The 278,362-nt window shown below is 37.5% G+C and overlaps 2 protein-coding genes across 18 annotated transcripts; both read left to right on the forward strand.

The window, feature by feature from the left end:
* Positions 1 to 51,402: 51,402 nt before the first annotated feature.
* On the forward strand, positions 51,403 to 239,781 carry ptprfb (protein tyrosine phosphatase receptor type Fb). 15 transcript variants are annotated; one of them, XM_026206114.1, is made up of 35 exons: positions 51,403 to 51,717; positions 129,821 to 129,976; positions 146,910 to 147,055; positions 148,468 to 148,609; positions 163,186 to 163,371; positions 165,624 to 165,641; positions 169,087 to 169,197; positions 175,725 to 175,994; positions 177,206 to 177,787; positions 178,435 to 178,568; positions 179,371 to 179,515; positions 181,209 to 181,514; positions 184,682 to 184,875; positions 192,121 to 192,147; positions 197,532 to 197,649; positions 198,441 to 199,019; positions 200,175 to 200,272; positions 200,784 to 201,040; positions 202,785 to 202,866; positions 203,117 to 203,341; positions 208,596 to 208,756; positions 211,088 to 211,099; positions 214,243 to 214,355; positions 219,122 to 219,219; positions 226,354 to 226,477; positions 226,613 to 226,788; positions 228,855 to 228,974; positions 229,063 to 229,217; positions 229,552 to 229,837; positions 230,968 to 231,146; positions 234,860 to 234,986; positions 235,069 to 235,194; positions 235,567 to 235,721; positions 237,507 to 237,642; positions 238,125 to 239,781. In XM_026206114.1, the coding sequence occupies exons 2-35, from the start codon at positions 129,880 to 129,882 to the stop codon at positions 238,191 to 238,193; spliced, it is 5,754 nt and encodes a 1,917-aa protein (XP_026061899.1). In that variant the 5' UTR covers positions 51,403 to 51,717; positions 129,821 to 129,879; the 3' UTR covers positions 238,194 to 239,781. The 15 variants fall into 15 exon arrangements, with proteins under 15 accessions (XP_026061899.1, XP_026061898.1, XP_026061900.1 ...); XM_026206113.1 differs by lacking the exon at positions 51,403 to 51,717 and adding an exon at positions 115,517 to 115,908; XM_026206115.1 differs by lacking the exons at positions 51,403 to 51,717; positions 211,088 to 211,099 and adding an exon at positions 115,517 to 115,908.
* An 18,580-nt stretch (positions 239,782 to 258,361) lies between these two features.
* On the forward strand, positions 258,362 to 272,978 carry kdm4ab (lysine (K)-specific demethylase 4A, genome duplicate b). Of its 3 annotated transcripts, none has more exons than XM_026206129.1 (22): positions 258,362 to 258,490; positions 259,849 to 260,001; positions 260,099 to 260,274; positions 260,347 to 260,461; positions 260,573 to 260,766; positions 260,920 to 260,969; positions 261,067 to 261,170; positions 261,590 to 261,727; positions 262,226 to 262,446; positions 262,546 to 262,700; positions 263,134 to 263,534; positions 264,287 to 264,395; positions 264,472 to 264,644; positions 264,847 to 265,036; positions 266,962 to 267,038; positions 267,174 to 267,229; positions 267,426 to 267,534; positions 268,393 to 268,581; positions 269,980 to 270,153; positions 270,237 to 270,356; positions 271,461 to 271,553; positions 271,681 to 272,978. In XM_026206129.1, the coding sequence occupies exons 2-22, from the start codon at positions 259,873 to 259,875 to the stop codon at positions 271,819 to 271,821; spliced, it is 3,114 nt and encodes a 1,037-aa protein (XP_026061914.1). In that variant the 5' UTR covers positions 258,362 to 258,490; positions 259,849 to 259,872; the 3' UTR covers positions 271,822 to 272,978. The 3 variants fall into 3 exon arrangements, with proteins under 3 accessions (XP_026061914.1, XP_026061916.1, XP_026061917.1); XM_026206131.1 differs by having other exon boundaries at positions 269,983 to 270,153; XM_026206132.1 differs by lacking the exons at positions 263,134 to 263,534; positions 264,287 to 264,395; positions 264,472 to 264,644; ... (7 more) ...; positions 271,461 to 271,553; positions 271,681 to 272,978 and having other exon boundaries at positions 262,226 to 262,445; positions 262,544 to 262,686.
* Positions 272,979 to 278,362: the final 5,384 nt, after the last annotated feature.

Consider the following 278,362-nt stretch of genomic DNA (forward strand, 5'->3'; position numbering starts at 1 on the left):
CTACTACTCTTAGATCAGTAACCAAACTCTCATTTCTTTATAGACTGTCCGAGTTCGAGACTGTTTACATTTAGTAGTCACTTTAAATGTATAAATGATTTATTGATATCAGACATTAGGTGGATGACATCATTATGGTGGTGTCTGAAACTTAAAAGTCAGTCAATGACCAAAAAGTGCAGTGTTTTGTCTATGAAACTAGCTTCAGACAGGCTTTCACAATGTCATGTCTAATGATCTAGAGTTTTTGAGATTGTTCAGTGAGTACAGTGGTTACATATACTGTAGATATAACTAGACTTAGATTGGGGGAAAAACTGATTTGTCAATTAATTACTTATTGTTTAATTGTTTACATTTCTGTGATTCATAAAATAGGGAATTTTGTCCAAGTTGTTCATAAAAAAATATCTAATAAAAGCATGATGAAAGTAGTCTATTCTGTTTGTGCACATGATAATATCACATATTGCAGGGCTTTGACAAAAACCTCTTAATCTGTTATTTTAGCATTATTTATATACTATTATATTGTTTATTCCTGTACATGTCTGTCAATTGTTATATATCTGTACATACAATTGTGAATTTGAATTTTTATTTTATTTTTACTGTCATATTTTTACTGTCAAACTTCTGTCACAAAAACAAATTCCTCGTATGTGTAAATATGGCAATAAAATCTTAATCTATTCTATTCTATTACTGCATATTTTATTCTATTCTATTCAAACTGTGAATTATTATTTTTATTTATATCAATATTTAAATTTATATACAAGTATCACTGCAAAAAAATAACAACAAAAAACACTGCATTTCTAACTTAGATTGTCTTGTTTGTCTTGCACAGTACAAATTATTATTTTCAGGGGGAAAAAAGGTCAAAATTAAAAAGTTTTTGCTTAGAACAAGCTAAATAATCTGCCAAAGGGGTAAGCCAAATAATCTTATTTTAAACAGAAAACAAGATTATTTTGCTTATCCAAGCAAAATTTATTCCCAACATTCATCCAACACCCCAACTCATACTCTATTCACTTCATCCTATACAAATACCTACCACTGAGCCCATTCTTAAAAGGACAGAAAGCCAAACCAGTTTACTAAATTCTGTAGAATATATGTTGCTGTCCCGGTAATAAATGTTCTGTAAGATGATTTAATAAGCATGTAAATTAGTCAAAAATATTTGTTAAAATTAGCTGTGTCCTTGATGCTACCCCACTTTTTCTTGAGGACTGGTGTTTTAGATCATATTTTTATCCTTATTATCCTGATAATTTTTTGCATGGCCTGTTGTCAGTTTCAGGATCACAGCGCCCAGCTAGGAACATCCAGACACCCTTTTTTGTATCTCCTCTTGACAATGCTCTGACTACCACACCAGGCTGAGATTCATTTCTTGTCTGCTCTGATTGAGATATATAACCCAGCCGTGTGGCCTCGACTCAAGCCTGACATGTTGCAGGGTCTCAGGTGTCACCGGCCATTTCCCGCTGAAGGTCCCCAGAACAAGATTAAATCCATTTATCTGTTTCCAGATTGCGCTAAACCCATTTCCGCTGTCATTTACTCACCGCGTGTCATCCTTCAGTGCCCTGTTTTGTTGTGTGAACAAGCATGATTATCTCACCTCTGCATCAGAATGTGCCTGATGTTTAATATACTGGAGCAATTTGATGATATTCTTCAGGTCTCTGTAGATCACAGCACAGAGGACGAAGGCTTTTACTTGAAGGATATCAATAAATTAACAAATATAGTATCTGCTTAGTGCATCAGCTTTTTTATTAGATTGTATTTGTGTTCACTGTAGTATATTGGACTTATTGATGCTACTGCCATCTGTTAACATAAATATTTTCTCATAAAGCTTATGTACAAATTCAGTCCAGAAAATAGAGTGTAAATACCAACAGATGCAGCAGTTCCAACAGTTAACTCTAATGACTTTAATACTTTTTCAGTTACTCAATTTAATTTGGGGCTAATTTGGAGTTATTACATAATTATTTAATCATTTAGATTCCTTTAATTATTCACCAAAACCTTAAGACAGTTAGTTCAGTATCATATAATATTACAGCTTCTGTTAATATTTTGAAATAGTTTTTCTTTATTGGGGGGGGGGGTATATTATTTTAATGTTGCTTCAATTAGTTTTAATTGTGATCCTGTCATTTATTTTTGTTGTATTCTCTTTTTGTAATTTGTTTTATTTCAAGAAATGGTGTTCTTTATGGTTTTATTTTTCCAACTGAGCAGAATTATTTACTATAAATGAATAATCTAATGCTATTATGGAATTATTTTAATTAAAGCATTTGCCTTTATGCAATTCCTATAATTATGTATTCTAATTAATATATTTATCTGACTGGTATGCTGTCATTAATCAACTGTAATGTCAAAATGAATGGTTTACTATAGATTTAATCTTTTACACAAAAAAAGGTGATAATTTAATTTTAAAACATTCTTCCTCCTCTTCTTCTTCTTACTCCGTCATCGCTGTCGTCGTCTTAGCATTCTACTATTTGCATATGTGATTTCACGTACCTTGTAAATATGTCAGATGTTGTGTAATCTTTAAGACAGAACTGGTAATGACCATATGGTGATAAATGACATAGTATAAACATGCCTTAAACAGCATTGATAGCTGTTACGTTACCAATTAAAGCCATTATAGGAATGCTTTCCTGTATTTAAACTGTACATATTCTTTTGTTGAGATCATTACCAGAGGGTGCTAATAGACAAGAAATTGAAACCACAATGCTGTGTATTTTTGTTAAGTCGTTTCAGCTATACACCTTTGTCCCAGAACTCTCAGGTGAGGCTGCCGGCGCAGCTTTTTCATTCCCCCAAGAGAAGGTTTCCTCTGGAGTGAAAGCGCATTAGCTGCTGAAATGGCAATTAATGTTCCAGCTAAAACATACTGTCAACAAATGTTCTTTTTCTAAAATAGATTTTGATCAAGTGAGCCGTGGAGACAAAGATGAAACGCCTCAGAAGAGAATTGTGTCAACATTTGCCATCCTGTGCCACCGGCTCAGAGAAACGGATTGCACTTCACAGCCGTAAGCAAACTGGGTCAAGGCAAGCGATGGGGGACAAGGACTCGCAGGATGCCGTAAACAGAGCCGATGACCTCACACCTCCCTCCCGCCCTATGCCATTGTTCTATGCTGCCGCACACCCACCCCCCACCCCTCGTGCCACACGTAATGAGGACATTTTTTCTCATTGAGGCTTAATGACATTCTGACAGTGTGCCTGTCGCTCAGAGACCCCTGGATTCAGCCAGGCAATTTTACAGTGTATTCCTCCGTTTTTTCTGCTTCTGTAAGGGGAGTCTATTCACCATCTGAATGAGTCAGGTAAATCCAATTCCAAAAAGCAATGGGATCTCAGACGAAGAGGAAATTACGGCTGGGAGAAGTGATGGTGGAATGGATCAAGACCCCTTAGAATTAGGCCCTGTCCAACACAATGCAGGACACCACTTTTACTGCTTCTATTAAATGCGTTTTTATAATTGATTCCATCAGTGGGACAAAAGCAGGGCATTGAAAAGGCTGTCATTTGTCTCTCTTTGTGTTGTACACTGATGAGGTCATTCCCTCGAGGATGCCAGTGTTGACCTTAGAGTCAAACCTCAAGGACACTGATGGAAGAGACAGGACCACACACACAAAAACTTAAAGATGCAAAAGTAAGCGCAGTTAGTGATATATCAATTTGCTGCTCTGTTTTTCGTTTCCAGTCTGCTTGTTATAAAAATCCACTGCACATTCTTCATCTATTTCAAGCATTTCCTGATTCATTTGGTTGTCCATCAGGATCAAATAACACAGTCATCTAGTTTGCATCTTTCTGATTCAGTGTGTTCATTGTTGTCTTGCAACACCTGTTGTGATATTAAATATTTGTCAACTTGTGAGATGGAAATATTCAATTCCGCAGCCTGTGTGTTGTCACCCCTATTGTCAGTAAACAAAAGCCCACTGATTCTGACCTGGAATGTGATCTAACCAGCTGCAAGTGCTTCTGAATAAGCTGATACCACCCAGCATCCTGCTCCCATCATCAACTGCCTTCTTACCTCAAGTCTACAGAAAAAGATAACAAGATAAACAAACATTACAATGGACATTCGCATACATCTTCACTCTGCACTTTCACTATAGACACTCTTGCACAACAATGGTCAGTTTAAATCCATACTCAACTCACCAATGTGCACTAAAGAAATTCTGTGCAACGCACATATTCTAGCATAATATCTACTCTGAGCCACCTAAATTATGCACTTTATTCTTACACTCTAACATTTCTTTGATTTATTCTTTATTTTTACACTCCAACATTCCTACAATTTCACATTTCTACCTCTAACACTTCTGGCTTGTTACATTTATTGTGCTCGTCATGTTTATTCCTAGTTATATTTAATATGCTCTTATGTCTGATCCATGCTGTCATGAACACTTGTATACTTGTTTTGTCATTGTCTTTGCACCTTGGTCCATCAGAAACAACATTTCGTTCTTCTGTATACTGTGTATATGGTAGAACGACAATAAAGTTGATTTGAGTTGAGTTCTGAAACTATTTTTTTTTTCCCCTTAATAATTTTCTTTAGTAATGTTTCTTATTATAGGTTGGACAGATACAAATTGAGACATTTTCATATAAGTAACCAGGGGAGCTGAGATAGATGTCTTTTTTTTCCTTACATTCTTTGCAGATGCCTGGCTTATGTCTCTCTTTGTGGTTTATTTGACGGCATCACTCTGATTTAGCATAAAGAACAGGACAGAAGAGAACTAAAAGCAAAACAAAAAGGAATGTGTCATGAAATAACATAAAAAGGTCTTAAAAGGATAGTTCATGAAAATTGTCATTAAAGAGCAGGTCATATGGTATTTTAAACTGTCCTAAATTTGTGTTCGTAAAATGCATCTAAAGTCAGAAAATATTGTCATTTTTTCAGAATATACATTTAATATTAGAGTCATTTGCCAGTGATTTAGAAACGATTCGTTCCAAGTGAGTTTGGAACAAACCCCTCCCTTCCATAAGCAAACTCTGCTCTGATTGGTCAGCTGGCCAAGCATGTTGTGATGGGCACAAAGAGAAGTCTTTAAGCAAGTTAGCACTCAATTGAACATGTACACATAATGTATCAATTGTTCTTAACAGGTTTTGGTTCGGAGACGATTGTTAGTCCAAAAAAAGAAGATTAGAAGCCAATGAAGATAAAAGCCAAGATTAGAGAAGCAGTCCTCTGTAAAATGACAAGCACACAACAAATGGTTTGAAATGTATTTCTGTGGTATCCTTGAATACAGCATCTTTTCAACATGATTCAAACACCACACTAACTAGTCAGTTTTCGTATATAACGGGCAGGTGGGGATAATGCAAATGTGTTACCCAGTGACCTACACCAGTAACTGGCAAAAGATTCGAAAATATGACGACTCGTTGAGGCGATTCAGAACCAACTCTCTCTTTTGAGAGACAATATCTTTATTTATCATGCACTTTTTTGATAAACAGCTTTGCAGATTGTTTTCATTTAAGGACCGCTACAGTTATAAACTGTAAAATACATTTTTTTCAAAAACCTATATGACCTGCTCTTTGATTACTCACCCTCATGTCATTCCAAACCTGTAAGACCTTCAGAACACAAATTAAGTTATTTTTGATGAAATCTGAGAGCTTTCTAACCCTGTGTAGACATCAAGGGAACTGACATGTTCAAGGCCCAGAAAGGTAGTTAGGACATTGTTATAAATAGTCCATGTGACAGTGGTCAGTGGTTCAACCGAAATTTTATAAAGCTATGAGAAAACTTTTTTGTTCACAAAGAAAACTAAAGACAAACACAGACAAAAATTACTACAGAAGTGTGAAGGGTTTTTAACTGTAATCATAATATTTGCAAAGTGTTCACATCTTGTGCACTTTAATGCCCTGTGTATGGAGCAAATAAGCTCCTTTTGAACTGGAATCATGGCGGAATATCCTTTGATGTCCACTTACTGTCAAATGGAACAAACTTCTGAAGCGATATTAGAAACATACAACATTTGCAGAGTGGGGGGTGTTCGTGAGGATGGGGATTAAGAACCACTACTCTAGCTGAATAACATGCATGCTAGTATTCTAATCTGAATTCTTGCTACAATACATTAGGTTGTGCACAGGTCAGTTCTGATTAGTTTGTCAGGAACCAAAGTATGAGCATGCCACAATGAGAAAACAGGTCAAGGTTTAAAAGATGGTTAGCATTTCTGTCCATTTTTTCATCCATCTGGATAGAATATATATATATATATATATATATATATATATATATATATATATATATATATATGTGTGTGTGTGTGTGTGTGTGTGTGTATATGTGTGTGTGTGTGTGTGTGTGTGTGTGTGTGTGTGTGTGTGTTCACTCATTTTTACATGCAACATATACATTACAAATATATTTATTAAGCGAATAATGGCCACTGACATGAATTGAAATACTAACAAAAATGTTTTCTCTATGTATTATGCTTTTTTTGCTTGTAGTAAACAAAAAATATACTGAAATTTTAAATAACTGAGAAGCATCAGACCGAAACTTAAAGAACAGTTTTGGCAAAAAGTGAGCAACAACAATTTCACTGAGGAGCCACATGAGGCCGGTGATCCAAGGATTAAATACTAAGGATATTGGCTTAGGTTTACATATTGTTTGTGTCAAGCTGGCTTTTAATTTTGCTCTGAACCTTTTACTTCATGCCATAGTGAGTTTCACATAAAAATAAAATAAAAATAAAAAATAAAATCAATGATGTTTATACTGTTATTGTCCTTGCAACTCTGTTCCTTTCCTATTAAATGTTTGTTTAATAGAATATCATATTGTGGCATTCATGGGATGTCATTGGTACAATCTTAGCATTTCTTTTTTTTTTTTTTGGATGAGTTATTTTGTGCAACATTTTGTATTAGTTTGAATAGACTTGTGCACTCTCTAAGAGGCTATTGAATAAACTCTCAACAGCTATTATCTGCCATTTAGACCTGATGGCCACTTAATGTTATAGTCTATTATGGAGTATGATGTGGCCATTTCAGCAGTGGAGATATAGTGCAGAGCAGAATAAGTGTTTAGAAGGGAGCAGGGCAGCAAATATTATTGTCACAGAAGAAAGATCATCTTTCAGGCCCGTGTGCAGAGTCTGGCTGCATCACCTGCCACATCAGCATCATTCAGGGCCTTTTCTGATGGCGGAGTTTTCCTGCTAATCAGAGATGAAGGATTCTGCTGCTCAAAAATGCTATGTTTCAGCATGCTGTCTACAGGGAGTCTGAGGCTTCACAGAGTATTGTCTTAGGATGAAAAGCCGTAAAGGGGCTGCTAAACAGGATACAACAGTGCTAAAGGCACACCTTGAGAAAAAAAAAATTGCTAAATTGTATAATTGCAAAAGTATAATATACATACACATTTGTATTGAACATTAATGGAGCAAGAATAATAATAATAATAAAATATCATAATTATAATTATATGTTATTATTTTGAAAAAAAAATTTTAGTTTTCGTTCAATAAATATACTGTCATTAAAATATATATTTTAACATACAGAAACAAAATCATTTAAAAAAGTAAAGATTCTGGAAGCCTTGAAGGAGATCCCATAATATTTTAATATACAGTAGATTTACAGTAGTAACAAATAATTAAATGATGGTTTCATTCTTAACGTGATTATCTCATATATGGACACCCAACATAATATATGATATTTACCATCTGAATCTAACCATGTAATGACAACAAATTGAAAATTATCATGTTAGCCCCAACAGCAGGGCCGCTTTTTTACCCCAAATAAAATATTCTATAAAACTGTTGCTTTAATTTTCAAGACTCATTAAGAAGTCCTTTGTCTCAAAATGTATGTATTAATTTGAGTGATTTTCATTTGCTACTTAAATCTACAACATTTTAAACAGCATAAAATATTGGATCAAGTAAGCAGAGAATTAACTTTCTGCTGCTGCCTGCCATCATGTCAAGGATCAGAGACGTTTTCGAGTTTTCGTTGACGAGACGAGACGGAACGAAAATGATTATAAGTTTGACGTTCACAATGCATATCATTTCTGCCTGTTTTGGAGAAGCACCCGGCTGCAGCCTGCAGATCGAGGCGGGGCTGCACCTGGGGTGGGGATGCACATACTTTTAAATGTGCACTTCAGCAGCGCAGCCAGGCGGCAAGGAAGTCGACCGGAAGTTGAAGTCGGCTGCGTGCTGCCATCTTGTAGCAGAACTTCACTTGCGTTAGCATCCCATTGACCTCCCATTCATTTTGGCGTCACTTTGACAGCGAATAACTTTACATCTGAGGCGTTTAAAGACTCAGTTTTTCCATTATTTATTTCTAAAGATACACGACAATGTATAAAGGGCTCCATTACCTTCTATGTTACATTATGGCCCCGTAGAAACAGTTTTTGTAAAAAATAGGCTAACGATTGCGTCATAACCACTCGACTCTCTGTCGCATTACCGTACAGACAGGAGGAGAAGCTTGGAGGCAATTAACTTAATATGGCGTACTGGCGTTACATTTTAAAATACTATACAAAATAATTAATCAGAATACTTACTCCTGCTCACTCACGCCAAAGAACTCCCCGTTCAAGCTCGCCGTCTCTGCAAGATTAACGATGGCGGTTTGCATGCACAGCTACTAGAAGATTTACATCTGTCAGACAGGTTGCTGATGTCGTCAAGCTTCGTTTGAGTCTGCGCATCAGAAACGGAAGTGCTAAAAAAGGCTAAAAATGGGCTTCAATTGTCTCCGTTGAGTTCCAATGGGGTCGCTGTGTCCATTTGTTTTACTGTCTATGAGCGCAGCACACTGTGACTCCATGTTGCTTTGAGCACATCATTCTGCACCCGCGATGTGCATGCGCGCTTTGTGGGCTCTGTTTTGAAGCGTTTCATATTATCATGGTTTTGCGCACTGAAAGATTATTAAAAGCCTATATTTTTTATACCTAGCCTACACAATACATTTAAAATGAGCATAATTTAATTGTAATTTGTGTGTAGTGTAGGCTATATAAATACATACACTGCTTAGCTCTTGACATCCATATATAAATATAAAATTGTGATATTTGCTGCGGGGTAAGGGCTTCGATAACTCTCTCTTTTTTGACCATACATGTGTTTGCATCCCTGAATGTTTGTGTCACTTTTATTAGACAGGGTTGTATGGTGTTTGTGTTTACAAATAATATGCATCTTGTTGCTGCTCTGGCAGACAAGTGGAAACACAAGTTGTAGAGCATAAGTATGTGTTCCTCAATAGCTTATATTTTGGGCACGTTGTTCATTGGACAATTTCTCAAATAAAGCCACAGTTGCCAAAGTAAGAATCTTTTTATTCCTGGCTTTTTTTGGAGTAAAACAGTGATTCCACTGTTACCACTTTCTCTGTGTGTAATGTTTCAGTAGCTCAAAGTTTTTTTGCTGTTTAAACTTTAAACCATTGCTTTATAACTGTGATTACTGGTGAAAATAGGCAATGTGCTGAAATTTTAGAAGAGCATCAATTCATGGAAAAATAACTTGAAATATGTGGATAAAAAGTTTCTGCCCAATGCGACCATGAAGTACAGCTTGGCAGCACTGCATCTCCATCAATGAGAAAGTCTAGTTTATTATGCAAAGCTTTTAAGGTTAACTGTTGTTTTATGAATTTGCAACACTCGTTACAACCTGTCAAAACTAAGTCCATTTCCAATACTTTTTAATCTAAATTAATTTGCTAAAGACTACTTTTTTACTAAAATTGACTAAAACTTGACTAAAACCTTTTTGTGTTTTCGTCGACTAAAACTTGACTAAAACTATCAAGTGTATAAGTGACTAAAATGTGACTAAAAAGCATTTTAAAAGGGCTGCCAAAAATAACACTGGTGTATACAGCATTGGTTTCAAACTGAATTCCTGGAGGGCCACAGCTCTGCAGAGTTTAGCTCCAACCAGCTCCAAATCACATGTGCATGGAAGTTCCCAGTAATCCTGAAGACCTTGATTAGCTGAATCAGGTGTGTTTAATTAGGGTTGGAGCTAAACTCTGCAGAGCTGTGGCCTTCGAGGAATTGAGTTTGAGAACACTGGTCAACAGGGTAAGAAATTATTACAGTTGTTTAGGCTATTGCACATCCTGTGTTGTTTTTAAATTGCTTAAAGGAATAGCTCACACAAAACTGATGAAAATTTACTCACCCTTAGGTCATCTAAGATGTAGGTGAGTTTGTTACATAACATTCTTATCAATGGATCCTCTGCAGTGAATGGGTGGCGTCAGAATGAGAGTCCAAACATCTGATAAAAACATTGCAATAATCCTAAAATAGTCCAAACAACTCCAGTCAATCAAATTAATACATTGGTGTAGTTTTTTGTAGTGGGTATACTGTGATTTTTCCCTCCCAGCCTCATACTCACCCGTCCCAGAGCAACATCCCATAAGCACCACCACATTCACTAAACAGGCTCTGCACTCACTTTCATTTTAAGTAGCACTTGCGCTGTCTATAAATAAATAAATACATTATATATATATATATATATATATATATATATATATATATATATATATATATATATATATATCAAACTTGTTTATAAACCTTTTTATTTTAATCAAATTAAAACAATGCAATGAGAAGAACAAGTCTCAGTATTAACAAAATTAATTTGCACTACAGAGGTGGCACAGAAAAACACAAAAGTGGCTTGTTTACAGACATTTTAAGGAATAGTTCAGCCAAAAATAAAAATTCTGTCAATAATTACTAACCCTAATGGAGTTCTAAATGACAAGGTACAGAAATGTAGCAAGAAGATCATTAAAATTATCCATTTGACATCAGGGATTCAACTGTAATTTTACGATGCTATGAGAATACATTTTGTACATGAAGAAAACAAAAATAATAACTTTATACAACAATTTATCTCCTCCGCGTCACCCTAGTGCCATTTTGGAGAGTATCCACTGAATGTAAGTGGTGTACGTTATTCTGTGTCAGCTGCATAATGCGGATACGTTGTTTTTGTTCAAATCAAAGTGTAAATAATGTAGAAGATATATCAGCTAATACAAAATAGCATACATTGTTTGCATTCAGTGGATTATTTTACCGATCTCCTTGCTACATTTCTGGACCTTTATCATGGTAATTACATTGCTGTCTATGGAGGACCACAGAGCTATCAGAATTTATCAATAGTATCTTAATTTGTGTTTCGAAAATGAACAGATGTCTAACGGGTAATTAATGACAGAATTAACATTTTTGGGTGAACTATCCCTTTAAGTTAGCCTATAGGCTATAGCTCTTAGTTATACAGTAGTGTTATGATAGTGTCAATTGCTACAATAATTTATCTTTAGAACTTGGCTGATTTTGAATGCTTTTGATAAAAATGTAGAAGTGTAGGTATTTAGATTTATGCACACATTTTTAAAACTTATTTGACACTTTACTCCTTTAGTGCTAAATTATTTTAAGATGACTTTAAAACAGCAAATGTGCTGACAGTAAATCATATTCTATTCAAGAGCATCTTACACAAACAGTATAGTGCTTGCAAGACTTGTGTCCTTTTTTGTAATGAATATGTCTTTTCACTTCTTTTCTTTCCTGCTTATTCTTCTGTGCAACAACATGATCACTTATGACCTCCATTTTTATAATTTTTTTTTACATGACTGACTCTCGTAACCGAGACGGTCTTTAACAGCTGACCTCAATCTGCCTAACCGGCAACCGCTACTTAAAAATGAGACTTGGTGAAATGGCACAATTGGTTTGTCACGCCTTTAAACCACTCGATTTGCTGGCCTTCTGCCTAGACCAGGCCATTACTATTCAAATTAAAGCGTTCCATGATGATTTCTTTTGCATTCCTTGCTTTGGTTTCTCACATGAATTCCTCTGATTAAAAATCTCTAGAAGTACTTCAGCAAATGATTGCAAGACCAGACATAAACATAATATTCTCACACGTTGGGGGAGGAAAAAGTACAGGTTTTGTACAGGTCCATGTTATAGAAATAATTACTTTAGCTACAGTGTATGTTTATAGTACATGTACTACACGATAGGGTGATTTCATATTTCAAATATCAGGGCCCTTAATAAGAAAACACTAAAAATATGAAATACCTGGACTATGAGATAATCTTTCTATATAGCAGCATGATTTGGCAATTAAGACATTTTAAATCGGAGTGTCTATTTATACTAAGTGCAAATAGCCCTGTTTGCAGAAGCTATTTACACTAACTCCACCCACCAACGTGTAATTCATAGTCAAGATAACAAAAAACAGTTGATAGTCATCAGCTCCAATGGTGCAGATGGTAAGAACCCGGGGTCGAATCCGCCTTTTGGCAAACTATTTTCTCCCTTTTCAAATTACAAATCATGTCAGAAAAACATTTATTTTCAATGAAAATGAAGTAAATAATCAAAAAGTATGGGGTAGGGTAAGGGTTGTTGTATGGAGGGGTTAATAGTCTCAATAAGGTGGCATTTAATATATAATATTGAATATATAATATTTAATCATTTGAATTAGAATTAAAATTTACAATCATTTATTGTTATTTACATTTTCAATCAAAGTTATTATTGCATACTCTTTTATAATGTACTACAATACTGAGGTGCAGATAATTGCAGTAGTATAAATAGCAGAAGATTCTGCTATTTTAACATAGTGTAAATAATCTATAGCTTAGTTTCTATTTGCATTTAGTGTAAATAGCGTCCATGACTATTTGTACTTAAGTGTAAAAAGCATCTATCGCTAAGAAAATATGCTATTTTCCCTTAGTGTAAATAGCATCTATTGCTGCTTGCACTTAGTGTAAATTGCCTCCATCACTATTTACACTTAGTGAAAACAGCCGCTTGCGTTTTAAATCATTCTCTTTTATTAAGAGGTATGATGTCTCTTGAAACAATGCAAAATGGACCCTTTCGACAATGTTTAAAACAACATGACAGTACATAAATAATGGCATATACCTGGAGTGCTTTTGTGATGCAAATTCTTTATTTGTACTTAAGTGTAAAAAGCATCTATCGCTAAGAAAATATGCTATTTTCCCTTAGTGTAAATAGCATCTATTGCTGCTTGCACTTAGTGTAAATTGCCTCCATCACTATTTACACTTAGTGAAAACAGCCGCTTGCGTTTTAAATCATTCTCTTTTATTAAGAGGTATGATGTCTCTTGAAACAATGCAAAATGGACCCTTTCGACAATGTTTAAAACAACATGACAGTACATAAATAATGGCATATACCTGGAGTGCTTTTGTGATGCAAATTATTTTCCAAAAGGTACTTAATCTATTTTAACTCAATTTTGAGGAAACATTTAATAAAAAGGGAATTCCACAGTGCATTGCAACAAGACCAGTAAAATAATCTAAGATGATTTCAGAAATGTACAAATATGTTTTGGGTTATTTATTTATTTGTTTGTTTGAATTTTGCAGACCTAGCTTCTTTTATTTAGTATTCCAAGGAATATGCCTACATTTTTACATTTCATGAGAATTGAACCCATGACATTAGCAATGTTTTTAAGCTACGTGAACAATTGCAAATCAAGTCTCTTATATAGAACACTATTTGTGCAGTGTGCCTAGAACATTTCCAATCAGCAAGATACAAGGCTACATAAGGTTTAAGATGCTTTTTTAATGTAGGAAGAGAGGCAGGTCACTTCATTTTGAAACAATGTTTCTGTCTTCTAACAGTGTTTTCTTTTTGTCCACAGAGGCTGACTGAAAGAGACTGAAATACTACGTCACATGCCTTTACACCCCTGGCTTTCATTAAATCTCAGACAAGTGATTTTTTTTTCTTTCAAGCCAATTATACAAATGGTCAGGGCTGCTTTTACCCTCTGTGCTGAATTGAGCTTGCTTCATTACCTTTACCACAGTCAGAGTGAGCAGGTGTGGGTGCAGCGGAGGTGAACTCAGAGTCCATTCAGACATCAATAATCAGTCTGTGCAAGTGCTTTATAGCTTGGGCGATCTTAAGCATGCAAGTCAGGGTTATTATATAGCAAACTAAAACCATAAAACTTATTTTTAGGTGTAATGGGACCTTTCCTGATCACCCAACCATTGCTTCCTGTCATGACACTGTCCTATCTAAAAATAAATCTAAAATATAATAATAAGAACAATAATAAGAAATCTTCATTGTTTAATTTGATATAATAAAATGACTCATTTTAAAACTGAAATTAAAAAATAATAATAATAAAAATGGCAAAAACAAAAAGAAAACAGGAAAAAAAAATAGGAAAAGATATCAATAAAAACTGTAATAATAACTCACTAAAATATCACTGGTGCACGTGATGATCCAAACATATTGCTTTCATTTGTGGTTTTGCTACAGCTTTCAGCCAATATATATTAATTAATAAAAAGTATAAATGGTTATAAATGATTTATTGTAATTCTCTTGCAAATTTCCATTTTTCTATTTCTGGACAAAGAATTACCTTCCCTCCTTTCGGCTAAATATATCATCTGCCTGTTTGGAATAGATCGTGTATTTTCCATGAGAAATTACAGGATAAAAATAGAATCTTGTGAGACCCCCACATCTGTGTTAAAGAGATCAAGCGAAACCATTCAAGACATCAATTTCATATCCTGCTTTTCCTGCAGGAGATCCACTGGGGCACGTGGGCATTTGGTGAGAATGGATTTTTGCTCTGCGGTGGGACTCCCCAGGAGGTGACGTGAAGCCTTCATATTCTCGGTAGCGTTTCTCTTGCTGTGTATTGATGGATGTTTGTGGCTAGATTTGGGGCTAGTTTTGAGTAGACTGGAATGGCAGACTCAAGGGGATGAGTGTGAGTGAGTGAGTGTGTGTGGGTGTGTGCGTGCTGCCTGTCACACTCAATAGATGGTCATCCTCTGAAAATATGTCATTTCCTGCTGAGGACTAGGTGTTTTTCTTACCAAAGTAGTGCATTTGAAATTAATTATTTACAATTGGCATGATTTGTGGATTAAAGAGTGGTTCTCAGTCTGTGCCTCTTCCATTATCATATATTTGTTTTGACATCGCTTTGGAAACAGTTATTCTAAGAGTCTTTAATAAGTCTTTAACAGATAACGGAGGCAAACACTGAGAACCACTCTTTAATCAAATGAGTAAATGTATGTATTTTACTGTTTAATCAGATCGTTCTTTATTCAATATTTTAGAATGAACAAATTAGGAATTTATTATTAGCAAAATTATTGATAAAATGTTTGAATCAAGAGTATGCTCAACGAGGCCGTATTTGTTTAATCAAATGTACAATAAAGCAGGAAAACATATATTCCAATTTAAAATAACAGTTCCTATTTTAATAAATGTAAAATTTAATTTATTCCTTTTATGGAAAAACGTCTCAGGTTACGAATGTAACCATGATTCTCTGAGTAGGGAACAAGACACTGCGTCCTCTAGGGGTCGCTATGGGGAACACTTCGCTGTGACCCATGTCTAAAGCATACATTCAAAAAACACCAACGAGTTGGCCAGCAACAGCCTCTGACGTCACTATTGGCGCAACTATGGATAAATAGGTACCGGGAGAACACCTCATTCACTTCTTCATCTGAAGCTTGAATCCGAAGCATGGCAGGGAGCTAGAGGACACAGTGTCTCATTCTCTACTTAGGGAACCATGGTTACATTCGTAACCTGAAATGTTCCCTTACAAGGGAACTTCAAACTGTGTCCTCTAGGGGTCGCTATGGGGAACCGTATACCCATGCCGCCATGCAGAGGAGAGTGCAGGCCAGAATCATGGTGAACACTAAGTACCAACTCTACCATTTCAATGGGAGTTGCCCCTGGGACGTTTAGACTGCTGTCTGTGACAGTTCCCCTTACGGCCAAAGGCTTAGGCTACATACCCAACTTATTTGCTAGGGCCTCGGCCCAGGGTAGAGCTGAAAGCTTGGAATCAAGAAAGATTCCTATACGGCTAAGAACCTAGCATTTTATACTAAGTCTTGCCTGTCACACAGGGGCTACCACTTGCTCTTGCATAAGTTTGGTAAAGGAGCTGTCTCAACAGATCCCTAGTAGCAACATGCTGTTTAGATAGGTATCCGCGGATACATAGGTGGAGTGGCGCCTAAGATGAACAGGGCTTTTACCAACTCAAGAAAGGGCCGACAAGTGTTTAGTTAACACTGTAGTCGAGCATTGCAAAGAAACTTACAGAAGATTAGTAAACGCATAACCACCAGCAATTTGCAAGAAGTTCCCACCTAACCTCTGTCAGGTGAAGAGCTGGCAGTTACAGGGGAATTAGGAAGGGGAGGATAAGGGCAGATGTAAAAACCTTCAAAGAGAACAAGTAGATACAAAGTATCACACTGATTCAGACGAGAATGGTGATGCCTCATGTGGATCACATCCCTTAGGTCATGCCTACCTCCCCATGACTCACGATTCCTCTTACCCCTACCCGCAGGTGGGGGAGGAGCGTGAGTTGCGACACTAGCCTTCTGTGACCGTCTCCAATCCTCAGAACGAGATGGACCAGGACCCTTATGTTGTTCGGGCTCAGACCTGAAACCAGCATCTAAAAACCAGCGGAGCACACCTTCATCTCCCTGAACATCTTGATTACCATCTCAATGGAAATACCGAAAAGTTCGGAAAGCAAAACCTGAGCACTGAGAAGAAAGCTTTTTCTTCCCAATGTCTGCCAGGTTCATCCACAGATGTCTCTCCGTTACCACCATGGCCTGCCCATGGCGGAGGTGGACTGCTTGGTAGCATGGAGAGAATTTTACTTAATATAATAAAACCGTAACCATTAATTTTGACTTGTCTATCGTTGTAGGCAGTTGTTGTACAAATAGTCATCTCAGCTGCAAAAAAATAATAATAAAAAAATACAAATTTTCAAAAGGGCAAGGGCAAATAAACTTGTAATTATTATTGCAATGCATCAAAATTTTGTTTTATCAGTTTGCCAAAAAGAATACAGAACGTTTTATGCACTATTTACTTCATATCAACTAACATTTTGAAAATTCTAAGATTTTCATGAATTTGAAATGGCTTTACTAACAATTTACACAAAAATCCATTCTGCTCATCTTTCGTGGATTAGGCCATTTATGTTAATGTGACTATATATAGAGAGAGAGAAAGTGAAGTGACATTCAGCCAGAATTCGTGCTCTGCATTTAACCCATCCAAAGTGGGCAGCCATTTATGCTGCGGCGCCCGGGGAGCAGTTGGGGGTTAGATGCACCTAAGCCATGGTATTGAGGGTGGAGAGAGCACTGTACATGCACTCCCCCCACCTACAATTCTAGTTTAATTGCAAAAGTTGCAAAAAGTTTAAAAATATGTAATTGTGTGTATTTAAACATATATAAACAATAAAAAAGTGAGTCAGTTATTTAATCTAAAACTCATCTAATATTTTTCCCGTGTTGGCCAGACTAAACCTTTTATCTTTTAACCACAAACCACCAGACAACCTGTTCTCTGAAGATAGCTTTCAGCCATTTAAAAATATCGGTTTATCACTGCTCATAATGACATCTGGGTTTTTAATATGACCTGTGTATGAACATCACCATTCAAAAACTAGTCAGACAGACAAAGACCGAGAGACAGGAAGAAAATAGTACTATCAAAGAAAGTCTTTCTTCTTATTAGAATTAGAAAAATAATAATGACGTGTGTCATCCACTGATTGCATTTTTTTTTTATCTCCATTCTGACAGACATAAGTCAGAAAGCAATCGTTCCCTTCATTACGACAACATTTTCAGAATAACATATCTCTCTTTCTCATGCAGAGGCCTTATTTACAGATGACAGGTAGCTCATTTTTGACTAGTTGCCTTTGAGCACGTCACAATGGCCTTGGGGGCGAAAAGAAACAGATAAGCCTGTTTTGACTAATACTCCTCATTCCGTCTCTAATGACCCCTGCATATTTTGCTTTATGGGTTTTTTTGTGAGGCCTTTTGCAGATGTTAGGTTTGGGGGTTGCAATTTTTTATATTTACAAACCATATTTCAGCACACCATGTCCCATTACACCTAATACTCTCTGCAGTCTTATTCACATGAACTTCCCTCACTGTGTATTAAATCTGTATTCATCAGAATGTACTGTGCAGCCCACAGTCAGCATTGCGTTGATAATGACGTGGATATGCGTTTTTTTCTCAGTGGGACTGAAATATTCTGAAAATGGCACTGCAATCCTGTGAGGCGATCCTGCTGTTTCGCTGATATATCTTGCTTTTGTCTACCTGCTTAGCCTTGAGACCATATTCATTTCCTTGCTACTCATGCCATGAGACATTTGTCTTTTTCTTGTCCTTCTGTTGGAGATTTATTCCATTAATAATTCATTACAGTCCGTGGACTTCACAAGACCTTCTCCAGGACGCTGCTGTCGGAGTCTTTAGTCAGGTTGAGAGGGGTGAACACAGTGTCCTCTTTGAAATTACAGATTATTTGACCTCTCTGCTTGTGGAGTGGTGACATGGCAGAGGTTTTATGTCTAGTAGTTAAACAGCAAATAAAGGCTCTATAAGTCAACTTGTGAAGAGTGAATGATATATATAGGAGGAAGTATCATAAGTTCTCAGTGGAAGTTAAATGGTGTTGCATATGTTTCATTAGGTTAATTAAAGAAACAACTTAAAATGACCAATTCTCCAGTAATTATGTTAAAGTGACCAATAATTCCAGAGATATAATTGTGTGAACGACAGAATAGCAAGTGTTATCCCTTTTCGTTTAAGGTTAGGGCAAAATCAATCTTTGTAATCAAAATGAACATATTTATTATACTGTGGGTCAAGACTCAGAAAAAAATACTCGTTCCTCTTGCTTTATTTACATAGCCTAATTACAACGAATGTGTATGTAAAAATCTTTAGAGTCTTTGGACATACTAAATCAAAGGCTTCACATTGATATTGTCTTATCATACCGACTAAACTCATCTACATTTTGGATGGCCTGCTGGTGTGTACAAACATTTGTGGATGAATTATTCTTTTAAGCGTGTTGTTGTTTTTCTCACTTAAGTGTGTGTGCACATTTGGATGTGTGAGTTACTATCACTGTATAAATAACATAACTACAGCCTTCACCGCAATCAGTTCAAATCAAATTTCCTCCACAGTCTGTCCTGGGTGATCTTTTTCACGGCAGCTACATTTAACACCTCAGCAGAGAAAGATGTAGAAGATTAGATTTCTTTAAATAGAATTTGTTTTTGCTTTTTATTTTTCTGAAATGAAGCCATCAATAACAAGGCACTCTCAGGTTTTCTCTTACGGTATGCTATTTTACAGCAGATTAAACACCAACACAGCTGTTTGTTGGTTTATGCAGTAGAAGCAATGCTGCACATTTATGAGGGCAAGACCTCTATACATCTGACTTTTGTCAAAAGGGTAAAACAAACTGGTGAACACTGGTTTGTCCATTGTCCTAATGCCAAATGGTGTGAAACAAATGACATTTTTGCAACTGTGAAGGGCACTGCAGTTTATTAGTACTTATAAAGCATATATTAATACCTTATTCTGCATTACCTTATTTTAGATCCCTTACTCCTACAGCAGAAATACTGGAAACACAGACATATATATATGTGGCAGTGTATCGGGCAATGGGACTCTTTAAGTCAACAAAGCTGATAGCCACAAGTGTGTGTGTATTCTTAACCTTCGCTCTTCTTTCCAAGGCCCTCAATAAAAACCCCTCCAGGGATGTTTTTAATTAGAAGGACTTTCTAAGCTCTGCATTTAACACCATAACACCAAATCCATCTGACTGTCCCTGATGCTAACTGCAGGTGGATTACAGATTTCACCACTAGCAGAACACAACAGGCACAACACAAGTTACAAAGTTCACAGCATGTTACAGGAGCAGAATCTAGCACATTTCAAACTCAGCTGACAAAATCATTGGGACCTATTTGAACCAAGATCCAGGATTCAGGCTGACAAGATCATCAGAGACCCCTCACAACCTGCTCGCATCTTTTAGCTGCTGCTCCTAGAAGAGCCGCAGAACCATCAAAACTAAAACTTCCTGACACAAAAATAGCATTTTCAATACTGATCCATTGCTTCAGTAAACAAACAACATACTAAACGCATGTATAGAATAACTATATTTTCAAGTAATTTATTTTAACTGCGCTCTTCACCATTACTGTGTTTGTATACCATATAGTGTACTGTATATTTAATATACATATTTTTCAATGCACACACATCCTTCTTTCTACAGTTTTATGTGTAATATGACATTTTATATACTCCATACACACACCACATACACATGGATGGATGGATGGATGGATGGATAGATTAGCATGAACCCAGACTGACCAACACCAAAAGGGAGATTGAGTTTCTGACCAGGTAGCAGAGTTTACCACTCGCATTCAAGAGCTGCAGCAGGAAAGCTGCCCAGGGGGGTCCAGTTCTTCCAACTCCTCATCATGAGCCTGAGCCCCAGCAAAAGCACGCCACAATATGATGGAGACCTAAACTCCAGCCCAGCCTTCTTATCCTAGTGCACAAATGCAGCTGAGGAATCCAAAGTGGCTACTGTCCCGATGCTTATACAGGTGCATCAATAAATTAGAATGTCATGGAAAAGTTAATTTGTTTCAGTAATAAAAGTCAAATTTTGAAACTTGTGTATTAAATAAATTATTAGCTTCTCCATGCTTCCTCCAGACTCTAGGACCTTGGTTTCCAAATGAAATACAGAACTTGCTCTCATCTGAAAAGAGGACTTTGGACCACTATAGGCAACAGTCCAGTTCTTCTTCTCCTTAGCCCAGGTAAGATGCCTTGGAGTGGCTTAACAAGAGGAATACGACAACTGAAGCCAAATTCCTTGACACATCTGTTTCCCTTGACCCCAGCCTCAGTCCATTTTTCACTCAAATTCTTGAATCCATTTTGCTTGACAACCCTCATAAGGCTGCGGTTCTCTCGGTTGGTTGTGCGTCTTTTTCTTCCACACATTTTTTCCTTCCACTCAACTTTCTGATTACATGCTTGGATACAGCAATGATGCTGATTTAATTTTCCAGCAGGATTTGGCACACTGCCAAAAGCACCAAAAGTTGGTTAAATGACTATGGTGTTGGTGTGCTGACTGGCTAGCAAACTCACCAGACCTGACTGGTATTGTCAAGAAGAAAACAAGAAACAAGATGCCAAAAAATGCAGATGAGCTGAAGGCCACTGTCAAAGAAACTTGGGCTTCCATATCACCTCAGCAGTGCCACAAACTGATCACCTCCATGCCATGCCAAATTGTGGAAGTAATTAAAGCAAAAGGAGCCCCTACCAAGTATTGGGTACATGTACAGTAAATTAACATACTTTCCAGAAGGCTAACAATTCACTAAAGATTAGAATGAATTGGTAGGTTTTTGTTAAATTTGAGCCAAAATCATCACAATTAAAAGAACCAAAGAGTTAAACTACTTCAGTCTGTTAGCATTGAATTTATTGAATACACAAGTTTCATAATTTAAGTTGAATTACTAACATTCTAATTTATTGAGATGCACCTGTATATATATAGTTTGCTTCATCTCTCATTGTAGCATATGTCCTGCAGGATTATGCCTCCTCCTCCTCTCTATTCCGTATGGAAATTGTCCAGAATATCTCCCCTCTCGACAGGATATTAAGTACATGTAGATGCTGAGCTTCATTGCCCTTAACTAAGAGACCTAAGGGAATGGTCCTCCCAGTCCACTGCGATTTCTGTCTTTGCTGTGTTGTAAGGCCATGCTTCAAGGTCATTATGACAGCTTCACAAGATCTGAATGCTAATGTTGCACTATAAAGGAGCATTACAATGCCAATCATTCCACACTAAGCAGTATATGCCTCAGGGTCACAGGCTGTGAAGTAGGGAAGCAAGCTATGGCTGAGTATATTAGAGCGTGTCTGATGTTTGGGTCCACCTCAGGTAGAGATGACCTTCTTGTTCCCGAACAGCAGGGCAAGAGACAGAGCTGAGTCAACCGTAATGACAACATCCCACGAGATCCAGCTCTCCTGTGCCCTGTTCAAGCCCTCCACTAGGGAGAGGAAAACACCACTGGCATTAAACACAGTCAGCAGTAATGACAGCCTACAGCCCATGCACAAACACCATTCAGAAATGAAAGAAGGAGAGGTGGAGAAAAAGACAGGGCAGCTGGCAGGTATAAACTGCAGAGCTGGAGATGAAATGCAGCTTTTGTGATTGAAATGTACAGATTTTGTGCTTTGTAGGTATCTGCTAGGCAAAAGAATATGTAAGTGGGATAAAAAAGCAAGAAGAGAGAAGGAAGGAGATTGAGCTCAGCCTCAGACAGCACTGCCACATAAAATAATGTCACACCCACAGACCTATTTTCTGTTTCTTAGTGCTTTATGGGTCGGGAAAGCTCAAGTTTAATTGATTTGGATTTTAATGGACAGAAATAAATCCAGTCAAAGTTCAATAGTTAAACTGGTGGAAAAGCATTCAATATTAACAGCACTCTCAGGTGCTGGATTGGTACAGAATGAATTTCACTGAAGTGTTAAATGTGTTTCTAGCATTTATAAAAAGTGTGAAGTGGCTCTCATTTGAAAAAACTGGCAAAGAAGTCTGTGTGTTTACATTGTATGTAATTGTATGTGATGTGACTGAATATGATGTAAAGAACAAGATGCACAAGATTTTACAAATACAAAGATTACAAATAAAGGTTTCCAACAAATGTAAAAAGCAGTAATTGTTTAATTAAAACCAAATTAACCAAAAACTACATTAACAATGTTTTTAACATTTACAATGCAATTATTATTAATGTGCCAAAATTCAATGAAAAGTGTTGATAAACATATAGAAAATATTTATTTTACATTGATTTATTGTATTTTGATCAAATACAGGTGCTGGTCATATAATTAGAATATTATCAAAAAGTTGATTTATTTCACTAATTCCTTTCAAAAAGTGAAACTTGTATTATATTCATCCATTACACACAGACTGATATATTTCAAATGTTTATTTCTTTTAATTTTGATGATTATAACTGACAACTAAGGAAAATCCCAAAATCAATATCTCAGAAAATTAGAATATTGTGAAAAGGTTCAATATTGAAGACACCTGGTGCCACACTCGAATCAGCTAATTAACTCAAAACACCTGCAAAGGCCTTTAATAAATGGTCTCTCAGTCTAGTTCTGTAGGTGGCACCTGATTAGCTGGAAGAATTTGTTTATTTATTTATGTATTTATTTATTTTTCCCAAACTTTCCATGATATGCCAGACCCAACAATGCAGAAGAGCTGAAGACCACTATCAGAGCAACCTGGGCTCTCATAACACCTGAGCAGTGCCAAAGACTGATCCACTCCATGCCACGCCGCATCGCTGCAGTAATTCAGGCAAAGGAGCCCCAACAAAGTATTGAGTGCTGTACATGCTCATACTTTCCATGCTCATACTTTTCAGTTGGCCAAGATTTCTAAAAAAACCTTTCTTTGTATTGTTCTTAAGTAATATTCAAATTTTCTGAGATACTGAATTTGGGATTTCCCCTAGTTTTCAGTTATAATCATCAAAATTAAAAGAAATAAACATTTGAAATATATCAGTCTGTGTAATGAATGAATATAATATACAAGTTTCACTTTTTTTGGATGGAATTATTGAAATAAATCAACTTTTTTATGATATTCTAACTATATATCCAGCACCTGTAAATACAGCCTTGGGCAGCATGAGAGAATTATTTGAAACACATTACAGTAACAAAGAAATCCAAAACGATGGGGTACAAACAATACGACAAACATTTCTCAGGAATTATACAGAACAATTAATATTATCAGGTGTACATATAAAAAAAAATGGCATTCATAAATACTGTACCCCCAAAAATATTATAATAAAGATGTTTTATCCCCTTAAATTTAATACATATTTTAGAGGTTATATATATATATATAGAGAGAGAGAGAGAGAGAGAGAGAGAGAGAGAGAGAGGTTGTGGCACCTGATTAGCTGGGAGAATTTGTTTATTTATTTATTTATTTTTCCCAAACTTTCCTTGCTTCCGTGCATACCAAAGATGCACCTATTTGATGAGAATTACAGTAAAATGTCTTTATTCTTTAATGGGAATTATTCTATTTTTAATTGTCTGACTGATAGCGTATATTATTTTTTATACAATTTACATAAAATATATGATAGGGTCATGAAAATGTGCTGCACATTCTGAATGACCCAGTAAGTTCATGGCATGATGTCAAAAATTGAAAATACCCAGTCTGGCCTTTTGTCATTGTATTTTCCTTCACAGTATAGCTCAGGCAAGATAAAACCTGATTTGTTTGTTTCTTGCAGTTTGATGCTAGTCGAAAGGTGGCAGGGTCTCAGCAGACATTGCCTATATACTGTGTTGTGTTACATTTCAAGGACATCTTGGAACAAGGCTTGTAAAACACGTTTTGCATGGAGCTGGAACATGAAAACTGCCATCCTCAGCTGAAAGAGAGGGAGCTATCATCAGTCCTACTGCATTTCAATGAGCCTCTTCAACTCTCAACCCTATTCAGAGACATTTGAGATCAGAAGTGACAAATCCTACCTATTAGTTCTTTACCTCAGCCTACGTTTTAGACCAAATCCAAAACATCAGTTCTTCAGGGTGACATTTAGGGTATCAAGTGTTGCTAACAAGCAAGTACATAATAGTATTAAGTTCTGACACTATTTGTTTTGCTGTTTGGCAAGATCTAGACATTTAAATTTTTTTAATAAATAAAAAATATAAAAAAGAGCTTTGTGATTGTGTACTCAAACATTAACGCATTTTATTGTTTTCCCTAGAAAATCTACATTTATATCTCTTGCCATTACAGTCATGTATATTGTGTGTATTTTAAAGAGCCAAAAAAACCATTCCTTTGATAGAGATTACAGAATCATCAGCAGGCTGACAAAAAAAGAAAGAAAAGAGAGCTGAACAATTGTTCGAAAGAAAACTTGTTCTTACTTAAAGTCACAACCTATCTTTTCTTGTGGATTGTGAAGCACAGTGCACCCAAGTGAAATGAAGAATAAATGATTGGAGAATCCTGCCATACAAAACAGCAAAATGAATGAAAAGTATAAGAAGGGAAGTCATGCAGGTTTAGAATGACATGAGGGTGAGTAAACGAATACAAATATTTCCTTTTTTGGCAGAACTATTCCTGTAAATACAAATAAATAGTTGCTAATGCTAAGCTTATTTTATTGGTTAGTGAACCATGTGTTTCAAATCTAGCAATGGAAAGTACATTTCAGTGATGGTCTAAAGTAGCTAACCTTTCTTGGACAATGCACACGCATAACCTGGGAAATGTTTCAAAGATTCCAAAGTCTTTTGTTTATCTCACTGACTTTTCCTGACCCCTGGGGTTTGAACGGAGTCCATCGCCCACCCAGCATGTCGCACCGGTGTATAGGAGTTCTCTGCGCTCACATGGGGGGTATGACTGCATTTGTACAGGAACACGAGTCTCTGCAAAAGTGTTTACTAGCCCTCAGTATTGATCTGTTGAATGAAAACAGTACAAAGTTATGATCGATTAGCAGGCGCTGAACTTGTTTGACTCTGCGCTGCAGGTAGTCTGAGAGAAAAAGAAAGGGAGGGTGGACATGTCGAAGGCTTGGCACTCATGTCCCAAGGAAGGCACTGATTCCAAGGAATTTGCAGAGGAGAATCGACAGAACCATCTCCCAATTAACACATCGCACCAGATTGATGGAAATGTTTATGCCTTCATATTTATTGAACACAAGCTCAATTTACCACAACCGGTCTTTCAAAATCATTGGCTGTTGATTGCAATTATATATATATATATATATATATATATATATATATATATATATATATATATATATATATATATTTTTTTTTTTTTTTTTTTTTTTTTTTTTTTTTTTTTTTGAGGGTATTTGAAAGTCAGATGCCTGTACATGTTAAAGGGTTAGTTCACCGAAAAATGAAAATTATGTCATTAATAACTCACCCTCATGTCGTTCCAAACCCGTAAGACCGCCGTTCATCTTCGGGACACAGTTTAAGATATTTTAGATTTAGTCCGAGAGCTCTCAGTCCCTCCACTGAAACTGTGTGCACAGTATATTGTCCTTGTCCAGAAAGGTAAGAAAAACATCTTCAAAGTAGTCCATGTGTAAAATATCTTAAACTGTGTCCCGGAGATAAATGGAGGTCTTACAGGTTTGGAACGACATGAGGGTGAGTTATTAATGACATAACTTTCATGTTTCTTTAATAATACAAAAGGATAGTAAGAATGGGCTGAAAGCTCTAAACAGCTTGTGTAGACCTGCCACAATTTTACTGCCAATTTAAGTGAATTTTATCATTATTAAACAACAGAGTAGTTTCGGCCTGCTGTCCTTGCTGTTGCTGTTGCTCTATGTTTTCCACTATATATTCCCCATAGCACCATATACACACATATGTCCTGAGGTTTGCCAACCATATTAGGATTCTACAGAGACACTGTCATTCTGCTTCAGGAGTGAAGAAAACATTGTCAGGAAGCTTCTGGCTGTAATGAGTGGCAGGGTTACCTACCACGGTGAAATCCTAATGAGGGATGGTGCTTTTTGCTGTGCATTCTCACTGCAGAAATAGAGGAGAGGTCCACATGCTGCATTATAGAGCCATTATCGTTTCATTTAATGTACAACTGAACGCTATGCCACAGGAAATAACAAATACCACATGTTGTCTGACTTCAAATGAAATCATTAACGGAGGAAAAAAGGTCTCTCAACAGATTACATCGACACATCCTTGTAAACGAGATTGTTATGGATGAAAATAAACTAGTGTGTTTGTGTTTATGTAACAAGATGGATGAAACTGCCTTAGGAAAGGGGCTTTTTGCAGATACTTAACACTAATTAAAAAATTCATGCTCTTTCAGATTAATGTTAAAAGAGTAGTAGGGACTTAATTCATGACACTTGATATAATCTAATCATTGTTGACATGCTCCATTAGCTGATGAGCATACTGTGGCCCTAACAGCGAAGGACAAAACATTTTAAATGAATTCAGCTCAAATAGAAATACTTAGGCAGATGCCAATGGCTTCACTAAAAAAGAATATGTGTGGATGCGAGTGATGAGTTAAAATATTTTCAAGCTCTCCTGCTTGTATGCTTTTAATATTTTTTTGTGTCATATAGTAATCACTTTGTTTACAACTAGAAGTCAAAGAACACAAGCAAAGTAAACAAGATTAAGAGACCTAACCTTTGGGGAAGTCGTGGCCTAATGGTTAGAGGGTTGGACTCCCAATTGAAGGGTTGTGGGTTCTAGTCTCGGGCCGGACGGAATTGTAGGTGGGGGGAGTGCATGAACAGCTCTCTCTCCACCTTCAATACCATGACTTAGGTGCCCTTGAGCAAGGCATTGAACCCCCAACTGCATAAATGGCTGCCCACTACTCTGGGTGTGTGCTCACAGTGTGTGTGTGTGTTCACTGCTCTGTGTGTGTGCATTTCAGATGGGTTAAATGCAGAGCACAAATTCTGAGTATGGGTCACCATACTTGGCTGAATGTCACTTCACTTCACTAAAATGATCAGTATCTGAGGCATTGTATGGGAACATCAGACTTAATGAAACATGAATAGTTATATTTATTGCAGGTAAATGGCAAACGTGTAAGACGGATTACAATTATTTCAATATGGATGATGATCATGATGATGATATTGATGATGGTAAGATGATGGTTATATAAATTTAGTTGCTAGAAAACATGAGTGGTGATGGGAGGATGACCAGACTGGATAAGTGGGATCATACACATCACGGGTAAGTGGAGCAGTCATTATTGTTCTTAGTGAAGGAGATGATGAAGATATCACAGGAGAACCAGTGACTACACATGAGATACCCTGGAAAAAACAGGAGACTAGGAGAAATACTGGAGATCTGTGGAATAATGCTGAAAATCACAGGAGGGATCATAGAAGAAATACACTGGTGACTATCACCAGTGTTGAGTCTGTTTCCCACATTGAAGACAAACAATGAGTGAGTGTGAGGTGTGGGCTTACATGCAGGGTGGTGTGGATCTTGTGAGAATGAGAACTCTGGTATCTTGGAGCAATGTCCGAGACAGGCATTGATATTTAGCACTGTCCAAAATATAAATATTTTTTTCTCTCTGTTACATCTCGTCGATGTCTAAAAGAAACAACTGATATTAAAGTGATCTAATTTGTGATTTAAATTAGTTAAAAGCATCATGTGAAAATGTCAACATAAAGATAATCAAATGAGTCAACCACGCCCTCCTAAAATGGCTCATTCTAACACGCCCCCACATGCAGCACACTTTACGGACGATGAGGACTGTTTCCTGGGAGAGTAACCTACAATGTCATTGTCTGTTTCTATAAAGTGGTGCAGTTCCAACTTTGCAAGGACAGTCTGTAAGTACATTTACATATGTAAAAGGATTTGCCACTGAGGACTGAAACGCAAGTTTTGAATAGTTTAGGGTAAAAGCTTTTCGTTTGTTTCTCCGATCACAAATGCAGACATGGCTTTATGTTTATGCAGCGCGATACTTAAAAAGACAGTACGAGTCATTATAATCAGTAATTTTGTCCCCACTGGATGCAATAAATGGCTTGTTTGTAATTGGATTTATTGGTTTTGTCATGTTGCGCTGGGACAAACACATCACAGTATGGTGAGGGGCGTAACATTTCCCATCACACACTTGAGGCATTTGGCCAATCACAAAGAACTGGATAGCTGGCCAATCAGCGCACACCTCGCTTTTCAGAATGAGCTTAGTAAAAATCAACGTGTTTCAGAAAGAGATAGAGGAGCAACATTAATGTACATTATGTAGAAAATAGTGTCGTTGTTTTTTTTGTTTTTTTTTACCTTAAACCGCATAAACATATTGCATTACACCAAATACACAAAATAATGTTCTTTTTGGCAACGTCGTATGACCCCTTTAACATAAAATATTATTTTATATTATTTAGTTAAATGATGTGCTCCAGTGCACCCTTTTCGCATGTCACACATCTAAACTATTATTTAAACCTTTTAGATGTCGCGGAGCCTTTGACAGTGGCCAATAAAGTCAGATTATATAATCTAAATATCTAATCCTTCCTATTTACTATTATTCAACGTTCTATTAAAATGCGCATATTAAATCCATTAAGTAATAACATGTCCTTTCTCTGCCAGAAATCATATTTTTCTTTGTATAACTTCAAAGATATCTCTTACAAATGATGTGCCCTTGACAATCTAAAGCTCAGTTTATTCATCCATCATTAACTCTCCATCTGTTTCAAAATCAAATGATCTTGCTTACTAGGGTATATCCAATGAATTACTGTTCCCATGGACACAAACAGCAGTTGTGGTATTTATTTCACATCGTATGCATTTATTCTCAGTTAACTGTAAAAGGTGTATTCACATTGGTATTCCATCATTATGCTCTATTTATCATCAGCTCCGTCAGCATGCCAAAAATATCACACCTCATTACTCAAAGAATAGCGACTCTCAAGCATCTCCCATTTTAGGAAGTCTGAATGGGGAGTAAGGAAGTAGGAAGTACAGGTCCCAGAAGATCTGAGGTGTCTCTTGTCATGTGACCCCTAGCAGTATACTTTATTGAACCTGCCTGTGCCCTGTGCATGCCTCCAAGCGGCCCTGGCAGGTACCTAGCAACATCAATTACAAAAGTTGCGCCTATGGCCTCTGCCATGTATTGCCATCACCGTGAGGTAATTGGTCCGGCACTGCTTCCAATTCTGTACAAGTCAAGCCTATTTTTCCAGTCAGTCAGCCTTGCTCTATGTTTAACAAGCTATTATACCCCCCAGCTCCGCCGCTGAGCCCGGGGACATTGCATGTACGTGGGAGGCGAGGTGTACTGAATCAAATGGAACCGAATCATGATCCTTGTTAAGACAGCGAAAAGATTCAGCTGTCAGTTTTATAGCTTACATGAGGTTACAAGTCATGACAAACTGAAGTCTTGCAGACATGTCATTGTGAATTTACTGGCTGATTCCTAACTTTTTCTCATTGTTTTTTTTTTGTTAGATTTTTTTTTTTCTTTTTTTGTCTGTGTTTTTGCTCTCCTGTAATTTCACATGCCATGATAAATTAAACTGATTTCATCACCTGGGGTTTGCCCCTCCCTTCCCCTCTCCTGACCTATATTCGCAACAGTCTGTCCATGGCAAGGTCTTTTAATGCTGCAGAAATCTATCTGAGCCCAGCTGGATCATGGGGGCATGGAGTTGAGAATTGGGGTGAGTTCTAGTTCCAGCATTTAAGCACAATGGCCAATATGCCTGCTAAAATAAAAAGACTATACTTGTTTGCTGTGTTTAGCTGGTTTAGATGATCTCACAGTCTGGTTATGCTGGTCTAATCACCAAGGTTAGGCTCATTTAAGTTCATCTGCTATGCATACTCATGATCCTAAAGGTTTTTTTTTTTTTTTTTTTTAAGTGTCTGCCATTTTGGGATTTCACCTGAGAGAAGTACATAAATAAACACTGAATCTCAAACATCTTCTTGACAAAAAAATTAAATTCACTTCAAGAATTTATGACAGTAAGTTCTGTTGGGTAGCACCTTAGTCGACAAAAAATGTAAATGTATTGTTTTGTTGTAAATTAATTGTTATATTTTCAGGTGATTGCATTTTTTTTTTTTTAAATGGCTAAATTGTTAAAGTATTGGAATTCATTTCATTAGACAACTTTTGGGTATTAAATCAATATCATTATAAAATCATCCACAATTTGGAGAAAAATTAAACTGATTTTATGCGCCTCTAAATTATGTGCAGTTTGCCTAATACAAACAGGTCTGAATGTGACGTGTATCAAGGTAATATGTGAGGTATATAATGTCATATATGAGAGATAAAAAGTCATAATTATGAGAAACAAAGTCATAATTGTGAAATACAATGTAGAATAATGAGAAATTCAGTTGTATTTCCATCTCAAATGTGTCATATTTTCTCATACAGCTAGAAATTGCATTGTGATTAGAAGATATAAAGTCACACTGCATTATATAAATTCACAATTACCCTTTAATATCTGTGCTCTGAGGGGAAATAGGCTTCCATAGGAGAGCCAGCTGTCTCTACCCTTTACATTACAGCCTTGTCATCTAACATATACTGTAACCCCTTGAACATGTTCACGGTTTTTCATGAAGAATTGCATGTAAGAGACTCTCAAGAGAAGCCCAAGAGCACGAAATGAGTCCTTCAACCGTATGAGGTCCTTGTATCATTTATTCCATAGAGGGATTTTGACAGAATGTGGTGCTCATTAGTGGAAGTTCACACACTGAGCCATAATTAATAGCATTTTCTGTTTGCACATTCACGTATGTGATGGAACGAAGACCACCTACTAATGTCGACATTACCAATAAAGGTAACACTTTAGAATAAGGTTCCATTAGTTAATGTTAGTTAATGTATTAAGTAACATGAACAAACAATGAACAATACATTTGTTAAAATTAAATTAAAATTACATTTATGCATTTAGCAGACGCTTTTATCCAAAGCTACTTACAGTGCATTCAGGCTATCAATTTTTACCTGCCATGTATTCCCTGGGAATTGAACCCCCAACCTTGCGCTTTATAGCACAATGTTCTACCAATTGAACTACATGAACACTGTATATTACTGTAGTAGTTAACTAATATTGGCTAATGGAACCTTTTTCTAAAGTGTTACCCCAATAGCTTGCAATGCAATGCATCATGAGGTATGAGGTTATACACTTTAGATGGGTTTTGATGTGTGAGAGAGTGTGTTGAAAACATGAGATAGTACATACTGCTTGAGTGGAAAAGTAATGTAAACTGTTGACCTCATGGTAAGTTAAGTGATGTTTGTTGCAAAAACCCAAAATACCCCATCACAGATGTCCTTCTAGGTTTTATGACTTCTGTTATGGAAATTAACCTCCTAGCATATGGCCTTTTAAAGATAAATATTTCCCATAAGTCAAAGGCAAAAACAGATCTATTCTAGCATATGTTTCAGATAGGTTGCTGATTCTAGGAGCTAAACGCTTGACCTTGCCAGCTGGTTAAGGGATGACAGACTCAGAGGTCCCTAGTGAGAAACATTTAGATGAATCAGAGGATTCACACTCAAGATCAAGACCACAAAAAGAGCAGTGGTGAAAGAGCAGAAGCTCTGACTCATAGGAACGACTCATGCCAGGCCAAGACTGATCTTCAAAAACTGCTTAACCTCACATGAAGCAATGTGTTTTGTATTTAATACATTAGAACTGCAAAAGTTGCTCCTCACAAAATATGGAATGAACCATATAAGCAAAATGTGACACAGTTAAAGCAATAACCACATTATTTTCATTGCATTTTTTGTTCGAATTATTTCTATTGAATTTTGTTAATAAAGGATTTTTTTTGTTGTTCTTGTGTTAGAAACAGAATATCTATACCAATGTTTTTAAAGCAATCCCACAAGAAAGAGTGTGTTATGGTTTTATATTAACACTTTAGCTGATCGTCAGGTAATCATAACAAGATATTTCACAACAGTTCGACAAAAAGGGGTTGTGTGTAAATACGTAAACTACAGATTTACTCCACAAATTCAGAATGTGTCATTGCTGGTTCAAAATGTGTCCATGCCTCAACTACTACAATAATTTGAAAACGTCACATTAAATAGGAAAATGGCTTGGGCTATTTCTAAAGAGTTACTGAGGTAACAAGGAGACAGTATATGATAATTCCGTTTTTGAACAAGATGAATGATTCTATTAATCATTTAAATCACACACTGTGCTCCATTCTCATCCCTACGCCCTAAGCACTTGGAAGGGCTTACCCTCCAGAGTCAAAGCTTTGAAGGGATAAAGGTTCTTGGATACCAAAAATCTGTTCTTTGGGATGAACTTCTGCGCCATCTTGCCAAGCCTATTAAGTAGATGCCATCATCACACAATTAAACCTGTGGAAAGAATTGTGAAAGTGGAGTCCATCAGTTGTGAAATCCTTCATTCAGAAGATTTATTCCATTCGGAATACAGCGACTGTCATCTAAATGAATCAACAAATCGGTAAAATGAAAGATTTGAGATTCACTCAAAAATGACTGACAAGTTCTTCAAACAGGAGAATCCTGATCATTTCTACATTTTGGAAAAGAAGGTCGTTTTCCAATACCACACTTGAGGTCTTTGCACTTGACAATTTGTCATTACATTGTCATTCACTAAGATAATAATGCCTTAAAATCTCACTTGGCAACTGTTTTCACCATTCACTCTCAATATATGGAAAAGAAGCTTGAATATTTAGCTCTAAAATCTACATTTGTTTTTCCAGAGAAGTAAGTCATACATGTTTTGAAAGGCAGGAGGATGAAAAGGTGATTATTTTCAGGATAATTTAATATCGATCATGTTTAGTGCTTTAGCATAGCAAGAGATTGAGGGTAGTGGCTGAAGTTGGTCCAGTGAGATGAACTAGCTTCCAACCCACCTGGCAGGCCAGTGTGTCATTGGGGCATTACAAAACCCTGTGAGGAGACAAAAGGAAACTTTTGATTTTAATTAGTTCCTGCTGCTGTCTAGAAACAGGCGTGGAGGTCAGTTGTAATTGGTTTAGTTTTTATATTGAGATGTTCGGGCCAGAATGATTGGATGTGGGTGATTTTTGGAAGCTGCCCTCTTTCTAAAACCCATAGCTCTCTCTCTCTCTCTCTCTCTCTCTCTCTCTCTCTCTCTCTCTCTCTCTCTCTCTCTCTCTCTCTCTCTCTCTCTCTCCTTCCTTCTGTTTCAGTCTGGCTTTACCACAGATACTGGAAGCTGTGGATCCTGGTGAGCTCTGGGGCCTGGCATGGGGAGAAAAGCCGTGGCATGGCCCATTCCACCTAGAGATTTGCCAAGCGCATAGTCAGTCTTTCACACAGACGCAGGGCAGAAAGGATGTCTGTGACAATATGTGGAGGAATTTATATCATGCAGAACGATTAAACCTGAGGGCTCGTATATTATGTGTGTGTGTCAGGCAAGCAGTTTCTCAAAGTGTCCAACTAATGCTAACAGACGACCAACAATAACGGAAGTGAAGAGGCTAGAGTGTGATTACTGATTGCCAGATCTGCATAGATTATGTGCTTGCAGAATAAATCAAAAAGGTTTAAAGTCTTTGAATGCCTGTCATTCATGTAATTCTATTTTAATACAACTGTTCTATTTGTGTTTATTGCTTAATACCTAACTACTTTTCTAGGTGTCGTTGCTGTTGTTGTTTTTTTCTAGTCTACCAGTTATAGCTTTGCTAACAGTTTAGTTTACAAATAAAATTCTCATGATTAACACTAGTTGCTTATTAGCATGCATATTACTAGTATATTGGCTGTTTATTCTGCATGACCATATCTTAGATATCTTGATACTACCCTATTGTGCTGCTGGCCTGGGAAACGGCATATGCTAAGGGGCGTAACATTTCCATCACACGCTTGAGTCATTCGGCCTATCACAATGCACTGGGTAGCTGGCCAATCAGAGCACACCTCGCTTTTCAGACTGATAAGCCATGTAAAAATCAACATGTTTCAGAAGGCGGGGTGTAGATGAGAAACAATAATATGCATTATATGGAAAATATTTTTTTTTTTTTTTTTTTTTTTTTTTAAACACATCGTATTACACCAAAGACATAAAATAATATTCTTTTTAGCATCATCATATGACCCCTTTAAGCACCCACTCCTCATTCTCATGTTGTCTGGTCTTAAGTTTGCATGCTGTGGCTCCTTTGACTTGCCTGTTGCTTCTTGGATTCCGTTCTTTTGGGAATGTTTACTTACATGTTGGATTCACTTGAATGGACTTATGGATTTGTGTGGACAAACCTGAAAAAGAGAAGGAAAGGATTGGTTACTTCAGGTCGGTGAGCTTCTAGAGTCTTTGTGTTAATACTTATCTGTTTGAGTTGCCATTCTGGTTATGGATATAAAGAAGCTAGTTCTACCTGCACAAACCTGTGCGTACTGTTGAGAGATATAGAGGTACAATTGATATTTATTTATGCATACTGTCATAAATGTCCTATTGATTTGCATTACAATGATAAACTTTTGGCTATATAAATATCAGCAGCTGCATAAAATTGCATCTTTTTGCTCCGTTTGGGACTCCTTGCACATGTGGAGTTCCTACTGCTGTACATGAGCCATAAAAGCCTGGTGTATAAAATGACACTCAACCAATAAAAAAGATAATAATTGCAACTCCTTCTAAAGGTGCATAGAGTTTCTCCATAGGGTTCTACAAGTGTCGCAGACTGAAGAACATCAAATGGCGCCTCAAGTATCTTTTTGTTTTACAGTGAAATACATTTTTAACTATAGGAGGAAAGGTGATATGGGGTAAAGTGGTTGTTCAATGGATAAAAACCTGGAGTGTTTCCTCATTGGGGTAGTGTTGATGGGACTCGGGGATGCTGGTTGTGATGGAACAGTGATTGAGGAGGTGGGCAATGAGTTGTGTCAAGCTTGAGAGACAAAGTACCAGTGATGCGACCCACTATCTAAAGTAGTATTAAAGTGAATTATGATGGCAGAAGAGGACAAGGAAAATGTAGACCGTGCGGGTGGAGATGTCAGTGGAGGTTTTGGAATAGAAGAATGTCTTTGCTGATCTGATGTCAGAGGAAACTTGGTATATACTATGGTTGTCAGAAGATTTAGCTCTCTCCCATTTATTCTATTTTCGACTTCATGCTTGAAACGCAGTCATACATCTGCCAAAGCGCTGAATGCAGATGGAGGTGAGGAGGAAACATTTGGTGCAGAGAGAGAGAGGGAAAAAAAGAGCAAAAAACGAAACGGATGAATGAGCATTACACATTCTTCCCTAAACTTCTAAAACACTTGCAAATCCCTGAGCTCAAATGATTGCACATTCTCTCTCTTCCGCCACAGTATTACTTTACATAAATTACTCTGGCAATAACTGTAGAGTTCAGCGTGTTCTTCTGTTTTGCTTTATACACTTTAGTGTGTAAAAGGTGTTTGGGAACTCTTCTCCTCTGTTACAGAAGTGATTGCTACATTACAGGAGATCATCACGATTTTGTTGTTTCAGTACACTTAGAGATCTTCTTGTCCAGCAGAAAAGAGAGCATAATTAGTTTGAGATTTACAAAGTCTGGAGCATATAAAAATGTTAGCATCATTTAAATTAAATAGCATTTTAAAAGTATATGAACCCTGGAATTGGTCATGAATTTGGATTTGATCTTCATTTGATTTTCAACAAATACTGTCTGTCTCAATTTATATAGAAACAATGATGCTTCTTTGTTTTATGGAAAATACCATGTATTCATTCACACTGCAGAGTGGAAAAAGTATGTGTACCCTCGATTGACACTCTTTTGGCAGCAATAACCTCCAAACATTTCCAATAACTTTGAATGAGACCTGCACAACTTTCAAAAAAAAAAATTCTACCAATACTCTTTAAAAAACTTTTTTTCTGTTGAAGCCATTCTTTTGTTTATTTACTCCTGTGCTTGTTGTTGCATCATCTTCTTCTTCTGTTGAGTTTCAGTTGGTAAACAGATGGCCTTGCTTTATCCTGCAAAATGTCTTCAGAAACTTGGGAAATCAATTATAAACTGTAGAAAGCTGTCCAGTTCCCAAGACAGGATTAAGGCTGAACCATGAAGATCCTTTTGCTTTACATCATGACTGAGATCAGATTTTTGCTTTGCAATTTTATTGTTATTATGTTTATTTTGTTTATTTTAATATTTATAAAAAGTCACTAAATCAAACTAACAGTTAGATTTATGATTCATGCTCATTAAGGCCTTTGTACTGTTCATACAAGGTCAATATTCATTCTCAACTCCTCGTTTCTATGTTCAGATGTGTACCTGGCAAAATGTAATGCATCACTTTAGTCATTCGAATATAATCTACAGCGACAGCCAAGGACTTAGAAATCTTTGAGCTAATATTGTTTGAAGAAGCATTGTGACCTTTGCAAACAGAGAGTATAATTTGATTTACATGACACTCACTGTAGAATATTGAGAATCAAAATGAGGATTTTTATGTTATGTTATGGCAGTTCAGACAGAATGTTAGCGTTTACTCTCCCCCCTTCTTTTCATTGCACACACATTATACTCTCACATCTGCATAGAGTGACAAAACGTGCCCATTCAAATAAAATGCAATGGACTGCATCTCAAATGGTTCTTTTTTCCGCCTTCAGGTTGTCAAATGAAAATGTCCCAGATGGCTTAGAACTAGCAGACCAAAAGTAGTCTAGCAAGAATTAATTTCATCATCCACTTGTTTTAGAATAGTGTCAGGCCACGGGCCATGGTTATGTCTTTGCACTTCTTGCTGAATTATCATGTTCTCTGTAGTCTGATGTAATACTGAACTTTGCAGGGTTTTGTTTCATAATCGTAATGCAAAAAAGTTCACAATATTAATATAATCCTAATGTGAAATGAGTGTAAATGGTGTTCTTGCTGTCCACGATGGACTCGAGCACTCTAGCTCTGAGGACGCCTGCAAACTACTTTATATTCATAATATTTACATAAAAATACAATTAAAAAAATATTCATCTTCTTTAAAATAAAATATTTCAAATATCAGCAATATATACAGTACAAACCAAAATTTTGGAAACATTACCATTTTTTATGTTTTTGAAAGAAGTTTCTTCTGCTCATCAAGCCTGCATTTATTTGATCAAAAATACAGAAAAAATAAATGATATTGTGATATATTATTACAATTTAAAATAATTGTTTTTAAATTTATTATACTTTAAATTATCATTTATTTTTTGTGATGCAAAGCTGAATTTTTAGGATGACTGAATGATTGATGACTGCATCAACTTTATGCTAAATCATTTTAGCATTCTCTTTAGTTTGTGTACATATTGTCTGGCATTTATGCTGCAGTAACGCTGCATAGGAAGAATATACCTCAACAATCCTCAGAAATCTGGAGTAAACAAAGAGCAAAATCCAATGCCTTATAATAGTTACTCAGTTAGCTTGATCCCACAATAATGAGCATAAAACCTCAAAGTATTACATGACATCAACATTAAAAGTAAGGCGCGTTCCCTGTTAAAAAAATAATAATAATTAAGTAAAAAAAAAAAATTAATGATAACAAAAACCCTTAGGGGGTTACCAATCTCTTACCAAAGATTATTTTAATAGCCTGCATACATCACAAATATAACTGCATGGAAGGATACATAAAGCTAGGCTTCAGTCGTCCAAGTTCAATCTTATTAGAACTGTATTTACAATAAGACCTCGAAGCAAAAGTAATGTTATCAGGCATATAGATTTTTGTGAGTATGTGACAGACTGGAGTAGTCGTAAGTCTTTGAAGTTTATTTTGATGTGTTACTTTGTTCCCACTATGCACAAGACATAAAGTACCACAGACGCCATCACAGGCTCTTGCACTTCAAAATAGAAGTCTCACTGATTACTTTCCGGCAGTATTGTATCTCATACTCTGTGATGTAGGCTATCCTTTCCTCACAGCAATCTCACCTGAGTGCAATAGATCAGCCTGATCTCATGAATTTTTTATCCTCGGAACTGGATATCGCTTCTCACCCACCACTCTACCCAGTCAACACAGTCTGGCGGACCTCTAAAAGAGTCTTTAGTGAAAGGCCAGAGAGAGTGTAAATCTCTACACCACCCTATTAATAATTCACTGCATTTTCAGAGATGTGTCATCGTATCAGTGCAAGCGAAGCTGAAATGTGATCGGCATGTGCGGTTTTTGTAGTTTTTCTAACATGCATCACTAAAGTGACGCTGATACCGACAAGGAGAGGTGCCTGCAGCACCTACTTCAGGCTTGAAGGGTTATTTGATCCTGTTACTATTGTACTGGCCCTAAAGCGGCCAGAGAGGATCCAGGCAATATCTCTCAGGTTAATGGGGGGTGACTCTCAACGTGATGCTAGCGGAGAGAGGATTGAAAGATGCGGGTTCATTCCTCTCTTATCGCCTCGTTCACCTCTCTGTGACTCATCTGATTTTACCAGACGGCCAGAGGGCTTTCAGAATGTATTTAAAACAAACACAGTTCAGCGCTCAGCCTGCTACCCACCAGATGGGATCTTTAAAGCCGTGAAGAAGCAGAGAATGGTTGGAGACGCTTGTTTTCCAATGTAGATGACACTACTTACAAGGGCAAAAATAATTTTCATAGCCACAGTATTCTTTATCTTTTGCTATTGTTTTTGAAGTAAATCAATACTGTTTTAAAATATATAAAAAATGTTTACTGGATGAAGCATTATGGATTATGGATGTTAATTGATGGACTGTGGATTACTTGTGGATTACTTGTGGATTATTGTAATGGTGCATTATTTATTATTATTAATTAATTATTTTATCTTTTAACTCTCATTCTGACGGCACCCATTCACTGCAGAGGATTCATTGTTGAGCAAGTGATCTAATGCTAAATTTCTTCAAGAGGAATCAAACTCATCTTGGATGTCCTGATGATAAGTAAATGTGCATCTTTTTTGTTTGTTTGTTTTGTTGTTGTTGTTGTTATCCTACAAAAAAAAAAAACTTTACATTTTGTGATATCTTTGGGATAACCTTGTCTTGAAAACTTTTATTGAAAAATAAAATTATAATAAATAATTAAAATGCAGCTTGTTAACTGTTATGGAATATTTAAAAGGTTTTCATTTTAAGTAAAAAATTATAATATAGGCATACTGATTATTTATATGTTAACTTCTGCAAATTTTACTTTAATTCACCAGTTATGAAATTGTCTTTTTGCATAACATGTGTGCGTGTGTGTGTGTGTTTACATAGTTTCTGTATTTTAATTCCATCAGTTCTTTTGTGGATATTTAATTAAGCTGATAACCTTCACACACTTTGTATTAACATGACATATCGTGATGAAAACAGATTTGGGGGTCTTTGAGGTGTCTTAGTGGGTGGCTAGAGAATAGGACTTTCCTGTTTAACTGAGAAGCAAAGCTGGCTGCAATGACAGCCACCAGGAAGCTCTTTTTAATTGGATCGCACCAAGCCTCTTAAGGATGCTCCATGACTGAAGCACTATGCCAACCTACTTTCCTGAAAGCAAAATAAGCAGACCGCGGCCCTTTGATGCACTCTCTTTGAATGGTACTGAAATTCATCCCACCACTTCAGATGTTCTAGGACAGTACTTCCCAGCCTCACTTTTAATTTTTTTTTTTCTTATTTTTTTGTGTAGCTTCACAGTCCTAATAAGGACCCATTCACTGATACTAAATAAGAAATGTGTTCCTTTTAACACTTTTATTATACCGGATATCATTAAATATTATTATTAATTTGACTGTAAAAAGCACATTATTAGAGTAACTCACTTTCAGTCTAAAAGACATCAATACTGTGTGTAAAAACGGATTCATCAAGCCACTGCCTGAAGCTGTCTGAGAAACTATATTTGGTATTATAGAAATTTTATGGGATGAAAGTGGAGGAAATAGTGTTAAAGTGCTATTATAAATACAATACATACACCCCCACACATACAGTATATGGGAGAGGAGAGGAGAGGAGAGGAGAGGAGAGGAGAATATAGGATTTTTGATCAAATAAATCCAGCCTAGGTGATCATAAGAGATGTCTTATGTACAAATCAAAAAACGAAATCTTCAAATGTGAAAAAAAGTCCATATAAATTGTTTTGAATCATTTTAATATTTGAAAAGACCTCGTTTTAAAAGTATCTCTGTTTTGTTCACTTTTCTAGAGTAACATTTACCAGACTCCCCCAAGCATCAGGTGTGTACACGTCTAAAAGGACAGAGCACCTCTGAAAGAAGGGTCATGTGAGTCTTCATCTGGGTCATTTGGACACGAAGCGGAACTTCTCACATCTCCATATTCGTGCTTTTCTTCCTATTGATGTCTGTACCTCGACCACAGAAAGCAGACTCGGTGTGGATGCAAATAAGTTACAGATGACACCCACTCCCAGCCACTCACTCTATTTCCGCTGTTCCTGAAAGAAGCTGGCGAGCGAAGGCTGTGTGTGTCAGCTGAGTGTCTGTGGGGGTGTGGACGGGCGAGCACGGAGCCGTCATCCTCATCTTCGAGCTGTTGTAAGACAGCCATGCAAAACAACAACAAGAGATCAGCGGCTAATCCTCTTTCTTACGTCGCTCAGTGTGGCTCCCGCCCAGTAGCATATTCAGATCAGCTCTCCCACCTTTCCTCAGCTTGTCCTCGGGTAGTGCGGCTCATAGGCCGGTCTTTATTTAGCTTCTTTACACAGTGATGGCTCAGATCTCAGATCACTCTGAGGTGAGCTCTTAGCAGACAGGTTTTCCCGTGAGAACGAGGGCATCTGACAAGCTTCAGTCAGAGCAGAGCCTCCACCTCTCTCAATATTTATGTAATGCTAGTTTTGGTGTGCTAATGGCGGTGGTTATGTAATGCCTCTGCTTATTTCATTCAACTGACCCTCCATTAACCTGCATTGGTTGTATTGTTTGAGGTAACGTGGTTATTTCCTGAAAATATTATTACATTTATAGTGTTGCTATGAATGTCAGCAGAGGCCTTTATTGGAGGCTAACACACTCACAGTTTCATTAGCTTAACTTATTATGGGCCATACATGCATTGGAGGTGCTACTTTGGGTCAATACAAGCAAGAGGATCAATGATGCGTTGCACAGTAAGTAAAATAATTATCTGTGATGAGCATGTTTTTCACTTCTGAATTAATTATTATTGGGGTGCATTAAATCAATATCAACGTGTTACAACTGTTAATATCGGGAGATGGGGTGGAGAAGGGATGCTGATAAACTGTCAATGGATAGAGGTAAGTCAGCGATATTTATACTATGGGATTGATTACTTGATTATGGTCCATCTGTGTCGATTAGGCTAAGTATCTGACGTGCTCCTCCCGAATCTTGTTAATAAAAACGTCATTTATTAATATTTAACTTTCAGTGTCCAAATAATATGAAAAAAAAATAAAAATAAATGAATATTCTCCAAAAAATGTCATTATTTTACCAAAAATGAAATAAATGTATGATTAATGATATTTGTTTAAAATAAAAACTTCATTCATACATGCGTATTTATGATCTATTCTCATTCATTCAAAGAGTACTTTTTTTAAGAACTCAGCACGTGTTTTAAAACAGCAGTTCACAACCAGTTAATAAAATGAACATTAATTATAATTACATAAAATATTAGGCCTATATAAAATGTGTAAAACTGAACTATATTTCTATTTCTGTAAATAGAACATTATTTATCACATACATACCTCTGCACTGCATGGAAGCTCCTGTTGTCAAGATAAATTCCTTGTGAGTGTAAACATACTTGGTAATAAAGCTCTTCTGATTCTGAATATCGATTTCTGTTAATTGCAAAACATATGAAAACAAGCAGCTTTGTCATAATCACAGAGTAAATACTGGAAATGGCCTTGATAATATAATGTTAGACTATGTGAATTTGTACTTATTTTTGTTTTTAATTTATTTTTAATGTGAACACTTTTTTTTTTTCATTAACACAAAACCAAAAATAAAATAAAAAACAGCCTGAATGCTTGTGATTCAGGTCCACACAAGGCTCATGACACAGTCAGATGTACATTATGTGGAAGGAATGCTGGGAATGTACTCTTCCATTTGTAGGTTTGTGTATATATACTGTAGCATCCAATACTGTATGAAACAGAGATGCAACATGCTTATAATCTGTGTTATTATGCCACCAATGCCAAAAAGAGGAGGGCTAGAAGACTTGAAGCTGGTAACCCTACACTGGTGGGACACTGATGACAAATCTCTTCTTTGGGGGCTTGGCAACCACAGCCCATAAATCAGCAAAAGGGTCACCTTGCCACAGTTTCATTGTCCCGTCACACCCTTTTCTATGTAAAATAAGAACTTTGCTCAAGTCATAATCATGCTTATATCACGTGCATTATTCTATTAATACATTCCAGTATTTTTTATTGATTTATTTTTATTATTATGTTGTTCTTTATGGAGTGAAACAGATATGACAGAATATTTTTTCTGCCGTGAAAGTGCTGCAGTGTATCGAAACTATCATAAGAAGAATGTGGCAGCAATTTTTCCAAAAGTAGGATAGAGGATTTCAGAAACTTAGGGCAGCAGGGTGAAAAACGGGTCATTATTGTTGGTTCCTAAGCAACCAGAAGCATGCTGGGATCTCAAACAATAGCCAGGCTCAATCCTCTGTTGGCATGTCACAACATTTGTTAAGAAGAAATGCAGTAAAAGAGGAGAAATTCAGAAAGAGTTGACTTCAGCTGACACTGTGGGTTTTTTATGCAAGGCTGATTTGCAAACACATTTTACGTAGATATGATAATTATAGGCATTTGCGTAACTCTGTGTTAATCAAACTTTCATTAATAACTGGGTTATTGTTGGCTGAGAAAATCGAACAGCCTTGAGATTTAATCCAAGGTTCATTAATTCTCCCATAAACACACCACAAGAGGACAGTTGGATTGAAAACTTCACATTTATCATGGCAAATTTTATTTGGTTTTATGGGTTAATGTGTGACACATTGAAGAATTGCCCGTTTAAGTGGTCACATGTAATCACAATCTACTCATTCATTTATCATAATTAAGATGAAATCTGCGGGACTACATGCATAATTTTGGTTACTGGTCTAGAATTTATAACCTTCTTATTTTGGCACACCACATATTTCCATAATTATTAACATGAACTATCCTGAAAGGGAAAAGTTACGATTTTCCATTCCGCTGTGTATATACCAACATCCCAGCATCCACTCCTACATTATTTACTATGACAATTAATGAGATGATTTGTAATTCCAAGCATTCTTTAATGAGAATAAAGAATAAATAAATGTTCAAATGTGTCACTTTATGTGTTTGGTTGGGATGTAGAACTGTAATGTTGGATTACCATTTTGGCAAAGAGTGGAACTTTTGATATTTTTATCTGGAGCAACATGCTTTGCATCTACGGTACACATTTGATCATTTCATGGGTTCCCTGGGAATCAGACCCATTGGTTTTGGCGTTGATCGTGCCATGCTCTATATTTGGTATAGGAACACTGCTAAGGCTGTGACCAATTTTTTGTAGCATAGCATAGGATTTTAGTCCTAATAAAAAGTAGTTTGACACAGAAAATCCAGAAATCCAGAAATCCAGGTGCTTAAAATAACTTTATGCTATTATGCTGTAAAAAAAAAAAAAACTGTTGATCTAAAAATGATTTTTGCTGATTTGGATAAGTATTGACCTGACACAATTAAATCATGTAAATTCAAACTACTTGAAAATGTCATTTGTGTTTGATCTTTAAAGTCACTTTTAATATTATCTGCATTTCTCTCTCATCTTTAAGCCTGGCATTGTGATAATTACTGGCAACGCCTTTATTAACATTTGTGTTCTCGAGAAATGGAAAAAATCGAAGTGTGTAAAGGCATCGACTGGTTGATTTGGAAATGGACCATCTGTGATACGTCTCCCATGTGTGGCGGGGCCAGGCTTCTGTTCTCTTCTTTCTTTCTGTCTTGCAGATTGCAGATCAATGCAGTCACACTGGAGACCCCCTGACTTCACCCACAAAGAGATTTGGTTACCCGTTTACTAGTCTGGGAATCAAGACCCCCAGCACACCACGAAGACTCCTTTTCTTCTCTTGTCAGAGGGCCTCCATTCCATTTCCAAGCCTTTTGTTCTACATTTTTTCCTCACATATTTGGTCTGGAGGCCTGAAATGTTACAATAGTCCCTAAACAGTTTGGCAAGGAGGAGAGAAAGAAGCCAAAAGAGAAATAAGACATTTGCCTCTCAAATGGAGAGCGAGATGGGGTGTAGAGATTTTTCTATCAAGGATTCTTTGTTCCTCTAGCAACCATAGTTACATGGAAAGGTCAGAACTACGTGGCTGCTGCTTTGACTGCAGAGAAGAGCACACATTGTTTCACATATAGTGTTTGCACTAGACCGTCGCGAAGGCCGGTGTGGGTGTAAGATAGTAACTTCACTGATATGCTTCTTAATATTTTCAACAATCATTTGTTGGACTCGAATGAACATGTGCTCTCCAGCACCAAAACTTTTAAAAGAATAGTTCACCCAGATACTTTACTCACCCTCTGGCCATCCATGACATAGATGATTTTGTTTCTTCATCTGAACAGATTTAGACTTATATCCTCTGCAGTAAATGGGTGCTGTCAAATTGAGAATTTAAACAGCTAATAAAAATATCACAATTCACACCACTCCAGTCCATCAGTTAATGTCTTGTGATGCAGAAAGGTGTTAGTTGTAATAAACAAATTCACCATTATGGCATTTTATTTTTAAACCATTGCTTCTGGCTAAAATACGAGTCCATATCCATAAAATTGCATTCTCCAGTGTCCTGAAGATCAATACATTTTCAGCCAAATGTAATTTAATTTTTGGCATGAACTATGCATCTAAAGGCCCCGTGCAGAAGAATATTGCAAAGAAAAAAAAAAAAAAAAAAAAACAAGAAAAGAAAAAAAACCTCATATCACAACACACAATACTAATTGATTACATTACAAATTGCAAACATTTTTTATAAGTTTCCTGAAATATTACAAATACAGACTCTTATTTGTATGGGGTGGGGGGTGCTATTTAAACCATATGTAGGAATAAAATATTGTTTAAAATTAGGCATATGATGTATAACCAAAAAAAAAAAAAAAACTCTAAATATAGATCAAATATAGATAAAATTGTAAAGTTACAGTAAGTGCTATCAAAATAGAGATTCCTGGCTCAGTGCATGACTAAAAACTCATTTTAAGAAATTTGAGATCTGTGTATTGTGTGTATTGTGTTTGAAATCTACACACTTTACAATATTTTTCAAACTAGTCCGGAACAACACTTAATGAATAGCCCCAGATCTCAAAATTGACTAATGCATAAAACAAACAATGTTTTTGACCTATATTGTCTTGCCTTAAATCAAATAAAACTCACATTCCCTGACGTATGCGGTATGTGGCAGACTTATCTATCTGCTTCTGCAGGAGCAATTTGGCCCAGCAGACAGTATGAGAGTAAGGGGGAGTGTTCCCCAAGGCATGGTCAAATCAGCAACTGCACACAGGATGTGATCCTTGCTTTACTCGCAGAGGGCATGGAGCAGGACACGAGGAGATGGAGGACATTAACAAAGCGTGAAATTAAAGCCATTGTACAGCAGTAAGGCAGGTCCCACCTCTTGGGGACCTGCCTTGGACCGTGCTGGGGTAATAGAGCCTGCCCTATTACTGTAATGATCTGTGGAGAGAGGACGAGGGACATGGGATGGAGATCTGAAAGGGATACTAATCATATGCTCATACCGGTGAAAGCTGGACAAGCTCTGAAAGCCCCTACTGAACCGATGAGTATTATAGACAGGTGGAATCCGCTTAGTGCTTGTGTCTGTGATGGTCTTTATTTCACTATATTTTTTCTCTGTCAGGCCTCAACACTATATATATATATATATGTGTGTGTGTGTGTGTGTGTGTGTGAAAAGTAATTTCACAACACTAAAGATTTTTACTATTTGCCATGCAAAAAAAAAAAAAAAAAAAAAAAATTATATCATACATATTTGTCAAGCTTCAAGTCAATTTAACCTTTTTATGACAAGGCACAGTTGCATTATAAAGAGGCAAGATGAAAAGAAAAAATATAATCTAAACATTTCTAAAGACAGTAAGTTTCCCTCAGACATACATCCATATAAACTCCTACCCCTAATTAAATTGCGATTTGTTTTGCATATCAACCGATTTGAATAGATCGATTTTCAACCAGCTCGCAGTTAACTGTTCCAATAGCTTGGAAATTAGGTTGCATAGGTTGTAAATTAACATATATGTTCAATAAATGAACATTTATTAGTAGGTTGAATAAATAATTAAATAATAGTTTATGAAGAAATGTTCACGTTTTTATTATTCCTGATCCCTCTAGTTATTATGTGTCTGATTTTTTATTTACAACCTACTTTGGGATAATTTTAAGCCAGCCATATAGTAATTTTTAAACAATAGTTGAGTTAAAACTACCCACTGTAACGGCAAGTAATCCAGGATCAAGGGTTGGCACAACATGTAGACAAAAAACAATAGTGGACCAAGGACCACGGAAGAACACAGGACATGGAAACTAAGGAGGAACTAAATCAGGAGACAGAAACACAGGGAATTCAAATCCAAAACAGAACATGACCGTGACACCCACAATGTTGGGTTAAACATTTAACCCAACTGCTAGGTCAAAACAACCCAGTCATTGGTATGTCCATATTTGACACAATACTGGGTTATTAAACCCAGCATTTTTTTTTTACATCAAAAAAACATGTAATGTTTAAGCTTAAAAAGCTTTAAAAGACATAATCAGAGAATGTAAGATACAGTATAGGGACAGATAACCGGCTATAAACTCTCTCACATTGGCCTGGAGTCATCAGGCCACCCTTGTATTTCTGGTGCAGCAGTACAAACAACAACCAATAATAATTCTTAACTTGATTTGGCAAAATCAATTTTCACTTTATGTGTATCTGAGGGTTGCAGGCAAAGTTAAATTTGACAGACAATAAGCAATTATTGTCTGCTGGCCATCTGTGGAATGGTATTGACCTCAATTGCATTTCATTGTGGTGCTGGAAATTACAGACCTGACCACTTTACTTCACATTTTATTACTTTGCACTGAGCCTGTTTTGCATTTTCTGTTTTTTAAGATAAGTCATGTTAAGTATGATTGTAATTCCCCACCAAACCAGCAAAATCCATTCTATTGGATAACTGGTTGATAAGTGTTGTTTGTTGTTGGACCCCATTGACATTTATCCATAAGATGAGGTTTTGTAGTATGTTGCAATGTTGTTCTTAGGCAGTGTGAGAACTGAACAAATTTCCATGTGTTTTGTGTTTGCAGTTGTGTGTGTGGTGGGACAGTGAGCGTGGAGCTGTAATAAAGGCTTGTTAATGACCCTGGTGTAAGGTCCAGCACCAGAGCATCACAATAACAGAGCTGCTGTCAGCTTCTCTTTGCAAATGCTCACTCTCCCTTAATGGAACATCTGAGTCAATCAAAAACAACCATCACACTCATTGCCACTGAAAGCCAGGAAATAATTTCAGCTACTCAAAGAAAGCAAGCCCACGGTGCATAATCTATCGCTTCAGAAATAGGCACTTCTCTTTGCTATTCTGGTCAAGTATGTGTTGAGGTTTAGTGTTAGACGCCTAATGTTATTTGTGGCTCTGTGGTTAAAAGATGTTCTGTACCATATGAATGTGCTTTAGTGATCTCTATCATTCATGGTGAAGCTTTTCACTAACTTCTTTCCTCTCTAATGAACCTCGCATAGTGTCCACTCAATAAACCACCAACATGGGCTTTGATTTTGCCAATGAGGGTCAATAGCTGGACAGGGTCTCCAAGTTTCATCTCATTTTCAAGACGTTAATGGAGCTCAGCCAAGACCCACAGAGCAGTCCCAAGGGTTGTTCCCAGATATCCGCAGTGATACCCAATCTGGCCCCATTAGTGCTCTCTCCACCCATCAAAACGTGACTCCACGAATGCAGAATTAAAAATTAACCATCTCGTATCCATTTGCTGATGGCTCCCTCAAAAGAACATGAAAAAGCAGATTCCCTCAAGGCTTTCTGGAGAAGAAATGACTCCTGCAACCCTATATGTGGAGGAAAGTCTGACGGTGATAACAGGATCAGAACGGATGACGTTACTTAAACAGACCCCAATCGTACTGAACTAGAAGCTTGTGCTACAGCTGTCAAATAAAAGATTTGAGTAGCTACAGGCAAGACGAACTTTGCAATGTTAATTGTGGCAAATTAGGTTCTCATTATATACAATATACCATTACATACAGTATACTTGCTCCTTTATACATACTACTGTATATTAAAGGGATAGTTCAGCCAAAAATGAAAATTATTACATAGTAAGGACATCATTAAAATAGTCCTGTGATATCATTAGTTCAACCTTAATTTTATGAATCTACGAGAATACCTTTTGTGCACACACACACACAAAAATTAAATAAAAATAACTTTATTAAAAAACGTGAAGACTGATAGGGGTCAGAAAGCTCTTGGATTTTATAAAAAAAAAAAAAAAAATCTTAATTTGTGTTCCGAAGATGAACATAACGGTCTTAAGAGTTTGGAACGAAATGAGGGTGAATAATTAATGACTTATTTTTTATTTTTGGGCGAACATAGCTTTTGAGAAAGACATCAAAACAAATCAATATGTCAATTTTACCATATTTTGAATGATATGCCTTTATATGCACTTGAAACCATTCCATTTTATTCTGTTAAAATCAGCCAATTAAAGATGATCCTCGCTCACTCCGATGACATCTCTCACTTGATAATCTGACTGACTTGCACCGCTGCCACACTCTGGAAGTCTTACATTCTTCTTCTTCTGACATCTTCTTCTCTCATCAGTGCTGCTCATCTCACTACCGAAAATTCTAGCTTTGATTTTTCAATAACACACCATCAAAGTCACCATATTTAGTACATATCAGTGCATATTGACAACCTTCACATTCATCGTTGAAAACAAAAAAGGAGAACATTTACAGCTTGAAAACATCAACTGCGAGTGCTGTGATGGTTATAGTAACATATAGTAACATAGTTTTCATTCTTAAAATGTCCCAAACTATTAGATAACAGGATCCTCCGTCATACGGACAGCTTTCTCAGGGGAGCAAATCCCACTAGATGGAATTGATTAATATTTCACATTTCAAAATCACCAACAGTACATCTTAATCCTGAGGTGTGGCATCCCTTACCTGTCAAGAGGATTCTGCTTTCCATTTCTCAGCCAGCCTTTAAGTGAGCTTAGTTTCAGCTGCTGCCAAAGGATTTTTGAGAGGACACCAAAACACCCATAGCTGGACCGACACAGCTTTGTTATTTTGATACCATTATGCTATATAGATCTGGCCAGACATTTGTGCATGTATGATGATGCCACCATATTGCTATTTGTTGTCACACACACCATACAAATCCTTCCTTGAGACTTGACCTTGGATGTGTTTTGTGCATTTTTCATGTCTTGCCATGATAGTTATTCTGCAAAATTCATCAGCCAATAAATATGTGTTTTCTTCCAGTTTCTGCAAGCTATATTATCTATTTTACTGGGCATATTTTTTGCAACCCAATTTCAACAAATGAACACTAAAATCCACTAAAATTACTCTGCCTTAAATTAAAAGAGCATGTAACTGATACCTTTTAAAAGTGTGTCTGACTACTTTAATGTCAATCCATTATTCACTTTCTCTTGCTTCAGAAGTTGGAACTCGAAAAATGTTTCTACATCGCTATTAGGATCTGAGAGCACTGAATCCATCTGGCCAAAAATGACAAATGAATAGACCGCTGGACATGATATGTTTCTTAATTTCAAGTAGCCTAGTTAAAGTTAATCATTCTTTTTTGAAAGGAAAATTATTCTAGCCACCTGTAATTATACAGGGATTCATTACACATTTAATTTAAAGTTATATTATTTAATTATTTCAATTCATTTAACTATTATTTTACTGAAATTATATAATATTCAAATTATTTCCCATGGACAATGTCAACTTCTATAATAATGTTTTGTGTGTGTGTGTGTGTGTGTGAGGACTGGGCTAATGGATATTGTAATATAATACATTAAAATTATTACATACCATCTTTGATTACATGCATTTTATTTAGGTTAAATCTAATTGAATATCTGGATTGGTTTAGGTTAAACCCCACTAAATACCTGCCCCTCTTAAAGCAACCACACTAATCTAAGCGGGGACTAATGTAATCGATTCGTGAACGGCCGAATGGTCACGAATGTTTCCGAAAATGCGCGCTAGCAACCTGTAAGTCAGCCAGCCTGCCAGGCAGGGAGGGAGACGGCGTGATTGAGGGGACTGTAGGCAGGCAGACCAGCAGAGAGTCTCCGAGCGCTCTGGAGCAGAAGTCCGTGAGACACAAACTCTGGATTCACAACAATAGACGCTTTTCCACTCTACCGTAGTTATAGAAAACAGTTTTAATAACGGGATTATAACAGCCGCGTGGCACATTAGTAAAGGAAGAGTCGTTACTCTGTGGAATCAAAGAATTTTCCAGTCTATTTTAAAAGTGGATTTGTACGTGGCCAACTGAACCGGGTGAAACGAGCGGTTGCCGAGCACGGAAAGAAATGCAAACCGCGGCGGAACGGAGAGACGGTGAGTTCAACGCGTTTCCTTCTTCGTTCGGACTTGTTATTGACACTTGCTCGACATTAAGCACTAATTTGAAAGTGATTATCAATTGCATTAACGAGCACGCTTTTCAGCCACGAGGTTTGGAGCAATCGCGAAATTCTAGTATTTCTTAAACTAACGGGTGAGTTGACGTCGGCTAAGCTAGTGTACGTTAGCTAACCGAGCGATTAAAAAACTTACATATCTTTAGTTTAGGGTGCTTTAAACACAAGACCACTGTAGGCGAGTTCCTCTTCCAGAATAGCAGTTATGAGAAAAACTGATTATATTTTCTTGCAGTGACTCTAATTTTGGTGCCTCGTGGTCTAAGAGCAAGTGCAAGGAGCAATATAGTTCTGTCATGCAAATGCACTTACTAATGATGAGCTGAGAAGCTGAACTATGACCACAACATGTATTCGATAATACCCGGCGCATATTTTCTGGGGTAAAAGACAAACATACAGAACAAGTGTCGCGGGATATTCTTATGTCACTATGCTGACCGTGAGCGAGCTCACTTCTCCAAAGATGCTTCATCTCATGTAAAATATGCCACATATTAGTGTTGTGCAATCGTGTCAATGTTTTGTTTACATGTGCATACATTTGAACTGATTCAGTCTTGTGTGATTATGAAAAAGCGTACAGAAATTAATTCCAAACACGTACATGGACAAGATTGTGCATTTTTTTTCTCCAAGATGCCACCGTCTGTGGATGAGCGTGCATATTTTAAAACGCACACTCCCACATAGATTATTATACAGACATATTGGTCTTTTTTTTTTTTTTCAGTTTTCACCAAAACGTAGCCGTAGGGTGCCTTCAAAGACGATGTCTGCTGAGTTCAGTATTTCTAATCGCATTAAAATCAAACGTCAGTACATCGCATAATGAGTTTGTGCGTTTCCAAATCGTAATATTTTACGAAACTGATCAAACTCTTTTAGAAAGTCTTATTTGACCTGTTTTTGGTGGGGCTTCACAGAAACGTGTCAATGAGAATTAAACGAGAAGTAAAGCTCGTGCGTGTTAAAACGCTAGGTCACCCAAAATCAAAATCCTATATTTACTCGTTTATGTTGTTCGCATCTTTACCACTTTTTCACAAAAGGATATTTTCTGCAGAATGGCAGTCTTGTACCTTTCAGTTTCATAGCATCTTATTACCAGACGTTATAAATGATGACTGAGGCTGTCATTTTCTCACAATCATGCCTAACACTTCTGTTGTTGAAGAAAGTAAGAGGTTTAAAACAACATAAGTGTGAATAAATGATGACAGACTTTTAATTTGTGAGTGAACTGTCCCTTTAATATCACTTATGCAGCAGAACAATGCCACTCTTGTTATGCTATTGACATTATGCATAATTATTTGTTATGCTGGTTTTGTTGCCCTTTTCAAGGTCCTTCCACACAGCACTTCTATACGCCAGGAGTTATTTTAAGCAGGAAGCCTATAATATACATGACCATACGTGAACGCTAGCTGCGGGCAAAGCTTTCAACAGTCCAGAGTTTTTATTGATTAAAAACAAACTAACAAGCAAACCAGCATATATGAGGAACTTCAGAGCGCTCATGAAGCATATCAGCAATATCAAAAGATCTGGAGGAGCTCAAGACTGAGCAAGTTTCATGCAATTGCATCAGAAGTCTGGAATAATTTGGCCAAAGACAACATCGTTTCCTTGATCCTGTGCAGTCTTCTGGTACTATTGTTCATTTGGTCTGTGTAATTAGTTTAATATTCTGTCAGTTCTGGATTTATTCATAAAGACAGAATGGCTCCTTGGGCTAAACAGAGAACATTTGTGACCCTGGACCACAAAACCAGTCTTAAGTCGCCGGGAAATTTTTGTAGCAATAGCCAAAAATTGGGTCAAAATTATCGATTTTTCTGTTATATTTGTGAGATTTTATTTTTTTTCTTTACAGATTTTATGCCAAAAATCATTAGGATATTAAGTAAAGATCATGTTCCATGAATGTATTTTTTTAAATTGCCTACCGTAAATATCTATAAATACGAATTTTTGATTAGTAATATGCAATGCTAAGATCTTTGGTCAATTTGGACAACTTTAAAGGCGGTTTTCACAGTATTTAGATTCTTTTTGCACCCTCAGATTGCAGATTTTCAAATAGTTGTATCTCAACCAAATATCATAGTATCCTAACAATCTATACATCAATGGAAAGGTTATTTATTCAGCTTTCAGATGACTTATAAATCTCAGTTTCGAGTAACTGACCCTTATGACCAGGGTCACATTTGTGGTCTGTATTTTGACAGGCATAAAGATGAATATCGCCCCCAGTAGCACACACATGCACATTTATGTACGGTAATTGTATTTGTTGCTTTGGTGAATGATTGAACAATACAGTCAATCACTGTGACCTGCTGAAGTAAAATCCAATACTAAAAAAGATGTTTCTGAAAATGATTTTGTGGATACATTAACTGCATGTCAGCATGTTTTACATGAATAATGCAAGAGTCATGGTAGGTGTCAGTAAATAGCACGAAACCATAGCAGATGCCCTGTAAGCAAGACATGCATTTGTTTCTAATGGATCTTTGAGTATTTTTAGCAGCTTTGTTGGTGTCAGTATATAATTTGGCATATTATACCCTTTTACCTCTTTTATTTTGGTAGAGGGAACTAACTGGCATGTTCCAAATTCTCGGCCCTCTGTTGCCACATGCTGAAAAGCCACTTGGTGCAAACTTCCCCCTTGCTGACGCTGTCTTATGGTTTCCATATGCGCTGAATTTGGGGTAATTTCAAGGCAGGGGCTCTAATGAGAGATTTTATTTCTGTAATGCATCGGTTGTGGTGTCGGGGATCAACATTTATAGGAGTCATATCTGGGAACTGAGAGCATTTTGGACTTCTCAGTGGCACATGGGGCTCTGGCATGGGAGATTTTTTATTTAAACAATTCCGCCTAGTCGACACTTTTAAGGAGTAATGTGGCACAGTCAGTGTGGTCAAAATATTTTCAGTGTTGTAAAAGTTTCAGTTTTTTTAGGGAAGTTCTGTTCACTCCAAGAAGGTCACAAGCTGCTGAAAGAAATACTACATTTAATTTCTTTGCCCTTGAACACAACGGTGTCTTTCTTGCTTCCCTCAAAAATTTAGTGCATAATAATAAATGAATATTGTCTTTATTTCAAATGCATTTAAAATTCAATACTGTCTCTCCATCTGGTGTTGGTCTACGTGGTAAAAGTCAACAAATAAAAAATTAGGCCTAGGCTATATCTGACATTTGCTTTTCGAATAAATTATAATTTTGCAAGATTTCAAAATGAATCACAAGGACTTGATCGTGAATCTTTACAAACACGAGTTCACTACTCCTTTAAAGTGACCATCATTTGTAAACTTCACTTATGGCCTTTTAACTTCTGTTGCTCACTTTCCTCTGGGTCCCCATGACCCTACGAATGCCAGTTGGAAGTCACTCATTGTGTTTTCTCTACCCAAGATGCTGTCATTTTGAAATGACAAAGTTTCCATGTTTCACAGCCTCTTCTGTGTTTAGAGGCCTGTGAAGAAGTTAAGTGTCTGGAAGCTAATTATTTAGTAATTTGGCTGCTGATTGAAAACAGGTTCTCCATTAGTGGGCCTGCTGGTGGGATTATAAACCATTTACACCACAGTTTTATGGGACATCTCCATTTAACGAAAAGTGGAAACAGACTTTGGGCCAGAAACGGCCCAAACCTTTTATAAGAACGGTAGCTGAGCCTATTTCAAGGAGCCCCCCATGTTTTAAGTTCTACATTATTTGCTTAAATTACACCTTTAATGGTTTATGCTGTGAGGTAATTGGATAGGCCCTGTTCTGATTTATATTGGAGAGTATCTGAGCAAAGAAAGAGACCTTACTCAGCAAGTTGTACTTTTGAAAGCCAGCTCTGTTATTGGTTCCATCTTGTTCAAATGTGAAAGCCGATTCTTTTGACGCTTGTTAATATCGGTGCTTGCCTATAGGTGTGTGATATTTGATTATAATTCAGTGTTTGACACCAGAAATAAAACGTGAACTCTTTAATGTCTCATGCTATGGCTGGACAGTATGACATGAAAATATCAACCGATTTTATTTATGGTTGCCAGGTTCATAGAAATGTTGCTTCTTGCATGCTATTTAACAATGCAACTGATTTGTGGTCACAGGTTTGCAAATGTGCATTTACTGACTCATTGCATCACTCCTGGCTCAATCAGCCATGTTTGCAATGCATCACTGTTTGTAGTTATTGCATGATGTGAAGCAGCTGTTTATGCATGCAGACACTAGGTCTTCATCTAAACCAGTTGAGATGAAGACCCCCTTTTATCTTCTTTTTTTATATTTTATTGTATTATTGTTGGATCTTTTTTTTTTTTTTACATATCACAATGCTGTTATTTTTACTGGAAATCAAACACATAATTGTATATGTGGTTTACAGGGACTCTCTTTAGATGTAATGATTTTATACTGAGCTATTCAGGTTGTTTGTTCCTTAACTCTAACCCAAATATATATATATATATATATATATATATATATATATATATATATATATATATATATATATATATATATATATATATATATATATATATATATATATATATATATATATTTTTTTTTTTTTTATACTGTACGTTATAATGAATTGATGCTTAAATTTAATTGTTGCACTTAAAACATATATATTTTTTATTTATTTAGACAAAATAGTGTAGAGGTTTATTTAGTTGATTTATTGGACATCTGCCTTAACATAAAAATAATTATAAAGGTATCATATTTTCTAACACTTTAATATTTCTAGATATTACTCGTTCCATTATATAAGATTCTACTCATACCGCCCACCCCTAGCTCTTGTAGTGCACAGATGATGCTACAAGCCATGTCAAGTTTGTGGTTTTGTGTGTGATTTATTAGATTAGTTCGTTAGTCACCAGGCTCCGTCTCCATTGTGGTGGCTCCATTAGGCATAAGAATGTGTCCGAGGTACGATTACTGCCAGAGAGTCGTGTGAAGGTGACCTCCCCCTCCATATCCTGATCCAAACACGCAGACACACGTACACGGTTTCCCTCGCTGTCTTTGTTGATTCATTTCTTGCTACTCTTTTCTGTCACCCCGATTTTCAATAATCCAATAAACTCAGGCAGCCGCTTGTCATATTGACATGCATTTGGTCCCGCGTGCTGTCACTCAGGAAGATGAATGTTGAGGGAGTTGCGAGTCGCAGTACTGATAGAGAGGATTCTTTAACGTTTATGCAGCATTAATGGCCCTGTGTGTTTAACAATTAAAAAATTTGCTGAAGGCCTCTTTGAATATTGATAAGGGAGGCTCTTGTGCGGCTCTGTTTAGATTACTGTGACTTCCAGTTGGTGTAGGTGGTTTGACTGTCAAAACAGTGATTTGGATTGAAGTGCTTGCTTTTAAGCATTATTGCGGCATCAGAGTTAAGATGTTCACAAAACCAATAATAGTGGGTGTAGAACACATTATATAGAGGCCAATTCTGTCAAACAGGACAGTTTAGTGGAAGTGGGTGGAGATGTCCTAAAATATGAATTGGAGAAAACATATGTGGGCTGTGGGAATGGAAGTTCCCCCTTTAAAAATAGTTACTTACCCTGTTGATAGCATGGTTACTCAAGACAAGTGGTCAACCTTTTAAGGGGCTTTCGCACCGGAGGAACATTTTCATAGTTCCTAGAACTTTTGGCGAAAGTACCCGCTTTTTGGCGTTTAGCACCGTAGGAACTGGGAACGGATTTAGTTCTAGGAACTCCATTTGGGGTAGTAGGGTCTAAAACAGTGCTATAGGTATAAACTGTGACGTGTGTATGCTGATTGGCTAAACAAACGCACTATTCTGACTGACGATGTCCTTACTACCTTACCGTGTCAGTATTTATTGTATTATTGTTGGATCTTTTTTTTTTTTTTACATATCACAATGCTGTTATTTTTACTGGAAATCAATGTGGTTTACAGGGACTCTCTTTAGATGTAATGATTTTATACTGAGCTATGTCACTGTCTATACAGGGTCAGAAAGCTCTTGGATTTCATAAAAAATATCTTAATTTATGTTCCAAAGATGAATGATGGTCTTACAGGTTTGGATGGATATGAGGGTAAGTAATTAGTGACAGAATTATTGGGTGAACTATCTATCCCTTTAAGTCTGTGGTCTTCAAATCAGTCAGTTTTAAAATCAGTGAAGATTTGAAAATCATCTTTTTTGTCCTTAGTATCTAGATATGACTCGGGTCAGTTTCTTCAGTTTAAAGACTTTATTCTTATTTGCTTGGTTAATCAGTATTGGTATTCACAATGTAGGGATGGTTTAGTAAAGTAGGGCGTAATTGCAGTCCAGCTTCAAAATCAAAAGGTCAGCACTGACCAGATGCTCTGAAACAAATCTGTGTTCGTTTTATTTTAGTAAACATTTGTATTTATTGCTCCGCAAAATACCTCCACTAGCACTTTCTCCTCTCACTGGATGGTCACTTTTGGAGTGAACTGTGGAATATTCTCAATTCATCCTGGCTGAATGCAGAAAACAAGTCCGTTTTCTGTCAGTCATTATAGAAAGAAATCTTCCACAGATCATACAGCAACTGCTTCAGTAGTGTTGAAGGGAGCTACAGTAGGTGCTGTCTTAAGCTGTTTCTGTTGAGTATGGACAGGGTTTGTAGTTTTTGATGCAAAAGGTTTAGATTTTTATGTGTTTGTGTCCCACTGAGTGCAGTCTCCAGACTGTATCATGAGGACAAGAGGAAGCAGCATGCAGGAGAATGGGAAGATGCAGTTCTGGCACTTTATCTTCCCACTGGTGTGCCAGATGGAGAAGACCGAGGGAGTCCTGGCTTAGAGGGGGTGCTGGTGACTGCCCAACCATCACAGAAGGGCTCCCCCCTTTTTCCAACTGTGTCTGTCCTCCGGTCAAATACAAGAAGAGACCATTTAAACAGAAAAGCAACCATGGCAAAATGATGGATGGTTTTTCATGTATGTAAAATTTATATTCAAAGACTGAGCTCTGCAGAAACTCCTTTTTTTTTTTCAAATAAACATGATTAGCCTAATTTTTAGGGCTCAAAATATAAATGACCTTGTGTTAGTCCTGAAAACGAGGCAGTAGGTACTGTTAAATGTATTATAAAAATTTTATTAGGGCTGGCAATTTAATGCATTAATTAGATTAGTGAAAAATAACGCGTTAAAATTATCAACGCATTTAACAGACTTTCCACACCCCAGACATGTGGGTCATCTGACAATTCATGATTGACATCAATAATTGATGAAAAATATGAGGCAGGGCAACAGCTCACTGTGTGATGGAGCCTAGAGAACATAGTTAGAATGTCCCTGAAATTCAAGATATGGGGCAAAAAGATATTAAAGTCCAAATTCAAAATATCGGAAAGGGGTCTTTTCACCCGGTCCCTCCTCAGAGTTGACGCACACACAGGTTGCCAGATTGACAACACAAATAGAAACGAGCACACTTGACGATGAATTAAATGAAATACACTGTATTTTCTGCCAACTGGCAACCTGTGGTGCCGAAATATAATTGGGTAAACTGACAGTGGGAGGATTTCACAAACCAAACCAAAACAAAGACTGACACTGACAAAGACTGGCCCTGGAACGCACATTTTCAAAGGAGAATATTTACTGTAGCATTGGTTTTTAGATAAATCTTTTAACTTAGCATGTTTCTTAAATATCTGCAAACATTTGAACAAATCAGATGAATGAATAAACTTAATCATTAAGACATATACCTCCACCTACTGGCAGTTTTAGATTATTATTTAGAGTATACTTTCATGAAATAATTTCATATTTCCATAGTTATAATAATACAATTTATAAAATAAATTATTAAAGGTATAGTTCACCGTCCCAAAAATGACAGCTGTGTCATCATTTACTCACCCTCATGGTCCAAAAGAGTATGTAATCAATTTGATCAAACAAAATATTTCTTGCTGAAACTACTTTTTGTAATGTGTGACCCTGGACCATTTTTTATTAGTAACATGCATTGCTAAGAACTTCATTTGGACAACTTCAAAGGTGATTTTCTAAATATTTAGATTTTTTTGCACCCTCAGATTCCAGATTTTCAAATGTATCTCGGCGAAATATTGTCCTATCCTAACAAACCATACATCAATTGAAAGCGTATTTATTCAGATTTCAGATGATATATAATATCATCTATATATAATATAGATATAACATATACCAGTATTTTTCGGACTGTAAGTCGCACCTAAGTATACGTCACATCAGTCCAAAAATACGTCATGATGAGGAAAAAACATATATAAGTCGCACTGGACTATAAGTCGCATTTATTAAGAACCAAGAACCAAGAGAAAACATTACCGTCTACAGCCGCGAGAGGGCACTCTATGGTCTCAGTCTAGACTAAAGGAGCACTGAGCAGCATAGAGCGCCCTCTCGCGGCTGTAGATGGTAATGTTTTCTCTTGGTTCATTTCTCTTGGTTCATGTCAAATTAATTTTGAAAAATAAGTCGCAACTGACTATAAGTCGCAGGACAGGCCAAACCATGAAAAAAAAGTGTGACGGAAAATACGGTAATACGGTAATATTTGATATCTCTAAATATCTAGAAATTTAAAATAATTGACCCTTAAGACTGGTTTTGTGCTGCAGGGTCACATGTGTGCTTGATGCTTTATACAAGATTGACTTTAAATTATATTTAGGGAGTAATTTCTCATCCAAAATCAATGTGCGATCAATTTGCAAATAATTAGTTTAATTAATCGCCACATCATGTAATTAATTGAAAATAAAAATGTAATCGCTTATTGGCCCTTATTTTTATTTTTATTATAATTTAAATAACAATATTATTTGTGCCTCAAAGCTAGTGAATTACTGGACCAATTGGGCGCGCAAATAAAATATTTTTTTGTTGAGCTGTGATAAGTACGTTTGTTACTATAACTGGTTTAGAGCAGATAAAGAAAGTGCAAATTACTTTAGTGGAAGCTTTTTTCAAGCCAAGAGATGATTATAATGCTTTGTGTGATCTTTTGCTCTGTAATTACTGTAATGCACTTGCAGACAGTCTAACTTTGAGACTTTCTGGATTCTACTGATTTTATATTTTTGAGCTACTGTCATAATCATTTCATAAACCGCAAGTGATGTTGTGGTCAAACTGAATGTCTGGAAACACTACACCGGATGTCTCTCACTCATACTGAAGGACTGGACTGTTTCTCAGAAAGCCATGATTGGATTTAATCCAGACGTTAACAGGAAGCAAATGACTCATAAAATTGACCAAGGTAAAGCAATGAGAAACTCATAAAGACTCTGTCAGAATCTTGTTCCTGGGATGTCTGAATGCCAGTATGTTTTTCCCACAGAATATGTGAGAGTTTCTTGTAACATTATGTCATAAATATCTCTTTTATGGCTATTTCTTATCAATGAGGAACTATTGGAAGTCTACAGATGCTTTGCAGGTATACATTTGAAGAGTGCTCTGGAGTTGAATATACAGTGGAAGGCACCTGACGAGGAGTAGATTTGTTCTCAGACAACAATATAAGAAAGGTAAAGATAATCATTCCAGCAGAGGACAAAACGGAGAGGCTGTAAGGAGTACAGTGCAAATAAATGCAGACGCTGTGACACAAATTGTCACCTCAGCATGTGGAGTATTAGTCACAGCTGACCACCTAATGTGCTCAAGTCATGGTCCAAATCAGAGTAAAGCACAAGAAGTGGAATGTGATGGATACCTTCTACTAGTTTGAAAGACTGCGATATGTTGATTATTAGGTTAAAATGATAACTGAAAGAGGTGTCAGAAATCATTAGCACTTCTATTAATGACCTTTCAGTGTGAACCTGACAGCCCGTCATTATTAGTTACGTGAGGGAGGCCAGAAATGATTGTTAAAATGATAGTTCACTTATAAGTGATGTCAGTGTAATATGCTCACCCTCATTTTGGTCCATACCTGCAGGAATAATTCGGAGGAGTCCTCATGCTGCTTGTAATACATCAGTGTTTATAGTGACATCTAGGGCTGGGGTTTAACACAAATTCCACGATTCGATTCAATTCTCATTCAAAGGCTTGCGATGCTATTTGATTCAATTCAATATAGATTATTTTGGATATATATATACCAGGTACAGTACATCACAAATTTTCTCAAAATAAAAGAAAACTCAAGTAATGCTGTAAAATATACACGTGAGTCAGTTGGTTCTGCATTAATATTGAAGGTTAAAATGTTTTAAAATTACAATTCTCTTTTTTTTTTAAATAATAAAGTTACAATTACATAATATTTCTGCTTCAATTAGTTATATATATATATATATATATATATATATATATATATATATATATATTAGGGGTGTAACGGTTCACAAAATTCACGGTTCGGTTCGATACGATACACTGATGTCACGGTTCGGTTCGGTTCGGTTCGATACGTTTTAGATACAGCAAAATGTAAAAACATCTCAACTTTTCAGAATGCCGCAAGCGCACCGCGGGTCATGTGACAAGAACCAACCAATCAGCTTCATCCTTTCCCGTAACAACGTTGAGAGCTCAGCCAAGATGAAGGAACAGCTGATCATAGTTGTATATGGATTGCAATTTTGAAATAAATTCAGTAGCAGAGCTACTGCAAGCGATTTTTAGAGCTGCAAATCCATTTATCCTTCGCTGAAATTTCCGCGTCTCATGGAGAGAGCACGTCATTGTTGCTTAGCAAAGACAGACGCCTCAGGAGAAAGACGCGCTTAGCGTTTTCCATGCGTTTTTAGGCACGATATGTGAACGGCCCCTAAGGCGCTCGCTCACTCAGCACGCGCTGAAGGCTCGTTGCAAAATGTCTAATGCATTTAACAGACCAGAAATATAAGATCCTAAAATAACCAACAGGTCTGGTGTTTGGGTTGGATTCCCTGTAAGCTATAGTTTCTAAATGCTGCAGGGATAGTTTGCTGCGTGCATGTTTCTCCTTTTTTTTGTCTTTTCCCAGATAGTACTGACGCATATATCCCAGATATTCCCGCTGTTTTTTTTTTTTTTTTTTTTTTGTAATCCCGCTGGTGTACCCTGTCATGTTGCAGATGCGACATACCGTTGTTTTTTTATCCACCACTCTCTTGCCATCACCATTATAGCTTAAAGGGAATCCAAAGTGCACCCAAACACCAGACCTGTTGGTTATTGGAGGATCTTCTCATTTCTAGTCTGTTAAACGCATTGGCTATTTTGCAACGAGCCTTCAGCGCGTACTGAGTGAGCGAGCGCCTGCTGAGTAGCCTAACATAAACATATAAGATGGTGTTTTTTTCTTCTTCGGGAGTGTCAGGGGCGTTGCCTGTTACGTTGTTTGGGTTATTGGGCTACCTTGTTGAACGCATATCATTATATTTCTTTCTCTCTCTTTTTTTTTTTTTCAAATATAATTAATTACTCCAACGAACCGTTCGGTATACATAATGCGTACCGCGTACCGAACCGAAAGCGTCGTACCGAACGGTTCAATACGAATACGCGTATCGTTACACCCCTAATATATATATATATATATATATATATATATATATATATATATATAAACATAATGGTGGCTGTCATAAAAACTTGATGGATTTATTTAAACATAAATTAAACATTGAAGAACAGTAAAATTTATAATGAATATGTTATATGGTGCATATATTTAACAAAATGCCCCCTTATATAATATTTGCGATATATTTGATGGGAGGTGCCTTTCAACTTTTCGTCCATTAACTGAAAACATGCTAAACTAATCGGTTCTTGGGATTGAAGAATCAATATCATTCCGTAAAGATTCTATTAATATTGAGATAACAATTTTTTTTAAACCAGCACTAGTGACGTCTGTTAAGCTCCTAAAGCAGAATTCAAGAAACACCACAAAAATGTAGTCAGTATGACTCATACCTGGACATGATGCCCCCTGCCATATCTTTCAAATCTGATTTGCTTTAATGTTACATACTGTGAGAATATTAATGCATGACTGTTCAAAAGTGTGGCGTGTAAACATTTTTAAAATTAATTGAAATTATTTTTGAAAGAAGTCTCCTATGAAAGCATGACTAAATATATTTGATCATCAAAATACAGTACAAACAAATAGGTCTATTCTATCAATCAAATTACTATTGTAAATTAAAAAATAATTGTTCTTTATTGCAATATAGCCCATTTTAAAAAGTAGCTAATTTATTCCAGCTGAATTTCCTGCAGCCAGTCTTCAGTGTCACTTGATTCTTCAGAAATCATGCTGATTTGGTGCTTAGAAAATATGTATTATTATTATCAGTGTTGAAAACAGTTTATTATTTTTTTGGAGAAAACCATGATAAATATTTTCAGAGAACTTCATGAATATAAAGAACATGATTTACATGAGTTACAAATTATTTGATTGCAAATGAATGTCTTATACTATCACTTTTGATAAATGTAATGATTGCTGAATAGAAGGGAAAAAAAAACCCCACCCCTGAATCATTTGAGCGGTAGTGCAGGCCCTATGTTTAGAAATGTAAATTATTAAATGATAAGTGTTAACAGAGGGGATGATAAACCTAGTTAGTAGGTAGAGATGAGGGCCGTTCGGCCGCTCTCCTAAAAGGCTTGTGATAAATGAGCCGGGCTTGTGGGTCTCTAAGGCTGAAAGGAATTGGTGGCATTATCTCTTGCAAATAGGTTTGAAAATGCTTTAGGCCACAATGAAACTCTGATTTATTACCCGAGATATTGTAAGTCGTTAGCTCCCATCTCCTGCATTGGTGTATGTACTTTTTCTCCCCTTCCTGCCCTCAAGACTGCATCTAAAATCACAAATAAACAATTGTTTTGCAGTTTTATCATAGAAATTCATTTTTGCATAATAGTTTGTGTTGGAACTGTACTTTATAGGAAGTAGCCATTTGTTTTTTTTCTCAGCATGTCTGTCCCATCCGTGACCTTTATATTGCACGTCTTAGTTTTAATAGTCATAACCCCCATCTCTGCTCTTAAATCCTCTGCTGTCATGCATACACTAATCCAAATATTTCCCTTCTTCTCTACTCACTTTATCTTTCCGTTGCTATAGGAAACTGCACTTCATAATCATTCTTATGGAAATGAAAATCAGCTCCTATAATGAGAACGGAAGGAATATCAATAAGGGTGGTCAAGTGTTTTGCTTGCATATAGGCTGCATTCATAGCAGCCTACTGGGAAATTTCTACTACCGTTTACAGCTCTTCTAGTCTTTAGACTGAGAAACTGTCCAGTAATGAACAGAGGAGGATACATGTGGCCTTTCAATTGCAGTGGTAAATTATTTTCTGCTCTCCCAGTGTAATGTGCAGAGACAGCTACAAGTAAACCGCTCTAAACTTGGTTTCTGAGATGAGTTTAAATGCTGTGGTACAGCCGGACATGTAAGTACGGGGTGAGTTCTGAAAATAGAGTGGAACAGTTGGGCTCTGCGGGTAAAAACCCCATTCATTGTCTTCATATGGGAAATGATTTTAATGATAACTTCTTAAGCTCTTAAGACAGACCTGTTGTGAGCACACCGAAAGAGACATAATTGAGTCGTCTCTCTGCCCTATCAAAATACTTAAATATATTTATGCATATTTTGTAAGGAGGGGCAACAGCGATCGAGGGCTTGAGACGAGTACTCGGCCATGACATCGACAATCGATCATGAAAACGATGATTGATTATTTTTTCTTCATGTGTCCAAACTTTTGAGTGCTACTGTATATATAATACAGTATATACATAAACAGACACAAACAAACACTTATAATGATGTGACAAACATAATGGAGGTTATTAAACAATTTAAAAAGAACCTTTGTTATTCAAAATGTGCCTGACATCAGTGCACTTAACAGTACACTTCACATCATTTATAATAAATAACTTTAAAACTAGAAAAATAGAACACTATGTATATAATTTGAACTAAGAAAAGATTTCTTTTTTTTTTTTGGAAAAAAAATCAAACACGCCCGACTCTTGATTACTCGTTTTTGAAACCTATTTGATGATCGAAATGAGACATTGCCAAAAATGCCCATCCCTAATATTTTGTAAACTGAAAGTAAAATAAATAAATAAATAAATATATATATATATATATATATATATATATATATATATAAAGAACTACGTCTCCCTTTTAAATTCAATTATGTTATTTGTAGTGTTTCATAGTACTATAGTTATTTTTCACATTAAAGCCATTAACAGTTAACTGAGATAACAGTTTGATTACAATAAACAAATTAAATTGATTGCCTGTTTTTGTCATGGTACTTAAACATACATAGTTTTCATTAATTTTAGCCTTTGTTGATGAACCTGAACCTTTTTTGACTAAAACTCGTAGAAAATATGATAAAAGTGCAAGTACAATAAATGAAAGGTGTCACTTTTTTTCAGAAGACAATTAACTTTTAGTACTGGTTTTTATTTAGAATAAAATCAGAAGAAAAAAACAAATCTAACTATTTTAAATTGAAAACTGGACTATAATACATATATACAAGTATTTTAGTATATACAGGTTTTACTCTTTTAATTTACATGCTCTATCAACTCTAATAATAATAATAATATGTCATATATTGATCTACATTTACATTTTTGGTCGACTTTCCTTCATTCACTGGGTTGATTTTGAAACCCAGCCACATTGAATGTTGTTTTACTGTAATATAATAATTATGAAATAGTATTTGCATATCCCCTTTTTGGTTCTTTTCATATGGTAATGTGTGATTTGAAGTTCACAATAGTGTAAAATAATCACAATCCCTAATTAATCAGGCAATTATGTTAAAATGATGACCAGTTTCCTGAAAGGTTCTCCCTTCAGAAAGCGCAGATGAGAGCAGAGAAGTTTGTTTGCTGCACTACACAGAAAATGTCAGGTCACTTCAGAGTGGAGTATCCTCATGAAACTGTACAAGCATTACATGGAAGAATGATCACTGGGCTACAAAGACAATTCTGATTTGTATTTATCTGAAAAGGCAGTTTTATATTAATTGTGTCCATCAAATCAGTACGTTATTGTTCTCAATATAGTGAGCTTCAGATAATAAATGGGCATCTGAAAACAGTCACACGGTCTCCATCTGAGGCTATAAATAATCTCCATTTTAATTAAAATGAATTTAAACAGCCTATGAAACCTCACAGCTGTTCTTAATGAATGAGAAGAATGTTGCCACAATAGCTTCAAAGGAAAGACAGCAGGCAGCGAGTCTCTGGGTTTGCTCTCTGTATTTTAGCCTGAAACCACTAAAGCTTCATTTACACTTACAAGTAACACGAGATCCACACAGGTTATTCACATGAACATTTTTTTTTTTTTTTACACCTGCTATTAAACCATGTGGTATGTATTAGTCATGTGGGTTAAATCATTCCCATCCAACAAACATACCCTCATGAATATTTGAAATCAAAATTAACTCTATTTAAAAATATTAAGTATATTTAGTAGCAAAAGACACAGTAATTTCATTGCTTAGAAAAAAATTCTAATTCGGTAATAAATTGCTCATAATTTTTTTTGTACAGATTTGTTTTCAAAGTTGTTAAAAAAGAAAGAAAAATAACAAACTAAAAACTTTTAGAGTATGTTTTACAAGAAAATATTCATTCAGTCTTTATTCTTTAATTTTATCTTCAAGTTTCTCCACCAGTTGCCCACAGTGACCAAAGATGATTAGCAATGACATTTCCTTCATTGATATTCATCTAAATGTTCATCTAAAGGCTTTGAAGTTCTTTTGAAGTGAAATATTTTATGACTTTTCAAAGTCTGATAACACTGACTGGTAAATTTGTTTGAGAAATCCATTTTGAAAATCATTTTTGCAGTTTGTATCGCTCGTGGTACAGAAATGGTCACTTCATCTTTAATATACCTGAATTAGCTGAATGGTTATCATGAGGTACAGTATATTTTCAAGCTGCTTTCTTCTATTGGGTTTACACCAGTAAGTTTGAATGCACGGCCAGTCGTACACAGAGGAATTTGGAAAGGGAACATGGTAACGTTAAGTTCTTCTGACTGAATTCATGGAGCATCTCAAATGCTAACTGACAGAGGATGCTTTTGCAACATCACCTGCCATCAGTGTCTGAATTCTCCATCACTGCAATCCAGCTGCAGCTCTGAGTGAAAGCCTCATTATTATATGGCTGTTCCTGGTGTGGACATCCGGACTATTATATCATTTAGGTAATTAGTGATATTCACACTCTTTACATACATATTTTTTTAGTGACAGAGCATGCCATTTCTCGAAGTGGACTGTTAATATTTTTAAATGGCGTACTTGCAAGTGGATTATTTAAAAGGCGGCGTGTCAGGCAGATCTTTATCTGGTGACTTAGCAGCTTGAGTCGGAGGGACTCGGCATGGCATCTTTGAATGCTGATTAGATTGCCTCTCTCTCTTTTTCCTGTCGATTGAATGGCACGTTAAAAGCACGTAGGGACCTAATGTGATTTAAAAGCAAAATTAGAGAGTGAGAGTTAGTTGGAATACTAAAGTGATAGTAAAAACATTGTTCTCGATTGTTTAACCCTCCAGTGACGTGTGATTACGTGAAAATATGTTGTGTAATAAGTGTTTATTGCCCTGTATTGACTCAAAGGTTATGTTGTGGCTCGATAGTCTCGCCAACTTTCAACACAGCAGGATGTGGCTTGCCCTTTGATTTGTGTGCTGAAATCATTCTTTGTATGAATCAAGATGTGGGATATTCACCCAAGATACCCTTTACACAAGTGTTCAGAAGTACACAGTATGTGAGTACATGGGGTAATAAGATCTACTTGACTCCAAAGATGTCAGGCACATTCAGATGAAAATGGGCATGATGTGCCCGCTCAGATTTTTGGGCCTAGTGGATCTTGCAATGTTCAAGAAACAAGGTTGTTTTGAAGTAGGGCTGATTAATGTAGACACAAATCTGTGGCAGAAATGACTAAACATATGAACTTGTTTGTCCAATTGAGCCAAACCTTCCAAAGATTATTTGTTTCTGTTATGATCTACCCACCATTTCATTTCATTTCATGATGCAAATGCAAACATCATTAATGACCTGTCATATCAATTCAACATTGGTGCATCCCATAGTTTTGGAATAGAACCAATGGAATAGAACCATTTATTGTGAACTTTGCAGTATCATATTGAAAATCAGTTTTTAGAAGTCTTTTTTATTTATTTTTATAAATATATATTTTAATAATGGCCCCAAGTGGTTCTAATGATATATTAAAAAAAAAAATTCAGCTGCCGTGGTCTCAAGGCACTTGGCATTTTCGATTTCATCCAATTTTTAAACTAAACTTTCTGAATAAAAATGGCTGCACACTGACAGTGATATTTCAGTTTGCCTTAACACTGTAGGTGGAAAAGAAGCGTGAGGAAATGTCACGGCCCAACTTCAACAAAAAGCTACGGTGCAGATTTTGGTTAAAACTGAATGTCATGCTGAATGTAATCAGAATTGGCTGTTGAATAAAATCTTTTTTTTTTTAATTTCAATGGAAAGATGAGACCTGCTTTGAGGGGAATGTCAAGCTTTTGTTACTCACATCATGAAAAGAGTGTCTGTGGGCTGAAAAGTGCTAGTTTTTGGTCTGGGCTTTTGGTAGTCTGTGCTTTTACAGTATGAAGTTTAAAGCATTAGGGTTTTTTTTTTTTTTTTTGCAGGCAGCAGATGTGTTTCTGTAAGGATGCTTAGAAAGACTCCATTCTTTGTTTCTTATTCTATCACATTCTGTGTTTCTGACAGTTGCTCTCAGTGTGCTATCCCTCTGAACAGGTGTCATTCATCATTATTCATTTTGAAAAGCTTATCCACTTACTGACATTATTTTTTATTCTTGTAGAATGTGGCTGTTCTTGTGGTTTTTTCAATTATGCTATATATTGATTCATTAAGTAAAAAAAAAATCCTGTTAAAATATGCTGCACAGAATATCACTGAATAAATGAATGTTGTTTGACCTAGGGTTGTGCCGATAGACGATAGTATCGTGTATCGACGATAGTATCGTGTATCGACGATAGTCAGAGATATCGACGATTAGCAGATTTTTCTGTCGATAGTCAAGACCACATTACTCTCATTCTCCTATTAATGTATTAAATTATAATAATAATTAATATTATTATTTGTATTTTTATTAGGCGGCCTATTATAATTCGTCTATCAAACTGCCCAGCTATTTCACTTCAGCACCGCATTTCACACACACACACAAATGAGGCGCAAATGAGGATCAGAGTCTGTAGCCGTAATCTATTATTTTCAGAAAGTCAGTGCATAGAGGAGCAAAATTTATGTACATTATATGGAAAATAATGTTTTTTTTTAACCTTAAACCGCATAAACACATTGCATTAAACCAAATACACAAAACAATGTTCTTTTTAGCAACGTCTTTTGACCCATTTAAAATGGATATTTAAGGATTTTTTTGTAATCGTTATAAAACACAAGGCATGTTGTTGCTGAGGTTACAGGCCTCTAAAAAAAAAGGAGTAAAAAAAAAGAAAAAAAGAAGTGTTATGTGTATAGGGAAAGTGTTAGGTCAGGTGTAGATTTTTTATTTAGAGCTAACTGGTTCCAGTCCAATCAGGATTGCATATCCAATAAAGGTTGAACTACAATTGTTGATTTATTTCTGTTTTTTCGTTGACGATCCTACATCAGCAAAAGACCTGCATGCAAACATTGACGCCTGTAGCCTTTCTTTGACGATAAGTCTTATCCTGTTTACCTTGTGCATAAAGCCCTTGTGCTTTGAATGAAATGAGTTGCCCAGTTTCCTAGAGGAAAAAATAAAGTCTAAACAAATCAACATCAGAATAAGTTCTAGTAAATATGAGAAGTGAGATAATTATAATTGAAAAATTAATTGGAATTTTAATTAATGTCTTCTGAAGTGAAACTCTTGAAGGCACAACGCTTATCGGACAGAAGAAATATTGAATTTCCATCTACGGAAAACACATCACTCTGCCCATGCAAACTAACACTTGGATTGGAAAGCAAACAACTATATGATGAAACCAAAGGATAGAGACGTGCACAGATCAGTAATCACAGAAATCACACGTTTAAATCAAACTTTCCATTTTTCATTCAAAATTGCACTCAGCATTGAACTGTCAGCTAATGGAACGGCCAGAGTTTGATTATCTGCCTTTTTGCTTCAGCAGTTAAAATGACTCTCTACTTTACTGACCGAATCACATGGTCTGTATCAATACTACCTCTTAAAGACCTTAAGTGAACATTACACTAACATCTTTGCTCAATCTTCAGAGCAATAGTGAATTAAACAAAGCTGTAGACAATTTGCAATCCACGCTGGGGCACTTCAAGAGAAACGGTAACGTAAACAGGACGGTTAAAGACAAATCAATTCCACAGTGACATGTTTAAAGGAATATTTCTTTATTCAATACAGGTTATGCTCAATAAGAAGAAAGTATACCACACACACACACACACACAACTTGTTCCCACTTATCCCGCTTAAAAAAAAAATAGTACAATTCAAGTGATTGTGTTCAATTCATAAATGATAAAATACTCAATATTGTTTCCATATTGTAGCCCCCAAAATAGCATGATTTTAGTATATGAATATAATTTACTAGACTTTCTTGTCCATCTTTAAATGTTCAACTCCTTGTGGGAGTAAATTCTAATAGTTGAAAATTCACCAAAAGCATATGTGGCAGCAGCCCAACAACGAGGAGGAAATCAAATTAAAGTCTTCTCTGTAATGGCATCAAATTCGAATGTGGGGAATTAACACTTCCTCACATTATTTTTAAACAAAGTGCTAATTGTGTCCTTGTAGTGTGGTGGAATTTTAGTTTTTAGTGTACTGTTAAACTTCCTCTAAATCAATTTCCTGTCATTATCAGCATGTGCTTGTTCATTATCTCTCATGTCCTAATTTAGCTTATGTCATGACTGTTAATTACCAACAAGTGTTTGCTGATAATTAATATGTCAGGCTGTAGACTTATAGTGGAAGTAGTTGTCAAATTTAATGTCTTCTTTCCGTTTATGCTTTAAAAAATATTTATTTTGTTGTAAAGGAAGTCCTTTTTTAAGTTTTTGAGAACAGTACTTTCATCTTGGGCCTGTTATTAGACTTCAGGGACATGGGAATCCAGCAACTCTGACATCTGATTGTTTCCTGGATGAATGGATTTGAAGTGAATAAACGTGAGCACTTTTGATGTGTTCACTTGTTTTGTTATGAGCAGATATTTCATTTTCTGCGGCTGTCTTATACTCCTTGATGATGATAGATGAGATGATGTTTATGCTTTTTAAATAACTTTTAAGTATCAGTGTGGGTGTAGTGAACAACACAGCAAGGCCTTGAAAATATTTAGCCTTGTGCTTGATCTGTTTGAACATGTCATGTTCAGGGCAAATGTTAAAGTGTGTTTGAGTCTTTTAAAATACATGTTTAAAATTGGGCTTTTATGTTTGTGAGCGACTTTCTGGAAAAATCTTCAATTAAGACATGCCCCCCTGTGGCAAACTGAGGTTAAGTTGCCTTGCTCAGTGGTGATAAATGTGGTATTTGAACCTAAACCCTTTTGTTTACCCACCCAGGTCTTTAACCAGTAAGCCTCATTAAACCATAGATTTGAATAATAACAGTGAGAGCAAGCTTTACCGTCATACTGTGACGGCAGTCGGCTGATGTGGGCAGTGGAGCTCTGCCAGGCTGTCCAAGTGTCTCCTGCCTCGTCTCTACGGGCAGTGTTACTCCAGGGAAACTCTGGGCTGAGAATCTGATGTTTCTAATGGCTACAGAGTAGGACAGCCAGTGGAACAGGTGGTTTGGCTCCAGATTGTGAATATCCAGAGCAGAGCTGGCCAGATAGACAAGACCTACAATTTCTGTCCAACTTCAGTCCACTTTGAGTGTTTAAGCAGCGGGAATGAATCTCCCTCTGTTCTGAAGAGCATCAGTGCTTAGAAAATGATGAAATGCAAGGCAAATCACCATCTTGTGTAGAGAAACCACACAAGAAAAGCAAATGTATTTCTCAGACTTTCTCAGATCATGTACTGCTGTGCGTAAGATTACCTAAATTATGGATTTTTCACATTTGAGTAATGAATTATTAAAGGGGTCAAATGATGCATTTTTAAAGATCATTATTTTGTGTATTTGGTGTAACAGAATATGTTGACATGCTTTAATGTTCAAATAATAAAATCTTGTAGGTCCTCTATGCCCCGCCTCTCTATAACACATAGTTTTCTACAAAGTCCCTCCTTATGACAAGCGCAGTTTGCTGATTGGTCAACTGAACCAGTGCATTGTGATTGGCCGAACACCGCAAGCACTCGTCTGAAATGTAACACCCCTTTCCATAATCGCGAGCTTCTGTAACGACAGATAAAAGAGGAGGAAGCAATTGCAGGCAATCAGATGTTGTTTATTGATAAAGAGTGTCCAGAGTGTTGGCAATGGCAAGGAAGGTCTACGGTGGCGTGAGAAGAGCGGGATGGTGAAGTCAGCGGTGCAGGTGAAGGTGGTCAATGGTTGGAACCAGGAACAGACCGGAACACTGACACGCGGACGACAACACGAATCCAAACCAGCACACAAACACGGAGGACGGTAATCCAGCTAGAGCATGGAGACATAAGAGAGGATCTGACAACAGAGAGAGAGCGAGGTGAGTATAAGTAGCAGAGGTATGATGACGATCAGCTGGAGCGAGACAATCAACACCCAGGTGATGACAATCAACTAAACGAGCACATGGAGACAACGTAAGTACAAAAACAATAACAAAACATGACACGGAGGAAACACTGGATTTCCTACCGTGACAGTACCCTCTCCCCTAGGACGTCACCTGACGTTCCCAGCCTGCTTTACCTGTAGATTCCCAGACAGCAACATAGTGTTGGCCCAGATCCGGCCCACATCTGGCCCGCATGAAATCCATGTGGGCCAGATGTGGGCCAGACCTGGGCCGAAACTGCTTGCTGTCTGGGTTGTAATCATCTATAAGGTGGTGATCCAATATGTCCCGAGCAGGAACCCAGCTCCTCTCCTCCGGACCGTAACCTTCCCAATCCACCAAGTACTGAAAACCGCGTCCCCTCCGTCTAGAGTCCAGAATACGATTAACCAAATAGGTGGTTTCCCCATTAACGAGACGAGGCGGGGGGGGAACCGGAGCAGGCGGATTAAGACGGGAAGAAATCACCGATTTAATTTTGGAGACGTGGAACACGGGATGAATCCTCCTGTACGCTGGAGGAAGGCTAAGATGCACGGTAACCGGATTAATAATCTTGGTAATAGAAAACGGGCCAATAAATTTGGGAGCAAGTTTGTTAGAAACGGACCGCATAGGAATATTCTGGGTAGAAAGCCACACTCTTTGACCGACGACGTAACGGGGAGGCTTCGACCGGTGGCGATCGGCCTTAGCCTTGGTGCGCGACCTAGCCTGGAGCAGAGCTCTGCGAGCTCTGGTCCAGGTGCGGTGACACCTCTGGACTAATGCGTGTGCGGAGGGGACCGAAACCTCGGATTCCGTACTGACAAAATTAGGTGGTTGGTACCCTAAACTACACTTAAATGGAGACATGCCCGTAGATGACACTGGCAAAGAATTGTGTGCGTACTCCACAACTGAGAGTTGCTGACACCAGGACGAAGGATTATTGGAAACCAAACATCGCAAAACCCTCTCGACATCCTGATTGGCTCGTTCGGTTTGACCATTGCTCTGGGGATGGAACCCGGAAGAAAGACTAACAGTCGCTCCTAACAATTTACAAAACTCTCGCCAAAATTTGGACACAAATTGGGGACCCCTGTCAGAAACCACGTCTGTCGGGAGGCCATGTATGCGGAAGACGTGGTCAATGACAGCTACCGCTGTTTCCTTGGCTGAAGGTAATTTGGGCAAGGGAATAAAATGAGTCGCCTTCGAGAACCGGTCCACTACGGTTAAAATCACCGTATTGCCTTTAGAGGGCGGGAGGGCGGTGATAAAATCTAGCGAAATGTGGGACCAGGGTCTTGAAGGGACAGACAGCGGTAAGAGTAACCCATCTGGAGGTCGATTGGAAGTCTTACCAATAGCGCAAACTGAACAAGCCAAGACGAAATCGTGGACGTCACGAGCCATACCAGGCCACCAAAATCGTTGCTTGACCAGAAATCTAGTTCTACTAACCCCTGGGTGACAAGCAACACTGGAACAATGACCCCACTGGAGAACGTCTGACCGTAACCTCTCCGGCACAAACAATCGGTTCGGTGGGCAACGAGCCGGGGGCGTTACCCCTTCTAAGGCGGTCAACACCTTCGATTCGACCTCCCACCTGAGCGCGGAGATAATGATGGTCCCCGGTAAAATGGGCTCGGGAGTAGCAGTACGATCGGAACGCTCAAAAAGACGGGATAAAGCATCGGGTTTGATGTTTTTGGAACCCGGCCGGTAAGAAAGTGTAAAATCGAAACGACCGAAAAACAATGCCCACCGAGCCTGCCTGGAGTTAAGTCTTTTGGCGGTTCTAATGTATTCGAGATTCTTATGGTCCGTCCATACAATGAAAGGTACACCCGACCCTTCAAGCCAGTGACGCCATTCTTCCAGTGCAAGTTTGACTGCCAACAACTCTCGATTGCCAATGTCATAATTAACCTCTGCAGGAGATAAACGGTGAGAATAATACGCGCACGGATGCACCTTTCCGTCTGAGGATGCGCGTTGGGATAACACTGCTCCTACCCCCACCTCTGACGCGTCGACCTCCACTATGAATTGACGTGAGCGATCAGGGGTGACGAGAATGGGAGCTGAAACAAAGCAGCTTTTCAGTTTGGCAAACGCAGCCTCAGCTGCGTCTGACCACCTGAACGTCAAACTAGGGGAGGTCAAGGCGGTCAGAGGAGCGGCTAGTTGGCTGAAATTGCGAATGAAACGCCGGTAAAAATTGGCGAACCCCAGAAATCTCTGCAGGGCCTTGCGAGACTCTGGGGATGGCCAATTTACCACAGCCTTAACCTTCTCAGGATCCATGCGAACACCCTCAGTCGAAATGATGTGTCCTAGAAAAGAAACAGACTGTGCATGAAAAACGCATTTCTCCGCCTTGACAAACAATCCATTCTCTAGCAACCGCAGAAGCACTCGTCGTACGTGTTGCACGTGTTCCTGGAGAGACGAAGAAAAGATCAATATGTCATCCAGGTAAACATATATGAACAGATCGACCATGTCTCGCAACACGTCATTAACGAGTGCTTGAAAGACTGCCGGCGAGTTGGTTAGCCCGAACGGCATAACGCAGTACTCAAAATGGCCTCTAGGGGTGTTAAAGGCAGTCTTCCACTCATCCCCCTCCCTGATGCGGACCAAATGATAAGCATTACGTAAGTCCAATTTAGTGAAAATGGACGCTCCCTGCAACCTCTCAAAAGCTGAAGACATAAGCGGCAAAGGATAGGTATTCTTTACCGTTATGTTGTTCAGCCCTCGGTAGTCAATGCAAGGTCGCAAGGATCCGTCCTTCTTTCCCACAAAAAAGAACCCCGCCCCCGCTGGAGAAGAGGAAGGGCGGATAAACCCCGTTGCTAGAGAACTGGATATATATTTCTCCATGGCCGCCGTCTCTGGAACAGACAAAGAATATAACTTGCCCTTAGGCGGAGAAGTACCTGGCAATAACTCTATCGCACAGTCATAGGGACGATGAGGAGGAAGAGAATCAGCACGAGACTTACTGAACACCTCCTTCAGGTCGTGGTACTCCGCGGGCACGCTAGCCAAATCCACTGCTTCCCCCTGAAACACAGACTCAGAAACATTAACACCAGCAGACAAAAGACAAGACAAATGACATTCCTCGCTCCAGCTAACCACAGATCCAAGGCGCCAATTGATGCTGGGGTTGTGTTTCTGAAGCCAGGTGTGACCGAGAACGATGGGGGATGAAGGTGAGTCCGTAATGTAGAATGATATCTCCTCAGTATGATTGCCAGATGTGGTGAGGGAAACAGGTAAGGTGGTCTGAGTGATGACTGGTAGTCTGTGTCCATTGAGAGCAAAGGGTGCAATGGGGTGTTTGAGGGAGGTGAGAGGAATGTTAAGCTTACTAGCGAACTGGAAGTCCATGAAATTACCCTCTGCCCCAGAATCCAACAAGGCGTGATGCTCGAGTGCGTGGGTGGACCACCGTAGACTCACCGGAAGGAGTGTCGATGTAGATGAGGTCTTTCTGGCAGAGATCCCACCCGATAGTAGCCTCCGTCTTACTATCGGGCTTGGTCTTTTACCGGACAACGCTGGATGTGATGTTCTTGACTGCCGCAGTATAAACATAGTCCCAGGGATCTCCGCCTGATCCTCTCCTCCCGGGAGAGCCGAGCTCGCCCCACCTGCATGGGTTCAAGATCTCCCGGTGGGCTGACCGCAACATCTGAGCGCTGATACTGAGCCTCCGGTCTGTTCGCGAGAACTGCTCTCCCCCTCCGTCTGGTGGCTTGATCGAGTCGATTCTCCACTCTGATGGTTAGGTCAATCAGACTGTTGAGAGAAGTGGGGAGCTCGACGGCGCGGATCTCCTGTTGGATGCGGTCAGCCAACCCATGCAGGAAGTGATCCCACTGCGCCTCCTCGTTCCACTTACACTCCGCCGCCAGGGTGCGGAACTCAATAGAATAATCGGAAACGGACCTTTCCCCCTGACGTAGGTCCGTGAGAAGCCAAGCCGCTTCCCTCCCGGCGGCGGAGCGGTCGAAGACCCGTCTCATCTCTTCCGAAAGTGCGTGGAACGAGGCACAGCAGCTGTCTTGGTTCTCCCACACCGCCGTCCCCCAGAGGGCAGCCCTTCCCGTAAGTAGAGATAAGACGAATGCCACCTTCATTTCCTCGGTGTAGAACGTGCGGGGCTGCAGGGCGAAGTGCAGAGAACAATGAGACAGAAAAGATCGACAGAACTCTGGCTCACCCGCATATTTCTCCGGGATGGGGAGGCGTGGTTCGGGCTGGGAAATTCCCCCGGAGACGATCGGCGGTGTGGGTGGCGTGGGAGGCGCAGCGGGTGACGATTGTTGTTGTTGTTGCGTCTGGAGAACGAGCTCGGACACCTTCGTCACCATTGCTTGGAAGGCTCGACCCATCTCATCTATCGCCTTGTCTTGGCGATCCATACGACCCACAGCTCGTTGCAGAAATTCTTCGAGATGAGATGGGGAGCGATCGCCTGCTGCTTCCATGATGGTCAGATCCTACTGTAACGACAGATAAAAGAGGAGGAAGCAATTGCAGGCAATCAGATGTTGTTTATTGATAAAGAGTGTCCAGAGTGTTGGCAATGGCAAGGAAGGTCTACGGTGGCGTGAGAAGAGCGGGATGGTGAAGTCAGCGGTGCAGGTGAAGGTGGTCAATGGTTGGAACCAGGAACAGACCGGAACACTGACACGCGGACGACAACACGAATCCAAACCAGCACACAAACACGGAGGACGGTAATCCAGCTAGAGCATGGAGACATAAGAGAGGATCTGACAACAGAGAGAGAGCGAGGTGAGTATAAGTAGCAGAGGTATGATGACGATCAGCTGGAGCGAGACAATCAACACCCAGGTGATGACAATCAACTAAACGAGCACATGGAGACAACGTAAGTACAAAAACAATAACAAAACATGACACGGAGGAAACACTGGATTTCCTACCGTGACAGCTTCATCTTTCAAAATAAATACAAAGTTAATGTCCTTAGTTTCAATGTCCTTTCAGTTCAAGCCTGAAATTGGAACAGAGTTGTGTGACAAACACAGTGATGAAGCTCGTACGTAAAATATAAAAAATTTCATAGGGCCCTAAACTTGTAATTGTTGTTAAACTTTGAATACATTGATTTCAAAATGTGTAAGTTTCATGATTTTGATTAATTAGACATACTTTTCAAATGATACAATTTAATTTAACTATTAAAAAGTAGTTAAGAAAAATTTAAACTGAAAAAAATAAATAAAGAACAATTAAAATGGGAAAAAAAGAATTAAAAACAAATATTATATTAAATAAATAAATATAATTTTGGAAAAAATTAAATGGATTTCATAAGGCCCTAACTATCCCTCAGCCTTGCTGCGCCCCCCAGTTTGGGAACCACAGCTTTATTCTTTTAAATGGATACATTAATCGTGTTTATTATATATACCTTTTTATTAAAGTTTACAAAATAATAAACCTGACTGTCTGCTTCACTCCCACTTTAAAGGGATATTTTTGTTGTTTATTTTTATTTATACTATTTATATTTTTTGTGCAATGAGTTGTCAGTTGAGTTTTTGGCAAAACCTTCTGCGGTGTTTACATGATGTTTTAGTACTGCATAAAATTAATTAAAATAAATAGTGAAATGTACTGATGTACTGAAACCACGCCTTCTTTCTTTGCATGAACATTTGGTCGGCATTATGCAAATATGCAAATATTTCCACATAGTGATGTAGACATGTTGGGGTGTGTTTGCATGAGCCATTTTAGTGGGGTGAGGCAGAGTCTTAACTTTGATAAAGAATATCTCTTTGGATTTGAGACTTTAGTCTTTGTAACTCTACATATCTTCTTCATGCACCAAGAGATGGTAAAAGAGAATTGCATCATATGACCCCACTAAATCTTATCCTAAAATGGCACTCAAAGCCTTTGTGGCCCTCCACATTTTAATGATATAATGTTGCAAATGCAAAAGGTGTCCAATTTTGCTCTTGGAGAGGTCAAAGTCTTACAGATTAATCTCAGTTAGGCCATCTGCAAATAATCCTGGCAGACATGGTTTAGCGTTTGGTGTATTTTAAAGGATGTGCCAATTATCCTCCAACCCCTCACTGTCCTTTGCACACATTCCAGTTAACAAGAAAGTATTGGTGTAACATGAGTCACCACTGTAATGTTCACAACTGTCCATAATGTAAACCATTGGGAGACTAGTATTTTGGTTATTCAGTCTTCCTTCCTGTGTTAAACAGTTAACGTGAAGTTCTAGAATTGACAAAAGTGTTGTGTCAGGTAGCATGCTGGCAGGCCTTCTGTCTGGAATAACCTCATCTTGCATGAAGTAGGAGAAAAGCAATGTTGTCAGTGGATGGGAAGTCTGGGACATAGTTCGAAAGAGGACTGAAAAACCTGCAATAAACAAGGATTTCTTAAAGGAACCCATCACCCTGAGGAGAAAAAAAGAGTCCAGCACTCTTCTCCTCCCCACTCAAGCTCGACAAAAAGCCTTGGACTCAGCTCATTGTCATGTGGTCTTCAAAAAGCCTGAGAGGAGTAAGGGGCCCTCTCTCGCTGAGAGTATCCTTCAGGCAATGCAAGGTATTGTTCTTGCTCTATGAACAGCATCAACATACTTGCTGCTTTCGTTTAGAGAGTGCATTGACAAAAAAGCTTTTCAGATCTATTCCTGTTTATTTTTAACGCCTTAGAGTGTGTTCTGCAGTATATAGCAGGTTCCAGATCCAGACTTGTCATTATCAACAATATAGAGCCATAAAGTAAAGTGGTATATGGGTGTTTTTCTCAGAATCAGTGCTTGTGGGGGTCTGGGCTGATATTGTGGTTTTCTGGGCCTCCATTCATCTTTATTCCTCACGCTGAAAATAGAGCCAGTGTCTGTGTCATTTGTGTGTAGGGTTTGGTGTGGGACCAGCTGAGCGTCTAGACTGAGGGATTGGAAGTCTCAAAAGAGAGCAGGAGGCATTAAGGCAATGACAGCAGTGTCTATAAAAGAGCTCGCCTCAACCATGATTACCAGTGTGGAGACAAGTGCCACTGTTCATAATGTTAACCAAACTGCTGCACACACTTAGGCCAAACCATCTAGTTCTTGCGTCTTTGTGGTTTTTGACAAAAATGGCTGCTATTTTGGAAGATTTACAGGCCACGTGTCTCTTTTAGCCGGTTAGAGATCTCTTTTTGGTTTGGTTACATGTCTTACTATGGTAATCATCACTATTACTGCTCATACTTAGTGTTGTTTGAACAGGTTAGCATGTTTTCACCTGACAGACAATTAAAGTAATATTCCTGGTACAATACCACTTATCATTCAATCTTTTTACAAGGACCGTTCAGTGAGGCTCTTACAATAGATGTGAATGGGGGCCGGTTTATGGAAGTTGTAAAAGCAGAAAAGTAAACGGTGTAAGTGCTATAAAAGGAATAGTTCAGCCAAAAATGGAAATTCTGACATTATTTTCTCATCCTAGTATAATTCCAAACCTATTTGACCTGAAATGGTTTATATCTCTTCCATCTTTATTTGACCCTCTAACTCTTAACACTCTCTATTCTAATTATATTCTTAAAAAAAATTAAAAATTCTTAAATTCTTTTCATTTATTATTCAATTTACAAATGCAAATGCTTTGGATAAAAGCATCTGCTAAATGACTAAATGTAAATGTAAATTGTTCTGTTAAAACTAGTGTTAACAGAACACTATAACAGTTTGGATGTAACATCTCATGGCAACAAAGGTATCACATCGAATAGCCTACATCTTTACACTGAAGAAGTTAGCCAATTTTTCACACTCTAATCATGTTAACAAACTTGTTGTTACAGTGTTTATTTAATGTTTATGGATTGGTTTCATTCACTGTCATATTGTTGACTTGTATTGTCTGGAATATTCCTAAAAAAAAGTCCCATAAATTTACATTAAAGGACTTGAGATTTACATGGTGGAATCTTTCGAACCAGAAAGCAACTATGTAGTCCTAGTAACCACCTTAGAAACAGGGCCCGAAACTGCCCCCCCACCCATTTGCTTATTCAATGTGAAAAAATATACAAATCTAGTTATAAATCTAGTGGCATGTGGTTGTTTTTTATCAGTACTGAGGCAGTGTTGGCTTTGGACGGTGGCAGGCTCTTTCCAGCTCACCCGTGAGAAACATGTAAAACTCCACCTCCTGTGTGCAGCGGTGCGTGAGAAGCAGCTCTCATGTGTCTCAACATCCCGTTTGAGGAAATAACTCTTGCTGAATTCAGCAGATGCTGCATTGTTGCACCTCTTCACATTATCTAGCCAAGGCCGATCGATTCGATGCGCAACAGTAACAAGTCCTCTCATGTCCAAAATACGACTCCATATCAGGCTATAGTTTTCTCCAGCTTAGCGTCACGCATTCCCATCTTGATGTGGACACATTAAACGGTTTATACAGCATATCAAGTGTTTAGCCATTCCACATTTTGGCCTGACCACTGCCATCAGCCGCAGCCTGGGGATCTTGCCTCCGACCAATTTAACAGCAGCTGCCCTCAACACTTTTCCCTGTGCTTACTAAAGTTATTACACACTCAAGGCAAGGGGATTGTGTTTAGAGGGCCGCACTGTGTGTGGGGACTCAGTAGCCCCTGTGTTAGCATGAAAGGGCCTCCTCAGCAGGTCTGCCAGTCTCTTGCCACCAGCACTGTCAGCCTGTCAGTCAGCAGGTATTCATGTCAAGCACCATCCCACGACAACAGAAAATATCTGACAGGCCTCCACACCACAACTAAATGGTCACGTTTCATGGCCATTTTTCCTTGACCGATTTTCTTGCCGATGTTGAGTAAATTTGGTTGCCCCACTGGTACCAAAAAGTGCTCCTTTCTTTTATTTTGCACATAAAGAGTATAAGGTAAAAAAATAAATAAATAAAAAATAACATCAAGGGACGTAACTGTGCTATCTTATTTAAACATGCAGCATAAACCAATGGAGAGCATGGTGCAAATTAGTGAATGGCACAGCAACCAATTTTATACATGGTGTCAGTTGTGCAAGCTTTTAAATTATATGGGGACCCCACTACTTTTTTGGACCCCATTAGCCTTCATTGTGTGTGCCTGTGTATGCTCACTTCCTTTCGAACGTTTTGGGTCAGTACAATTTCTATTTTTGAAAGAAATAATACTTTTATTCGGCAAGGATGCATTAAATTGATCAAAAGTGACAGTAAAGACGTTTATAGTGTCACAAAATATGTGTATTTTAAATAAATGCTGTTCTTTTTTACCTTTTGTTTATCAAAGAACCCTGAAAATGTATCATAGTTTTCACAAAAATATTAAATGGCACAATTTAACATTGATGATATGAAATGTTTCTTATTCAGCTTTAAACAGTAGTTCAAATGCTAAATACTTTAATTCTGAATTCTGGTATATTATTAATACAATTATATTAAACAAAATTTATTTAGGGAGTGATGGTTGCTATCAAAATAGGGGTCTTGTTGGCACCACGTTAGTCTGGAGTCCCGTCTGAGGCAAATTTCTTACCCTGAAAGCTTTTTCATATATTTTTTTGTTGTTGTTTTTTTGGCTTACAAGGCATTACATACTCAGCTCACACCTTCAGTCCCCCATATTTTCCTAAAGGTGACTCAGATCCCTTGCGGTTCTTTGTCAGACTATTGCTGCTTTGTTGTTTCATCAAGAATGCCGAAGCAGATTACCATGTAGGTCAGCTGGAATACTCAGATGCCCTCATTCAGAACCAGACTTATAATACGTTATATCTAAAGAGTGCCTGCACTCTTGTGACCGTGTTTGACCGTACTGTTTGACTGGCAGATAAAAGGAACGTCCTTAAGGCGCATTCTTCCAGTCGGGGTCTCAGCCTGTTTGAGCTCTGCTGAATTGACATTGTTCCTCATGCTCTCATGGCCCCCGGTTCTGCTTTGATCTCTCCTCATAAACGGGAGGAAATGTTGTGTGTATCTCTTTACATCCCATAATATAATCCATCAAATGTGTTTGTCTCAGCATTAACCGACATCACCATCTCGCAGCTGGAGTGATCATTGTTTCCCTAATCTCCAGTTTAGAGCAAGCAAAGTGGTTGCTTGATTTAATTAAAAGATGTTAACTGTTTTAGCATATGGAATGTGAAGGGCTTGGCCTTGTTCTGTAATCTGAGCAACCATGGGAATATAAAAAATGTATTTTGATCCAAGTTGAAGGCATGACATTGCAAGAACGTCAGAAACACATGAAGGCATAGAGAAGATTTCTGCATGTTCTCTGATGTTCCTGTACGCAGCAGGACTTATTGGGACTAATTGTCAAACACAAGCAGAACATATATGTTCACATCAACAAAAAAAAGTACAAAAACAATACACTTTCTCTATGAAATGGCAAAAAAGACAAACTCCCTGGTGATTTTGTCAATTACTGTATGTTATGGGCAAAATGTATGTCACTGCATAGTAGGGCTGCACGATATTGGGAAAAAATGACATTGTGATATTTTATTTTTCTACGATATATATTGCGATATGAAATATAATCAAATTTTTTCTTACAACCAAAAATGGGGTGAGCACACTTACAATTCTCATTTTAAATGATTTAAACATCGACACCATCATGTCAATTGATTAATATGCGCAAGGGGAGAGAGAGCAAGACAACGCTCGTGTTGTTTGAAGACAGTCTCTCTCTCTCGCGCGCGCGCGCTCTCTCTCGCTTTCTCACGTGCGCTCTATCGCTCTCTCTCTCGCGCGCGCACTCTCTCTGCCCTGTCAAAACTTTCACTCTATGATGGTTAAGCTGTGCAATTAATCCGCGAATCACATTCGTCAAGGTCCGGGGAGCAGCTGGCCCATACAGTAAATGAATAACGGATCAATACGACAACTTACATCGCACATCCTGCGATGTGACTATCGTGGATTCGTACATCGCGATATCGATGCTTAAACGACACATCGTGCAGCCCTAGTACATAGTTGTGCTGCACTTCAAGTAACACGTCAAGTAACACGTACGTCTGACAAAATACACTGTGGAGCAAGGAAACTGAAACATAAAGAAAGACAAGACAGCTGGTTACTACTGGTATAAAACAAAGTTTTTTGTCAATAATCACTTTTTGCAGGTGGTTGTTCGGTTAGTAACCTGAGAAGCATAAAATATTTTCACAATTTGCTGAAAATTAAATGTAAACGTAGTCTAATAGGGGATGTCAAGTCTATTTCAAGCAAATTGAAATGGTGCACAAAATATTTGTGTAGTGTGATAATGTGCTTTTTCTTAATGGATAAAGAATTTCTGAGGAAAGTTGTAATAAAAACATCATAATCAAGGAATATACTAAATTATTACTCTCATAAATATTTAGGTACATTGTTGCATTTAGTTCACTAGGACTTTTTTATGAACAATTTTATGAATCATGTACGCAAATTGGTTCTGATCAAGTTTCATAAATTAGGTTCGTTGTCTTTTAGCATTTGTTTTTGATTAGTGATAGACCTCGACTTTGGCAGAATTATTTATTCATTTATTTATTTATTTTCTGCTGAGATAGATCTACGGACAAGTTTTCAACTCATTATAAACAAATAAGTGTTAATTTAATCTTAGCAATTTTGTGTACACCTCATCTCTTATCGTTTATTTGTCATCCTGTATTATAGATATTGGCATGTGAAAACCAAGTGAACCTAATTCGTTTTTTAGTAACATCTTTTTAAAATAAGGAGAAACAGAAGTAGCTAGGGGTGGTAGGAAAAAATCTTAAATTCAAATTTTCTTTCCCAAATATTTAAATGTATTTTTTATCTTTGTGGAAGTGATTAGACGAAACACACTGTAGCATTAGCTAATCCATACAAGGGCTGTGCCTTATGGACAAAAAAACGTTTCGTGATTTCTTTGATCAATTTCGCGATTTCTATTTTAATCACGATTTTGACACACAGACTTTACAGTCATAAATCCAATCAGTGTGAATTTGAAACATGTTTCCAAAAGAAAACCAATTAGAGCTTTATCAAAAGTTGTAACATGTCTCTAGAACAAACATAAGTCAAAATAATCAAAATAATCAAAGTAAAGTTGTAAAGTTACATTGCATTGGTCATAGAGCTCATTGTAGCGGTGCTTCAGCTGTTGTAATAGATTTGTTGCGCCAGGTTCACACATACTCCTGCAGTGATTAAATTTTAGCACAGTATAATAATACAATCTTTCATAGACATATTCACGTTTAAACAATCAGTAAACTTGTTCTCTCGCTGGCTCCATTTAGGCAGAATGCATTCTGATTGGTTTGGATATCATACTGCAGTTGGTCAGGGCAGAGGAAATTCATGCTATGAAACGATTTAGAAATCGTGCACGCTCAAATCATGATTTTTATGACTAAGCGCACAGCCCTAATCCAAACCAAGTTACCAAGTAGGGAAGTCCCAAAGTCCAATGCTTTTAATCATTACACACTAAATAAAACCATAATATTATTGTATCATGACCAAGATATTGATATAATTACTGTTCATCCCTAGTTATCTGCTGATTTCCACCACCAGACAATGCCCAAAACATGTCTGTCAGTCAAAGCTGGAGTAACTATGTATATAGTAGTTATGTGAAGAATAATGGGAATGTGCCAGAAGGAACTGATGGTTTCCTGTTTTAGAAATAGAGGAACAAGCTATGGTTTTGTTGACTGTAAGACGTTTAGATCTCTCTACTGAAACTAAGTACACTGTAACTTCTGTCATAACTTATGTGCAACAACTACAACATAGCCTTAGCTTAGCATTAATTATTTCCCAAGAGAAACACAGAAGAATACACAAATGTGTGCTTTGTATTTTACTTCGAGCAGACTGCAAGTGTGACGCTCTGACAAATCTCAGAAATTCTCATTCCTCATTCATTAGAATGTGTCTCCTGCTGCGATATTTATGATATCTGCTGTATTTAGCTTAGCACAAACTTCTGTATTTGTATTAAGATGAATTATGCGTTTGTGTCTGTGTTGGGGCTGTGATGGAGTTTATTCGTGAGGATATATGAACTATCACAGGGATTGTCAGTTCTCATTTGTATTTTTCATGGTAAGCACTTTGTCACAAGGTGATATAAGTCCCCATCCTTGAATGTATCCTGTTTGCGTCAGGCCGTATAATTAATGCAAATGCTTAATACAAATGGATAGGCCTCAAGGAAAAAGCCTCATATCCATCACTTTGAAAAAGTAACTCATACAGTGAGACCCAAGTTCCCTGCTAACTCAGATCAGCACTTTGCAGAAGTGGAACACTGGCACACTCCAGCCGGGGACTTCCTGTTTCGACTGTGACCTTCTAGTGCTGACGGAATCTGACACCAGGAGATGGATTTCCCAGCTATCTAAGCTGATGATGTAATGGGAGTCCAAACGTAACAAATGATGGTGTCAGCCAGGTCGTCACTCGTCCTGTGCACAGGTGGTCCTTTTTTTGGACTCTCAGAACAGTGCCGTCTGTCTGCAGATGGCTGTGGAAACTTGTCTAGATTTGGCTAGTCAGAGGTTTGGTTACATGCCTTGCTAATATCTCAGTAATTTCAGGAAATGTATACTTTCTCTTCTAATTTTTTCTTTGTTAGGTACTTGGGTCAATAGCATGGTAGCCTCACATAGCTAGACCTTCAGACTCTGGTTATTTGTCATTAACCCATTTAACATAAGACTACTGTGTGCATTGTACTTATAGATGCAGGGGCAGGAATGTTTGATTCATTTGGTTTATACCTGTCATTGAATTCCCTCCATGCAATTGACTGACTGCCTATAAAACTAAAAAAACAGGCGCAGACCTAAAATTGTGTGTTCTGTACTATCCAATTTTCCCAGATATAGGCCTGTCTGAATGTGTGTATGAGGTCAGACACTATAACTAACAGCTCTCGTTGCAGTCAGATGCTTGAGGCATGTCTGTTACAGACTGCGCATAATTGTGAGGCTAGATGTTGTGCCGTCACTCAAACATCAGCCACAATCTTTAGGTATACTTGCAGAACGAATAGGGCAAAACTATTTGGTAAGTGCTTTCTCAATGACAGCTTGTCAGAATGGTTATGCATTATGTCGAGTGGTTGCTAGCTCTGAAGGCAGCAGAGGAAATTTTGCTTTTTTTGCCCAAAATCTTGTTTTTTTTCCAATGTTTCATCATGTTGACCTCAGTGTTTTGCCATGGTCCAGAGTTTGCTTAACAAAGAAGTTATGTTTGGCCCCAGAGACCTGTGTTGTTCTTTTCTTCTCAGTGGACCATGCCATCTATGAAGGGAGATTGTTGACTTACCATTAGTCCTGATCAACACGAGGCCAAAGTTCAGTGGTCCTGCAGGCAATGGGGACGATCTGCAGCGCACACCTACATCTCACAGATTCAGAAGTGTGATCTGAGCTGTCTGTCTCACAATCTCTTGCTTTGTGACAGTACTGTACTCTGCTCGCTAGCCTATGACAGACAGCCGAGGTCGGTGAGGTAAAATCTCAAAGTGAGTTTCGGCAGATTTGACTTGAAGAGTTTGGAAAAACTGCCTCATGTGACACCTTGTTCCACTTTGTTCCCAGAACTGTTGCTGCTTTTGAATACACCTGGGAGCCTCCGAATCTCCAAGTCATGCCGCCGTAACTTGTCGCGTATTCGGGTCAGAAGCAAAATCCACAAATAGTCAAACCAAAACAAATAAAGAGGCATTTGATTCACTCATTTGCTTCAATGAACTGAAAATGAAAGAAAATCAAATTTCCCACCTGCTAATATGACTTCGCTTGATCTTTCATGTGCTTGTAATTTCTAATTTTGATATTTGTGACTTTACTTGAAGGCTATCGCACACCATCATCAAGATTTTCAAGTAATATGTTTTAGCAGCCAGATGCATTTAGGATTCATTCAGTGCAACAATCAAATTCTCGTACTCTTCAGTAAAATGATAATTCAGGAAAATGACAATGACTTTACTTCATGGGGCTTTGAGGTTCCTGCTGAGCTGCCCTGAAGCTCTCCGTTAAGGAAGTAAATTGCTTAGACCCTTACAGCCTCAAGGTGAAAGAACCCCGGGTACTCAAAATGGAGGGAGTCAGCAGTCCTCTCAATCGTGAGGCGGTATGTTACAGTCTACTCTGGTCCGGTTCCCAGACTTATCCCTTTACCACATGAATGTCTCTATTGTCCAGTTCAGGACCAGATGGGAAATGCGTGGTATCCAACTCGCCAGCTCTCCGTTTTTTAATCCCAGTTTTGTGAGAAGCTGAGCAGTTGGGAATCCTGCTGTGGCCATTGGCCAAGAGACCGCAGGTGCGTTACATAAATTCCAAGCTTTCGCCAATTAAATATCAATGTTGGCTGACTGTTTACCACACGGAAGTGCCAAGTTCCATTTGCCATTTACAACATTAACATGTACAACTTTGATAGGAGACTTTATTTGGTTTTGTTGCCTAAAGCACACACTGTTGCCTAAAGATAATTCTGATGCAGCATTTTCTTGCCAATGTTAAAACTAGTGCAGTCAGATTGTCAGATGGTAAATGTCATAATACTGAATAAATAAACATTCAAACATCATGGTATTTACATTGGACTTCTTTTCTGTCCTTTCCAGGGAATTCCCGTGGTATTACCCTGCTGTACTATTAAAGATGTTTGTTTGATTATATTTTTTTGAATTCAGTTTTTCTTTTCTGTGTTTGTTTTTCTGTTGAAACCTTATGCTTACCTAGGCTGTATGTTTAATTGAAATGAATTAACACTACAGTAATGGATAATAGTATGAAATATATTTAAAATAAATGTTTATTATAATTATTTTAAATTGCAGTTTGCTGCTGTGATGGCAAAATTTTAATTTCAGTCACCATTACCCCCAGTCTTTAGTGCATGGTTATGGGTGACATGGCAAAAAGTTGTTATTTTTAATAATAAATAAATAAATAAACCGATTCAAGATTATGATTACCTAGTACAACATGATTCAAGTAGCATTTATTTATTAAATCATTTGGTTAAAGAGAGTTCAAAGTTCAAACAGTGGTAGGCAATTACATAGTATAGGCTATTATTCAAAGTAAATGTTTTGTAAAAATAAAATAACACTTTCAGCCTGTCACCATCATGTAATCACCGGTGACAAATCATTACAGTACAAAGGTAGAGGTATGCAAGTACATATTTTGATAGGCAGGTAGGACAGCCTATCGTAATGTTCGGACCGATTTTTTGGATTGGACTTTTTTTTTTTTTTGGTCCTACAGATGATTTAAATATATATGTATACATTTAGACTACTTAACTTAATGAGTGCCATCGAGATATGAAGATACTTTCAACCAGCGTATATAGGGATGTTTATTTCAACTGTTAACCGTTAACTGGCCGTTAGGAATTTTCACCGATTAATACAATCAGTTAAACTGTTTAAAAAGTTATTTATTTATTTATTTTCAGTAATTTATCAAAATATTTAAAAAGATTGCTGCATGGTTAAAATATGCTACACGTTTAAACAATTTGTGTTGAATAAATAGGTTCTGTTCTGCTGCTTTAGCACATGTAAAATTTATTCCTGGGAAACAAATGTTAGTATTTTTAACGGGTCACAGACACTTATCCTTTCTAGTTTAATTCAATTCTAATTTAAATTAATATTAAAATAATAACGGATAAGAATTGGTAAACAAGCGTCGGTTTTAGGTTAGGAAAAATAACTGAAATGAACATTCCTAAGTGTAACAAGTGCCTTTAAATGTAGTTCAACTTGCGTCTCATAAACATTTGCTCTGCTGCTTGTCTTGTGTTTTTCAATGCAAAGACATATTCTGTATGAAAAGCTGCTTAGCATTAATGATATGTTGCGGCCATAATCATGTGTGCAACATTTGCTAATATTTCATTCAAAACAATGATTTTTGGATTTAAATAAAACTAAATTATAGAAAAAAATTCAATTTGAAATAATCGATAAAATCTGAAGGAAAAAAAAACACCCATCCTCAAATAATCCTTCAGAAATAATTCTAATATGCTGATTTGGTGCTCAAAAAACAACACTTATTATTATTAATGTTTTCAGGATTATAGAAAGTTTCAAAGAACAGCATTCATTCAATTTTTTAACAGTATAAATGTCTTACTTCAAATACTTCATATTTGGAAAGTCCTTTGACTGGGTAAAAAGGTTTGGAACCCTTGTATTAGCATAGAGATGCCCTAAAATTTAATAGACATGGACTAAAAGCCACAAAAATCCAATTTTGGATTCATGGGGTCTTCATTAATGTCATTGTCTAGGTGCAGCTCAGTTCTGTGGTCATTTGTGATAGTAGTTCAGTGGGAAAATCTTGACTGAGGGCTTTGAGATGCTGGATTTGTTCATGGGGCCACTGTTCTAATATTATAGCCGATATATCCAGCATGGCAAAACTCATTACTAAGATGTGAATTGCTCTGAGCCTTTTCCTCGTGGAAGGGCCTTCTGAGTGGCGTGTAGGGAGACACAGGGTAAATTGGAATACAGTTTGTCTCCCATTTCACCCAGCTTGTCTGATGGGATCAGCTATAGCATAGCCACATGGATCAAGGGATGGAGGAAAGATACAGTGGGGGCTTTTCTTTGGAAATAATTGTGATTAGCATCAGCGTAGATGACTACCTTAGAAATCCTTATTAGAAAAAAAAGTAATAATAGTTCGTCCATTGGGGCAAAGTGGGACTCAGTGGCACGCCAGTCTTGTGTGCTATTTCATCCATCTGCCATACCCTCTCAGGACAAGCTAGATAGTATATGTTTCTGCATTGGGAGGGTGAGAATGGACATAAGAATGCAGCTGCATTTGGCTTTGCTAATCCCTCAATGTTCGAGAGAATGGACACTGTCTCTTGCTGTCCGGCACTTTGTGTTCCTCTGATGAAGGAAAAATACATTGTTGTTGGTGAGTCCAAGGCTTGACATTAGACAATGTTTTGGCCTGTCTGCAATTTTTTGTCTGGTTAAAATACACAAAGTTTCTCTTTTGTGTCCTGTATGGATTAGAGATTATATATATATATATATATATAAAAAAAACTTAGTAAATTATTTGCTTATTAAGGTGCCTGAATAGAAATTATTAAAATGTTTGTGTGTGTGTGTGTGTTTTGACACAATAATTAAAACAGGATTAATTATGGAAAGTTGTTTTTCTTTTTCTTGAATTACATCAACTGCATTGAATGTAACATAAAAAGGTAATTTACACAAAAATATTAAATTATGCCAATATTTACAGTTTTGGGGATCATTGATGTCCACTGTATGGGTTAGAAAAAATGCAAACAAATGAAAGTATAAAAAACAATCAATCAATCAATAAAACAAAACAAAAAAAGATTTCTTAAAATATTGTGATATTTGCTCATACAGGTTTAGAACAAAATAACCTTGAGTAAGTGATGACTGAATGAAGGATTTATTTATTTAGTTTTATTTTAATGCAAATCTTTAGAATCTTTATTTTACCTCCATCACCAGAGGCTATGTCAGTCTGAGGGAGTAGTTCATGAATTTCTAATAGCAGCTACTCTACAGAAGTGATGGTGTTGCTATACCGTGCAGCCTGTGGCGTGAATGAGCAAATAATGTCCAACAGCCAGACCTGTTCTGTTTCCTCCATTTCAAACGACATGCTTTATGTTCTAGTATGGTTTTGTGCTGCTTCTGTTTGTCCTTTCCATCATATTCCCACTTTTTCAGATGGGGCATATGTGAATCCATTCTGTCTCTAACAAACTTGGCTGTAATTTACAAGTAACTCTGTTTAGGAGTTGAAACCCATCTTTCTTTGAAGTTATACATATCCAAACTAAACACACCTGTTCCAGATTTGTGCATCGCCCCATATGGAAAGAGAAATGGTCGTGCATAGTTTTGATGGTACTCTGAAGAATAGTGATTCATAGCACTCATATTTCAGTACCAAACAAGAGATGAAGTCACTCCAAGTACCTCAATTATATTTTGGGTGTCTTTTTGTTTCAGGTGAGCAATGGAAACCTATGGAAGCCCATTTCCGCCACTGAATAAAAAGTAAAAAAGGTAATTGTGGCACAAATCTGGAACAGGTGTGTTCAGTTTGGATATGTATAACTTTAAGGAAAGATGGGTTTCAACTCTAAATTAGATAAAAAAAAGAAAACAAATCTCAGAATTGCGATATAAACTCGTGAGATTAATTTTTTTTTCCTTATGTGGCAGAAAAAGTCTTCCATAGAAACCTCACCTTTCATTTAAAAGAGGAACTTGCTGTTTTGGTAAAGATTTCATCTGTTTGTTTTTATTCTAGAATGCACATGCTTATTAGACATTATTAGGTTATGCATTAAGCAGACACTTTTATCCAAAGCGACTTACAGTGCATTCAGGCTATCAATTTTTACATATTATGTGTTCCCGGGGAGTCGAACCCCCAACTGTGCGCTTAATAGCACAGTGCTCTACCAATTGAGCAACAGGAACACAAGATGCTCAAGAAACAGTTAGGCCTATTATTATTATCTGTGTTGAAGATACTTGTGCTGTTAGTATTTTTCTCATAACCTTTTTTTGTTGTTGTCGTTTTTGCTTACAGTTCTTTGAATATAAAATTCAAAAGAACATCATTTATCTGAAACAGAAATATTTTGTGGCAGAATTGTAACTTTTGACTAATTAATGCATCTTTGCGCAAATAAAGTTTTTTTTTTTTTTCATTCCCAAAAACAAATGTTTACTGAACCCAAACTTTAACAGTAGTTGTATATTACAACTTTACCTGTTTACCTATTACCAGCATAGAAAACAACTTCCCAGGAACATTTCCAATATGGCCGCTGAGTGACCTGACTTGCCTTTAGGGACTTTGGTTGTTTTTACAGGTTTGCACTGGTTCTTCAGTGCTCAGTTGTGTTGAGCAGTGGTCAGCTCACATACTCTGTCTCACACACACACACACACACACGCAGTCTGTCTGTGTGTTTGTGCTGCTTTGAGAGGGAGACCTTGGGGGATGTTGGAGGGGAGGAGGGGTATGAATAGGTTATGCATGAGTTCACACCCCTCACCGTTCACAGGGCATCAGAAGACTGATGAGTGAACATGACTTTCACAGCTTCCACCGTTACTTGTGCAGGTGTGTGTGTCTGCCTGAAAGAACTGTGCTCACAGTTCCACTAACACACACAGACCCTTATCTCCTCCCATCCGTCAAGGCTTTGTTAAAAAGGAGGGCTGGTAAATGGCAGCCATGATGGATTACTCACTCATTTGGCAGCTCTCTAATTTGTGTGCGTCTGAGCATGTTCGTGCAAGAGCGACATAGATGGGAAACTGACTAAAGTTGATTTCCTTTGTGCAACAACAGTATGTGTTGTTTTTGCTTATTTGCTATTTCACACTGATTATATTTCAGTAACAGTTGTACAAAAATAACTGCTACTATTACGTTTGTGTGTGTGTGTGTGTTTGTGTGTTTTCTTTTTTCTTTTCATCCACACATTTTTTTGTGAGTTTAATATATATATATCAACAAACATTTTTTATCAATATTGAAAAATTTATGCTGCCTAATATTTCAGAACATGTGATAGAAATGTTGCTTTATTTGCATATTGTTTTTGTGATATTTTGATATATGTGATATTTTAAGTTTAGTTTAACTGGAAACATACATGTAGTGTTTTTTTTTTTGGTACAATTTGCGTTAACCCTATTCATGATGACACTGTGGAGCGTAAAACAAAAGGGACTTAAAAAAAATTAAAGGGGGGGGGTGAAATGCTCGTTAATCTTGAGTACATATAGAGTAGTACTGCATCCTTCATAACTCCAAAAAGTCTTTAGTTTTATTATATTCATAAGAGAAAGATAGTCTGTACTGATTTTTCCCGGAAAAACACGACCGGCTGGAGGTGTGACTTGTGGGCGGAGCTAAAGAATCACGAGCGCCAGTAGGCTTTTGCGTTGAGAGCGTTTGGAAGCTGTAACATTACCGTGAGGAAAAAAACATCCAAAACAAACCATGGCTAACAGTCAGATTCAGCCGTTTATTTATGATCCAGAATCAGATCCCAAGGCTGAAACTGAACGAGAGCAGCAGCAGCAACGACTCGCTCCAAGCGGGGCTCGAACCCGGGTCTCCGGCATGGGAGGCGGACACACTAACAAGGAGGCAGAGATATTTTAAGCAGTTTTACTCACCGCCTGCGGTTCCAACACACGATCGTGACCCTTTTTCGTTGGGATTGCATCATCCTTAAGAAATAAACGATACGCAAATCCGTCGCTCTCGCTCTGATCAGTGAATGTCTATAAGGAAATTCCTCTCCATCTAACGTCACATAGAGCCATACTCGAAAAAAACTTTCCGAAACTTGTGACAAACCGGAAGGAGTATTTTTGGAACAGAAATACTCCTTCAAACGTACAACTTAATTTTTTTAACTTTGTCCATGTTTAGCATGGGAATCCAACTCTTTAACAGTGTAAAAAAACTCAGTATGCATGAAATAGCATTTCACCCCCCTTTTAAGTGATAAACAAATGTCCATCAGACACTGTATATAACCCAGTTAAGAGAATAGATTGAAAGTTTCAAGAATACTTCAGTTGACCTCAACACACATCCATAGATTTTTTTTCCTGCCTCGCCCCTTGGTCATCAGTAAAATGTTCATTTGCGTCATTAGAAAACAGTTTCTGATGCTTATCTTGTTCTGTTCAGAGGTTCTGTTTTTGTCTCCCTCAGGGGCGAGCATATCCATTATTGTGTGATTTAAAGAAGAGGACACTTCTGACTGTGAAACACAGTATAATATTATCTTCTTGACGGTGAGGTCTTCTGTTTTTTTTTTTTTTTAAAGTCTGTAAGATTGTTCGTTCACCTTTATGGCACCAGCACTTAGCAGAGCAGCTCTTTAAAGTGCTACATTTGAAGTCTTGATCTTTGATTTTCTTCGAACTGACAGAACAAGCTCAGAGCTGTGCTAATGAGGTGATCTGCTACATGTTCCACCAGCTCCTCTGTTGTTTTCTCGTTGTAATCAATAAAAATGCACTATTAAGGTCAACAAACAAATCACAATTGACCATATACTATTTAATACACATTATTTAAATTAGCAAATTGTTGATGAAGACTGAATAGAGAGGGGCAGAAAGCCAAAAAAATAAATAAAAAAACACAAAGTCCTGGTGACCATAAAAGGCCCTATCGTCTTTAGTTTTTAATTGTGACTGAAGGACAGTTAACATATATTTGGGATATATAATCCCAAATATATAATATATATTTGGGATCTTCTCTTGCCCTGCTCTTCACAGAAAGTATGAGTAAGTCCATAGGTGCGTTCCACCGCTGGAACTTTACCCAGGAACTAGGGACTTTGGGCTGGTACTCGGTGTGTTTTCACTGCAGGAACCAGGAACTAAATAAAGTTACGGGTAAAAAAAAATGCCCCTCAGAAAGTCCCTGCTGGTAGGTAGTCCTTTTTTTTTAAGTTCTGGAACTTTCGGGGGCGGGACTTGGGTGCTGAACATGCTGATTGGTTTCACTGTAACAGTAATGACTGAATATATATACACATTTCTCTGAACTAAGTACAGGCGAGCTGACTGATGTTATCAAGTATGTTGCTATTTGCAGAATTACCGGATTTGCTTTGTCGTGGATATCACACTCCCAAGTCAAACTCGCAAAGTCCAAACTACCGAGGATTCAAGTCCGAAATTTGCTTACTTTGTATCTAGAAACACATTCAGACCTACGTCACCAGACTATTTGCCTAATCTTCACGGTATTTTAGACCATGGTGGAAACGCAGAAAGCAACAGGTCTGCGGGGAAAATAGTTTCTGGGGAAAAAAAGTTCCTTGTACAATTGTTCCGGGTAATTTCGGTGGAAACGTGGCATTTGTAAAGCTTTAAAAACAAACTCTCCAGTCAATTATGTATTCCACAGGTAACCAATGAAGGCTTAGCACAGACAGTATTTGTTCTCCTTTTAATGTTTGTCCCTGTCAAAAAGTGAGCTGCAGCATTCTAAACCACTTGTGAGTGTCAGAGAGAAATCTGATTAATTCCAGCATACAATCTTTGCAGTAATCTAGCCTATAGTTGAAATAAATGGATCTCTGACTACAGAAATGATTTGTTTGTCAAATAATTTTGGATCTAAAATGGCTCCAATGTTTTTAAACTGATGAATTTATGCTTGCTTGAAAGGTTGACTAAAAATCTGCCTGATAATTGTGAAGGGCAAAAAAGCATAATATCATTCTTATTCTCACTTGGCTGCAGGAAGTTTTTATCTATCCAACTTTTTATATCACTTAAACATGCTAACAGGGGAGACAAAAAGTTTGTACCTGATTTTAAAGTGAGATTAAGTTGGATGTCATCTGCAAAAGCCTGATAGGATACCTCAAAAATGTCATGAAGCAGGAGCATATATAAGGAGAAAAAGGTTGGACCCAGGACGTAGCCTTGAGGCACACCACAGGAGATGGGAACTGTAGGTGATAAGAATGCTCCAATTTCCACCAAAAAACTCATTTTAGTAAAGACAAAAAAAGTTTTCTGCAGCTCCATGGATGCCAACCTGAAATTTTCATCTATTTTAAGAGAATGCAATGATCAACGGTGTCAAAAGCAAGTCCTGCAATACAAGAATGGAACAATTACCAGAATCTACAAATAACAGGAAGTAATTTTCTACTTTTTTGCTATGGCAGACTCCGTGCTATAATTTGTTCTAAACCTAGATTAAAAAGGATCAAAATGTTATTGCAAATTAAATGAGATTAAGTACAACATTATCTATAATTTTTGACAAAAAAGGTAATTTTGAAATAGGCCTGTAATTGATTGGATCAATAGAGTCAAGGTTTGTTTTTTAAACAGTGGCTCAACTGCAGCATTTTTAAGGCAGGATGAAACTAAGCTTTTTTAAACAGGTATAGCTTACACTAGGTGAGACATGGTCAAGTACCTCCTTGAACAACCCTATTCTCATTAAACTGTTCTCAGTTTTTCCCCCCAGTTTGGGTCTCTTAGCTTTAAGAGGAGAAACTTAATTTAAGATACTGTAGCTGTACAAAAAAGTATTGAAACTGTTTACTCTTCAGCATCTAGACTATGTGTTGCTCTTCATTTCACGTTTAGGAAACTAAATGACAACGCCTACTATATTGAATCTGACAATAATGTCTCAACACACGAGTGTGAGTAACAAGTATTTTTTATCATGTGTCACTATTGCTTTGCAGTATAGTTCCGACAGGTGGTGTCAAAAAATCAGGACAGAAAATAGCCTATTTTTTCTAAATTATGTTTTTATATGAGAAATCCTGTTAACATTTAAGTGGACCTCAGAGAATAGTATAATAATAAAAAAATAAAAAAAAAAACATGACTCCTTTAAGGTCAGTCAGCAGGGTATGAAAGTGAAAACTGGTGCAACGCTGATGAATCTAAGTAAAAAAATTTGCTTCAAAAGTCCATAATACAGAGCAAGAATCCTCTGTGAAATGCTAAAGAGTTTTTTTTTCACTTTTTCCACATTATCCACAGTTAAATTATTACTCACATTGAATTATTTTGATACCTGATTTCACTTGACATATTATAATATAGATTATTTGTCCATTTCCATGTTTTTGTCCATGTGTGTCAATAATTAGTAATAATTAATCAGCAAGGATATATTAAACTGATCAAAGGTAAGACGTAATTTATAAAAGACAGTTAAGACATTCTAACGTTAGAAAAGATTTGTTAATAAAAAAATTCTGAATAGTGTACAGGTATCTCAGTTTCCACAAAAATATTAAGGAGCTGTTCTAACACTAATAATAAGAAATGTCTTGAGCAGCAAATCAGCATATTAGAATGATTTCTGAAGCATCATGTGACACTAAAGTAATGGCTGCTGAAAATTCTGCTTCCCATCACAGAAAAATAAATAAATAAATAAATAAAGGGGGAAAAAAATCTTACTGACACCATTATTTTGAACATTGGCGTATATTAGGGCTTTATTCTGCATTCAGTAAATTCATTTTGTGTTGGGCAATGGACCTTGTTGGGAAACCAAATACTACATTGCCGATCTGGAGTCATCTCCATTCATGTCACCCATCCACGTTTGTAAAAGTGTCTTCAAGTTCTCGTGATCGTAAACACCTGGATGGTCAGGTTTGGTAAGACTTTCTCCAAACTGACCAAATACAAATAAGACAGCGATAAATAGAAAATGTTAACAAGAAATGTGGAAACAATTCCTAATCTAAAGAGAGTGCGTGCAGACAAGGAGTCAGTGCACCCACTTGCTTGGTGGCGGAACAGTGAACCATGTCTAAACCAGACACGACACCGCCGCCGCGTCGGAACAGGTTGAGTCACTACACAGGACAATTTAACTTTTGTGTCAGTGTATCAAAAATAGGACAAGGCAATTTACTGTTGGAGATTTGTCATGTTGTGTCGCGCCGCATCCAGTGTAGACAGCATAACAATGTATGTTTACATAGACACTTTTTGCTTCTATTGGAATGACTTCAATCTGATTGACGAATCTGAACGTAGTGTTTACATGATCGCTAAATAAAGTGATCAGGTTGAAATTAGTGACTCAACAAGAACCAAATGAGCCGTGGCGAAGTTTTCCAAAGATTCTGATGAGTGAGTTGATGGTACTGTGCTAGCCTGAGGTGCTTTTTGGAAATAAGCTTATCATGACTGTTATTAATTTACATTTTATTAAAACCTGTAAAAACCACTCTGTCAAGTGATGTAAATACATTTTACAGTAGTTTATTGTGCATGCATAGTATATTTAAAGTTGCGAAATCAAGGAGTTTATAAGACTGGTTTATTCATTCTTTATACTGCATACATGTAGAACATCTCTGCGTTGGTGCATCAGTGCCTGTAATGTGTGCTGTAGGTGTGAAACTTGTGTTGAATATGTGTTGACAAAAATAACTTCAACGACTTTCTTTGATACAACATGGCACTGAGTTGTTAGAAATTAAATGCATAGAGAAGTTATAGCTTGATGATGTCAGGAACCAATGAATCTGCTTTTTGAACTGGTTCAATGAGCCAATCTGTTTGAAAAGAACCGGTTCGCTGAAATGATTTGGACTTGGCATCTAGTTGATATGTGTTTTTACATGTCACTGTTACAAGCTTCTGATCGGATTTACACTTTTGACATGTGCACACTACTTGAATATTCAGAGTTTCCCGCTGTTATTGCATACTGTTTTAAAAAGCCCACTTGATATTTGTCTACTTCAGGTCCTAATTAGGTGATGACCAGCACATGAACTGTGCTGTGCTGCTTACTTTATAAAGCAGTAATAGTGCCCCGAACCAGTTGTCTGTGGATTACAGTCGTAAAAATGGACTGGTGGGAAATTGTGCTGCTCCACTTCACAGACACTGAGTGAAAGGGGAGTTTTATATTGAAGAGACACTCATTTATGACACTTTACTCACCAGGAAGAACAGCTCGTTCCATGCGTCATACATCATTACGCTAATTTTACATCACTGCACATGCACAGTACTTTCCAGTATTGGTTTTCAATCCGTTCAGTTGTCCTCTCACTCAGATTACGAAATGAATACACCACACCCTACAATCCAATCAATATCTGTATCTGATCCGGCCAATTCAAGACGGTTGATGTGGTTACATATGACTTTTTTATTCCGATTGTGCTTCTAGTCCTATAATGATCGGATTAGTAGGGTCCATGTAAACATAGCTACTGATTATAATGAGTTCTATAGTATTGTGTTGCGCTGCCAGTGTCTGTTAGACAGGGTTTAACTTTCTTACTGAGGCTACTTTCTTATTTAATTTTATTATTTAACTGATATTTATTAAAGCGTTTTGCAGACTGTGTTCACATCACGGAAGCGATAAAATAAACACGCACGATCGAGCATAATTTATTTATTATTTGTGTTTCAAAATTATATATCAGTGGTGAGTAGTGACACTCAAAGAATGAATAAAAATAAAAATCATAAGAAACACCATGGTAGGTGTCGATTTAAATGCACATTACCTACCTTATTTGTAAATTAAATTCATTCTGTGATCCTTTTTCGTGAACTTGTCAATGACCTTTTCATTGAAGCTGTCAGATGTCTTCATTTGGTGCAGCATTTATTTCTCTATGGACATCAGAGCAAGGCTACTCAAGTGGCATTGTCAGCCGCACCACATGTATGTGCTATTTTTATTCAGATCAAAGTGTAAATACATGTAGAAAATTGATCCTAGTGTCACGGCTGTGTGTAAGAGTGTAAGCTGCCTGCGTTCAGCTCAAATTCTCCAAAATGGTGCTAAGGTGATGTGGAGAGACAGTGGAGACGAATGAATGAAGTCATTATTTTATTTCTCTTTGTGTACAAAAAGTCTTTTGGTCATTTCATAACGTTACGGTTGAACCACTGATGGCAGATGGACTGTTCTGACAATGCCTTTCATACTTTGGACTTTTACAGTATATTTTACTTGGCAGTGTATGGGACAGTCACAAGCATCCCAGTTTTCTTCCAAACTATCTTAAATTGTGTTCCAAAGACGAACAAAGCTTTTACGGGTTTGGAACGACATGGGGGTAAATGATTAATGACAAAATTTTCATTTTGGGGTGGGGGATCCCTTTAAATGCAGTGTCTGGAAAGGACTTATCGTATTTCGTGTATTTAAAAAAATTCCAGCAGGCTAAGAAATGCCAGCCAAGTCTCTTCTCCATATGCAAATCAATGGTGTCTAAAATGTTGAAAAACTGATTTTGATATTGTTCCTTTCTTTCAATGCCCCTGTTTCTCTTTAAAGAATCATGTTCCTCTACAAGTGCAAAAATGTGATCAAACTCTCCTCGTTGTCTTTGCAAGTGCTCACCTGTTTTCTCCATTTCCCTTACCCAAAACCCAATGTCAGAATCTTAAGACTGAAAGATGATGAAAAGCACATCTGTATGAGCAAACACATCAGACAAAAAGCTGTCCCTGAATGCCTGTTGCTCTATAGGGTTTGCAGTGTTGTATTGTAGAGGAGAATTAGAGCAGAGTTGGAATGGAGTGGATCTCAGTAAGAACAGTGTGTCCCCTCTTCAGGCCTGGCACAGCCTATTCATGAGAGCCGTCTCGATACATCTGAGACCTACTGACCTTTTGGACTGGGATTCTTGCAGAAGAGCACTTAGTGTCTAAATTGGCTGTTCATTCAATTAAACAGATATTTTACCCAAAAATGAAAACTCTGGTCAGACAGAATTTTATTTCTGGGAAGCAAGTAACCCTCTTAATTTAAATGGTGGTTGAAGAAGATGACATTGAAGTTGGTTTTCCTCAGAGTATAATGAGTCACATGGACCAAAAAAAGCATGTTGGCAGACCACTTGAAGGTACTATATTCAGAATGTTTAACTGCTGATTTTACGTATTTAAAAAATGTACCTGATTATTTCCAAACAATATCTAATGCATCCAGCTCACCAATGCATGGTGCTACATAAATATGTCAAATTACAGTCTTTGTTGAAGCATCCAAGCTGCAAATTAAGACAAATGGTGTAAGTCCTGAGAGGTGTGGTTTTCTGAGAGAGGTCTCAATCCTCTCATAACTGCGTAGGAGAGATTCGAGTTAAATTTCAGCTTTTTAGCACGTCTCAGGATATTCTGTTATGCTCCTTTCTGTTGTCTATATGTCTTTGAACAATCAACATGTCCCATGTGTATGACCAGATGCAAAATTAATGTATTTATCACCAACGTATTTATCACATAACAAAACAAACATTTTGTGTTTATATATATATATATATATATATATATATATATATATATATATATATATATATATATATATATATATATTTATTTTTTTCAAAATATATCAAATATATATATATATATATATATATATATATATATATATAAATACGATATATTTACACTATCACTCAAAAGTCTAAGATTTATCATTATTATTATTTTTCAGTATCATTACAATGAAAATAAATGCTGTTAGCTTGAACGTTCTGTTTGTTAAAGAATCCTAGATAAGAATTTATTTGAAAATAATAAAAATATTGAATATCATACTTATAAAAGTTAATAAAATGCTAATATAAATAAAAGCTAATAAATTCTTGTCATTTTAAGGCTTACTGATATCAAGTCCATCTTATGTTTCTGAATTCTGTAGCAATTATATATTCAGTTTTAAATGCTAGATTATGCATATATATTCTGTAATGGCACATTAAAGGGGGGGTGAAATGCTCGTTTTCACTCAATATCCTGTTAATCTTGAGTACCTATAGAGTAGTACTGCATTCTTCATAACTCCAAAAAGTCTTTAGTTTTATTATATTCATAAGAGAAAGATAGTCTGTACCGATTTTTCCCGGAAAAACACGACCGGCTGGAGGCGTGACGTGTGGGCGGAGCTAAAGAATCACGAGCGCGAGTAGGATTTTGTGTTGAGCGAGTCTGGAAGCTGACACACAGATCCAGAGCAGCATCAGCAAAGGCTTCTCTATGTGGTATGTACTGAAACTGTATACATTTGCTTAGCGGTTTTGGAAAATGACTAAGTTCCACTTTGTCGTCTTTTTTTTTTTTTTTTTTTTTAAGCTGTACATGTGGAAAGTGCAGTTTGATGACAACATCGCAAGTTGTTTACTTGATGTGCTTACGCGCAGATAGCTAAGTTAACAACACAGAGATATTTGAAGCAGTTTTACTCACCGCCTGCGGTTCCAACACATGATCGTGACCCTTTTTCGTTGGGATTGCATTATCCTTAAGAAATAAACGATGTGCAAATCCAGCGTCAACCTCGGCCTTGTTTGTAAAACAAGCATCTTCGAAATGCAGGGAACAAACACAAACACTTGCACAACTCCGTTGATGCTCTTTAAAAATAAACTCCATCCACTGGTCCCTTAATGCTGTTTCTCTTTTGGTAATCTGTGCAGGGTTGTCTTGCCCTGGCAACCAAAAACACACTTCTTTTGTGACTTTTCGCGATGCTCTCGCTCTGATCAGTGAAATGTCTGTGATCAGCCTCTCAGTGCTCTGCTATACGGGAGCGCGCGCTCTTCCGGCAGAAGTGCCCTTAGGACCCATATAAGGAAATTCCGCTCCATCTAACGTCACACAGAGCCATACTCGAAAAAACTTTCCGAAACTTGTGACAAACCGGAAGGAGTATTTTTGGAACAGAAATACTCCTTCAAACGTACAACTTAATTTTTGAAACTTTGTCCATGTTTAGCATGGGAATCCAACTCTTTAACAGTGTAAAAAACTCAGTATGCATGAAATAGCATTTCACCCCCCCTTTAACGTTACAGTTAAATGAACTTTAACAGTGCATCTAGTTTTAACTCAGAGGCGTTAGTACTTATGGAAAAAAAAAGTTAGCGTAGAGCCCTGCTGTGAAGTTGGTCTGAAAGCTGCCTCGGGTTTCTGCTCTTTGGTTTGCCTCTGCCTCCAGTTGCTCGCCTGTGGAGGAGAATTTCTTCCCTTTGAAGCCCCCTGCACCTCCTCTCTCTCCCCCTTGTTGCTCTTCGTGGTGAGTCTGGCCTTTGAAGAGTCAGAGGACGAGAGGGCTGCAGCGTTTTCAAAGTGCCTGATGTCGGTTCATTTCCCCGTTTTAATTGGGCTATCTAAATGCATCCCTGGTTTGTCAATACCCGCCGGGGTCCCTGATAAAAATGATTTGTCTGCCGCATTCAGCGACACGCTCTGCCTCTCCCCTCAGAGAATGCAGCCCACAAGATGTACGGATTAATATAATAAAGAATGTGTGTTGTTTCTAATTTTTAATAGCAACAGAAAACAGTGATGTAGGGCTGCTCTCTTTTTCGGGCTGACTGCAGTTGTATCGCGAGTAGGCCTAGCATTTTAAAAATATGATCATGAATTAGATGTATTGCTGGATTAATAACAGGAATATTTTTATAAAATTAACAATATATTTATCAATATATAATGAATGTAGAATGACAACATATTTCTTTATTATTTTGCTGTATGCGAGCAGAGACAAATTAGATCAAACATTGAAATTACTCTCAATAATCATGAGCCTGTCTGTGGTCTCACCTACATTTAATTCTGGTATTGTCATCAACAAATACAGTACATTTACAGTACTTTTGCCATCACAAAGCACTCACTTAAAAAGTTATGAATCACTTTATAAAATAATGGTAAATGTGAAATGTTCATACTTTTATAAAACAGTTTCATATTTATTATTGTACAAGATAAAGTTGTGTTGCCTAAATTCACATGTAGTATTTATTTATCTATTTATTTATTTATTTATGTATGTATGTATGTATTTAAGTATTTCTGAAATGTATTTACAAAAAAAGAGGACTGAATTTTAATATCAGCCATTTATCAATTATCAGTGTATGAAAATAGTTATAGGTGTATTATTGGTATTGGATATAATTTTAATATATTATAAAAACAATTAAATATAACAAAACTAGATAAAACGAAATAAAATTACATTAACATATTATACAAAACCATATGTTTTACTAATAATTTATTATGATTCAGCATATAATAATAATAATAATAATAATAATAATAATAATAATAATAATAATAATAATAATAATAATAATACATTTGAATGTAAAAAAAAAAAAAAAAAAAAAAATTTTACATTTTCTTTTTTAATTATTGTTAAGTGTGAATCATTTTTTCCCCTCCTGCTTTTAATGCCATATTTCAACTACTGTTCTATTTTTTTGTTGTTGTTGTTTGTTTGTTTGTTTGTTTGGCTTAGATGTTAGAATCATTATACATCATTATAATCTTATATCTTTAGTTTTTTTTTATATTTGTAATTGTTTTTAGCTTTTTATTTATTTATTTATTTATTCATTTGAAAATGTGTATAGGTAGTATTTTTAAGTTTTAGCTTTTAGTTTTGAATCTGTTTTTAGTTATTTTAATACTACAATTGATTGCTTCTGTTGTCCTCATTTGTAAGTCGCTTTGGATAAAAGCGTCTGATAAATGAATAAATAAAACAAAGAAATAAATTCTTGTGGTGCTGTTAACCAATCAGAATGATGGTATCATTAACCAAACAGAATAATGATATAATTTGACTTGTCACATGACATTTACAGCTCAGGTAATTGGCTCAAAAAGTCTTGCCAGGACCAAAAGTAAAATGGCATGAGTATTGTTCGCCCTGCATATCCAGACACAGACTCTCTCTCTTTTTTTACACCAGCATTAAACCCACAACCATGCTGCATCACAAGTGCACAGAATTGGAAGTACTGAAGGTGGCTTTGCTGAACTCTGTGTGCCTCTCGTACTTTACTTGGACATACACAAACACACAGAAGGTCAGTTTACCAAGCACAGAGTCTTATCTCCAGTGTGCTGTTTTTTTCTCAGCTCTTGTCACTGAGTGCGTCAGCCCCTTTCACTCTGCTTGAAGCTCCATTATCTTTAACCGCCCAGCGAGTGAGTGCCGTACCTTCCCTAAGACCCTGTATCTACATTCAGATGTAATAGGACTGTGTGGCGGTGTTCAATATTGATGGATCGCTTTGCATGCAGAGTGGAGGTGGTGTGTTGCTACTGTGGGTTTAGTCTCCTCTCCTCTCAGACTGAACCTCTCTGGATTAGTCGCTGTATATGCATATGTAGCCATTTCACAGCTGTGCACGCATACACAGGTGCTTCCCAACTGTTGTTTACAGTGACACACCTGAGGCATTGAGAAGGAGGGATGAATTTAAAAAAGAATGTAATTCTGACTTGCAACCTGTCTCGGATTGCTTCACATAAAAAAATCAAGATAGACTTAGTTTTCTAATGATTACTGCAAAAAAGTCACCATTATTACCAGATTTATAAAACCGTGTTAATAAAATATTACGTTTATGTCAATATAAAATTGTATTCCATATATATCACAATGTAGGACAGGAGTCGGCAACCTATGGCACGCAGAGGGATAATCACTGGCATGCGAGAGATAGAGAAATCTGCATACTGATGTACATTTTGGGGTAATCATTTCTCATAGTCACACAGCCTGTAAGGTGCTATAAATAATACTATTTTAATGTATGAGAATGAACCTGTGTTAGTCTTCGGATGCGCTTCAGATCAAAGCCTCAGCAGTCTAACAATCAAAATGTCTGAGATGGCCAATCAAATCAAAGTAGGCAGGTTTTACTGTTCACAGAACTTAGCAGAGCGCAAAGGATCAGTTGAACATTAAAGAAAGCGAGGTACAATAAAGTTGCAAATCATTTAATATTAGTCACCTTTTTAACTATACATTTTATGATAGAAATGTTAAATGACCAACAGCTACATCCAGGGATGCAAAATTCTCAGGCTTCATCCTGTCAAAGAATGACTAAACCTCAAGCCAATAGCTTTCCAGTATGGGATGTGATTTGTTGAATGTAGTGAACTAGGGCTGTCACGGTATTCGATTTTTTACACCACGGTTATTGTGTCCAAAAGAATTCACGATATCGATATATCACGATATCTATAGAAACCTTAGGGAATCAGCCAAATAGATTTTTACTTTGTTTATTTAGTTTTTCTTTTTACCCAATGAAAATAAGGATACTGATAAACACAGGCCACATACATTTTCACTTCTTCTTCTTCAGATCATAGCTGACCTGAGACTCTGTCTTTCTCTGTCTTCTTTGAAAATCCCTATAAAATAACAAGAAAATACGTGTAAGTTCAACAGTATAATCATAAAATATTAACATCAAAACTCATACTTTAACCTGTTAACTTGCGTACCCGTTTTCTAATCTTTTTAACCTACAGTTGCACCGGTGCCAATGAAGTCATGCAGTTAACGGGCTTCTAATTCAGTATTAATGTGCACCTAGAACGACCGCAGATGAGTTATTAAGGGAATGGCACTGCGACCAACTTTACATTTTAAAGAGTTTAATGTGATCGCTCAGTTTTTCTAGATCAGTTTTAATCCTGTAATAGATTTGAACAAAGAAATCAATTGTTACACAAAGGCAGTATTGGCCATGACTTGATGGCAAATACAAATACAAAAATTAGACTTGTAAAGAAAATGCGGTACTTATTAAAAGATTCACCCTTTTATTTAAATATATGAAAACAGAAAACCCCTCATAACAGGTTAATGTAACATTTCCCATTCAATGACTAGTAAAACAATGGCAACTTACTGTCTGGATAATATTGAACATGGTTCTTCTGAGATATATTCATCTGTTGACCCGCAGCATGGATACTATTGGTTCTTCTCAGAGTAGTGCCACTGCGTGCTGCGTCTTCTTCTTGTGTGACCGGTGTCAGTGTTAAGGCGCAATACAGCCACCTGGAAGGTCAACCAGGTACTGGTGCTGGAATAGGCTATTTGCATGTCGTTTTATCCTAAGTGTCCGAATCATTTTAAATATCATGGTTATTGCCAGTCGGTATATTGTCACACCCTAAATTAACACAATGTCGATAAGTAAATATATTTGTTGACTTAAGACATAACGCATAAGACATTCTTTTTCACGACCTGCTGGAGTATTTATGTAATACAGTCCCTCCAGAAAAACACAGATTTTTTTTGTGATTGTTGCGGGCAAAAATCCTTGATTTTGCGGCACGTTTTCTTAAAAAATGTGATGGAATATGCGGTATTTTTTTGCAATTTTATGCGATGAAATTGCGTGAACTTGCAAAAACTGCGGTTTGATGAAAAAGAGAAAAAAAGGTGATTCCCCTAACACCTTTTTCTCACTAGGCTACTACCTTAATGTAAAGTGTAATTTCTTATTACTTCCTATGATAAGCTAGCATACTAAATCACAGAATATTTAAGTTGCAATCTCTTACTGCAACACAAAATTATTTTACATACTACTAATATAATTACAACTGTAAGTTTTTGGTACTGTTCTGTAACAAAAAAAGTGCAATTTTACAACTGTAAAGTTGCATCAACTTCTGAATGAAACTACAACAGTGTTAGTAGCCTAGTGAGAAGGGGGTGTTGGGGGAATCACCTTTTTTTCTCTATTTCATCAAACCGCAGTTTTCGCAAGTTCTCCACTGTCATGTAACAAATCGGGAAACTGCTTTGCGCGTTCTTTTGCGCTTCTTTTTGTTGGCAAATAAGAATGATTTGCGCGCTTCAAGTTTCACCCTGGTTTCACCGCGGGGTTTGCAGATGATGTTCACGTCACGTAATTATGTCACTTCATAAGGTTCCCATGGCAATAGGGGAAAATGGCGCTTTACTTGTGTGAAGTAAACACAACATTTTTCAACTTTCTGCTAATATATATATGTGAGTTTTTTTGCAACGAAAATACAGGGATTATGAAATCATGCTAGCCCCGCATATTTTGCTTTCTGAAATCGGTAATTTATGCGTCAAAAGAGCGGCGTATTTGAAAAAATGCGACCCCGCATAAGTATGCGGCCTTTGACTGATTATGCATTAAATCAAGCGATCGCATAATCGCGTTTTACTGGAGGGACTGGTAATATGAAGAAATGGTCACTGATTTCCACCACTAGCACATTAATATAGAATGGTGATTAAACTGAACAGTTTTAATGCATTGACCTTGTCACACAAACACATACTGTGGTGTTCAGTACGGTAACACTGTATATCTGTTATTCAAGAAACTTTTGAAAAGTATAAAAAATTATTTATGATAAACATCTTCAGAAACTATTTGCATGAAAACCAAATAAGCATGTTGTTTTTTTTATAATATCATTTAAAAATGGCTGGGTTAGGAGGGTTGGCACAAAGAAATTGAAAAAATACAAAATGGCACGTCATGTCGAAAAATTTGCCGACCACCCATATGTAGGGTTTTTCCCCCTGGAAATTCATCTTTTAAAATGCTTTGCAGACATTCATTTTCTCAGTAGTGACTTAAGTATTAAAATACTCTTAATGAGAATCTTATTTAATAAAATAATTAATTTTTATAGTTGGATAGTTAGCTGGATTTAATGTAGACTGGAGATTTTAGTTAAATGCATAACAAAATTTAAATTTTCTTTTGCATTTTGGTTATTATTGATCTGTAGAATTTTATTGTGACAAAAAATAAGAAATACAGTAAAACAATTAAGATAATTTTAAAACAGAATGACTTTTAAAATACAAATTTAATATTTGCTTTCTGAAGCAAAAGCTTCACTATTCTGACCAGATTCATAAAAATGTGTGCAAATTTTATTAATTTTATTAATTTATAAAACAATATACAGTAAATCACAATGTAGGGTTTTTCATCTTTAAAATGTTTTTGTTATTTTCTCAGTAATGTATTATCTATCTATCTATCTATCTATCTATCTATCTATCTATCTATCTGTCTATCTGTCTGTCTGTCTGTCTGTCTGTCTGCCTATTTGCCATTTAGGTGGTGATTTACTCAAAACAGAATGATTTTCAAAATAGAAATTGCGCTTTATTATGGATTGCCACTTCACCCCTACACCAAAAATTCCCACTTACAAGCAACAATTGACAGGCTTGCATTTTCATTTGAGTTTTGGCAGAGTGGGAGTGTGGTGATAAGGAAGTGAAATGCCTAACGGAAGCTTTGCTCTTGCTTTTCTTTCAGTACAGCAGGGTCATACCTGTTGGGATATTAAAAATATGATAATGTCAAATTGAACTCGCTTTTCCATTTTAAGTTTGGCAGACATTGCATATTCTTATACACGTAAATGCAAATGACAGGACTTGAAATTGCCTTTATTTTAACCATTCACACAAATTATGCATGCACAAATGGGGCACGCATAGGCAAATTTTGTTAGGCATTGTTACATTATACTTTACAGTGTACAACATAACTATATGCAATCAGTCTGCAACAGATGATGCTCATTTTGTGAGTTGAGGCGTAATGATGAGTATTAATGTGGCTACAATGCACACATTTAAAATAACATTCGGATTTCATGATTCTGGGCTGTGGCGAGGCCGGTATGATCCTAAAATCAGCATTGACTGAGTGGCTGTGATCAGCTCTGGTGGCCTTAACACGGGCTTTAATGGGCTGCAGACACGTGCCGTGATGAAAAGATCAGCTTTAGTCTATAACGTCACTCAATCTTGTTACAAATGAACCATCCATTTATCATATTATTATTCAAAACTAAGAATAAGATTCATTGTAATGTACTATCAAATATAGGTGCGGGTGGGTGGCGAGCAGATAATATGAAGCGGCGAACTCCGTTGGAATTTGAGCTCCTCTGCTCATCTCTACACTACACTCACTTGGGTCACCAGTAGCAAACAATGGAGTGCAAACTAAGTAATTGCACCAGTCAAAAGCATTTAATCTGCGTTATATTTTCTGTAAAAAAAAAAAAAATATCATATCGATGGCATATTTGGCGATACCGATAGATCGGCGTCAGGCTCATATTGGCCGGTAATATCGACTAAACTATTTATTGGTCATACAAGTATTTTATTTATACACATCAGTATTTTATGAAACATATATTGTCGTCAATCCAGGCTCACCTCTATTTTAATTTCTGTGGAGTTTGATGTAAGCATTTTGCTTGTAAGCAAGTTAAATAATTTCTTAATAAACTGACCTATTTTTATTGATACTTTTTAGTACCTTATGAACAAATTTATATTTTCATTTCTCCTGCATCACACATTTCAGATTTTTTATTTTTATTTTTTTTTTTCCACTTATCACAGTGCATTCTTGCTGTTTTCACAAAGTATGAAAAGTATTTAATGCTGCCTTAAAATTGGATTTTGGAACAGGGTAAATGTCTCCCATGTGCAATAAGATTAGGAGAAAAGGATAGATAATTATCATTCAGTGCAGTTCATGAATCACCATGAATGTGAGGTTTGTTTTGTTGTTTGGTACTTCATTTGGTCAGAACTAATAACATTACATACAAAGCTTTGGGAACCTTTCCAGTGATCCATTGCCCAGCTCTATTGTGTCTCATGTGAGCTCTCTTAGAAAGCACAATTGTGTTGCCCTGTTGTAGAGTAACCCATCTGAAAATTGGAATTGTGGGTAAGGTGTCAGTAAATTGATTTAGATTACAGGGAGGGTGCTGGTGGGTATTAAGTAATTGACAGCTGTGTTGGGCTCTCCGTCTGCGCTAACGACTTTATCGTAAAAGCTAAAGCTGTTTCAAACGGTCGTCCGCTGAAATTAACGGCTCACAGGGCCAGGCTGTAGCCCATGGGCTATTTCAGTCATTCTTTTATCTTGCCATGTGATGGTTGAAAAGCCCCTGGAGAAAGTGGGACAGGAAGGGCAATAGGTGTGGCGAGGCATTCTTAACCTCTTTCTGCGCCCTATAGCCTCTTCTCCAGCATGCATGGAGGATGAATAGAAACAGCTTTCCCTCTGACATTGGTGGTTTGCAGTAGTGTAGAAGCCACACATATACAGTGTGCCTGGGTTTTCTCTGGGGGTGGTGCAGCAGAGGTACCATTGTGGATATAAGTGTAATTATGCCCTAGAAAGCAGTCTCTAATGTTCACAGTGTCTCTCCTCAAGTGGAGCCTGAAACTCTCAGAGTGATATCTTGTCCTGGTTTCTCTTCCGGAGACATTGTTCACGTGACAATAGGCAGAAGTGAGAAATGTGTTGTGAGAATAGGTTTAATATCTATAAGGATGTTTCAAGTTAGTTTGAGTGCAATTTTCTTTATTATATATTTCTTATATATATATATATACATTTTTTTTTTTAGATTTTTTTGTCCATACAATGAAAGTCAATGGGACTGCAAGAGCAGTCAAAACATTCTTCAAAATATCTTCCTTTGTGTTTCCCAGAAGAAAGTAAGTCATGCAGGTTTGGAATGACATTGAGGTTGAGTAAATGGTGACGGAAATCTAATTTTTGGGTGAACTATTCCTTTAAGCTACTCAGAGGTTATGTATGTTATGCTAGATACAGTCATTTTGAATCAATGGAAATTATTAGAGCCCGACCGATATGGATTTTTGGGGGCCGATGCCGATGCCGATATTAACTGGAAAAGAGCCGATTTATAAGCCGATATTTTGATTTTGAAAATAAACTGGATATTAGACCCATTTCCTATAAGCTGCACTTACATAACATTCAATGGCAAAATATCTGCCTGTTCTATGTATGTGGGCTGTATAAACCATTTTCCAGAAGGGATTTATGTAAAAAAAAGCCTTAGATTACGGTCTCAATCACTAAACAATTGCACATCAAAAGTATATATTTTTTAACGATCAAAAAACAGTCTGATTTTAAACATTTAACACTTTTACTTTCTTCCAGTTGAAGCTGATTTTAACAGTCTGTGTGTGTACTGTAAATAAATTATAATACTAAAGTTAAAGTATTTGCAGAAGTAGTCCCACACTTTTGCTGCTACATCATTCACCTTTTTCAGCCATCTGTAGGGCAGAAAGAGAGACATAGAAAGAATAAGCATGTGTATTAATAATATCACCATGTATCATTACTCATGTCATCATTAGAATTATAATAATAATAAACAGGGATCTCCTACATAGGCAAAAATGAGAAATATATATATATTTTTTTATTTGTCAAGCAATAGGTATTAACCTCCTTATATTTAACAATATTATTTCAACATTTTCCTGTTATGTCTGTAAAGCTGCTTTGAAACAATATGTAAGAAAAAAAAAGAAAAGAAAAAAGCGCTTGTTCAGCTCACATTTATTTACATGTCCCCTCTGATTTAATCATTTCTGACGCACCTACTGTAGTTACTGTAACTACACTATATTTGCTCTCACAGACACATTCACAACGGACCCGTATATCTTCTCCTCTTCTCTTTGTGCAGTCTGAATCAAAATGGTTAACGTTAGTGCCATGAACACACCGCTGTCAATTTTGAGAAGAACCACCTTCAAACAAGTTAATAGCAAGCATTTAAGGGGCCTGCTAAAAAGGAAGCTATATTAGCGTTAGAGTAACGTAACCAGCCTGAATTCACCAAATTGTTCCCTTGGCCTGAGGGTAGCCTCTTCTTCCTTGCTTCTCTCTTAATTCTCATCAGCAGGACTAGCGCTATCGCTCGCTTCTTACAACGGCTTCTTACAAAATGTTTGCTGCTGACCGAAAAGAGGAACAACAGACTATGAAAGAGCTCCCGCTAAAAGTTTTTAAAACTCCGCCTACGCCATAGCGCAGAGCAGGGCAAATCGCGTTGTATCTGAAGGGCAACGCTAAACCCAGCGGCCAAGCGCTGTGCATACCGCGTCCTGTGTGAAAGGCCCATTACGCGGTCATTATGTGGGAAACACACCGCAATAGAATAAGCACTAAACGCTAACTCTATAGTTCGACCTCTTATTAACGTTCGCGCTCTTCCACTGATAAACATGGTATTAGCTTTGTGGCTAATCTAATATAGCAATGCATTAGCGGCTGTAAGTGATGTTACAGAATATTTAGAAGTGATAATGATAGGACCGTTAACTAGAACTACCACACCGTTTTTATATACAGTGTATGAACTAAATCTACAATCATTTCACATGACGAACGACAGACTCACCTGGGTGGCTTGGCTGATCGCTTTCTTCTTTGTGGATTTCTGGCGCTGTTGCAACTCTGGAGCTGCAGACCGCCCTCTGGTGGGCAAACTATGCAACACTCATAACATGAGTGAAGAATATGAGACTGTTTCTCATGTTTCATCGGCCGTTATAAACGCCGATGCAGATTTAAATGCAATTAGCTCATATCGGCCGATAATATCGGCCGGCCGATATATCGGTCGGGCTCTAGAAATTATATTTTTGATTATGTCATGTCAATATTTAGTCTACATGCACAAATGAAATGGAATGCATCTATATAATTACCCGTGAAATGAAAACAAATTTCTCCAATATAAAAAGACTGTGACAGAGTTAGGATATTATAACCTAGTCCCTATGATGGATAAGGATTATTTGTAGCCCAACCTCTGTGTCATTTGTAAACATTATGTGGTAAATTCAATAGCATGCATAGGATTTTCCTCATGTGTTTCATCATTTGTGTATGGCTTTTTAGTGTAACATTAGCCGTGCAGGGGTAGAAATGTTCCACTGAGGTTCAGTGTAATCTAATAAGAAGACATTAAAAGGAATTCTGTGTGGGAATAACTGCTTAGGCTTTGTGGCAATGATTTCTGTCCTGAAAAGTGCCGGATTTGATACTGTTACCTTACACTTATTATAATTAAGTGTAAACAACCTTTGTTTTCAGTCTTTTATTTGTTAATTTATCTGTTTTTTTTTTCTTTCTGTCTTTTACTATTTTTCACTTTTTCTTCCATTAATTCATCCATTTACTTACATTTACGTTCTTTTGAGTTTTGTGTCACGCTTGTTTGCCTGTTTGCTCTTATGGTTGTTAATATGTTGACCCAATTTAAACGTCAGGCATGGCATTTTATATCTAAATTCTCTCCACATAACAGTGTATCAAGTCATGATTCCATCGTAACTTGATTAATCATTAACATTTAAGTCCTGGCGAGGTTCCTGACGAGTCGGTGAACACACGGGCAAGCACGTACAACCTTTGCACACAGGTGAGTAAAATCAACCCCACAGCCCATTTGCCAGGAAAGTACTCCGAGAGCCCCTGTTCTGACATCACACTGGCTCCACCCAGACTGACGCCTACTCACAGCTCACAGTGTGAAGAAGCTTCCCTCAGGAAGGACTACAATCAACTCTCTCCACAATCAACAAGAGTTTTACCAAGCCACTGGGGAAACTACTGAAACAAGTTAACATTTATTAACTGTGGATAAAGACATGATTCGTTTGGTTTCAGTTATACACTTACTGGATTGAATATCAAGGGGGAAAAAGCTCGATTGTCTGTTCCACTTCAAGCTGTTAACAAGGATCTCCCCACCTGGATGATACGCGTGTACGGATTTGAATATTGTGGCAATCGCTCTTGGGAATAACAGTCAAGGGAAGAAGAAAACATTCAAGATTTAAGTAAAGGATTACTTTTTCTCACATTTCCTCTGGATATTTTTTAATTTTCATATTGTTATGGGTAAGTTAAATCAACACTTGCAGTAATCGAAGTTATATTGTTTTTATATGTGAAATATATTGAATGAAAAGTACATAATCACTTTATTCTTCTCTGTTTCTGGTCATTTTTAAAATGTACTTGCCTAAAGTAAGTAATCCCTTAACTCTGTCTTAACTTTGTCCCACTATTGCGGAGGTTTTCTTCTTTTCCTCCCAAAGGACTTTTTCCCTCTCTTTTGTCCTTTTATTGTCACTTGTTAAACCAAAACAATACTTTTACTTTGGCTCTATTGGCTACCTCTTTGGCACATTGCCCCTGTCTGTTAAGAGCCCTCCTTTGTTTTTTGTTTTTTTTTCAGGGGACTTTGCATAGAGAGCCGTTGAGTGTCCCCTAGCTACCACTGATATAACGTGAGAGACCCTGCTGTGAGACCACATGAAGTCTCGGGCCAAACCCCGTTTTTCCAGTTGTCTTACTTGTCTTTATCTCCTTGCCTGATCCTGTCTTAACTTTCTGGATGGCTTCTGGCCCAGCGAGTTTCCGTTTTTTTGCGAGCTCAGAAGAGACTACACCATTGATTAAAGGTGACAGATGAAAATTATAGGCTTTGTTGTGAGTTGTAACGTTGTTGAAATGGATGTCTCCCTCATAACTCCATATATTATTGGAGACAGATGAAAATTGGCTTGTGTCTGCTTGAGATATATTTTATGAAAGCCGGGACCATTTAAAAAAAAAACATCCCTGTGAAATTAATGTGCGTTTGGCTCAATACAACAAGCAAAGTGAAGGTTACACAATAGGTTCCTTGCTCAACTTTGGGTGCTTCTTTATCAGGAAAAAGTGCTTCCAGTGGCTTCTTTCTCACTTTGTTTTCTGAAGGTGGAAAGTTGGGAAGGGAACAGAGTGTAAAGATAGCACGTCTGTCTCGCTTTGTTTAGCATGACAAGCTGAGACCTCCTGGGGCTGTGCCTCAGAGAACCGAAAGTTGCTCTCTCAAAGTTGTGCAAAATTTGTACCATTACTCTCTCTCACTCTTGTTAATCATTCACCGGCACAGACTTGCAACTCTTAAATGGAGCGGGGGGTGGAGAACAGAGCCTGATAAAAGCTTTTTAAAGGAAAAGTTTCTGGAATCAAAACCACTCTGATCTTATCATCTACTTGCCCACCTCTGCATAAAAAATAGAAAACAGGAGCCCAACAGGAGTTTTTGGTCTTATCGGTAGCGGCCGACCCCCTCGTCTGTCACTCTTGACCTCCCACATACAGGCTGGTGACCTGAAATTCTTCTTTTACAGCTCTTTCACAGTCGTGTCGCCAGCTGCTCTTCTCAGTAAAGTGTGGGATCACACCAAAGACCGAAGGCCTCAACAAACAACATGGCAAATAATGTTCTTGTGGTGACATTTGAAGGTGTCAGTATAAGTTTTGGGTGGAATAACACCAGTGTTGTTATTTTATTTCGAATAAACTAATTAGCCGGTGTCAGATTATTTAAAAAATGTTCTAGTGCAACTTTGACGTAGGTTTTGTTGAGTAATGTGTCATTGAATAAGCGTAATTGAAGTCTTATTAGAATGATAATTTTGTATAATTAAATGACTGTAACCTAAAACATATAATGTAAACCGGTTTTCCCAGATGAGTGGCATTGAAATGACATTGGAATAGATTTTCCTCTTCATTTAGCTCGTTTATATAAACACGTGTGCTGTGTGATATCTGGCATAAGTTTAAAGGAATTCCTTGTTATTAATATATCTTGTGCCATTAATATTCACTTGATAGATTTTTATTCAGTGTTCCACATTTTCTTTCATGGTTTCTCTATTAAGAGAAAGTCTAGTGGGTCATGACGATATCATCATAGTAATTCAGTGAATCTTTGGGATATGGAGGGAATTTCTGAAAAATGAGGCACTGTGAGTGTTTGAGTCTTCGAACAGGTTTCGGTAATAAAGATATTTTCTGTTAGCCTGGTCGAGCCAGTAGTTTAGATCTACTGTTATTTGACCTGCCAACATCTTCTCTGGCCAACAAAAAATATTTTATTCTTTTATTGGTACGTTGGTACATTACTGGTTACTGTCCCTGGCAGCCACCGTGAGATGGTGCAGTTTTTCACCAGTTATGTGCTCAGACAGGGCTGGAACGGTGCATGTAAAGATCTAAGGGCTACATTTGGATTGAGAAACATCACAACTATAGTAATACTGACCTCATAGTTTACTGATTAGCCAAACACTCTTAGATGAAGAGCAACATAATTTGGTATCGATCTTTTAAAGAATGCTTTGTTCAAAGATGGTGTTTTTTGTTTAGAGTAAAGCTCTTTTGTCACCAGCACTTTGTTGAATAGGGTGTGATTACCTCTATTGTTCAAATAATTTCTCTTTGAGAGCCTTGCAGTAATTAGCATTCACAAACATGCATCTCTAACTCCCAAGTGCTCAACACTCAAATATCCATATTTTACGCCTGTTAATATTCATCAAAACAGCAAAAGTCAAATCTGCTATTAAGGGTACAAATTAAATTTTATGACACATTTAATATTAAGAGAGATGGATCTGAAATAACCGCACAAATCCTCTTTATTAAAGAGGACATTACCCTGCGTACACAGGAACTCATTTTGCTCCTTAATTCATGTTGTTATGGACGTGCTGATTGAAACACCCCCATTTGGCGGAGTGTAAATGTTTGTAAAAAGTGTCAGTGAGTGGTCCGTCGGTGATATTCCCAGGTCTTTGCATGACTAGAGACTTTAAATAAGTGGTTTGAGTGGACCTCTGAACTCTACATGTTAACATTCATTTGTTAATACTTTGTTTGCATCATGGTAGCGGCAAACTCTGTGTCAGAAACAGATTATATGTAAATATGTAGGTTTTCATGACTCCCTTAACTTTTGGCAGGGGTGTTATTATTCATTGAATTTGTTATAAATCTAACACTTGCTATAGTTTTCGTAGTTTTTATTTTATATCTGTTGTGAAAAATTGCAACTGTTTCAAAATGATGCAAGGGGTCTTGTCTCTGTATAAGGCAAAGCCTTTAGGAGGTTTGCTGAACCAAATTTTCCTCAGCTTTTTCAAACCCAACACCATTTTTACAAGTGTAGACAATACTGGCCAAAGCGCACACACCTTGGGAGCCACAACCAATAATAGTGTGTCAGAGCAGTTTGTTCATTTGCTTTATATTACCTTTAGGGTAAATGACGCTTTGTTTGTGAACGAGAAAACATTTCATTTCTTTGCTAGACAATTGAATTCACCCCCAACCTCGCCGTGCAACAGCAATGTCATTAGGTATCAACAGCATTAGTTTTCATGATGAGTGGCTCTTTGCCCTGCTTTAGTCATCCTCCTCCCTTCCCCAGAATGCTTTGCACAGCAAGATCCCCGGAATGTGATGGCTTGTTTTGGATATGCGAATGAGAATGAATTCATTTCGCTACCATGGTGTCTATATTTTCCGTTTTTGGTATCTCTGGTTATGAATTATATCTCGAGGCAATGACATCTGACAACAAAACCCCACAACATTTACCTTTACAAACTCTTTACGCCTCTAGGAACGCGAAATTGTTTCATAATTTAGGAGAGCGTTTTGTTCAAAGGTGCCATACCCGACAGATGGCGTGCATTGGATGAATGTACTGGAGAGGATTAATAACTGGATTCTCCCACAATGCAATTCATGATGAATGGTATTGTTGTGTTTTCAGCTCAGTGCCCTCCTTGAATCTTATCTTAGTTAAAACATCCCACACTTTCAAAAACCAGCGGACAGACTCGGTTTGCTAATGGGATGGCTAATCCTTAGTTTGTTTCCATGTAAATCTTCCCTCTAATGGAGATGCCCCGTCCTAGTAAATAAAAGTGATTTAGCTAGTTTTCCTGGCAAACTGTTAGTGAGTAGATGGGGATTGCAAGGAATGCAACTATATACTATGAAAAAAAAGTAACCATCTAAATCTCAAGACCTGGGCAGCTAGACTTGACATTGAAAGTGGAATCATATGCATTAATAAGTGCTTTAGAGATCTATCTGGGCTTTAGAGGTCATCCTAAACATTGTTTTCCAGCTGCCATTTGCTGACTGTTAGTCTTTTTTTTTTTTTTTTTTTCTTGAATTCTGCTTGAGTCAATGATGGGTATGAGTGTCTAAGATAAAAAATAATAAAAATAAAACTCTTTAAAAACCTAGTTTTTAAGGATTTTTTTCTTTATTTTACCATTAGGACATTTTTTTATATCCCCCAAAATATCAAAATGTAATATACTGTAATTCAGAAATTTATAAAAAATAAAATAAATAAAAAAATAAAAATCATAGAAGAGGCATATTCAAATCATTTTGTGGAAATTTGTTTTTTAATGAGTAAAGCGGTCCAATCAGGAATGAGTGCCATGCTGTTGACCCATTAACCTACAGTATGAAAAAGCAGACTTATTGAATATGTATTGCTTTTATTTTATAGTTTGATATCTTTGGGTATTGTATTTACATTTTTTTCTGACTCCTGCATTTGTGTTCCTTTTCTGAAAATGCTTTATTATATTTTGGACTGAATAATGATTAGGCAAGATGTCTTTTATGTCGATGGGATTCTGTCACGTACTGACATGTGGCGTCCTTAAACACAACTGGATAATCAGGTTCTAATGAGCATTGACATTTTGACACTAAACCATGTGAACACCATAGTTGGGATGTGGAAAAATTCCTGTCTCTGAGAATTAAAATCCCAGTGTGACACAAAGACATCTCGGACATTTTCTGACCTGACAGGAGCAGGGCTTTTTTCTTTACTTTCTTGGTCCCTCTTGCTGTCACTCATGTTAGGTCTATTGAACAGCCCCAAACAGAGGGTGTCCGGTGACACATTTATTTTACTCCTACAATAGAGTGTCCTACCTTGACTATTTATTTATTTTTTACATGCAGTATATGTACAGTGCAGTGATGCAAACAACTGGTGTTCATAAGTAAATATGGGTGTTTCTCATGAACTGTGTTTGCTTCAACATGTGTCTGTGCATGTTGTTCTGTTGGCAGAGCTGCAGAACCTGTTTGAGACGGGGGCCAACATTGCGCGTCTGTTGAAGATGTAATTGATAGTCTGAGAACTGTTTTTACTGCAGGTACATCCACCCTGCAGCCACGGCGGGGGATGAGGTGGTGGGTGTATGTAGCAGTGAGTGCAGAAGGGTGAAAATCGAAGAGAACCGAGTGGGAAAAGATGGTCTAGACAGTGTGGAAGAGGCAGGAGATAGATAGCGAAGCAGTAGATGGATGTCCTAAACAAGATGGATTTTATGTCAGGTTCTGGACCATCTATTTCATACGACACATTACAGTGCCGACATGTCTCGGTCAAGCAGATGGAAGGATTTCTATTTTTGCCAGGTAATGGCTGAGATGTGAAATAGTCTTTACCCTCAAGATTCACAGCATCTCAAACTGAAAATAGAGAGGATGTTGTCAGATGTTGGCTGTCAGCTGAACAGACGGTCACCCCTTTACCGACAGCACTGAGGTCTTCAAGGTGAAATATTAAGCAGAATCTTTGAGGTACTTGGTGATTAAAAACTATACAGTTTATATATATATAGAGAGAGAGAAAGAGAGAGAGAGTTTTTTTTTTTTTTATGCAAACATACTATTTACAGGTGACAAATCAAATGCAAAATATACACAGGAGCCAACATGATTTTTTTTTTGTGTGTGTGTGTGTGTGTGTGTTTGTGTGTGTACGTTTAACTGGGTGTGGGAAGGATATAAAAAGCAGGGCCTAGAGTAAGGATTATCAGTAGTCAACCTTTGTGTCCCATCCCTAATGGACATGATGTGCACCTCAGAGTTATTAACGTGTGTGTTTGTGGTCCAGTGGCTTTTCTTGTCAACCAAGTGCACATTTTAGTGGTATAATGATTGATAATTTCTCATTCTTTTGTTCCTCAATCACATCTGATTTTTTGGAGTACATACATCAGCTCATATTTAATTGGCAGGTTGTTCTTTTTGTAACTGTTATTATAGATTAAGTGAGAGGTTCCGCCTTTTGTCTCAAAGTGGTCCTCCAATTCTTATATAGCACTGATGGGGAGGGAAACAGTGCGGCAGTATAAACCCATTTTGCAGAAAAGCACATAGACACTGCTTTGGAGACGGAAGGCTCTTTTGATCTCATTCATTTTAAGTGAAACCCTGGCTAATTTGCCTGTCGTGGTCAAGCTGTCAGAGAAACCCTTTATGCTGTGGAGAGTTTCAGTGAAAAGCAACTATCAGGCTAATCCCTCTCTTCTTCCTCTCAGCTTCGCTGTGCACTGCCCCGTTAGTTACAACCATCACCAAGTTGGGGCGAAAGAAACTAATGACTTCATCTGCATTAAAAAAGGGAACAGAACACGTTCCCTTACCTGTCACTCTCACCGGTGGGAAGCAACACTACAGGTTTGTGTGCTTCATCCCTGAATGCTAATGGAGCTGCCCAGCTTGCCTCCATGTTGGTTTCTCTTCAGAAAGGCAACTAGTAACCTATATCGAGTCCAACTTCCAACTTCTTGGAAGAACATGAAGGCGTGTTCAGGAAGCAGCCACTTGCCACCTCGCCAGTCTGAGGTTTGTTGGTTTGTCTTGGACGGGAAGTCTGTTAGTGCTTGAATTAGCCTTGTGCTCTCATGGCAGCCGTCCCTGACGTCTGCTGCCCTGTGACATCACCTCCTCCTCCTCCCAATCGCTGCTCGCTCTTTTCAGTTTTAAATCCGGAGCCTCACGAGATTGATGGGGATATGGCTCCATCTGCCACAGCTGTCTGTTGTTGAGCCGAGAGATGGAAAGAGAGAAAGGCAGCAGACCCCACAGTGAGATGTGTCCACAGCTCACCCACGCCTATAGGACTTGCTCGGCAGGAAGCAGAAGTTTGGCTTAGTTTGCAGAATGAATGGCGGTTTGATTATGAGATTTGCTTGTTTGCGAGTCGTTGAGTCAACCTAAAACCTGATAAGGTGTTCCTCCACTGCCTGATCTTCATATCCAGCTGTGTAAATGGATGAGTTGTACCTGTGAAATCTTATTTGACTTATTTACTTCGTAATTAGAGGAGATAATGACTCCCAGGTTAACCTGTTTTCCCATGGCAATCTTCCTGTTTTCATCCTTTAGAATGTTCCCCTACTAAAAATTGTTGCAGTGTATGCTAACAGGCCTCCTAGGTTAATCCCATCTTTGTCTTAACACGGAAAAGGACTTACGCCCTCAGAAAACAATGGGTCTTGCATTGCTTCCAGTCAAGGAGAACGTTCACGCATTATCAAGAGCTTTTTTTTCTGCAAACCGTGACCAGAAAACCAGTATTGTGAACTAAATTCTTGCCCCACCTAAGTTTCTACAACGGATAGTGTTTCAGGGCTGGACTGGAGACTTGAAGAAAGCCACTTGCGTTTGAAGTTGCTAACATCAGGCATGACGCCATTCTCTGCTACTCTCTTTAGAGTCACTTGTCTCAGATCAGTTTTCAGATCTGTTCGACTTTGCAGCTCTCGCTCTCATGCTGTGTCTTCAACAGTGATGTAGGACGTGGTGTTGATGATTTTTCATAAGTGAAATCTCTCTTTCTAGAGGAAACATTCCTGCGTAAAGGATTGTTTTTAATGTCCTACAGTTATTCAGTGAGTTTTGCTTAAAGAATGTAATTCATGAGATTAAAAACAATAAAAAATAAATAAATTAATAATTCAAGTGTGTACTGCAATGACAGACATTTGGGTGAGTCACATTTAAAAAAAAAAAGAATGTCACAATAAAAATATGTATAATATTCAATGGTCCTGAAAAGATGGTCAATTTTTTAAAGCAAACTATTATTTATTTCTGCTTTCTCTTGATTTAGAGTTAAATTATGTGTCCAGATATGTTTTTGACAAATTGTTGTGAGTATTCACTATGGTTGTGCCAATAGACGTTCTGTGTATCAACGATAGTCAGAGATAATGCCTGTGGCTTGTTTGTACAATAGTATAAATTTTTCTGCATTGTGTGTGTTATAACCAATACACTTGAGTTGTATTGACCACTCCGAGGCATTCAGATAAGTCGTTGCCGATGCACTGGAGTTTTATTTTTGAGTTTTATTGGAATTCTCTCATCATAAACAACAAATTGAAAATGTGTATGCGATGTAAGTATAAGAGATTTATTCATCACACAGTATAGACAGCTTTGCTGATTATGATTTTGTTTATGTAAAGGTTCTTTGCTCATTTTCTGTAGCTGCTGTTTGGAAACTGAGGAAATAAAAGAATTATAATTAGTAACTTACAATGTTTCTATTAAAAATGTTATCATGTTAAATACAAATTCAGTCATATAAGATTTTTTTTTTAATTTTATATATTTAGTTAATAGATTACACTAACATTTGGCTTTTTTTAGCCTGACCCAGAAATTGGTTCACTCTCCGGCTATGAGAGTCGGACTATAAGTCACACTTTTTTCATAGTTTGGCTGGTCCTGCGACTTATAGTCAGGTGCGATTTATTTATCAAAATTAATTAGACATGAACCAAGAGCAATGAACCATGAGAAAACATTGCCGTCTACAGCTGCGAGAGGGCGCTTTATGCTGCTCAATGCTCCTGTAGTGTACACTAAGCAGCATAGAGCGCCTTCTCGCGGCTGGAGACGGTAATGTTTTCTCTTGGTTCTTAATAAATGCGACTTATAGTCCAGTGTGACTTATATGTTTTTTTCCTCGTCATGACGTATTTTTGGACTGATGCGACTTATACTTAGATGTGACTTATAGTCCGAAAAATACGGTTAGTCTATTATTAAATACATTTGCACGGTAATATCATGTATAGGCGATCTAACAGATTGATGATAGGACATTATAAGCGAATTTCAGTTACCCTTCAGATTGCACAAATTGAAATTGCGAATTGAAAATACACCTAATGGACAAGCGCAAATTTTGCAAAAATTCCTATTTAGCGCTTAAAAGTTTTCGCATTAACAGGTCACATAGCGTACGTAAAAAGTCAATTCCGCAATACTTTTTATTGACATTTATAAATATCAACAATATTTAATGGAGACTCGTCTTACGGAGTATATAGCCCAACACTAGTATTCACATGAAAACTACTTAAAAAATTTCAGATTGCAGATTTAAGAGGCATTTTGTTCTAATGAAGTGTCATTGTCAAGATGTGCTTATTCAGTCTCCGGCAGTATTGATTCAGGTGTCACTGGTCTCTGTTGACAAGCCTTCTGTTTGTTTGTGTTTGGATTGAGCACCGGTGCCGATGTTGAGGGTAAACTTAGCAGGCTGTGGGGGATTCAGAGGCACTGTGTTTCTTTGTTGTATACGTAGTGCCGTCAACTTTGTTTGAGCTCGTTTTTTGTTCAACTCCTGGTATATTTTTGTGATTGCATGTTTTTTTTGTTTTTTTAGGTTAAGAAGTAATTGGAGGTTGAAGTGCTGGCCAGAACCTTTAGATAATTCATCTAATAACCCACAGTCCAACTTCAGAGTCCAATTTCATGTAGTCTTTAGTACTTATCCAGTCACATCTATTCACGCCCCCCTGTACGAAGTCATGTATCTTGGGTCACATTCAGCATTGTCATTAGAAAAATATTTTTTTGTTCACGAAACCTTTTTTCACAATACATTTGCACCTTTGTTTCTTGCTGTGACATCAATAATAACTCAACAGTGAATTCCACATCAAGCGTTTCTTCAGTGTGTGTTGTGCTGTGTGTGTAGTACATCTCATTTCTGTTGAATTACTCTGCGATTGATTTGCAGCTACAGGAAGGAATGAGAAACCTTTTGGTAATCTTCAAAATATGACAGTAAATCTCCTGGTTATGTCTTATTCGAGAGCTTTTGCTTCTTTTTTATTGGCATTTACACTGAATAAATGACTGAGCTGTCAGCACATTTGATGCCATCTATCTAAGAGTCAAATGTGATTGCAGGCTCACATCATGACGGAAAGGACTGAGGGAACGTTTGGTCATCCACTCACAAAAGAGACCTTAAAGATTGCTCTTCTGGTTAGGTCTCACGTGTACTGTGTGTGTGTCAATACTCCAGGCCTATGCATTATTCATATGAGTCATATTACATACCATCACACTGTACTTAAGGGCTTAATGTAATACTTCAATGTAAACAAAGAATTTTTCATGGAGATATAAACACACAGTGAAAGAGCTGCCAAGCACAATATGCCATTGAAAATTGAAGCCAATGTGATTACGACGGATAGTATTTAGTATTCAGTATTCGGTTTTGTCTACAAATTTGAAAATTAAACTACTGAAATGTACTATAATTTTACAAAATGGCAACAATCATGGGATGGTGGTGGTATGTTTTAGCATAACATTTCTCTCTAATAAATGCTACTTTAATTTGCATTGTTTTTGACATTATTTGCTAATTTACATTTGCTAGATGTTGCCACTTTAACAACGAAAAGAGTGGTTTATCAGTAAGCTTGTCAGCACTAAAGGTTGTTTTAAGCTGAACTTGAGCATGTTGTTGTTGTTATTTTGCAGTGTAGACCTCTATGTCAAGAGAAACCATCTCCCACATGAAGTGTAGCACCAAGTAATTTGCTTACCTTCCACTTCTATTTGATTTAATCAGATTTACCGTCTCCTGTTTGCTCTCAAAGTTATCTAAGACTTTCTCTTGGGTCATATGTTTTATAAACTTGTCAAAGTATGAAAGATTAAACTTGAACATCAGTTCTGTAGTCGAAATCACAGACCAGGCTAAACCAGGAGCCGTGGCCCGTGCTGTTTATGGTGTCGGACAATTTTCTTCAACACAGGTCTTGTTGTAAGGACTCAGCTTTATCTTCCCTAAAGATGTCAATAAGGTTGTCTACACAAGGCCCTGCCATAGATCTTCTGTTGTCTTTATCTCTGGATGGGCTATTAAGGGAAAAGCAATCACTGGCGTCAGAGCGGTTGGAAGGAGATGTGCCTAAAGAGTGACAAGGAGAGAAGTGTTTATTTATCCTTGATGGTAGGAACACAGTGGAACTAAGACGAGATTCCTGGGTCATTCACGCTGATGAGACTCTTTGCAGAGGCGGGAGTAATGAACCTTTGCTTAGTTATGAACTGATGACATATTAGTATGTCACAATGCAAAATTGCTAGTCATGGATTGGTCTGAAGGGTAATGTCTGAGTTTCTATTATCTACTAGTTAAAGGTCAGTAAATGAAAAAAAACAAAAAAAACAATAACTTTTTTTTTAATTACTTTTGTTCAGCAAAAGTTGATAAAAAAAAGATATTTATAACGTTAGAAATCAACATTTATTGTAAAAAAAGGTTTCTTGGGCACCAAATCAGCATATTAAAATGATTTCTATAGGATCATGTGACACTGAGAACTGAATTCAGCTTTACCGTCAAAAAAAAAAAAAAAAAGATAAGATTTTTACTAAATAGCCACATAACATCAATTCAACAGACATATAATCAATTTACATATTTTAATGTGTGTGTGTGTGTGCGTGTATATATATGTATGTGTATGTGTGTAATTTAATTTTTTTTCTTTATATAATCCTGTATTTTGGAAAATAGAAAATAAAAAATAACACTGCAAAACATTATTTGTGCTAGGTTTGGCCTTATTAATTTGTGCTGTTTTAAGAAGACTATGGATCCAATAGGTTTTCCCACACATGTGCATTGTAAACCAGTCCTTTATTGCAGCTGTAAAATCAGCAAAAAGTTTTTTTTTTTTTTTTTTACAGAAGCCAGAATCATCATTAAGAAGACATAAACTTGGCTCAACCGTGTAATCATTTTGTAGTAAAGACCAAATTCATATTTTTGATCAAGCTATCTGTAAGTATGCACATTTTGACTTAAAGTGTTTATGTGATCTCACGTGATACGAGATGCACACGAATAACTGCAAGTGGCATTTGTTCAATGATGATCCTTTATTCTGATCATAATCCTTAATAATCCACTGGATTCATGCTAAAAGCACAATACATTTGAGTAATGGATGCTAGTATAGCCTAGTTTTTTAAAACGGAACCGTGGCTTTTCAACCGCATTATGAGATTGATGGTTGTTTGAACTGGGTTTATTGCGCAATATCACTGCTCCTTGGGTAAATCTCACATGATGTATATGTTCGCTCTGCTATTGTGCTGTTATCTGTTTTTTTATTTACTCGTTCTCTCCATAACCCCAGCCCGAACAAACAAGTCCGGCGTGGTGTAAGAGCTCGGTGATTGGCAGGCGGCTTTGAAATTATTGTTTTTTGACCAAAAAGTAGATCAGTTGGCTAATCCTACCAGTGTTTCCCAAATGTAGGTCATGCTGGAAGTGCAATGCTTGTCTCGATTTTCTCTCTCTCTCTCTATTGGTGACCTAATCAACTGCTCTTTTTTTGATATGCCTCCAAAGGTAGTGAAGGCTTATTACTAGAATGATTGCTGCGGCCTCCAGGTGTTTTTGGTATAACTGAGCTGTGACTCAACATGTACGTTGTCTCTTGTTGTTTTTGGACCCAAACCTTCTTGTCAAGAAAGATTAACAAAAAGCCTTTTGTATGAAAAAAATAAACACTCTTTAAACACCTCCCTGTTAGGATCTGTTCATTGTTTCTTTTGGCACTCTCTCACAAACGCGGCAGCCAGGCATATCAGCACGCATCCAACATGCATCCGAAATCAGTGTGTTAATAATTGGCTAGTCAACACCTCCTCAGGTGAATTGAGTATTTCTCACCTCGCAAGAGCCTTGAGCCTTTGTTTTGGTTCTATTCACATTCCTGCTTGTTAAATTCACCAGCCACTCACACTGTGGAAATTATTGATCGAATGCGTTTAGACACATGAACGCATTGATTTCAGAGTGGAAGACGTAATGTTTTCGCACAATTAATTGCAAGTTAATTGCAGTTAAATTAAAACAAATTATAGTTTAATTTGTAATGAATCCAGTTAGCTGAATCCATTCATATATTTATATGTAATTTGATAATTCCCTCTGTTTTCTTTGAAATATAGAATTTTGCGGAATGTTCTGACAAGAATTTATGGTAAACAAAAAATATATTAATGTCATTTCTATTGAAACCTGTGATGTGATTAAATATTTTTGGAATTACATCTTTGGAATTAAACCTACATTTCATAATATATTAACTTCAAATGTAATACGGAATATAACACACTACAGTTCCAATTCTAATCATACTTGACATGCTTTAGTACACATATCAAAATTAGTGTACTTCTTTAAAACATGACAAGATTTAAAATAAATATATATTTAACATGTATTTTAAACATTAAATTTACTGTATACTGACTCATTTACTGACTCTATACAACACATAGTAATTCAATGTATTTTGCGACTTTTTGCCAGTAACCTCTAGAAAGACGTTAGCGTGAAAAGTTTTTAAAAGCTTTAAATTTCAGCAGCTCAACTCAGTTTCAACATAACTTCCCCTATATTCAGGCAGTTTCATAGACCTCAGATACTGTAAGCGCTGATTTAAAGTAGCATTCATCCTTAGGGAACTGTGTGTGTGTGTGTGTGTGTGTGTGTGTGGCTATACTGTATTACCTCCACACTTCAGGAGATCCAGGGCCATCTGTACAGAGCCACTTTACAATCTTAATGGCAGTCGGTTATTGGGAAATCCCAATTCTCTCTTGTCCTCTTGATATTTAGCTAACCGGCAGCAGATTACGGGTTTAGTTTACTTTGATAAAAGAGCATTTGCTTACCTCATTAACCCTGTTGCCCCTAGACAGACCACTCAATTCGTCACGCCCACACTCAATAGTGTGCATGCCTGTTTGTGCTACCTTGAATCAAGTGCTAACACATGTTTGTCTCTGTGTTCCTCAGGTTTTAGTCTATGATTGCGTGAAAGCAGGGACCAAGGGGGAGCAGTGCCAACCTGGAACATGGTGCCTAATATTTGCACGTCTGTGCCCCTCCTGCCCGTTGGGCTTCCTCTTCTGCTACTGCTGAGCTGCGTGCAATTCTCCTCTCAGGCAGACAGTAAGTACAACACTTCAGCTGACTAGTCATTTTTTACTGTACCTTGTGAAATTGGAAGTGCTTCGCATTGTGGAATTGTTTGCAGGCATGACCGAACACACTTAATGCTTCACTCACGTTGCACGATATGAACCCAAAATACAAATTCAAACAATCTGTTCACCTGAACTTTCACTGGCTTTTAGATGAACGATGCATTTGCGTTGACCAGAAAGCAGTTATTGTGGGCCACACTGCTTTATTGTCCTTGTGAATGAGCGTGTGGATCGCTGAGATGTACCGTGAGTGACATGGCAATGTTGTGGGTGCCATGGGGTCGAGGGGGGGTTAAGGCTCTGTTCTGGCATGGGTCAGAGAGCCATTTAATTCGCCATGTGACCCGTCTGCACCGCTGTCACAAGGCTGCTGTAATTCCATTAGGACTCTCTCTCTTGCATCGGCTTGCTCGCCGTCTTTCTTTTTCACTTGCTTCATTTAACCTTTAAATCTTTCAGCCGTTCAGAGGTGGCGCTAGCATAAGGGTAACCTTGAAGCTTCCTCTCTTGACATCTGTTGCCACTTTTAAAGTCGCAAAGCTTTTGTGATTGACAATCTTGCCTCTGCTTTCTCGATGAAGGTTTTTTCAAAACCATCTCTGATGCAAAGCAACTGTGACTGCATTTCAAAAAATGTAAAGAAGTGTTTTGAATCTGAAACATGTCAGCAAATCAGTCTTTCGTTTATTCAAATGAAACATTTGATGAGAAATTCTGAAGTGCTATTAGTCTAATGCTGTACACTTATAGCATGTTTTTTGTTTTTGTTTCCCTAGCAGGGAACGATCAAGGGTAAAGGTCAATTCAAGTGACTTTTTTTTTTTGGATGGCACCACAATCCTCTAGCAGAACACAAGCTTGAAACATGAATGGAACATGTAACCAAAATTGACTCTGCTGATTTTCTTAATGCATGTGCAGTTTATGCTTTATCATTTCTCAAAATATAATATAAACTTCTAGATAAACTTCTAAATTTATTTAGCCTAAAATAGTGCTCCTGTAGCTCAATTGGTAGAGCATTGCGCACGGTTGTGGGTTCGATTCCCCAGGAACACATGATAGGTAAAAATTGATACCCTGAATGCACTGTAAGTTGCTTTGGACAAAAGTGTCTGCTAAATGCATAAATAAAATTTTTAATGTACTAAAAGAGTGTATAACTTTATTATTGCTTATTTATCAGTTTCATTGCTAATAACATGAAAATAATACCAGTGCATCCCAATGAAACAGAATAAAGACGGTTGTTGTCACATTGTCAACAAACTTTACACTTTTTCGCTTATTCCTATCCTGAGTTTCGTGTCTTTTGTTCAGTGTTCCTCATGTTCATCTCTAGCACATTAACACAGCACCCTCATTAGTGTCATCACATGCTGCTGTAGGTGCTGTTGATGGTTTGAGAATGAGTCTCCGGGAGCTTTGCTCTGGGTTTGACTATACTTAAGGTTTCAGACACCTAAATCCTAGTGTGATACTGCTTTACGGTGACACTTCTTTGCTGTAAATACTTTGTAAAGATGTTCAAACAAATAAAACTTTAAAAATAGAGGGGAGGTTAAATGGTGACTACCGCAAATGGTCTTTTTTGTGTTGTTGTCTGTAATCAGAGAGGGTTGAGTTGCTAAACATGAAAGAACTGGCTTTGCAACGCTCTGAATTATAGGGCAGTGGAGCCAGAACTACAGGGTGGGGCGTCATGAACGTTGATCACCATGGTAACAGAGCCTACCTAAATCAGACGGATGAAAAATTAAGGCACTTTCTTATTCTGAATGCTCAAAAGAAGTCAAAATTACTCAGATTGCACAGGAGCTCCTACGAGGAAACTGAGGGGTGTTCATCGGGCCTTGTTTAGGTGGTTATGTCTCATTTGTTTGATTTAAAGGCACCCAAAGTGCTTGATTGGAGTCTTCTTCATAACTGCTTCCTCCAGACGTTGTGTCTAGGGTTTACATAACAGTCTATTCCAGTCATTTTGGTCTTTAAGAAGTGGTCTTTCTTTCAGCTGAAAGAAGTAAAGTACTTAGTAACTGTCTAAAAAGATCAATTGGAGACGCTAAGTTTTGTCAAGAAATAAGCAAATTTGACATAATTTTGCGATTTCGATTTTAATCACGATTTTTACACACAGACATGATTTACAGTCATAAATGCATTCAGTATAAATTTGAAGCATATTTCCAAAAGAAAACCAATGAGAGCTTTATCAGTTGTAACGTCTCTAGAACAGAAATAAGTCAAAATAATCACTAAAGATGTCAAAAAAAAATGACATATGGCAAAAATAAATAAATAAATAAAATAAAACTTGTGTCCAGGGATTTTTTTTTTCTTTTTTGCCATCCATTGGTCATATTGTAACGCAAAGTAATGCGCAAATGCAAATCTCTCTGCCCGCGCGCAGATTTCCTTTGCTTTGTCACAAAACCAGACATTTAAAATGTGTCTTGTGCACCCACAACTCTTTCTATGCTAATGCGCTAGATATGAAATCTTTTCGACCTTTGTACTTCTAACTTTTTCTGTTCACATCTTTTACCGTGTGCAGTGTGAACGTTCTGATCCGTTAACATCGGCTCGGAAAAAATACGCATCACAGACAGAGTGTGTGAATATGCCCAGTCTGTTCTGTTCTCGCGCTCCACTTAGACGCGCTGCATTCTGATTGGTTCGGATAGCATACTGCTGAAGGTCGGGCCATGGAAAATCGTGCTATAAAGCGATTTCAAAATCGCATGATTTCAGCACAATTTTTTTTTTTGTTTTTTTTTTTTGGACAAGGGTATCTGAGGTATGAGCTGTAAAGGCACAGTCCTATACTGGAAAAGGGTGCAGAGAGCAACAGCTCATTTGCATTTAAAGAGACATGCACGACAACAGCCTGTTTCTGCTTCTTGTCCTGAGACTTATATCATACATCATATAAAAAGGGTCATAATAGGTGAAAAATGTAGTTTGGTTAGTAGTTTATCACAACTTGAAACTACAGGCCTACTTAAGCCCCTTTTACACTGCCATTCCGGCAAATACACGGGTAAAGTGTTCCGGCAGTTGTTCCCGGGTCGCTAGATTTTGCACTTTCACACTGCCAGTGATTACCCGGGATATATGCGTGCATTCACACACAACCCGTAAAGATCCCGTAACGACACGTGACATCAGGGCGTGACGTGTAATGTAGGAGTCGAAAACGCTAGGCACATTATACTTTCACTGAAGCAAGCGAAGGATCTCGGAGTCAGTGCGGAAAGTGAGGAACTAGTTGATCTGTGCTAAATTACAGTTTGCACATATTTTTTTGGCGCGAATGTTGATCTTCCTTCAAAACAGCCGGTAAAAGAGTCATGCGATAACATGCGTCATCACTTCGACACGGCATTAGATCTGGCTTTTCTTCACACAGCGCTCATCCCAAGGTCTTGATGCATTTATCTGATTTAGCTGAACTTGTCAAATTACTTTAAATTTTTTTCCCATTTGCAGTGGAATTTTTCTGATGCTATTTGTCTCTATATGTTGCGAGAGGCAGCTTGCAGCCATTTGTCCATATATCGATCCTTTTTCCGTCCTGTCCCTTCCTGCTCACTAATGGCAAGAAGGTTTGCGATAATTCAGTTCTTTGAGCAAAAAACTGAATGTGCCTTAAAATCCCCTCTGAAAGTCAAAGAGAAAGCTTTAATTTTTCTCCCAGTCAAGCTAATTCTTTATATTCGGTACAAAATAATATCCTGTCAAACAACCCACACATATGGCCAACTGTTAGAGGAGCACTTAGGTATTGTGAAACGCTTGCAAATGAGGACCCTTTGCATTTTATCTTGGAACACTATGCAGAAAACCACCTCTATAAATCAATTAAGCAAGCTATTGTTTTCCCGGAGGGCTGGGCAGGGCCGAATGGGTGGTCGGCGGCAAATTGGATTGTGTTTTCAAGTGTCCATATGGTCACTGAGTGAAATTGACAGGAATAGAAATTGATTCTTTTTAATTAAAAGTAACCGTATCCTCAATCGAGTGGCACTTGCGAGGTAATTTTGTTAGTCCCCAGCTGTGATCTTTCAATGACAGACACCAGCGGAGAGCCAGCGAAAAGGAGAAACAGAGAGAGCAGAAGGTTTGCATAAGACAGAATGGCAATATCACATCGATGAATTAAAGAACTGGTCAGCGGAGGTTAATGATGTGAGATAGTTAATAACTTAATTATGGTGGTCGATCACAGGGCCAGAGGCAGTTCCCCAAACTCTCAGCTGTGGCCAGGATACATTGCTGTCATCTGATGACAAGACCATCCAGTGTCCTTGACTGAAGGGCAGCCGTAAAAGCTATTTGAACCATCATACATGTGTGAGTGTGTCCTACTCCCATGCCACGTACACCTTATAATATCACTGCTGTGAGAATGACCTCATCGTCAAGATTAAAAAACCTGAAGGACCAGCATCACATGATCACTGGTGCATTTCAGTGTCATGTAGTGTGTAACATATTTGATTTGATTTGATTTATTTTGAACAATACGGCATTCGTGATGCACAAAATATCATTTGGATAGATTTTATATATATATATATATATATATATATATATATATATATATATATATATATATATATATATATATATATAGTTATTTTATTTTGCATGTTAATTTCACTTGTTTGTACATTTATATTTATAGGGCACTATGATTTCCGCAATGCGGAAAACATGGATGGAATCGTGGAATCCATTCATAAAAACGGAATTGACAGTTTAACGCGGAATGTCACCGAATTTGTCAGATTTTGAATTAATTAATCAAAAGTAAGTCATTACACTTAAAGGGGGGTGAAATGCTCGTTTTCACTCAATATCCTGTTAACCAGATAGTCTGTACCGATTTTTCCCGGAAAAACACGACCGGCTGGAGGCGTGACGTGTGGGCGGAGCTAAAGAATCACGAGCGCCAGTAGGCTTTTGCGTTAAGAGCATGTGGAAACTGTGACATTACCGTGAGGAAAAAACCATCATCCAAAACAAACCATGGCTTACAGTCAGATTCAGCTGTTTATTTATGATCCAGAATCAGATCCCGAGGCTGAAACTGAACGAGAGCAGCAGCAGCAACGACTCGCTCCGAGCGGGGCTCGAACCCAGGTCTCCGGCATCAGAGGGGACACACTAACAAGGAGGCAGAGATATTTTAAGCAGTTTTACTCACCGCTTGCGGTTCCAACACACGATCGTGACCCTTTTTCGTTGGGATTGCCTTATCCTTAAGAAATAAACGATACGCAAATCCGTCGTCAAACTGGGCCTTGTTTGTAAAACAAGCATCTTTGAAATGCAGGGAACAAACACAAACACTTTCACAACTCCGTTGATGCTCTGTAAAAATAAACTCCATCCACTGGTCCCTTATTGCTGTTTTTTTTTGGTAATCTGTGCAGGGTTGTCTTGCCCTGGCAACCAAAAACACACTTCTTTTGTGACTTTTCGCAACGCTCTTGCTCTGATCAGTGAATCGCTCTGAACAGTGAAATGTCTGTGCTCAGCCTCGCTATACAGGACCGCGCGCTCTTCCGGCAGACATGCCCTTAGGACCCATATAAGGAAATTCCGCTCCATCTAACGTTACACAGAGCCATACTCGAAAAAAACTTTCCGAAACTTGTGACAAACCGGGAGTATTTTGGGAACAAAAATACTCTTTCAAACGTACAACTTAATTTTTGAAACTTTGTCCATGTTTAGCATGGGAATCCAACTCTTTAACAGTGTAAAAAACTCAGTATGCATGAAATAGCATTTCACCCCCCCCTTTAAATCAAATCGGAATATGAACTAGTATCTGTAAATATTAATCAGCAAAAGTCAATTTAATTAGGAATCCTGCATGTTCTGCGTGGCTCTGTTAATGAGGTGCGTGGTCATTTACTACACACATCTTGAAGCGCTTGTGACGCTCGTGGTGATTTTCAGCTTCTGTTGTCTCACTAAATGAGGATGTGAACACATGAACAACATCTCCAGAACTGCTGTGTGAGTCATTTCATGAGCATTTGACTGTTTGATTTAAGTAAAACTAGCGTCATATCGCATGCACAGAACTGTAAAGGTACTGTATTCATGCAACCCGTCAAAATAAATGTCAAGTTTGATGACATTGTGCCTATTACTAGAATGCACATAGCCTACTACTAAAATGAAATTTATTATTACTTTAATTTAATAAATTTGTTAAATGCAATGTTTAAGCAGATATCAACATTTTAATATTCATTATGATATTCATTTTGCGATGCCAAAATATACTCTCTTTTTTCACTTTTTGGGGGATTTTGTGATGCCTAAATTCACAAAATAATTGATTTTAGTTTTTAATGTCTTTTTTTTTTTTTTTTATGTAGACAAAATAGTACAGAATTTAATATCTGTTGACCAGGCTTGTGATATCAGTGTATTTCTTATTATTAGTAGTGGTCTTTTTAAACTTACTGTATGTCCTTCCACTTGCCATTATTTTTTCCTGTATTCTGTGTGCACACTGTCACAACAAATACCATGCAGTGAAAAAGATGCACAGTGGACATTTTCAAGCAGTTGCAGCACTGTGAAGTTGCTGCATTGTCAAGAATCTTCTCCAAGAGCCTTTTTGAGATGAGGGTTGTGGGGGCACTTCGGCTTGTTAATATCCATAAAGCATTTTTATGTAATCACAGACATGAGCAGCTAATCACATTAGTACAGACTTGCGTCTGAGAGCTTATGACATTTTGTTGTGAGGAATTGACATCCCCAGCTTCTCATCTGCATTAAAGCTGGCTTCTCCTCATTCTCCTCTGAGTCCCATCATAACCTTTTTTTTCTATCCCCTTTGTGCTGACCCCATAATTGTCAATGACTAATGTTCTTTGTTCGTGTACAATGTGACCCACACACTTGGCTTGCACAGGCCTTCAAGATTGGGCAGGCTGGCAGTATTACCCGCATTTCGTGTTGATCCTCTTCTGCATTTCGTGAGTTGCTCTTCTAAATAGCTCTGTTCTAACATTCTTGCAGAAATATGCACCACATGTTCAGTTCATGGTGTCTGGAGTAGAATATTTTGTATCTCCCTCGACTGTAGCTTTTTTTCCCCCCTCATCGCTGTGGGAGGCTGCTTCCCAAAACTTGAAGAGCATTTATATTAGGTTACCTGTTTGGGTAACCTTGGCCAGACTGTTTACAGTTTAGATGCTGTTTCTGGCTATATTTGCAATTGACTATAAGCTATAAGCACACATTAATATTTAAAACATTTTAAGGAATAGTTTACCCCAAATTTATTATTATTATAAAAAAAAGTTTTCATTGTTTTTCATGTTTTTTCATGTTTTGCAGAATGTCCAAGTTGCCCTTTTTAAATATGGAAAATGTATTGTGTGTGTTTGTGTGTGTGTGTGTGTGTGTGTGTACTTGTTTATGGTACAAAGTAAAACCTTATTTTTTATGTATTACAAAATAGTAAGCTATGTTCATCTGAAAGTGTGGTACTTTTATACTGTTTGATCAGTATAAATGTAATAGAAGTCTATGGAAAGTCCCCATAATTCACAGAAACAAATGTGTGTGTGTGTGTGTGCTCTTGTTTTTGTGACATATCAGGACACAACTGTGTATAATGACATGGGTATGACACAGGTATTACAAGGAGAGGGTGACTTATGAGGACATAACCCATGTCCCCATTTTTCAAAATGCTTATAAACCACACAGAATTAGTTTTTTTTTTTTTGTTTGTTTTTTTGAGAACGTAAAAATGCACAAAGTTTCCTGTGAGGGTTAGGGTTAGGTGTAGGGTTTGTGAAGGGAGATAGAATATACAGTTTGTACAGTATAAAAACCATTACACCTATGGGATGTCCCCACTTTTCACAAAAACAAACGTGTGTGTGTGTGTGTATTGTTTAATAATTGCAAGGCCAACTTAGAAATAATTTTGTGTCCCAAAATTGAATAAATAATTAATTACCCTCATGCCATTCCAAACCCATAACCCTCAACTTTGGAAGATAATTTTGATGAAATCCAAAGGCTTTCTGGCCCTGCATAGACATCAGTGGTTCCACCGTAATTTATACTCAACAAAATTATGAATGAAACACTTTTTTCTTGCCCCCATTTTTCATAACCTGAACTCAAAGATCTAAGACTTTTTCTTTGCACACAAAAGATCTATTGCTCTCAAATATAGTTCACTAATCTTTCTAAATCTATTTAATGTGAGCACTTCTCCTTTGCCGAGATAATCCATCCACCTCACAGGTGTGGCATATCAAGATGCTGATTAGACAGCATGATTATTGTGCTGGTGTGCCTTAGGCTGGTCACATACTCTGGTCCTTACTACCTTTCTGGACCTTAAACCATGGTAGTTATGTTCCTGTCTATGCAGGATAAACAAGCTCTCGAATCCCGAAGATGAACAAAGGCCTTATGTGTTTGAAACAACATGACAGTGAGTATTAATAATTAATAATTAATGATAGAATTTTCATTTTTGGGGGAACTATCCCTTTAATAATGAATATTTCTTGAATTAAATTAATTAGATATGTTCATAAGATATTTGTAGAGTAGCTAAATGGTATGACATTATTAACCTCTGATAAAGGACAGTCTCATGGAGTCTTTTGTATTTGTGGATCTGCTATGGTGAATTCATTTTAATGAACGTTCCAGCCAAGTCCAGGCCCATTTGTGTTTAGATTCCAAAGGGACTGTACTTCAATTTTCTCCTGACACATGGTGTGAAAGTTTAAATGTTCCAGACTTGTAGAAAAGGGCATAGGTAAAGATGTGTGAGCAGTGAATGGGTGGGCTTAAAGGGGGACTTTACCTTGGGAAGCTGCATTAATTTGGTTAGTGTGGGTCAGAGGGGCTTTGACTGTGATGAATGACGTAACCCATAACGGGTCTCCATTGATCCAGCATCAAGCTACTGATCTCCTCTGCAATCCTACATCCCTGTTTCGCGTCCATTCCTCGAGGGGCACTTAAGCTTTTCTCTGCCCACCCGCCAGTCAGTGGCACAGGCTGTGCCAAGGTGACGGCTGCCCTTTAACTAACAGCTTTAAAAGCACCCTGCCTCCCTCCTCTGAGCTCTCCCGGAGCTGTTTATGCATGAAGATGAAAAAGACTTTCAAATTCAGTACATGCGCGCACTCATTTAATATACAACTGCAAGATCGTGTTGCTTAAACATGTGCTACTTAAATATGAAATATTCTTGAATTTGACTAAAATAGTACTAAAATGACACTGTTAAACAATGTCTGAAATCACTTTAAAAATCTGGAATTTATATTATTATATTATATTATATTATATTATATTATATTATATTATATTATATTATATTATATTATATTATATTATAGAAAAAGCATTATAAAATTATATATTATTTGTATTTTATTCAAATAAAATTGACTTTGTGAAACATGGCATTTATTTTTGTCATAAAACATTTATTTTTAAAAAAAATATTTATTTAGTTTTTGTTATTATTATTATTATTTATTTTATTTTATTTTATGTGCAGTAACCATGACACACTTCTTTTGGTAAAGACTCAAAAAAAAAGCACAAGTTTCAAAGCTTGTTTGAAAAATCCTCAGGCAGAATTCCCATTACTCACTTCCAGTGTAGCTGAAGCTAGAATATTTCTCCTCAAACTGAGTCCTCTGAGGAAAACGCCGGGTTAACTCGGATTACGTGCAGGTCATAGCAAATAAAGCAGCCAGATTTATGACCACGTATGTCATAATTGCGGCCTTCGATAACAGCGTAGCTGTGGTGCGCAGGCTCCTGAGGCTCTCTAGAATGGTCTCGGGCGATCACTTTGGGTTAACCTTTCAAAATAATTCCAATCCGGTGATATTTCATGGCTCCTTAATCTTTCATAGTGCCTGGCTGCCCAAAGCGTTCAGAGTCACCCAGAACTTTCTGTACCTTCTGTCTAGTACAGTTCTCAGCCTGGTGCCACATGCAAACCAAGTGTTATGCTCACTTATCTGTGTTCTCATGCAAACATTCCTCTTTTCCCTTTACCAACAGTGAGGCCTATTGTGCGCATGCTTTCAATGTTCTGTGCACCTCATAACAATGGTCCTACGAGAAGCCAGTTGGAATGCACTTGGATTAGCGCCGGTGTGTGTTTTAGTATTGATGGCTCTAAACAGGAAGGTTTTCTCTGCGAGGGAGAATAACTCTATTGTTCTATCATGAGGGCCGAGTAATGAGGTAGTAACAATATTCCCTCATGATTGCTCATCTCCGTCTTTGATCCAATATCATGTCGACAGTGGGAAAGACAGATAATGAGTCACGGCTTTGAAGACTTTAAATGCTGATGTAATGCTAAACCTCCACTAAACCGCCTGGTCATATGATACAGATTACCTCTATTAAACAGGAAGCTCTTTTTTTCATCAACTTGTCAACGACGCATGATGGAACATTGAGCTAATTCTTTTAGTAAATTATTTTTTCCCCTCAGTGGCTACATGTGTACTCTCCACCCAGGCCGTGTAAGAACTTTATTTAATCTTCATTTCTGTCAGTTTAGACACTTTTTTTTTTCGTTCTTAAAACTATGCTATATCGACTTGAACTATGGTGACTTTGTAGGGTACTTTTTTGAGTTGGCCTCAGTTCTCATTTACTTGAGTTTTAAAGATGTTTAGTTTCCCACAGAAGTAGGTTTGGAGTGACATGAGGGTGAGTAAACGGTAACAGAATTTTCCTTTTTGGCTGAACTAAGATAGTTCTCCAGCAGTGTCTTAGGAGGAAAGCCATTACTTTAATGCTCTTCACAGAGGGAACTGCATAATTGTGCTCAGAATTTGTGTTCCGCACATTCTCCTAAATAATTGAATAACGTTAGAAAGTGGCGCACTCAGCAGCAGCCTAACGCACTGATCACTTAGAGAAAAAAAAAAATTCCCACTGGGAATTGATTTTCCTTTATTTATCAATTTATTTATTTATTAAGTATCCCACTTATCCAATCATTTGTTTATCTCTGTTCTTTGTTCCATTGAATTCTGCATAATCTCTCTCTCAAGTCCTGCAAAAGCATAGTGTTGATAAGTTTAATTTCAGACAACTTCTAAAGCCATTCGTCGCTTTGCCTAAAAGCATATCCGTTGCTGTGAGAGTTTGCTGCAGATGCCATTGCATGAGATTTAACGAGGGAATTGTGCATGTTAATGAAGGAAACTGGAGATATTGAACTGATAGAGCAAAATGACTGGCTTGATGTAGAGTTAATTGAAAGCAAAATCCTGTAAAAGGTCTAAAACTCAGTTAATGGACAAGTTTCAGTAAAACAACCGCATGTGATAGCATCGGACACATTTCCGCTCAGTGCATGAGTGAAAATGATAACTTGCTAATCTATTATTAATGAGAATGAATGGTTGGCTCCCTGCTTTGCGTATTGATCCTTGTACTCAATCCGGATTGGGTGTTTCTGCGGAACGGGAATGCTGCTAATTGCCGGGTGTCCATTTGTCATCCCCACTCTAAAGCCTTTTTTCTTAAAAGCCGTATAAATGCTTAAAACATTCCCTTAAATTCTGATGCATTTTGCAACACAAGCTTCCTCTAGGGAAGCCCTTAAATTGTCCATTTTGTAAATGGCTGTAACTTTAAGACACAAATAAAACGTGTTCTCAAGTAAAAAGTAAAGTTTTTTTCATCTTGTCAGGAATTTGTGTCCCACATGTCTGTCTCCTATTACACTGGCCACATGCCACTGTCTAAAGCATGACTCTAGTCTGTAGGAAATAAATGTCAACAGGTGTCTTAGGCCACCTGTTCTGGCGCCTGTGGATTTATTGAGTTGGTTAATACAAAAGGACTGGGACGACAGCGCAGCCACCTGGGAGGTCGGGGCCCGGTCCCTCTCATCTCCTCCTATGACCTGTGCTCTCAACAGTGTCTCTTTGAGCGTCAAGTAACCCTGAGCCCTGAACCTCTCTTCTGTCAATTCACAAACATGTTGAGGGCACAACTGCACTACGCCAATCTGTTGGCTTTGAGACTTTGAGAGCTCTACATATGTTTCAAGAGCACCTAGAAGAAAAAGTCACTGGCCAATGGAAAGGTCTTCTGGATTGCCATCTCAATCAGAATATATAATAAACACCACAATAAATGTAACTAATCTGGCCTTTCTGCTTTTTAGCAAGGCCTGCATAGTTCCAAACGGACCCTAGGTTGTTTCTGACTTGACTAGGCCAGGGATTTATATTTATTTATTTAAATATAAAGGGAAATATATATATTTAGAAAACCATTATTTATTTCAGCAAGTTGCAAAGGCAATGATTCTCATTTTCATGTAGTCTAACTTGATATACTAACACTAAAAGTTTAAATGGCAGAAACGCATAACAAAATTACAAAACTTTAAAATGAAAATAGAAAATAGACTAATAAAAATTACTTGAAAATATTAATAACTATAATAGAATTGTAATGAAACTAATTAATTTGTGTAATAAGGAAGTGTTTTCACACGTTACCACCTTTTTATGATTGAAACCATGTTATATATATATATATATATATATATATATATATATATAAGGGCTGCACGATGTGTCGTTTAAGCATCGATATCGCGATGTACGAATCCACGATAGTCACATCGCAGGATGTGCGATGTAGGCTGTCGTATTTGATCCGTTAATCATTAACTGTATGGGCCAGCTGCTCCCTGGCCCTTGACTAATGTGATTCACTGATTAATTGCACAGCCTAACCATCATAGAATGAAAGTTTCGTGTTTTTAAGTCCTGTCAGTTTAACAGGGCAGAGAGAGAGAGAGAGAGCGCAAGAGAGAGAGAGAGCAAGCGAGAGAGAGAGAGAGAGGGAGAGAGAGAGAGAGAGAGAGCACGCAAGAGAGAGAGAGAGCAAGCGAGAGAGAGGGAGAGAGAGAGAGAGAGAGCGAGCGAGAGGGAGGGAGAGAGAGAGAGAGAGAGAGAGAGAGAGAGAGAGAGAGAGAGAAAGAGCGAGAGCGTGAGAGAGAGAGAAAGAGAGAGAGCCCCAGCCATACGCTCACCGTCTTCAAACAACACGAGCGCTGTCTTGCTCTCTCTTCCTCGCGCATATTTATCAATTGACACAACGGTGTCGATGTTTAAATCATTTAAAATGAGAATGTAAGTGTGCTCACCCCATTTTCACCCCAGATTTCACATCGCAATATATATCGCAGAAAAATAAAATGTCGCAATGTCATTTTTTCCCAATATTGTGCAGCCCTAACATATATATATATATATATATATATATATATATATATATATATATATATACACACACACACAAACACACACACACACACATATATATATAAATAATATGCAAGATCATTATTTAAAATGATTTATTATGAGCATTACTGTAGGTGGAAGAGTTAATAATCATAATAATAATAATAATATAGTTATGTTGGGATAATATTTTTTTTTATTACAAGAATAACAACACTAGTAATGCTAAATGATTAGCTGTAGTAGTAGTAGCAGAATTAAATACATTAGTGTTAATATTTTTTTTATTAATATTAATATTAATATTAGTAATATAAGTAGTATTGTTGTTTGTAGTTATATAAATTGCTCCAAACCTGTTTTCAGTCTATGTGTCTATCCAAACAAAGCATACAAAGGTTAGTGGTGAATGTGTTTTTGAGTGCTATTCTTAAAGACCATAAATTAATAAAGCTAAAGTTAGAATTGTTTGAATATCAGCTAAACGTATTGATCAAACCAATTATCTGCCTGTCTACACTCTCTTATTATCTGTCTTTCCCCAGGACCTCTGTAGTTCATTCATGCATCTCATCTGCCTAAACTCTCAGAAGTTTCTATGTACTTTAATTCGAAACATGTGCCCAGATGGGTTAATGCCCGCTGATCCTTGCTCGTAAACAAATGAGAGGAAAACCCCCCACATGCTGAGTAAATCTAATAGAATTGTCATGACAGATGTTAGAGCACTCTTGTATGTCAAAGTGGCGCTAATCTCAAGCTGTAAATCTCACGCACACCCAAGTATCCATGTTTTTGGAAAATCCCAGCAAGGTAACTGGAGAATCTTGCTGAGGTTTTACCCGTTAAACTACCAGCAGCTAACCACGAAGACTGCTACGAGGAGGCCATAAGCTCTCAAACTACCTCTCCACTCTCTTGTGTGGTCATAAAGGAGATAAAAGTGGCCAGAAAGGCTTTTATGAGGGTATGCATTGCTCTGCGGTGCCAATCAAACCGGTCTCTAGGGGAACCGGCACGTAAATGTCATTTAAATGTCAGGCCAGCCAATACCCCTGTGGGTCATGGGGGTGCTATTATGGTACACACTGGCTTAGATTTTACAATGGAGCCACATGCAGGTGCGTACACACAAACAGACTCACAGTTGTGGGCATCGTCTTCTCAGATAAAGCTCCAGTGGGGGTTATGTCCTAGAGCAAGGGCAGCCCGAGCCGCCCGGCACATCCTTCTGATGATTTAACAAACACCCCGTCTGCTAGTCAGTACTTCTCCACCTTAACCCATAGCCACTATGTTATGTTAACTAGGAATTGATTTTGTTTTCTTCTGCACTACCCCTCTGATCCCAGAGTATAAAGGAGGAAGGACACCATTGCGGTGGCACCGTATTCCCTTGGCTTGTTCCCTCCAAGAGAATCATATGTACTACCGCATGTAGTCTCCACACTGCTGTAATTTATCTCTCCCTTGACTAAGAGAGGATTAGATTCCCACCGAGAGCCGCCCGCTAGAACACTACAATCTATTCCAGCGTATCCCGTGGTCCACTGGAGATGTTTCACTGTGATAATGGATTTTGTGTCCTCTTCCTTATGAACGAGATTATCAGAAATCACGATGACTGATCAACTGGGATCAGGTTAAAGGTGGTTTTCAGGGTCCAGTTTGTGTATTTTAAAGGAGGTGAAGAATTGATAAATGGGATTCTGTTAGTTTAATAAGGATTTCGGCTCTGGTGGCATTATCATTATTATCGTGGCCTAATGGTTAGAGTCAGATTTATAATCCAAAATGTTGTGAGTTCGAGTCTCATAGTCTACATCAATAAATGGCTGCCCACTGCCCCGGGTGTGTGTTTAAAGTGTGCACTCTCCATGAGTTAAATGCAGAGCATGAACCCCGAGGATGGATCACCATACTTTGCTGTAAGTCACGGAACTTTCAAGCGGTAGGTTTTGTATAATATTTAATGTTTGCAAATGTATTTTTTTACTTGTTTACTGTGTGATGCATTTGTTGTTGTTTTGTTTTTTTCTTGTCTAAAATAAATCTAAAAGCAAACTTCAATTCGTAAAAAAAAAAAACGGTGGATATACATTTGAGAATAGCTTTTATTTGTGTTTTTATTTTTATTATCATTATTTTTTACAAAGTTTTGTATCACTGTTGCGTTAATCTTTTTCACTAACTAAACACAAAAGGCAATATTCCTTGTATGTTTCCTGCTTTTTAAAATATATTTATTGTTAAAAGCCTTTTTACAGAAACTTTTATGGATAAATTTGAATTAAATGCTTTTCTCTAATTTATACGTAATTGCATTAATAGCTGGGTAGACGAAAGTTACTTTGTGAACTTAAAATGAATAATGTTTGCTTTGGCATGTATTTATTATAATATTTTATCGATTATATTAATACAATTGCATACTTTCTTTTATATTTTAGGAAACAACTCTTTGGCGCATTTTCTAAACAAAGAATGTTTAAAATCTGTCCTTGCAGACCAGCACATGTTTTATAAGGTCTAACACTGGCCTGCATGTCCTTGAAGATTATTTCCCATCCTGCAGAGAGCAGCTACAAAGAGTTGCTTGTATTTTTTTTGATAATATCTGTATGCCATAATGTTTATATACCATGAGATTCACCTTTCACCCACATCACCCACTATTTCCGCAAAATGTTGCGCAGTAGCTGCAATTCTGCCAAATGGTCTTTCTCTGCTTGATCTGGCATCGATATCCTTCGAAGCAAGCCATTACATGTTTGAAATGAGTCAGCCAATATGTTTGGGTCTTCATCTTCTAGCTTGAGCAGTGATGAAATGTGTCCCATTGTTGTTTGTATTGTAAATGCATGACAAAGGTGCAGGGTGTGTGAGCTTCTTTCCAAAAAAAGCACAAACATTAGCGTGCTCCGACCGGCCTGTTTAAAACCAACTCTGAATGTTGTTTAGCCACAAGCCTTTAGCCATACTATTGACAACGTTCCTCCTTTTGAATACAGAATGAATTGTTTTGATTCCACGTGTCCACGTGCAAGTGTTTGTAAATTCTTGGAGCCACTTTTGGCAGTTGAGTCATAGTAACAGTGTTTATTTCAGTTTTCCAGAACTGTAGCATTTAATTTAATTTCTTTATTAAAACATATATGTTCTAGGCCCAGATTTATTAAAAATGTCAAATTAGCGCTAGAGCACAATTCCATAAAAGCGCCGATGGGAGGGGAAAATTCTGTGGGTGATTCACTAAAAATGTGCACATTAAAGAACATTTTTGCCTTTTGAGCTGGTTTTGGTATGTTTTGTAAAATATCGACAAAAACATTTGTTGAATATTTGACAATGTTTGTCAATTGGTAGCTTTAGTTATTTTTATTAATGTTACAATGTCTGTTATACACAGAATAGGCCATTATGACATATGTTAGGTGACTTCAGGGCGAAAGTTAGCTTAGTTCCCGTGTGAAGAATCCCCGTTCATAACTAGCTTTACATGGTTTTGCATGACCACAGTTCAGGAACTAATGGCTGCTTTCTTTCTCTCTCTGTTTTTTTCTTTCTACCTCACTTTTCAAGGCTTGCCAAATTTCATCAAATCTCCAGAGGACCAGACGGGGATTTCGGGAGGAGTGGCATCCTTTGTGTGCCAAGCAGCGGGTGAGCCGAAGCCTCGGATCACATGGATGAAGAAAGGAAAGAAAGTTAGCTCCCAGCGCTTTGAGGTGACTAACTGTCTTTCCCTGCCTCTCCTTAGCGTGTCACTGTCTTTCCCATGCCACCTCATCATGATTCCTTTCTTCTTCCCATCATCAGTCGTTTTCGCAACACTCTTGATTTTCTTCATATGCTCACATACTCTTGTGTGTTGAAGCCAGCCACATTACAACCCTTTGTGTTGTCCCTCCGTTCCCTTTGCCCTTTTTCTGTTCTCTCTGTGTTATGGTTTGAGCTGAAATCTGAAGCCAATGTACCAAGTGTGCAAATCTTTGGGTGATTTGGGGTCAGTATGGAGCACCATTATTTTTCAACAGGGAACAAAGTTACTTTAAAAATAAAAAAAATAAATATATTTATTTATAGAGTAAAAATATTTTATTTTGCATCTGTTTTGCATTTAATTTTATTATATGTTACTTATTTGCTTACAAGCAAACAAGAATAAAGGACATAAAAAAAATCATTTTCAGAGCAAAAATTATATAAATAAATATGGCTAAATGTTATTTATTTTTTTTAGTCTTTCAAAATGGTACATTTTCTAGTGTGTCTTCAGTGTACAAATACTTTTTTGGAACTGCTTTGTCAAATATTGTGAAAGTATATTGCGAAAATGTTTTCAGCCATGTTGCCTAGCCCAACAAAACTAAATAGAAATTTTAAAACAAGCCCCAAAACAAATAAAAAAGTAACACAGATAAAATAAATATCTTCATATAAACAAAATAAGGCTTTGTCTGTGCTTTTTGCATTTAAATTTAGGCAGGCAACCACTGCATTTTAACCATGATCGAAACAAAGATGCTGCATACATGTAACGAGCAATTTTTTTATCTAATTTAGATTGTATAATTCCAAAATTTGAAGCAAAAACAGAATGATTTGACTTGAGTTTTTTTATAATATAAAAAAAAAAAATCTGCATGAATCCGATGCAAATTCACTCTCTGCCAGCAGGTGGCACTTTCCGTGTTTCCTTGGTTTCTGCTGTAAACAAAGGAACGCTGCACTTATGAACTTTAATATGCATTATACAAAGGCAAGATTTGAAACAGATTTAAATTGTCATGTATTTGAATCGATTTTTCAACCCTATTTAGCCCCATACACACCTTGTTGATATAAAGTCTTCAGCAACATGGCAAGGCCGGTATTTGTGTAAATTGTAAAATAGAATTTCAATTATTTTAAACGCATGAGTAAATAAAGCCCATGCCAATAACTGTTGTCACAGTATCCACCAAGGATAGACATGGCAGTTCTAGGAGAATAACTCAAGACAGTACTTGGCTGAAAGTTCTGAGGGAAGTGATTAAAGACCCACCGCTCTTTGAAGATATACGATCTGTCTGAAGGTTTGTCGTAAATTTAAGACGAGAAGAGAGAAAAATATTTGACAGTGTGTCTTTCTTCTCAGGTGATTGAATTTGATGATGGCTCGGGCTCAGTTCTCCGCATACAGCCGTTGCGTACTCACAGAGATGAGGCCATCTATGAGTGCACAGCCACCAACAGCGTGGGAGAAATCAACACCAGTGCCAAACTTACTGTGCTGGAAGGTAAGACGCCTATGTTGGCATTTGATGGCCCTTGATTTGACCAGTATTTCATAAATTCCTGCTTTTTTTGCATGACCTTTTGCCTTTATTTGGACCGTATTGTGGAGAATGACAGGAAAAGATGGGGTGGGTGGGAGTGTGGATTTAAACAATGTCTGACCAATTTATTTTTATTGACAAATGTATCCATTTTAAAATCCTCAAGCCATAACAAATGCTGAAATTATTAGTTATAAAAATGTTGATTATAAAATAACATTTTTAACATTTTTAATGTTTATATATATATATATATATATATATATATATATATATATATATATATAATTTAAGTATTTTAGCATTGAAACGGCTAGTAGATTGTAAAATAAATACATTTGTAAAGGAAAAAAAACACCAATGTGGATTTTAAGATCTTTCTAAATTGTTAGTCAAAGCAGTTGTACATTGATTTTACATCTACATTGATTTTCTTGACAGATGGTTTCTTTCATGAACATGTGTAAAGTGTCTTGCACCAATAGTGCCATATTAGGTCGTAAACCCCCATTTTAAAAATAATTCCCTAACCAGTATTTCCATTGCCCCTGGATTGCATGCAAGTCATCAATACATTAATGTGCTGAAAAATAAGAGTGAAGCCAGAGACTGGAACATGAGCATCAAAATTCTGCTACTTTTAAAATTAATATCTTAAAATATACCCCATAATTCCTTGTGGTAATGACTGACCCACCCCAACACCATGTGTTTGGTATTACACTGTGTAATCCCTTTTAATCTTATTTTTCACCTCCCTGTACGAGCAGACAAAGGCCATTTAGTTGAAATTAGAAGTGTTGAATGAAGAAATCATCTGATGAATGTTGAGTCCTCTGGCCCTGTTCATAGAGGAAGAGAGAGGTGCCATATTGAAGGCAGGCAGTTTGGCTCTTTTAGCAGCTTTCCACAGTGAAGTGGATAAGCTGGACGCCCACAGGATCCTACAGGACAGAATGAACTCTATTTATAGCACATTGTTCATAGCGAGCAATGCATCATTTGTGTCCTACAGCAACGCTGAAAGACCAGCACAAAGGAGAAGTTGAATGATAATGATGTTCTCTAATGACTTACTAAAGGATGTTCTCTGCGGCACATTTGGAGGGTCTTGGGAATCTCTGCCAGAAATGCAATCACCTCATCTTAAGCTCATCGAAATTATATTAGGCTGAAATATAAGACATTCATTTTGATCACTGTTCAACCAAGGCGGAACTGTGGTGCTTACACTGCTTTAAATCCAATAGGTACAGTGTTTCTTTAGCCATTTGGTGCTTTTCCTGTCTCAGTTTTCTTGGAAAAGAGATGGTATATAAATATGATAATGATTCGGTACCAAAGTGTATTTCACATTACACAGTCAGCCAGTCATTATGACAACATAAACACAATTAAATTGACATTTAGCATTAAATTGAGAGAACTACGTAAAGTGATATGAGAGAAGTGAGCACAGTTATGTGGGAAAGCAGTTGTCGCATGATTGACCAATTAGAATAGTATTTCAGAGAGCAAGGAAGTTTAACATGACGCAACCTTAAGCAGTCTAGTGTTTTTGTGTTGTACGTTTTTTTGAGTTTTGCTTCTTTTGTGTTGTTTTTATTTGTGTATGTGTTTTGCTTTTGTTTTTTTGCTTCGGTTTGGTTTAGTTGAATGTTGCGAGGTGGAAGAAAAATAAAAAGACTATCTCTCGAACAACAAGCCATTATCTACTTAAGAGAGTTCAACTTCTTAATGTTGAATGACCTGCTTTTACAGACTCGTGTTAATGTGCTAGAACTTGTTTCAGTCACAGGAATCACTCCCACCTGAGGTTAGCTCGTCATACACAGCTTAGGAAAATATTACTCACTGCGTCTGCCTTTCTGATTAGCAACTTGAATCATATTGCTAAACAATTAATGTGAACTTAACATAATTGAACCCCATTTAAACAGATGGCAATTATGAGAGCATTTCTGTTGTGATTACGATTTGTATGGCTGCTCTAGAAGCGTGAACAAGTCCTTTTCTTTAGAGGGCCACTGATGCGTCCTGACACGGCTTCAGGGTTCGTGTGTCGCAACACACTACACGTCGTGAGGAATACCAGCAGGTTTCATTTCAACTTCCAGGCTGCACTTGCACCAAGGTTGTGGGCGTTTAGTTGCTCACAGCTGTTGCCTGTTGAATAAAAATTTGCCATGCCTCTTTGTAATCACATTGTGCGGATGCCAACATGGGCCTCCGTGTGAATTCATAATGACTTCGTCTAGCTTCACCCCATTTATGCTCCTTATTTCTGTGTAGCAGAGAGATTTGAGGTTATCGACACTCAAGGACTGCAGTGAAGACTGAATGCAGAGCAGTTTGTTACATGTACCTTTTGCATAGTTCGGTTTAATCATTTTCATTCCATCCGCTAAAACACCATTTTAATTTTGGGTGCATTTGACCCAGAACTTTTTCTGCCATACCTACAGATGGTTGAAAAAAAAAGTTCTTGTCTCATATTAACGTGATGATGTACATGCTTACATGTGTCATCTAGTGAGGAATTAGAAAGACACCCAACGTCCTCTGAACCCACAGGAATGCGTTTAATTCATGGATCAGTGGAATGTTTGTGTACATTGAGGATGGAAATAACCTCTTCAAGAGCTCTACAGGTAACTTCGGGAGCTCTTGTCTATCAAAGTGTCTCCGGCCCGATAGTGTAATTGATAATCATAACTTATATTGACAGTGAATGAATATCGAACGAGCAATTTGGAGCAAACTTCACTTATTAACACTTTTAAACCAGTGATCCAGTAGGTAGAGATGGAAGTTGAGAGGAACTTAAAGGTTTTTCGCTCTGATTCAGATTTCACTTCGTGATACCATTTATAGTTCTTTTTGTTATTCTGGGGAAAAAATAATTAAAGTTTACTGGAAAACCCGTCAAATTGTGCTGACTAGCAGCAGCTTGTTTAGTCTCATGTTTCAAACACCATAACTGTTCAGTTCTTATCAGATCAGATTATATTACATTAAATTCTCTGAAAAACAAAACAGGTTATTACCTGTTCATGTTTATTGCATCCAACAGGTTTTCTGTCTTTATCTCTCCTAAATCTATATACCTTATTTTTGGTTCTGTGTTTTTGTGTTTATTTACCAAATCAGTTTGTGAAGCATGTCCTGTCTTGAACATACTTTATGTGGGGGGAAAATGGTCAAGAAGCAAAGTATTCACTAGCCAGTTCTAATGAAGATTCAGTTCTCAATGCTTCGCAGTTTTAAATATTTTTCCACCTAGTCAAGTAAAGGCAAAGACCAATTTGGATTAAGACCAGTATTGCCCAGCATGTTACTGACACCATTTCTCATTGACTGTGCATTTCATTACAGTTTTAGAATTTTTTATGTATTTAGAATTTTTTTTTATCTTGACGTGAAGAACGACTGTTTGGGTAATTTTGCTGAATTAAATTTTTTAGTTTTCCTGGAAGTGCATCTTTTGCGTATCCACCTTCCAAGGAAGCGCTCTCAAGTTGGCTCTGGTCTCCAACTGCTTCCCCGGCTCCAGTCAGCGGTCCGTGTCACAAGTTTAATTTCTCCCACCATCTGCTGGCTTGAAGCCCAGCGCTGTAGATCATGAGCGTTTGACAGTTACAAACTGCGTCTGTCGAGGGCGGCCTCTCCCAAGGACTCGTGCAATATGGCTGGGTGGAATCACTCACCTGGAGTCTGTATCGGCATCCCTGCCGCTTTTTCGAGGGCTTTGCAGTTTAACTTCAATTACTGAATTTTGAATAAAGACTAGTTTGCTTTAACCTGCAAGTTGCCTGCGAGTTGCAAGTTGTCCCTCATTTTGTCTAACATCAATAATTAATCCTGATGGAACATGTTTGTAGCTGCCAGATCTCATTGGAGTCACTGTACAGCCAATGCATTTATAACCCTTACACCCTTCCATAAAATCATCTCTTTCCAAAGCAGTCTAGTTTGGAGGAAATGACCTCAGATGTGTGACACAGGCTTTAAATCTTTATGTAGTGGCTATTCTCTGACTGATGTTGCTCTGGTAATTGTGAATAAGTAGCCCTGTGTATCTGACAGCCATGCTCACTAGGCCGCGTAATTGGAGCAGTTCACACTTTGAGTCGTCGTGTGTCCGACAGCCTGGTCAGTGTAGCTTCAGGATGAAATGGGCATTTTCACTTTCAAAAGCTAAATACATGGAATAATGTAGTCCGGCGAACATGAGAAGTAGAAGTGAAGGTAAAAATATGTGAGATTCTGTGTTCAGGTAATAAAATATGAGGCTATGCTGTATAGTGGACATAATTTAGGTTGCAGAAAGCAATTTCCTGACTAATAAACAATAATTTGATTAAAATGCCATTTCATTAGGTAATTTCAGTAAATGCCATCATTCCACAAATATATGCCTGGAATGTAATCCATAGCAGAATTAGTCACTATATTATTATATAACAAACTGGCATTTTGCAATGAATTCAGCTTTGCAATCAAAGGAATAAATACTATTTTAAAATGTATTTTAATAGAAAGCCATTACTTTAAACTGTAATAGTATTTCACAATATTGCTGTTTTTATTGTATTTTTGATCAAATAAATGCAGCCTTGTTGAGCATAATGGTGCAAAATATTAAAATTAGCTTACTGGTGCCAAGCAACAACAACAAAAACTTTAAAATATATTTAATGGCAATAATGTTTTTTTTCTCTTTTTACTGGTATCTGAGATTATTTGCTAATTAACCAAAACATATTCAAATCAGATCTTTTACTTAAGCCCAATGTATTCAAAACTCTTTTTAAGATGCAACTGGGGTGGGGAAAAAATGTTAAAATGCTAGAGGGACAGGACGTTCCAAGACTGTGAATGTAATACATTCAAGTATCTGTTTTTCAGGTTGTTGGTTTGACAAGATGTGGTAGGACTGGCAGCTATACAGTCTGTTTTATGTTTAGTTTGATTAGCTCAGTGTCAGGGCTCTAGCACAGCCTGAAGTGAAGATGTGTTAATAGAGAGGTTCATGTGTTTGATCTTTGTTGTTCTGTCTAGTAGACTGAAAGAATAAGTAAAGGCTGTCACATACACCGAGCTGAGGGTGCTTCATTTACAGCTGCTGCCATCTTACACTTTTTTCATTTACTTTAAAGTGAACCCTAATAGAAGTAATTCAACTAAAAGGGTGTTTGAATGTGTCTTATGAGGTTTTTTTTTTTTTTTTTTTTTTTTTTTAAGATGACTTTTAAGATTTTAAATGGTTTCTTAATGATTAATATTCATGTTGTCTAGTCACTAGAGCCCGACCGATATATATGTTTGCTGATTTTATCTGCCGGTATGAGCCTGTCGCCGATATATCGGTATCGGTGAATATGCCGCCTATATATATATTTGGACTTATACTTAGGTGCGACTTATAGTCCAAAAAATACGGTGGTAGTAATAATTAAAAATGTATATGTTCTGGACCAAATTCGTGGGATACCTTCAGCTCGAGGAACCCTCTCGAACGTGAATTTAGTGTAAATCTAGAGGCCCTCTTTCAAATGAGACCACCACCGCATTCATAACCCCCGGGGTTCGGGAATAACTGGTGGTTGAATTCGCAGACTGTCGGCAACTGATCTAGCAATCCCTAGGTCATATATCCGACTCAGGCTCAAATTAAGTTTTAGTAACTTAGTAAATTTAGTAACCTATAGTAAAGTTTTTAGTACTCCAGATTCATAAAATATGTATCTGGAGTAATAAGGTTTTTAGTTACTTTACTGTTGCAAATCTGCAATGCCTGCCTTGAGAGGGATATATTATAAAAAATAAAAAAAAATAAATAAATAAAATATATATATATATATATATATATATATATATATATATACTATAAATAATACCAGTTTAGCCACCAATATACTGTGCATTTCTAGTAAGCTAAGAAAATGTTATCTGCCATATATATATATATATATATATATATATATATATATATATATATATATATATATATATATATATAAAAAATGTATTATGCATGTATTTATACCGTGTAAAAAAAAAACAAAAAAAAAAACTTTTTGCTGTTAGCAAATACGAGACCACTCTTGCTCTCTATGTCTAGATAAGGCACTCTAACAGATCGCACATCATGTGATTTCCACACGACATGGCTCAAGGTGACTTGTGCCGTTGTGCTTGAGTGGATGAGCAGATCACCCTTCGGTTATGGTAATGGGTCACACATGTGCTGTTATGTACAAACCAGTGTGCTGTAGCATAAATAACAGCTATGTACCCATGGCAGAGCTGTAGATCATACCGAGACACAAGAAACTGGCGGACACGTAGGAAGGAGGGCGAGACGAAAAAACCAGAGTGACAGACCCACGCGGATAAAGGAGGGAGAGAGAGACCAACGTCATACCTGCCCAACACTGATTAAGTGCCTGTTGGAGGGAAGTCAGCCTGAATATTCCGGCCAGCAAGAAAAAGTGTATTATTTCAAAGGTCATGGCATGCATTACACCTCTTTCCTCACCACCGACTTAGATAAACACCGTGCCGCTGAAATACTGCAGGCGGGACTCCGCCACTCCTAGGGTGCGGTTCACCTTTACACACGCTGCTTTGTTATTTACTACATGTCTCTGTGAGGTTGCAGATCCACACGCCTAGTTATACTATTTAAAGGTGAGGATGTTTGGGGCAAGTATTGATTATGCTGGGTCTGTTTTCTATCTGCAGTTTGGTCCTTATGAATTCCTAGCAGTGCTCACAATTAAAGTGAAGCAGGAGCTCTGACCTCAGTGAAACCCATTCGGACTACATAATCACTGTTCCAAAAACCAGCCTCTGCCAGCATCATAAATACATCATCATATGGTAGTCAGCGTAAACCAGTCACATAATACATTGTGATCAGATCTTACAAGTACAGTATACTCATTACCTTTACGTTATAGAAATACATAAATAATTCAGTTGATGATCTTAAAAATAAAAATAGAAGTTTGGGATTGGTAAGATTATTTATTTTATTTTATTTTTTTTACATAAAGAGAAACATAAGAGAAAAAAATCTCTTATGTTCCTCAAGGCTGCATGTATATTTGATCAGAAATAATTTTATGGATTTATTTGATCAAAACATTATTATTTTGAAGTAGTTTTACAATTTAAAATTCCCCTCTTCACTTAAAAAAAAAATAAGTTATATATTTATATATTTGAAAATGTAATTTATTTCAGTCATAGCAAAGCTGAATAGTCAGCAGCCATTATTCCAATCTTTAATGTCACATGATCCTACAAAAATAATTTTAATATGCTGATGTGCCGCTCAACAAACAATGTTTAAAACAGTTCTGTCTTGATGAATGGACATTAAGTATTTATTTTTCTTAAAATGTATTTTTGACTAATTGAATGCATCCTTAAAATTGTTAATTTATTGAAAATGAATGAATGAAACTTATTGGCCTCTAACTTTGAATATAGTATGCCTATAATTATCACACTAATATATATATATATATATATATATATATATATATATATATATATATATATATACATACATACACACACACACACACACACACACACACACACACACACACACACACACATATATATATATATATATATATATATATATATATATATATATATATATATAAAAAGTATACATTACATGTATGTTCATCCATAGGTGTGCTTATAAAGGTTATGTTTTGTGATAATTAGGTAATCAACTACTTGTTCTTTTCTAAACAGCTGATTGTTTTGTCTGCCTGGCTTAATTTTAAAAGCACTCAGTCTTGTCTCCAAAAATGCAATCCAAAAATGCAAATATAATAGCATGTAAAAGTTATCTCATACATCAGCCTGCAGGCAATGCAGCGTTCTGCTGTCTGATATCAGACTGTCACGGATATCACCTAACACTGATGTCATCTTGCATGAATGAATGCTGTTTTGTTCGGATACTGTGCCTGTCGCCTTTCACTTGCAATTGCTCTGATTCTCTAGAATTGAGTTATTTGTAATTTGTAAGGCTATGTTGTCAGAGTATGATCTAATTTGAAGGTAAAGCATGGAATTTTTTCGATGTTGAAGTACTTTTTATCCCAGTTTAATATGCACAGACAACTGCAGAATAAGTAAGCCACTTGTAGGTTGATTTTCATTTTTGCTTACATTTTTAGTGGACAACGTATCTAATTTGTTGTATTTAAGTATTCACTGATGTGCCAATGAAGCTGATTTTTGGCAAGCTGGATAATGTAAAAAGCTGTTTTTTTATTTTTTCTCAAGAAGGACAAACCTGGACTTGAAATGCTCTCTGGAAATTAAGATATGTAGTAAAATGGATGGTGTTCTGTTGTCATATATCATTACAGAAACCCTTCTGCTCCCTCCATCAAAAGAGATGTCACCCTTAATTGCTGTCATCCATCACTCTCATACACACTCTCTGGAAATTACAAGGACATTTTGTTTCTCAAGAACTGTAAAGACTTTTACAGAAATACTACATAGTTTTTAAACAAAATATTAGTTCAGAAGTTGCCTTACTGGAGTAGAGTTTCAGTGCAAAGAATGTGTTTGTGGACCTTTGTTTTTCTGTAACAATTGAGACCTTCACATGCTTTAAAAAATAGTTCACACAAAAATGAAAATGTCTTGTCTGTATGACATTCTTTCTTCTGTAAAGTGCAATTTGAAGAATTTTGAAGAAAGTTGATGCTTTGAAAAGGTACCATTGTAATAGTGGTCATTATATGCTAGATTTCCAGCCTTTTGAAGCCTACCTTAGCTTTGTGTAACAAGGTAAATGGCAACTCAACTTTACTTGCTTGTCAGACAAGTGCAATTGAGCTTTTATTTGCCATATTTGATGTGAATTGATACATTTTTATGTGTAAATAAAAGCCTAACATTTAAATCTGTTGTTCATCATATATAGTGCGACTGGTTCTCTTCTGAAGACTTTGATTAAACTGGATTTAAAAGCTCTTTATGAACCCTTTGAAGCATCAAGCTAGTTTTGTTTTTATGGATGTTCAATTGAGGGAACTATTCCTGTAAAGGAATATGTCTTTGACAATGTCTTTAAAAAAAAAAAAAAAAAAAAAGTAATTTAAAGAAGAAAAAAATAGTTATTGGTTAGAGAGTATGACTCTTAACCCTAAGGTTGTGGGTTCAAGTCCCCGGGTGCTGCAGCATAAAATGGCTGCCCACTGCTCCAGGTGTGTGTTCACAGTGTGTGTGTGTGTTCACTGCTGTGTGTGTGCACTTTGGATGGGAGATCGAATTCTGAGTATGGGTCACCATACTTGACTGTATGTCACATCACTGTTTATGCTTTTTTGTGTTCTTCAGAAGAAAGAAGTTAATGCAGGTTTGGATCAACATTAGAGTGAAAATAAATATATTTTTATTATCTTTTTTGATTTATTATTATTTTAGGGTGAACTATATCCCTGTAGCATGGAAATTACAGCAGACTCATGAGATTGGATATAAGCATGCGTGATCCGTCTCTGAAGAACGGCTTGTTCTCGTTGCGAGTGCCCCACGGTGCTTCATCACTGTTTGAGCATCCTCTTCTGCAGCGACGTGTTTGTGCAGGGTGAGAATAACTCTGGCTGACGTGGACGGGGACAGCACTCGGGCTGTTTCACAGTGGGGTCTGAGGACAGAGACTTGTCTCTTCAGCGGGGTTCTGATTAGACCCATCACCCTGCATGCCATGCTCTATTCTCCCTGGTAATTGGAGCTAGCAGGAGGTTGGCATGTACCCCTTGTGTCCTCCATTTCCCTCTTTATCCTCCCATGGTGACCCCCACCTCCCCACACGACTTCTCATGTCGGATCCAATGTAATGCGTGTTATGTCCCTCATTGCTCTGACCCACCATTGAGGACATGAAGCCTATGCATGTCTCAACCACATTTACGGCAGCCTTGTTGTTCACATTAGCTGGGTTCACCGTTCCCTTTCTTCTGCCTCTAGGACATTTTGTCCTACATACTCCCGAGCACCTGAAACGCCATTGTTATTCTCTTGGCAACTGCAATGCTTTGTTTTCGTAATGATGCAGAGTTAGTTTTTCTCCATTCTTTGCCCTTCTTTGGCTTCATTCAACACTCAACTTTTGTAAATATCAGATAGTTATCGCCTACTTTCGAGCCTCTGTGTTTCACCTTTATCAGATTGCGTATAGCATTGAATAGAAGTCTCAACTCGTAATTTACTGTTTCATAGAGAACAATGTTCCTTCTGTTTCCACAAAACTGATTACAGATGGATTTGTGGTATGCTACTCTGTTAGCTCCCTTTTGTGGTCACATGCATCGATAAAGCTGGGCTGCTTCTGGACTGGCTCCACAGCCAAGGAGATAATACAATAGATTGCCATCTGCGGGAGCCTGCATGGTCTTATCACTCTAGTAAGGTCTCATTAAATACCCGCTTAGGGTCTCTGGACGACAACAGTAGATTTCCAGTTCAGGAAGGAAATTTGATTGGTTACGATCAAGGATACTAGTGTTAAAGTGGCACCTGTTTATGGAGGTTGTCACAAAGTCCTAACTATAAGCTTTAAAATATCCTGAAGGACCTAGCTAATGCGAGCTAATATATATATTTTTTTATGTTATGGGCAAAAAAAAAAAATAATAATAATAATTGCTAAGTGCAAAAATGCTAAAAACGTAATTTTACAGTAATGTACAATATGAAAAAGGGGATTTATTTTGGGATTACTGAATATTATGTTTAACAGTATTTTTATTTATTTTTTCGTATTTTTTTATATTAACTTTGTGTATAAAGAAGCGTGAGCTATTACATATCTAATATCAACCGATACCGATACATTTAAGTATGGTACTGATATAATAGTGAAAATAGAATTTTCCATTTAAGCTTGGAAAGAAAAGACCTAGGGATTTAATTGCACACCTTAAACTTGTCATACAACTACCATTAAAAAAGTTATGGTTATGCTCACTTATGCTTGCTAAGTCTGCATTTATTTGATAAAAATAAAAAAATAATGCTGTAAAACAATGATATTGTGAAATACTATTACAACTTAAAATAACTGTTTCTATTTTAATGTATTTTATAATGTAGTCAGTAAACCAAAAGTTCATCAATAACGAACGATAAAGCCACACCCAGTGTAAAAGAAGAGCATGATGTGTGAATGTTAGACGATATTTTGGTAGTCATGAAGCTTTGCATCACAGTCGAGCTGCTATCTTTGTTCCTCTTGAAATGCCAGTAGGCTTAACTGCATTTTTAAAGTAACATGATACAAATAAGGTGTTGACGTTGCATAAAAACTTGAGCCTGCACTCTTTGTCTGTAATTGTCAGGATTGCTGCTTCTCATATACCATGACCTCAGCCGTTTGCGTAGCCTTTCAGACAAAGGTAAAATAAAACTCTGCAACACAAGCAGAGAATCTCAGAACATGACATCACTGCCACGAAAGTTCAGTTTCTCTCTATTGACTGCTAGCAGGTATATTTCTGCAAAGCTCTCTCGCCGTTTCTCCTTACAAGATGGCATCCCAATTACCCACCAAACGTATCGCCCCGTCAGAGCCAAACACCTTGTCATAAGTGCTTCGGAGAAACAATGAAACTAGCATTGGCAGGCTTTTTAAATTCAAGCCGCCATCTGCTGCAGCGCCCACATGTATGATACGGCAGAGACTCGGGACAGAGCGGGACATTTTGTAGACTTTTACCTATTTGTCTTAGTAATGGAGTCCTTGCTCAACTTAGTATAAGCACTCAAGAATTGTATTAAAAACACATTTCTGAGCTTTGAGTCTGTATTTTTTTTATTTATTTTTTTTATCCTCATGCATAGTAAAGAGGTGTAAGTGATAAAAGTGCTTTCAGGGACGGAGAATGGAGCTTTTATTTAGGAAATGCAAAAGCCTAACCATCAGTTTGTTTCCCACTGTGCTTTTCTATTATGGAATAAATCCATTCTTTTCTTTTTTTTTTTTTTTTTCTTTTTTTTTTGCTTCACGTACCGTTTGTTTCTTTATTTATTAGAACTCAGTATTCCTGTAAGAAAGTATCTGTCATTATAAACATTACTAACAAGCAAAAAACATTAGTAACATGCTTTTCAAGGTGCAGTCAGCTATTTTGTATTTCCTCATTAAAAAGTTATGAGTAGTGATGACTAGGTAAAAAAGTAGCACAATGTACGTAAGATGAAGACTTTCAGACACATTAGTTGCCTAATAAAAACTGTTTTATTTTACGTCATGGTGGCTACCATGTTGAGTTCACATGACCATCTGAATGCTTCTCATTTGAGTTCAGTAACCATCCTGTTATTGGACTCTTTCATTGTTAAATGAATCATGCTAGGAAGCTAATTTCTGCAGTGGCATCAATAAACAAGAATGTTTTCTATTGCTTCATCCACACCACTAGGTGTCATTATAAAACTTTCACATAAAAAAAAAAAAACCCTGAATGAAAATTATATACACATTTAACAACACGTGTATATAGTATATCTGTTACTTTGCACTCCCAATACACTTGTGAAACTTTTTTCCTCACTTTGTAATTTTTTTGCGAAACTGATATAGAAGTCTGTAAAATCCATCTTGAGACTCAGCTCAGGAGAAACAGCAGAGTTGGTTTTCTTTCAGATGTTCTAGTGTGCTCTGTTTCTTCTCTTGCATGCTGACTGTGTGACACTTGGTAGGAATTATTTGTGTGTTCTTCCTCAAGAAAATGTATTCAATTGTTTATTCAGAAGCCGCTCAGAGAAAAGGATCGGCATAGTGATACAACCCACACTCCTACAGGTAGTTGACCTCTACTGAGCACACCGAGGTAGGAATGTACGCCTCAATACATGACAGCGCACCCTCCCAGTGGTTCCTGAAGGTCACATTTTGTATATAAAAAAAAACAATCTTGCTGCTTTTGCTTCTTAATGAGGCATAACTTGAACAGCCTTATATTCCAAGTTACCTTGTACTGCAAAGTTCCCTCCAGCGTGGATTCTGCGCAACATTTTCCGCCTCCTAAATTATTCCTTTTCCGATGTTTTCATAAGAGAGTTAGCGATTCGTGAAATAACCCTTTTGAGATTTGCCCACTGTGTTATAGATGCGTCTGATTTACATTGTCCTGGAAGACTAGTCTCGAATTTGAAGGCATAGTCTTTTGTGAGAGCTTTTCAATTCAGCTATTTGAGAAGCATTGCTTGATGCTTTAAGGATCAATACACCAATGATTTAATGTTTAACGCACCAGAATAAGAAGACAAGATAAATCGCAGTTGTCTGCAGTGCCCTGGAGACTTTAGAAGCAGTGGAATGTTTGTCATGTGCAGAGGATTGTCTCAAACTGAATAATTCAGCCTTGCCCTTTGGCTTACCTTGGCATCAAAGAGAGAGTGTTGTTGCCGTAATGTTGTTGCTGTTGCGAATGTGAATATTGAGCATGCTGGGCTTTCATCCAAACATTTGTGTGAATGTTTGAGAAGAAAAAAATATTTGTTTAATAAGTGCCACAGTCATAGAACTGCTCATGTTTTCATGTGCTTGGAAACCATATGTTTACAGCCTTTCCTCCTTGCTTATCCTGATTCTGATATAATTACTGTTCATTTTCATATTTTTCATATAATTTGTGTTAATTACGCAAATGCTTGATACTTGGAGATATCTGCTCTGTTACTCCCTTGTGTAGAAAGGCGTCACGGTCTGTATCATAGTGGAAACAGTCTTTTCCAAACCATTGAAGGACAATGCATTATTTACCAACTACATTTGCATTTCCAGAAAAAAAAAATGCAAAATAAATAAATAAAATAAAACAGCAGTGTTTGCAAGAAAGCGAAAGAAACATGTTAAAGTTTAGGTAAGCAGTTTTAGGCTGTGGTTTTGCATAAATTTAATTCTGCATCAGGGTAGTGGTGCATGTTTTGTTTTTTGGCTTTGGCACCTGAGTATCAACACACCACCATTTTTACAGAGTAGAGATGAAGATGTAAGAAACAAAAGAGCAGTCACAATTCAGTGAATAGATGAATGTGAGAAGGAAGACCAGTGGCTAGTGAGAATGCAGTTGTTATAATGAAGTCATAGCTCTTGTTTATATCTTGAATTGGGAACATTATAACAATGCAAGTAAAACCACTATTTTAAAACCTAAAACTTTAAAAACTTACAGCACCCTTACATTGTTAAATGTTAAAGTAACGGTACACTAAGGTCCTGTGGATTAGCCTAGCCATGCTTTGATCTTATTAATGCACAGGAGGGTTGAGTGAATTGATTCAGTGCACTAATGAGACTTGTCCCGGATTTGCCTTTGCAGGACAATTACTGGCTCAATCTGGCTCACATCTCTAACCCCTGATTTGTAGCAATCAGATTCTTCAAGATCATTATCCTTTATTTTTATTTTTTTTTAATAATTCCCTTTTTTGGCTCCTAGCTTGACATGTTTTTTTTTTTGGTTTTTGTTTTTCTGCAGAAAACCAGATTCCTCATGGCTTCCCCACGATAGACATGGGCCCTCAGCTGAAAGTGGTTGAGCGAACAAGAACAACCACAATGCTCTGTGCCGCCAGTGGGAACCCTGACCCAGAGATCACTTGGTTCAAGGACTTCCTGCCTGTAGACATCAACGGCAATGGGCGAATCAAACAGCTTCGGTCAGGTAAGGATGTCACACTTTCTAAGCCTTAAAAGCACAGTAGGTACAACTAATGTACTAAACTTTTATACCGTAGTCACGAATATAGACATAGTTCTGTTTGCACTTACCACTTGTTTTCCATTAATCTTTTACTACAGTTTAATGAATGCCTATGCAATATTCCCACATAATAAAAACTGGAACGTCAATTGTTTTTGTGCAATGTGAGGTCATTGGTCTGCCAATTTGTCTTTGCTTGCAATGGAAGGAGAAATGTTTTGACTTGGCCATCACATCAAATGAGTCTTAAGCCACGTGCAAATGGTCTGGGTAATAGTAGGCACCCTCACGGGAATGTGAGAATGCCACGGAGTGGATCAACCACTCTATTTACATTGTAGACCTTCCAAATGGATAGACCACTCAGGTCTGACCTAGGATCAGACGGATGAACAGGACTTTGCCCAGGCTGGATTAATGGCTCCTGACTGACTCAGAGTTTATCCCTCTCCACTAAATCCACTTCATTTAGAGGGCAAGTCCACAGCAGAGCTCATTCTCTAGTTTCTAGCATCAGCGTATAAGTACACAGTTGAAACTTTGAATCCAGAATCCCTTCACCTCACTTATTTCGTGGAGCTTCTTAGGTATACATAAAGTAGGGCTGTCAAAATGGCTGAAAAACTAAATTTAAATTTTGTACTTTAATATTATTTCACTTCTCTCCTGAGGCCACAAGAGGGCACATAGAGCAAAATATTACTAATGCACGTTTATTCAAAGCATAAGAAAACATGACTGTGAAAAAAGTGCATAATGTTTAAAATAATGTTTATAAACCAATTATAATAAATTAAGTTGCTTAAACAACTGTAAACATAACAGCATCATTTATGCTTGTATAGTTTAATGGAAAAGGCGGAAAGCCAATCACACACACATCTACCACAAAGTCTTGAGATATGTTTTAAAAAAGTTAAACTTACATTCATTTTACATGGCTTTCTAAACATGCGGCTCTATTGTGCAAGATGCAAGAACAAGAGTAATGGAAGATGTCCCTATAGAAAATACTTGAAATATGCGTTGCAATGTTTAATTATTTTTTTTAAATTTTTTTTTTGACAGCCCTAACATGAAGTCAAAAGATCAAAATGTACCGCTTCACTTAAGATTTCCTCAAAGATTTTATCTCTGGACGGCATGAGGCGCAAAGCTTTATGGCCCTTTTAGGACACTCGTAAAATAAAATTATGATAAAAAGCTAGTCTTATCTGGCTTATCTGCCATTTTAGTCTTTAGGAGAATAGAGAATTACATGTTTGCTGTTTCACTTGCGATAGATAAGCATTTTCTGATAGTGGCGTTGGGAATGGCGACGTAACCTTACCTTGTGATTTGACCGATAGGTTAAGCCAACATGAAATGGACTCATGCATGATTCATAGTTTTTTTTTTTTTTTATCTGACTTCACATAGTATAATAGCAATAGCAGTTGATTAACCAGTCTAAAAAATTATGAAATTACTTTACCTGCTAACGATTGGCCAAACTTTCATTACTAGAGCCGCCATATCGCACTTACAGTTTCTTCATAACATTACGAGAGAACCATCTTAGGTATTATACAATATTTGCCAATAGCCAAAAAGCAATTCACATATTGTTTTAGGCTGCTATTGTAATTAACAAGATTTTCGTTTTATAGAAGCTAATGCTAATGGTTAACGCAAATAATTAAATAACAAGTAATCGAAAACCATTTATCATTCTAATACATATTGCTCAACTTTTTTTTTTTCTTGGATTTTGATTCTTTTTTCAAATATGTCAAATTATGGAAGTAAAACGAGTCAAGTTTTATGTTGACTTTAATTAGCATGCTAGCTGTTGAAAACTTATCGCTTAGCTTGCCATGGTCTGTACTTTTCTGAACAATGCTGTGAACAAAAATAACCTGAGTACACATTGTTTCACTAAGCTCTGCAAATGTTCCTTAAAGCATCAAGTTTGGCAGACTATCTCAGAATCGTAGCACAGAGAAAGTTTGCCCTCGGATCTTTTTTCCGAGCTAATTCCATTGCACCAGACAGCCAACATTCAACTAATCCTCGGAGAGCAGTAGTCTGGCTCAACTTGATTCCTCTCTGTTTAATTAAGCTTACTTTCATTTGATTCCCTTCCTTTTGTTTTCCTTATCTCTCTTTGTCTATCTCTGTTGTCTACTAACACTTCTCTTCAATCTTGTTTGCATTCAATTTACTTCACCTAGGGGGTTCGCCAATACGAGGTAAGACAGCTGAAATGTGTCTCACGAAACGTCTCCTCCATTACCTGTCTCATCACCACCGCTGTCATTTCCTGTTTGTTCAGTATATACACAACCTTTGTCCCAGCATTCAACCGGTCTCTGTTCTGATGTCTATATCTGGGGAAAACAGTACAACAGAAATACACTATTGTTTATAAGTTTAGGGTCAGCAAGATTGTATAATATTTTTTTTTTCTTCATTCAGCAAGAATGAATTGAATTGAGTTTTCTCTTCAATATCAAAGAATCTTAAAAACACATATCACAAGAGGCATGAGACTTTTGAGCACTATTGTATAAATTAATAAAAAGAAAAAAAGATATTTTGAGATTGTTCACTTTTTGAGGTATTATAGGAATAATTATTTAAAATGCTGTGATCATTTACACACCCTTATGTTGTTCCAAACCTGTGGAACACAAAAAAATCTTCTTTTGTGTCCCACAGAACATAATTGGAATTGGCATTTTGGAATTACATGAGGGAGAGTAAATAACAAAAGAATTTTGAACTCTTTGATGAGGTGAAAAAAATAAAATAATTGATTCTTGTTAGTTACTGTGACATGCATTTGTTGTGGATATTTTCTGAGACCCGAGGCTTATTAAAATTATGCTGTGAGTTTGGGTTTCAAGCTGAAGGCCGTCTTTAGAGTCTCCAGAGTGTGTCTTTTACATTCCAGTTGGGCTGTGATGAAATTGAAATGATTAAATTTGCATACTACTTATGCTAAAATGAGTATGTATGGGAAATGAGGGCACTGCCCTGATTGTTAAGATGGAGCATTCGATCAATCACACAGTCACTCTCAGTTCTGAATGAAACATGGATTTTAGAAACACAATTGCTAGAGGCGAGTGCTTGACAAAACCTACATTACCCTACTTCAGTAGCACGGTTAGCAATCTCAGTGGTCTGAGGACCCCTGGAGTTTGACTGTAAAATGAAGTCGAAAAAGTATATTGCACATAACAAAGGGCTGTTTGTTACCACTGACTGTTGGAGCACGCCAATTCACCTCAGGTTTATGAATCAGGAAGTCTGTCTGGCCTGCTAGGGGGGGGAAAGCTGACACTGCATTATGTTCCCAAGCTTTTACTCGCTGAATTCTCAGTGTCCGTGGGAGTGATGTTAAAGCAGGTCTTTGTTCAGTTCATCTCCCCCAACTCATGTTGTTTTGTGTCTGTTTATCTGTGAGGAATATGTGTCATCTTCATACAGTTTTATGTCTTCATCAAGACACACAGTTTGTCCAACTGTGTGTGTGTGTGTGTATTTGAAAATGCATGAAGTGGCATACTTCATCTCTGGTTGGGAGCATTAAAGGGATAGTTAACCCCCCAAAATATATAATGTCATCATTTACTCAAACATATATGATTTTCTTACATCACAAAAGATATTTTGAAGACTGCTTCAACTGTCCAAAACAATATTGATTGTATGGACAAAAATATCTTCTTTTGTGTTTTGCAGAAGAAATAATGTCATACAGATTGAGAAAATGGAGTGAACTGTCCCTTTGATGTATCATGTCACATCGAACACTTCAAAGATGTTAAATGCTTGCTTTAAAATAAATCAAAGAATATGTAATGAAATTAAAATTCAATAATGAATCAAAGTGGTGATTTTTCACATTCTTCATTCAGTTTCGATGGAATTTTGTATTATTCTTTTTTTCTTTATTGTAGTCCTTTTAGTTTACAATATGGCACCATCAGACAGATGTTGTCAGGACTGAGGGGCGATGGCAATCAGCACTGAGCAATCTCCGAATTGATTAGTAATTTGCTGCTTGTCAGGGTAGGAAACACCACCAATCCGTTTTCCCTTGAACTCCGAGATCGGGGAAGGTTAGTGGTGCATGTTATTTCTTCCCTGCAGCACTTGGGATGCTGGGAAGTAGTCAGGGGTAAACTGCAGGTGATAACCTATGCTATGGTGGTACACCACTGCCAGGGGTAAATATGTGTGCTTTTGCTAGATTAAGCAAACATTTAAGTCAAAGTGAACACCATATCTGTGGTTAGGACACCCGGATTGATTTTTCGTTTGATGTTTCTGCCTTTTTCAAAGTGGGTATGTCTAAAGTGTCCACTGCATTTAATGTTGTCCAAGATTATAGTGATTTGACTCCGTTTGTAAGGTGAAAATATATATTCAGTAAATCAATAAATACAAAACTGATTAAATTTTGTTTTAATGTTTTTGAAAGATGTCTTATATGCTCTCCAAGGCTGCATATATCTGATCAAAAATACTATAATAACAGTAATAGTATTACAATATAAAATAACTGTTTTCTATTTTAATGTATTTTAAAATATAGAGTCTTTAGTGTCATATGATCATTCAGAAATAATCTCAATCTGTTTTGTGCTTAATTAATATCACTTATTACTGGTGATCAATTATTAATAATGGTTCTTATCATTGATGTTGATTCTTTAAATTAAAAGTTCAGTAGAACTACATTTATTTGAAATGCAATCTGTTGTAACATTGTAAATGTCGGTACTGTCACTTTTGATCGAATCATCATTATTTTTAAAATCATTCTTACCCCAAATTTGAATGGTAGTGCATAACGAGACATTTAAATAGTGTAAAATTTGATATTTCTTAGTTGCTGTTTTATTAAATGTATGTATGTGGTTCTTGTTTTACAGTACTGATACATATTTCTTGAGCAGCTATCTGAAGGGTCATAGGAGACACTAGACTGAAGTGATGGCTGCTGAAAATTCCTCTTTGCCAACACATTAATAAACTACATTCTAAAATATATGAAATAGAAAGCAGTATTTTTAAATTATAATGATAGTTCACAATAGTACAGTTTTGCTGTACTTTTCATCAAATAAATGCAGCCTTGTAAACATAAGAGACTTCTTGGAAAAAACATTAAAACATTATTCCAAACACAAGGATAAGCAGTGCATGTGTTAAAATACTAATCAAACATTTTTCTAATTTGACCTTATGAAGCACATTTTTTTATCTATAGCATCCAGAACAGGCTGCGTAGTTTTGTACAGTATTGAAGTTTTGTTCTTTTCGGTGTGTATAAATATGCCACAGCAGTAAAAAAGTCATGTGGTGTAGCGTAATTGGCTCTGACTCAATGACATAAATATCCTGAAAGCTTTTTCTAATGACAGTGAAAGGCAAATGTGTTGAGCTATAGATTCACTCAACCTGCAAAATCAGCTCTATGCATATGTCTTGGGCAGCATTCTAAGCCAATAAACTATATACACAGTGGAACAGCTCTGACATTTAAACAGGGAGTGTTTACTGATTGTTTGCAGCTAAAGTTTGCGCTTTGGTGGGGAAAGTTGCAACAGGGGATTCGTAATCGTGTTCTTAAATCCAAGAGGTGACTTTACCCTTGTTTTTTTCCTCTCTATCTCTCTTCAGGAGCTCTGCAGATTGAAAACAGCGAGGAATCAGACCAGGGCAAGTACGAATGTGTGGCTACGAACAGCGCCGGGACGCGCTACTCGGCCCCTGCCAATCTCTACGTGAGAGGTAAGAGACGTGCTCCAGGTGACGCCCCTATCAAAACAGCTACCTCTACATTGCTTCACACCTTTATTTTGACCATGTTGCAGTTCTGTTTTGACTGCCACGCATGTTGAACTTTGTCTGACATTTCGGAGCCAAGATAAACCAAAATTGTTGTCCAAATCAGGCCGGAAACAAAACACCACCTGCTATGTTTTGAATTCATAGCAACGGAAGCAAAGGTAAACATGCGTATTTCTCGCAGTTGCGAGGGCGACAGTTGTGAGTGCCACAGAGGACACCTGCCATATTGATATGTGTATCTAAAGATATAATGGTGTTGAGGCATTGTCTGTGAAACAGAACTCTGGGAGTGCTGTTGTTATGAGTGTCAACCCCTTCAGCTCTTTCCATGCAGGTAATAACAGGGAGCTTATGGCAGGCTGCCAGTTAGGCCTCCAGCTAGTGACGTTACGGTGCCACCCTGTAATTGTCACGCAAGAGGTTGAAGACTAAGCCTTCTTATGCTTCCCGTCAAACAAACGGACGAAAATGTTTCATACCATGGGATTAAACTGCAGAAGTCCCTGTACAACTCAATCACGAGATGTTGCTATGAGTGGCATCTTAATAAAAGGGTCAGATTGTATTTTGTGTGTTTTTAGGAACATTATGGTTTGCATTTCAACATTATTTAATGAAAATTAAACACATTTTTCCACTAAGTTCTCATTATGGTAATGCATCCAGATGTTTATTTATTTATTTAATAATTTTTTAAAATAATGTAATCATTCTCAGTGATTTGATATTCATGTCAAGTAATCATTTGTACTTTATTTAAATCAGCTTAAATTATATACACAGTGGAACAAAAATGCAATGTACCTTGCTGTTTTATTATTTATAAACTACTGCCTGATTCATAATACTTTTTAATTTAAATCTTTCTACTATTTATAATATTTTACAATTTGATGTGTGCCTAATTGTCACGAACTGACGTCACAATTTAAATCCTAATATTTAAATTCCTATATATTTTTTTCCCTTTACTATATATATATATAGTAAAATATGAGCTGGACATGTTCTTTAAAGGTTCTATGAAATTCATGTACATAGTTCAATTAATATTTATAATTTATTTATTTGTGCACCAGTCTGTATGACCCCACCTTTCACTACAACGAGATTTAGCGTGCACAGCCAAAGTAAGAATAACAAAAACAGGAACTTTTGGAGCTATATCAACAGCTAACTTCCTCACAGCTGACAGGTGCATAATAGGTCGCCTTTATCCATCTGTCCGTCATCTAGGTGTGGATGCTTGTTTTTTAAAGTGTCTCCATAAAACAGCTAATCATGCTTTCTCTTCAAGGGCGTTCAGCACAGCGTCCTGGTACCATTCCTCAGCCTCCCGTCTCCGCTCATTTATCTGCTCACGCTAGATGAGTTGGGTGTCTAAGACTGCCAGCCTGTCAGTGAATCTATGCATTCAATAGCTGTTTCCAGCCTGTCAGTGAATCTATGTATTCAATAGCTGTTTCCTTTTTCCTTGGCCTCAGCACTTTTCTGGGAGCTGTCTAAATTCTCTATGACTGTCTCTTTCGCTCTGTCCGTCTGTCTGACAGAGGACTATATCACCTGGGAGAATCACAGTCATGTATACTGGCTGTATATGTGAATACTCATTTGTCAGCCGCTTATTCCATAGTGAAAAGTTGTCAACCACGGTCTGCTCTCCTTCCTCTGCTCTTGAAACTGACAACAAATCAAACGGAGTGAAGTGGGCGCACACTTCATACCCGCCTGTCTGTTTATTATATCTTCTGTGTGTGGGGGTCCGTTTACCTTTGTTCAATATTTAAGGAAGATTAATTTTAATATTGCTAATGCCTGTCACTCAGCTCATTTTGTATTGTAGTGTAACACTGGCAGTCCTAACAAGCCTTTAACTGACATCATCATCTTTCATGTGTCAATGTGTGGCAGATTATGGCCCACGGCTCTTTTAGATGATCTCAGTGGCCTTCTCTGCCTCACTGGAGATATGGTTATGAATGCTCACATGCATACAGAGACAGCTGTCAGAAAATGTTCAGTCATTTTGAGTTGTCTGTATAGTATAGCGGTAATGCTAACTCCTCCAACATATGTTAGGACAATTCCAATGAAATATCAGTTATCCTATGCTGGTCCGATTGTTAGACTTTTTTGTGGAAGTCTTTAAAACAAAAAATAAAAGTTAATTGTGACTTTTTCTTAAACTTTCTTAAAATTGATTGTTTTATTTTTAACTGTGTGGAATATCAGTATTTGTTCCACAAAAGTCTCTGAGAAAAAAAAAAAAAAAGGGGACGACCACTTTCTATACCTTCCTATAAACTTACCTCCTTAAATTAATATCTGTAATTAAAGGAATAGTTCATCCCAAAACGAAAATGTTGTCCTCATTTACACATCATACTACCCTTGTGTCGTTCCAAACCTGTAGAAGTTTCTTTCTTATGTTTAACACAAAACAAGATATTCTGAAGAATTTAGTTGTTTCAAATAGTTGTTGGTCCCCATTGACTTCCATAGTAGGGAAAGAAATACTATGGAAGTCAACGGGGACCATCAACTGCTTGCTTACCAGCATTCTTCAAAACATCTTCATTTTATGTTCAACATAAGAAAGAAACTCATATGTTCGGAATGACATGAGGGTTAGTAAATGATATAATTTTCTTGTTGGGGTGGACTATCCCTTTCAACTAATGTGACTGTGTTATACTTCCCTATAAACATGCAGTGATGCATTTATTTTACATTTATCTTATAATAGGCTTGTGTTTACCTTGCATTGTAAACCTACAGTATTTATGAGATATGTGGTACAGTATATACAAATCTAAGTTTAAGACAAGTCATGTCACTCGACGGCCATCTTTGAAACACCTCTCGGGCATGAAAGTGCAGCTCCTATCTCTTTGAATGGGCAAACATCAAATTCTCCAAAACTGTTCACTATGCTTACGATTAAATTTCATATTTGAAATCACCAAAAAATTGTGACAACAACTGTGTCATAAATGTTATTAATTTAGCTTTTTTTATTATAGCATTATAAAAAGCTAATTTTTCAGGCTAGATCAGCCAGTGCGCAGTCCTGTGACGCATTGACTTTACAGATCAGCGATTGGCTCTTTTATTCAGAAGGCAGGGCTTCCTGCAATTGAGCATCCATATTGAGCGTTGCATTTTTCCCCATTCAAAACTATATGAGTGACACGTCTTGAGTATTCTATAGTATTTGGTTAAGTCTGAGTGTCCATTGCATTTTTCTAACCGCCATGAAATGATTCACAACTGTGTTTTCATGTTCTCTTGTCTCCCATTTGTCTTTGTCTTTCAATTTCATCTCCATATCACTCGGTCAAACTTGCACCTCATGTCTTAGAACCTCGAGAAGGTTGGTTCTTTTCACTCTTGAAACTGGATCCCTCTTTAATCAGAGACCCTTGTTTATCAGTCCCACTCCCTCTGCTATGCCGCCCCTCACCTGTGTGTTCAGGCTAAATGTGTTGTGTCAGGTTGTTTGCATGATCCTGATACTCCATGACGTAGGGGCTGCTTTCACAGATTACACCAGATGCTGGATTAAAAGGGATAGCAATGTTGTTTAATCCAAACTAGCTCTGATCTGTGTAAAACACCCACCTTAAATTTTACAAACAGTACATTTTTATTAATTCACTTATTATTTAATTTAATTTAATTTAAATCCCCTTTTTGACATGTTTAAGTGATAGTTTTCTGTTTAATGTCACAATGCATGTGTGCTAGCAACTCATATTAGCTAACTGACTCCCCTAAATAAATACCATTAACCTGTATCAGTGTGACTGTATTCCATACAGATATTCAGTTTATGCATAATATTATACTATATTTATTTTATAGTAGGCATGTATTTACTTTTCACATAGTAAACCTACAGCGTATATGATATATATTGTAGAATATACACAAATCGTTTTCAGAGTGCTGTGATTTGAGTGTCTCTGTTATAGCTTCCATTGCATGTTTCTAACTGCCATGAAATTATTCACAAATGTCTTTTCATGTTCTCTTGTCTTCCATTTGTCTCTTTCAATTTCATCTTTGTCAAATAACCTGCTCGAACTCTCACCTCATATACAGTAGTAATCCCTGGAGGAGGTTGGTTCTTTTCACTCTTAGCCACTTCTAGCAGACCACAAGTTGGATGCTTCTTTAATCATTTTTTTAATCTTTAAAACCATGTTATCTACTGTATCTTTCTCCCTTTACTATAACAACGTTCTTCTAAAAATCAACGATTTATATTATTTGTTAATAATTTAAATTAATTTAACATAATATTTAATTGATTATATATGTTATAAACACACACACACAAACACACACACACACATACAGTATATATATATATATATATATATATGTGTGTGTGTGTGTGTGTGTGTGTGTGTGTGTGTGTGTGTGTGTGTGTGTGTAAACTTTTTCGAATGAAGTGTCATGTTTCGATTGTGTGTCTCTGTCTTTATTAAACATTCCATTGCATTTTTCAAACTGCCATGAAATTACTTACAAATGTATTTTCCTGTTCTCTTGTCTCCCATTTGTCTTTGTCTTTCCATTTCATCTCCCTATCACTTGGTCAAACTTGCACCTCATGTCTTAGAACCTCGAGAAGGTTGGTTCTTTTCACTCTTAACCGCTTCTTGCAGACCTCGAACTGGATCCCTCTTTAATCAGAGACCCTTGCTATCAATCACTCCCTCACCAGGCTGAATGTGTTGTGTCGGGTGGTTTGCATGAGCCTGATATTCCATGACGTAGGGGTTTCTCTAAAACTAAAAGAGAAAGCAAATGTCATTTGGTCTAGAATAGATAGAATTTGTTAGTTTAAAATATTTTGAAATAATTTAATTAATTGAAATGCATTTTTTTTATTTTTTTTATTTAAAGCCTTTTTTGTCAGGTACAAGTTCCCGTTTTCGGTTTTATCCCAAATGCATGTATGGTTTTGCTTGTGAATAGAAACTCTTTCAACCAACCTGCTCCCTGTTACCTGAAGGTTTACATTATAAATATCACAAGTATTTATTTTACATCTGTTGTATTACCCACAGTGAATTCCCCTTCTTGTAATACGTCATTATCATTGTATGTCCATGTCCATAGTCATGGTTTTTCAGTGTCATAGAGTTCCCTGGAAAACAATAAAGTTAATATTTGTATTTCTTAGACATGATATTGCTACTGTAATTTCTTTGCAACAGTGGACTTGAAGTACTTTGAATTTCCCATTGCCTAATTCAAAGAAAAAATTCTCAAGAGTCTATCGTTTTGCCTTTACAGTGCAAACATAATGAGGAGAATAACAAGCTTGGTCATGGTATCTATCTGGAAATAAAATGAGAGAACATAGGCGAGAATCCAATTTTAGGAGGACCTGTGCAGAAACCAATTATTGCCTACGCCATTTCTGCATAGACAGACATGAGGCAGCGGGTCATTAACACAAATTGGAGGAGTCTGTTTAATGTGCTGCTGTTTTATACTCCTATTTTGGGAGAATAGGAGAGGAAAAGTCTCTCCAGCTTGCTCTTCTTGTAAATAGTTCAGCATTTGCATCCCCAGTGATGGCCACCAGCTACGATTCTGAGCCCTGCACAATAGAGAATGAAACGCATCCTAGTATTTGCACTGTTAACAGAATACCCTTTAAAAACGTTGATGTTTCTCTCACGCTGATCCTTGTGGATTAGTCCTCGTACACAGTGAGCTTGGCCTCATGCAGTCGAGTCAGTATATGTCAAGGCAGGTTTCAATTCTATTGATAGTTCTCTTCTCTCCTCCCCATCTCTGCACAGTGTCAGCAGGCTCTTTTTTCGTCTCCATGGGAACCTCTTTTAATGTCAGGTTTATCTGCATATCAGAGGCTCACAAAGAGAAGGGCCCAGTGAACAATGCGTCTCCCACAAGGTCTCAGACAGGTTCCCGAATCCAGGCAGGGCCGAACAACAACAGACCGGGGTTTCAGTGCCACCGGGCGATAAACTGACAGAGAAAACTCCACATCCTGCAATGCCTCAGCGAGGATGATTTTTTTCCCCTCAAATCCACAATTCAATAAAGCCCCCCTTTGGCATGAATTTTAATGTCTCGCTCTGTAAGAAATACCATTACGATGCCTTCTTCACCCTTCCCCCGGCACGTATTGGTTTATCGCCCCCTCTTCTGCACATATATGTGAGCCGCAGTATTGACTTCCTGCCTCCAGTTGTTAAGCTTCAGGCTTTAACAAATGGAAAAAGTGGCAGCTCGGCCCTTGAAGTGAATTTGTTTGACCTGTCAGCTCAACTATATGGTAGTTTGTTCATGTTAGTGACACAGCCCCTAGTATTCACACTAGAGATGTAGTAATCACAATAGATTTCCCTTTCTTTTTTTTCCCCCAAAACTTATATAAAATACTACCTGTTGAAACTCACCCTGGACGTTCTTCTTTCTGGTAGTTCGACGAGTGCCGCCCCGTTTCTCTATCCCACCTACCAACCACGAGGTGATGCCAGGGGGCAGTGTCAACCTCACCTGTGTGGCAGTAGGTGCCCCCATGCCCTACGTCAAATGGATGGCTGGAGAGGTGGAGCTCACCAAGGACGAGGAGATGCCCGTGGGACGCAATGTCCTGGAGCTCACCAACATCCGTCAGTCGACCAACTACACCTGTGTGGCTATCTCATCTCTCGGTATGATCGAGGCAACTGCGCAAGTTTCTGTCAAAGGTAAGACCCCTGAAAAAGTGTACTGTATAGACCGAGCTATACTTAAGTTCCCATGTTCCTCTCTGTCTCATAATGAAAGTGGTGACATTTGCCAAGTATTGTAACCCATACTCGGAATTGGTGCTCTGCATTTAACCCATCCAAGTAGGTACACACAGCAGTGAGAAATGGACACAATGTGAACACACACCTGGAGCAGTGGGCAGCTATATATCCAGCGCCTGGGGAGCAACTGGGGGTTCAGTGCTTTGCTCAAGGGCACTTCAGCCAAGGGTATTGGGGAGGAAGAGAGCGCTGTTCATTCATTCCCCCTCACTTACAACTCCTGCCAGCATCGAGACTCGAACTTGCAACCTTCAGGTTACAAGTCCAACTATCTAACCATTAGGCCGCAGCTGCCCCTGCCCCCATAGCGCTTTGAGTGTGCAAACTCAAGCATGTGTGTACTACTTACAGTAGTTGATATTTGCTTTTTAGAACTGAAATCATTTGCAAATGCGCTGTTGCCTGCACACAAGGATTTTAATTTAAAATTATGTCACATGGACTGACCTCGAGCAGGAGCAGGATAAGTGTTTTAGAACAGTTATGTGTATTAAGAACATAAATAAGGTCAGTTCTTCAGATTTTTAAAAGGTTTAAAGGTTCTGTAGACAATCTTATTTTACCCAAGACCCTGAACAGGTTGTCAGAGACTAGAAAAATTATTTTCTGCGACCCCAAAGTTCAGATCAGCTGTTTGGTACGTCTGGCAAATACACACAACAACAAAAACATGGACACTTGCTCTGTGTTGACTGAGCTTTAGGGGCTTCCCACATTTTACTGTGGGCTCTGAGAAAATGAAAGACTTGAGATTATTCTGAGCATGTGTTTACCCAGACCAGATGTCTGGAGCTGTATCAGTGCGGCTGGTCCCACCAGACAACGCCGAGCCCTGCCAGATTTCGTTCCCCGTCATCAAGGCTGCCTCTATTGATTGCACTTTGCACTTCACCAATCAATATGGACTCAGAGAATGTCACTGACATTCATCTGGAGTCCAGCCACAAATCTTAAAGACACAATGACGAAGGCGGCACGGCCTTTCTTCTTTCTCATTTTGTCTTACATTGCCTTTCTTTCTCTATTTTAGGAGTGCACTGTGTAGGCAGCTTAGCCTACATATGCTGTCATCTGTTTCATTTGCTTTCTTATTGTTTGCTCCTCAGCACTCCCAAAGCCTCCTACATCTCTAATTGTGACGGAAACCACAGCTACCAGTGTTACACTGACATGGGATTCTGGAAACCCTGAACCTGTGTCTTACTACATTATCCAGTACAGAGCCAAGTCCTCTGACACCAGCTTCCAGGAAGTGGATGGTGTTGCCACCACACGTTATAGCATCGGCGGTCTCAGCCCTTATTCCGAGTATGAGTTCCGTGTCATGGCGGTCAACAACATTGGCCGTGGGCCACCCAGCGACCCAGTTGAAACAAGGACGGGTGAGCAGGCACCTTCCTCCCCACCATTGCATGTCCAGGCACGTATGCTGAGTGCCAGCACCATGTTGGTGCAGTGGGAACCGCCGGAGGAACCTAATGGTCAGATTAGAGGCTATCGCATCTACTTCACATCTGACTTGGATGCACCTCTCAGCGCCTGGCAGAAACACAACACAGATGACAGCCGTCTCACAACCATCTCGAGCCTGACCCCCGACATCACCTACAGCCTACGTGTATTGGGCTTTACATCTGTAGGGGATGGACCCCCATCTGATGTGTTGCAAGTCAAGACACAGCAAGGAGGTAATGTTTGGGATTAATGAATAATACGTCAATGCTTTTACACAGAGCTAAGTAATAAATATATTTTTCTGCTGATTGGTCATGATGTCACATACAATAACATCACAGGATCAGTGTAGTCTGATTCTTTAACAAAGGATTCATATGAACTGGTTATTTTGAGTGAATCAAAAACTTTTATTAATAGCCAGGTTCTTTTTTTGTGAATTCAATCATGCATAATAACCAATATAATCTGATTCATAAATAAATTCCTTTTTTTAATGGATCATTCAAACTGAATCAGTCAGAGGGGCTGATAAATTGACATTGTTATCATTAATATCATTACTCGTTGTGGAATATTTTAAAATATTACAGGTGTGGTTCATATTTTTGTAATCTACCAAATTTGAAAGTTATTTGTATAATTTACATCAAAAGCTTAGAGAGAATTTTTAGAAGCAAAATTGACATTATGTCTAAAATGTTCCCAAATGAATCAGAATCATAGTGAAATTTAATTGAATTGGAATCTATTTGAACAGGAAAGGTGTATCAATACCCGGCCCTACTTTTGCATAATGCATTGTCATGCCAGTACCAGAAAAATACTACTTCAGAAGAGTCCTTTGTCACTAACATCTTTTTGTCTGTTGAAATTCAAGTCCCTGCACAGCCTTCCAACTTTGAGGCCGAAGCAGAGCTCGATACACGGATCCAGCTAACTTGGCTGTGGCCAGTCCAGGACCCCATTATCAAATATGAGCTGCAATATTGGGAGGCTGACTCAGAGAACAAGGTATCACGCCAGTGCTTGTTTCTGCCTGATTCATTCAGAATTACAAGCAGACCAGATATTGAACGTGTGCAGCTGTTGCTCTGGGCCATGGATACAAATGAAAGATAGCCAAAATTGACATTTCACAAAATGACTGCAGGCAAAAGTCTGCAGTCAGTTGATAGAATTAGATTGTGCAAAAACAGAATGTACTTATCAGTGCTCAGTGCTTGACAGCATTTCTAACTGATGCCGGAATGGACGGTTTGGATGTGTTTTCTTGATGTCAGTTCAACTACACTGAGATCAGATGTCATATGAACACTCATTGTGATAGCCATCAGTGTGTATCTATGTTAATACAATGCTTCTGCACTTGCTCTATAATTGGCACTTGCTCTATAATCTTAAAATGAATAATGAATAAAATATATGTAGATTTATTTATATAGCTGATCCTTACAGAGACAAAATAGCATAAATATATAAATATTACTACAGTAGTAATACTGAAAAATGCATGTTCTGTCAGTTATTTTTATTTTTTTTGTTTAATAATGTAAAATCATACTTTGTGAAGACATACTAATATGTAAGTTATTGTTTACTCAAAATCTCCGTCTTCTCATGATTGAATCTGATTGAGTTTAAGCAGACTAAATGATTGGAGAAGTACAATATACATCACCAGTTATTTCACTAGAAGATTGAGTTATATTAATAAAAAATTACAAGATTTTCATGTCATTTTGACTTTAGAATTAACACGTCTATAAGGTCAAGTAAAGACATGGTTATAGAGATTTTGGTGTTTTCTCTTCAGATCCATGTGACCTTTGAACCTGCCGGCTCGTACGCTGTTGAAGGTCTAAAGCCAGACACTCTGTATAAATTCTCCTTGGCAGCCCGCTCTGAAATGGGGCTAGGGGTCTTCACTCAACCCATCGAGGCCAGGACCGCCCAGTCCAGTAAGTGCCCTATTTTTTTGTCTTTATCATGTCAACTAACCAAAACTTGTCCCTATGGACAAACCAGAGGACCACTTTTACCTTCCTTTCTCAAGCTATTGTCTACCGTCTCCACCATTAATTCTCTCACACCTCTAAGCCAGAGAATACCTTTATACAGTTCATTGACAAGGGCAAAAGGTACGTTTGGTGTCTGCTTGTGCCTCATTATTATTTTGGTTTATAGGCTGTCCGTGTAATTTGTAATTGCTGCAATGTTAAAAGCCAGAGGAGTGAAGCCTACTCAAGAAAAAGGAGCTGAAGCACTATATTTGTGCGAAATTTAATGCTCTGCTTGCACATAGCCCATCCCAACCATATCAAAAGATATTCAGCGTTCAGAGAATATATAACAACATTTACAGTCATCTCACGGTATCCGAGTACTTCCTTTCCCCCTGAGTCTCTCACAGCCTCATGTTCTCCTAGAGACCTGTCTATCACCTCCTCCAGGACTCAAAAAGACCCTTTGATCTCTGAGTTTTGTGTCAGGACCCCCTGAAAAAATAACACCTTACAATCTGCCAACATGTTCAGCTACGGCTGCAGTATTTTTGTCACCTACTGCAGCATCAGGCGTTTGTAGCGGCTCTCCCACAGTTGTCAGATTAAGGACCGCCTGATGAGAGACGCCTCGTGCTCAATCCCACCGTGGGCGCCAAGAACGGCGCGATGTCACCAAACTGCTCTGGTTGTTAACAAAGGAATGCAAGCATGTTAAAATCCCAGTGTATTTTCTTCTTGTACTTCTTATTCCTCTCCGTCATCTCTCTTTTCTTCCTTAGTTAATTATTGTTACTTTTTTATTGTGCATTTATGTTTATCATATAGCGCTGCATGAACAAATGCCATTTAGCTTTTTTGATCATTGTAAATTGTTGTTGTGCTGTTGTCGTAATGTTTTATGCCTCTGGACTGAGTTGTGTTGTGCAGGAACATTTGATTAGATAGCTCACCTGATCTTAATCAGTCACAGACTTAATCAAATATGCCTTGCTGCTGCTGTGCTTATCTCAGCCTCTCAGAAGTGGCACCAAGCCTGCCAAAAGAAGCTAGCAGCACACTTTAGCGTAGACAGAATGGTGGAGTACGCTCTCGGACGCGTCAGCTGCCACACTCACTGACACTTGGCTCTCTGACAAACAGGGGGCTGTTGTCTCGCAGCCAGTAGGCTGACTGAGAATGTGTGAACGCCTGTTAAAACATAAACCGATGGTCTTTCCCCTGCTTGTCAACACCCAAACAGACAAAGGCAGTAAACGGTTGTGACTTGCTGATCGCTGTGACCAGGGTGAGAAATAAACACACAGCACCAGCTAAATGAGGATACTTTTTAGTAATGGCAGGTCATTTAAATCAGTCTTCGATTGTATAATAACAACAACACTCTATCTTAGCTGTTAAAAAGACTTCCATTTAAAAGTCTGGGGTGTGTATAATTATTTTGGGGGGAAAAGCCTTCAAGAAGCTTGATTTAAACTGAAATAGCTTCTAAGCTATGAAATCAGTTTAGAATTTTAATTTGAAATTGGACAAAAATACAACACAACGTCGTTCTCTATTGTTTTGCCAACCTCTCAGTCCAGAAGCTAGCTTGCTTTTAAGTTGTTTCATTTTGCTTGATGCCCTCCCCTTGCCTTGCCCCCACCTGCAGCCCCCTCGGCCCCCCCTCAAGAGGTGCACCTGCTCAGTCTGAGCTCCACCAGCATCAAGGTGAGTTGGGTGGCACCGCCCGCCGCTAGTCGCCACGGCGCTATTGTGCGATACACAGTCAGCTACCAGGCAGTGAACGGAGAAGACACTGAGCGCCATGAGGTACCGGACATTGGAGCGGATGCCACCAGCTATGTGCTGGAGGGCCTGGAGAAGTGGACGGAGTATCAGGTGTGGGTGAGAGCGCACACCGATGTGGGCCCCGGCCCTGAGAGCACAGCTGTGCGTGTCCGTACCAACGAGGACGGTAGGTCTAAAGGATTCTGTGTGGACTGCTAATAATGTTGAGCAGCTGCTGGCTGCTCTCTTTCTCTTCCCTTTTTTGCTAACAATTTTAAGCATGGCTATTGACAATTAGTCATATTTGTGACTGGAATAGTCTCACCAGAATTATAAGATATGAAATGAACAGAATCATCTATGAGTTGGTTTGCCAAGGAATTACTTTAAGTGTTTGTGACTTTTGCTTGCTTGTCAAACGTTTCTCATGAAATGATGTGGTATGATCGGAAGTCAAATAATTAAAAAAATTCCAAGGCTAAAGGTTATACTGATGTATGTGAACTTGTTGATAAATGTTTTTGAAGAAAGGCATTTGTCACCTGTCCTTGATCAAACCTGGATCTGAAAGCTGTCTTCTCCTTAAGAGTAACAGTGACTGAACTTGGCAGATGAAACATCGAGTTTTAATTACAGTTGAAACAACTATATAAGTGAGGTGGGAGCAATATCACAGAAACATCCTCTTAAAGCACCATAAAATTAGTGGACCACAAACCAAGGGTGGACAGCTCAGAGTCATCTTATCATTGAAAGATTGTCTAATTGTCCTCTACTTCAATCAAACAACCGACACAGCTCTGCAGGAAATCCAGCTGTTAACCATATTAAGTTTACTATTGTATAATTCTTAAAATTTTATATATTATATTATATAGATTATATTTTAGAAAGGGCTCCTTTGCAAGGGAATCAACATATTGTGGGGTCCTTAACCTGAAAAGTTCCAAAACCCCTAACCTAGACATGAAGTCAGAGACATCAGCCCTGAAAGCAGTTACTCACTCTTACTCACTGTCTGTCCTTTCTCAGTTGTGCTACAGTGAATTTTTATGTGTGTGTTTGCACAAGTTATATAGTGAGGCTGTAACAGGTGTGACTTCAGGCAATCCCTGAGTGCTTTGATAAGGTTTCTAGAAGTGTAGTCTAAGGAGAAAGTTTATTGAGCATAGGACAGCAGTATAAGACCGTATGTGCTCACTGCATGCTCTGTTACCAGACAACATGCCCTTTGTCTCTAAATAATGGGATTTGCTCTGCTCCCCGGAGCATGCAACGCCTGTCCTGCACGCATACACAAGCCCCCAGCTTTCTCCCAGGCCATGTTTTGTCCTTCACACCTTCCTTAGTGCTCAAGAAGTCCAGTAACACTACCAGTCAAACGTTTGGAATAATATTGGTATTTTTTTTTTTTTTTTTTAAAGAATCCTCTTATACTCACCAAGGCTGTATTAATATTCTGATGTAATAAAAAAGGTTTTCTATTTTACTGCATTTTTAAATGTAATGAATTTCTGTATAGTAGCTGAATTTTCAGCAGCCATTACTCCAATCTTCAGTGTCACATAATCCTTCAGAAATCATTTGAATATGCTGATGAGTTATCAAGTTATTATTGGTGCTTAATTATTAATAACGGGTCGTCTTATCGTTGATGTTGAAAACTGCTTAATATTTCTGTTGAAGCTGTTATACATATTTTCTGTATTCTTTGATCAATTGAAAGTTCAGCATTTGTTTGAAATAGAAAAAAGTATAAAAGTCACTCGTTTTTTTTTTATAAAGTTACACTGTCAACAGTGACACCCAAGGGTAGAATACTTGAGGAGGTTTGCCTCCCTTTGGCCCATTAACAACAGAGACCCCTTAGCGTGCTACCCCCTTAGGGTAATTGAGAATGAATGGGGGGGAAATCATGTGAGAGGAGGCATTGCCTCCATCGCGCTATTATTTGGATATGATCGTTATGATCGGATGTGATTGGTTCATGCGATAAATCCCACCTCTTGTTTTCGCATGAGCTCTTGGCCTGAATGAAGAAAATTATGGCTTTATTGACTATGTATTAAGGAAACAACTCACCTGCTTAGATATCACTGCTATGTGTGACATCAAAATAAAACTTAAAATGGCCTGAAAAAGTGATGACCGTGTCAGTTAGTGAGCATTCAGCATGATGAAATAAAATATGTATCTGCGTGTCTGTGACAGTGTTTACAAGGCTTTTATGTAGATGACTCGAAAATAAGTTGACTATTAAAAAGAACAGCTGAGCATCATTTCACTATTAAAAAACGGAATGTCTATTTCACTAAGTACAAATAGTTGGCACAAGCTATTTACACAAACTCCGTCCATCAATGTAAGGTTACTACTAAAGACGATAATTAATTATCAAGTCTGGTGGTGTAGATAGCAAAGCGCATGCCGAAGTCATTTTTGATGCGATCAACCATGGTTTGATTCCACCCTTTACCAAACTTTTTTCTCTCCATTTTAAAATCTCGTATCACTTTAGGTAAGTGTAGGAAGGGCTTATAATTCCCCATTACGGTGGCATCCATTTGATAATTTGAATTAAAATGATAAATTACTCTATACTATTTGAAAAATAATATATTTTTTAACATTAAAGCATGCCAACATATTCTATTACACCAAATACACAATAACGATCTTTAAAAATGCATCATATGAACCCTTTAAATATATTTAAATAGAAAACTGTTATTTTAAATTGAAATAATTTTTCACAATATTACTGTTTTACTGTAATTTTCGTAAAATAAATGCAGTCTTCGTGAGCATAAGACAATTAATTTTTGTTTTTGTTTTTTATTTCAAAATTTTGACTGGAAATGTATCTTGGTTCTTCATTATTCTCATTCCCTTTATCTCAAATCATGCTTTCTAATTCTTTATTCCTCTCCCATCTTAGCCCTGTTTGTCCATACCTTGGTCTCTAGTTCCCTAGAAATAGTATCATAAGTTTCCCTCTTCTAGTCAGCTTTTTTCAAGTCATACTCACAATCAGTAAATTCTTTCATCTAAATCATGTCAGCTCAGCAGAATTTCAGCACATCCTTATAAGAACATTAATTGTCCTTCGTCACCTACTAGTCTTTTAGCAGTTCTAAAGGTTTTTTCCTTTTTTTTTCTTGACACTGTCTTCTGTGTCCTTAAACTATTGTGAATAATCTTGCTGAAGCAACATTAGCTTTTTCTTTAACCAACAAATGTTTTGAAACACAAACCCTCTCCTCAGCCAAACACTTAGCATGTATTAGAGTGTTTTATCTCAAGCTACCCTAAAAGCCTCCATCCTGAAGTTTAAATCTAATTGTTCCCCTTTAGTGCCTGGAGCCCCACCTCGGAAAGTTGAAGTAGAGGCTGTGAACTCCACAGCTATTCGTGTGACATGGAAGCCGCCTATTTCTGGGAAGCAGCACGGCCAGATCCGGGGATACCAGGTCATATACTCCCGCCTAGAGAACGGAGAGCCGCGTAGCCAGCCAAATATATTGGATGTTGCTCTGCCTGAAGCACAGGTACTACCTGCATATTTTTTTATTGTAGTACTTGACTGTTTGTACAGTGAGTTGGTTGCCATTGTTATTGCTCAGCTTGACTCTGTTCCACACCCTAGTAAGCTTTCTCACCATCTTAAGTAGGCAACTGCCTTCTGCGAGAGCATCCTAACTGAAATTGGACCTCTTAATTGACTTATTGAAAAGTTTTACATGGGTGCCACAACCATAGTGCTTCCCATAAAAATTTATTAAAAATAATAAATGTGTGTGTGTGTATGTTTAAAAAAATTTTTAATAGTTTAGCAACACTGCTTGGTTTTGGCAGCATAAATGTCTGTAAAAAAAAAAAAAAAAAAAAAAGCTTTTGGTTGGTTAGCATGTAACTTGTCTAAAAATGCTGTCTTGGTAGGCAAATCGGGGTTTGGAACAGAAACTTTCTGTCTTATGAATTTTCAGGATGTATGTCTACACGTCTACATAAACACTTTTTCTCTTCAGTGTTATGTAAATCGTTAAATATTTCATAGGCACACGATTTTGGTGGCCTTTCAAGAATTCAGCTCATTGTAACAAGAATACTTATGCACTGCCTTGTTACTCTGTAATTTTTTTTTTTCTGTTTCGCTCATGGTGCGTTAATATAAGGAGATTTAAAACTGCCTGAAGAAACGTGGGTGCACTGAGATGGAAGAAAGATAGTAATCCTTAGGAGGGATTTAGATATCCATGAATATCTTAAAGTAGACACTTTTCGGGAATAGAGAGAATCAGACTGGGGGCATTTAAATGCTGCTCTTGAATTGTTAGCTGAGAATTAACTCGCGTAGACATGTGTTTTTCTGCACTTTCCTTGCCCCCAAACAAAAGTTTCTCATTTACCTGTGTTAGCATTTCCCCCACTGAGCTAGACTTAAAAAAAAGAGACTGTAACAAGAGACGTTTATGGACCACTGTGGGCTTTAATGGTTTTTAGTAAATGAGCAGGTGAAGGGGGTTTTCTGGTGCATCGAGAAGATTATTTCTCATTTGCATAAGTACATAGCCAAGTGAAGGAGTGCATGTAAAATGCCAATATATTAACTTAGCACATCAGTGTTTATTTCACCCCTAAAACTGGCAAGTTATCTCTTCTGTCGTTAATTGATTCCATATAAGGGATGCATATTGGCATAACTTGTGCTATAGTTGTTCAGATAGCACCTTCTTGATTGACATACAATGATGATAAATGTTTAGGGCTAAAAAATGGATATCATTGCATCTTCATATTATACAGTATATTATATAAAATCCCTTGCTCAGAGCTTGAAGTTGTCTTTGTGACCTTCGCCACACTTGTTTGTGGTGCATTTGATATTTTGTCTGTCCAGCGCCTCTAGCCCAACACCTCCACAAGACATAACTTGTAAACTTTGTTTAATGTCGCAAGGTCAGCAGTTCTTAATGTTTTTGACAGCATACAAGACACATTTGTTGTGAGTTTTTCAACATTTTTTTCATCTAGTTTCCATCTGTGACAAATAAAAAACATTAGAGAGGTTTTGTTTACAGTATCTGTCAGGTGAACTGCTGTCGACCTCTTTGCTCTCACAACCCAAGAGCACCTGCACTTGTCTCTCCCTCTTTGACAAACAACTTTCCCTTCATATTGCATGAAGCGTTGTTGAGTCATTTACCACGAACTGTGATGGTTTGTCTTAGGACATGACTCATTTGCCATCGTTGTCATAAAAAAACATGAAAACACTTGCAAGACTTGCCGAGATGTATTTGTAAATATCAGGTTCCTCAGACACAATGATTCATACAAGCCTGTTTATTTTCATCTTGTGTCTCTATTTTCTATCAGACATTGAAGATGTATCATAAGACTCCGGTTAAATTTATGTCTACATCTTTCTTCATTCTTTGGCCCTTAGAAAAAAGAGAATGTGTTGTTGCTTTGCTCTCTGGGATGTAATTGGCCAGGGAGAGCTAGTGAAGAAGAGAGAAAACGTGTCGGAGAAGTGATGAAAATCCATTGTGTATTGTGTAACACTAACGGTTCGGCAGGGTGGTTACAGAGTTGCTTTGATTAATGGCTTGTAGTGCTTTTTGTCTTGACAAAAAGACCCGGATTTCTCAAGACATCCATTTTTGTTCTTCTGGGGGTTGCCAGTTGTTCATTTTTAATATGCACTGTTTCTCTACCACCTTCAGAGACACTCTGGCTCTAAGAGCATGGGCTTCTGCATGGATGGACTCCTAAAACATCTCAAAGGAGAGCAGGAGCATGTGTAATGTTTTTCATTTGCTTTTAGTATGCATTACTGAACCAATTCAAACCCTAAAAGCTAAGCTCCAATTTAGCATCAACCACAAGAGTTACAGGCTAACTAGCTACTTACACAAATTATAATTTGCAACTCTAATTTGTCTTGTTTCAAAACCTGGTTTAACTTATTTTTTTTTTAAAGATAGCACAACAAATAAGAAGTGTTATTATATATATATATATATATATATATTAGGGGTGTAACGGTTCACAAAATTCACGGTTCGGTTCGATACGATACACTGATGTCACGGTTCGGTTCGGTTCGGTTCGATACGTTTTAGATACAGCAAAATGTAAAAACATCTCAACTTTTCAGAATGCCGCAAGCGCACCGCGGGTCATGTGACAAGAACCAACCAATCAGCTTCATCCTTTCCTGTAACAACGTTGAAAGCTCAGCCAAGATGAAGGAACAGCTGATCATAGTTGTATATGGATTGCAATTTTGAAATAAATTCAGTAGCAGAGCTACTGCAAGCGATTTTTAGAGCTGCAAATCCATTTATCCTTCGCTGAAATTTCCGCGTCTCATGGAGAGAGCACGTCATTGTTGCTTAGCAAAGACAGACGCCTCATGAGCGCTTCTGCCCGAGCGCTTTGGAAAGGAGGAGAAAGACGCGCTTAGCGTTTTCCACGCGTTTTTAGGAGCGATATGTGAACGGCCCCTAAGGCGCTCGCTCACTCAGCACGCGCTGAAGGCTCGTTGCAAAATGTCTAATGCCTTTAACAGACCAGAAATATAAGATCCTAAAATAACCAACAGGTCTGGTGTTTGGGTTGGATTCCCTGTAAGCTATAGTTTCTAAATGCTGCAGGGATAGTTTGCTGCGTGCATGTTTCTCCTTTTTTTCGTCTTTTCCCAGATAGTACTGACGCATATATCCCAGATATTCCCGCTGGTTTTTTTTTTTTTTTTTTTTTGTATTCCCGCTGGTGTACCCTGTCATGTTGCAGATGCGACATACCGTTGTTTTTTTATCCACCACTCTCTTGCCATCACCATTATAGCTTAAAGGGAATCCAAAGTGCACCCAAACACCAGACCTGTTGGTTATTGGAGGATCTTCTCATTTCTAGTCTGTTAAACGCATTGGCTATTTTGCAACGAGCCTTCAGCGCGTACTGAGTGAGCGAGCGCCTGCTGAGTAGCCTAACATAAACATATAAGATGGTGTTTTTTTCTTCTTCGGGAGTGTCAGGGGCGTTGCCTGTTACGTTGTTTGGGTTATTGGGCTACCTTGTTGAACGCATATCATTATATTTCTTTCTCTCTCTTTTTTTTTTTTTTTCAAATATAATTAATTACTCCAACGAACCGTTCGGTATACATAATGCGTACCGCGTACCGAACCGAAAGCGTCGTACCGAACGGTTCAATACGAATACGCGTATCGTTACACCCCTAATATATATATATATATATATATATATATATATATAAAACACTTCTTATTTGTTGCGCCATTTTTATTTTTTTGGTTGCATAAACTGTTGCCGTTAACTATAATTCTAAAATTCATGATAAAATGGAAATTCTCCCATAGTGTGACGTAAAACAAAGTGAAAGAATGATTGAAAATATTTAGATGTAGGGAATGGACTTTGCAAGGAGGCAATGCAATCTAAGTGGGAGGAGGGATTTAAGTAGAATAAAGGATTGGCAAAGTCTGGCATAAGGCTGCATTACTTACAAAACTACTGTTTAAATAACTATTCAACTGTTCATTTAAATTTACTAATAGCCTGCCTAAGATATTACATTTTCATAAAAGGTGTGCACTGCTATACCATTGATTTGGCTTTGTTTGTATCAAGACATTGTCATAATTTGACCCATTCGTTTGTCTCACTCCGAGCAACATGAGAAACCTCTCTCTCATCTGGCTCTCTGGCCTCAGCTGAAAAGCCAGGAAACCAGCAAGCACTTGTTTGCTCGTGGGTGGGATAAACGCATTTTGTACTCAAAAAAGGCCACACTGGGAACCCACACACCAGCACCCTCATTCTGGGTCTAAATTTAACAGAGAGATTGAGTTAATTGATCCATTCCAGTGTGCCACAAGAGCCGAGCAAGTGGCCGTTAAAGAAGCCTGTCAACCTTTCCATGAAGAATGTCCAATAAATCTGCATGAGAGCCCCCTACAATTACAGCTGTCACTCTTCTGTGCTGTTTGGTTAGGATCTTGCTGCATTAGTTGTGGGTGTAGGATAGAAGAGGGAATGAGCAAATGACAGACGTAGTGAGAGATCGGAGCTGTGGGTGGTGTGGCTTTTAGTACTGAAGTACTAGAGCTGGTACCCAAAACATATCCAAAGCTGCGTTGTGAGGGACAGTGTTTTAGTTCAGCTCCAAATTGCTTTAACTCACTTACACGCCTGTAAGTCTCTAGTATGCTTTAAGACCTTGATTAGTTGGTTCAGTTGTTCTTAATTTGGGTTGTGAGTTGGTAGTAGGTATGTGTATATGTATCACTTATCTACATTACCATTGGTGTTTGCTACATCACATCACTGTGCATTTGCATAAGGTCATTTGCATAAACTGTCATGTTGCAAACAGTTGTGTCACTCACACTGCCTCAAATTACTTCAAGAGTAAATGACTTCTGGTCGCTTTGTTACTGCAAATTGCTGTCGTGCAAATGGCTCTTTAAGACTCATACTTACTCATACTTTGTGAGCATCTGCTTTATGGGTGAACGCGAATATGAGACACAAAGAGCACCAACTCTGAGGGAATCACTCCGGCCTCGGTGGCCCCAGTGCCAGATGAAGGAGAGAGAGAGGAGAGCCCTTTATTTCCCGTGATTAATATCAGCACCATCTTCCCCTTTCATCTCTTGTTCTTCAACAGCCTCTATCTGACAAACACAGACTTCCATTACTATTTTAATATCCAGTCTGAAAATTGCCGCATTTGGCTCCATCTGAAGATTCCTATCAGTTCTGACCTGGTTTCTCTGCTCTCTGAAGCCTTTTAATAAACTAGGCTAATTTATTCATCCTGCATTCAAAGAGAATGATTCTGAGGAGATAATTTTGTGAAAGGAAAGGGCTGTACGTTTAACAGAGGCTAAAGTGCCCTGTGGAAACAAGGACCCATTAAGAAAGCAGATAAGCGGAAAAAAATGTCTCATTAATTTGAGTTTAAAAAGGTTTGTTTGTTTAAGAGTATGTTTCTTATGTCTGTGCTGTGGTGGGTTTTGTTGATGATCGAGTGTAGATCAGCTTGAAGGAACGTATGTGCTAAGTGTATGTTGCTGTAGCACTGTGCACGATTAATAGGAGAGTTAAATGCAGCGGTTTAGAAGGAGTCCATTGAGGAGGAAGTGAATGCAGTGAAACAGCGATGACTAAATGATTGAAGTACAGCTCTTAAGTGCAAATCTGAAGGGTTAGAAGCGCTCTCTGGCCCATTATATCTGATCAATGTTTCAGCCTCTATGCTTTCCACTCAACTTATCAGCATGACTTCAGCTCCTCAACGAGAAAGGTAATGATGGGCGCTTATTGGCCTCCAGGCAGCCATGCACTGGATCAAGTCATTGTTACCAGACTTTTAGGAAGGCATGCTCTGGGCAAAGTAGCTGGTTTCTCTTGTGCTGTCAGGGGCTTTTAAAACCATCCATGAGGCTTCCACCTCTGAGTGGCCAGCAGACTAACATGGCGCCTCAAAGGCTGGGTGTCAATCCTATAGGATCGGTAGCATGAGGTTTGTGTGTGGGAAGCAGTGTGTTAGGGAAACAGACTGAAATATTGGCCTCCATCTAGTTTGCTAATGGTCCTGTTATGCAATATACACACAGATCTGCATCAGCTCCATCATGAGAAGCAATTATAGGATATGGATGAAAGTTTGCAGAATGATCTAATATAGCAAATTACAGTGTGGGGGTCCGCACACTGATATTGTGACGTGCTTCACTGCACTTTGCAGATTCTCGGTTAGAACAAGAAATAGAAGAGCAATTTCCTTTTTTTTCTTTTTTTTCAGAAAAGGAACATCAACTCCGGTTGAGTTGGCTCCATGCTGGTTTTCAGTCTAGGGAAGATTTCATACATGTGAGAGAGCCTTTTGCTGAGGGTGGGTAAGAAAAAGCAGGGGTTCTGGGTGCTCAGTGTCGGTAAAGTTTGATGTCACCGAGCTGGCAGTGCGATGGGGGTAATGGGATTTCATGCTCTACACCACCAGGAGATTCGCAACTAGAAAAAGTCTTTCATTCCCAATGAGGTTCACTTACAGTTAAAGAAAAAAGTTTTGATATATCGGTATCTGCCAGAAGGGGCAGAATATAGTAAAATTAGTCATTTACAATAAAACAAATCTGTTCAATATTTAGATATTTTCTTATATTTCTTATTTTCTTAATTTGTCTAAATAAATAAAAAACAAACAATTACAAATTAAAATAACTTATTTGGTACCAATATTTTGTGCATCCACATGTAAAATTGTGAAAAAATGTCTTAAATTATACTCATGTAACCAGGCAGTGCATATGTGGTAAATGTTTTGGAATGTACAATATGTCTCTATGCCTTTTGGAGTTCACTTATCAGGTTTATTATGAATTCAGCCCAGGTAAGTATCTGTGAATTGCAGTGTTTGCAGCCATGCTGAGACTAAAACGTTCCTGCGCCAGGTGTAAGTGCTGCAATAGTTGTCATTTCTTTCTCCCACAGAGCAACGGAATGAAGCACCTTGCCTTTGTTAGCAGTATACCGCTGCTCCTTTTACCTGACATTATGCAGCACTGTGTCGAATGTGAAATATTGTCATCTCTCCTCCTCCACCCTTCTCCTCTGTCTCTGTAGCATGTCACTGTTAACGCTATGTGTTCATCTCTAGATGAGAGAAAAAAAAGGTAGCGATGCTTTTTTTTCTCCCCAGTAGTGCCATCTCTGATTCATTTTCTACCTCTCATCTGTCATGTGTTTTCCATCAGTGGAAAATGGAAGAGTCCACGGAATATGTGAGTAACTCAAGTGTGAGCGGGTGGTTTGCGGCATTGGGCCTGCGGGAATGCTCTTGAGTTTGTGTTCATCTATCGCTTTTTCTTCTCTGGCTTGGCTTTATTTCATTTGAAACTAACAGTTCTCCTTTGTTTTTTTCCTATGAGGAGGGATTAACAGTTTGATTGAGCCCTTGTGTGCTTATTATGAATTTGGACCAAGCAGCTTGTTGAAAAGGGGGAAATGGGGTAAAAATACACAATCAGCAAGAAAGCCGATTTTTTTTTTTTTTTTTTTTTTTTTTTTTATAAGCATATATTGAAAATTGTTGCAAACACACATTCCCAACTATGTACCCGTTTACTCTCTCTCACACACAGAGAAAAGATCAAAATAAATTGCAGCATTTTCAGCATTATACTGAAGGTCACCCACTAATGCACTGTGTTTACTAATGGTAATGATGCTGCATGCTCTAAAGGTCTGGCCCCTGAGAGCACATTTCACTGACAGTGTAATGACTGCACTAATGACTTCTCGCATAGCAAGTACCCGTTATTCACTCTCTCACACACACACACACACACACACACACACACACACACACACACAATCACATGCGCACTTAAAACAAATATGGAACAGACCATCACTACTAGAGCACTACTGTTGAAGATTCCACAAAAAGCTGGCAAGTTTAACATTACCTGAATGATAAAACCTCACTCATACTAAGATGAGAAACATTGTACATGCAATGTATGATGAGAATACTAGAGAGATGATATCAATATTTGACTAGAGAAATATTAGTTCATTTAACTTTTTGATCGGAAAAATCCCAATGTTGCATTTCAGTTTAATTATTCTTTAGGTTTTTGTTTTTTTTGTTTTGTTCTTTTAGTACATGGAAGCATGGAAGGGGATATTACTGGAGAAGTTACAATCTGCTTGGCTCCTGTGTGATGACTGAAGGGGTTGGGGAAGAAAAGCATTGAATGATGTTACCTGCTTTCAGCAGAGGGATGGGTTCAGGGTTATGTTCTGTGAGTGTTGAAAACCAGTGAAGCCTGGCTGGAAAGAGAAAGCTGCAGACAACAGTCGGCTTTCAACACTACAGCTCTTTGTGTGTGTAGGTGTGTGTTGTCCGTGAGCTTGCCTTGTGTGTGTGTGTGTATGTGTGTGTGTGTGTGTGTGTGTATCTCATTGTTCCAGAGTTTCCTCAAAAGATTCTTATAGTTGCTTGACAGCCCACTACAGTCCGGGGCCTGGCTTGCGTTACGTTAGTAAATCCTCTTACCTCCTAGATTTGGAGCATTAAAAAAGAGCCAAAGAAATGGGCGCACTTCAGTTACCAGTGTCGTTTTCCTCCCGGTGAAGCCTGACCCCATTTCTCAGTCCTCCCATCTCTGTGCCAGCAGACTGGCTGCCGTCTCTCTGGAGCCCTGCTGTTAGCGACCGCACCTGCTCTTCTGCCACTGCGTCCTGCCACCTGCCTGGAAAACATTCAGCGTGAGCCAATCACTTGCTCCCGCCAAATCGCTCGCTTTTCGCTCTCCCATGATTCAGGATGTCTGGCAGCCTGTCAGTTAACTAGAATTCTGGAATCTCGGATTCATACGTTAAAACGAGGATTCACACCTGACCCGGTGACCCTGAGCTGTCCCTAGTTAGTCAGGCATACATTTTTTTGCTTGACAAATTGAGGTTGTCCTCCAAATTTACTCCAAACTCTCACATGTTGGCAGTTAAGGGACTATCCTTGCAAAAAAAAATTATTGTGGAAAGGATCGTGTTACATTGAAGATTCACAGGAAAATTGAGCTTTTCCATCACAGGAATACATTTATTAATGGAATAATTATTATAAATCATTAATTTAAATTGGAATAATACTTCACTTATTACTGTTTTTACTGTATTTTTGATTACATAAATGCAGCCTTGCTGAGCATATAGGACTTCTTTCGAAAATCCTACCTAACCCAAATTAGGATAATATGTAGGAATTACAGTAATTGGCTGATTAAGAAAAAAAGATGGTACAAAAAAATAACATGAATAAGGTGTAAAATGCTAAATAATAATAACGATCATAATACGGTAATGGAAATAAAACTTAAGAGAGTTCAGGAGATAATTAAATTGCCTAATGCTGAGCCCTTGAGATACTTTTCGGAAAGTTCTAATTGAATCATCTTCTTGTAAGATATCAAGTTTTCACTTCCACATCTTGGGATCACAGTGACTAAACACTTATTCACTTTTTTACAGATGAGTTTTAGATACAACCATCAAAGTAGGCTGGTATCTTTTTTTTTACACATTTTGAAGGACGTGCCAGATTTGTTTATTACGGTATAATTAGTAATTATGGTATTTTGGTGGAAATTAGGATGGCACTGATCCTCTCCGATTAATGGCTGATCCAATCAGTCATAGCTGTCAGAATATAATGGTTGGGAAAATCATACAAATAAAATACCATACTTAATCTCAAACACCTGCATTGCTTCATTTTATATACAAGGTTTTTTATTGTGACTTGCTTAGCACTTTCAGGATCTGTGCTCTGCAGTGGTTCATACCCGCTTCTACATTCACAACGCTCTGTTTATTGGATAATTAGTCTGCACTTTGCTATCATTTACAGTAGCACAGTTTAGTCAGAATTTTGGGCTGAATGTCTCTCACATACTAATAATATGACCATGTGAGACACAACTAACACAAAGGGACAGTAGTTACATCACTATATTATAGTACATTTAGCTGTAATAAAGTAGCTTAATCTAGGCTTCATATATGTAAAGTGAAGGCATACACTTTATAATATTAAAAGTGAGATAACATGAATAGTACGTGATTCCACCACATTGACATCTGGATAAACAACTCTCCTACTATCACACCCATTTCTAAGAAAAACACCCAACATCTTAACTGTAAAAAAAACAAAAAAAAAAAAAAAACTCTAGTAACTATACAAGGCTTGTCAAAGGTGAGAAACTCACCTTTGAAAATTAATTTCTTTCACCTCAGGCTCTATTCAGAGGTACCGGCAACACGTAATGGGACCGTGCTGCTCTTTTTTCACTGATGACATTGTTTATGGCTTGACAGCAGAGAGACACGCTGGTGTCAGCGAGTGACATCTGTGCACCTCTGTGTTATTTATTCTAGCAATCAGCCATTTTCAAGGTTGGCATCAGCTGCTAGCTCACTAATGAAGTGTGACTGTGCTCAGTGTATAGAGGAAACACACCCCTATTAACCCCACAGATGCCATGCCAACAGTCTCACCTTGTTCCATTAGCAAAAGAAGCTTTAGAGAATCAAATTTAGCTTGAACGTGAATAGTGAGTCATTAACTGTATTTTGGGTGACGAAAAAGGCATATCTGACAATTCTGACTTTTTTCTCAGAATTGTGAGTAATAAACTTGTTGAGTTTATATCTTGAGTTAATATCTGATTAATTCTAATGAGAGGAAACTCAAAACTGCAAGAAAAAAAAAGTCTGATTTGTGAGAGAGAAGAATAGTCCATGGCAGAAAATTAAACCAAATGATATAGAAATAAATAAATAAAAACGATTAATATTGCCAAGTATAGGTACAATACGGTTCCTTGTATTGGGTGTTGTACTCATACACCGATTAATACCACTGATAATGTAAAGGTCACTACATATATATAACATATATATATTATTTATTTACTTATTTTTTTGATAGGTAGGGTTCTGAGCGCACATTGCTTAATGTTGAATAAATTGCTGCTGAAAGTGAATGTGCCCTAGTGTGCTACTCACAGAATTGTTTTAACCCCCTCCTACTTGGTTAATCTTCTGTTCTCTGAGAGTGCAAGCTGTTCCCTTTACTTGAAAAACTGATAAAAGAGCACTATTTAAGATGGAGAAAATGAGAGAGGAAAATGCCATTGCTTCGCCTATAAAAAGTAATTTTGTGTGATTAAAGTAATGAATAAACGCTCAAATTTAAAAGGTCGTTTAAATTTGATCCAATCATCTACATTTTATCCCATGTTCCCCCTCTTTAGGGCTTCAGCAGGAGTGCAAACCAAACCAAGCAATCTTCATTTAAAAAAGAAAATTGTGAAACTGTGCACATATTATAGTATAAGTATTAATATAATTAAAACTTAATTATAAAGAAACACGGTTTAATCAAGCCAAAAAGGCTAATGGGAAGCTTTTAAAATGTCATTTTCGGAAACTTAATTTACCAGAGGATGTGTGGGCATGTGTAATATAAAAATCTGGTGTTTTTAAATGTGGGTGGCGGGTAAACATATGTTATATTATGACCTTGGTTTATTTCCATATGTGTGTTAAAGTGTGGTTGAACCTGTATGCTTTAATTATTGTGCGAGTTTGGCTTCTTTGCGTGTATGTGTGAGAATCTTCAGCACATCATGTGCAGGTAACCCTGCAAGTATACTACGAAGAGATTACCTAAGTAACTAAACTTTCCCGATATTATTTCTTTATGAATATAAGCATTTTTTTGTGACATATCAGGACACAACTCTGTATAATGACATGTGTATGACAGGTATTACAAGGAGATTCCAAACACTTATAAATCATACAGAATGAGGTTTTTTTTGAGAAGATAAAAATACACAAAGTTTCCTGTGAGGTTTAGGGTTAGATGTAGGGTTGGTGTAGGGCTATAGAATATACAGTTTCTACAGTATAAAAACCATTACCCCTATGGGATGTCCCCACTTTTCACAAAAACAAACGTGTGTGCGTGTGTGTGTGTGTGTGTTCACTTGTGTTTTCTACATGTGCCTTTGTGTGTGCTATGTTTGGCTCTTCCCCCACCCTCCCCCTTCGGTTTGTGAGTTTGTTCAAATGCTCACACAGGTTATCTCTTAATGTCAACCAGATGTGTCATTGTTCTGCTATAGAACTGTTGTTATTTACAATTGTTTGCTAACTAATTTGTCCCACAATTTTAGGGTTTAGGAGAACTTAAAAAAAAAAAATATATATATATATATATATATATATATATACACACAAATTAATTACCGACAATTTTTCAGCTGGCTTTTTAAAAAATGATTTGCCGTCACTGGTGTAAAGCAAGAACATTGACACCCATGGTATGGCAGCTTTGGTTCTTCTCTTTGTGGCTTGGAAGAGATTCTATAGAGCTTTTCTAAGTCTTTCAGAGTTCTTGTTTGAATGTGCAGTATGAAATGAAAAAATGTCATATGGTTTTAAAAGGGAGGTTGGAAATGGTTAAGCGTTGGGGTGTGTGTGGCTTATTTGGAGGGGTTATGATCAGTGTCTGCCAGTGGGGATGGCATGAGGGCATCTCTAGATAAAGCTGCTTTGGCATCTTAGGGATCATGCTGTTTCTGTTTAACAGGAGGCTGTGATCACTGGACTTCTCTCCGAGACCTCTTACTCTGTTACTGTGGCAGCATACACTACCAAGGGAGATGGGGCACGCAGCAAAGCCAAAGTTGTCACCACCACCGGAGCAGGTAGAAACACATTCAAAATTCACCTGGTTTCATTCCAATGCATGTTTCTGGCCTCTAATAAATCTAATAACTTGCTTCACTTCTGGTACATCTTTTCTCAACTTTATTGTACTGAAAGGCCTGATTTATTTACAGATACATCACATTATAGTATGTCTGTTTCATCTTCATAAGTACTAAATACAAATGTGTCTGTCAAGGTTTTCAGTGACAGTTCATTGTCGAATGTCTGGTGACATTTAATCAAAAGCAGCTTTTCTGAGATTTTCTTCGATCAAAAAAGGGGGGAAAAAGACGAAAAGGTCTTCACTTTTTATTAAACATAAGTATTAATATTAAAGATTTAAGGTCAATATGAAAGAGCATTTACAAGTAATTTTACTTGTAAATAATTAAAAGTTTAAGGTTGATCAGATTTAGAGTTTGTTATATATTTTACAATGTAATTTAATCCTGTGCATTGTCAACAGCTGTTCACATGATCCTTCAGAAATCATTCTAATATGCTGATTTGCTTCTCAAGCAACATATTATCAATGCTGAAAATAGTTGTGCTTAATATTTACTTATTACTTATTTCAAAGGCGATAATATTATTGTGAAAACCATAAAAAAAAAAAATAATAATTTGAAGATTTGTCCAAATAATAAAATAAGAAAAATAATAGGCCAGATCAAACATAGAAAAAAAACAACAGGTTATTTGATACCTAATGGTGGCATGTGGTATTTGTGATCATGTGCAAATAACCCTCTTTTTAACAATGCTCTGTAAAATCTCACTCTCGCAGTGCCTGGGAAACCCACTATGATCATCAGCACCACCGTTGGCAACACAGCCCTCATCCAGTGGCAGCCTCCTAAGGACATGGTGGGTGAGCTGATTGGCTACCGACTGCGGTACAAGTGTGTGGAGGAAGAGAACTACGAAGTGCGTGAGTTCACACGCACCGACGACCACCACACCGCCACAGAACTGTACAAGGGTGCCACCTACACCTTCCACCTGAGCGCCAAGAACCGGGCGGGAGCTGGAGAGGAGTACGTAAAAGAGATCAGCACCCCGGAGGACGTGCCAAGTGGGTTTCCCCTAAACCTACGCGTTGTGGGCCTGACCACCTCCACCACCCGTCTTGCCTGGGACCCCCCGGCCCTGTCTGAGCGCAACGGCCGGATCACACAATACCTAGTGATGTACCGTGACATCAACAACATACAGAACGGCACCAATCGCACCTCTGACACTCAGATGACCATCCAAGGGCTTCGACCAGACACCACCTATGATATCCGTGTGCAAGCCTTCACCAGCAAGGGAGGGGGTCCCATAAGTCCTAGTATCCAGAGCAGGACCATGTCTACATCACCTGGTTTGTGTTTAGACTGCATGGCTTAAACAGATCTAGAAATCCTTTCATCCCTCAGTGTAGTGTGAGGTGTAATTTACTGACTGTGTCAAGCTACAGATAATTACGGGCACCATAACATAATTATAATGCACTTCATACACTTTATTTAATGATATACAGTGCATAAATGCTCACATACTACATACCTATTCATGTTCCCAGAAATTGTGGCCAGAAAATAGCACTGGAATGTTCATTTCTATCTACGTGTCCTCTGTTGGTCTCAGAAAAATCACTAGATAACCAACTAAATGTTATTATTTTTTCTGCAATAACACACGCTTGACATAACATAGCCATTTTTTTTTTTTTCATGCTAACACCGTGATAAATGTGCACTGTGAAAAAAATCTAATTATCTTCACATTGGGTGGTCTGTTTTTTAAGGCAAATGGAAAAATGTGCCTTGGTTTTTCCACTTTGTGATCATTCAAGTTCTGAGAAAAACAGAACGGAAAGAACTGAATGATTGTGTTTCGAATTATTAACTACAATGTAAGTTGTTAAAAACGGTTTTCGATAAGTGAAATAAAAATATTAGATGAATAAATCGATTTAAAAATGTGGAAAAATGTAGAAATGTTGCCTTGGCAGAGTTATTTTGCTAAAATTACAAAAAAATAAAATAATAATAATCTTATATTGAAACATAAAAAAGACATAATGAGAGCAATAAAGAATATAATCAAATCACTTAAACTAAAATGTAAATAGAAAACTGAAAATATAAAAAGAAGTGATAATTAAAAAAATATATAAAATACTATAATAATACAGAAATAACAGTAAAATCTAAGCTGAATAGCATGTTGGAGGAGGATGTATGGTTAGAGTCACTATTTCTTCATATTCTTCTCAACAAATAAGCTGATTTCCCATTGTACACAACAGCCTCAGACAGAAGCTGTATATCTTTCTTTATTAAAAAAATGATGCAAGTATAAGATATTAGTACTTTATTGCAGTGTCAGTAATTTCACACAACAAGAGATCAGTAAGCAGTCCCTACAGAAACCATTTCAGAAGCTCTGTTTTGTTTTAAATGTTACCTCATACATTATTCAAACCCTGAGCTTTAAATATATGTTTATGTAACCTCTGTTCTCTGTCTAATAGCATTTGCCACAAGTTTTGGTGTCAAAGCTGTGATGAAAACCTCGGTCCTTCTCACCTGGGAGGTACCAGAAAATTACAAATCCCAAGTGCCTTTTAAGGTAAGACCCTAATCACATACATAGACAAAGGTTCCTTGTATTAAAATATATTATTCACAATCTTTTTGTGTACCGTTGTTATATGCATGCACTCGAGAGCTGACTATATAATTGTCTAATTCCCATACAGAGGGATTACACAGCGACAGATGTAAATGTAATCCTACCTACTAGGTTTAAAATTCACATGTGCTTTAGCAAAATTGCCAGTCACACCATTTGTCAGAATGCAGAAACGCTGTGGAAAGTCTGTCAGAAAGGTCTCTGGCCTACAGTGAACTTGACAGACAGTCTGTGTGGCGTCTCTGCATGCCAGCCACCGTGTAAGACCATAACAGTAATATCCTGATGGGCCAAGCCCAGAAAACAGCACACGGTTTCCATCGCTAAAAGCAGCTGCGTGGAGATAAAGTCTGTTTATGCAATCAGCTCTTTGTTTAAATGAAACTGAACGAAAATTAGATTTAGTGAGCCGTGCAACTGAGTGAAACTGAACCTCTCCCTCCTGCAGATCCTCTATAACCAGCAGAGTGTGGAAGTCCAGGGCAACCTCAAGAGGAAGCTGATCACACGACTGCAGCCAGACACTAATTACTCCTTCGTGCTGATGAGCCGGGGAAACAGCGCTGGTGGCCTGCAACAGCAGGTCTCCATTCGTACCGCACCCGACCTGTTCAAAACTAAACCTGTCTTGTTCACAACAGACCAGAGCAGCAATGGTAAACTCACCATTAACCTGCCCAAAGTGCCCACCACAGCTCCTGTCAGGTTAGTACTCTAGGACTATGACAACCCAAATAGGTCATGATTGTATCGTCATGTGACCATGATAATATCGCGACATATTGTGATATCACAATATTGATAATATTGTTACATCCCTATTTTTTTTAGAATAGTTTATATAAACATGCAAAGAAAATGGGATATATTTTTAGTTGGGTGCAAAAGATATTAAATTTATATTAAATGAAAAATGTATTTTTTTTATTATTCTTTTATTCATCCTACTTTGCCTCTATTTAAACCTCATAAATCCATACAGATACAGTGATGCTGCTCGGAGTTATGCCTGCAGCCCCATTCGGGTCAATGACGGCATGCTTTCCGTTCTGCAGTGTAGCTCACACACACCATTACCATGCAATTATTCCCCCCCCAACTGAACACTCAGACTAAATCTCCCCACCTCAGCAAACAGCCATCCTGCCAACGCTGCAGATTCCAGCTTCTCTTTAAACCCAAAGTAACGTCATCCTACTGTATTCAGCTTTACATCTGACCTTCTCCTGAAAAAGCGGCTGATTTTTCGAACTACCAGAAGGTCCTTGTCGGGCTCAAGTGACATCAACGTGTTTCCACTTCATTCTCCTCCGAGCTGTGCGCCGAAGGATGAATCGTGATGGAATGCTTAGAAATCAATAGTGGAGAATGTGCCGGCAGACAGGCTGTATTCTATCTTAGCTGAGGGTTTGAGGCTTGGTTTGAGACCACTTAGAGTGCAGCCTGTCGTGATGGAGGATAGGAACACATCCTGCTTCATTTCTGATGTTCTTGCCACAGAGAGCCCATCATTACGGCTGAGTGCTCTTCACAGGAGCTCCTGGTGATGGGTGGAGGCCCTTCAGTTATCGTACCACTTAAATGTGTCATCATAATTTATGCATGAGAAAGGCCACTTATGTTTATATGTAATTTTCAACACTTAATTTTTCATGAATGAGGAGGTAATGGAAGAAAAGTGGAGATTGTTTTTGTCCTTAGAGAGGAACATGTTGTTTGTGAGTCACGCTTTTCCACAGCCAATTATGTTCCCTAAAAAGAAATGAAACTAATTTGCGAGCGAACCGCAAGCTGGGAGATTTCTTCTCTGACGTCTTGGCTGTTGACAAAACCTGGTGCACTGTGGTCCAAAAAAAATACTTGTTGCCAATCCCAGAAGAACAGGGCTGTGCTCCATAGTGCATTTATTTGATTGGTAAAAAGATTGTACCAGAGTGTTGAGGATAAGAAAGTCTTGGAGAAGATTGGCATTTGGAGTAGAGCTGATTGATGTGGGATTTCGTGTCAGACACAGCGCTTCGTTCTCCAGTAAATGGCGGAGCTCTGAAGCACAGATGGAGTTTTTCTTGGAGCTGATTTTGAAAATGCCTCTTGCATCAGACTCGGGCCAAATTAAAGCCTCATCTTATTATGAGCAGCTGAATGCCGCTCTCCTAAAGTTATGCTTGTCTGGACCACCTGACAGCTCGTTCTGAGTGCTTCATTTCAGATAAGATAGAGCTGATTATTAAAAACCAGTAGTGTTGAGGTGATTAACTGGAGCTATTTCCCAGAAAGCAAGTCATCATTTTTTCTACACACTCACACACCTGGAATGGGCCACTTTCAATTCCCACCAGCTGAGATCTACAGCCTTTTTCTGGTGTAAATAGTGACACTTGTTAAAGTTGCTGTAGTGCAGTTGAGAGTAGTGAAGGTGTAAATGCTAATATTGTTGTTTTCTGTATAGGTGGTACTACATTGTTGTCATGCCCGGGTCTCTTGCATCATCTCGTAAATGGGTTAATCCTGACGAGATGGAGCTGGATGAGGTGAGATATCCCTGTTTTTATTATTATTATTATTATTATTTTCAGGTTAACACTTTATTTTGATAGTCCACTTTACACATTTTACTAACAGTAAGTAACTGTGCAACTATGCCAACTAGCAGTCATTAGAATAGTAGTAAACTGTCTGCTTCCAAGTCTTGTCTTTTTAATTTATCATTAGTTTTCCAAATATCACTGTTGTTTGTCTGTTGTCCTCCACTAATTCATCTCTGCCTGACCTCTTCCACAGCTCTTGGAATCTACTGAGGGAGCTCTGCTCAGGAGACGACGTCACACGGACACTGTTAGGCCGTACATCGCCGCAAAGCTGGCCTCCCTCCCAGACACCTTCACCCTGGGCGACGAAAAGACATACAATGGCTTCTACAACCGTCCCCTTCCTAACAACCACTATCAGTGCTTTGTCATGGCTGAACTCAAGGACCAATACCCAGTTATTGCCAATGAGAAGCAGGTACTACGCCGGCTTGTAATTTGGTCAAACAATGTGGAAACTACACGTACATTTGTAGATTTGGTGTATTTAAGCTTCTCCGAAAATTTCAGCTTGAGTTGCAGGCGCACAAGCAGTTATTCTGTGAGTCTTACCAAAGCTTTGTCCTAATAAGCAGCAAAGCTCAATAAGCTTTAAAAAAAATTTAGCATTAGCTTAAACGCCTTGCCGGTTCCCTCAGCCCCATTTTTCCATCTGCTTCACTAACAAATCAAAGATTCGAACTCGGCGCCCTCACAGCCGTGAAAATAATCGTCTCTGAAACTTATAGCCCAGACCTCCAGAGGACCAGTTGGATAAATATTCATAATTTTCTTCTCATGATAGCGTCAGCAGTGTTTGGCACTTTGAGCTCCTCCATCTCGACTCTGTGGAAAGAGCAGGAGAATGGATTTGTGTGGCAGGGCTTTGGTAGCAAGGAGGCTTGTCCTGATTCCCTTGAAGCTGACTCTTAAGTATCCCTCAAGCTTAGGCATTAATCTGTCTGCCATGTTTTATGAGAAGAAGAGGACAGCTTCCTCACTCAGCACTTCAAAGGCCCTGTTTCCCCTTCCTTAACTCCGTCAACCTTTCCGGCCTGAGCCGTTCCCTCGGACTTCCATGAGGTGACCCTGATCTGCAGAGACTCTACCTGGAATCCTCTTTAACTAATAAAGATTAAACAAGCACGTTGATGATTTAAGAATGATTAGATGAGTGTGTAAGGTTCAAAAGAACAAATCTAGCCATTTGTCCTTGGCCAGAGAATAATATCTCAGAGGAATGGCCAATGCCCCACATCTAATGCTCTTGTGCCCCTCGGATCTGGCTCTCCAGTAGCTCTCCTGCTGCGGAGCTGTCATAGGAAATGAATGAACAGCTCGGATATGAGCTGAGCTCCAGCACAGGGGCCTTTAGAGCATATAAAGCCTGGAGCTCAGCACAGAAACACAGCCCCATTGAAAAGCAGTGAAGGAACAGTATAGGACTGGGATTAAAGCTACAGACTGGTACTGCGTGTAATAATAAATAAAATAAATATTTGAAATGAAATCACTATGTTTCAGATGTGGGCAAAATTTACCAAATAAAATGTGACCAAATGCTTTTTAAAAATAATACTAGTAATAATTTTAACAAACTAAATTAATAAATCAACCAAATTAAACAACCTTTCAAATTTAAATATATACAGTACGTTAAAATTAGTGCTGAAAAACGATTAATCATTATTAATCGCATCCAAAATGAACATTTTGTTTACATAATTTATGTATGTGTACTGTTTATTTATGTACATATTAATACACACACATTCAGTATATATTTAGAAAATATTTACATGTATACATATTTATATTAGTATATTATATTTACGTAGTCAATATATAAACAACATTTTTCCTAAATATACACATGCATGTATTTTAATATATATATATATATATATATATATATATATATATATATATATATATATATATATATATATATATATATATATATATATATATATATATATATATATATATCCCATACACACTCATATACAGTATTTTGTAAACAAAATATTTTATTTTGGATGCGATTCATTGCGATTAAGTGTTTGACAGCATTAGTTAAAATAGTTATGCTATATAGGTTTTGGGTTGAAACTACAGAATATGACTAGGCATAAATAGTGCTTTTCCAATGAATCACAAAATGTACAAAATATAGTGTGACTAAATCCTATTTCGTAATCTAAATTAAAAATGAATATAAATAATATTAATATATTCAAGATTGTATAAGATTATGTAAGTTTCTGTATATATTAAATATATACATAAAAAGTTAATATATTTAAAAAACAAAACAATGTTTTTATTTTAAATAATACTTAGTATTAAAAATAATAAGTATTATTTAAAATGTAAACCTAAGTATCCAGTAGGTTTCTATAATGTTTATCCAGCAACAGCTTTAGCATGCAAAACTTGCTTGATTGTTTTATTTATTTATTAAGCATAAGGAGTTGGTCGTAGGCTTCTCATTCTGAAGCTTGAGTCAACTTCATCTCTTGTTCAGCACTACATATTAGCTTTGCACAAGCATCACTTATGGCACATACACAATCCCAGAGGAGTGTGAAATCAGATGATAGATCGAATGTGTAAACAGAATCTGTTTAAACAAGTGCGGACAAGCAAGCTTAAGCGGTTACGTTAAACGGGAGCATGAGACAGCACTTTGCCAGGTAAAAAAAAAAAGAGAGATGTTGAGAGGAAAAGGCGCATTAGAGAACAGTGAACTTTTAAAGAAAGAAGCAGAAGGAAAAAACAGAACCAAGAGGAAGGGAGAAAGTGTCAGCTGGCGGGTGGAGTTAGGAAGGAGGGCCTGTGGCGGCCGAGCTGTTTCTGCCAGATAAAGTGTTTACATTAGCAGAATGCCCGCACTGAGACCCCAGCGCTGAGATGATGTCGTTAACCGTTCCTCTTCTGCCTGAGGACGCACGCACATCCTTATCCGCTCAATGGATTTTGCGTTAGTTAGTATTCAGCTTTCTTGTGGTTTTTTTTTTTTGTCCTTGTCTGTAGGAAATATGAAACACATTAGTGACGTTAACTTCCTTTAACACATCGTACTCAAATTGTGTTAAAGCGCCAGAGGAAGCAGTCGAGTGCTGTCGTTTCATTCACCTCTAAAACATCAGTAGAAAATGCACTGAAAATGAATAAAAACAAGATTTTTGAATCGCTCTGAATGGGGGCATCTCACAAAGAAATGTCTAGCTTATGTTTTATTACACAAAAAGAGGCCTATTTTAGGACCATTAAAACTGGCATTTATGTTCAAATACTCATTACTGTAGTGCGAAAAATGTCATTCTCATTAATGTAATACAGTAATGTGGCTAATTGTACATTTAACATTTATATTCCATCATTCAAAAGAAGCTTTTATCCCAAGTGACTCACAAATGAGGAAAATCACAAACGATTTATCATAAGCGAAGCAACAATATTCACAGCACTGCAGTGCAGAGCATTGAGATTAGAGAAGCTGGAGCAGAAGTACAGTATAGATTACAAAAAAAGAGGTTTATTTAGAAATTGCCTTCCTTTTCTGTTATTCATTTATTTTCTTATTTATTTAATTTTTTTATGATTCACATTATTAAAATTTTTTATATCGGACAAGCATTTATCTTTACCCTTGTAAAACCAGCTTAACATAGTCTCCTAACCAGCATAAAGAATCATTTAAATCTCTTCCTTAATATTCTAAATGTTTGGCCTACCTGACCATGACAATCAGCTAATAATAAGACATTCGGTTGATTACCGTATTTTTCAGACTATAAGTCGCACCTGAGTATAAGTCGCATCTGTCCAAAATATCTCATGATGAGGAAAAAAAACATATTAGTCGCACTGGATTATAAGTTGCATTTATTTAGAACCAAGAACCAAGAGAAAACATTACTGTCTACAGCCGCAAGAGGGCGCTCTATGCTGCTCAGTGTAGGCTACAGGAGCACTGAGCAGTATAGAGCGCCCTCTCGCGGCTGTAGAAGGTAATGTTTTCTCTTGGTTCATTTCTCTTAGTTCAAGTCGTAGGACCAGGCAAACTATGAAAAAAAGTGCACTTATAATCTGGAAAATACGGTACTTGATTTCTGTTTTTGAATTGTCTTTGTGTAGCCACGCCCACAGAGAACTCTCATTGGTCCAGAATCCTCTCCTACATGACTGTATACAAAAGGTGGTGCTGGTTTTACATGGTTTAGCTGGGTTGATTAAGTTGACTGGTAGTTGACAAACCCAATAAACCTGGTAAATTGAGTCGTTAAAAGCCGGTAGCCAACTTTCAACCTGCAAAAAAGATGCTCCAAAACCTAGCTCGAGCTAATGACCTGTTTTTTTTCCAATATGGTTAATAAAGAAAAGACACAATTATGCAGTGAAATGTATATTTCCGCTACATCGCACACATATAACCACCCACGCTCACATACACATTAACAGTGAGATTGTCGTATCAGCAGTGGCGATAACGCAAAGTCTTCATGACTTCATGACTCTCCTCCAGCTAATATCCTGCTTATCTCTTCAATTAATGTCTGTCAAGCTGAGCTGAGCAAGTGATCCGGATTATGGCGCCCCGCTCTGTGCGACGGGATGAAGCGAGAGGAAGAGAGATAGAGAAAAAGATGAAGGCGGAGGGGTTTGGCCCTCAGGGAAATAGTGTCCATGTGGATTGCCTCTCCCAAAGCAGACAAAGAGAGCGGTAGTGACAGGCCCATCTTTTCTCACCTTCCTTTATTTCCTTTTATTCTTTTTTTTTTTTTTTTTTTTTTTTTGGGCAAGCGGTTTGTGAGGCAAAATTCGAACCTTACCCATGGCGTGTGCATGGAAGAAGGCACAGCAGGGAGATGTCTCATTTAAGTCCCTTCACACTAGCTCTTTTTTCTTCCTGTCACTCCCTCCCTCCAGCCAGCTCACTATCACCATGGTTTGAGCACTAATGAAGAGGATATGATTCCTCTCCTCAGCTTCCATTTATCAAAGCCACAGAGAAGAGAGAGAGAGAGAGAGAGAGAGAGAGAACGCGCATAGGTCCTCTCCCTCTATGTTCTTCTCACACAAACTCCTCTTTTTATGTGTGTGTGTGAATCTTCCTCTACATGGTCACATGTACTCAGAGATGTGACTTATGCTAATCAAAGGTGAATGTGTGTATGGCGAGGGTTTAGAGGGAATATACCAAGCCTGACATGGAGACAAATGTGAGGATGTGCCATTTATCGTCTTAATTTTTTTTGTTTTTTTTTTTGTTTTTTTTAATTAAAGTTAAACCATTCCTGGAAAACCCAGAAATTGGGAGGGATTTAAAAAAATTTGATTTCAAAAACTGAAAGTGTCATGATGTAATTAATATAATATACAATACTGTTTAATTGTTTGGGTCAGTATTTTTTTTTATTATTGTTTTTGTGTGTGTGTGTTAGGATTATAAATTATATTTAAAAGGTAACAATTATTGTAATTGTTTTTTTTTAAAGATTTTACAGTATTACTGTTTTTAATGTTATTATTATTATTAAATCAGCGCTGCCTTCAGCAAAGAATATACAAATAAGGGTTATTTATACACAAGATTTCATTGGCTTTTCTTCAGACATAATTATTGTGTAGCTTGTTAAACTCTCTGTGGACTAACTCAAACTCTCTCTCTCTCTCTCTCGCTGTAGCGGACCTTCTCGGCCAGCCCATACTCGGACCCCATCGTCGTGCCGGATATACCCGTTATCCAGCCCAGTGTGGAACAGCCTGAGATGCTTTGGGTTATGGGCCCCGTTCTTGCAGTAGTGCTCATCGTCATCATAGTCATCGCCATCCTGCTCTTCAAGAGGTGAGCAAGAGTTTTCCCACCACTCCTTCCTTCCAGCAGCAGCTTCCTTAGCGTACAACTTTTTTGCCATTGCAAAAGATGTATTTGTTGTAAATAGTATACCAATATATGAAACACAGCTCACTCGTCACTTGCATGGCAAGAAGCTTTGTTATGGTCAACGCTGCAAATTACCCTGAACCTGTTGTGAAATCTTCGTGGGGAACTTGTTTCGCCCTATTGCAATGACTGGATTTCACACACAAAAGTTTGCTAAACAACAGTAAATAAGACTTCATGAAATAAGACTCGTTCCTCCTTATAATATGGTATTTCAATTTGTCTTTTGAATTAATTTCTTAAGGGGTGTTTCTCAGTGATTAATTAATCATAATTCCATGTAATTATGTCTATATTCTATTAAATGACTGCCCCAGTTTTCGAGGGGATGTGAAGTGTGGCCAACTTGTTTTTTTTTTTTTTTTCTTTCTTTCTTTTTTTTGTGAGCGCATTTCTCTCAAAGTTTACTAGATGTGATGGTAATACAAATATAAGCCTCTTTGAAGGTCTCCTTTTAGATGAAATGCACCCCTACACATCGTCGGCATGACTCTGAATTCAGGGCTGCTTTGTACGCGGAACAAGATGTAGCTAATTTTAGCTAGCTTTTCCACGGAGAGAACAAAAGGAGGACATTATTCATAATGACATCTTGACTCAGCCGAATAAGGCAGACATGTAGCTAGCGGTGTGACCCGGTGGTCCCATTCACAACGCTGATACAGTACTGACTAATGCTCCCCCCAGCCCGTCTTTGTAAAATCCCTTACTTCAGAGCAAACCTTGCATTTGTTTTGCTCAGATTTTCTCAGCGTTCAACACAAATCCACCATCTCAGCCCCCCTGATGTTACAGGACTCTTTTAGCCTTGCAGTGACTCAGATTGAGGCCATTCCCAAGCGAAGATGAAGCAGCGAAACGGCGGCGTCAGCTTTCGGTCTCGGCAGGCGAGCGGTTATGTGGCTGTGCTGCCACACCCTGCTGATGCTATTCTAAAAGCTGTCATCTTCCACTGCCCACCGCTGCGAGCCCGATAGTCCAGCTAGTAGCTCTTCTATTGTACGCCCGCAGAACTGATAACTGGCCTTAACTTTCTTTCTCCTGTTCACTCTGACAGTCGTGCTGTCACTGGAGGTCAAAAGTAGCTGTATTGTATTGTCTGTTGCTAACAGGCATTCCGGTCACACTTTATTTTAAGGTCCGATTCTCGCTATTAACAAACTATTAACTATGACTTTTGCCTCAATAAACTCTTAATTTGCTGCTTATTAATAGTTAGTAAGGTAGCTGTTAGGTTTAGGTATTGGTAGGATTAGAGATATAGAGTATGGTCATGTAGAATGTGTGCTTTATAAAGTATTAATAAACAGCCAATTTGTTAATTATAGGCATGCTAATAAGCAAATAGTTAATCGTGAGATTTGGTCCCTATATTAAAGTGTAACTGGTGTCCCTGCCACTGGATGCTGTAACGCTGCACAACTAGCCAATAGCTTTTTGCTAAATCTGATCACAAATGAGATCACATTTTTTTTTTTTTTTTTGCTTTTAACATTTAATTATTTAGGGATGCACAGTATTAATATTTTTATAATATTAATAATTTCTTATTGTAATCGATAAATGCTTGTGTTAAAATTGTGTACTAAATTCAGTGCTAAAATCTGTTATTTTTAAAGCCACTAGTGAATTTAGGAAATGCACAGTATAATTAATTTTGAGATTAGCTAAACATCACATTTGACAACGTTTTTATGATTAGTATGAACGTTAGATGATGGCATAAGTAAGCTAAATGTAAAAATAATGTATCTGTTTGTACATAAATTAAAAAAAAAAGTGTATAATATGTTATATGAACAAGATCGAAAAAAGAGGGGCTTTTTGAATAGAGGTTGTTTTTTAACTCCATAAATGAAAAAAAAAATCTCTAAGATTGGTCGATAACCAATATGGTTCTGACATGTATATTTGGGTACACCTATAATTGTGTGTTTGTACATATAAATCAAAACTGTCATAATGTTTTTACTTCGTCCCTGGATGTGGGCAGAAAAGATGTTGAATCACCTACTTAATATTCATTAGCTGAAGCAAAGGCTAAGGTTGTGTCAGTCAGTCATTTAATACCCATTCATTTTCTCTTTTTAATTTACCATCTTCAAACACAAAGTCAGATTACTGCAAGACGTTTTTGAAGTTAGCCACACAACTCACTTTGTCCCAGGTCTCTGGGTATCTGTCAGCCTCTAATCACGTGTTTCTTCCTTCCTCCGCTCCGTACAAATGCAGCAAACAGGAGAGGTAGGTACCTTCAGATCATGGCCAGGTGTCATTCAGTCCCAGTGTTCATTTCAGAAGTGTCATCTGTCTCGCTCTTCACAGGCTGCAGGGTCTGCAGGTGTGCCCGCGCACGTTACTGTACATTAGCATGTTGTTTTGAATGACTATCCGTTCGGATCATCCAAAACCAATCCAAAGAGCTCAGCTTTTTGAATCTAGATTAACATTAGTTCACCTTCATACCCTGCTGTCGTTGAAAAGCTTTGGGTTTACGTCGTTACAGTGGTGCATGCCTGCTGTTGTGATCGTGACGTTTTATTCTTGGAGATGTTTTTTTCTGTTTGTTTTTTAGTTTTTTTGCTGTGCCGTGTTGATTCTGTCCGTGCTGTCCTTCACCGCCTCCTGAAGGTCACTCAGACTGAGTGTGTGCAGTCAGCCTTTCTGCTGTCTCACCTGAGCCCTGAATGGCCCATTGTAAAGGAAATGCCAGCCCGGCGGCTGCCGAAATAGAAATGTTCTTGTCTTCAAAGCTGACATTTCCATCCAGCGAATTGTTCGGTTTCATTTTTCCCCTTCCTTCTTACTGCCTAATGTATGAAATACCACTCTCACGCACATACGATGGCAAAATGGCCATTTTCTGTTATTTTTATCTCCTGCGTTTTATTCTGAACCCAGTACAAATGGACCCTTTTAGCCTCTGGTGTATATGTATTAACTCCAAACTGAATAATTGAAGCGTGCTGAGACTTACTGTACTTACAATAAGAGGCGAGGGGCTATGTGTCCAGTGCTCTAGTGATTAGCCCAGCTCTGTTAAACGCCATATGCTGTAAAGCCTTCGGTGCAGCCTGCCTCGCTGGTGTCAGCCTCATTTGAGCTCTTCGGGCTTTATGAAAGCTAGAAAACTGTGCTCAGAACCTTACAAATTGAGTGCAGTGAGATGTGAAATTCCCTGTGCAGTTGGCTCTCCCATTTTCGTTAGGGATTTGTGTCCGTGTGTCTGAGGATGGGTTTCCACTGACAGATGTTCTGCGTTTGTGTGTGTGTATGTATACACGACAGCTTTACCTGCTGGAAGAGCGCTCTTGGGAGTGCAGGTGCTACAGTGGCGTAATTACCGGTGTTGTGCCATCCAGCTGATGTGCTAATTACCTAGTCGCCTTGTTTTCCCCACAAACAAGGAGCGTCGCGCCCTGAATATTTAGTGAGCTTGCAAACAGATTCAAGTGAAGCGCTGAACAAACATGCTATTTGGCTTTTATTTCGGATCACTTTGACCCCTTTCGTATCCCAAAGGGAATTCCTAATGTGCTCTAAAAGCAGTGAGGCTTTAACAGGAAATGAAGCTTGTGCTTTTTAGGCTGATTAATTTGTTGTCTTTAAGACCTCATGAAAACAAACTTGGAATTTTGTGGCTTGTAGTCATACTATATATGTGTGTGTTTGTGTGTGTGTGTGTGCGTGTGTATGTGCATTTATACAGATAATAAATAAGTGCATGTAAAAATGTTCAGCAAGCAGCTGAGAGGAGCAGTGCTTTCAGTTAAAACAGATATTATGTTGCTTCTCTAATTTTACATGAATGTATAGCCAAAATCAAAGCACAGCTATTGACTTTATCTTATGTGTGTTTGATTTCATCAGATGACGGCTCGATTATAAATAAGGATTTTTGTGCAGATTAACATATTGATGGGAGAGCTGGTTATTAATTCAGTAACTATTTCATATTAGTAAAAAAAAAATTGACTATAGAAACAGATATCAGTAAAATATATCAGTGAAAATTGTTTTATTAAGAATTTAGCTGCATCAAAATACAGTATGTGGGAACAGAGATGCAAAAAATGTAATAATAAATAATGAATGTATAGCATGTCCAGCAGAAGTGAGCTGCCAGGATGTGCAGAAATGTAATCAGGCTTTTTACATAACATTTACATTTAGCAGACGCTTTCATCCAAAGCGACTTACGGTGCATTCAGGCTATATATTTTTTTTTTATTTTATTTTATATTTTTTTTACCAGTATGTGTGTTCCCTGGGAATTGAACCCATAACCTTTTGCACTGCTAAGGCAATGCTCTACCACTGAGCCACAAGAACACTTGCTTCTGTAAGTAAATTGCTGCAGTGCAAAGAAAGGGAAGTAATGAGAACCTGGTATTTCTGTTCTTTTTTCATATGTCTAATATACATGATCAAGTCCTTGACAAACATCTATGACCTTTGAAACATGTCTGGTCTTCATGCTTCATGTTGACTGGTTTTACTAATAATAAGCTTACATTTGCTTACAATCCATATTTGTCCATGCCCATGTTGATTAGAGTATTAAAAACTTGAAAATTATTAATTTAAGGTACATTTAGAACAGATAGATATGTGATTAAGTTGCAATTGATCGCAAGTTAACTCATGACAGTCATGTGAATAATCGATTGACACCGCCAGTTAAATTATATTATATTATATTTAAAGATAATACAAACATTTAGTGTAAGTTTGGAGTTAGTTAGATGGTAAAAAAAGTAAAGTAAAATGGTCATTTTGTGAAATGTTTTTATTTGAAAAAAAAAACTATTTTCTAATTGATGAATTTAATGAATTTAAATGTATTCATGTGATGGCAAAGCTAAATGTTTATCAGCCATTACTCCAGTCTTCAGTGTCACATGATCCAGCAAAAATAATTCTAATATGCTGATCTAGTGCATTATAAATGTTGAATACAAAAATGTAATGTTAAAATGTTGTAAAAATGTAAATTATTGTTAATCAGTCTAATGCATCCGGGATAAATAAGAATATCAATTTCTTAAAAAAAAAAAAAAAGAAAGAAAGAACAAATATATTGACCCCAGACTTTTGAATTATATTTTTCAATATAATGGACTAAATCTTTTGTCCAATCAATTTCTCTTTCATAAATCATGTATTGAGTCACCAACACTTTTAGGTATTTAGGTACAATTAACATCTTTAAAAAAGATGTTAATTGGTTATGGAGATGCTTTGTCCACATTTCACTGTCCCATCCCTCAAAACTCCGTTATCCGTTTCAAATCTTCTGAATCTGTTGGCCTTCTCTGTTGGTGGGTCTGACGTGGTCTGAATGTGTCAACAGAAGCACTCATGCTGACTCCATTTTGCTCTTACAGGAAGAGGGCGTCCCCCCTACCGAAAGATGATCACTCTGGGGGTGTGAAGGATTGTCTTCTGGCCAACTCGTCTGATCCTGTAGAAATGAGGAGACTCAACTACCAGACACCAGGTAACACACCATATGTACTGTAGGCACACACTACCAGTCTGCCAGAGCCCCATGTGTTCTCCACCATATGCACGCATACACTTTTCCTCTGACTCAATGTGTGATATTTGAGCTTATCACCATATGCACAAGGACAAAATCAGCCTCTTCCTTACAAAGGCAATGCATGCACATCATCCATTGTACTATATCATCTGTATCTTGTTCAGTAACACTGATATTATTTTTTCTGTACACAAACACGCGTCAAGCATATGCCACCGAATGTGTCATTTAGCATAAACAGGATATGTATGCATGCGCACATGCAGGCAGACAGCGACTGAAGTGACAGAGTGTCTTTGTAATCAGAATGATCTATTACTGCCGTACATATCTTCCAATCTTCACAGCCCATCCACAACAGCCGTAAAAACGCAGCACATGAGAGAGGAGAGGAGGCACTTTCAGTCATAACACTGAATCTGAAAGCCAGATGAAAGCTGCTCTTCAGAAATGCTGTTATGTGATTGGTTGTTTATTATTTATTTTATTTCATTTGTAATAAATATGCTTTATTGCAATATAGCTATTTAATTTTTAAAATGAAGATTTAGAACAGTGTAAGGTGTAAGGTCATTTGACCGTTTAGTGTGAGTCTACTAAATTAGCAGTAGCTGTAGGAAAGTGTAATGTAGCACAATATTTCATATTACTATTTGTAATTTGGTTGCTCTGAATTCAGCTGTTCATTGCAGTCCCTCCATTTACTGTCTCATCTCCTTGGAGTGTCTTATATGGACTCAATTCACCCAAAGGCCTCTTGCACTCTTTCAACCCCTCTTTGTTAATTAGCCTTCCTGCTTTCCATTCCCAAGGTGAGTGAGAGGCAGATCTGTGACGCTAAGAGAAAATGTCAGGCCTGCCTCTCTCTCCTCTAATAGCGGAGCGGTGGCAGTCGAGCCAGGTTATTACAGACCCTTTCAGTCCTGAAGAGCACATAATTACCACAGGCAAAACAGCCATACAGCTCTCTTACCGTGAATCCCCGCTGCCGCAGCCAGCGGTTTTCATATGGCAGCGGAGTGGCGACAAGCGCACTTCACATTTGAGCGTTTGATTAATTTTTGAAACACCGGATTGTGTTGTTTATGAGGACAAATTATGTGATGGTATATTCAATTAGGGGTTTTTCTTCAACTACAGATACTTTTATGCCTTGGGGGGATTTTTTTATTATAAGGTTTTTCTTCTGTTGCTTATTTAAAGGTTACATTAAAACTAGAAAAAAATTTTTTGTGCCTTCCTAATTTTTTATGTCTTATGTCAAGATTAAAATAAATATGAAAATCCAACTTAATATTAATGATTTTATCACTTATAAAACTGAATTTAAAAAGAGGGTTAAATTAAACAAAAGCCATTTTAATCTTTATTATTTAATATTTTATTTGTGAAAATAATGAGTCATTTATGAATGTCCGTCAGTTGCAGTATCATTTTCAATTACAACCAGCAATTTTGCTAATATTACAAACATGATGTGTGATGAAAAAAAAAATTAAGGTAATAAATATCACACATAATACAACGTATGTAAACATATGATTTAAATAGGATACATGATGCACTAGTTATGAAAATAGCCTTCTGAAAAAGCAAGATAAAAAAAAAAAAATTAAGTGATGAAAATGATATTTTGGTGAATGTTTTAGAAGAAAAAAATGACAGAATTCTCCTGTGATGCATGTACAGTATTGGACCTAATTGAAGAAACACCCTTATCTGAGGCAGTTTGTGTTGTACCTGCATTAACTGCAAGTGTGTGTTATGTACAGCACACACATGCCCTGTTGAAACTTTATTTCCTGCCATTGTCTTGAATGTAGCAGTAAGGTTATGTTTCCAGACCCTTATCCATACATTTCTGGTTACATTTTCACTTGAATGACCTTGGACATTCATTTCAACTCAAGACATCTTGTAATTTGCTTCTCCCTGCTTTGCATGCTGGGTTGTAGGTCTTCACTGCCTAATTAACTTGCTGTTTAACATGAATGTAGCCTGTGCTGTATTCACTTAATGTGCTCATGGTGCAGCTTATTGTGCTGTTAGCCTCTAAATATACATACAGTATTGTTCAAAATAATAGCAGTACAATGTGACTAACCAGAATAATCAAGGTTTTTAGTATATTTTTTATTGCTACGTGGCAAACAAGTTACCAGTAGGTTCAGTAGATTGTCAGAAAACAAACAAGACCCAGCATTCATGATATGCACGCTCTTAAGGCTGTGCAATTGGGCAATTAGTTGAAAGGGGTGTGTTCAAAAAAATAGCAGTGTCTACCTTTGACTGTACAAAATCAAAACTATTTTGTACAAACATTTTTTTTTTCTTGGATTTAGCAATCCTGTGGATCACTAAACTAATATTTAGTTGTATGACCACCGTTTTTTAAAACTGCTTGACATCTGTGTGGCATGGAGTCAACCAACTTGTGGCACCTCTCAGCTGTTATTCCACTCCATGATTCTTTAACAACATTCCACAATTCATTCACATTTCTTGGTTTTGCTTCAGAAACAGCATTTTTGATATCACCCCACAAGTTCTCAATTGGATTAAGGTCTGGAGATTGGGCTGGCCACTCCATAACATTAATTTTGTTGGTTTGGAACCAAGACTTTGCCCGTTTACTAGTGTGTTTTGGGTCATTGTCTTGTTGAAACAACCATTTCAAGGGCATGTCCTCTTCAGCATAGGGCAACATGACCTCTTCAAGTATTTTAACATATGCAAACTGATCCATGATCCCTGGTATGCGATAAATAGGCCCAACACCATAGTAGGAGAAACATGCCCATATCATGATGCTTGCACCTCCATGCTTCACTGTCTTCACTGTGTACTGTGGCTTGAATTCAGAGTTTGGGGGTCGTCTCACAAACTGCCTGTGGCCCTTGGACCCAAAAAGAACAATTTTACTCTCATCAGTCCACAAAATGTTCCTCCATTTCTCTTTAGGCCAGTTGATGTGTTCTTTGGCAAATTGTAACCTCTTCTGCACATGCCTTTTTTTTAACAGAGGGACTTTGCGGGGGATTCTTGAAAATAGATTAGCTTCACACAGACATCTTCTAACTGTCACAGTACTTACAGGTAACTCCAGACTGTCTTTGATCATCCTGGAGGTGATCATTGGCTGAGCCTTTGCCATTCTGGTTATTCTTCTATCCATTTTGATGGTTGTCTTCCGTTTTCTTCCACGTCTCTCTGGTTTTGCTCTCCATTTTAAGGCATTGGAGATCATTTTAGCTCAACAGCCTATCATTTTTTGCACCTCTTTATAGGTTTTCCCCTCTCTAATCAACTTTTTAATCAAAGTACGCTGTTCTTCTGAACAATGTCTTGAACGACCCATTTTTCTCAGCTTTCAAATGCATGTTCAACAAGTGTTGGCTTCATCCTTAAATAGGGGCCACCTGATTCACACCTGTTTCTTCACAAAATTGATGACCTCAGTGATTGAATGCCACACTGCTATTTTTTTGAACACACCCCTTTCAACTAATTCAACTAATTGCCCAATTGCACAGCCTTAAGAGCGTGCATATCATGAATGCTGGGTCTCATTTGTTTTCTGAGAATCTACTGAACCTACTGGTAACTTGTTTGCCACGTAGCAATAAAAAAATATACGAAAAACCTTGATTATTCTGGTTAGTCACATTGTACTGCTATTATTTTGAACAATACTGTAATACTAGGGGTCTCATTTGTCTCATTTGTGTGCAAGAAAAATTGATAATTATATGTAAATGACAAATGCTATTTTTGTTAAAATATGATGCCATGTGTCTGAATATACTGTATGAAATATGTGTACTATTTTCTGCTACAAACTAGAACAATAGTACGGCAAAGGAGTAGGACATTTATTTACAAACTATTCAGGATACAGTATTCAGTATTCTGTTAGAAAGTTGTTCCTTATGGACACTTCCAATTGACATGCACTCTTGAGCATTAACATGCATAGTATCCTTACCTGTGCTGTAAAACTTTTCTTCTGACTTTTCACTTTAGATAAAATGTGTGAAAAGTCACAGATAAAACTTATATGTGTTGCATCCCATATTCCACCAAAGAAATGTAAAATATGACAGCAATCTAGACCAGACCAGTTTTTGGCATCACGTCGGTGTGGTTGATTAAGAGAGTGCCCCCATGATCCTGCTGCCCACTGTCTCGCAGTAACTGTTGCATGAAGTAGCTGGCAGGGGGCTCGTCCAGACATTACTGAGCTCACTGTGGGCATAATGAACTCATAATGGGGAATCATACCCAACCATGTCCCATTAAGCATCTCAGTCCTGCTCATTCATCCTCAACCACTGGAATCCTAATGACAGGTTCTCTCTATTACGAACCCCCTCCTTTCTTCATCAAACAACACACAGGCTGAACATATCCTCAGTTCCAGCTGAGCATGTAGCCTTGATACGTTCACAGGGGCTGACAGTGGCAGGGAAATGTTTTTTGGCAATAAGATGACCCCCCAGACAAGAAATCCAGAGCTTGTTTGGGAGATAGACATAAGCATACACAACATATGTCAGCACAAATCTCACAGAGGGATCATGTCACATCAAGGTGCGAGAAGGACCTCTTTATGTCGTGCCCTCCTCAACTCAAAACTGACAAGACTCGCTCCCCGCTGTAATGGTACAATGCGTCAGGTGTGATGTGCTCACCACTTCTCGTTGTCTTATTTTCTCTTTTAGGAATGAGGGAACATCCGCCTATTTCTGTCTGTGAGCTAGCAGACCACATTGAGCGACTCAAGGCCAACGATGCCCTTCGATTTTCCCAGGAGTATGAGGTAGGACAATAGCTAAACTTATTCAACTGGTGCAGCTGGATTAATTATAGAGGTTGCTAATCCTGCTTTTTGAGGACCTGAAGTTTAGCTTCAGTGACATTCACACATTCGAGATATTCAGGGTTACTTGAAAATAACAGGCAGTTGTGTTGGAGCAGGGTTGGAACTGAAGTCTGTATGAAGGTGGTCCTCCAGGAGCAATGTTGTCTACCTACATAGTTTAGGGGTGCCCAATCCTGTTTCTGGAGAGCTACCCTTCTGCTAAATTCAGATCCAACTCTAATGAAATGCATCTGAACCAGCTAATTAAGATCTTTGGAAACAGAGCAGAGTTAGACTTGAACTCTGCAGGAAGGTAGATCTCCAAGAACAGGTTTTGGCACCCCAGTTTACTGTTTTTCCTGCTAAAGCTATCTTTGAACAACAATATCCAGATGTATTGGGTGGAAGGTCACTATCTGCACTCTCATTTGTAGTCGCCATAACTGCTCATTTCATAAATTTTGAGCTTTTCACTCATGTTTACGGAAATTGCCAACTCTCATTGAAAATTAATGGCGTTTTGTTACTTCACCTCAAAGAAAAATTTAGCAAATTTGTTCCTGTAGGGGTACAACAGCTTGTTACTGCAGGGATACATTTGTACCTTAAATACTGCTTAAGGGTTCATAGTAGTACCTTAAAGGGGGGGTGAAATGCTATTTCATACATACTGAGTTTTTAACACTGTTAAAGAGTTGGATTCCCATGCTAAACATGGACAAAGTTTCAAAAATTAAGTTGTACGTTTGAAGGAGTATTTCTGTTCCAAAAATACTCCTTCCGGTTTGTCACAAGTTTCGGAAAGTTTTTTTCGAGTATGGCTCTGTGTGACGTTAGATGGAGCGGAATTTCCTTATATGGGTCCTAAGGGCACGTTTGCCGGAAGAGCGCGCGCTCCCGTATAGCAGAGCAGAGAGAGGCTGAGCACAGACAATCACTGATCAGAGCGAGAGCGTCGCGAAAAGTCACAAAAGAAGTGTTTTTTGGTTGCCAGGGCAAGACAACCCTGCACAGATTACCAAAAGAGAAACAGCATTAAGGGACCAGTGGATGGAGTTTATTTTTACAGAGCATCAACAGAGTTGTGCAAGTGTTTTTGTTTGTTCCCTGCATTTCGAAGATGCTTGTTTTACAAACAAAGCCCAGTTTGACGACGGATTTGAGTATCGTTTATTTCTTAAGGATGATGCAATCCCAACGAAAAAGGGTCACGATCGTGTGTTGGAACCACAGGCGGTGAGTAAAACTGCTTAAAATATCTCTGCCTCCTTGTTAGTGCGTCCGCAGAAAGGTTTGTGAGAGTACTGCCCCACTGACAAGCTGTTGTACCCCAAAGGTAAAATTTGTATAAAATGTTCTGACCGTGTCAAAAAGTGATTTTCCTTCAAGAGTTCATTCTCTGCAGAAACTGGCCTTGTTTGGTACTTTAATTTAGTTTCTTTTGTTTGTTGTGTCTCCTCTGTCTTTTGAACCCTTTTCACACACAATTTTCCCACTTTGGTGTTGTCTAATAGTTTCTCCTACCATCAACACTTATAGCACGCACATCCAATGTTATGACAGATGCTCACACTTGCCTCTCCCAGGCAGGCAGATGTTAATTTCCTCATGATCTCTCTCTAGAAATCTTCAATACACACAAAAGCCTTGTCACTTCTTCCTGATGTTGAGAAAAAAAGCTTGTTCAACCTTTTTCTGAGAGCAATATTTAACATGACTGTCAGTCGTCACCCTAAAGGTGTGGAATTGTTTAATTAAAAGATCAGACGCTGTTGGCCCAGTCGCGTTTGGTGAGACAAACACTTGGTGAGGATGTATTCCTAGATTTGTCTTAACTAATGCAAGAGACCCGTAAGAGATGTTTACGAGCAAAGAAGTTGTCGATTAGCAAGCATCACACATGTCTCTTTCTTTCATTTGTTCCTTTGCTCTTCTTGTTGAACTTCGATCTCTTTTCTTTTCCGTCACACATGTATTTATAGTAAAACAGCAATTAAAACTTCAACCAATGAACCCCTCTTTTCTGTAATAACACACATGTCTGTGGGGGAAAAAAACAAACAACATAAAATACAAAAAAAAATTCTTTTTATAGACCTCCTTTTATTCATTCCTCTTTGCAGACGTTTAGTGACACTTTGAGGGATGGATCGAGCTATTTCAGCAACCATATGTGACACATCTCTCCTTCCTCCGATGCGTTTGTGGTTTTCACCACACATGCCCTCCACAGCCAGGCGGAGCTCACAAGCTGCTCTTGGCATGTTGTGATGTCATGTCCTCCTGTCAAGGAAGGCCCCCTCTCAAGGGAACAGATGGTTCTGCTTGGGCCAATGGGAGTAGCCTAGTCCAGCCAGCATGAGCAAGGCAGTGGGACACCAGCACGTTTATTGGCTCCGTCCTCCGCTTGATGCATCCATTGCTTGGTTTCATTGTTTCACAAGCTTATTTCTACCAAAGATCCACAACTTCTTGTTTCCTCTGCCTTGTAATCAGTTGCAACTTGCTTTTGACAAAACTGTGACCGCACCATAGAGCTGATCTTTACAGAAAACCAGTATGACCCCCAGATGTACGTACTTATATAATCTGATAGTCAGTTGTTTTTGAAAGATTTACACTGCATAAACAAGAACCAGAATTTGAATTGAAATGGTGTCCAAAAAAATATTTTCCTTGGCTTTTGAAGTGCTCTGTAGATTACTCCTCAACTTGACTGGTGGCAATATCAATAGCTAACACTCCCATCAGACACTGATTCTCACCAGTAACGAGCTTATGTTTGTCAACCCACTATGCCGAAGCTTTTTGTAGGAGCCAGCGCTCACCTCCCACCGCTATCATTATCCGCATCTCTCAAGCTTGTCATCTCATGTAGTGACAGCTCATATTTGTTCCCCTTGTTTGCCGAGCACTGCCAGTCAGCATTCCAGCTGTCTTATTCGCACATTACCTGTACTTGCGTTCGAAAGCTTACGGCAAAGTAAATGTTCCTCCAAGATGCTTGCTGATAAACTGGCAGAGAGACACTTAGCATGTCAGATACTTCAATGTGGCAGTTTATTTATATTGAGCGCTGAGTTGTTTACTTTTGAGCATTACTTCATATGTGGACATTTAAAAACCAGTTAGTGCTTTATGGCTGTTTACAGAGGCATCGAAAGCAAGCACATACAGTATTGTTCAAAATAATAGCAGTACAATGTGACTAACCAGAATAATCAAGGTTTTTCGTATATTTTTTTATTGCTACGTGGCAAACAAGTTACCAGTAGGTTCAGTAGATTCTCAGAAAACAAATGAGACCCAGCATTCATGATATGCACGCTCTTAAGGCTGTGCAATTGGGCAATTAGTTGAAAGGGGTGTGTTCAAAAAAATAGCAGTGTGGCATTCAATCACTGAGGTCATCAATTTTGTGAAGAAACAGGTGTGAATCAGGTGGCCCCTATTTAAGGATGAAACCAACACTTGTTGAACATGCATTTGAAATCTGAGGAAAATGGGTCGTTCAAGACATTGTTCAGAAGAACAGCGTACTTTGATTAAAAAGTTGATTAGAGAGGGGAAAACCTATAAAGAGGTGCAAAAAATGATAGGCTGTTCAGCTAAAATGATCTCTAATGCCTTAAAATGGAGAGCAAAACCAGAGAGACGTGGAAGAAAACGGAAGACAACCATCAAAATGGATAGAAGAATAACCAGAATGGCAAAGGCTCAGCCAATGATCACCTCCAGGATGATCAAAGACAGTCTGGAGTTACCTGTAAGTACTGTGACAGTTAGAAGACGTCTGTGTGAAGCTAATCTATTTTCAAGAATCCCCCGCAAAGTCCCTCTGTTAAAAAAAAGGCATGTGCAGAAGAGGTTACAATTTGCCAAAGAACACATCAACTGGCCTAAAGAGAAATGGAGGAACATTTTGTGGACTGATGAGAGTAAAATTGTTCTTTTTGGGTCCAAGGGCCACAGGCAGTTTGTGAGACGACCCCCAAACTCTGAATTCAAGCCACAGTACACAGTGAAGACAGTGAAGCATGGAGGTGCAAGCATCATGATATGGGCATGTTTCTCCTACTATGGTGTTGGGCCTATTTATCGCATACCAGGGATCATGGATCAGTTTGCATATGTTAAAATACTTGAAGAGGTCATGTTGCCCTATGCTGAAGAGGACATGCCCTTGAAATGGTTGTTTCAACAAGACAATGACCCAAAACACACTTGTAAACGGGCAAAGTCTTGGTTCCAAACCAACAAAATTAATGTTATGGAGTGGCCAGCCCAATCTCCAGACCTTAATCCAATTGAGAACTTGTGGGGTGATATCAAAAATGCTGTTTCTGAAGCAAAACCAAGAAATGTGAATGAATTGTGGAATGTTGTTAAAGAATCATGGAGTGGAATAACAGCTGAGAGGTGCCACAAGTTGGTTGACTCCATGCCACACAGATGTCAAGCAGTTTTAAAAAACTGTGGTCATACAACTAAATATTAGTTTAGTGATTCACAGGATTGCAAAAAAAAATGTTTGTACAAAATAGTTTTGAGTTTGTACAGTCAAAGGTAGACACTGCTATTTTTTTGAACACACCCCTTTCAACTAATTGCCCAATTGCACAGCCTTAAGAGCGTGCATATCATGAATGCTGGGTCTTGTTTGTTTTCTGACAATCTACTGAACCTACTGGTAACTTGTTTGCCACGTAGCAATAAAAAATATACTAAAAACCTTGATTATTCTGGTTAGTCACATTGTACTGCTATTATTTTGAACAATACTGTAAGTTTGAAAGGATCCGAGGAGGCTGACGTTTTCCCAAATTAAGTGAAAGGTGTGGAGGTTGATGGACACGGAGTCAACCAAAGCCTTGTCCAGAACAGGCAGATCAATGCTGAATAACAAGAGACTCCGTGACATTATTGACTGGATGAGCAAGCTGCTGCATATTGCCGTCGATCAATGCTCCGATACGACCCGGTGTCATTTGAGCCGAGGAGACCTGTGACTTGAGAAGCAAAGGGAGAGAGTGCAAGCCCACCTCTAGCCTCTTGAGTAATCCTCTGAAGTCAGAATGAGGAATCCAGTATCCAGCTCCATGCAGAGTGCACCTTTCATTTCTTGCTGAAAATTTACATTTTATTTATTTGATTGATGCTTTCATCCACAGTGACTTACAGGTACAGGCCTATATTTAACAGTATATGTGCCTCCTGGGTATTAAACACATGACTTCTTGGTGTTTCTAGCATCATGTTTCATTTAAGCCAAGGGAACATCATTATCTTTAGTACTTTATTATTATTAATACCAATTGTGTATCAACCTTTTCATATGCAAGTTGTACATTTTCTGCTTCCCTTTTGTGAGTTCTGTTATAGCTGTGAATTTGGAATGATAAAACATACTAGAGGAAGAAAGTGTGCGCAGACAAGTCAATTCTTCCCTTTCATTTAAATTTGAAACATCCTAAAATGCAGTGTATGATTGTGCCATCAAAACTACCAGCCACAAACTACTTGATAAAGGTCATTTATTTTATATTTAAATTTAATACTTTTGTGTATTTTATCTATTGTATTTTATTATGTGCCCTCCAGGAGCTTGCATTCTGCAAGAGAACAGTAGCATTCTCTTATTATTTTTCTGTACTATCTACTTCCTTTTTAATTATTATAAAATAATAACTTGACCCTCTAACACTAGCTCTGTCTATCTCTTTTCTATAAATGTTTTATTATTTTTATTTATTATGTAAAAAAGAAACACCTCACTATGTGTACAGCATTAGACTAACCAAAAATTGTCACAGCAGTTTTATGTCCTTTTTTTTTTTTTTTTTTTTTTTTTTTTTTGATTGCTTCTATTACTATTACTGTTCTATTCTATTAAGCTGCTTTGGATAAGTCTGTCTGCTAAATAATTAAATGAAAATGTAAATGTGTGTTGTTACCACTGTAGACATTAGTGTGTAGATACAATTAGAATTTTTATCCAAGTTCTAGTGTTTTTAAGTACATTGACAGCATTTAATTGTTGTGTCATCAAAACAATCAGCCACAAATTACTTAATGAAGGTTATTATTTTTTTTATGTATTTGTTTCACCATAGATATCTAACTGTAGATGCAGTTTGATGCTGACTATTAAATGTTTGCAATATTTGCAACTATAGTTTATTGAATCAATGATTTATCCCATTTATTATTTTATTTTTTACAGTGGACCATCTCCTCACCTTATGTCTCTAATAATACATTTTAATGGCTGTAACTTGACGTGACCCCTGAAACATTTGTACATTGCTGACCTGTATTACAAAAGGCCTCGCCTGGAATGTCTGTTACCCATTCAGGGCACACCTCATGCATGCAGCCGGTGATATATGCAGGCTTTTCCTCCAGATGTGTTCATCCGTCCCCTCTCTTTAAAGCTTCCTGTCTGTCTCCATAAATCCACACTCTCCCTGTTGGGTCTGCTATTCCTCATCCATTGCTCTTCCCTCTTCACTCTTGTCAGCGGGCACAAAATCAAGTGCAGGCATGAAGCCCACATGGACACCAGTAATCCATTAGTCCGGGCCGAGGGTCTGAACGCTCCCTCCTCTCAGCATAATCTTTAGCATCAAAGCCATATGCCCCGATGCGCTCAGGTATGGACTTACCGAGTCAGTGGTGCTATTATCAGAGCCCCCTACAGTGATCATGTTTGAATTATGGTGTCAGTGAGCACTAAGCCATCTGTTGGTTGCCAGTGATAATTCAGCAGATGAACTTGCTGTTATTATAGGGCAGGTGATCACTAGTAAGGGAACAGAACTGCAATATACCCACAAAGGGATCCAAATGACCACTCTTGAGCTTTGCCGGTCCATCAGTTGTAACAACCCCTGGTGGCAGAGTTACCTCTGGTTCTTGCGGGTCTCTGTTCAAAACGTCGGGTTGCTATAGAAACAAAGCCTCTCATGCTGAAGTGATGCTAGTTCAAATTTACCCCTGCGGCACTCTGTGGTATCATGCTTCAAACAAGGTGCCTCAAAAGACTGAACAGATTTCTCTCTCTCTCTTTGTCCTCTCATCTTTCCCCTGCAGTCCATTGATCCAGGCCAGCAGTTCACATGGGAGAACTCCAACTTGGAGGTCAACAAGCCAAAGAACCGTTACGCCAACGTCATTGCTTACGACCACTCAAGAGTTGTTCTCACCCCTGTGGACGGTAAAAGTCAAACAAATGTGTTGACCTTTAACATTTCATTATGGTGACAGATGGGTGTATGTTTAGGGGAAGCATGCAATTAGCACAAATATTGGCATAAGTGGGCCACCGGTGAATTGTTGTCTCTCTTTATAGGTGTTCCAGGCAGCGACTACATCAATGCCAACTACATCGATGGTTACCGTAAGCAGAATGCCTACATTGCCACGCAGGGCCCTCTGCCTGAGACTCTGAGCGACTTCTGGAGGATGGTTTGGGAGCAGAGAGCCAATACCATCGTCATGATGACAAGACTGGAAGAGAAGACCAGGGTGAGTACCAGAGGCATAGAAAAGTTTAGGCACTGCATTAAACGTCAGCTAAATTCAAAACTAGTAAAAAACTAAAAGTTACTGGTTTGTGATTTAATGTTTACTTAGTAATTCCCCCACCTATTTTTAATCAATTTATTATTTTATTTTAATGTATTATTATTTGTATGTAGCATATTTATTTATAATATTTAATACTACTAAATGTTATATTGAAATCTGACATTATTGAATGAGTTCTATTTCATATGAGTAAGAATATTTACTAAATAATTTAAATGTTTCATATTCAATGCATAGAATTTACTACATCATTTGAAATATACATTGCAAAAAATATTCACACACTATATTCACAATAACTTAAAGAAAAAATATATATATTATTTTTTATTTTTATTTTTATTTTTTATCTGTATTTAGAGGTAGGGGCGTGGGATTTGGAAAGATCCTCATGTCGGGATGAGTTTTATTTATTTATTTATTTTTTTTTTTTAAAGTCATTTATGCTCACAGGTAAAGTAAAAGCATATTTTAATGAAAGTTCCAGCCAAATAAAGGTATTAATTTCTTACAGAAAAGCAAAATAAGCTTTGATTTTTGAGTAGAGTTCATATCCAAGCTCACAAAATATAGTGATAAAATAAAAGACAAAATACCATTGCCATCCTTTTTGTTGGATGACACAGTACAATGGTTCACAATTCTCTTCGTGCTATAAAACATCCGTCTGTGCTTGGCACTAAAGGGACCTGCCTTTCTATGAGTCCAATCACTACATGAGCTTTTAGTGCGCTGTTGTGCTGGGCGCAGCAACAGGCCAGTAGTACCCAGGGTTGGTGAGAGAGCGAGCCTGTCGACTAGTCTTCTGTTCAGCTCAAATGTCATGTCTGACAGTAGATAACCTGTAATTCCTCCCCCTGGAGAATTCGTGCACTCAGGTTTTTGTTGATGGATGGGAGGTCAGATGGGAGCTAAAGGCTTATAGAGAAGAAGACATGTGTTGGCAGAGCTAGCGTGGTAAATGAGTGGGTTTTGGCAAGGCTGTGCACCTATTAAGCATTACTTCATAGGTAAAGGGCGTCCCCAAGCCCTGTGATGAAAACCTCCAGCAGAGACAGAACAACTGGCCAAGTTTCACTGCTGACAGCAGCTACCTTGAAGAAGAAATGAACTCTAGATGATTGAACGTTATACAAACACACCATTTGTAGAAATTTCTACCGCTTTCGTCTAATTTTGAATGATATTTAACGTAAACAGACTCTACATTGTTGTTAATAGAAGTTGTCCTCAATTCAAAAATAAGCTTTGTCCTTGAGAATTATTGGGTGCAGGTGACACACACCTTTGCCATGACTCAGTAATTTCAATACTATAATGAAATTATGTAAATATTCACCATTCAAATGTGCACCCTGTATGCCTGTGCAAAGCTGTATAAATATAATTCCTGGTAATAGACTTGTATAGGAAATCAGTACAGTTGGCTGATACATTCAATATTCACAGTATATTGACAATAATTTTGCTGATGATATAAAAAACGAACATTATTCATTTTTATATTCTTAAGTTATATTCAAATTATAATTATTATTAAAACAGTCTTGCGATTAAGTATGAGTGCAAATATAGAGATATTTCATAGTGTCAGGCTTTTTTGAAGAAAGTCCTCTTATGTTAAAAAATACTGTAAAATATTGCTATTGTGAAATATAGAATTTTTAGCATCCATTACTCTTGTCTTCAGTGTCACGTGATCCTTCAGAAATTCAAATATGCTGATTTGGTGCTTGAAAAACATTTTCAGTTTTCAATGTTGTGCTTACGGTTGTGTTTAATTTTTTATTTTGTGTGTGTGTAAACCTTAATATATAAAGATTGAAACATCACAAGGCTGTAAAATATGGATTTTTTTTTATTACTATATATATATATATTTATAGTTTACATAATAAACTTTTATTTGAAATGGAAGTGTCTGTCATTTCAATGGGACTTACAGAATTCAGCATTTACTCCTGCACTGTTTGACTGTGTTTCATTTTCGTGCTCTTAAACAGGTCAAGTGTGACCAGTATTGGCCCATTCGTGGCACAGAGACTTACGGAATGATCCAAGTGACCATGCTTGACGCTGTTGAGTTGGCAACTTACAGTGTGCGAACCTTTGCCCTTTACAAGGTAAAAAGTTGCGTGCCCTTTCCTCTCATATAGTAAGTTTCCACATTTTCAGACATTTAACCTCCTTTCTCCCACTTTGCTCAAACAGAATGGCTCTAGCGAGAAACGCGAAGTCAGGCAGTTCCAGTTCATGGCCTGGCCAGACCACGGAGTGCCTGAATACCCCACCCCCATCCTAGCCTTCCTGCGCAGGGTCAAAGCCTGCAACCCTCCTGATGCTGGACCCATGGTAGTGCACTGCAGGTTAGCGCTGGTCCCCAGTCTTTCATTTACTGCTGACCTTTTCACTTATAAAACTCTTGTAAAGTGAACAGTTGTAGGTTTGCTTGGTGGAATTGGAAGAAAAGGTTTGGTTTCAAATGTTTTAAGGCTATCAAGTCTAAAGTGAATATTAGATGGAATATAAGTGAATATTAGATGGATTATTTCCATTATATTCCATAGAAATATTTATACATGTAATTCATAGGATTCATTCAGGATATGATTTAATTAATTTATTAAAAAATCTTATCAGTTGGCACTCTTAGTATTGGAACCTAGTTTGTCTGTAGTGTAACCAGTTTGTCTGTCTCAGTGCTGGAGTGGGCCGCACGGGCTGCTTCATAGATATTGACGCCATGCTGGAGCGGATGAAACATGAAAAGACGGTAGACATTTATGGCCACGTCACATGCATGAGAGCCCAGAGGAACTACATGGTGCAGACGGAGGACCAGTACATCTTCATCCACGAGGCCTTGCTGGAGGCCGCCACCTGTGGAAACACAGAGGTCCCTGCACGAAACCTCTACGCCCACATCCAGAAGCTCACCCAGCCACCGCCGGGAGAGACCGTCACAGCCATGGAGCTGGAGTTTAAGGTAGTCGCATCACATGATCAAATTAATGATGTCATTGTCTTTAATAAAAATGAAATAAATAAAAATACAAGGTAGCTTCAGGAGCAGTAACTTTTGTAACATTATCGTTGTGGCCTTTTCCGTTTCTGAACGTGGCAAACAGCACTGCACACATGCTGAAATTTTGTATAGAATACATATAATTATTATTGTTTTAGCATCCCATATATACTATTATTATACTCTTATATTGATATTATTTTATTCATGCTTTAAATGCGTTTTTATTTCACATTTTGATTTCCATTGAAGTTTTAGGAATTTTGTTGTTGTTGTTGTTTTTTTTGTTTTTTGATAAATTCAAAGATAATGAGAAATTCTGCATTGGCAACTAGCTGAAATATAAAATATAGTTTAATTTAAATAATTTATAATATTGTTTTATTTAATTTAAATATAAAATACATTGAAACTTGAAATCAAATTGAAATCAAATGTTATATGTTATGTTATATATGCACAGTATATTATATTATATATATATATATATATATATATATATATATATATAACATTTGATTTCAATTTGATTTCAAGTAACGGTTTTTATTTTTTATTTTATGGTTTTCAATTAAATTTCATTTAATATACTGCACATAAAATCACATGAATCAGAATCTACTTATAAATCGAACAATCAGAATCTGGAATCAGACTGGATTTGTTAAGACAAAATTTGGTGCATGCATGCATGTAAACCTAATAATTCAAGTCTAATGTTTTTTTGAAAATGTTTTACTGTTCCATCTGTTAATAGTGCTGTTGGGATATAAGTGAATGCTGGTAAAACTAGGATGCTCAACTAGAAGTAGAAACAGCAACTCGTGCAAAGACCGGAGTGGGTTCCCAGTACAGACAGAGCTTGTAGTAAAGCCAACGGTCTCTGTGCGCTCTCTGCTGATGTCCATCTGTGCTTTCTCTGCCACGCTGCCAGTCACGCCCTCGCTTTTCCAGTCAGACCATTAACGCCCGCACCCCTCTTTACTGCTGCAGAGCTCACCTTCACATTTAAAAAATATTCTGTTGCAGACCATTCTCCAATATGTTTCTGCCAGCTTGTTTATGCTCTGAACCCAACACTGTTTCCACAGAGACTCGCTAACTCCAAAGCCCACACCTCTCGATTCATCAGCGCCAACCTGCCCTGCAACAAGTTCAAGAACCGGCTCGTCAATATCATGCCTTTTGAGTCCACACGGGTGTGCCTGCAGCCAATCCGAGGAGTGGAGGGGTCTGACTACATCAATGCCAGCTGCATCGATGGATACAGGTAGCTGCCCGTGCCAAACCATTACAAAAACATGGAGGAGCATGTTTGCTTTAATTCTCAAGGTTTAGATTTTTTTTTTTTTTTTCAAGCAGCTGCTATAAACATTTGTTAGAGCCAAGATTCTTCAAGATTCTGTCAGTTGTGGATCTAAAAAGAAAAACTGACTGCACACACAGTTGCATTGCATTATGAATTGCTCTCTCCTACACGTTTCAACTAATCATGAATCAGAGCTTGCTTACTTCTGTTTCCTGGTACAAAAATAAATCCAGGGCTCAAAATTGAATAATTTTCACACCTGCATGCAAGTTAATTTGAGAACATGCACCATTCAGTTGTTTCTCACCAACCATTAAATGTATTTTGGATTATTTTTAATTTAAAAAAATTATATTTGTTTTTTAATATATAGAGAAAGAGAGAGATAATACAGTAACATATAACAGTATTTCCTCAGGTCACTTGCATTGACAAGGGTCAGATTATTGCTACAATTCTATTTGATTTCAACTATCTAATATATGTTGCCATTCCTAATAGTTAAAGGGATAGTTCACGCAAAAATTTTAATTCTGTCCTTAATTACTCACCCTCATGTCGTTCCAAAGACTTTCGTTCATCTTCAATACACAAAGGAAGATATTTTTGATGAATTCCGAGAGCTCTCTGACCTTCCCATAGACAGCAAAGATCCTAACACGATCAAGGCTCAGAAACATAGCTTAATATTATTAAAATAATCCATGTGGCATCAGTGGATCAACCATAATTTTACAAAGCTATGAGAATACTATTTGTTCCCAAAGAAAACAAACAAAAAAAGGACATTTGGACAGTAGCACCATACTCTGATATGTTGTCTACGTTGTTCACACTTTTATCGGAACGCAAACAACGTATCTGTGTACATACGTTGCATACGTTGTTGTGTTGCTCTCCAAAATGGCACTTTAGGGTGACGTGGAGGAGATGAATTGTTGAATAAAGTCATTATTTTTGGTTTCTTTGTGCAAAAAAAGTATTTTCGTAGCTTCATAAAATTACAGTTGAACCACTGATGTCACATGCACTGTTTTACTGATGTCCTTACTACCGTATTTTCCGGATTATAAGTCGCACTTTTTTTTCATAGTTTGGCTGGTCCTGCGACTTATAGTCAGTCTTATTTATCAAAATGAATTTGACATGAACCAAGATAAAATGAACCAAGGGAAAACATTACCGTCTCCAGCCACGAGAGGGCGCTCTATGCTGCTCAGTGCTCCTGTAGCCTACACTGAGCAGCATAGAGCGCCCTCTCGCGGCTGTAGACGGTAATGGTTCCTCTTGGTTCTTGGTTCTAAATAAATGCGACTTATAGTCCAGTACGACTTATATATGTTTTTTTCCTCGTCATGACGTATTTTTGGACTGATCTGACTTAGGTGCGACTTATAGTCCAAAAAATACGGTACGTTTCTGGACCTGGGGAACATCACGGTTGCGTTGCTGTCTATAGAGGGTCAGAGAGCTCTCACATTTCATCAAAAAACTTAATTTGTGTTCTGAAGATGAATGAAAGTCAAACGGGTTTGGAACGACATGAGGGTGAGTGAGTAATTAATGACAGAATTTTCATTTTGGGCTGAACTATCCCTTTAATCCATCTCTAAATAAATCCAGTGGTTTTGATCAGTAGGTTTCTTGTCTACTTCTCGTTCCTCCTGCTCTGTTTTCATCAGGCGTCAAGACTCATTCTCATACGTGGTAAATGAGATGATCCGTAACTCTCTATTTTCTTCACTGCAATATTCCCCCTAAACAATGAGCAGCACAGTGTAGTCTGTCTACACATTTTCAGCCTTCACATATTTTGTAGCGTTACTCTGTCTGACAGCTGTTTATTGAATTACAAAAGGAGGCGCTCTCAATGGGGTGAACGCTTGAGAAAATCAGAGAAGAAAAAAGCGAGAGAGAAAAGGCCAGTCGTGTTTGCCGTAAAACGAAGCGTGGGCACCAAATGTCACAGAGTCTGTGAAGAAAATGTCTAGGGGCTTGATACATCAGCCCCTCTCGTTTGAATTAAAACGTAATGAGAGCTACTCTGGAGGAGCTCAACCTGTGCCAATGCGTAATTGACACCAGTCTTATTTTCTAAAACCAGATGAGCTTCAAAAATGATTCTTCGATCACGTCTTCCTCTTTAACCGAGCCTCCGAGGCCGTCGGCTCTGAGATTTGTAGTCTTGTCAAAAAGTAGCAATTAAGCCGCTTTTAAACAGCACGTTAATGCGATAAACACAGAAACACGCTTGACCTTCTTACTAGTTTACAAAGAGCTTCGCCAGCCGAGCGGATACGTCATTAAAGCTGTTTTTGTGTCTGCCTTTATAACCGTTTTAGTGTTCGTGTTGCATTTTGTTTAATTGGGCGAAAATAACCTCCAAGGAAGAATTGCATGATTAATATAGAGGTGATTTGGCTTTGTCAAAGCCAGTGTGTCCCTGACGTCTGCTTTGTGTTCTTCGTAGCGACGTATTTGTGTGTGTGTATGTGTGTATTTTGGAATGAGTGGGGGATGGAGGGAGGGGGTCTCTCGCGTTCTTCTTTGCTCTTCATTCTGGCTCGTCTCTCCCTATCTCTCCTCTCTTCTTCTCTGCCGTCTCTTTATTTGTCGGAACAAGGCCCTGAACAGACTTTAATCTCCCAGTTCCATGTTATTGCCTCGCCTGCAGCACCTTCATTAGTTGCTAACCCATGGCACTGTTTGTATGAGACAGTGATGTGTGTGCCTGGTGCACGTTGATTGCCCAAGCTGCTGTAGCACAGTACACTGCTGCCACCCAGTGGCCATGGTAACAACCAAACTATATATATGTATTGTGTAGAACAGCAGATCATAGTATATGGATTCACAATTGATCTGTCATTTTTAAGTGATTGTTTGGCAACTTCTTCCAGCCGCTAAATTAGACCCCCACAGATCCTTCCATCTCTACAAAACCCCGTCCTCCAAATATGTATCAGCAAACCTGAGATGGGCAGAGAGCATTCTGATTGGCTAAAAAGGGTGGTTGCTCCCCTTTTGTATTGTTTTGAGTTTAAAGCTCGCACAGGGACTTTTTTCGCAGAAATGTGATTTGTTTTTTACAACGCTAACTTTATTGATATCTGTGAGGTAGTTGGACATATTATAAAGAAAAAAAGCTTGGATTCTTAGTAATATATAAATGTCGTTTTCAGTTATTAATAGGGTAGCTAACAAATATCCACCAAGTAAATATTTTAACAAAATCTGAAGTAAAAAAAAAATATTAAAGTTATCTGAAATAAAACACATTTACTAAAATTAATAAAACTTCCAAAGAAATAAAAGCTACAAACAATATAAATGTAAAAAAAAAAAAAAAAAAAAAAAAAAATTCTAAAACTGAGTAAAATTGAAATATTAACATTTAGTCATATAGCAGACACTTTTATCCAAACAAAACAAACAAATATATATACACACATATATATATATATATATATATATATATATATATATATATATATATATATATATATATATATATATATGAGCACTAATTAGGACTCTACAACAAACCAATTTGTTTTATCTTACAATTAATGTGCATCTGTTTTCTAGCGATTGTCATGGTCATGTGATTGTGCAGGTCATATTTGCCTGTTCTGCATCAAGGTCTCAAAAGCCATTTTGTTGTTGATCCACAGACAGCAGAAGGCCTATATTGCCACTCAGGGCCCTCTAGCAGAGACCACTGAGGATTTCTGGAGGATGCTATGGGAGCACAATTCCACTATTGTAGTGATGCTGACCAAACTCCGAGAGATGGGACGGGTAAGAGCACCTTCCTCCCTTTAACTTACGTCCTGGTGTTTTAAATCCTGAAGATGTACTCATACTTTTCCACATCCTGCAGGAGAAGTGTCATCAGTACTGGCCAGCTGAGCGCTCGGCCCGCTATCAGTACTTCGTGGTGGATCCCATGGCTGAGTACAACATGCCCCAGTACATCCTGCGAGAGTTTAAAGTCACAGATGCCAGGGTACGTACATCTATCACCTGCAGAAGTCTGCCAGAGGAGGGTTATATTGTGGTTGTTTTTTCATATGAATGTCACTCAGGATGGTACTTGAGGGCACCGCTGGGGTGTGTGAGCAATCTGTTGCTGGCGGCGGATGTTTCACACCAACACGGCGCTCTCACATCCTGCGGCTCACTTTGGACTTCAGAGCTTTCTGGCGGCTATAAATAGTACCAAGGTTTTGAATAAGCTTGTAGCTAAATCGTGTAACACACACGGTCATACAGTGAGCATATGGACAGAGGCTCCCTGCTGCAGAGGCATCCAGCTGTTGTGTGCGTATGTGAGTGAAACCAGAAGCCTAATAAACCGTTCATTCTTTATTCTCTTTAGGACGGTCAATCTAGAACCATTCGGCAGTTCCAGTTCACTGATTGGCCAGAGCAAGGAGTGCCAAAAACTGGCGAGGGATTCATTGATTTCATTGGCCAAGTTCATAAAACCAAGGAGCAGTTTGGGCAGGATGGACCAATCACTGTGCACTGCAGGTATGCTGAACTGTAGTGATGAACTGAACTGATCAGCAAATGATCATCCCGAAGGCTTATTTTGTAATAATGACCAAATGACTGCACATTATTCCACTGCTAATTACCACATAAACATTTTACATATTAAAAGGGGACAGATACATTTAGTTCACAACATACTATTATGCAAATTATTTTAATTACATCATTTTATAGTTATTTTATTTATTTAATAATAAACCATTTTACTTTCACGTTTTCTATGTTTTATTTTGTCATTTCTTGATTTAATAATTTTAATATATATATATATTTTTTTATTGAATTACAAATGAACACATTTTTTATTCTGTGATTTATTTTAATTTAATAATCCGTAGAAACTTTTTTTTAAAGGTCCCATGACATGGATTATTTCCTTTCCTTTAAATGCTTTTTAAATGTTTCCTTAGGTGTACTTATATTGTTAGTATGATTTTTACATTTAAAATTTAGAAATAAAAAGCATTTTTAGATCCTGATATTAGCCCTCTGGCTTGAATGCTCTGTTTAAAGGGGCGTGTCTGCTGTGAGACTCAGAGTAAACCACAACTGTTGTGATTGGCTGACATTTTTGCATACGAAATGCATTCATGTGGAACCCCTCTCAAATAATTATATAAAAAAAAATTATATATATATATTACAGCTGTCGAGATTAACGAATCGTGGAAGTGTTGATTATATAATTATTTTTTCGATCTTTTCTCATCACATGAAAGGCTGCAGTGATGAGCATTGAGTAGACAGAGTCTGTTTATCGTGTAGATGCAGTGATCTCGTCATTATTGCAACACATTTTCTCGCTCACAAAATGCTTTCACCACAGCTAACAGCAAACACATGAATGCATCACATTAGTACAGTAAGAGCTCCGTTGTGCAGCATAACAGCGTCATTCATTGTAACGGCAGTTTGGGCAAGTGTGCAGATATACTCGCGATGTGTAACAGCTCCTGAAAAAAGTGAGTGTTCTTTGATCGCTCTTTGTAGTTAAATCACAATTTAAATAACAGATTTGTTTCATGCTACTAAGAGAAACAACGTGAAGTTGATCGTTTAGTCACTGGCTTGATTCACTGATGCATAAACAGTATTAAACGATTTAGAAAGAAAGTCTGTGTGAACTTGAATGATTAGCTACCCATCAGAAATCACTGATCAGGCATTAATGAACACTGTTACTCACTGTTTGTGCCGGTAGGGTCGAATCCATATCATAAAAGTCTGTTTGTAACGCCTGTGCTGACATTGCAACTGAATTATATGTAAATATTTGGGCGGGCAAAGCAGAGAAAGGGGAGGTAACAATTCTCCTTTCAACGTCACAACGAGGAGATTCAAGATCAGCCCGTTTGAGCTTCCATTTTCTCAAAGGCAGAGAAAGATAAAAAAAATCTCGATTTATACCGATTCAAATTTCTAGAAGTTTGGGGAGCATATACAGGCTAGGGGAACTCATATTAATCTTAAAAAAACTCAGAAAGTGAAATTTTCATGTCATAGGACCTTTAAGTAATTATTTTTGTGATGTTTCAAATTGTCTAAGTAATGATTACAATTTCATATTTTAATGTTTAGCACATTTTTACACATTTTCTTTTTTTTTCTTTTCATTAATTTCATTTCATTTCTAACACAGCCTCACAAACTCTAGACACCCTGATTTGGTGCATTACACTCAAGATTGCAGTATGACATGTCACGCAGATCCTTCACCTTTGTGGAACAGGTGTTAAGTTAACAGATGCTGTTGTTTTTCAGTGCTGGAGTGGGAAGAACAGGTGTTTTCATCACTCTCAGTATTGTCCTGGAGAGGATGAGATATGAGGGTGTGGTGGATCTGTTCCAGACGGTTAAGACCCTGCGCACACAAAGGCCTGCCATGGTGCAGACAGAGGTACTGTCCTACTGCCCAAAAATTTGAATAGCACTTGTCCAGAGTGCGGTTAAAAAGCTGCTGATTTAGGGCCAGTTTAACTAAACCGGGCAAATCCTGTAAAGTCAGGCTCAAAAATAACTGTCCATGCCTTTTCAGTGCTAATTATTCACTGCAACAGTACAATTTAAACTCCAAAAGACAGTTTGTGCTGGCGCAAGCTGTTAGTAAATCTGGCCCTTAGACTTTGGAGAATTCAGATTACTGAAGTAGTTATCCAAAAGCCTCCACGTTTTCTGATTGCCAACAAGCTAATGTTGTTTGTAGAGCTGTTATTTCTCAGGACAGCTTTCCTCGATTTCAGTGGTGTCAGGGACGTTTCATAAAAAGTCATTTACAGCAGCTTTAACAGCAGTTGATATGGAGCATGAGCTCTTTGTCACCAACTGGGTGTTATTAGCTATTGTTTCTCCCACTGACACGTGCTTGTTTTTTCCCTGCAGGACCAGTACCAGCTGTGCTACAGAGCCGCTTTGGAGTACTTGGGGAGCTTTGATCACTATGCAACGTAACCACTCCTGGACCACAGCCCTCTGGTACAACTCTTCAGGAGTGCACCAAGTGTTCCTTCTGAGCCACCGTTCCCCATCTCCATCCTGTACAGAGATCTGGGGGTGGGAAGGGCAGGCTATCCAGTGGCTGGTTAACCAATCACAGCAGTCCCTTATTGACTGGCACCAAGAGATTGCTTTAAGAAATATAGACAACTCTCTTTCAAGAAGCACCATCTAAAAAATAAATAAAACTATATTCTAGTTTCTCTTTAGCGTACGCCAACCCACACTACAGTCGAAGGCTACTGGTAGCACTAATTCTTCGTTTCTTTTTCTTTCTTTTTTTCCGTTTGGCTCTTTTTTTTTTATCATGTTTATCATTTGTTATTTTATGAAATTCAGTATGACAATATTGTTATTATTCTTATTTAGAATATTTGTGTTTGTTTTTTTTAACATCTTTTGTCTTAATGGCCTTTTCCGTGGGTCTACATTTTCCTTAATTGGTACGGTTTTATTTTTATTTTCTACATAATAGGTTATTTTAGCACAAGAACATGTATTTTTAACATGTTCCTGACACTAATACAAGAGAACCGCTTGTTCTCCAAGCTGCTGATGGTTCGACTTTTTTGTAACATGATTTTACTGTTTTTTTTTTTTTTTGTTTTTTTTTCTTTGTTATGTATAATTGGTTTTGTAGGGCTAAAATGAGAGGGTTCACTTTTGGAGAAGTTAATGTTCTGTCTCAATGATAAAAGAAAAATCTCCAACTGCTAGATGTATGCATTTGGGTTAGTGGTACTAAATTAAGGGAAGGCAAATCAACTAACTAATAAAATCGGCACTGTACAGAACTCAGTAGGGGTTAAATGTGATTTGTGTTTAATACATTACGTCCTTCTGATGGGACGTTACCGGGAACTGAATGCAATCCTATCGAAAAGTGCCCCGTGCACCCCGCTTCTCTGTGACATTTGAAGACCTGATATTGAAATGAGACCAATCGCCATTGGCACCTGTACAGTATGAACCACTCCCCCAAGGGAGAGTCAGCTCTGTTTAATCGAACTCTTCTTTTTATACAGAAATATATATACATAAATTTATAATTATGAATAAATATAAATACTATTATAGATACAGTATATAAACAGCTTCTGCTCTATTGTCCATAATTCTCTCAAAACGTAATCCTGGACTCTTCTTGATATACCAACACTGAGAAAATTACACGAGAGACTGCTGTGTGTGAATCTGTTCATGGTACAAAAGTTATATCTACTGTATTATCTACGCACCCCAGGTTTTTTGCGGTCTCCTCTGGTGGGGTCAGGCAGCACAAGTCAAATTAAAAACTATTCCTACAGAACGTCATTTCATGCCTGCGCGATTACAACCGGCATGTTAAAGGGAGACCTGGCCATACGTTCAGAATATGTTGGCAAGTTCATTTTTACCTTGTGAATGATTAGTGCTGTAGAGGTTCGATCTGTTGTATACACAGTCTGTTTTCTATTTGTTAATAAGAAAACTGGAATAAAAAAAAATGTTGCAGGAAAAAAACTCGGTGTAATAAAGTTCAGTAATTGGTTTTTGTACAAAATATTGTCTGTGTGTGTTTCTGGACTATACTCAGTGTGTCGTTTGTTAGATGTTCACTGACTTAAATCAACCCAATGCTTTCATAAAGCACTCGCATAACACTCCCTTAAGATCTCAGATCTATGATGGCTTTAGCTCTAGTTATCCAGCTAGGAACAACATGTTCTTTGGCTTTCTGTCATACAGCATTTTGTGAAAAGCAAATAGTATTCCGTCATTTCAAAACTACAGACTTCTAGATACTCTGTGTTCCTGTGGCTCAATGGTAGAGCATTGCGTTAGCAGCACAAAAGGTTGTGGGTCTGATTCCCAGGGAACACACATACTGGTAAAAATAAAAAATTATAGAATGCACTGCAAGTCGCGTCTGCTAAATGCATAAATGTAAATGTACTCTGAATTAAAAGATGTGACCTCACAGTCATTCATGGATATTTACTGTAGTAACTCTTTACAGTAAGGTTTGGCTAGTACGTTAATTTATAAACCCTGTAGTGTAATTTTACATTAATATTATCTTTACTGATTGATTCCGAAGTGAATGTGTCCAATAATTGTGTTAATGAGCAGTGTTGGGGAAGCTGCGTTAAAAACCCAAGCTTAACTTACAGACAAGCTTCTCTTCAGGAAAAGAAAAAGTAATAATAATAATAATAGTTTGCTCAATTGAAAAAAGTAGCTGTTTTGAAGCTACGCAAATGGACCATATATAATTTGTAAGGAATAATTAACAACGGGTCGTTGAATTATTAGAATTAGTTTAATTATTAAAAGTGAATTAGGTTAACTTGTTACCTCTTTGCGTCTCTAAACAGCGCTGTCTCCTCGCTAGTTAGAAATGTCATGTGTGGCCTTATAAGTTGCAACACCATATAGGCTAACTGATAAAATCGCAAGGGCAGTGCTGACAACACCTTTTTGTGCAAACAAACTGTGCGACCGTTATTACAGATAACTAGGCGAAGTGATATGGAACTGTAATGTGGTCAAGAGAGCTGCCTGGAACTACGTTCTCCGTGCATTTCCCAGAAAATAACTGCACATCTCAGAATGTTCGTCAGCCAATCAGATTCAAGCATTCAACGCCCCCATAGTATAACCAGTTATTTCAGGCATACATAGTTATTTGCCAGTGTATGTGTATATTATGCATTCTTTTATGAAATTAGTATTAAAAGAAATGTAAAATGCTTTATCAGGTAATTTTGTACTGTGACCGTCCAGGATATTTCTCTCTTATCCACACTGAGATGCTGAGAAAGTTGACCATGTATTCAAAAGCAGAACGGCAAAATAAGCTTAAGAGTCATCATATGGTTGACACATCCCACAAGTACACTGATAACACCATGCAGCCACAACAGCCACTGCTCATGGACACTATCCATGCCCACAGAGATCATCACAGACCGACTGTGACATATCAGAACAGCTCCAAGACTCCGCACCCAAGGACCACTTTCAGGAAAACAGCCAGGGAAACCAGGATAACATATCACAGGCACCAGAAACAACAGAGCCAGAGCCCCGCTCACCAGTAACAGTATCCCTCTCTCCAGCATCTCCACTTCTAAGCTTCTCACAGAAAATGGAGAAACTTTAAAGAGAAACTGGGACCAGACTCTCCCACTCAATATGCAAAACTACAAAATACATTATAACTGTTTTAAACACTTTTGACCTGATTCAGCATGTGCATGGACCCAACCACACAATCATGGACACACTCTAGATTTACTCATCAGTAGAGGTCTAAACATTTCATCCATTGTTATTAAGGATGTTGCACTACCGGATCACTGTATTTTCTTTGATATGTTGATCTCTGCTACCACTGAATCTAGATCTGTCTCTATGTATTTATGAATGCTATATCTTTAACAGCAAGCATTTCTGCAGAATCTGGTTGATCTTCTCCTTTAACTCAAAAGTAAAAAAAAAAAATGTTATTGATGATATCAATAACATTCTTAACGAATGTCATTGATGTTATTGAGATCATCAATAATGTTATTGATGATATCAAGGAAAATTAAGGAATTGTTAAATAATAAGATTAGAAAGATTGCAAATGGCCATACAATGGCGGACGCTGCCACACAAGGGTTGGCTGTATCATCTGCGTCTGTATTGAAATTATGTCATCTGAAACCTGAGATATACACTCACCTAAAGGATTATAAGGAACACCTGTTCAATTTCTCATTAATGCGATTATCTAACCAACCAATCACATGGCAGTTGCTTCAATGCATCTAGGGGTGTGGTCCTGGTCAAGACAATCTCCTGAACTCCAAACTGAATGCCAGAATGAAAAAGAAAGGTGATTTAAGCAATCTTGAGCGTGGCATGGTTGTTGGTGCCAGACGGGCCAATCTGAGTATTTCACAATCTGCTCAGTTACTGGGATTTTCACGCACAACCATTTCTAGGGTTTACAGAATGGTGTGAAAAGGGAAAAACATCCAGTATGCTGCACTCCTGTGGGCGAAAATGCCTTGTTGAAGCTAGAGGTCAGAGGAGAATGGGGTGACTGATTCAAGCTGATAGAAGAGCAACTTTGACTGAAATAACCACTCGTTACAACTGACGTATGCAGCAAAGCATTTGTGAAGCCACAACACGCACAACCTTGAGGCGGATGGGCTACAACAGCAGAACCCCACCAGGTACCACTCATCTCCACAACAAATAGGAAAAAGAGGCTACAATTTGCACAAGCTCACCAAAATTGGACAGGTGAAGACTGGAAAAATGTTGCCTGGTCTGATGAGTCTCGATTTCTGTTGAATCATTCAGATGGTAGAGTCAGAATTTGGAATAAACAGAATGAGAACATGGATCCATCATCCCTTGTTACCACTGTGGTGGTGGTGTAATGGTGTGGGGGATGTTTTCTTGGCACACTCTAGGCCCCTTAGTGCCAATTGGGCATCGTTCAAATGCCTCGGCCTACCTGAGCATGGTTTCTGACCATGTCCATACCTTTATGAGCACCATGTACCCATCCTCTGATGGCTACAACCAACAGGATAATGCACCATGTCACAAAGCTGGAATCATTTCAAATTAGTTTCTTGAACATGACGTTCACTGTACTAGGGATGCAGTTATGTGTAGTAGTGATGTTAACTGGAATGATGCAAATCATCAGAGGGATATCTGCTCTATGTATAATGATATTGTTAATGCCTTGCATGGTTGTAGTAAGCCATTTTTTTTTTTTAAATCAAAGGGTAAAATGAATAAGACTAGGCCTGGCTGGAGTATATATGTAGCTGAATATCAGGATGAAGTCCTGGAAGCTTGTGAATGAATGATGGGTTATAACAGGTAAACCCAGTCAAGGGCCTGAGTTTGAGTATAAGAAGTCTACAAATGCAAGATATAAGCATGCTATTCATTTTATCTGTGAAAATAAGCAAACCTTAAGGGCTGATTCTATGGCTATGGTTAAATCATAATATCACTGATTTTTGGAAAGACATCAGAACTTTTAATAGATGCAGAGTATCTCTTCCTTGTACCTTGGATGGAGTTTCGGGGACAGATAATATTGCAGAAATATGGAGACCGCATTAGTGTAGTCTTTTTAATTGCATCCAAAATGAATTGTATAATGTGGATGATATTCAAGTTAATGATCTGATCGTGTTACGTGAGGTGGATCATGCTATAAGTAAATTACCTCAAAATAAAGCTAGTGGCCCAGATAATATTTCTGCTGAACACCTTAAATATGGAAGTAAGAGGATAGCCCCTTTATTAGCTGTCTTTTTTACTGGCCTTTTGATTCATGGTGTGTTACCAGATTCAATGTTGCCTGTTCTGTTTGTACCAGTAATTACGAACAAAGCTGGAATGGTAGGCAACTAAGATGATTATATACCTATATATTTAGCTAGTATCCTATCTAAAATGTTGAAAAAATCTTGCTGGATAGGTTAAATGTTTTTATTAATTCTACAGACAAGCAGTTTGGATTTAAGGCTAAACATTGTACTGATCTTTACATCTATGCATTTAAGGAAATAGTAAACAAGAAGAGAGTGAAAAACTCAGTCTTTATGTGCTTCATTGATGCATCTAAAGTTTTGATCGGTTTAACGATGCAAAGTTATTTTTTTAAATGAGACAAAGAGGGGTGCCAGAATATATTATGAGAAACCTGGCTTATTGGTATGCCCACCACATGATGAAAGTCAAATGGACAATAAAGTTTCTGCCCCTTTTGGGGTTAGTAATGGCGTGAGACAAGGAGGGATTTTGTCTCCAATTTAGATGGGGAATCTTTACATGGATGATCTGACTTTTAACTTTTTTAACTATGTGTTCCGATTATGATATTTTATATAATCCTTATAAGAGTGTGGTTTTGATTTGCAGAACTAAGGAGGATAAAAGTATTTCCAGTCTTCAAGTTGTCTACTAAGAGTCTTACTGTGTGTGCGAATGTAAAATACCTTGGACATTTCATCAAAGAACGCATGACAGATGATGAGGATATTAAAAGGCAACGCTGTATGATGTATATGCAGGGGAATATACATTTACGGAAGTTTAGTTTCTGTTCAGATGAGGTGCAGGTGTCAACATCTAGTTTACAGAAGCTGCAAGCAGCTTATAATTTTTTACTAAAGAGACCTAAATGGCATAGTGCAAGTGACATGTTTGTGAGTGCAAGAGTAATCACTTTTAAAGCACTGTTAAAAATCTTATTTACAGATTTGTCTGCCGGCTAAATGATTCAGAAAATTTGATTATTGTAGGTCTATCAAATATAAGGGTTAGTACTACACTGTACCAGTCAAAGCTGTGGAGACATGGGTATTGTTGCATTTTGTCACTTTCCATTGTGTGTGGTAGGTGTTGGGTGTTGTATATGTTGTCATATTGTCTTGTTTTGTTTTTTTAACCTTGAGTCCGTAATAAAAGATTGATTGATATTGCTCCTGTGAAAGTCAGCAAGAATACGTCAGACAAAAAGCACCCTGGAGAAAATCAACAACAGTACAGAGAGAAAAAGACCATGCAGAAAAGATGAGAGAATGTGGCAGAAGATGAAACTTGAAATTCACAATAGCATCTGTAAAGAAAGCCTTTATGCTTTTAATGTGGAACTAGCCACAGCTAGACAGACCATTATCTCAAACCATGTAAACAGTAACTTACAACACTCTTTTTTTTTTTGCTACTGTTGAGAGACTGAAAAACGGCAGATACCCAGTGAAATGCTCTCCGACAGCAAATGCAATGAGTTTTCATTTCTTCTTTGCTGAGAAGATCAATAATATCAGAAAGGCGATAAGCACATCTTCAAGTTATGTACAGGTCAGACAGATTCAACAAGCAATTTCAAAAAGTAGTTACTTTGTCTGTTTTTTAAATAAATGATAGCAACATTTTGAAAGACATAGTACAGCACCTTAAATTGTCAACCAGCTATCTTAACACACTTCCCACATTTTTTCTAAAGTGTGCTAAACTATTTAGAAGCAGATCTCTTAGAAGTGGTGAATGCCTCACTTCTTTCTGGTACTTTTCCAAACAAACTGAAAAAATGCAGTTGTTAAACCCCTTCTGAAAAAGAGCAATCTTGATAACACCATATTGAGCAACTATAGACCAATATCAAATCTTCTCATACTCATACCTCTAAGGGAGAGGTTCTTATGTGAGTATAGCATAAGTCTAAGTGGACGTCCATTGCATGCAGAGTCCCACAAGGCTCAGTTCTTGCTCTGCTCTTGTTTAGCCTGCATATGCTCAGACTAAGTCAAATAATGAGAAAGAGTCAAATTGCCTATCATCACAGCTATGCTGATGATACCTAGATTTACCAAGCCTTATCACAAAATGACTACAGCCCCATTGACTCCCTCAGCCAATGCACTGATGAAATTAACAGTTGGATGTGCCATAACATTTTTCAGCTAAACAAGGAGGAAACTGAAGCCTTTTTATTTGGAAACAAAGATGACGTTCCCAAGGTGAATACATACTTTGACTTTAGGGGATTCAAAAAACTAAAAATCAAGTCAATAATCTTATTGTGATTCTGGAGACAGACCTTAGTTTCAGTAGTCATGTCAAAGCTGTACCTAAATCAGCATACTATCATCTCAAAAACATTGCAAGAATTAGATGTTTTGTTTCCAGTCAAGACTTGGAGAAACTTGTTCATGCCTTTATCACCAGCAGGGTGGACTATTGTAATAGTCTCCCCACCGGCCTTCACAAGAAGACCATTAAACAGCTGCAGCTCATCCAGAACACTGCTGCCAGGATTCTGACTAGAACCTTAGGTGCATAGACTGGCTTCCAGTTGTATTTAGGATTGATTTTAAAGTAATTTTAATCATTTATAAATCACTCAATGGCCTAGTAGCGAAATACATCGCAGATGTGCTCACTGAATATAAACCTATCAGACCAAGAAATACCAAGTGTTCACACAAAACAAGGGGAGTCCACTTTTAGTTATTATGCCCCCTGCACCTGGAATCAGCTACCAAAAGAGATCAGATGTGCTAAAATATTAACCACATTTAAATCCAGACTCAAAACTCAACTGTTTAGCTGTGCATTTATTAAATGAGCGCTGTGCTACGTCCAAACTGATTGCACTGTATTTTTGTATGGTAATTTTCTATTTTTAAATTAATTTCAAATCAATATTTTAAGCATTTTAGAAGTTTTTAAATTCCTTGTTTTATTGTTGTGATAATTATATAATTATTTTACTTCCTTTTATGTAAAGAACTTTGAATTACCATTGAGTATGAAATGTGCTTCTTAAAAAAATGTTTTTAAATAAAAATACAAATATTGCCTTACCTAAGCATAGGCTAAGCTAAGCACTGTTTGGTAACTCATAAGTTATAGAGGCTACAGTCCAGCTGCTGAAAAATATAACTAAGCTAGTAGCGTTCCTACTTTAAATGAATTCAATTCAAGCCACTGGTTTAGTGGTGTTTTGGTGTCTCCCCTCTGGTCCTGTTTGGTGTCGCAGCTTCAATTGCACTTATTTATGTTAAAAATGCTTTAAAAATGCTTTTATTTTTTATTGGCTTTTAGTGTTGCACTATGTACATACAACCGTTTATATATATATATATACACTATTGGAAAAATTATTTTAGGGGTGTGAGGAGGCATCGTTTATACTGTATTAAAAATGAAGTCCACTGTGTTTGACTTTGAAAACCTCTGAAAATTATAGAGAAATAGTTATGTCAATAAATATATAAAACCATAAATAGTGCAAAGGGGAGAAAACAGAGAGAAAAAAAACTACTTACTATGACAGTGTCACGTGGATCAATGACAACCTAAGAAAGAGATCCTGTTCACCTCAAAGTGTCTATGAGTGAATTATTTCACATAACTATCAATACATATGTAATGCTGTGTTAGACAAAGACGAGGCGAGGGGCATTAACTTTTTGTTCACAGATTGGCCTTGGGTCACAGGTAGTCTTTGGACTGAATCTCATCAAGCCCCAACAGTCATCATTATCCCTAATGTGCAGCAGGTAGTCCTGATGTAAGGTCCTAATTCCTTCCCTGCTGTTCTTAGGCTTCAGTCTGTGAACAGGTAAGTTTTGAGACTGTTCCACAACATTGTATGGCATAAAATTCTATAGTTTTTTAAGTTTGCAATTGCCTGTATTAGCCAGTTTTCTTATGAGTAGCTTACTCTGTCTCTTGAATTCAAGGTCTGGAGTTTCACTCTTTAATTATTCATTAATTTGTTTCTTTGTTGATTTTCCAATTCTTTTTCAGAAGCTAATAGATATGCCTTCTGTTGAGGTTTGCTGGCAGTGGATGACCATATAGGTAGTAAGGTGTTGTCTGTGAGTTACGTATTCCCAGCATTTCTACTTTATTAAGCCCCTTTCAGACATAGTCTTCACTAAGGTGACCAGACATGCCACTCCTGGGAGCACTTTCTGGCCAGGATTTTTAAATTGCCTGAAATAACCAGGTTTTGTCTGTGTGCGCTACATAGATCGATCATTGTATGACATCTAAGTACTGTGAGAGCGGTAGTGAGCAGAACAGATGGCTCCTTATGCTTTCAAATCGCCCTCTCTGTACTTTGATCATTATTTTAGGCAATTCCAGGGCAGAACATGTCCCCGAGAAGTGGCACATCTGGTCACCTTAGTCTTTACTTGTAAACTATCAGTAAATTACCAGTAAAAGATGTGTGAACAGGACCTTTTAAAAAATACCGGTAAATTGGTTTTGACAATTTACCTGTAAGGGAAGTTGTAACATTACCAGTAAATTACAAGAATTATGTTTTGTGTACGCAAAACTAATATTACCGGTACGAGCATGTACTAAGTCATATTGCGCTAACAAATGAAGTCTGCCTTGGGACAATCATAAAGTTCTTATGGAGATGACATGGTTACTCTGAGCTACCTCTATCTGTGTTTGGATGTGCATCTTGTGTATATAAGAGCAAAAATGTGTTACGTTTGATCATCCCCTTATGCCTTTCACTTTGACTTCAAAAATGTTTGTCAATTGGACGGATAGGGAAACTCTATTTTTTTTAACTTTATTTTTTTTTAAGCACTTCTTCTCTTGCAGATGAATGAAGGCAACAGAGCAGCTGGTAAAGATCATTTTCGGATGAATATCTTCACAGAATTTACTGGTATTTTGGTGCTAATGTGTGAATGGTCTCTTGCCAGTAAAAAAAAGAAACAGAACACAAACAGAACACATTTACTTGTGCAAACAGCATTTCTGTGTATTTATCATAATTTTATGGTAATTTACGCTGTGTGAAAGAGCTATTAGACTGCTTTCTAAGTCAAGTGAATGTGGGAGGGCATTTCATAGTGAACAAAGAACTTTTCCACAAAGGCTTTAGAAACGGTCATTGCTCACTGTTCTTTGGGATGAAAGGCTTTAACATAGCAGGTTAAATGGTTGATTGTTACTAAAACATTGACAATGCCCTTTTAGTCAGGTTCTTCAATGACCAGGCACATTCAGCTTTGCACTCGTCAGTATATATGTGAAAGGATTAGTGCCAGTTCTCTCTACAAACTGAGCACCATACAGGTAATTGTGACACTTGCCCACAACAGCCCGAGTGTTGTTCACGGGCACTTAGTTTCCTAATTGCAAATACAACAGCCCATAGTCCATAAGATCGTTCTTGATATAGAACACCACCCAGGCCACCTAAACCGGCATCTACATGGAGGAAATATGGCTTGGTTGGGTCAGCAAAGGAAAGTTCTGCTTAGGCAGTGGACGATTTTATGGGAAAGTCTTTGTGCATGTTTGATCGCATCAATCACTGCAGTGTTTGGTCTCTTTGTAGTATTTCTTTCTTTCCAGCTTGTCTTATCTCATCCAGTTGATTTTAGACATGATGTTTTTAGACGCTTTTAAACATGATGTTTACCTTAAACGACTTCTTTTAGAAGATGCATGTCACCAACTACTCTCTCCATAAGCCTCCAAAATGTCACAGGGGCCCCAGTGATTCTCTGTGGCATATGGTCAAACTGATGGAATCCAAAAGGACAGACAAAGGTATTTTTTCATTGTCTTCCTCTGACATAGCTATCTGATAGAAACCACTGCAGAGATTCAAGACTGAAAACCATTTGTTGCCAGACATGCAGTCCAGGTCAACATCAATCCTAGGTTTGGTGTACTGATCAAGAATGGTTTAATGTTTAAGATACAGTAATTCCACTTTTTTCCAAGCTATCACAATGGGTGACATGGCGGGTATTTCAGAATCATTATTGTTGCCAGCTGCCAGGAGGTCTTTTAGGTGGCATCATAAATCATAAATATCAGCAGGTGTGATGCATTGAGAATGTTCTATGATAGGCCGGTAATCATGGATGTTCAATGGCTTTTGCCAGGCCTACTGCCTATTCCTCGAAAGAGAAAACTTTCATTTGACAATTTCTGAAATAATCTCTTTTCCAGGTGGAAGGTAATGGTGACTTGCTGAAGTCAAACATCTCAGGACTGATTGTCTGGTTAGAGGTACAGTCTCTTGGTGCCACTGCCACAGTAAAAGTATGATTGTACTTTGATTGTATGGATAGCTAAAAAGTGCTATATGTCCCCAAATGAACAGACCAGTGAAAGGATGCAGGTGTACATTATAGGTAGTTGTCTGTTATACCATGTATCAAACACACTGGTGACCTGGGATTGTCTAAATAGAGCTTGGGAGGGAAATCTAATTTTTGCTGAGATCATTGACTCAGAGCCCACTTATCCCTTGGGGGGACTGATTGACCCAGTTATTCCAATCTGGCTTGTTTTTAAAAACGAGGCTTGTTGCTCATTTTAACTTTTCATTGGGAGCACACCAGCTTCTGAATCAGTGGCAGAGCTAGAGTTTTATAGACGGGCTGGCCAGGGGGTGGCCAAGACCAATTCAGGGGTCCTTAGACCATGACAGAACATCAGTATAGGAAGTCCAATGTGAGCATAAAAAATACATTAATAAACATTTTACAATTGCAGATTACTTCACATTACCCCACATTAGTTAAATAAACGGTAACTTTAAATGTCAGTCTATTGGAAATGATTTCTGTTATTTCTCTCATCTCATTAACCAGTGTTCAGAGCAAAAGATCTAACATCAGCAGGCTACAGTGAATGTTGTAAATATTGTTCAGAAAACCAAAATCTTCAGCTTACAGCATATTTCGGCCAACTTTTGAGTTCAGAATTATTATTTTTTAATTTTTAATAATAATTAATAATTATTTTAAATAATTTAAATAATTATTAAGGAATAATTAACAAGCTTACTATGTACATATTATTTTTATAAACTAAACTGTACATGGATAAAAGTATATATAAAAGTAACAATTGATTTTCATTAAAAGTTTAGCAATTATGAGTGAATATATGTCATTTTTGCAAAATTCTCCTCTCTAATGTAAATTGTTCTTGCTAATTTTTGGACACTGAATGGATTTTCTGCTGTTATGTGACAATATTTTCTAGATGCTGTCTTTCTTTGGTTGAAATGCTCATTGGGTGGCTACATGAAACAGAATACATTCAGGAAGTTGTAGTGTATCTTTCGACATGGTTTGTTGTTCATTCAATGTTTATTTTATTGCTAATTGGAATTATAACCGTCAGTCCACTAAATAGCTCCAAAACTGTATTTAATGTTTGAAATTCATATTAAAACTAACATAATATGAATTTGGAGACTTTGTTTCCTATTATCAAAATAACCTTCTCCATCTTGTCTGTCAACTCGTTGTCTGTGTCCTCTTTGCTCTGCAATGTTTTTCACTCTGTAAGAAAATGAATGTGTTTTGTGTATGTGAGAGACTGGAAATGGACGAGATGAATCACAAATTCGAAACACCGGATCAGGTGTTTCACATCCTCAAGTTTAAGATAAGAAATAAATGCTTCTTTCAGTACGATTAAACAAAGAAAATGAAATAGTAGCATTTTAATTATTGGGGTGGCTGATCAGATGTCCGGGGTGTGCAGTGTCACCTTTGGCTCAACCACTGTTCTGAATGACTTGTACAGAGTTTTCTAGAGCTTGACACCTTGTAGTGATAGGCCGTCTTTTCACAACTGTAACAAAAAAGTAATAATCTTGATTCTTGCTACAGTAAGTCTTGTTTTTACAGTAGAAGAGGTAGAGTTTGTTTGGTGCTGAACATGTCAAACTGGCTGAATCTGACTCACACTCAAGACAGCTAGATGCTGCTGTAGCTCTTGAAGTTGTTTCTTGAGCATGTGTACTTCTGAATACTGATGTGTCTCTACACATCTGTCTTTGCCTTAACCAATGAATCACCGAAAAAAAAAAACACCAAGCTTTGACCTGCTGTCAGATGTGCACACAGTTCCTGGATGTCAGATTTTAATTCCTTCACCACAGATAATGTAAATGCACCATCATTAAAGTGATCGTAATTCTTTTCCTGACCACTTCACAAATTTCATTCAGTAGGACTAAAAATCTGGGCAGTCACGCTTTCATGTTTCTCAACCTTAGCTGTAGAAACATCTGCAATTAAAAAAAAACACCTATTATCAGCTGTTCCACCAATTTTAATATCAAAATTATGAAAAAAGTATTTGAGTCAGTGATTCAATGTCTCAGTCATAAACCTACTTCACTTGTTTCATTACTGGATGAATCAACATTTTTGAACAATTCTCTTGAATGAAAGATTAATTCAATGTCAAATACATTTGGCGAAAAAAAATGGAGTCGACACAAACGTTATTTGAAGGGCAGCAGAAGCTCACACGCTGCACAGATGATGGATTCAGGGTAACTGAATGGGTAGAACCTGTACAGTCTTGCCCTCTCCAGCCAAGAAACTACTGTAAACCCCATAACACTGGCTCAACACTTTTCAGAAATGATCATTTTTCAAGTTTTTCTTCAACAACCTGTGGCTGGAAGGGTATACAAGTGGTCAATTACTTCTCAACACTTGCACAATACTAGTTGACTGAAGGGACTGGTGTCTACCTTAGTGTCTCTGACTCACCCTCTTCCAAAGGTTTGAACTGTCTGTATAGCTTTTTCAATATATGACACAGAAACTCTTTTCAGTAGTAGAGCATGCTTCTCATCAACAGTGGCCTCTTTTCTCCAGAAAGAGAGTTCTTCTTGAATGAAAGAGTTACTGTGAAAGCCAGGTGCAGACATACCCAGGTTAGTATGACAGAAAATGGCTATTTTACTTACCTCTAGAACAGTGGTTCTTTTAAACCTGGTCCTGGGGCGCCCCTGTCTGCACATTTTATCAGACACACTCAGTTTAGTTCGTAGAGCTCTCTCCTAACTAGCTGATGATCTGATTCAGGTGTGTTATAGGGAGACATGCAAAATGCAACCCCGCCATTGCAAGCCTGAATTAGGGGGCGTTTTGACAGAATAAAATACAAATGGCCTCTTCACTCAACCAAGCCAACATAACCAGCAAAGTACCATCAAATCACACTTCTGTGCATGCAGTCCATAACCACCAGTCCAGTGTGGTCCCAGGCAATCTGCTGCCACCTGTGAGTGCTTCCAAAGCGATATCCCCTTCCGTGGTGCTAAAGGAACTCTGAATCATGCAGGGATTCAGCGCTATCTGGGTATTATACCCACCCTCAGTGCCAGATGAACTCTTGTTTGCTGTCCAGGATCAGGTTATCCATCTTATTTTTCTTTTTGGTTTTTCAAAGCAAAATCGGATTTGATCACAATGCTCCAGATACACACTTTTTCAAATTACTGATAATTAATAATCTGGATTGCTACTGCTGTATGGAGCCCCTAAGGTACACGGTAATGGAAAACATATAAAGCAGAAAAAGAAATGTCAATGTTTTTGCATTGTCTCAGAAATGTTTGTATTGTGTTCACACATGAAACTTTGCTTTCACTCACAAATAACTACACTTTTGAGTCGTCTGTTGCTGATGCTTGTGCCAATGTAGTTTACAAACTTATGTCCGCTACGTTCTCAAAACACAGGCAATTTGATAATACCTAGAATATCAAAATCAACTGCGGGCAGCAGATCCTTTTCCTATTTGGCGCCTAAACTCTGGAATAACCTACCTAACATTGTTCGGGAGGCAGACACACTCTTGCAGTTTAAATCTAGATTAAAGACCCATCTCTTTAACCTGGCATACACATAACATACTAATATGCTTTTAATATCCAAATCCGTTAAAGGATTTTTAGGCTGCATTAATTAGGTAACCCGGAACCGGAAACACTTCACATAACACCCTATGTACTTGCTACATCATTAGAAGAATGGCATCTACACTAATATTTGTTTCTCTCTTGTTCCGAGGTCACTGTGGCCACCAGATCCAGTCTATATCCAGATCAGAGGGTCACTGCAGTCACCCGGATCCAGTACGTATCCAAACATGATGGTGGATCAGCACCTAGAAAGGACCTCTACTGCCCTGAAAGACAGCGGAGACCAGGACAACTAGAGCCCCAGATACAGATCCCCTGTAAAGACCTTGTCTCAGAGGACCACCAGGACAAGATCACAGGAAACAGATGATTCTTCTGCACAATCTGACTTTGCTGCAGCCTGGAATTGAACTACTGGTTTCGTCTGGTCAGAGGAGAACTGGCCCCCAAATTGAGCCTGGTTTCTCCCAAGGTTTTTTCCTCCATTCTGTCACCGATGGAGTTTCGGTTCCTTGCCACTGTCGCCTCTGGCTTGCTTAGTTGGGGTCACTTCATCTACAGCGATATCATTGACTTGATTGCAAATAAAAGCACAGACACTATTTAAACTGAACAGAGATGACATCACTGAATTCAATGATGAACTGCCTTTAACTATCATTTTGCATTATTGAGACACTGTTTTCCAAATGAATGTTGTTCAGTGCTTTGACGCAATGTATTTTGTTTAAAGCGCTATAAAAATAAAGGTGATTGATTATTAGAGATAGACTGAGCGAGTGTAATCATGCATCTGATACACATCCATTCTTCAGCTCAAATTAATATTCACAATAAAACATTTAACAGTTAAGAGTGATTTCCGATGACAATTGTTCATAACCTCATAATTGAGCTCTAAACATTATTACATCATTGCCTAAAAAAAACTTTTAAAACTACATTTCATTAAAAAAAAACAGTATTTTTTTAATAAAATAATAGTGGATTTGGGTTTCCGCCTTAATACTGTTTGTGAAAGGTGCTGCAAGCCTAAACGTACATGTAATTAGATTAAAGTACATTTTCAAATAGTAGAAATCAGACTACAGTTACTTTTTATGGATTAGCTTGATAACATATTATTTACACAATAGTAATAATTTATTCACAATTTATTGATTTTCCCTAATTCCTCTTTTTCATCTTTTAAATTTTATATTCACTCAAAGTCTTCTAGTTTTGTGGACATTCACAGAAACTACCCTAGTGAGATAAATATACTAAATGTATTTGAAATACTTTTTTTCATGCTAAGTATACTACAAATTTGTTTACATATTTATGCGCTTAGTACAAATACCCTGCAATTGTACATACTAAACTGGTATACTTGAAGCCTGCTAATTTTGAACAACTAATTTTATATTTAATGCACTTTAATTGTGCATTTATTTAAACTAGTGCTGAAGATTAACTAAAGATATATGCTTAAGTGTTGTAAGTATACTTTAGGTACACTCTAAATATCTTGCATTTAAAGATCAGTATTTTTCAAAGATCATGGAATCCTACATGATACATTAAAACACGTTTTAAACATAATATTAAGAAATGTGCATTGTGCACAAGTAGTACTTCAAATAAAATGTAAATTTTATATCAGTAAGTCTCGAGCAATATGTCAGTAAATATGTTAATAGATTTGAACTATACTTAGTATGAAATAAATTTATTTTAATTATATTACTTTTTTACTAGGGTAGTCAGGTCGCTACATTTGACCACTGGATTTATATTATTAAATAATATGTTCATGGTTCTCTGACATTGGTTATGGTCACATGACACGAAGGTAAACAAATAAAATATTACATTTTTATTCAGTGTTTTATTTTGATTCATTTTAAAATTGTTTTATTTATTTTTATGATTTATATATAAGCTTTTCATTAAACTACAAACCCCCTGCAGTTCCTTCACAAAACCCAATTTGGGAAACCTTGACGTAATATAATGATTAATGCACTTCATGTAACATATTTTACTCTTACTCTTTATAGCAATATGGTACTACATTATCTCATTTAAAACAATGTGAAAAACGAGATAAAAGTAATATAAATGTAGTCTGATTACATTACCTATGTCTAATGTAGGTATCAGAGGGCCCCATTTCCGGCAATATTTAAGCAACATTAACACACATTCACATCGCAAAGTCTTGTTTTGCCTCGGCTGACATTTCTGAAGGGTCCCCTGTATTTCTCTGTTGGATTCCCGTATTTGACCCTGCACGGTTTCTCTTGATTCTGTATTATTTGCTGCCTCCCCTGACCCTCAGCCTGTGATTTGACTCCGCTTTTGCCTCTTCTCTGATTTCGCTGTCTGCTGGTGAATTACCCTGCCTGTAATAATTTGAAACCTTTTAATAAAGCAGCATATGGATGGATCCTCACTCCGTTGACCCTCCATTTCACCAGCTCTGTGTGTGTGAATGCAGGACCATAACTTTTACAGCCAAAATGGCTTTAAGTAAAGGTATGATAGAGTATATTATAAAAATAGCATAACTAAAGTTTTAAGTTATAAATTAATATAATAACACTATAGGTTTACTATAAGGTTGATATAATTACAAAATAACACTATATTAAATAATATAGAATGATAATAAAAATATTAAAAAGGTATTATAACATTAACTAAAGTACAGGGGCGATAAAATAAGTTATAAAACAACAAACATACATAATCTAAAGTACAGTAAGTTATAAGAGCATCAGTTGATTGAAATGACCAGTAGATGGCTGCAGTGATTCACACATCCTGCTCTCTAACTCAAGATGAAATTATTTCAAATTATTTGAATGAAGTTAAAGTCAACTAATTTAACAATAAAAATGCTAAATAAAGTAGCTGTTACCAAAAATACTTACAACAATCTATGCACATATTTGATAGTAAGCGTAACACCTTCTTACTTTAAACCATTAGCCTACAATCATCTGTTTTAAATGTACAAAATGTGTACAAAAAGTGTACAAAATGTATTCAGATTTTATTCAGTAATTCATTTTTTTTTTAACACAATTTAAGATCTCTTTTTGGAGGTTTGCCAGAGAGGCATAAAATAAATCTAAAACGAATCTAAATATGTCAACACATGTAATAGCTTACATTTCTGTAATGCACCAAATAAGATAGAGTGTATTGCTCTTGTGATCAGCATCAACATCCCCTTGACCCTACAGGGGACAAGCATTTTGAAGTATGGGTGGATGATTGGTTGGTTGGATGTATGTACAGATGAATTTATGGAGTGCTCATGAAATATGAAGATTTCAGAAAACCTGCTGTAGACCATTTAAAGAGATAGCTTACCAAAAAAAAAAAAACTCACCCTAAAGTTGCTCCAGATCTGTATGATTTTAATTTATCTGCTGGACACAGAACAAGCAGTTTACCCACTTAATAAAGCGTGTGGACACGTAACAACTATAGTTTTGTGTCAGAACTTTTACACTTTCATTCATAAATTCACCCCGTCTGTGTTTGCGAAACTATTGAATCGCGGACTCCAGTCAAACTTGCTGTATAAAGCAGAACGTCACGGAATTTGGCTATTTTTGAATGAATACATCAATATTTAGGCTGTAAAATGAATCAAATATCGATATGGACTTGTGTATGTGAATATTAAAGTTAAAACATATTAAAATTGTTCTACGCGTCTCTGGGAATGAGCGCTCAATATGTGTATTTTTATTTACATGTTTATTTATAATGTTTCATATCTTTAATCTTGTGATCAGCATCAACATCCCCTTGACCCTACAGGGGACAAGCATTTTGAAGTATGGGTGGATGATTGGTTGGTTGGATGTATGTACAGATGAATTTATGGAGTGCTCATGAAATATGAAGATTTCAGAAAACCTGCTGTAGACCATTTAAAGAGATAGCTTACCAAAAAAAAACTCACCCTAAAGTTGCTCCAGATCTGTATGATTTTAATTTATCTGCTGGACACAGAACAAGCAGTTTACCCACTTAATAAAGCGTGTGGACACGTAACAACTATAGTTTTGTGTCAGAACTTTTACACTTTCATTCATAAATTCACCCCGTCTGTGTTTGCGAAACTATTGAATCGCGGACTCCAGTCAAACTTGCTGTATACAGCAGAACGTCACGGAATTTGGCTATTTTTGAATGAATACATCAATATTTAGGCTGTAAAATGAATCAAATATCGATATGGACTTGTGTATGTGAATATTAAAGTTAAAAAATATTAAAATTGTTCTACGCGTCTCTGGGAATGAGCGCTCAATATGTGCATTTTGTCATTCAGATACACACGATGTTCGCAGTGTTTTCCCCCACGCCGACTCCGCTGTCGACACGCCCACATATGACTAGATGTCGGCTGTATGTATATCCCTTTAAAAGTATTATATACACAAATAAAATATTTAGGTTATAAAATAATAAGATATTGAACTGCATTTGCGTTTGTTTTTAAAAAACGTATTATTTATTCATTTAATTATTTTGTCGTATTATTTATTGGTATTGTAAAAAAAAAATGGTACATTTATACCATAGACTGTATAAAAACAGATTTATACATGCGGCCATGCATATAAATGTGCTTACTTAGACGTGTCTTTATATTCATTATTTATTTATCATTCCCCATGTTAATGGGTCCACTCTTAAAACGCAACATTTAAAGTGAGACAAAATGAAAGTGTACAACGATCGTATTCCTGTTTATAACAACAACATAAGATAATACACAGTGTTTGGCAGATAGCAGGCAGGCAACTGTAAACGTGACAGTTATTTGATTGGTTATGGTGACTCTGGCGTGGGTGGACCAGTAATAGTAAACAAATCCCGTGCGCGCATGCGTGGTGCGTGAGTGTTGATGGAGGTTTATCAGAAGCAGCATCTGCTGTTAGCTAAACATCTATACTAAGGTTGAGGCCAGTTACTAGGGTTTTGTTCGACAGAGTCAGTAAGTATTTATTTTTTACCTCCTTGTTATTTTCAAAATATACGCAATTTCTATAATTTACGTTTTAAAATCATTGATAATAGTGGTAAAGTTGCTAGCTTCGGAGAGCTAACGGTTGCACTTTCACTACTGCAACCAACAGCTAGTTTCCTCACTTGCGCAAGTTTTATATTATATTTATCATTTGTACTTATTACATTTTGTATAGAATATCGTGCACTTTGTATTGTTTGAATCTATTAACTTATCTGATGTTTTTGTACATGATAATGTTTACGTTTGGCCTAACTCGTTAGCCTAGCCACTCGACTTTTAAAGAGACGCAGGCTTTAGCCAATCGGCATCAAAACTTCTGAATACAAGGCGGGGCTTGCGAATGGGCGTGGTGTGTATTGTGTACAGGCTTTACAGGCTGCGCTGGACGAATATAAGGTTTTGTCTCTCTGTCATAGCCATATAAGGCTTATTTGTCAGCCTGTTCACACGTGGTTTTATGTTTTCCACACAGTTTTGTGAAGTGTGTCTAAAACAGAAAGTTAATGAAACCTAGCAACCCAGCATGTAAATAATGTGGTGTTGTGTGGTTTAAATTAAGCCACATTGACTTGCCATCTGTATGTTTATATAAAATTGTTCTCACGTCATCCCACATATGTGATCCTGAACCACAAAGCCAGTCATAAAGGTCAATATCTCAAAACTGAGATTTATACATCATATGAAATCTGATTTGTTGAAATGTTCAAAAGTAGGTTTTGATATATTTACGGTTGGAAATGTACAAAATAGCTTCATGGAACATTAATATTTTTTTTTTTTTTTAATACCCCAGCAACTTGGTTTTGTGGTCCAGGGTCACATATTATATAGCAAGGGCTTTCAAACTGAGGTCCCTGGGCCCTCTTCTAAGTTTTTAGGGGGTCTTTGGAAAAGTTAGATTTAAGAGAAAATAATTAGATTAAAGATGTGAAACATTATAAAGAAACATGTAAATCAAAATACTAGCAGTACAATAAAAAAAAATAGGAAAAGTAGAACAAATTATTGAAAATACTACATATTTTAGGCATATTTAATATTTACGTCACCATATAAATTAGTTTTTTATGCAAGAAACTATGTAGGCATAATTGCTTTTTAAAGTTTAAGATACTTGTTCCTTGCACTAGGAGATCCCCTGTGGTATCTGAAAGATTGAAAACCCATGTTATATAGTGCATGAAACTTGACACATTTTAATGTCAATAATATTTCTAACATGCTCTTTTATATTTATGAAATGTCATTATTTGCTTATATAGTACCCTTTATATTAGATGCACATTGAGATATAACAGTCCAATCAATTTGCCATACAGGTGCTGAGGACTTGGCTGGCCAAAATGGCATCTGACATGCCGGTTTCTAGGGGTATAATGACCTTTTACCCCACAGTTGAAGAGTTCAAGAACTTCAGCCGCTACGTTGCATATATCGAGTCCCAAGGTGCACACAAGGCAGGCCTGGCCAAGGTGAGAGGAAAATGCTTCTCTTTACCCTGTAGCTTAAGCTTCTTTTGTTAAAAGAAAAAAAGGTGGATGAAATTCTGTTGATTTTGCTTAACTACAGATCGTCCCGCCCAAAAACTGGAAGCCTCGACGTTCATACGATGACATTGATGACTTGCTAATACCTGCACCAATTCAGCAGGTTGTGACTGGGCAGTCAGGGCTGTTCACCCAGTACAACATCCAGAAAAAAGCCATGACTGTGAAAGAGTTCCGTAAAACAGCCAACAGTGACAAGTAGGTCTTGTTAACCCTGTTACGCATTTTCCAGTTGAAACTGATTATAACCTCATCTGCCCTCCCTGTAAGGTTTTGCAGCCCCCGGTATGATGATTTTGAAGAGCTTGAGAGGAAATACTGGAAAAATGTTACCTTTAACCCTCCCATCTACGGAGCTGATGTGAATGGGACCCTTTATGACCCAGTGAGTCGACACTTTAATGCAATCTGAATGGGTTCTGTATAGTTTCACTTTTAGTTTGAGTACTCCGTGATGTGAATGCAGTCATTGTTTTCTTTTTCATGTCTTACGCAGGATGTCAAAGAATGGAATGTAGGGCACTTGAATACCATCCTTGACACCGTGGAGCATGAGAGTGGGATCACTATAGAGGGAGTGAACACACCCTACCTCTACTTTGGAATGTGGAAAACCACTTTTGCTTGGCACACTGAGGACATGGATCTCTACAGCATTAATTACTTACATTTCGGGGAACCAAAGTCTTGGTAAGTTCGCTTGTCAAACTTTGACTAGAATTCAGGTTAACTTGATTTTGCTAGATAAAAATCATTTGTAGATGAACCCCGGGGCATGAAAACGGTAGCTGTAATTGTCTGTCCTTATGCCAAGTGCTAAATATGTCTGGAATGATCTCACAGGTACTGCGTGCCTCCCGAACATGGAAAAAGACTGGAGCGGTTAGCCAAAGGTAAACAGCCTTGGTTTCCTCAGTTCTGTACAAGAAAATATATTCCTCGATTTACGTTTGCTCATATATATATATTGCCTACTATTGTCTTTCCAAGGCTTTTTCCCCGGAAGTTCACAAAACTGTGAAGCATTTCTGAGGCACAAGATGACTCTTATTTCACCCTCAATTCTAAAGAAGTATGGCATTCCTTTTGAAAAGGTATGTTGTTGTGAGTGTATTTTGTCCCACTGATGACTTGATTTTTATCACTAATAATATACTGTATTAGACCCGTTTCACACTGGATCTGTAAGCAGAGTGTAATCAGACACAGAGGAAACACTGCAGATAACGTGCACAGTATGTGTTGGACAGTGAGGGGAACACAATTGCATCACAACTAAATAATGTGGCACCCTGTTACAATACTTATGTGTATTTACAGTACATAACTTGAGGTCCATCTGCGATCACAAACACTGCCAGTGTGAAAGCACAACAGGCCTGCACTGCTTCCACTCTGCTTATGCATCCAGTATAAAGCTGGCCTGTTTCCCTGATGAATATATTTTTGTAACTCAATTTGCGATTTTTTTTTTTTTGTGTGTGTGATATCGTTGTCTTTTCATGCTTTGCAGATCACTCAGGAAGCTGGAGAGTTCATGATAACATTTCCATATGGCTATCATGCAGGGTTTAACCATGGTTTCAACTGTGCTGAATCCACCAACTTTGCCACAAGACGATGGATTGACTACGGAAAGCAAGCCATTCTGGTAAAAATGAATAAATTAAATTAAATTAAATTACATTTATGCATTTAGCAGACCCTTTTATCCAAAGCGACTTACAGTGTATTCAGGCTATCAATTTTTACCTATCATGTGTTCCCGGGGAATCGAACCCCCAACCTTGCGCTAGTTTGCTTGCTAATGCAATGCTCTACCAGTTGAGCTACAGGAACGCTAAATATATAATATATAAATGTAACACAGTAAATAAAGTTTGAAAATACATTAAAATAGAAAATATTTTCCAAATTTTCACATTTCACAATATTACTGTTTTTGCAGTGTTCAAAAAACTGCATTTATTTGAAATGTTTGAAACATTATGACCTTTAATCATGATTTTTCTGTCAACTTTGATCAATATAATGTGTCCTTGCTGAATTAAAGTGTTAATTTCTTAAATCAGTGGCATTTATTGTGTACTGAAATGCATGTACACTACACATTCAAACGCATCAATTTTGGGTATTTTTTCTCCCTCAGTGTTCTTGTAGAAAAGACATGGTGAAGATCTCCATGGAAGTGTTTGTAAGGAAGTTTCAGCCTGAACGGTACGAGCTGTGGTTGGCGGGGAAGGACAATGCTCCTATTGACCACTCCAAGCCTACGCCCGAAGCAGCTGAGTTTTTAGGTGGAGAGGCCGGGAAAAGTGGTGCTCAGGAACACTGCATCGAGAACCGAAGTAGTGAAGGACCAAAAAAAAGGTGAAAAGCACTCACTAAACTCTCATATGCACATAATGATATGTGAAAAGAAATCATGTGTATATCAGTTTTAAATGTTGCTTTTTCCAACTGAATTAGCTTGGCTAAACAAAGGATAGGAACCAAAAGACACCGAGTGTGTCTGGATTTACCAGAGGAAGTTCTTCCAAAGAGTGAAGCAAACGATGAGGAGGCTGAATATGGCAAGAAGAGCCGCTTGACTACATACACCGAACAATGCAGAGAGTATACAGGTGCGTTATGGTGTAGTGGCCTAAATTATATATAATCATGTTAAGGGGTTTGCAGCGACAGTCACCATTAATTGCTTATTTCCAGAATTGACAAACTAAGGCAACTTTAAGTGAGATATAATATTTATTTATTTATTTGTGCTGGGCAACGATTAATCACATACAAAATAAAAGTTTTTGTGAACATAATGTATGTTTGTGTACTGTGTATATTTATTATGTATATGTAATGAAATGTGTATATATTTATATTTATATCGATTATTTAATATTTAATTAACCTATAAACATACATATTTTCTAAAATATATTCATGCATGTGTGTGTATTTTATATATACATAATAAATATGCATAGTACATACACACATTATGTATACCAAAACTTTTATTTTGGATGCGATTAATCGTGAATATTTATATATCTATTTCAGAATTGAAAGATGAAGATGACCTGCTGCCTCTGACGGGTTCCACAAGTTTAAAGATGCTTCCTGGTTCCAGAAGCACTGCATCCAGGGAGCATGTGAGGGATGCAAACCCTTCTTCAGCCTGTGCACAGTCCTTCCCACAGCGTCACCTCTCTATAGCATCTGTCCCTACTGTCCCTCACTGCCTGTCAGCTGTGCCACGGATTTCCACCAAACCAGGGGTGGCGAGCCTTCTCTTTCACCGGACCCTGAGCCCTTCTGATGCCCTGCAGGTCCACAGCTATGCAGCAAGATCAGTGCTCCATAAACCTCAACAACCCAGCACAGAGACACCCAGAGAAGACCTCGATGAGCCAGACGTCAAACCAGATGTGAGGCCAAATACGCCAGAACCAAACACAAAGGTTGGTGCATATATTGACTTGGTGTGTTTGTGTTTGATAGGGGCAATTCAAATTAATTTATAGTACTGTAGCATATAAAAAAACCAAGTAACTAAATATTAGGCAATTAAAACAGCAGATTATTGATTATAAAATAATTTAATAAGCCATTGATTATTTGCATGTAATTGCTGATTAAAGGCCTATAGATTGGAACTATATAATATTTGTTTGAATTGATTAAAAAAATTAAATGCTAAAGAAAATCAACCATTTTAAATAATTTAAATGAACTTAGCAATCACAACATTATAATCAACAGCATACAAAATTATGTACTCTTATTCACTAAGGACATGTTCATGTGATTTAAAAGGAACCATAAACACATTTATAATGTTAATGTTCAAATAAATGATAAATGCTGTAGTTTTGAACTCTTTTTATCAAAGATTTGAATAATTTAGTGAAATTTCTGATAGACTCAGAATGATTTAATGTGATCTTGTGACACTGAAGATTTGGAGTAATTGCTGCTGAAAAATGGGCTTTGCCAACACAGGAACAAAGTAGATTTTTAAACATATTCAAACTATTTAAAAATACAGCCTTGGTGAGCATAAGAGACTTCGACAGCATTTTAAAAAGCATGGCAACTCCAAACTTTTGAACTGTAGTGTGTGTTAATGTGTTTTTTTTTTGTTTTTTTTTTATCACCTCAACAACATTAATGAATCCAAATGAAAATGAACTCCTCTCTTGCTTCTTTTCAGCTTGAAATCGAAGGAGAGAACGAGAATAAGAGCATGAAGAGGAAACTGCAGCCACTCAATAAATTGCCACGCATGCATCCCCTGCTCCGAGAGAGCTCCAGTGATGACGGTTAGGATCTGCTTCACATTGTTCAGTTGTCGCATCACTGTTTGTGCTCTTTCTAATTAACTCCTTCTCTCCACAGAGATTCAAGTGCCAGCAGCTGAGCCAGAGGAGAACGATCCCTGGGCCAGACTCCTTGCTCCCATGTGGCAAAGCAAGCCACGCAACTTTAGAGTCGAGAAGGATTTTAACTTCCGCATGGGCCAGCAACCTCCATACTGTGCAGTGTGTGCTCTCTTTCACACATACACAGAGGTAACACATACTATTACCATCACAAAAATCTCTCATTGCATATTGCAAAGCAACTCAGTCTTCTTTGGCTGTTTGATACTGCCAGGGGCTCAGAAATTACACACGCTGAAGTCTGATGTATTTTGAGATTTGATTAAAATGATTTGTGGACCCACTGTAAGACTGTGCTGTGCGTGTGCACTTTGCTGTTTCTTCCATATAGAGTGATATAATCAGCCTGAGCCAGAGTAGTTCTGCAGCTGAAGGAGGAGACAAAGAGAGGAGCAAGCCACTGATTCCAGAGATGTGCTTCACCAGCAGCTCTGAAGGACACCTGTCCACTCCCAATGTGGAGGAAGACGGAACTAGCCAACTCATCAGCTGCTCTGTGTGTAGTGTACGCGTACATACAAGTAAGCGGTTTATCACTATCTGTTATCACTGAAATACCTGCACTTGATATGATATCACACACAGCAGTGGCAGGCTTTAAGCGCATTAAAAAAAAAAAAAAAACAACAACAAAAAAACAATTATTTCCCTTTTTTAATACATGCAGTTTATTAAACATTTTGTACAGATTTTACTTTCTTAATCAGTCCCTCCAGAAAAACGCAGATTTTTTTTCTGATTGTCGCGGGCAAAAATCCTAGATTTTGTGGCATGTTTTCTTAAAAAATGTGATGGAATATGCGGGATATTTTTGCAATTTTATGCGATGAAATTGCGTGAACTTGCAAACGTGCGGTTTGATGAAAAAGAGAAAAAAAGGTGATTTTCCCCCAACACCTTTTTTATCACTAGGCTACCTTAATGTAAAGATTACTTCCTATGATAAGCGAGCATACAAAATCACAGAATATTTAAGTTGCAATCTCTTACTGCAACGTAAATTATTTTACATACTACTAATATAATTACAACTGTAAGTTTTTGGTACTGTTCTATAACAAAAAAGTTGCATCAACTTCTGAATGAAACTACAACAGTGTTAGTAGCATAGTGAGAAGGGGGTGTTGGGGGAATCACCTTTTTTTCTCCATTTCATCAACCCGCAGTTTTTGCAAGTTCTCGCAATATAATTTGGCTCCACTGTCATGTAACAAATCGGGAAACTGCTTCGCGCGGTTTTTTTGCGCTTAGAGTGATTTGCGCGCTTCAAGTTTCACCCTGGTTTCACCGCGGGGTTTGCAGATGATGTTCACGTCAAGTAATTACATCACTTCATAAGGTTCCCATGGAAATAGGGGGAAAATGGCGCTTTACTTGTGTGAAGTAAACGCAACATTTTTAAACTTTCTGATAATTTATATGTGAGTTTTTTGCAAAGAAAATACAGGGATTATGAAATCATGCTAGCCCCGCATATTTTGCTTTCTGAAATTGGTAATTTATGCGGCAAAAGAGCAGCGTATTTGAAAAAATGCGACCCAGCATAAATATGCGGCCTTTGGGCTGATTATGCATTAAATCAAGCGATCACATAATGGCGTTTTTCTGGAGGGACTGCTTAATACATATTCTTGGTTTCTCTACCCTTTAAGATTTGGGATTGATGCTTTTATTCAGCAAGGACACATTTATTTAATCAAAAATATTACAATATTACATATTTCTATTTTTATTGAAAATTTATCTGAAATTCCTGAAAAAAATATCTAATGGTTTCCTTGATATTAAGCAAAACTGTTTTTTCAAAATTAATGATAAAAAGAAATGTATCTTTATCATACTTTTTGCATATTATAGTGATTTCTGAAGGATCATGTGACACTGAAAACATAAGTAATTCAGATTGCCATCATATTAATAAATTACTGTACATTTCTTAATAGACAAGTTAGTTTAAATTGTAATATTTTTTTTATGTATATATAAAAAAGTTTTTTTTAATTCGCATAAGAGACTACTAAAAAAAGAAAAAAAAACGATCTTACTGAGTATATATAACCTCATAAAAGGAGACTACCTGGAATATTTGTTCTTATTTGAAAGTCACATAAACAGGACTGTTTAAAGTAAGCATAAAATCATAACTGAATCTCTTTACTTTCTCAATGCATGTGCCTAAGTTGTTCACATTTTTTTCTTTTCTTTCTTTTTCTTTAGTTTATTTAAAAGCAAAACATAGTCTCCGTAACAATTTGTCTAATGTCATATTTAAATGTCAAACAACATTAAAGTGTATGGAGATTCTTCCCTTATTGACTGGTATAAAATGATAACCTAGTTTTTTATGTTCCAAAAGTAAGGTTCATTCATGTAATTTGTCTGCTATCCATATGTTTTTGAAAATGTAACGAGGTAATTCGTTGAATTGTGAATGTTTTGTCTGCAGGTTGTTACGGTGTGTCTCAGGATACTAATCTGGATGAGTGGAGATGTTCTCGCTGTGAAGCTAATGCCATAACTCAGGTCAGTCGGTTCATTTGAGCAAGTTTACAGTTTCTGCTATGCATGTTTTAAGATGCTAGGGGGCACTCTTACGTCTGGCCATCATGCATTTCTTATTCCCAGGGGTGTGACTAAGTGTTTGTGTCTTTCCCTCAGGACTGCTGTTTGTGCTCTCTAAGAGGAGGAGCTCTGCAGAAGGCCAACAATGACAAGTAGGTAGCCAAGATCTTCTTGGTGGAGCTCCTTACAGTAAACACCAGCTATTTTCAATTATACGCATTCCTCTCAGATTAATGACAGTTTTGTGAGCTGCCTCTCTCAGCTGCTGACAGCGCTTCATGTTGAGGGTTTTACCTCAGACAGGCTCTGATGAAACCTGCTTAGGTTGAAAATGTGGTTTTGTTGCAGGTGGGTTCATGTATTATGTGCCGTAGCAGTGCTGGAGGCTCGCTTCGTGAACATTGCAGAGCGCAGTCCTGTCGATCTCAGTAGCATCCCGTTTGACAGATTTAAGCTGGTAGGTTAATGTTTTGCACAGAAATGTGAAATACCAATCTAAATTCAGTGCTGATTCGCATACAAAGGGAAAATCTATAAATCTATAATCGTGGCCAGGGCAAAAATAATGATGCTCTTAATTAGGGTATCCACATTAATTGTGAACTCACAAATTCATACTAAATGCATTAATAAAAGTACAAACTTTCTTATTAATATAATTTTACATTCACAACTGTTAATACAAAGACATTTTAGGAGTGTGTTTTTGCTTGCACTGTCAATCACAAGTTATTTTTTTTTCAAGAAATTAGTACTTTTATTTAGCAGGACAGACATTTATATATTTACATATGGGTTACATATAAAAAAAAAAAAAATGGTACAAAAAATATATTTTGAGTAAATGCTGTTCTGTTGAACTTTCTATTTATTAAAGAATCTGAGAAGTATCATAGTTTCCAGAAACTAACCCTAAACTTTTTTTATATAAAATGAAGCAAAATGTGGCAGTGCTGCCTTTTGTCATGTTACTCACTGGAAAACGTACCTTGTTATTGTAAAAGCTTTGCTATTCTGAGAAAAGCTGAAGTATTCTCATATTACTGAATAAAATAGTAGATTAACGGTAGTTTGGCAGCATCTCTACTCCTAGTTAATTAATCACCAGCACTGTTTGTATAGCGCTTCTGTTAAGTAGTCTAATAAAAGTGGATTTTTGTAATGTAATCGCTTCATTAAACCTTTAATGAATCATTAAGAAATAGTTTTAACAAATTACTTCCTCTGTAACTTTCATTTGAACTTGTCTTTGCCTTGCCTGAGCCCAAGTCTATTTCTAAGGTCAAAGACATAACTAACACAGGTTTCTTTTTAGAAATGCCAGTTTTGCCGTAAATGGGTGAAGAAGAGCACGGGTTGCTGTGTGCAGTGCTCACATGGCCGCTGTTCCACTTCCTTTCACCCGAGCTGTGCACAGGCAGCTGGAGTTCAAATGCACCCGGATGATTGGCCGTTTGTGGTCTACTATACCTGCTGGAGGCATAAGGGTGGCATCCAAATAGAGGTACAGACACAACCCAGACATGTGCAGAATTATAGCTAGATATGGCCGCTAAACAATGGAAATGCACATAGAAGCAAATTCACTGTTTTTGTGCTAAATACATTAAGGGATGTGCAAAAAATCGAATGCACAGTATCGTATCAAGCAATGCAATATCGCGTGATTCGCGTCCGTTATCCGTGGTGAATCGCCTTGCGATTATGAATGTGATATTGCATTGCTAGTCAGTGAACTACGGCTCTGTTTAGTAAATGCTGCTCCATCTGAAAGCACATTATGGAGATATACAACTAATCACAGAACTGGCTTCACTGATGAGATGCGTATGAAAATCACATTCAACATTTTGCACAGCCTTAAATACATAGAATTACACAATAAGGGCATAATAAGAGGACAGTTTCTCGTTCGTTTCCTGGTATTCAGCCTCTACTCTTCACTAGTAGTTCTAACAAAGGGGGGGGACAGTGCTAAAGGTAAATAATAAAATGCAACTAACTGTATTATTGCACAATTTGGGCAGCAAAATAAATCAACTTTCAAAACGGAAAAGAAAATGCTTCCCTTTATCTCGTTGACATTAACGGTCTGGTGCTTTATATAATATTGGTGCAAATTTGGCCTGCCAAAAATAAAGAAAGACATGCTATCATTTAGTGCCATCTGAACCTCAAACTGTAGCTTTGGAAGTAACATTGATGGACTCCTTTTAAAAGTTATATTCATCTGTCTGAAAACAAAACAGCTTGGTCTAATTATGTACATAATAAACTATATTGTGTCTAAACTATCAGAATATGGAAGTCAACATTTAAACCGCTTTAAAGATTGTTTTGTAACATTTATATAGATATTCAAATAAGTGTAATGAAGTATTGACTATTTTTGGCACCAGAGTGCAATGAGTCTTGGGATAGTTTGGGCCATGAAGGCTCCATTTGTGGTACCCTACATGGCCAGGGAAATGAAGGCCACATTTAAAGGAAGCTTCGAAATGGGACAGCCTTCAACGTCCCACTGTGACGCATTTGGCCTTCGAAGGATGCGGTCTCTGAATTGGGACACAGCTTGTGTATCAAGGTCATGAAGTCTCATAAAATATCAGATAGTTTGAACTTTTTATTTATAACAAGACAAGGTTAGTTCAAGTTGTAAAATGTTAGTTCAAGTAATTGTGAAATTACTGTAATTTTGTCTGGGTTGTTTATCGGGCTGTAATTCTTTTCTTTGAGCCACTATATATTTAATGTCTGTTTCCACCAAGACCTGTTATTATTATTTTGTTGTGCAGCTTGGTGACTAGTACAGTATGTAATGTCATAAGTTTTTTGCCTGCTGAAATCTGTTAAGTCAGAGCATTATTGTTAACCATGCAAAAATATCTGATGTTTTCTTCAGCAGCGCAACAAGGCATCAATGCGGGAGTTGGAGAAGGGACAGAAAGTAATCTGCAAGCACAAAAATGGCCGATACTACCATTGTGAGGTGGTTGAGCTGACTCAGGCCACCTTTTATGAGGTTGTCTTTGATGATGGCTCGTTCAGTGACAACTTGTTCCCTGAGGATATAGTGGTACGTAAGGGGTTACACAGCTCAAAACAATGTTTGATGATTAAAAGCAGTGTAGTGAAGCCCTGCTGGTGTTTATTTTTCAGAATAGAGACTGTAAGCAGCTTGGTCCACCATCGGAGGGAGACGTAGTTCAAGTGCTCTGGACAGATGGCCTGATCTATGGAGCCAAATTTGTGTCTGACCATATCATCCCAATGTACCAGGTCAGAGGACAGCAAACACACTTGTGCGCGCTATTTGGGTTAGAGTTCAAATTCAGATGATGCAAAGTAGATGCATCACAGTATGAGGACTGTTTGCAATGAATCAGAAGACAGATGACTAATCTGTATTATGTACTGTTAAAGTTTAATTTCATGACTTACTGTTGCTGCTTTTGTTAAAGTAGTAAGCTGTGAGAGGTGAAATTTCAGCAGTAGGCCCCATTTACCTTGGGCACACTCCTTACCCATGGTTAAATCGCTGTAACCCACAGACTCTACTGGATTGTGGCTTTTATAAAACAACAACACGATATAAACCAGTGGTCAAATAATAATATTTATTTTTGTTTGTTTGTTTTTCTACAGTTATTGCTAATAAATTAATCTTATACTACTGTTTAAATATTTGTCCATTAGATTTTATTTGAAAAATGTATACTTTAGAATATTCAGCTTTGCATTACAGGAATAAATTACTTTAAAAAAAAAAACACACACACACAAAAAAAGGGAAATTTCTGCATTTATTTATTTTACATAAATAAAGTAAACATTCTTTCTAAACATTTAGAAAAATGACAGACCACCCATTTTTTAATGGTATCGTATAATGAGAATAAACAATTCTTTAGCAATGTGGGAGTCAGCTTTATGATGCAACACATTTTAAGAGATTTCAGTCAGGCAAAACAACCCAAAAAGTTTTCCACTTACCAAGACAGGATTTTTAGTAAAAATACAGGAAAATTAAGATGAGAGGATGTGCATTAGGTTTGTGATTTGTTTATGACTCTTCATATTTTAACATAGTGTCAACCCCGTCGCTTAATTACCCAACTACATGAGATTTTCTGGCAAACGTTATAGCTGTCCTTCATCAGCAGTACACAAAATGAATACAACATAGGTGTACAGTCACACTTGGAAATAAGATTGTTCTTCCATTACCTGAAGGCAGTGTAAATGTAAATTGTTTGCCATTGCTAAGCAATTTCTATACCATTTCATAATGTCCTCAATGGCAGCTCGCCTGAGCGGAGATCTAAATGCACATGATTTCATGTTAAAATGTCAATATTATAATGGCCCTCAATTATTTTCCAGGTGGAATTTGAAGATGACTCTCAGCTTACTGTAAAGAGGGAAGACGTGTACAGTTTGGACGAGGAGCTTCCCAAACGTGTTAAAGCCCGCTTGGTGAGTGACTTCCTGTGGGCACTGCTTCATTAAATGATAATGTGCAGTACACCATCAAGAAACTGATTACAAAGCAGAACATCAAGTGGCTTAACAGACATTGAATATGTTTTATTTCTTTCCTTAGTCTGTGGCCTCGGATATGCGCTTCAAAGGAGTGTTTGTGGAGAAGGAGGTGAAGCAAGACTCGAAAAGACAGCGTGTGATCAACTCCCGCTATAGAGAGGACTACATCGAACCGGTCATGTACAGAGCCATCATGGAGTAGCTTACTCCACACAGACAGTGTCTTTAACAAACCGATCAATTCACCCGAAAAACAGGCTGGACTAGATGTCTCCTATGTTTAAAGTGGACAAATGTCATCATGTGATCAGACAACTGCAAATATTGTACAGGGCCTTTTGTTAAAAAGAAAAAAAAAACACCAAGATCCAAGTTTTAGAACTTCTGGCTAAGTATGAATTCTCATTACTGTGGACGGTCTTCAGCCGGCACAGATAAGAGTCCCAGAGATTAAATGCTAGGAATGTCTTGTGTAAGAGTGTTTGTTTGTTCAGACCGCACACAACCGGCTCAGGCTCAGCGGGGGCGTTGAACAGCTCTCCAACTCCTACTGTCTTCAATCAGGTGGTTGTAATGTTTCAACTGTTTTTTAATGACCTCCCTGCAGACCCACTGGCTGATCGCACATGAACAGACCTTTAGCCCGTCAGACAAATCTTTAGTCAGTGTGGATGCGCCATCCTGCTGACCTTTTTTTATAGGTCTTAAAGTGCTTGGCAATATCTGAATCTCATGGATGAATCTAGTCTTTAATAGTACGAGCAGCTCTCATGTGTGATCTACTGTAAACATGAGACATTATAGAAAAACTAGCTTTATACTCTCACGTTTAGGTGGATACAGCAGCTTTGTATTTTGTTTTATTTAAAGATTTTTTTTTTTTTTTGTTGAAGTGAAAGGAATGCCAGTTTCCTTATTGCATATTAGTTCTGGATTAACTTTGTTTGTAAAAATATGTATTTATATGTGTTAAAGCAAGATTTTCTCTACTTTTTCTACTCTTAGTTGCATTACTATGCCAACACAGGTAAGAGTGACTTGTGACCAGTCATGGTCGAACTGGTGCACTTATCCACCATGTTTCTCCCCCTCTTCAGTTGAGTTTCATTGTACTTAAGGCAGGGAAGGCAACCTCTTGATGCGCTCCATTTAAAGCGTGCCAAAGAGATGCCTCATTTAAATAACCTACATTTTTTAATTGTTTTGTGGAGATTCCTTTAGCTGTATAGCATTACAGATCTTTGTCTTCAGTTGTTTTGTGCAGTAGGCATTAAGTTCCTTTGAATTGGATTAGAGATGCATTGTTAATTTAAGCCTAAAAACTTTATTTTTAAATTAAAAGCAATGTCTCCTACCCTCCTTGAACTTGTCGTTTGTTTCATTTAAGACTTGTTTCATGTCACAGCCTGCATACACATCCAAAGAATCAAGAAGAATCAAAGATGCAAGAATCATTTTGGAGGCCAAAACACAGAAATAAATTAAACTTATAGCACTTTTCCATCATCCTGGAGTGTTTTTTTATGTTTTTTGGTTAGGATTAGGTGGTTTCATGCTTTACGACATAAAACCAAACGTTTTTCTTTTTTCTTTTTTTTTTTTAACACAAAAAGTATTCTTGTAGCTTTGTAAAATTACGGTTGAATCCCCGATTATTTTACCAATCTCCATGCTACTTTTCTAAGCCTTGATCGTGTTAAGAGCTCTTTGCATGCATCAAAAAATATCTTAATTTGTGTTCCGAGTGGTCTTACAGTTTTGGAACAACATGAGGGTGAGTAATTGATGACATAATTTTCATTTTTGGGTGAACTATCCCTTTAATTTGATGCTTACTTTAAGGTGTGTGAAAATACTTCAGTCTCCCTTTTCTCATGTCAGTTTATGCATTCACACTCATAACGTTAAAAGATTTTTGAAATATTAACCCAACATACACTTAGAAGCTGCCACCTGCTGTCAACCAGTTCATTTATTTATTTATATAGCGTGAAATCCGTAGGGAAATCATCCTTCAAGTGCTTTTGTGTTACCAGGCTCTTGATAACAAAATAATCTGGCCCCAGGAAGCTTGCGAGGGTGTGAAGGAGCTAATGAGGTGAACTTGTTATTCAGAGGCAGCTCTTCTACTTGACTAGTCTTGGAATATTCTTGGGAAGGAGACCTGAGGGACGGGTTACAGTTACCGGGTTATGCCAATTGTGTTGGATAATTATACAAAGTAATAATAGAATTTGGGACTGGGTCAAGTTCATATGCGCTCCTGTCAAAAAGCTGAGTTTTATGTATGTGTTTCTCTGCATTATTTCCGTTTGTGTGGATAACTGAATGGTGTTAAAGCCACATCCTGCTTATGGGTATGATCATGTTTCGTAGAAACCAATGATCTGTCCGTGGTGCAGGCTAAAAACCCACCTATGATTTTTAGATATTTTATAAATTACAGGTTTCTTAATTTGTATTTATTTATTATTTTTTCACGTAGCATTACAGTATAAATCATAACTTCAGCTCCTCGCACTGTAGCCCTGATTAGCCACAATTTCCATCTCTACATCAATGCATTCTTTTGCTCCTTGCAGAAATGCAAGAAACCACATCTTTCACATGACATCATACCATCTACGTTCTGTCTTGCTCTATAAGTTAAGATCATGCAGGTCGAGGAAATAGTGGTAGTTCTGGCTCTTTTCCTTGTAATTGCCCTAGAGATGAAATAGGGCATGACCAAATACATAAATTTAAGCTGAACTTGAGATCCAGTGATCATCAGCAACGCATGCACTGACTTAGATAACTTATTTTGTGTCCCACAGGGGTGTAAAACTCATTTATCGAGTATAAGTCTTTAGACTTTTGAATTCGTTATTTCTGACAATCCTTGAATATAATGATATAGGAAGACTTTCGTTATTATTATTGAATTATTCAATTTTTTCTAGTGCATGAACAATCTCAGCTTCCACGGTGTAGTAGAAAAGGGAAGTGGCTAAACGTGCTAAAGCTAGAGACAACACATCAGGTGTGTTTAATTTAAACAATTTCCCTGAAGTGAAACTGTCACCTTTATTTCTACAACACATTTTGTGTCAAAGCTTAAACAGGAAGTAGCACAAACAATTATGGAGACTCAGCAGTGGAGTATTTTAAATATTGCTAAGATACTCAGCAGTGTTTAGTGCAGGTGTGTGTGATGTTGTTTCTATGTGCTGTTATTGTTATGCTTGTGTTCTGTACTCTGCTATTATTTTACATGTAGAATTATTTTAAATTCTTTATCATAATACGTTTTGTCCTTGGTGTGAATGGGCCTTAGCATCACCATAACATTGGGATTATACCTTTCAGAACAACTTGTTTTCCAGCTGATGACCAATAAAAAGACTGACAGTCAATCTATCCTGCTTTAAAGAGCTTAAACATTAAAGCATCAGACGATAAACAGAATGTGGAAGTGCTTATAATATACTGAATGATATCATATATTGGTGTGGTAGCTGTTATCTTTATACTTATGATTTTTTTTTTTTTTTTTTTTTTTGCGAACAATCCTTTAAGCCTAGTCAAAACAAGTCTTCAATGAGTCACTTACACAGTCATTCAACCGATTCATTCAACAACACTGAGGTGTGTGATGAGATTGAGATGCAATAGTTGTTCATACTTTGGCTACCTTTGGAACTATTTATGTAGCTGGAATTAAAATAAATAAATAAACCAGCAATATTTTGTATAAAATATGGGGTTCTCAGTATTAACTTATTAAACTGTTGTGTCCTCTTATTTGTGTCTCTCTGTTCCGGAACCATGGGAAGTTCATATTTACACTGATTCTTACATAAGCATTACTTTCATTAGCTTTTCTTTTATAAACCTCACAAAGTGAACACTGAAGCGGTGTCATCTAATCAAATAGTAATCGGACACGCTTTGCAATAAGAGGCAGACTAAAGCAGGGTAGAGCTGTGATGAAATAGAGGTATTTGTTTAGAACATGTATAAAGGTAAATATCATCTGTTTTGCATGGCACACAGACGCTTATATGTCCATCGAATGCAATGCATTAAATTATGGCTTCTGAACTGTGCTACTTTACATGATCAAAGGCTTTGAGCCAGTTGCACCTCATGCTAGTCCATGAACAGACTAGTTATATGCTAAATAAAGCATATTATAATCTATAACAAGAACGGTGACCTGCTGAGTGAGAATACTGGGTGAATGCTGACTGCAGTAATATTGCTAGCACATACTGTTTTCTGGCTGTGGGTCTTTTTTGAGTATTACTCACACACTGTGAATTGTTCACCTTTCATCAGAGCATGTCAGCACCTTAAAATTAAAGGGGAATATTAAATAGATTTTGATAGAAGGTCTGTATCATGCTAAATGACATTGAACACTTTAGTCAGAGTGAATGCAATATTAGATTTGAAGCAATCTGATTAAGGAACCCATGGTTTCACAAGTCTTTAAAAAAATAATAATAATTATATATATATATATATATATATATAAATGTTTTGACACATTTGAGATCCTGGACTATTTGTGGCATTGATTGATTGCAAACATTTTTTTGTAGCACAATATGCCTTTAATCAGCAGGTTTTACACAAACTTGCTGAGTTCATGAACCTTAAATGCTGCTTTTAAAAAGAGCAAAAGATAAAATGCTAATGCTAAAATATTTAATAAAATATACAATATTTTGTAATTTATTTTATTTTGATTTTATAACAATGAAACAGATATATGTTTTATTAAAGCTACATGGTAATTGCAACTTTTTAGTTCTCTGAGATATAAACTCAGATGAGATTTAAACTCACAACTGCAAGAAAAAATAAAAATACAGATCTGTAAGAGGAGAAAAGTCACAATTACTTTATTTTATTTAGTTTTATTATTATTATTATTATTATTATTAATATTATTATCCTAAGGTATTTTTTGGGTCATAATTATATAATAAAAATGAAATGAATGAGTCATCTAGTAATGTGCTCAGGCATGTGACTTATTTGTTTAAGCTTTCCATGCAGAGATAGGGTAAGCGTTATTCAAAAAAAATTCTCTTTTATTGATTTCAACATTTGACTGCCCCGACTATTCTAGATATTGATTTAACGGTGTCATTGTAAAGCATGAAATAAACTGGAATATTATATAAAATTTTGAATATGTTCAGAGAGAAGAAAGCAGGTCTTTGTAGTCAATCTTTTGTATTACATAGTAATGCTGGAAACTTAGTTTATGAGGTAATATTAGTCGTTAAATGTTAACACTCATATGCATGACATTTGACTGAAACTATTTCAACTATGCATTTCTGACAGGCCCACTGTGTCTTTGCAATACAGCCACCCTGTTCTCATTCTTAATCCACAGGGACGTAAGCAGCTCAAAGGCCTTGTGGCGATCACATGGGGGTCAGATGGTCAACTTCGAAGACTTAAACGGCATGTTATATTAAGCGCATGTCTAGGATTCAAGATTCAATAATCAAGACGGCATAATATCATAGAAGGTTTGCTAAATCACAAAAAAAAAGAAAAAGAATTTAGGACAAAAATCCACTTGGATTAAACTCTTTTAACATTAACAAATGAATAAATCAGTCATACATATAGATAAGTGCAAAACAATCATGACATAAGACATCATTAACAATTTACAACTATTTGATTTTGAATAATCATAACGTATTTTCAAAATGCATTTATTCAAAGTTAGAATCAGCTTAAACCATCATGAAAACATTCAAATTTATATGAACATAGTTAAAATACGGCTAGCTGTGGAAAAAGTGATATTGATTTAATTGAAATGGGATGAGATGAGAAACGCTTAAGATTGATTGAAGATACATTTATAAACCTGGGGGCTGTTTCTTAAAAGACTCTGAGAAAACTGAGGATTAAAGTCCAAAACCTGACTTGAAATAACCTTACAAATCAATCAGGACTTAAGTGGTTCCATAAACAACCGATTAATTTCAGGCAATCTCACTAATATATTCCAGGTTCAGTGAGTCAGGATAATTTGATGTGCACGCTTATTCTTAAGCAATTCTTAGTGTTTATCATGCATCACACTGATCCACCATGGCTAACAGCCAATATATGTTTGTGTTGTTTAAAATATTTGAGATGTCATGTTTTCCTCGAGGCATAACTGACAAGTCACAGCCACAGTTATATTTACTGTAAATGTAAGGAAGTCATGTCAGGAGTGGGCGAGGCTTACACAAGCAATCATTTTAAGCAAAATATACATTTTGTGAAAATATTTGTTGTTGGACATTAAATCCTACATGTGAGTGTGTTTTTATGATAGCAATAACTGTAAATCAAATGTAAGCTAGCTAATACAGCCCTAATTACTAGCTCAAATTAGTTAATGTGTATTCCTCGTATCAGTTCAAATCTACTTCTGGTTGTAACCTATATTTTGTATTTATTTGACTTATTGCAATTGCATTTTCTGTATATTTTTATTTGGGGGCTGATAATGAAGTTAAATAATTGTATGTGAGCAAGCCAGTGGTAATATCATTGCTTTCCTATGAGTCAGTGTTAGAGGAGCTCAGCTTAGCCTGACAGTTAGCCTGCCCCAGACCAGTTTAGTTACCCAGTCACAAGTTTCCACAGTGACTGAGCTTGATCGGAGCAGACTGAGCAGAATTTGCTCTATGGAGCTGAATCAAGTGACAGTAAGTCAGACTAACTGAAATAAGCCT

This window comes from Carassius auratus, chromosome 27, assembly GCF_003368295.1.
Source record: "Carassius auratus strain Wakin chromosome 27, ASM336829v1, whole genome shotgun sequence".
Classification (NCBI taxonomy): domain Eukaryota; kingdom Metazoa; phylum Chordata; class Actinopteri; order Cypriniformes; family Cyprinidae; genus Carassius; species Carassius auratus.

What these genes read in the sequence shown, in the direction of transcription:
- kdm4ab (XM_026206129.1), top strand. Translation starts at nt 259,873, where the DNA reads ATGGCATCTGACATGCCGGTTTCTAGGGGTATAATGACCTTTTACCCC. An exon ending in CGTTTGACAGATTTAAGCTG is followed by an intron (nt 267,535 to 268,392) that starts GTAGGTTAATGT and finishes GTTTCTTTTTAG; the next exon opens with AAATGCCAGTTTTGCCGTAA. An exon ending in TGTTCCCTGAGGATATAGTG is followed by an intron (nt 270,154 to 270,236) that starts GTACGTAAGGGG and finishes TTTATTTTTCAG; the next exon opens with AATAGAGACTGTAAGCAGCT.
- ptprfb (XM_026206114.1), top strand. Translation starts at nt 129,880, where the DNA reads ATGGTGCCTAATATTTGCACGTCTGTGCCCCTCCTGCCCGTTGGGCTT. An exon ending in AGGCTGACTCAGAGAACAAG is followed by an intron (nt 178,569 to 179,370) that starts GTATCACGCCAG and finishes TTTTCTCTTCAG; the next exon opens with ATCCATGTGACCTTTGAACC. An exon ending in TGTTCTCACCCCTGTGGACG is followed by an intron (nt 226,478 to 226,612) that starts GTAAAAGTCAAA and finishes CTCTCTTTATAG; the next exon opens with GTGTTCCAGGCAGCGACTAC.